The sequence below is a fragment of the Callionymus lyra genome, chromosome 13, assembly GCF_982586985.1.
Source record: "Callionymus lyra chromosome 13, fCalLyr1.hap1.1, whole genome shotgun sequence".
NCBI lineage: Eukaryota > Metazoa > Chordata > Actinopteri > Syngnathiformes > Callionymidae > Callionymus > Callionymus lyra.
In genome coordinates, this window is record NC_141830.1 from 5,075,311 (window position 1) to 5,342,086 (window position 266,776).

A 266,776-nucleotide genomic window follows, 5' to 3' on the forward strand; every position below is an offset into this window, starting at 1 on the left:
AAACATGCTTTATGTTGAAATCCCCAAAATATTTTCAATAAAAAAGTGTCATTTAAACGCTTCATTTCACAAGCATCACTTATTAAGCCAGAGGCAACACAAGAAATACCGCAAATGCATTGGTTTTCAGGCCTTTGGGTCACCTTGACCCTGAGATCACACTAGGGTTAAATGTTTGAGAAATCTTGCATCTCTCTTTGCAAAAGCATGTAACACTTATTCGTAGTTTATACTCTCATAATTTGCAGGGAATACTAACTGCTGTTTGGCTGGGAAACATGTTGCGTTAATGAAGTATTTTAAAGTTTATTTTTTCTGATCTTAGCATTGTGGATGATAAGGTATCGCCTCGTAGATAAACCATCTTTAAATGTGTTTGATGAGGTTTCAGGTCACAGTTTTCTGATTGATGAGAATTGTGATGTTATCACAAGATGAGAATAAAAGGCAAGTAGTAAATGTTTCTCGCAGTAAAGTCAGTATTTTTATTTGTATCACTCGGCAATGAAGCTGGAAAGAACCTGTATGCCTGGTTGATGTTTATTGTGCTTGACTGAGCAGCAGCAACAATTCTCTCTCAAAAATATTGAAGACATTACAAAGACTGTAGAGAGAAATGCTGTATAACCAATATTTCTCTAAAATGTAAATTTCTACAATTCCAGTTTCAGAATCATTATCTTTCACATTCCAAACTACTGATTAAGTAATTTACTGGATTGGTCGTTAGTTTACAATAAATAGCAATAAACTGTTTAATTGTGCTCGATTCTTGCATTATATGTTTATTTATTTTGAATAAAATGGCTAAATTGAAAAAGAATAAATTGACTTGGTGTTAGCAGTTAGTTTGTACAGGTAAAACATTTTTTTTTGAAGCTGGACTCACTGGTGACAGTTGCTGAGAGGAGATCACTGAACAAACTACTGTCCATCATGGATGATGACAGTCATCCTCTGAACACTGTCATCAGTGAGCAGAGAAGCAGATGAAGCACGAATGCTCCTCCCATGATGCAACACTAATAGACTCAGGGACTCATTCATCCCTCGGGCTATTAAATTGTACAATTCTGAGTTCGGGAGCAGGAGTGGAGTGAAAGTATCTGGATGTTCTGTTCTATGTTAGTCTTTGTATCCTTTGTCTTTGTTGTTTTTCTTTGACCTATGTTCTTTGTTTTTATCTTGAGACTTAGATTGTGTCATCTTGTTCTTTGTCTTTATGTTCTTCTTCTTATTTTATTTTTATTTATTACTTTGTATTGTTTATGAAAAATTGCTGGCTATTGGAAAAAAACAATTTCCCGAAGGAGACCTCCTGAGGGATCAATAAAGTTTTACCTTACCTTACCTTACCTTACCTTACCTTACCTTAACTCTGCAGCATTAAGTTTAACTCAACCTGGCTTCAGTCAAAAGAAATGATGCTTGAAGAGACTAGATGTCGAAGGCCGTCGTGTTGGGTCTGGATTGATAATGTGCTAAAAATATACAAATAATATAATGTGTAATAAAAAAAACATAAACAAATAAAATAATCTGTAATTCAAAAATATAAACTAACTAAATATAACATTTTTAAGTGCTAACTAACCAGTAAGGAGAGAGATCTATTTTTGTAATGGGGGTTTATTGTGTGTATTATTATAATGATTTTATTCATAGTGTTTTTGTTATTATTTCCAATATGTGTCCTGTATTTACCTATGTTTTATCATTGTTTTGTCACCTGCTGTGAAAACCTAAATTTCCCCTAAGAAAGAAAGTTAAATGTGTATCGAACGAAGATAACATACAATAAAAAGTAGGTAAGATGTGCGATAGATGTGTAGCCAGATCAACCTGTGGGTGGAGTTCCTTTCTCTCCCAAGGTGAGGCGCTATATCTGCAAGTTTAAGAGTGGTCGCCAAGTAAGAAGATCACCGGATCAAAGGAAAACTATGACACATTGATGGACCACATGTATTGAACATTTGCGTTCATTGAATGATTTGATTTGATGCAATTTTGTCACATTATCACATCATTGCTGCTCAAAGATATTCTCTAAACAAGGATTTCTGTCAAAAATAGGTAAACATTGAATCAAAAACACCTTTAAAATCCACATTGTCAGCTTGTAATGAGCAGGCTCTGGTTATTTTATATCACTCTTTAAACCAAAATACCAAACTTTACTTGGACTTCAAAGTCTTGACTGGGTCTTAATATAAACAGATAATTATTATTGTTCAACATCCTGGTGTTATCCAATCAGAAGCTTCAGTCAGGATGAATTACTTTAGCCTTTACTTACGGATCCACACCAGAAAAAATTGTATTGTATCTAAAATATTACATTAATAGAGGATAAAATTTGAAGAACACAATTTGAAGCTTTTTGAATATTGTACCAATTCATTTTTATAATGATGTGATTTTTTCATATACCGCTCTTCTTTGCTGTGTCTCAAATCGCATACTTGCGTACTCAAAGCTAGTATTTTTAGTGCGTAAGTGCGTCTCAATTCTTAGTATGCGAAATTTAGTGCTCCATACACACTAAATTGGCACTAAAACGCCCACAAAACTGATTTACACTATCTAACCTAAACGGCTCCTTAGTGACGTTGTAAATGGAAGTTACGTCATATATAAATGCATATATATTCATATACTTACAGGTGTATTTTCAGCAGCAGTAGAAGGATAAACACGTCTTTGCTGCTGGTACCAGTTTAAATATCTAGTGAATATTTCGATTCTAATATTTTTTCTTTATTTCTTTTTCCAAACTTAGATAGATAGATAGATAGCTTGCAAAACGTGCTGCCAGTAGGTGGCGATAGTGTTCCAACAGCTGGTTGAAACCATCGTTAAATAGAAGTAGAAGAAGAAGCTGTTGTGTCATTTCCTGTTAGTGTGTAGCAGCAGAGTTTGATCTGAGACATACTATCTGTGGAGAATTTGCGTACTAGTTAGTACGTACACTATCCTGATGCATACTAACTTCTAGTGTACTAAGAGAAGTATGCGATTTGAGACACAGCACTGGTGTATACAACCTAAAACTCTAGTGCCATGTACTGCAGGAATGTTTTTCAGTGGTGAAACTTTCCCCAGACAGACGTACAGTTGATGCACAGTGAAGTTGAATAGGATAAGATACGTCCGTATTGCCCAGCGACAGCCCAGAAACCAGAAGGATCTGCAGAATATCTGAGGTGTGTGTTAAAATCCCTGCTGCAGTTCCTTAAAACCTGGTCATGAACTACAGGAAATGTATGATCTCTGTAGTGGCAAACAAATGTCTCTGTATGAAATGTAAAGTTATTTTGTTCTGATGTATGAAATACTTCTGTGATGCAACAAGTTGCAAATCAATCATTTAAAAATAACATTATTTTCTGAATGTAAGTAAGTAAGTAATTTTTATTTATATAGCGCTTTTCCAGACCAGGGTCACAAAGCGCTTAAACAATCAAAACAATATTCAATAAAGTATATACTTTAAAGGTCAAGATAATACTGAGAACAACACAGGAGTTCCAGAAAATCAAGGAAAAGTCTGAACAAATAAAAACATCTTAAGATGTTTCTTAAAGGAGTCAGTAGATCCATCAAGCGCAAAGAGAGAGGAAGATCGTTCCAAAGCTTAGGAGCAACAGTCTGGAAGGATTTCTCTCCTCTGGTCCTGAACCGTGTTCAGGAACCATCAGTAGATTCTGATCCACAGACCTCAGAGCCCGAGCTGGGGTGTAAGGCTGGATCAGATCACTGATGGAAGGTCTGACCATGAATAGATCTGAAAGTAAGAACCAGAATTTTAAAGTTGATCCTGAAAGAAACTGGAAGCCAGTGAAGAGTTTTAAGGATCGGAGAAATGTGAGTTCTTCTACTAGAGCGGGTCAGAATTCTCGCTGCAGAGTTTTGATCAACTGCAGGCGAGACACATCCTTCTTGTTAAGACATGAAAATAGTAGTGCCTAAAACTTGTTCTACCAAGTTTTCCTGATAATCTCTTCAACATCAACACTAACAGCGCCTGTGAGTACTACAAACACCAATACAATATGAATATTAAAGTAATAACTGTCTTGTTCTTTCTTTTTTTTTGTTTGTCTTTGTTCTTATTTTTAATTTTTATGAATAATCGTCTGTATAGTTGTGTCTAATTGGAAAAACAATTACCCAAAGGAGACCTCCTGAGGGATCAATAAAGTTCTACCTACCTACCCATTATCAACAGAAATCAGTCAATTTATGTCTTTACCAAGTCAATCTACATTTTCTGACCAGGTTGCAGAAAAGACACTTCCCCGGATGGAGGAATTCAGGTTCCTTGGGGTCTGGTCACAAGTAAGGTTTGGGAGATGGAGTGAGATTATGTGGATCGGTGCAGCGTCCTCATTCATGAGGTCTATTGGTCAGTTGTTGTGGAAAAAAAAGAGCTGAGCCATAACCCGAAATTAGCTCTCTGAATTTGTCTTCCAATCTGACATATTCACATTAACATTTACCATCACAGCCCAGCTAAAAAAAAAATGAATACGGAGGCTTTTGCTTGTAAAACATGAATGTAAGTACGTAAGTAAGTAAGTAATATTTATTTATATAGCGCTTTTCGAGACCAGGGTCACAAAGCGCTTTAACAATCAAAACAATACTCAAAACAGTACATACTTCAAAGGTCAAGACAACACCGAGAACAACACAGGAGTTCGAGAAATTCAAGGAAAAGCCTGAACAAATAGAAACGTCTTAAGATGTTTCTTAAAGGAGTCAGTAGATCCATCAAGCGCAAAGAAATGTGTTGATTTCAGTCCGAATGCAACCTCGGCTGTGTAACCTGGGCCTCAACGTCACCTGCTCCTGGCTGCTTACGTAAACCTCTTTACACTCGGTCATGAGTTCCTCCTGACTTTTGCCCTCTTACATAACAGACATTCATTGCTTTGCTAATGTTACCAGTCTGCTATTGAGCGTTTGAAGCTGTTGGAAAGATATTAATTCATTTATTGAATGAATAAAAATGTATTTGAATCAAAACTGTTTTTTTTTCCCCTTTTGTGGCCTGATTCACGGCCACTGTTGGTGAATAGTAGTAATTACACTTAATAGTTAATACTTGCACAGAATCTTCTTGCTGACTCATCACTCTTACACAAGAAAATGCTGTTTCCATTGGTCACGAACAGTAAATGGTAATAGCACCTGCAGCAGCGTGGGAATGTTTTCCTGGCACGGATCGTAAAACTGCTGGAGCGGGTGAGATTAGAGAGAACATTCTCCCTATGTTAAAGATTTATAAAACAGCTGCACTGGACACTGTGTTTCACATTTGCTCCTCCAGCTGCATCCCCAATGATAGGATTTATCTGTGCTGGTCCCAACATATCCGGTTTTAACCCCTTACTTGACTATAGTTTCACTTCTTGTCCTCGGAGATGAGTGCAGGATTGACGAGAGCAGTCCTGACACAGATGACTTGGCAACTACAAATTGTGGGGAAAGGATCCTCGAAAAAAGTACAATTTCAAAACATATAAGCTTAAACTATTGTGATTTTAATTGAATTGTTTAATATTCACATTTCATAGTGACACTCAGTACCAGGATGTGTTGACTGGATCGCAAACAAAAAAATAAACATGGCTTTTCTTAGACAAGGTGAATCTGACCAAGAATAAATAATTTGTTATCAATTCCAATTGTGGTATTTTGTTGCGTATTTTCTATAGTTTGGGATCTCGTTTTTCTGGTTTACCAAAAACTAAAATATTTAATTAGTCATGGTTGTGTAGCAGTACTCAATACGCATTACAGAGCAGAAGGTTCCATCTGAGGCCTGAGGTTTCTCTTCGTAGTTTTGGATTTTGGTTCAATTTTCCCCTAAAACAATTCAAACAAAAATGTGAAGATGCTTAACAGGCCCAACCATTTCAGTTAGTTTGACATGTACCACTCACCTCTAAAACTTTTCAAAAGTAGGTTTCTAAAGTAATTTCAAGTAGGATAACGCACCCGATTCGCCTTGTGTCACACCATTGAATGGGCGCATATCCTCATATTATCATGCATTCATATGGGCCAGTAGGGCCCTATTCTACCTGCTATATTGTCTCGAGCGGGTTTCGATCCTGTGTCCCTGGGGGCAAAAAAAAAAACCATGGCCGATGCGCTATCCACTGAGCTAAACCCTAACCCTAACACTGGCCCTAACCCTAACCCTTAGCCTAACCCTAACCCGGTACTTCCGTATCCTTTCGTGTTTTTCCGTATCTTTCCGGTTTGCGTCCAAGAAAGATAAAGTTATCTGTCTTTAAACGGAATAAATAAAATGTTAGGGTTAGGTTTAGGGTTAGGGTTAGGGTTAGGGTTAAAGACCCTAGGGTTAGGGTTAGGTTTTAGCTCAGTGGATAGCAAATCGACCATGGTGCGGGATCGAAACAATATAGCAGGTAGAATAGGGCCCTACTGGCCCATATGAATGCATGATAATATGAGGATATGCGCCCATTTCAATGGTGTGACACAAGGCGAACCGGGTGCACCACAACATGACTATTGCCGGCCTGACGCAGGACACACAACCACTCACATGTACACACAATCAAGAGTGTGTTTTTGTGATGGCATTACAACGTTTTCAAATAGTTGAGGCTTAGCTTTCAGGCAGAGATTGGTAACCTGTGTTTTCAAATGTCTTCAGTCGTGGATGTCGTAATGTCCACAATGGGACGGCATTTTCAAAACGTTCTGAGATCCATATGAAAAATCCATAATCATATGTTCCGTGTCTCATGTACTGAATATATAACCAGATTCCGTTCATCTATTTGACACTCAAAGCAGAATAAATAACTCTATCTCGAGAATATTCAGACATAAAAAGGATCCGTGGTTCAGCCTTAAATGTTCGTCATACCAGGGATGAGTCAGAGAACAAACACACTCCCAGGATGAGGTCTTTTTCCAAGGAATTGTTGACACACAAAAGAATAATACGGTCCATCCTCTGGATCATTGTTCGCTTGAAAATGCTGCCGGAGTGAGTTCAACAACTTTGAGAAATTCACTGCCGACCTTAACATCACGAGAAGCACCGACCCAGTTTTACAAAAATTATTATGTTTGTAAGTAAGTAAGTAATTAATATTTATTTATATAGCGCTTTTCTAGACCAGGGTCACAAAGCGCTTAAACAATCAAAACAATACTCAAAAAAGTATATACTTTAAAGATCAAGATAATACTGAGAACACAACAGGAGTTCCAGAAAATCAAGGAAAAGCCTGAACAAATAGAAACATCTTAAGATGTTTCTTGAAGGAGTCAGTAGATCATCAAACACAAAGAGAGAGAAGATCGTTCCAAAGCTTAGGAGCAACAGCCTGAAAATATTTCTCTCCTCTGGTCCTGAGCCGTGTTCAGGAACCATAAGAAGATTCTGATCCACAGACCTCAGAGCCCGAGCTGGGGTGTAAGGCTGGATCAGATCAGTGATGTAAGGAGGAGCCTGAACATGAATAGATCTGAAAGTAAGAACCAGAATTTTAAAGTTGATCCTGAAAGAAACTGGAAGCCAGTGAAGAGTTTTAAGGATCGGAGAAATGTGAGTTCTTCTACTAGAGCGGCTCAGAATTCTTGCTGCAGAGTTTTGTATCAACTGCAGGCGAGACAGCTCCTACCAGGATATTGTCTGAATTTATTCACACTGTAGCAAGAATCCGATGCATTTGCATGGAATAAATAGAATAAAGACACAACATAATGGGTTGTCGAATGAATATAGTTTAGGCATCAAGTCTTTGTTTGACACCAAGTATGACCGTGTCATTCAAGTATGAGGAGTGGCAATAATGTGGGCTTCTTTCATTGAACACAAGTGTCCTAATCTCTCGGTCTGGGAGCACAGAACAGGTGATGGTTCATACACAGCATCTGGGCTGATGTATGTGCTCAAGCTTATAGATTTAGCCTCAACAAAATGCCCTTAAATATAACTACACAACTATTTTGTGAGCATCTGGCAAATATCTTACCTGAAGTGTCCACATGTCAGGGTAGTTAGGCTTGTCTACTGGTACCACCTGGGAAGAGACGGATCCAAAGGCCTGTGCTGTTTGGTGGTCATAATGTCCAATCTAATTTAAATTCACACACCGTCCAGTGAAGAAAGGTTTTTATAAATCTTAGAAACTATTTGGTATAACTGTCTTTTGATTGACAGTATTTATAAAATGTCTTTAGACCTGAAACAACCCGATACTTGGTGTCCAGCTGTTGATTTCTACTCGGTCTGATTTTGAACATGAACCTGGATCTGGTGCAGATGACATGCTTGATTGATTTGATTGACACTCCAGTTAAAATAAGCAAACAGTGAACAGTTTTTAAAATGTCAGTATTCTTTTAATCTTAATGTGCAGCTGAATTGCAAATATATGTAAACGATAACATCATAGACCTTAAGTTTTAATTAAGTTTTAATGACATCAATGGACTTTTCGCCGTCACCTGCCATTTTAACTCGACTGTCCCTTAAATATGATTCAGGGAGTTTGTGACACAATAGTAAGAATCAACCTGTTCTTCTTTATTACCTAATCTTTCTTTTTGCTTTAAAAACAAGCCACACAATCTAAAACTTTTTGCGGATAAAGCTAACTGTTCTTACATCTGTGAGTTAGAATAAAAAAAACATTGCAAACAATGCTATATTTTTGGTGAAAACACACATAGTAATTATTACTTTTAAATTAAGTTTAGGCTGAAAATTCTGCATTTTAAAGTTCAACTATCCAATTTTAAATTGAAAGTTAAATGAATTACAGAAGATTTGTCAACGTCAAGAATCATATAAAAATTGTTTCATGTACGAAGCAGAATTAGCTCATTTTACTTTACAAAACATTAAAAAGAAAAGAAAAGAAAATGGACAAGGAAGAAAAAAGAAATGGAAAGGCTTGTGTTTGAAATCAAAACCAGAGACCAGTTTATTTTCAAAATAAATATTTAATAGTTACACTAGATACAACAGAAAGAGAATATAGATTGAAAAATGCTTTACATTAACAATAAATATATTAAAGTGAAACTATTCTATACATTTGTGGATGTACAAATTGAACCAAAGATTGTTTCTCGTTTAAAAAGAAATCAGGATGTTCTCATCAATAAAAAAAAGTTCTGTGGAAAATTCTAAACCAGCAGCAAGTGTCGTCTGGGATTGTTAAGTAGTGTCTGCCTATTTCATAACTTCGTGATAGTCATTTTGTGGTGCATCTGAGAGATAATGAATAATCCAAATAAATCTATCTTACAAAAGCAACTCTTTGTTTATTAATTTTTAAATGGTTTCCTAATGACAAAACAGGTGGTGTTTGAGACTAAGTACACTGAAAAAAAATGGGTTTTAATTCAATTTATAATGATTTTTTGGTGTGAAATAAATTTTATTAGAATAGTTGATTGTAATAAAATGAATACCGATATTTTATATATATATATCAATTATAATTTCTAAGCATTTCTAACATAATACAAACATTTGCAAAAACTTACCATGGTAAATTCAAATAAACCCAACTTTTTTTTTCAGTGTAACAAATGCAGTGATTTCACAGTTGAGAACCGGCTGATAAGATAAGTGTCAGTAATCATTTATGTCTTACGGGCAACATGCGCAAATAATTGAGCATTAAGTACTAGCCTCGTGGAAGGCTAATGGGCCGTCCTCACGCACCGGTGACGTAACCCAACGATTTTCCCTTCATCTGTTTTGTGTTAAAATAAAGCAGATTTTGTGCGTTTCATGATCAGGATGGATTTATCATCATTTTTTTTTTTAAAAAGGCACTTAATAAAATAGTGGTCTTGTTCAGTTTGGTCTGACAATATACGCCATTCGTTCCGACCAATGTTCAATAAGTGATGATAAGGCAGCGAAATAAATGCTTCTGTGCTGCTGTGTGAACATGTGGAAATACTTTTGTATCATAGTAGCGGTTCTCCTAAAAACTCAATTTTCGATGACTTAATCCATGAGTAACATTTGCTATTGATGGTCTGACCTGAACACTAGCCTACGTTCATCTGATTCATGGTCACTATATTTTGAAAAAAAAAGTCTGGAAAAAATGTGTGGAAAATGTCACACATAAAAGTTCAAGTATTTCAGGTTTTGCTCTTGCCCTGGTTTGGGGGTCGGGGGGTTGGTTCGAACCCCTGAATATTCAGACCACCAAGAGTCCCACCCTTGCACTGAAGCCAGACCAGAGGTCAGATCTGAAACACAAGTTTCCTTCTTCACCGTGTCCTTGGACTGAGTGCAAAACCAGATGCAGCCAAAAAATGAAGAGAAAAAACAAACACCTTTGTTGGCCCATGATGTTCTACACATGTTGTTTACTTTAGTTTCTATCGGTGAACGGGCCCTCCAGGATCCCCCTGCAGCTGGTCAGAAACACAGCTTTACGTTGAAGCCGGAATGTCAGAGAAATGCTTTTCAGTCTTACACATACACACACACACACACACACACAAACACACACACACACACACATAAAAACAATCCTTTTGTTCAATCAATTCTAATTGACAGAGTCAGGAACAGATCAAATGTAACTTCAACACCGAATATAAATATCAGAAAATATTCAAAATACACTATAAATTAAATGTCGTCTGTGAGACAAAAGGGGGGCATCTGGGAAGTGTGTACAGAATCTTTGTGGTGGTGTCTTGGCTATTTCTTTGGACCACTCACAAATAAAATAGTTAAATAACACAGTGATGTACTGATCTATGATCAGCTTGTCTGGACGCGTCTCCGTGTACACCCATGCCGATATCCCTTAGTCAAACTGGTCTCAGTACAGCTCGTGAAATGAACAAAACATCTTTAAATACAATCGACAAAACTCCGCGTAAAAAAACAAACAAACAATAAAACTGTTTTCCGACCCAGAGGAAGTCACGTGAGAAGGCAGACCAGCAGCAGCGTCGTGCTAATTGATTAGCGCTGCCTCAGTCATTAAGATGGTTCGCAACAATCATTTGAAGTTTTAACTTTCTAGTTTTATTCATCGTTCTACATGGTGCACCAGTACTTAGACGGTGCCGTCGGCAAATGTCTGCCCTCCCGGATCGGATTTTGAAAGTAAGCCAAAATAAAGATTTAGATCTTCGGTGGCAGAAGTATTTCAAGAGATGTCGAAAAGTCATGTGGCAGCTTTTAGAACTTTTAGAACAAGAACGCCAAACTCAATCCCAAATGAACAAAATGTATTAACAGTCTAAGTAGCGGGTATATTTAGTATCTTTAACAGGAAGTATCGTTTAACAATCATGTCCACAGGACTGACAAATTTCAGAAAATAACGACTTAAGAGACATGAGATACAAAGAAAATGTGTACGATTAATAAAACTTAATAAAACGTATTTCGCCTCAATGCCTCATAAAGCGTCTGGAAATTGTCAAAGATGACAAGTTTTGATGACTGGGATGGTTAAATAAGATTCATTTTTTATTTCCCTAAAAGTCTCTTTGTTATGATATTTTGTGAGATAGAAGTCCAAATCCTCCAAATGAGACCTTAGGCAGTGATTCATTGTTATATTGATTTATAGCATCATAACCATTTCACTTTTGAGGTAGTATTCTACACACGTTACTCAGGTAAAGTATCAACGTATCCCTTGAACTTGCCATTTTGAATCTATTTAAGGTTAAATTCAAATGTTGTTAAAAATTATTTATAGATATGGCACATAATAATGAAACTTATAAAAATGATTAAAATCCAGGCTTGTTATTCAAACAGTCCATAGTAGGACCGGGTAATAATGACGGGATTATTAAGGATGCTTTTAATTTGAAGGTTCCTGCTTTTGAATGTTGAATGACAGATAGCTTGACCGCAGTAGATCGGTTAATATTGCGTGGTGCCCTCAGAGATTGGTTAGATTTACGCGTTACTACCAGCCTTTATTGTTGTGATATAAATATACAGTATTGAGTATAAGCATAAGAATGGGTCCAATTGTATCACAGTCCAGGCGTGACACCTGGAGTCATCAATTTGACTGTATTGTTATTCTCGGTACAATTGTTGACACCAACATGAAATCTCTTTTGATCTTGAACCAACCATTTAGCGGGGCCACTTAAAATTACTTGGTCGGGTCGGGTTTGGCCCCCGGGACCTTGAGTTTGGTTTGGAATATCCATCCCATGAACTGTGTCTCGTGATGACGTTTCATAATGGATCTGGTTTCATGGGTTCATGACTGAGGACTTTTGTGGTTCTGTTGCCTTCGCACGTGGCCTCCTCGTGTGGGACGGCGGTCAACTTCACATTGTCATCAAGATATCAAGCGCTCGCGTCCGGACGCACGACTTCACGTCACTTCTCGTGCACATCCAGGCGGCCGGTCTGATGCACGTCACCGGTTTCGTGTTCTAAGAAAAACCAGCATCGAGTGGAGCGTGACATTAAATAAAAGGTTTTCCCCGTACAGTCCAAGACCATCACTGAAATATTTCCCACTTCACGCGCCAGGAGGCGCATTCGTTTGTTTTTAAATAGTAGCAGCAAATAATATATATATATATATACTTAATATCAGCATCCAGAACGTTTGCTCTGGCGTTGTCGTCTAGCGTTCATTGCAGGGAATGTAGCCTGGGGTTGAAAGTGCTTGATAACAGTGTAGTCCGTCTGCTGCGCCTCATCTCCTCGGTTTGTCACATCTGTGGAGGACAAAGAAACATCTGGTTAAGAATCATCACGTCACGGATCTCTCTGGTCAAGAGCTCGACTGACGCAGGGTCTTTTTAAAAAAAAAAAAAAGAACGGGAGAAGGTGAAAAGGGGAACGAACATTTGACCCCAGAGAGAACATTTGACCCCAGAGACAAGTTATCGATTTTCTGATGAACATGAGAATGTTCAACAAAGCTCAAACTACACACACACACACACACACACACACACACACACACACACACACACACACACACACACACACACACACACACACACACAACCAGACGGACCTTTGTGTCGCTTGATTTATTAGCATCACAAGAAGCTACGCTGCTTTTCAAATCCAAGCTGGGGCGGGTGTGTAGGGTGTGAAGGGTGTGAAGGGGGTGAAGGGTGTGTAGGGTGTGAAGGGGGTGAAGGGTGTGAAGAGTGTGAAGGGTGTGAAGGGTGTGAAGGGGGTGAAGGGTGTGTAGGGTGTGAAGGGGGTGAAGGGTGTGAAGGGTGTGAAGGGTGTGAAGGGTGTGAAGGGGGTGAAGGGTGTGTAGGGTGTGAAGGGGGTGAAGGGGGTGAAGGGTGTGAAGGGGGTGAAGGGTGTGTAGGGTGTGAAGGGTGTGAAGGGTGTGAAGGGGGTGAAGGGGGTGAAGGTTGTGAAGGGTGTGAAGGGTGTGAAGGGTGTGAAGGGTGTGAAGGGTGTGAAGGGTGTGAAGGGGGTGAAGGGTGTGAAGGGGGTGAAGGGGGTGAAGGGGGTGAAGGGGGTGAAGGGTGTGAAGGGGGTGAAGGGGGTGAAGGGGGTGAAGGGTGTGAAGGGGGTGAAGGGGGTGAAGGGGGTGAAGGGTGTGAAGGGGGTGAAGGGGGTGAAGGGTGTGAAGGGGGTGAAGGGGGTGAAGGGGGTGAAGGGTGTGAAGGGGGTGAAGGGGGTGAAGGGGGTGAAGGGTGTGAAGGGGGTGAAGGGTGTGAAGGCTGTTTTTTTAAATGAAAAACGTCGCCAGTTTTTTTGTTGCAACCCCAAAAAACTGTTTTCACTTTAGGCTAGGTTTGGTAGAACTTTATTGATAATTAAAAACTAAATTGTTTTTCCAATTAGACACAGCAATACTGAAGATTATTCAAAAAAACAAAAATAAGAACAAGTTATATATTATTATATATATAAATATATATATATATATATATATATATATATATATATATATATATATATATATATATATATATATATATATATATATATATATATATATATATATATATATATATATATATATATATATATATTATATTATATTTATATTAGTAAATAAAACAAAGGCTATAATGTGCCCAGCTGTTTCTACTATTGTGTTCAAACTTTTTATATGTATTTTTCTTTTTAATTACTTTATACATCCTGGTAATAAAAGTTTGTATATTCGTAAATATATACTATATACTAGATTTTCTTCCTTCATTAGCTTCGTACTGTTGGTTTCTGCTTGAAAAATGAAGAGCCAAGGAAAAAAAAAAAAAAAAGTATCTTTACATGTCTTTTGATTTTTTTGCTGTTGTAATTTGTTTGAATAATATATATATTTTTTAACAATAATTGACTGATGGTCTCAGCACCATATTGACAATTTGCAATTCATCTTTCTTTAAATTATATTAAACATAACATTGCATTAGATTTTTCAAAAACCAGTGGATTGGCCGTGGAAATGAATTACATTTGAACAAAGTTAAGTCAGTTTGTTTTTAACTGCCGTAACAAAAATAAGCAACTTTGACTTATTGTAAAGCATCACGTCATGCAGCAAGAAAAACATTGAAAAGACAATCAGACGTGACGACACGCTCACCGGCGCCTTGAACACGAGACAAAGCAAAAGCACAGAAGCATGAAAAACTGGTAACGATAAACAAACCTGCAAGTTCTTTCGTTTAACTGAAGTTGCCGCGACTTGCAGTCTAAGTGTGTGAATTTGCAGGAACATTTACAGGTGAGAGGGTCCTGCACAAACAAGCGCTTTCTTCTCTCTGAGCAAGGTGCACAGTGGCTGCAAGGGAAGCAGAAGGGAGAGAGAGATCTAAGCTAGAGAGCCTACAGGACGAGCAAACAAAGACACTCATGCAACATCCCCACCGACGCCCCTGGAACAGCCTTCTAATGTGTCCGGAAGCCCACGTGGAGACGTAGGACCTCCGTTTGTGCAGAACAGCATTCGTGACTCGGATTAAATGTTTCAGCAATTAGCCTAATCCTAAAAACTTGGCATCCCTGTGCCCTTTGACCCCTAAGAACAAGAGGCTGGTCTGATCCACTGAGCGTGGCACTGAGTCTCAAACACAACATAAGAGGACTTTGACAATCCAAGCTAAGTCAAGTTATTGTTAACGATGACAAACGTGTTTAATTTCATACAAATGTACCGAGTTCTTGAGCGAGACACACTTGAGTGATGATGGAAGTTCTGAGTTCAGGGGCAGGAGTGGAGTAAAAGTATCTGGATGTTCTGTTCTATGTTAGTCTTTGTATCCTTTTTCTTTGTTATTTTTCTATGATCTATGTTCTTTATCTTTAGACTTAGATTGTATCATCTTGTTCTTTCTCTTTATTTCTCTTTGTTCTTGTTCTTATTTTATTTCGATAATTTTTTATGAAAAATCTCTGTATTTGCTGTGGATAATTGGAAAAGGTGACCTCCTGAGGATCAATAGAGTTCTACCTAACCTAACCTAAGTAAAGAAATGGGCAAAATATAGCAACATCCTGTTCATTGGTCGACCCTGTATATATATATATATACTGTATATATATATTTCAGGGTGAGATCCAGCAGACTCTGAATTTCTGCTAGTGTGACTTTTCAAGCGAATACTAGATGTTCTTCTTTCTGTCGTACTGTTTCTAAAATTATACCAGCCGACTCATGGGACCCGTCCCTCCATTTGATATCTCAGGTTTTATGAGTGTGGGCCAAGCAAGAGACTCCATCTATAAAAATAAAAAAAATGAGCTATTCCCTCACACACACCCTCTCTCTAGGTTCATCGTCTTCATCACGGGTCTTCTACCACAGGGCCTGGTCCTGCACAGGGACCTCTTGGTTCCTAGGACTGCAAGAGCCACTTATCAAATGTGGGGGACACACTGCTGAGAGTGCTTTCTTTCCCGTCCTCCCAAAAAATATGTCTCTGCTCTTAGATCATCAGGTGATTCCCTACTAACTATTCTAAAGTTGAGCTTTATTTCGTGGATAATTAAACCGTTTAGTCATCTCCGGGACAAGGTGACCTGGAGGCTTGAAGACAAATGTGTTTGAAGTATCCCTTTTGTGACCCAGAGATAACACAAGGGTTAAAAAACAAACTGTCTGGACACCACAATATGGTTCAACTCCTCTGAGTTGTGTAAATGTTTCCAATATACGCCAATATATATATGTTTTAATGTGTTAAAGTGAATCCTAACAAGACCTCAAGAGATTCTTTCAATACATTTCTGACATCCAAACTGTTCTTCCTGTACCTTTGCCCAGCGAACCTGTTACATATCCCACCACACGAGTGCAGTGATGGTACGACCAAAGTAACTTGTATTCAATATCATATCTTTCAATGTCTTACGATAATGACGTGAGCGTTTCCTGGGACTAAACTGATTAATTCTCTAGTTTTTTAGAACAAGCTACATCCGTCCAGAAGTTAAGTTATCACAACGATGTTAGATGTAAGGCTTCTTTTCGGATCAGTCAGGTGATTTAAAGAAGTACTAAGCATGCGTTGACTGAGCTTAAGCAGAAAAAATAAGCTTAATGTTTTCATATTTCTGCTCAAATGTTTGCCAGTGATTGTTAATATGACAAGAAACACTACATATTACATGTTTAGTGTATTGAAGATCAACATTAATCAATTAAAAAAAAAATGCTGATTTTTTTAATAAGCTTTTATTCTTAATAGAGTTTTTTTTAAAGGAAACTTAATGTAAACACAGCAGTCCTCCACTAGGTATAACGATATTCAATATCAAATAAGTAAACATACTTTTAATCAAATTATTAAGTTTATAACAATGTCGCAAAGTTACACTACCATTATTTTATTTATGCTTTTGGTTGGAATCTATGGCATATTTTTCACTTTCAGATCTGGATTTTAATGACCATGTCTATGAACTCGTCTCAGCATGTTCTGGCCACTGGAGCTAGAAACACACTCGTAAATGATTGTTCATTTTCACTGACAACTTTTGCTTTGCTTGTACTACATCAGCGTCAAACAAAAAACAAGTGCAGCTGATTAACCAACTAGACATCATAACCAGGACAGTATCTGCTGCATCCGACCATAAGATCTCTCCACAGACACAACAAGGACACAAAGAGATAGAATGCTTTGACTTGAAACAAATAGTTTTCCCTCCTCCAAACCTTTTGATCGATGCTTTCACCTTGTGCGGCAGGAAGTCAACAAACCAAAGCAAATTTTTTATCAGTAAAAATGAAGGTTACATTGATCTCGCTGTACGACTGAGCTTCAGTGATCAGAGCTTGAAACTATCTGCTCGACTGAGGAACACATGGTTGTCGATAAACACGAGACTTATCAGAGCAGAGCATTGCAGACAGTGTCACAGATGATAACTATGAGAGATAGCAGAGAAGGACATCTTCACTGTTGTGTCACCGTCCAACTGCAGGCAGAAGTGATACCTGAGCAAAAACGTTCTTTTTTAAAAACTCTGCTGTAGCAATCAATGGAAGATTCGTGGAGAAGGCCATTGAGATAAATGACTTAAAACTAACTTACAATAGAAAAGACTGGACGATTAAACATTTTGAAATGAACGCACACATTCATGCCAACTATATTGAACAGCGCGGAATGAAATGTATAATAATGTATAATATAATCTAGCCTTACATACAGTAAAATATGTTTAAAAAATATATTGAATTATCGCAGTAGAGAAAAAAAAAAGTTTTTCAACTGCTGTATTTTGTCCTGGCAGTTTAGAATAGTTTGGGAATTTTTCTATTGAATGACTAAAATGAAAAACATGAAACACAGATTTAAGATTGAATAGTTTAGAAGAAGTTAAATACATGAGCCTCTCTATTTGCTATTTATCCATTAATAACTTCCAGCATTTTGAAGCATCTAAAAAACATAGTTATTTGCAGAATAATCAATATATTGTTTAAAACAGTTTGGATAGTTTTCAGTGTTGGGCGAATTACTTCAAATAGAATCTTTGTTACATCACAAGTTACTTCTTTCAAAAGTAACTCAGTTTCTTTATGTTGCTTTCAAAGTAATTAGTTACTAAAAAAGTAACTTTTATGAGACCATAACCCTGGTGGGCAGTTTATGCCAAACAAACCTCTAACCCTATTCGCCAAGTGTACGGTCCAGTGTGAGGTTAGGTGCTGTCAATCAATCAATTCAATTCAATTCAAAGGTGCGAACGATAACAAGAAATAAACAACAGTAAATAAAACAAAAATAAACTAGGGGTGCACCAATCATCGTGGAGACAATTTTTGAGATGCTCAACATTCCTACTACCTACCAACAACCTATTAAATAAAAACAACACATTGGACATCTCTGTAGTAGAAAACACAACAACCTTTAAAGGAAAATAACTATCAATACAAAACTTAAACCCACAATGTAAACTTCACAACAAAAATGTGCATTTCTGCTTTATAAGGTGACAGACAAAAATGATGTGTTTTCTGCGTGTTTGTAATTTTTCATTACAGTGATACAGTGTTGAATTTTTTAAGTTTAGTTTTAAAATATTGTATGTTCTTGAACGCACCATAGTCATACCGTTGTGATTGACGTGTGACGAAGAGTAGCTAAGAAAGTGAACAGATGTTTGTTCCAGTCTAACTCATCCATGCATTCATTGTTCATTTATTAAACACATATATATATATATATATATATATATATATATATAACATACACTTCTATTCGTCATCTTGTATGAATAAACAAATAGCCAGATTTGTTTTTATTTTAAAAACACAAAACATAATTTAACCAATTTACAATCGTTAAATAGTTGTGATTATCTGTTTGTGTTTTTTTAAAGGCCTGTTACTGTAAGTTACTGTATCCAAAATTCAGGCACAATTTATCGGAAACGTCAACAAAAAACTTTTTTTTTTTTAATTAATTTTAAGGATACAGCACAAGATTCATTTCATAACTTGGTGTACACACAGTGATCATTTCAAGGTAGAGTTTTAATAAGTGAAGTCGGGGAAAAGAAGGTATTTTTGATCAACGGATATTTGATCTTCATTTAATTTCAATCACTTCAGCCGTGTTTTTCCTTGTTTTAAACCCACAAAACAAATGTATGTTTTGATGAAGTGTTTTCAAAATAAAAGTTAAGTGCCTTTGTGTCTAGAACCCCCTTGTAAGTAAGACTTAAAAATCTTAATATTTATTTGAGAAAAATAAAAGGTTAGTTAGGCTAGTTGAAGTTTTTTTTGAAGAAGTACATCAGAAAAATACTAATAAAGCAAAAATCATCAGTTCACAGTCACAAGCTCATGAGCAGAATCTGATCCGATGTTTCTTGTCGTCACCAAACAAAGTAGCAACTTTTTCCGTTGCAGAGTCGAGTCGACTACGTGCAGTGAAGGGCTTCCAGCAGGGCTGGACTCGGCTCAACGAAGCCCCTGACAAACACATTAAGAGAACATGATCCCACCGATCCAGGGGGTTTTCAAGCTGCTGAGGCTCTTATCCACTTAAAGACGCCGAACCTGCATCAAACGCAGTGAGTTCCTGCCACAAGCACCTCTGGCGTCTCTCCTCAGCCTCTATTTACGCCACTCAAAATAAAAATAGTTCATGACACCTGCGGCTATAATTAGATTGGAGGTGTGGCCGAGGGTTCGGGGGTCAGATTTGCGTAACTGTAGTCATAGTGAAGTTCTCAGTTCTCTGGAGTCAGCTGGCGTGTGATGCCATCCCTCCTTCTGTTAGAGCCACACCACCAAGCTCTAATGGCGCCATATTTAGAACACTGGGGTCACCCGATAACTGGGGGTTCTTACCACGGCACGAGGCAGCAAATGTGGATTAATTTCATGAAGGTAAACCATTAAATTGTTGCAAGGCAAAACCAAGTGTGCAGCACCTGGACCACAACAGTTCAACTCACCACTCGTGACAATCGTCAAATCTGTGTTCCTTGTGTAAGTAAGTAAGTAATTTGTATTTATACAGCGCTTTTCCAGACCAGGGTCACAAAGCGCTTAAACAATCAAAACAATATTCAATAAAGTATATACTTTAAAGGTCAAGATACAACTGATAACACAAAAGGAGTTCCAGAAAATCAAGGAAAAGCCTGAACAAATAGAAACGTCTTGTCCTCTGTTAACTTGTGGCATAAAATTTCTACTTACCCTCTTGTCGATCTAGGGTTGGGAGAATTTTTCAGAGTAATCTGTGTCTTTTCAGTTACATGCAAAAACGTCCTTATGACAACAGCCAATGGAGCAAACTTTTCTTCTCAAGAGTTGCCCCAAAAACATCCAAATACATCCATACCACTCGTCTGTAATCTCCCTTCTGCATTGAAGCCCCGAAATTGTTACAACATCCCAGGCTATTAACATAAATTTGTATCCTTTGTCCTTGTGTTATTTTTCTTTGATCTATATTCTTTATCTTTAGTCTTAGATTGTGTCGTTCTTTCTCTTTATTTCTCTTTGTTCTTATTTTATTTTTATTTATTTTCTATGAAACATTGCTGTATTGCTGTTTCTAATTGGAAAAAAACAACTTCCCGAAGGAGACCTCCTGAGGGATCAATAAAGTTCTACCTAACCTAACCTAACCTAAATCTCAGCTCACTGCACTACATTGTGAGCTTGCGCAACATTTACATTGACATACAGGAAATTTTCGCTACAAACAAGCCATTTTTTATGGAACAATTACTCAAGTCGTGGCTTTAATACAAAATGGAAATTACAGACGAACAGTATGGAAGTATTTGGATTTTTGGACGAAGAAAAGTGAGCCATGTTCACAACCATAATAAGGTAAGGTAAGGTAAGGTAAGGTAAAACTTTATTGATCCCTAAGGAGGTCTCCTTCGGGAAATTGTTTTTACCAATAGCCAGCAATTTTTCATAAACAATAAAAAATAATACATAAAAAATAAAATATAGTATATAATAATATACTAATATTACATTATATTATTATATTATATATATATATATTATATTATTAATATTATATATATATATAATAATAATATAATATATATATATATATATATATAATATATAATAATATAATAATAATGATATATAATAATATTATATATATATAATAATATATAATAATATGGACATTAATTCATTCATTCACTAGATTTCTCTGAAATATCTCCCAACACTTAGTCAACATGAGAGTGCGAAAAATGAGCGATATTTTAATTTGAAGTAAATTATCACTTTATGTGTTAATGAGTTATGTGTTATCTTAAAAGCTGCTCATCATTCAGACTCAAAGCATTCTTCAATCCCAAACAAAACATGAACTTACTATTCTTTCTTCAGTGGAACATCTGGCTTTAGTTCTGGCTTTTGCCTGGAAAAGGAGGACACAGACTTTTACACGTCATTCCGACCAAGTTTAAATCCACAAAATAAATAAAATCTCTCACCTGCATTCACACTTTTTATGCTCCGTGAAAGTCAAGTGAACCGTGTGCTGCGACACCATCGGGCGTAATCGCGAGACCTTCAGGAGAGACAAGGTCACGGCAGAGATTAGATAAAGTCAGGACACCATTCGGAATTAAACAAATATTAGAATGGCAGCATGAGCGCTGATAAAAATGTACACATGGCTGCGACGTCTGTTATTTCACCCGATTCGCCTTGTGTCACACCATTGAAATGGGCTCATATCCTCATATTATCATGCATTCATATGGGCCAGTAGGGCCCTATTCTACCTGCTATATTGTCTCGAGCTGGTTTCGATCCCGCGTCCCTGGGGGCAAAAAAAAAAAAAAAAAAAAGACAACCATGACCGATTTGCTATCCACTGAGCTAAACCCTAACCCTAACACTGACCCTAACCCTAGGGTCTTTAACCCTAACCCTAACCCTAACCCTAACACTGACCCTAACCCTAGGGTCTTTAACCCTAACCCTAACCCTAACCCTAACACTGACCCTAACCCTAGGGTCTTTAACCCTAACCCTAACCCTAACCCTAACACTGACCCTAACCCTAGGGTCTTTAACCCTAACCCTAACCCTAACCCTAACACTGACCCTAACCCTAGGGTCTTTAACCCTAACCCTAACCCTAACCCTAAACCTAAACCTAACCCTAACATTTTATTTATTCCGTATCTTTCTTGGACGCAAACCGGAAATATACGGAAAAACACGAAAGGATACGGAAGTACCGGGTTAGGGTTAGGGTAAGGGTTAGGATTAGGGTAAGGGTTAGGGTTAGGGTTAGAGTTAAAGACCCTAGGGTTAGGGTGCAGCTCAGTGGATAGCGCATCGGCCATGGTTTTTTTTTTGCCCCCAGGGACGCAGGATCGAAACCCGCTAGAGACAATATATTTTTTTATTAATAACATTGGGTCAACCAGATGAATGGCTGATAACAGCCTATTCTACATGCTAGTAGGTAGAATAGGTCCCTACTGGCCCATATGAATGGATGATAATATGAGGACAGGCGCCCATTCAATGGAATGACACAAGGCGAATCGGGTGGTTATTTGGATAAAGTCTTTGTTGAAATCCCACAGATTTTTGGGGACGAAGCAAGAAGCTGTGACTCGTGTCGTACCTGCAGCGTCACGTTTCGCGTTTCACTCGGCAGACACTCCTGCGTCTCGTCGTTGCAGCATCCCCCGCATCGGTTGATGGCGACGCACGATGGCGTGTAGATGTGTTCCGTGTCCTCGGGATACTCCTGGAGGATTTCCACCAGCACCTCCCGAGGCTTGCACTGACTCTTTTGGTAGACTTCCTTAAACTGGATGACTGCGAGCGAAGTGGGAAAATGGCCGACGTCATTACCAGTAGATAACATTTAAATCAAACCTGACTGATGCTTGAAAAGGAAGTTATTTGTCTAAACTGGATGTATTAACAGATTTATTCTTAAGCAGTTCATTGGTAGAAATACTTTAGTGTTATGCAATATTGCAGATTGTCAAAAATGTGTTCTTTGTAACCCATACTATTACTGTAACTCTTATTCTCTCACTCGACTTTTAATTTCAGTGTTCATAGATCCTCCTCTGCAGCAACGTTATCATCCACTGATACCTCCACTGGTCTTTCATCCTCCTCTCCCTTGTGTCGTTACAACTAGAAGTATATCAACCAATTTATAAATGTACTAGTCCTCACACCCACACATCGTCTTTTCACACTACATACTAATAAAGGTTTCACCACAATAATGACATATAGAATGACATAGTTGGTATTTATTCAAATAAATAGTTTGATGTTTATCAGCTGTTTGAGAACAAACAGAACAAAATGAATTTGTAAACTTTGATCCCTATATCCTGAGAAATACATTAATGGTCTGTGAAGTTGACAAGTTGGTGAAATAAGAGTGAAAATGTGGAACAAAGTGCAAACAAACCCTGCAAGTGTCAAGAGTGTTAAGTGATCACAAAGAGTCCAGAACTAAATAATAACACTTTGGTAATAAAACTTAGAATAAACAAATAAAAGTGTTCTTAGAGTCTTCCCTGCTTTAAATAAATAAGGTTTTGAGAAAAATGTAAATAAAAGAAGAACACTCAGTGCAATCATATATTAGAACAACACGAATTATGAAAACAAAATCTATAAACTAGTCTGGATCTGATTCACAAAAGCTGCATAGAAGGACAAGAGAGCACAGAGGTCTGGATGACTTTTCTTCATGATCACGGTTTTAAACGCAATTTTAATACAAGAAACATTCAATAAACACATTAGTATTGACAGATACTGCGTCGTGCAGGATTTATTGAATAACGCTGAGTTTTCTGTCGCGATCCTCAAACTAGGATCATCATTTGATCTGTGATCAGCACGATTTAAAAGTAAGTAAGTAAAGCGTTTGACGGTGTTATGAATAAACTAAACTTGTTAAATGTATTTTTGTGTCATCATGGATCGTCCTGAAGTTTGGGAAACTTAAATTGAACGAAGCATCCGCTGACGTCACACACGGAACTCTGTGCTGTCCAGCCTTTATTGAGCAGTTTTAAACACAAACTCTATTGATTGGATCGAGGTGGATTCCAATGATGAATTAACATTAACACTAAAAAGAAGGTTTGTTATTGTTGACTTTCATGCGTCGACTGAAAGTTTCTCTCGTCTCTACAGAACAGCAACTGCTTCGTTTTGTTTCGTCTTGTCTTTCTTGTTTCTCTGATCCGCTCATAATTGTTGTCGTGATGCTTCACTAGATGTTTAATAAAGTTAGTGGTGCTGAATCTCGTGAAGCGATTTTCTGTGATTGCTGTTCGTTCTGTTGTTAGCAGCGGCTGCTTTACCATCACGGACGCATGATGTCAGCGCAAATATAGTTATTAAAACTGCTCGGATCGGTTGCTTGGATCGCAGCTTTTTCACCGCTAACCAATCGAGGCTTTTTTCATTCTGCAAAATTGCAGGTTGTTTAATTTTTCTTGAGCAGACGGGTATTTTGAAAACCGCTAGTAGCGGTTATTTAGTCAAATTATAGTAGAAAAAAAGACAATGGGTAATTATTTCAGATAAATAGAGAGAAAAGTACGTAGCTGTAGCTTTACATATAAACAAGTGTTATTATTACCTTTTTTTTTAAAATACATAGATGATGTATTTAAGTGCAGTACGACATTATGAATATTGTTACACGATGAACTGTGTTTGTTCTATGCAGAGTACATAACTGAGCATACAAAGTGAAAATAATGATAGTTTTTCCTGAAAAGAGATATTCCTGAGTAGAGTTAATGCAGTTCCAATGGATCAGTTACATTGTTGCCGATGGAACAAGTGAAGATTTGAGATATTCAAGACGCAATGTCTAAAAACAAGTTTTTCATAGTTCACCGAAATGTGATATTTTGACTCGAAAATATACTTGAACTTCAAATATCTCGATTTTCCCACGTTCTGCTCGGCTCGAGATTCTCCCTCAAGCATTGACGCGCGTAACCCAGAGATCATCAAACTGGGATAGTTCTGACCCGTGGCTAACTCTTGACCCCTGGCTGGCTGAAGCTGCCCGACCTCAGGCGGGGAGGCGCCAGACATCACATGTCACCGTGGGAAGCCCACCAACACTTGACCCATGTGCGCTCGGCAGGTCAGAACTGACGCACCAACGGGACGCGGTCACTACGTTTACAAAATGCACCAAAAATACGAATTAAAAAACACCATGTAAGGAACCACATAGCAACATATTTAAATATGAGGCGTGGTTTATTGATGCATTTTGAACACAGCCAGCCGACCGAAGTGGCTTGATGTTCTCTGACAGCACCAGACAGGTGCTGTGAACTTTGACACTTAGTGTGTGAAGGCAGCAGATGGGACTCTCTTCCTCTCAAATCATGAGGGGTCACTTCTGCTTACAGTTCGTTCTCTGGTGCATCTATTAGCCTTCACCCAAACTAACCTCCATACACTTGTCTCGGCTCAATTTACCAGTGGAATAGAAGCATTTTAAAATATACTTGATTTTTACTTCCAAACTGTGGATGTGTCTGTGTCAAAGTTTGCTTCCCGCGTCAGAGAAATATGGTTTATCCTCAGAAAAAAAGATTCTTGACTTAATATACTATAGTAAGCATATCATTAGCATTATATTAGTCTCTTTCATAAGGTCTAACATGTGTGTATCTTAGTTTAAATGTGTGTCTTCTATCTGAATTTTTGTTTCCATGCACTGAATCTGTTGGGGTTGGTCAGTATATAAATAGAGATTATTATTATTATTATTATTATTCCCACGTCAGTCTGGAGTTGAAGAACACAACAAATAATGAAATGGTTTTCTTTAATGTTTACACATTTAAATGTATTCACATTTTTGTTTTTGACATTTTTCTTTTGATTTGTACATTACCTTAATTTATGAACTATCATTTTGTTTACATACTGTGGCTAATCTAGATTTCTACCGGTTACGGCCAACAGGAGGCGCTCTAGCAGGAGGTTCAAGAGTGAGAGGACACTTGGAAGTGACCCAAAGAAGTGCTACTTCCAGGCTACTTTGAAAAAACATTTACAGTACTTCATTTTTTATTTTTTTTAAACCCACTAATGATCCTACATTATTCATGTTCGAACATGTCGATTCATGGTTTCCAGTCCAATGTAGGAAAACTCTCGTCATTTCCCGATATATACAGACAGCGCATGGGTCAGTGGCCCCGCCACGGTCTGTTGTGAACAGTCTTGCTGTAAATAATTTAACACCAGACCTACGGTCGGACCTTCTATTCTTGAGAGACACTGCTTTCATCGCCGGACGACCACCCTCACATTTGTGAGCGACTATCAAAGACACATGGCGAGCAGATGGAAGAAGTCCACCGCACCTCAGCCAGGTGGCCCACTGAGTCACCGGACCAGATGAAAGAGGAAGAAAGAAAATGGAGATGGAGCACTTACCCTCATTTTTGCTTTTATCCACCACTTCCTTGTTGATGCTGGCAGCCTGTGAGACGACAAATTATCGGTTCAACACCAATGAGTCACATGTTTCGCAGTAAAACAAACCTTTTACTCTCATCTCTCATGATTCTTTCTGGAGAGAATCGATTCCTGCGATCATATCAGTGTTGCTCATTTTTCTTATAATAGGCCTTTATTTAATCACAGATTTACTGCTAGCGTTTATGAAATGGATCAATCTTCACTTGTAAAGGGATAAAACTCCCCTTTAAAACTTTAAAATCCTGTTTTTTTGAATGAATAATAGTTCACGTTTTACAGTGTAGCGCTCATGACTGAAGCCCGGATGAAAACCTTCAAATTAAGTAACTGAGTAATTGAAGATCAGCTCATAATAATCCAGTTCAACCCCACATTTGAGGGCCACACCTCGTTCGTAAACCAGCAGGTTAGCTTGTGTCGGCTGGATTTAAATTGACACGCAGTAAAAGTATTCGAGCAACATTGACTCCTTTAGGAAACATCTTTAAACTTTTTTAATTTGTTCAGGCTTTTCCTTGATTTTCTGGAACTCCTGTTGTGTTGTCAGTTTAATCTTGATCTTTAAAGTATATATTTTAGTGAGTATTGTTTTGATTGTTTAAGCGCTTTGTGACCCTGGTCTGGAAAAGCGCTTTATAAATACAAATTACTTACTTACTTACATTTGCATATAAGCTTAAATAGAGATTGTATAAATAGAAAAAGACAGATTGATGGATAAATAACGAAAATAATTATGTCACTTATGATAAGATTTAAATACAAATGTTTTTTTAAAAGGTTTTGCTTTGACACATTATGGACATAGTTTGTTGAATTCTATATGTATATTAGGACCGAATGAATGAAACTAAACTGTCCCTCAGAAGCCATTTGTTTATTTTTGGTTTCTCTCATTCATTCATTTATAGACCATGAACTGATATATTGAAAGAACCTGGTCAATTACAATCATGTGTAAGCTATATAATATTATTCATATGTGACTAAATGAGTGTTTGATTTTGTTTTGTGTCTCTTGAAGATACATTAAAGAGCAGAAGTCAGTGTCAAGGTTGTGTTGAATAAAATATAATATAGAAACAATAGAAAATGCTTAATTAAGAACATGTTATATCAAGCAGGAGATACATAAAAACAAAAGCTTCAGCCGGAAGTGGGTCCTGGGAGAGCAGAGAGAACTTGACCTTTTTAAGCGACATCACCGAGACGTTCACGGCCGGCGGCTGGTGTAACAAACTGAGATGTTGCGTGAGAAAGCGCGTGTCTGATCTTCAGGACCATGGATTGGCCAGTTTTTAAGTGAGCAAAAAACAAACAAACAATGAAGAGACATTACACGTCTGGTGTGGGAGGAACGAACGGTTCAGTTCATTGAAATAAATAAATAAATAAATAAATATTGGTTTCTGTCATTGTAATGTATTTAAATGTCTAATTATCTTATGCCTGCTTTATAAAACAATCGACTTGAACACAAAACATATATATTTTTAAGTGTATTATTTATCAAAAATGTGTTACTTTTATTATTTAAGGTTTTTTTTGTTTTTTTTTCAAGTTTATTTGCATAACTGTTTCCCCACATTATAAACCCATCTCTCTACTTCTCTACTCACCGTGACAGAGGAGACGTGAAGAAGAACTGCCGCAAGAATCTTGACCAAAGTGGCAACAATGTTCATGGTTGTAAATCCACGCATGAGAATCCCAGTGTGTTTTTGTTTTTTTTTTGGTCAGAGTGAGTGAAATGTTGCGAGAAATAGCTGTTTTTCACACACTCATGACATGAAACAAATGAATATTTTTCTTTTTTCTTTTCTTTTAAAAAACGGCGGCAAAGGTTTTGCTATAGAAAATCCATGAGTTCCACTGGAGTGGCTCTCAGTGGGTCCGTCAGTCAGATCAGGACCATCCGGACAAAGACACTAGAATATCTCAGGAAAATAATCTCTCTCTCAGAAACCAAACACAACAATGTTTCTCAGTGGATCAACTTTGGGTTCTGTCGCTGTGCTCGTGAGCGTCAGTGCGCGCGTGTGCGCCGGCGGAGAAGCGCGTCTTAATCCCTTGGCGTCTGTCGTGGGAACCGGTTCTCGCTGAGCTCCTGTGGCTCCTTTTCAGTGTCTTCGTGGTTCCTGCCTGATCTCGGCTCTTATTGAAGGTGACCGGGTACAGATCCACAGAGACCGGCAGGAGGAGGGCCAGGAGGCGGTCTGAGGACGGAGGGAGGAGTTCTGATCCCAGCCGGTCATTCATTATTACTGCGAGGAGAAAGAAACTGTGGGGATTAACAAAGTATATTTGATGGATTGTAATACTTTTACTATTCTTTCCAGGTGAGGAAACATTGTTTTTATAAAGTAAACTGATGAGTTTCATGTTATGTTGAAAATAAACCACATCTACCTCATGCACTACTTGTACTTTTGTGGCTCTGTTTTTAGATTTGATTCTTTCAAATGTATATATATTTATTTATATATATATATATGTATGTATATATTTATATTAAGTGTAAAATATACAACTTTAGGTAGATAGTTTTCTAATGATATGACACTAAATGTTAATGTTTATGATCTTGTAATTCATTATTATTCAAGATTCAAAGCGTTTATTGTCATAGGTACTACGTACCATGAAATTCTTCCTTATATATATATATATATGTTTATACTGTGCACTTTTGTTGGGGGTACAAAGGAAAAATTTCATGACAATATGACAATAAATGCTTTGAATCTTGAATAATTTAATAATTGAATAAGTACAAGATCATAAACATAAACATTTTAGTGTCGTATCATTAGAAAACCTTGTACCTAAAGTTGTATATTTTAAACTTACATTTAAAGAAGGAAACACATTGTCAGATCCCATCCTTTCTTATTTTAAAGAAATGAAGCATATATATCAAAATAAAATAGTTAAAACGTTGATTTAGTTTCCTCAAGTTAGGGTTTACAGTTGTAAGTAAACATAAAAAATGTAATATGTATGTTGTAAACGTTTGTATTTATCAGTCAATGATAAATTAAACAAACTTTAAAGACACTGTGTCAGTCGTGGCAACTTTTCTTTTCCAGCTCACACTGTTTTACACTCTTGATACTTGATACTGATGCAAAACAATAAAGTGTAATTTATGAAAATGTTATTGTGTGATTTTACAAGGTGAAAAACTTTGGAGTACACACATACACACACACACACACACACACATACACACCAGCACCACATCACAATACTAATGTACTAATGTACGTTCAGCCCTCGATATGATATAAAGGTCAATCTACATTGACTTTGAGCAAACTATCATGCAGGCCACATATAATAACTTTTTGAATTCTGGGCCAGAGTTTGACACATGATCTAGTGAATGAAATAATTAGAGACAAAATTCCTCCAATCATGCAAAATGAATTACAGAAGGGAAGTGGCAACGTTGCCTCGCTTCAAGGGCACAGTTTAGCTACTAGTCTACGAGTCTACTTGTTAATGATTATCGACATTTTTAAATAAAGAAATAATCCACATATACTGTACGCGTCATGCATCAGTCCTTCCATACTCATTTACCCGAGAGCAGTGGCGTGCTGAGAAGGACAAACTGCTGCCATTTTTCTTTAAATGACAAACTTCTCACGAGTTCTCAGCAATGTATGAGGATGAATTGAAAAAACAATGTCTGTTGCTGAGTTTATACTGATGTGCATCATTTAAATATTTATGTGAAATTCATTTTCTTCTTTATTTCACGATGACTGTGAAATAAAGAAGAAAATTAATTTCAAATAAATATTTATTAAGTCATATTTAATTTAAAAAGCAGTTATTTGTAAATGTTCACACACGCGAACACACATGTCCAGAATGTGACTTTGACAAAACAACATGAATCTGAAAAATGTGAATTAATTCATAGAAAAGAACAGAAGATGAAGCGTGTTATGTCTCTGTGTTTGCTAGTAGCAATGATTATATAAGAAGGAGGAAGCAGAGTGAGCTAAAACACTGGAGGAGCTTATGTGACTTTACTTAATACCCCGGTAAAACTAGTGTAATACCAAAGTACAACGTCCTTTATATTCTGTCCTATACACTGATGCCCAAAATTCCAATCACAAGACCACATTCATTAAAACTTGTCAGTAACACTCTACAGTAGGTGATACTTGTCACGATCTGAGAGGGCAGAACACCCAGAAGAGGAAGCCGTCAATAAATCCAATTCAAAAACAGTCTTGAATAATCCAAAAACGGTCCGTAAAGGAAAAAGAGAACAAAAACAAATCAGGCCCTCGGGACGGAGGCAGGGCACGACTGGAGATCGGGGTCTCAACGGCAACTAAAACAAAAGACAAAAGGACTCACGTGAGTAAATAAAACGGCTGAAAACATCAGGAGTATTCCACAGGATTATCAAAGTTCAGATCCAAGGCGAGGAGCGAGAACGAAGGGGAAGCCAACCTGGTCTGGAGACGCAATACTCTGGCAAGTTCTTCCGGGTAGAGAAGCTCCTTTTCAATAGGAAGAACCCGCCACTCCCCAGCCGCCCGCCCGCCAGCGTCTGTGAAGGACAGCACAGGACATATAAAAATGGAAAACCCCCTTCAACATAAAACAGGATGAACATAAACATGACAGTACCCGCCCCTCTAGCTAGCGCCTCCAGGCGTTCGACCTGGTCTTCACTGTTGCTCCCGGTCTCGGAGGAGGGAGATGGCGAGGATGAGAGAGCGGGATATCCAAGAGCGTTCCTCTGGACCGTAACCCTCCCAGTGTACAAGATACTGGTAGCCCCGACATCTGAGGCGAACCTCCAGGATCCTGTGAACTCTATAAGCGGGGTGATCGTCAATGATGAGTGGAGGAGGGGGTTAGCTTGAGGTGCATGGCGGTGGGACAGATGATCCTTTCAATCTCAAAAGGCCCTACGAAACTGCGGGCCAGTTTACGTGACTCCACTGGAAGGGGGAGGTCCCGGGTGGAAAGCCAGACCCTCTGGCCAGATGAGTAAGCTGGAGTTGGCACCAGAATCTCTGTCTGAGAAAAGCAAAAGTCCTAGTAACACTAGGGTGGCAGGCTACCTTGTGGTGGTTCCCCCACTGAAGCACTTGGGCAAGAGCTGGCTGGGGAACAAAGAGTCGATCAGACGGTCGAGAGCTGGGTCTTGGGTGACTCTCCTGAGCCTCCAGAACTACCCTCTCGATATCCCAACTGGCAGCCCTAACAAAGCATTTCTCAGGTAGGATGGTCTCATCAGCGAGGCCTTTTTGCGGAGGAGCAAACAGTGCGGGACAAAGCGTAAGGCTTAATGTTCTGACCTCCTCGGCGATAAGTCAGTGTAAAGTCAAAACGCCCCAGAAACAGAGCCTAACGTGCCTGGCGGGAGTTCAGGCGCCTGGCTTCCTGTAAATAGATCAAGTTCTTGTGATCCGTTATCACGAGAAAAGGTACCCCTGAGACCTCCAGCCAATGCCTCCACTCCTGAAGTGCAGTCACCACCGCCAAGAGCTCCCGGTTACTAATATCATAGTTGCGCTCCGCTTGAGACAGCTTCAGAGAGAAAAAAGCACATGTACGCACCTTGTTGTCCTTAGAGCACCTCCGGGAAAGCACCGCTCCTATGCCGGTGTCAGAGGTGTCCACCTCCACAATACACTGACGGGCTGGGTCTGGGTGTCGTAGGATGGGTGCGGAGGAGAACAGCGAGCGCAGCTGGTTGAAGGAGTCTTCAGCCTTGGCTTACCAGAGGAAAATGCTCTTTGTGGAGGTAAGCTGAGTTAGGGGGGCGGCAACCTGGCTATAACCCAGAATGAACCTACGCTAAAAGTTAGCAAAAACCCAAAACCACTGAGAAACAGCCTCAACCTCCATAGGATCTGGCCTCATCTGACCCTGCACTAAAATAAAACCAAGAAAACTCAGGAACTCACAGTAGGAACTCCAAACTCACACTTCATAGCCTTAACGAACAGTCTGTTCTCTAAAAGCCATTGGAGAACGCAGCGGACAAGTGAAAAGCATTTCTGAGGTCGAGCTTGGTAAAGAGCATGGGCTTTTTCAGTGGATCGAATGAAGGATCCATGAGTGGGAGAGGGTAACGATTCTTTATAGTGATGTTGTTTAGCCCCCTGTAGTCTATGCAGGGTCTAAGGGTCTTGTCTCTTTTGCTGAGAAAGAAGAAACCTGCACCAAGAGGCGAATCAAACCGGCCACCAGTGATTCCCCGATATAGGTGTCGAGGGGCTGTCGCTCAGGAAGAGAAACCCTGTAGAGTCGACTACAGGGAAGAGGGGACCCAGGAAGCAAGTACATGGCACAGTCATAAGGACGTTGTGGTGATAGAGATAGAGTCATTTCTTTGCTAAAAACCTCACCCAAATTGTGATATTCCGGAGGAACGGAGGAGATCAGGAGGGGGAAAAACAGGAGGACAAGAGGTAGCAGCGGCAGAACGAAGACCCTGTGAAAGGCAACAAGGACTCCAACCCAGTAGAGCTGAATTCACCCAGTCAAAGTGAGGATTATGGCGACGAAGCCACGGGAGACCAAGAACTATAGGAGAAGAGGGAGATGAAATGACAAGAAAACAAATGACCTCAGAATGGTTACCCAAAATAGTGAGGAATCAGACCAACCCCCCTTGGTTGGTCTGGTGAGTAACATCAGTCAGAGGTCTGCCATCTATGGCGCAGACTGGGCGGGGAATGTCAAGTCGGCAAATCAAAAACACAACGTAACTCAGTGGTGAAAATCTCATATGTAGATAAGACAGGTGAGTTGGACTCCCATAATGAAGTGACCCATTCTACTGCTCTACCCCGGAGGAAAACAATTAATATTTGCAATCTTAGCACGATCAGTAGAGTAAGAAAATGGTTATTGATCTGACGCCCACACGCCCCCACACTCCTGTCATACTTCTCAGGAGAAGGTATAGCAGGCTCACGAGCAGACAACTCAATCAACACTGAGATAAACACAATATTTAGCTTCTTTAAAAAAAAAAAAATAGTATAGTGTATTTGTCCAGGTTGGATTGTCATAACTGCAGCTTCAAATTAAAACATATTTTAAGATCAACAAGATTGAAATTTTGATCAACAAGGACAATGTTCATGTTGCTATAGAATCAATAAATTCTTGTTCAGTAAAACATAAACACTGTAATTATGTCTCACTCATGATAAGGAATAAATATTGAAACATATATTGACAAATTTTAACTTTAATATATTATTATTAATTGAACTTAATGTTCAATCTATGGGCAGACACTGACATACGTTGTTTTAAATTATATAAAGAAAACAATGACATTTTTACACAAATCAGATATTTATAAAAACACGAAACACACAAATCATTGTCAAACACGATTACAAGACTTGTTAACATCATCAAGTGTGTCTCGTTGTTTCTCTCCTGATAGTCCATCTCAGAGTTATGAACAGCCGCTGTAGCTGTGCAATCTTTTGATAAGTTACTGTACATGTCATGCTGCAGCCTGATATCCCTCGTCTTCACTCTGGAGTCTAGACCGTATGACCGTCAAAACTGTGCCGGAAAGAAGGTCGACTCCTCCTTCTTTTTCTCTTGGCCTCACATGACACCAAGGTTACCGAGCGTTGGGGTTAAATCAATGCATTTTCTCCATTTCCATGCATAATATTTGGTATGGCTAAAACTTGTAAAGCTTAAAAGGCCATTCTTGTAAGAACCCAACTCTCCTGACTGTTTCAAATGTTGAAGTCTTCCTCACCAAGAGGACAATGTTATTACTTTATAAAGTTCTACCCCGTCTGAAAGTTTACGATAGCAGAGATATGTCGTAATAATGGGCTTCGCTCCTCCTGCAGCAGCACTCTGCTTCTTTCTTTATACACGTGCCTTGGAGATGGAGACTTCTTGGATTCATGACTAGTGGATTCTTGGATTCTAGTGTAAATATATTAATTAAAAGAGAGTTTTCTACAAACAAAACATACTGATGAGTACATTAGAGGTCCAAGATCAAACTGGGTTATGTTCCTCCTTGGTAAACCAATGTAATTTGATTTGAAACTCCATGTCCTGTTATGGCTAAAGATCTAATAAATCATTTCTGTATTTGTCTTAGATCTATTTACATCCAGTCAAGAGTTATAGTTGTTGGCCATGCTGAATCCAGGCTATTAGGTTTTCTCGTGATACTTGATATGCGTCACAGTGATCAGTCAAACAGACATTTAGATTTACAATCTTTAATACTTATGTAAACCAGAGTATTACGTCCTTGATTTTCACATGACCGGCCGCGGTGATGCCAGTCGACACAAAGAGCTTCTCACAAGATAGTTTGAAGGCCTTTACATTGCAATCTCGTCATATGGAACAGAGGGAGACACACTTAGCAACATCTTTTCTTACACCGATTACAGATTCACTCTGAAGCAATAAAGAGGAACACCATTCTCAAAAGCTTTGATATTTCTAAGTATTTCTAAGTATTTATTATAAATTCTCATTCCAGAGGTTCTCAAAGTATGTAAATATTCTCCTTGAAGTTCCGACATCACAAATTGACTTTATCTCACAACAGGTTCATAAGGTCAGATCAGCAGAGCACACTTGACATCAACGGACATAATCCATCCGGAAATATCGTGAATATAAGTGAACCTTTTGCAATCCCAAAGAAAAACAGACTTAGCTAAGACTTGCTACCAAACTTCTCTGCATACCTGTTATGAAATGCCCTAATGAGGGAAGAGTTCAGGCTGTGTTGCCTCAGCACCTTTTGTTTGCTCAGAAGACGCCTTGTTCAACGATCTCTTAAATAGGTACCAGGAAACTAACCCTGGAAACTAACCAACCCAGGTGAGAAGAGAAATATGCAGAGATTTTGGGATGAATGGATGCTGATATCAGGAAAGAAGGAACACTACCCTGAGAAAGAGCAGGAGAATATGTAGGGTGAGAAAGAGGGTAAGTAATATGGTCTATTACACATAAACTGGTTGGATGGCTCCAGCAGATACCAGCAACAACATCTGAGCGCTCCGTCCTGAAGTAAAAAAAACACCAGTAAAAAGTTTTCAGATAGTCAAGATAGGTCACAACTTCTTACCATGATATTAGAGGTGGAGGTGCAGGAAATTAAAGTGTTTAATGCTCTTGAATATGGAAAAGTCCCATTCATTGGTATCAATACTTGTACATTTTTTTTTTTTTAGTATTTCTAGACTTTTTTTTCCCCCTTGATCGCACTCTTTGTGTACTGCCCGGATTTCAGTGGGCAGGATTACAGGCCTCAGGCAGCACTATGGGATCTCAGTAGGGGGTCTGACATGATGTCCCTTTTTCAGCCATACAGACGGAGAAGATGCATCCTGGTGACTGGCTCCATTGATCTTCCCATAAAAAGGCCATGGCGGTAGAGGGACGTTCTTCTTGACCTTGTACAACACTCAAAGTATATATATATATATATATATATATATATATATATATATATATATATATATATATATATATATATATATATATATATATATATATATATATATATATATATATATATATATATGAGAAGCCAGTACATTCTTCAAAGTAGTAGAAATGTTAGCGATGATTATGAAATAACATCGATTTTACACGCGTACTGACCCTTGACAGAGTTTCCTGAGCTAGGGGGATCTGGAAAGTCTACATGTCAGGAACCGCACATGGTGTAAAAACAGTCCTGAGTGCAGAGCCATTATTAACCCTGAACTCCATCGTCTTGAAAGTAGGCTTCATGTTTGCACGTCTCACAGCGGGCATGTTTCGCCCATCTGCATGTGATCCCACATGAGGGGATGCAGGTGAAACAACAGTGAGGTTGCAGCTGTGTTACCTCACTGAACGAGAGAGTGGTTGTCATATTAACCTTCTGACACCAGGGCACACATTCTCACCATTAACATCTTTTTTGACCAGAGTCCCTCCCAACAACGCCAAACTATAGGTAGATATTGGAATTAGACAACACCAAGAGGTTAAAGAAAGCTCATGCAGGACTTCAATACAACAAAGTCAAGAAGCAAGTTTAAAAAATCCTGTGTCAAAAACCCAGAATGGTGTTCGACCAACTCTTTTGAACTAAAGTTTGTTTTATGTCATCAATCCTTAATCCAAAATTATGTAGATGAAGCATGATGATGTAGGAAAGCCTAACCCTAACCCTTAAAAAAACAAAAACAAAGATATATACATTCATAGTTGTAGGCTGCAAAAATGTGATGTTCTATAATTTATGAGGCAGTGCATAACGTCAAGAAAAAAGATCAGCGCGAGGTATGGAAGTTTCAATTGAGGTTTACATTTCCATACACTAACAGCAAATGGTAAACACTTGCAAATCCAGAGAAACCTTGATATCGTCACTATCTTCCGTTGCACCGATTATCCGGGGTCGTGTGGCAGCAGTGGCAGTGAGGGGCCCAGACTTTCCTCTGCATAGGTAATGAAATGTTTTGTTTTGAATTTCATTTGATTTTTTACATGTAATTACCAAATAAAAATAACAACAATAATAATAATTACAACAGTAATACTAGTATATACATTATACAACACTTTTTAACCCATATAGCACCTTTGATATCCACAGGAGTAAGTAAGTGCTTTACATAAGAACATAACATTAAACAAACACATAATTAATAAATAAATGTTATTGTTAAATGCCAACTTCAGCCATAAATTGATTGGCACTATACGTTTTCATAATTTGTATTACCAATTTTACTACTACAACAGTTTTTGTCTTGGTGCACATGGTTTTGTGTCAATGAATACAATTGAAAGAATAATTATATATATATATATATATATATATTCTTAGGTATAAATATACAGTATACTTGCTTGTATGAGTGCTGATTCTGTGCTGACATGAATTAGTCATGATTGAGTACAACTGTTTAAACAACCCGTCAGAGTCGTGGGAGAAAGCATTTTTATAACATTAATTTCCTTCTAGCCTTCCACGTGTCACACAGTTATCACAACAAAGGATATGAAGCAGGTGCAATTGCTGAGCTGCACATGATAGACTTCCGCTGCTACAAATGGCCAAATCATAATAAAAAGAAGAAGGGTTTGTTACTTTAGAGAGCTGATACGAGTTCAAACTATCACTGGGTTCAATAGATGCTTAAAAAAACAAATATACATTTCAAGCAGACTGATAAGGATTTTCTTTCGTTCATTTTTGTGAGAAGCAAAACTAGTTCGATTCTGTTGAATAAGTGAACTTGTTTTTACTTCCATTCAGCCTTTATTTTTACAGCTGGCCTGCTGCATGTGCAACTACTTCGAAAGTGCTCCAGGGTAGGCTGGAGATGACTTTTGGTAATTGTACAATCAGCAGAACTCAATAAGAGATTATCATTTTCAACAATTGTACAGATAATTCCAATAAGAGCAAAACGGAAGAGGAAGGAAATTAATTTGCCAGAAATGTTTGCTGAAGGACAACCAACAAGATAAGGATGAATTTGGCTTCCAAGAATGAAAAGAAAACAATAAGACTTCCTGTTACAGATAGTTTTATGAACATGCTTTTTCTTTGGCCCACAACTTAAACTTTTACAATATGTTTGTCCTTAATGTGATTGATTTTGATACCTATGTCCTAGAGTTTGAACTAACTGACTCTATGTGAGTGTAGGATTCAGTATCTAACCGTTTAAAGCTGCAGTAGGCAGCCATTTTTGACAACATTAATGCAAATCGATCAAATTAAATCTCTAACTCTTCAATACATCAATAGGAAATTGAATTCTGCACGTCTTTTGCACTCTTTTCAAGCTTTATCCCTGCAAACATATTAAATGAACTGAACTGCCGATCCCTCATGCTGGAGATGAGATCCATCCCCAGGCATCTTGAGTTTTCCTTCACAAGTGAGGTAAGGGTGGCATGAGGATGGTAGAAATGACTGTCCATTATACCTTCAGACCACTATTATGCGAAGATACCAGGCTAGTAAATGAGAGCCTCAGGCCAGGATGCAGCCATGAACCGTAGAGACTAAGATACCAGGGACCAAGGGACCAAGAACACTAAATGCAACACGACAGTACAGCAGAGGATCCTATATCCATCTATCCTGAGGAAGAGGCAAAAAGCAAAGCTCTCAATCTTCCAGTCCATTTGCCACATCGTCTCATCTATGTTCACAAGCTTCAAATGCGGTCCTATGAGTTTTCTCTACCAAGTCGTGGAGGAAATGGAAGAGGATTGTGGCCTTATTAGCCCTGGCTGCCGCCCTCGAGATTTTACTATAGTATATGTATATATATATATATATATATAGATTGATGAGGGATTTTCCAGTAGAATTTTCCAATATGTTTAAGTGCAATTTACTGTATTTATAGTTGGTTTGGTGAACAGACTATTGCATGTGTGTATGTTACACAGTAAAACAAGTTCTGTGTTTGTGAGATGTAAAAAGTAATGTCACAAAAGCAGGTACTTCAAGGGCAAAACCAGTTCCAGCCTCATTCTTCAAACCCGCTGAAGCAAAAACATGTGTGTTTTCTATCCATAGTCGTTACAGGGAGGGAAACACCTAGATGACAATAGACAACCCATTACTGTCAACAAACACATGCAAACAGTTTTCCACACCTTAGTTATTATCTATTTTTTACTAGATCATTTTAAAGGTCAGGGCTGGATTATTTGACACTTCAAAACTAGGCCATTCAATAAACCAACTGAATAAATGAAGGCTTGACGCTGCCGAATGTCAACTATGTTTGGAATTTTCAACTTGGCTGTGGGAAAAAAGAACATATGAATCAACCTCGCAAATTTGAAAACATGTGACTTCATTCAAAGAATCAATTATGAATGGTGATGACAAATCGTCTCGTACGTGTTGTACTATTGTAATAATCAGCCTAGGCAACACCCATGACTGTAACTTTAAGTTACGATGTTTCTCATGTAAATTCCAAACTGTCTGTGTTGTTTTTTATTTTTTTTTAAATCTTAAAATTGAGTGATAATGATATCAGGTTTATAATATAAGTATCTATATGTTCTTTATCTATATCTTAAAAAGTCATGTCAATACCCCCCTGAACCTGGATGCTAGGATCGACTAGTGATACAAACATCAGCCAATATGGAAGAATCTAATCTGTAAACTGAACCGTTTTTCATTCGTTCCAAAAAAGGTATGGAGGTTATTCATCCTTTAACGGCAGGTTTTCTATTCCCTTGTGTCCGTTGATCCATACGTCTGTCCAAAAAAAGAATAATAACCAAAAAGAGGGGAAGGAGAGAAGAGGCTAAATTCACGTGGGTCATCACAATATTTATTAACACTTTTTTGAATTGTAAATGTTCCAATAGATATTTTTAAAACCATCTTTCTGCATAAATGAACCAGAGTTAATTTACAGTTGATGGATGTCTGAGTCATGCCAGTGGATTCTTTTTACTGACACCAAGCCCCTCCCCCTTTCAAGTATTCTTACATTAAGAAAGTCAACATATGAAGCCAGAGCATTTGCGAGTCCAGGATTAATCTGTGTTTCTATACTTAAAGTTGTTTGACTTAAAGCTTCTACATCTGTTGCACCTTAGCTGTTGATGAGATGAAACAAGACCATCCTGGCTTTTTGATAAAGTCCAAAGAAACCTGCTTTACCCAGACAGACAACAGCCAAACCAGAGGGTTTGGAAGAAATAATATCATAAACAGAACAGGCCAAGCAGCTATTGCGCACTAACATGGAAACATAGAAAAAGCAGCTAATGTTGGTGCAGAACAGCCAAGTCATGAGCAAATCTTAAGCAAATACAGCACATGGATTTGTCCGCTGTTGTAAATCAGCACGATTGGCTTTGAACCTGGAGCTTTGACTGCTTCCTGCCTACCTTGGTCCATCCTGATATTCTGCCAGCATCATGTGGAGCCGATGACCTGTGGTTCACTTCAGCCTTTCTCATGTTGCGGAAAGAAATAAAGTGAAGCTCTGTGAAGAGTGAACAGCATTACATGGGGGAATACTTTTCACAAGTTGATCTGATGTTGGCTCTGAAAGTGAAACAATGGTTTGACAGTGTTTCAAACTCATCAGGTAATAAATAACCGATGATTCAGATTCTTTATTGTCCATGATACTTGAGAGTCCTGATGTTACTTTGATAGTTGTTACCATACACATCCTTACTGTAGTATTTGCTTTAGATCATGTTTTGTTCAAGCTTGTGTTAATGTCAACTTTTATGGGGTCTAATCGCAGGGGCTGGAATATCAGCAGGGAGCCCCCTTAACTGACTCTCTTCAATGCAGCAGGTCTACTATGAGCCCCCCTCCATAGTAAAACCCGGGCTGTGAAGAATATTTCGTCCGCTTGTGTCTTGTTCTTTCTACACACCGCTCAACAGTGAGAGTAAGGATGTATGTATGTAGATTTCCATGCACATTTTTTTTGTAAAATCTGCATTCGGGGGCTTCCAGTAACCTCAAGAGTAGCCCATAGGCCTGGAATAAAAATTGATTGTGTTTTTTCGACACATAAATTAAAAGGTTGGTCATCCTCTTCCTGTAATCTCACCTCTTAGTTATCTGCTTGTGTAAAGTTACTCATTTCCATTTTTGTCTCCAGCTTTGTAGAGCAGGATGACCTTTGCTACCTTCATCTTATCTGGAAAAGTTAGTGTTTGACATTTATTCAAATATGTTTATTCAGGGGTCTATCTGTGCCATCAGTCACTAAATAGTGTGAATTGTGACATGATACAATATTTGTTATCTGCACTGTTCACATTATTTGGTTTATCTATCCATCAAATCTTCTTTTAGGAGAATGTCAACAACGAAATATTCTGTTTCATGTTTTACTGCTTGTTGTCTGGTTTAAGACGTTTCTATTTGTTCAGGCTTTTCCTTGGAGACAGCTTTATTGAAAGTGTCCAGTGACATCATGATGTCGGCTGACTCTGGTAAATTCACTGTTCTGGTTCTCTTGGATCTGTCGTCAGCCTTTGACACAGTTGATCACCAGATCCTGCTGAGAAGACTAAGGGATGAAGTGGGACTGTCTGGGTCTGTGTTAGAATGGTTCTCATCTTACCTTTCTGGGCGCAGTTTCAGTGTATCTGCCAATCAAATGAGGTCTGAATCGGCAGATCTGTTGTGTGGAGTCCCTCAAGGTTCTGTTCTGGGTCCTTTATTGTTTTTGCTTTACTTGATTCCCCTTGGTAAAATCATTCAGAGATTTCCAGATGTTTCTTATCACATTTTTGCATGACATCCAGCTCTACTGCTCTTTTGACCCAACTGAGCCCCAAAGGCTGAACAGCTTAGTCAATTGTTTGCTAGAAATCAAACAATGGCTGAGTGAAAACACTTTACAGCTTAATGTGGACAAAACTGAAACTCTGGTGATTGCTCATGATGATAAGATTCCAGGGTTGAGTCAGTACTTGGGTGACTTAGGTCAGTCTGTCAAACTGAGCCTGAGAAACCTGGGTGTTGTATTTGATAAAGACATGTCTCTTGTTCAACACTGCAGAAAACTGACCAGAAACTGTTTCCTTCAACTGAGAAAAATCTCTAAACTTAGGAAAATGTTGTCACAACATGATCTGGAGCTTGTAATCCATGCGTTTGTTTCTTCTCGTCTGGACTATTGCAACAGTTTGTTTTCATGTCTTAACAAGAAGGAGCTGTCTTGTCTGCAGTTGATTCAGAACTCTGCAGCGAGAATTCTGACCCGCTCAAGTAGGAGAACTCACATTTCTCCGATCCTTAAAACTCTTCACTGGCTTCCAGTTTCTTTCAGGATCAACTTTAAAATTCTGGTTCTTACTTTCAGAGATATTCATGGTCAGGCTCCTCCTTACATCACTGATCTGATCCAGCCTTACACCCCAGCTCGGGCTCTGAGGTCTGTGGATCAGAATCTACTTATGGTTCCACGCACACGGCTCAGGACCAGAGGAGAGAAATCTTTTCAGGCTGTTGCTCCTAAACTTTGGAACAATCTTCTCTCTCTTTGCGCTTGATGATCTACTGACTCCTTTAAGAAACATCTTAAGACGTTTCTATTTGTTCAGGCTTTTCCTTGAATTTCTCGAACTCCTGTGTTGTTCTCAGTGTTGTCTTGATCTTTGAAGTATGTACTGTTTTGAGTATTGTTTTGATTGTTAAAGCGCTTTGTGACCCTGGTCTCGAAAAGCGCTATATAAATAAATATTACTTACTTACTTACTTACTATATATTTTATATGCTAGTACAAAAAGAAGGGGTTACTTCTGCATTACGTTGCACGTTTGAATGAATCCACCTCTCAATAACTACTTTCTGGTTATTTATACACCACAGGGATCTGAGCGTGTACTGTTATAGGTCAATAAGATGTTTATCATCATCAAATGAACACAACATCAGTGCACAATATCAAAATATCACTCCGACTACAGTCTGTGTGGTATCCATGGCCACAACACACACTTTCTGCATCGCTCCCTCCAACCCACTCACACACACACTGTCATGAGTCTACATTGTGTTTCCGGTTTTATTGTGAAATCCGCTCCCTTCTGTGTCTGTGCTAGTCTTACTTCCCACCTGTCTGAGTAGTAATTGTTCCAGCAGTGTCTCGTTAGTCCCGCCCCCAGCTGCTGCTGATTGCTCCCCTTGTGTTCTTAAGCCCCCACTCTCTGTCACGTCCTTGTCTTGTCGTCACCATTTTCTAGAACCCGTATCCTGCCTCTAAGTATTCCTGCTCTTACCCTGTCCTGTACCTTGTCCCAACCAAGGCTCTTTCCTGCCTGTTTTGTATTCGACCTGTTTCTGCCCCTTGACGCCGAGTTTGCCTTACCCTTGCTATTGTCTTTTATTGCCGATTACTGGACTGTTGACTACGCCTCTGCCTTCCCCACGGAATAAACCAAGTCGATGCAAATACCTCTGCGCCTGGGTTTCTCCACTCCACATCGTGATACACACACTACGCACTTCAGCGACAAACACACACGCGTCAGCGTCAAACTCACACACACTGAATTGACACACACACACACACACAAGCACAACTATTGATCTCATAAAGCACAATATTATTTAGAAAAAAAATTCATTTACTCACATAGTTTATGGAGGAAATAAATAAATCCTTAGAAGTTTGTGAAGCTCTTAAAAACCTTCTTAACAACGTCTAGCTTTTCTTGAAATATCCTTCTTGAAAATTTCTTTGCAAGTCCAGGAGGTGGGGGGAAGAGAGAAGACAGTGCATTAGACACTGAGATACATCCAAACTTTAAGGGGCCCACATACAACCATATCAAAATCCATCTAATTACTATAGCAATGTAATGGTTAAACAATTGATTGATTGCTCAAGCTCAGAGAAGCTTGTTTAAAAAAAAGAAAATTAACGATGTTTATGTTGAAGCAGAGCAATGAGGAATGAGCAATGTTGAGCAAAGTGGGCGTGTCCAGAAGAATCCTGAGACGTCTATGATGAGTATTATGTGATGAAAGCAAAGACAAACAATCCCATCATGTGACTGCCTTGTTGTGTGACATGAGGCAATTATTCTGAACATTATGTCTTAAGCTTTGTGATTGTGATTTTGATTGTGTGACTTTTATTAATCGCACATGACATGCATTTACTCACACATACACATGTATGTAAATATTGTTTACAAGTCGACCCAGTGGATCTGTATTTGAACAGCAAGATGGGTTTGCAGATCTTGTACAACAGTACAAAATCTAGAACAAGATCCAGACCTTGAACCTGGGAATCTTGTTTAAGTTGAGGGACGCATGGATTCCACACTAAATAGCAGCAGATTCTTGAGATCAATGTGCAGGAATCAGTGACAAAGCTGAAGTCGCGCCGGGGCACTGCTCCAAATCTACTAAAGCATTCTTGCAGAGGATCAAAAACAAACTTGTGGAATTGCCATCTCGGTCCCAAGACCTGAATACTAATGAAAAGGTGTGATTTAAAGCATGCTGTCCATGCTTGGAAACCATCAAACTTGACTGAATTGGCGACTTTGTAAGTAAGTAAATCAGTAAGTAATAGTTATTTGTAAAGCGCCTTTCTAGGGAGTAGAGCAGGAGATGGAGTACAAACCAAAGAATTTTTTGGGTTCTGTTTCTTGGGAGGACCAGAATACAGGTGCAAAGCAAACTGCCCAGGTCCAGGATGCTCAGTTTAGTCACCAGCTTGTGGGGGGTGGCTGAACAGAAAGCAGAGCTCAAATCCACAAAAAGCATCCCCACATGTTGTGAACTGTTCTTCAGCTCTTGCTGAGCAAAGGCTTTTTGAAAAGATATCAAAGGAGTAATTGGGTTTATCAGAGAGAGCTTTGGTTTGTATTATGGTTATTCAGCAGACATTCCATTACTTAGAATGGGGCCCAGTGGAAAACTTAGCCGAGCACAGGACTCGGTTAGCAAGCCTAGCTAGTGTGACGCTGTGTTAAAAAACACACAAACCCTCCTCATGATAAGACAGCTTTCCAACTTGTTTTAGGCAGTGGACAGTCCGTGCAGGCTCTATTGTTTGTAATTTTGCATTAACTCAGTGCTGGATAAACATGATTTAATAAATGCTGTTTTTTTCCAATCTGTTGATATTTCTCAATGCCACAGTTCAGAACTTCAGTAACAGGTAAGTAAGAACAACAGTATTCATGTGTTGAATTGAAGGAAAAACAAAAAAAACAACCACTAAAATATTAGTTTTTGTTATTATAATGGAATACTGTCTTAGTTCTTCAGTAAATATTAATTAATCCCGAACACAGTTTTAACAATACAATTTGGAGTGAGCACTATGTAAAATGTTTGTTCAATTGTTAGCGCTTTTTGCTTCTATGAGGGATTATAAACAGTACAATAAACTTAAAAGTTGTCAATTCATTTATCATAAGCCTTGAGCATAATCGGGTCCTGCCAAATTAGTTTATTGAAGTACCAATTTAATCATTTGGCTTTAAAGAAAAATCGTAATAATATTTTACTAAACCCAACTAAACTGAATTAGGGGAAAGTAAATTGAGAGGTGTCCTCTTTTATGCTGGCCTACTCAAGATTTCAGAGGTTTTGTCAGTGATCACTCCATTGGCTGTCAAATAGTCCGTTTTAGTTCCTGGCCAGAGGCTAGTTCTAAATTTACACTGATAGATGTAAAAGAATGCACCTTGTCACTGGCTAACCTCCGTGAACCAGTCATATTATTTGTAAACATCTATGAATTCTGATCCGACACTTACATTTAAACATCTATATGACAGAAAATGAATCCTTGTAATGTTTTGTTTACATGAACTAAATGAAAGATCACCCTGATAAAAACAGAAGATGGGGAATATTTCTTCAAATCAATTAATTTATTTACTGAATCCACCAGAGTATTGGCTAAGCCTCGTTCTCGCTGTTTGCCTTGGATCCTATTTTTTTTAGATTCATAGATTTTCATAGATTCGATTGTGGACAGTTCCCGACGTTGTCAGCACTGTATTTTACTAACGTGAGTTCCTTTGTCTTTTTGTTTAGTTTCCGGTGACACCCCGATCTCCAGCCGTGCCCTGCCTCCGAGTTCCAGCCTTTTTGATTTTTTTTCCTATTGTTGATAGCTTGGGATTTATTTTTTGAAGACTTTTTCTCCGTGGATTTACTAACTGCTTCCGCTTCTGGGTATTCTGTCGTATAGGAGAGTGACTGAATACTCTGGCCGCCATGAAAATCACAGAGCCCGTAGAGGACTAGGAATTCAAGAGAAAAGACTATGGCCGTGTTCTTTAACACGTACTTCTGCACTTACACTGTTTTTTTTCTCACAGTATTTTGAGTGCATAAGTGCGTCCCATTTAGCAGTGTGCGAAAATGTAGTTGGCAATGTGCACTAAATTAGCGCACTAAAATGGCCAGTAAATTGAGTGTGGACACGTTCCACCCTTAACAACCGCCATCTTAGTGACGTAGATGAAGCTAAACAGTAGCTACGTCACTGACAACGTGTCTCTGAAGCAGATACCGGCTCTGGGAAAAAACAACACAGCAACAGTAATAACACAATGAAAAAACTAAATAACTTGTTTCAATTGGCGAAAATTGCTGTCAAGTGTCAGCTATAGTGTTAAACCACCTACGAGAAAGCCACATCGCATTCAGGAGTCCACTCAAAACACACATGTTTGCCCGTCAGATACTGAAGCAGTGAAGCATGCTGAGGAAAATTCTTCACAAAGCGTCGGTAATCCGAGCAGAGGCCCACAAAAGCGTGCACTTCAGATGGTGTTTGGGGTTTGGGCCAATCACTCACTTTGTCTGTGTTCCTGGGGTCAGCTTGTAAACCTTGTCTGGACACCATATGACCTAAGAACACCACATGGTCCAGAGCAAAGTGACGTTTCTGTGGATTTAACCAAAGACCTGCCTCCTGAATTCTAGACAGCACTTGCATTAAATTTGTCAGTTGTTCATCAAAGGTTTGACAGTAAATCAAAATCTAGACTATGCAGATGTGCCAAGGCAGGCCACGCCCATGAGCTCCATCATGCGTTAAAAGTGGCGAAAGAGTTGAAAAGACCCATTGGCATTACCCGCTATTGGTAGAGGCCTGTTCCTGTGGTAAAAGCTGTCTTTTCCTGATCCTCTAGAGCCACTTCAACCTGCCAATAATCACCTGAAAATTCCAGTGTATGAACCAGCACGACCCTGTCAAAGCATTTTTCCACACAGGGAAGCGGATGCGAATCTTTCACAGTGACTGAGTTGACCTGCCGGTAATCAACACAGAACCGCATTTTGCCCCCCTTCTTTTTGACTGGTACTGGAGAAGCCCAGGGGCTGCAGCTTTCCTCATATAAACCATCAGCCAACAGTTGAGTTACCTGGCGCTCGATGTCAGCACGTTTTTCTGGGCAAGTACTTTCAGATCTATTCATGGTCAGACTCCTCCTTACATCACTGATCTGATCCAGCCTTACACCCCAGCTCGGGCTCTGAGGTCTGTGGATCAGAATCTACTGATGGTTCCTGAACACGGTTCAGGACCAGAGGAGAGAAATCCTTCCAGACTGTTGCTCTTAAGCTTTGGAACGATCTTCCTCTCTCTTTGTGTTTGATGGAGTCTACTGACAAGAAACATCTTAAGAAGTTTTTATTTGTTGAGGCTTTTCCTTGATTTTCTGGAACTCATGTTGTGTTATCAGTTTTATCTTGACCTTTAAAGTATATACTTTATTGAATATTGTTTTGATTGTTAAAGCGCTTTGTGACCCTGGTCTGGAAAAGCGCTAATACAAATAAAAATGACTTACTTACTTACTTACTTACTTAATTGCCTCTGCTGTGGGGTTTAAAACTTGGGCCATAGTAATCCAATTTCTGACCATGTTAACAGTGTGGGCTACTACCAACCCTTTTTTCAGGACAATTCAGCTCTATGTAACCTTCAAACTGACCCACAAGCGACTTTGCACACCCTGGTGGACATACAGTCACTGGCACAAAAGCTTCACTCAAGGGTAGAATCATTTACATTCGCAACTGACAAATTGTAGCATTCAGGAACCAAATCTGCATGATTTAAAACCTGCACAGTAATGTTTCACAACTGCAAAAAGCCCCTGTCCAAGTCCAGCAAAGCATTGTTCTTTGTCAAGAAATCCAGTCCAAGCAGGACCTGTGGAGTAAATGAAAGGTGTGTCTCAAAGAAACCGATCCGTGGCGAACAGTGGCATCAATAGTTCCTAAAAGTTTGTCCAGTCACTGCCCTCGTGTCAACAATGTTTCTTTTACTGGTCGATTCCACAGAGCAGGCACTAACATATGCGTATGTTGCATATGGAACGCTTTTCCAGACCAGGGTCACAAAGCGCTTAAACAATCAAAACAATACTCAATAAAATATTTACTTTAAAGATCAAGATAAAACTGAGAACACAACAGGAGTTCCAGAAAATCAAGGAAAAGCCTGAACAAATAAAAACGTCTGATGTTTCTTGAAGGAGTCAGTAGATCATCAAACACAGAGATGGTTCCAAAGCTTAGGAGCAACAGTCTGGAAGGATTTCTCTCCTCTGGTCCTGAACCGTGTGCGAGGAACCATCAGTAGATTCTGATCCACAGACCTCAGAGCCCGAGCTGTAGCTCCTGAATCCACCAAGATGGATATCTCTGTGCTTTCCATGCCACCTCGACCATATGAAGTAAATCCATCGTATTCCGAACTTTAAGGAACCTTGCAGTCAGATTTTTGATGCTGGCCCTCCATATCCATCCCTGATGTCCGGGCCCCGACACCAGCTACCACTTGTTTTCCTTCAACCTCATGGTTCAGCTACGGTTGCTGGGCCTGGAAGCACACACCCTGTCTCCTTGCTTCCTGGTCGGTTCTTGTTCTCCATGCCAGGCTTGGGCTTCTCCTCTTAGCTCGTCTCCCTTCAAATGCAGGTCCTGGGGAGCCCCGAGAGCCCTTCGCTGCGGCCCTAGAGCATGTGCCTTCTCTGGTGAGAGACCTCGCCATCCTGCCTGGAAAAATCTGGATGCACAGCCCCTCTCTCCACAGCGACATCCACACCGACCATCCCTCTCGTTACGTCTCTGGTCCAGGTTGTCGCTCTCGATCTCTGGTTCTCTGCACACATCTCCTTCATTTCCACTTTCATGCCACACATTTCCTCAGTCAGACGCTCCACCACCTTTTGAAGATCCTAAGAAGAAAAAATGCATGCACAACTTGTGAAGGTAAGGTAAGGTAAAACTTTATTGACCCCTCAGGAGGTCTCCTTCGGGAAATTGTTTTTTACCGATAGCCAGCAATTTTTCATAAACAATAAAAAATAATACATAAAAAATAAAATAAGAAGAAGAACATAAAGAGGAAGAACAAGATGATACAATCTAAGTCTAAAGATAAAGACAAAGAACATAGATCAAAGAAAAACAACAAAGATACAAAGACTAACATAGAACAGAACATCCAGATACTCTCACTCCACTCCTGCCCCCGAACTCAGAATTGTACAATTGAATAGCCCGAGGGATGAATGAGTCCCTGAGTCTATTTGTTTTGCACTTGGGTAGGAGCATTCATGCTCTCATTCTGCTTCTCTGCTCACTGATGTGAGTGTTCAGAGGATGACTGTCATCATCCATGATGGACAGTAGTTTGTTCAATGATCTCCTCTCAGCAACTGTCACCAGTGAGTCCAGCTTCATTCCAACCACAGAGCCAGCCTTTCTGATCAACCTGTCCAACCTGTTGACCTCCTCTTGGACACATTTCCACCCCAACACACCACAGCATAGAACAGGACACTGGCCACCACAGACTGGTAGAACATGCAGAGGAGCTTCTTGCAGATGTTAAATGATCGAAGCCTCCTCAGAAAGTACAGTCTACTCTGAACCTTCTTATATACATGGTCTGTGTTGCAGGACCAGCCCAGTTTACTGTCCATCCACACACCGAGGTACTTATAGTTGTCCACTATCTCCACCTCGTCGCCTCTGATGGACACTGGACGTGGCTTTGTCCTGGACCTCCCGAAGTCCAAGACCAGCTCCTTGGTCTTTGAGGTGTCAAGCTGCAAGTGGTTCCTCTCACTCCAGTCCACAAAGTCATGTATCAGACTCCTATACTCGTCTTCGCTGTTGTCCCTGATGCATCCAACAATAGCAGCGCGTCAGCATACTTCTGGACGAGACTCAGCTCTGAGTTGTAGCAGAAGTCTGAAGTGTAGATGGTGAAGAGGAGAGGGGCCAGTACTGTCCCCTGAGGTGCTCCTGTACTGCACACCACAGTGTCAGACTTGATGTCAGAAGAAGTTGTTCCCGCAACTCCCCAACTCACGCACATAAATATGCCCCAACATTATTCCTAGAGACACAGTCTGTCAAAGTACTATCTGTCGAAAGAGTGCACGATTTGGGACACAGCCCATGTGCAGTGGAAGAAGCGTAAGGGGACGCTTGTCAGACTCGCTGAAGCTGTGGAAGCTCTCGCTCTACGCTCGGCCACTCCCGCACATGAGTCAGCCTCAGGTGCTGCTGCGCATGCGTCTACTGAGCCCGCACACAACGATGCAGCTGGACTGTAAGTAAGTAAGTAAGTAATATTTATTTATATAGCGCTTTTCGAGACCAGGGTCACAAAGCGCTTTAACAATCAAAACAATACTCAAAACAGTACATACTTCAAAGATCAAGACAACACCGAGAACAACACAGGAGTTCGAGAAATTCAAGGAAAAGCCTGAACAAATAGAAACGTCTTAAGATGTTTCTAAAAGGAGTCAGTAGATCATCAAGAGCAAAGAGAGAGAAGATTGTTCCAAAGCTTAGGAGCAACAGCCTGAAAAGATTTCTCTCCTCTGGTCCTGAACCGTGTGAGTGGAACCATAAGTAGATTCTGATCCACAGACCTCAGAGACCGAGCTGGGGTGTAAGGCTGGATCAGATCAGTGATGTAAGGAAGAGCCTGACAATGAATAGTTCTGAAAGTAAGAAACTGTCTGCTTGTCGGGAACTTTACCTTCCTTAGGGAAGTATGATGGGAGTGTGCAGTGCTTGGTTTTTACTGCAGTGTCTGTATAGAATATTTAAAATATTGAAAGGTTGCATTTGTTATATTTTATTTCAATTATTCAATATTTTTCAATTTGTACTTACTTACTTTTAAATTCAATATAAAAAAAAGCAGGACAATGTTTTACCCTGACGGTAAGATCCTCTCCGTAAGATCGTTTGATGAAGCCCCGCCCAAAATGTCTGTTTAGCTCAGTGAGCTAATGTGTCGTCAGGTTTGCCTTTTGTAATGGTGTGTTCGAAATCTGCTCTCCAACTTTTGTCAGTACAATGTCACGTTTGAGAATGAGCTCGGAGACGGACTCTCTTTATAACGCTTGTCCTGTGAGAAATGGAACTTTCTTCTAAATGAATCCCAATGATTTTCCTCTTTGTGATTAGAAAAAAGCATCCAATGGAAACATCAATTTAGACTGTATTAACAGTTTATAATCAATCATCTTAAACATTTCTGACATGAATCCTGCTTAAATCCTTTGACATCAGAATCTACTGATTGATCGTGAGATGTAGTGTAAAATGTTTAAACTCCAGAGGCTTAAAAAAACAATTTGATGCGGCAGTGATGACGTCACCTGATCCTTTATGCAGGTATGATCCAGTAACTCCGTACTCATTTGGTTTTTGTCTGGTGGCTGTTATTCTGAATTTAAAAGGCTTCTATTTTTTATATTGAATTTAAAAGGCTTAGATTTTTTTTTCTGAATTTTCTTTCACATGTTAAAATATAAATTTGTTACGTTACCTTCGTTGTGGAAACACAAACGAAAATTAAAATAAAAATATATTTATGATATTTTATTTTGAATTATTGGAATTTGATAATGAAATTCTACATGTAAAAAAAATTCCATTCATTTTGAAAACATCAGATTTATGAATTCAATTTTTTAATTAGATTAAATTCAAACTTAATACATTATAAACAGTATTCAAATGTAAAATAAAACCGTAGGTATGAGTGTGTGTGTGATGATTGTATGTCTTTGTGTCCTTCGCCTCTCACCTGAAGAAACCCTCCCTCAGCCACATTGTGTGTGAAGTAGAATTGCGAATCAGAAGGTCAGCTTGATGACTAATACTCATTTTGATTTGGGTCGTACCTACAGTTATGAAAACATTTCTCCGGAAAGCATCACTGTCAAAATACACTTCCTCAAAAAAGGCAATGTGACCTTGTAACCTTTCAACATTGTGTACAGCAGACACAAGGTGTCTTTTATACTATATTTTAATATTAAACAAAGAGGCGGCTAGAATACAGAACCATATAAATACCAAAGCAGTTATCAGTACAATAAGGGATGATGAAGCCAGTATTTCTCTCATTGGTTATCAACATAGAAAACGTGTCACGTTGTCCTTAAATGGGCACGGATGCTAGCAATGACCAGCAGTTTCAAATGTTGGATGACAAAATCTCATTACAAACCACATAAATCATTGTTTTGAGTCTGGAAATGTGATCAGTCACCAGGTCTGTTTTCCATATCCATTTGATCACAGAACCTTCATTCAAAGTTCATCATATTTATCTTTATGGAACCACAACATTGGTCACAGATTCTTCACACACATGTATGTACTTGACCAGTTCATCTTGTGAAGTTAAGCAACGTGTGCTAGCCCACCTAGCTATAACCAGTGGAAACTGCTATGAGTGAAAGTGAAAAAGGTAACACAGAAGTCAGCTTTTCATTTGAGGCTTATGTATGCGTTGATGGTCCAGACTCAGCTGGTTAGTTTTCTCCTGCGTCCTCCTTAGGTAGCTAACAGGATTTAGTTTGTCACATTGCTGGAGTTTTAAAAGGAAAACAATAGATAGATGATGTCAGAGTGGATTCAGGGGTTTAGTGAGAGGCAATGGGTGGCCAAGCATTTCGGCCCTAGGCCTTCACCGATATTAGTAATAAACCTCATATTACCATCAATAAGACACCATGGCTTGATAATCCATACAGCATAAGCACATACATTACACAATTTTAGGAGAACCAAAGATAACTTTTAAGTTTTAAATACCGGAATAGTTAACAAAGTCTACCAAAAGTAAAGCAACAGCACAACAAGTTATTTACATTATAAATGTTAATGGATCACAATGTACCTTTTGGTTTGTATACTTTTGCCATTTTATTTTACTACTATTGATTGATTACTCAATAAATTGGATGGGAAAAAGCACTTGGGAATTAAAAATCAAATGCATGCACTGAACAACTTTTATACTCTACTTTTATTGCCTGCATATTTGAAAATGAAATAAGACTCTGAATGCTGAGAATCAGTGTTTAAAAGATGTAGTGGACACAGTAATAGAACCAAACACCTGCTTAGAACAAATTCAACTGCACCAAACAAATCATGACCTTGGGTAAGTTTTATATGTGACATCTAGTTTACTAAGTATGTTTTGGCAAGCAGAGACTGTCTTGCCGGCCACGACAGCCCACCATTTGTTAGAGGTCATTGTTGAGGACACAAGGTCACAGGCTACAGCTTGTTGCTCCTAAGCTTTGGAACGATCTTCTCTCTCTTTGCACTTGATGGATCTACTGACTCCTTTAAGAAACATCTTAAGACGTTTCTATTTGTTCAGCTTTTCCTCGATTTTCTGGAATTCCTGTGTTGTTCTCAGTATTATCTTGATCTTTAAAGTATATACTTTTTCGAGTATTGTTTTGATTGTTAAAGCGCTTTGTGACCCTGGTCTAGAAAAGCGCTATATAAATAAATATTACTTACTTACTTACTTACTTACTTACAATAAGAAAGCTAAGTCACTATATAAGTTTGTTCACGAATGGTTGTGTATTCATGGCGTCTATCCAGATGCTTGAGGCTAAAACACTATGAACAGCCAGCAGCAAAAAAATCACTCACTCAAACCCTCGGACAATTTTGAGTACTCAAAAAAACGTCTGAGTGCCCAGTCAACCAACATAAGTGTGTGAAGAACATACAAGCTGCGCACTGAAAGGGCGTTGGTTTGCCCCAAGCTGTGTGAGGCCACCCGCATTAAGTATTTTCTCAACTTATTTAGTCTTAAAGAGTGAGGATTGATGGTAGTCATAACCAGATATTTATCAAAACCCGTCAGCTGCAGAAAGGTTAAAATGGTTCAAATGATGATCCACTATGAGCAACGATGTTCAAGTGTGTCACGGGGGAAATTAAAGAGCAGATGGTGGTCCGGCGGTTGAGTGCGTCAGCTCGGTTTCTTCTTCTAGATATGCTGTCACCGGTGCTTACGCACATTGCAGCGTCCAGCTGTGCTTCAATTCCAACGGTCAAGGGTCAGCATGAGCAGACATCACAGGATTTGGGTGGATCCAGATGTGGATTGTGAAGCTTGACAGGACCCCTAACACCCCGACAACAACCCTGTTCTGCAGGATCCCTCGACACGGCTGTCCCAATACTTATTATCCTGGGTTGTGCAACCAATGCAAGTCAGCTGCGAACGTAGATTTTCTTGATGTCTTAAACCGAAAATTCTGCCAGATAAGTCAATTTAACACCAGGTTTCTCAACACTTTACAGGACAGTCGTTTGAGAATCTGGGCAGTATCATGGCATAATCATGCTGGAGCTCAGTAGGCCATTGGGAACTGTGCACGGGTGAAAAGACGAGGAGGGCAAACCACACCAACAAAAAGGGTAGCAAAGAAAGCTTCTAGGTGGCTCTGGATAAAGATGTCAGACCTGTGGATTAATGCGTTCATGAGTTCATGACTGTGAGTCTCTGAGATGAATTTGGTTTGATAGCATTAAATTGTTTATTAAAAAAACACAGTAAGATTCTATTTTTTTTTCATATGGTGGAACAAATCTGTTCACAAACTTTAAAATCGTCACAATTGTCAGATTCATTCAAACATTTTTATTTGTTAAAAGGAATTATGTAAAAAGAAACCACTAAAACCTGGTCAATGTCACCTTGGGAGGAGGGTGTAAGCGTTGAATTAAACAGATGCCTTACTTGGTCTTATAGGGAGACTGACCATGACTCGTCATAGTTATCACCCAGAAAATGTGTGGAGACCTAAGTCACCGGTGTAAGTCATACAGTCGAGGAGATCAAACGGAATACGTTCACATCCTCTCAGCCCGTTGCTCAACTCGTGAGGCATTCTGTAAAATCAGTCTAGTCACGCTTCCTTACGATGAGAGCCAGACAAAGTAAACACACACTCTCTCAGCAACTCACTAATGCACATCACAGCATGGTCTGGCCACTGGGATGTGAACTCCTTTCTGACTTATTCTTTCTTACTCTTGGAGTCATTTGTAATATTTGAGATATCCTGAGCTAATCAGACAATAACACCATTCACACCCTGGCACTGTTTTGTAAGTTCACTTGTATATACTAATGTTTTCATGTGGATTCTTATGTGTTGTTCATTTATTTTGGACTGAAAATTATAGAAATGTTAAAAAAAAACAGAAAAAAAAGAGTGGAAGCTTAAAGTCAAAGGGGTCCCTTGAGTAATGGCAACTTTAACTTGGCGGCTCCACAGAGAGACTCTCGCTGGTGCAAATCAACATTTGGTAATCTCCAAACCCAATAATTTCCCTTTTGGGAATTTCAGCCCTAACAACTTCAAGATGTGTTTTGCAAGTCTACATGTGTATCGACTTAACATACATTACGTAATATTTGACTGCCACATTCATTTTCAAGCACGTTGATGCTTTGATCCATGCAGTGTTTAGTTGAGTAGCAGGAGCAACATCTTCAGGGAGGCTCAGACTTTCCTCTTCTATCTCTACGCAAGTGCCCAGCTGCCCTGCTGTGAAAACTCATTATCATTCTTCTATAACTTCTACTCGTAATCATAGCTGGAGGTGTAGGTTGTCCTATATACTAAGAGCATTGCCTTTTGCCTTAACTCTCATTTTACCACCACAAATCAGTATCAGCTTTGTCTGCCTTTCGATCGCACGCTCTTATTTTATAGATTTGCTTCCGGTTGTCCTTGGATAGATGAAGGCAGGTGTGAACATCTGGGACTGAAGAGGTGACGTGTTCTTCCCTTCGATGAGAAGCAGCTCTTTCTGGAGTGTTTTTCTTTGATCGTTCTGTGTTTTTACGGTGGAGTGTTCCCTGATGTTTTCAGCTTCTATATGAACTCATCTGAGTCCTTTTTCTCCTTTTGTTTAGTTGCCGATGCGATCGGATCCTCATTCATGCGCTAGAGATGGTTGGGATTTGGAATTGTTTACTGGACACGTTTTGGATTTGTATTATTGGACTATTATCTACTATTTCAGAGGCTGGGTTCTTTTTTATACGTGACACATTCTTCCCTCACTTGTGAACAAAACCCCTGTTAGGTGATGTGTTATTATTCATTGGTTTGTTGGCTTTGACCTTTGTTATGGTTTGCGGTTTATTGACTCGTTATGACTTTCATATTTTGAAGTTTCAGTAGTTTTTTGTTTATGTATTTTTTTGCTCTGTAGATTGTTCTATCAATATTACTTTCATCGTCATTCTGATCACTGTGAGTGAACCAAAGTTCCATTAATAAGTCATTTTCAAAAACTCCAACAGTAGAGCTGCCCCGAAGTGATTCCACTTCTTCAACCGCGACTGAAACATGTAACTTTGGGCGGAAGTTTTTTCACAAATACGTTGGAATAACAAGTTGGCTTGTGGTTTAAGTCATGTCGTGATTGAGAACGAAGAAGTTGCGAGACTAAATATGTGGACTAGTATAAAAACCAACAATTCCAGAATAATTCCACAAGTAAAGCCCAACATTGTTCGTAAGTTTGTCACTCAAGCCATAGACAATTCGGGTCCTGAGTCTGATGAAAGTATCTTAAATATACTACCATAAATAAACTATATGTATATTCATGATACTTTGCAATCCAACCTACAACTTTCTTCTTTTTCCCACAAGACTCTGAACTAAAAACTTGCTAAATATGATGTCTAATTTTTCCTGCACTCTAAATTACTAACTAAATCTGATGGGGGATTCCAGTTGGTTGGTTCACTGAGGCTCACAGAGGGATTTGATTTCCTAAATGTGACCGTGCGGCACAACAATCTCAATGTAACCACAATTCAAGTTCAAAGACGGGAGATGGGACCGAGGAGTGTGGTCCACTCAACAATCCAAACATTCCTATACAACTGCTGTATGAGCCAAGCCAGGCTCATTTCAATCATACAGTTAAACATGCAACCATGTGTTTGAAATTAAAAAACAGCACCAATAGGGAGGGATGGATGGTTGTCAAAGGCTATATCTGGAGTTAAGGCTTAGCTTTTGTGGTCCAATTTTACAAACAAATAAAAATTGGGGTCAAAACTGTTTATATCCTTATATGGTCTATTTATTTATTGCAGTGCCCTTCATATTCAATTCAATTCAATTTTATTTAAAGTGTCTTATCATAACAAAGTTATCTCAAGACACTATACAGTTGAAATAAGACTACAGTTGATTAAGGAAAAATAGATCCCAGCAATTCAACAAAGAGCAAGAAACAAAACACTGTACAGTGAGCAATGGCGAGGAAAAACTTCCTTTTAGAAGGCAGAAACCTCGAGCGGAACCAGACTCATTGTTGACGGCCTGCCGCTTTGACCGGCTGGGAGGAAGGATGGGGGGGTAGACAGATGGATAAGGAGAGGAGTGAGGGAGGATATAGTGAGAGAAAAGAGGAGAGTGTAGGAGGGTCCACGGGGGTGCTGGAGAGAACTCGGGATCTGATGACGTGGTGAAGATCCTGGATCAGCAGCAGCTCTGGAGGTGGATCCCTGGATCAGCAGCAGCTCTGGAGGTGGATCCCTGGGGCTCCGGGAGAGAAATAAAAAGGTGAGGGTTTGGTACAAATGTATACAATACACAGGTATACAGACTCCGGTGATGGGTGAAGATATATAGAGGGGGGGGGGGGGTCCCCAACAGCCGCAGCCCACCTCCCCCATGTCATGAGGGAAGTTTGGGGGGCCAGCAGTATTCCATGGGCGGTCCACGGTCTCTAAGGTGCAGAGGCCCCGCCCATCACACGTACTGACCCCCAGCCCCCGCCCCCACCCACCATGCAGCACCCAGGGGGACAGCAGCACTTGCATGGGCGGTACATGGTCTCTACGGTAACATGGGTCCGCCCAATGCCTCCGCCGTCCCCCCAATGTGGCCGCGCCCAGTGTGGCCCCCCCCACCCGGGAAGCCCCTGAAAGACCAACCAACCCGGCCACGAACCCCCAGGACCAAGGGCGACAAACTCCCCGACCACAGCACATGCCACACAGGGCGGGTAGAGGACCACAGCCACCGCTGCAGCAGACACCCACCCCAAGACAGGCCCCCCACCACAGACCAGGCGAATCCATCGGGGCCGGAAGGTCATCCAGAACACCCGGCCAGCCCCAGCCCCACCCCTAACGGTTCACCCGCCAACCCTGTCAGCGGGACCAGCAACCTCCCAGCCCCAGCACCGCCCCCAACGCAACCCCCCATCCACCACCCCAACCACCCCCGCCAGCACCAGCCCCCACACACCACCAAAGACCCCCCAGAAACGGGCCACCCCCCCGCCGGCACACGGGGCCATCGCGGCACCAGCGGTCACCACCACCAGGCCCAAGGCACCCACAGGCCCCACCCGCCGGGCCCCTCACACCCGAATCGGCCAAGCCAGAACGGCCCCGGCGAGAAAAGAAGGATATTCAGGTCTACATTTAACATGAATCTTTCATCCTCTTCTTCCATTTACTTATGCTGGTGTGAACAGGCCGGATGTTATGTAGTAATAGTTGAAAAAAAAATGCACAAATGTATTGAGTTGCAGTGAGTCGCTCATCATGAAAACGATGTTTTACTTCTCAAGGTTCTCCCCCTTCTGAAATATCAGGTAACGAAAGGAGTAAAAAGTGAAAAGTTCTCAGCATCTGAAACTTTGTTAATGTTTTTCCTCATTCATTTCGTCATTCATTTTTGTCATATCTATTGATTGTTTAAAGCGAATTAAGAAGGTTCCCCCAATGAATAGGTCTAAAATAAAATAAAATGGCAGGTTTTAGTATTTTAATAATAGAATAATAACCAAATAATACAACATAATCCCTCAAATCTCACTCGTCATTCGCTCAAACTTGGCAGCCCTGAAGGCTATCAATGACCCTTTTCCCCGACGTTGAGACATGTTGGAACTTTCCTATATTGAAATACAGTAAGTTAAACTGCGTATTTGACTACATAGTTTCACGTGTCATGTATTAGAACTCAGGAATGTTGCAACATGTCTCAACGTTGGGGAGAAAAAGGTCATAGACATACGTGACGTGCGTACCAGAGGAAGGAAACTAACAACGACACTGCCAAAATGATTAGCCCCCTAGGAATTATGGAACATTTTCGTAAAATGATTCCCAATGTTTGCAGCATTGATAAAACTTGATACAATCAAACAGTCAACAGTGCTATTTAGTAGCTTTTAGTACATTTTCAATATGAAATACATTTTAAGGCTTGCATTATATCAAATTTAGTGAAAAATGGGGTTGTCAAAAAAAATTAGCCCCCATGTAAGTAAGTAATTTTATTTGTATAGCACTTTTCCAGACCAGGGTCACAAAGCGCTTCACAATCAAAACAATATTCAATAAAGTATATACTTTAAAGGGCAAGATAAACTGATAACACAATGGGAGTTCCAGAAAATCAAGGAAAAGCCTGAATAAATAAAAATAAAATGTGAATTTTTGTTTTGAAAACATACCTAATTAACCAATCAGGTTTCAAACGCTGCCTGTGCAGACAACCTCTGAGCTTTCAATCAGCATAAAAGTAAGAAAGTTAGTAGATGAATCCAAGGAACAAGACACCTGTGCACATTGAGAGGGATTACTTTTACTCATCATGCCCAGATTTCAAGAACTCTGGAGAGGAACATTTTCAGAAATTGTCAGCAAGAACCCCCAAACATCTTCCAAGATGATTGTTGCTGACCTGGCCTCTTCTGGAGTTGAGGTCTCAAGGAACACAGTTGCGAGGGCACTTCATTGTGGTGGGCTTCAGGGCCATCGTCCGAGAAGATCCCCTTTACTCGCGGCACATCACAGCAAGACTGAAGTTTGCCTGTTGAAAGGTAAAGACGAGTTTTGAAAGTCTGTGCTTTGGTCTGATGAGACCAAACTGGAACTGTTTGAACACATGATTGTGGCAAAAGTGTGTGGCGAAGAAAGGGACAGTCCTTCAACCCAATGAACACAGTTCCCACAGTAAAACATGGTGCTGAGAGCATAATTGGTCCAACAGTTTCTTAAGGATACCAATACCATGGTCCTGGAGTGACCCGCACAGAGCCCAGACCTCAATCCTACTAAGAATCTGTGATGGGTGCTAAAGATTAATGTCCCTGCTCGGAAACCACGCAATTTGGAATAGCTGGAACAATTTGCAAAAGAAGAATGGGCCAAATCCCTCAGGAGACCTGGGGCCAAACTATTAAAGATCTTCTCTGAGAAGTTCTTGTCAGTTGTTGCTCAGATAGTCTCCACTATTGACTAATAATGGCCAGGGGGCTAATCATTTTGGACGTCTTAATCTTGTTTGAATTTAGTCTGTCAATAAAATATTCTGATCAAACTTGGTGGAAATTTTGTCTTTGGTATTTTGGAACAAATGCAATATAAACACTTGTTGTTAATGGTCATTTCCTTAGAGATGACAAGAGTTCTGTCTAATTTCACAAGGGGGGCTAATAATGTTGGCCTCAACTGTACACATAACCAAGATGACTGTATATTTCAATCTTTTTTTTTCACTCCCCAGATCAATGAGTAGCCTTACTTCAACCAGTCCCCTCCGTTACAATAGTTATCATGGAATTATGCCATTCTTGATGTAACATAATGCAGGGAGGCAGAGTTGGCATTAGACCTAATAGAGTCTACATTATGCTCCGGTGCGTGGGTAGTAGTTAACCCAGCCACGGCTACTTATTCTAGCTTATCTTCCTGGTTACCCATAAGATGCTGCTTGAAGTAAAATATCTTTAAATCAAGTAAAGGTTATATATATATATATATATATATATATATATATATATATATAACCTTTTACCTCTGCTACACATTTTCTTTATTTGTTATATTTGACTTTTTTGTTTTAGTTTTTATGTTGTTTTATATATCTTTTTAACCCTTCTTTTATATTTTTTACTTGAAATAAATGTCATAATTTGCATAATTTCTGTCTGGATGATGCACTTTAAATTTCATTTTACTATGTGCAATGACATAAAGAGATTCTGATTCTGATCTATTTCCTCTTTCTTGAATTCATCAATTTTTTTTCATTAGAAACCCTGGAATTTTAGCTAGTTTTTCAAATATTTGATAGTGTTGCCTACGTCCATTTATGTTTCTGTGTGCAAACAGATTAAATACTATTTGTGGGTTTTTTTGCCTGTCTGTATAGATGCAGTTTGGTTGTGATTAGCTATAAAATTGAGAGTGGACGAGAATTCTCATACTGTGGAATGCTTTCTGTTTTCTGGTTCCTCCCTTTAGGAAACTATTAAATAACTAAAATAAAGAGTTTTTCATTATAACCATTCATTCCTTCCGGGGTTTAGCCACATCTGAAGCTGAAAAACATTACTTGGCTTGTTATTCAAAATACGGCCGATCCCAACATCTGCGGAACAGAAAAATGAAACTGGAATTCTCTGAGTGATGATAAGAGATCTTCTATAATGGTCAATATTACAACAATGTTTCACGCCTGTGAACATATGAACTTGGAATGAGAAAAGAAATGTCTTCATTCGTCCTACAATGGGAAAATGAGAGAGAGAGCATAGAGAGTGTAGTATAAGTAAGTAATAGTAAGTAAGTAAGTAATATTTATTTATATAGCGCTTTTCTAGACCAGGGTCACAAAGCGCTTAAACAATCAAAACAATACTCAAAAAAGTATATACTTTAAAGATCAAGATAATACTGATAACAACACATGAGTTCGAGAAATTCAAGGAAAAGCCTGAACAAATAGAAACGTCTTAAGATGTTTCTTAAAGGAGTCAGTAGATCATCAAGCGCAAAGAGAGAGAAGATCTTTCCAAAGCTTAGGAGCAACAGCCTGAAAAGATTTCTCTCCTCTGGTCCAGAGCCGTGTGCGTGGAAGTAGATTCTGATCCACAGACCTCAGAGCCCGAGCTGGGGTGTAAGGCTGGATCAGATCAGTGATGTAAGGAGGAGTCTGACCATGAATAGATCTGAAAGTAAGAACCAGAATTTTAAAGTTGATCCTGAAAGAAACTGGAAGCCAGTGAAGAGTTTTAAGGACCGGAGAAATGTGAGTTCTTCTACTAGAGCGAGTTAGAATTCTGGCTGCAGAGTTCTGAATCAACAGCAGGCGAGACACATCCTTCTTGTTAAGACGTGAAAACAAACTGTTACAATAGTCCAGACGAGAAGAAACAAACGCATGGATTACAAGCTCCAGATCATGTTCCGACAACAAGTTTAGAGATTTTTCTCAGTTGAAGGAAACAGTTTCTGGTCAGTTTTCTGCAGTGTTGAACAAGAGACATTTCTTTATCAAATAATTTGATTGTGAAATTCAGGAGAAGAATACATCAACATGTCAACAACAGCAGGAACTCTTCAAGAACCAGCTATGTGTGTGTTGGTGTGACACACTTGAACAGAATGAAACAAATTAAATACAAATGTTTTTTTCAATAGACATCAAAGTCTCCAACAGAACCAGACTGGATTAGTCAGGCAAATGTTCACACTTTCTAAAGTGAGTGAGCCTGGAACTCACATCCTGACGGTGACGCAATATGACGCCGATGATGACGTCCTCGAGGGAATCCTGTGAATCACGGCTCGGACCGAGGTCTACGCACATCAGCTCTGACGAAAAACCTTCTGGTATTGATGAAACATCTGTAGCCTGACGAAAAGGAAAGTATGAGTTTGTTCGTGTTTGTACAGATAGATAACAGAGGAAAAGTTGACATAAGGTAGATCCAGATGAAGAGTTGTCTGCTTCCTCCTAAGAGAGTTTAATGTGGGGGTGTATCTGAGTGTGCGTGTGTGTGTGTGTGTGGTTGTGTGTTTATGTAGCTGGTTTACAGCCCTGGCGGGAAAGCTTGTTTATTCCGTGAATGATGTGTCATAGTTACATGTCTGGCAGGATTATTCCGCTTGTACAATCAGTCACGAGATGATCATAGTATTTTTCCACTAATTCATTTTATTCCTACAGTATTTTGTGTACAATTGTGTCGTCACTACTTTGTTAATCTTCACCGAGGTATAGTGGACCGAGCTGCTGACGACACCAGCTGTAGAATAGTCTTCCAAACACACCAGTTCTGCAACTGTTTAACAACCAAACAGGTCCACCATTTAAACTCCTATCTGTATAAGATCAAGGAAATGGATAAACAGTATTTTTGCACTATTTATAAAAGACAATTGGACACTTTAAGAAGAAAAAAAGCTGTCAAGAAAATACTGTACTTAGTTAACATTTTATTTTTTATTCTTTCACTTTCTCCCAGAACTTACTTTCTGGGGGTTGATTGGGAGTCTGAGCCTATCCAAGCTCTTTCGGGCAGGATAGGGTTTTTTCTTGAAAATAAGATTTAAATATTGTTACTTGCTCCATCTAGTGGATGAGTAAATGAAATTACATTGCCTCCTGTGTAAACAAGACAAAGACCCTTATTGTGTCCGTTTCTAGTTTTATCTTTCTGGTGGTCTTTCTCACAACTTCATTTGAAAACATTGTCTCTGTCCAACGGATGTCACATAACACTCCAGTGCTGTGTCTCAAATCGCATACTTGCGTACTCAAAGTTAGTATTTCTAGTGCGCAAGTGCGCCTCAATTCTTAGTATGCGAAATTTAGTGCACCATGTACACTAAATTGACACTAAAACGCCCACAAAACTGAGTATGGTTCGGTGGACACTATCTACACTAAACGGCTCCATCTTAACGGAAGTTACGTATATATATATATATATATATATATATATATATATATATATTCATATACTCACAGGTGTATTTTCAGCAGCATTAGAAGGATGACACGTCTTCGCTGCTGATACCAGCTTAAATATCTCGTGAATATTTCGATTCTCATATTTTTTCTTTATTTCTCTTTCCAAACTTGCAAAACGTGCTGCCAGCAGGTGGCGATAGTGTTCCTAAAGCTGGTTGAAACCATCGTTAAATAGTAGTAGAAGAAGAAGCTGTCGCGTCATTTCCTGTTAGTGTGTAGCAGCAGAGTTTGATTTGAGACATACTATCTGTGGAGAATTTGCGTACTAGTTAGTATGTACACTAAACTGATGCATACTAACTTCTAGTATACTAAGAGATTGAACTGTGATTGAAGACACAGTATGGGAGATTTGTCCAGACAAAGTCACATCGCGAAGGAAAAATATCAACGAGAGACTTTTGCTACATGACTTTTCAATGTTTTTCACCTTAACTGTGCCAAACTTTTTTTCTCAACTTGACCGAAGTTTCCCCGTCTCATGCAGTGCAGAGGCACCTTAGGCGCTTTTCCTATTTTATTTAACATGTTTCTTCAAAGGGAGGTTTAATTAGGGTTTAATTGGTTTAAAAAAAATGAACGTGTGGATGAAGCGTTTCATTCTCAATAAAAACTGGACCTTTATTACAGGAGATGCACTTAGATTTCTGCAAAAATAAGAGCAAATACGGTAGTGCATTATGGTGAAAGTAAAATGAATGTTGAAAAAAAAGACACGAAAGTATTGGAAATTAGTCTTTTCATGTGACTTAAGACAGGATCTGATAAAAAATATTGCCTGCAGGTGAGTCTGCTACAGTTTAAACTGAAGCGATACCAGCTGTGTGTGCTTTCATACTCACTGTATTCTTGTATTACTTACGGCTGAAACCTAATTAATTGTCCATTTACCTAAGAGGCCGAGCCAAATGTCTGAAATGAAAACGGTTTGGGATACATGCAGCGAGGCCTTTACCTCGACACTCACCAGAGGGTACCTCCTTGAACAGTTTAAGTAGCCCACGATCTCTTCAGTGCTACAGGTTCCCCGAGGTCAGCAGCATCAATTGACTTGTGTCCTTGTTTCCATGTGGTCGCTGCTTTCAGGAGCTTTTCTGTAAATCCAGTGAAATTGTTTTGTACCAATTCCTTGTTGAAAAACACAAAAAAACTAAAATTGATTAATGAAAGCTTTGGGTTGCCAATCCAGTCCTGTCAAGTTCCACACATAACATTTGTATAAAGGATATGAATATATATATATATATATATATATATATATATATATACAGTATATGACGTAACTTCCGTTTAAAACGTCACTAAGATGGAGTCGTTTAGTGTAGATAGTGTCCATCGAACCATACTCAGTTTTGTGGGCGTTTTAGTAACAATTTAGTGTACATGGAGCACTAAATTTCACATACTAAGAATTGAGACGCACTTACGCACTAAAAATACTAACTTTGAGAACGCAAGTATGCGATTTGAGACACAGCATATGTCATGTATCAGTTTTTTTGTATCACTACTTCCTGTTTAGTTGCTGTCAAGATTTTGGTGGCACTGCAGCTGCACAGGATTAATTGATTGCACTTCACCTGCGTTAACCAACTTAATCTCTGAATTCTTGCGCTGGAACATCATTGGTTCAACTCACGGTGAAGCACCAACGGATTTCTTTGCATTATGCTCCCAGTTTTTCCCTGCCTTTTGGCAAATGTATAACCTTTGTTTATTCAGTGTGTTTTCTTTGACTAGCCTGTAACCCATTTGCCTTTTTGGAATTTGATTTTGTTTGGACCAAAAAATCTTGACTTTGCTATACCTGTTTGGTTTGCTGTCTCTCTTGATGAACTCACCTGGGTAGCTTGCTAGTCCATACGAGTGCCAGCCGCGTGAAATCCATCACCTGTACCTTTGTCTCATTATATTTTGGAGTTTGAAATATGAATTCTGTGCATCTTCAAATTGGATAATGAATAGAGGCCTTTATGATATGAACACAATAAAATATTTTGAATAAATAAATACATCTTGTCTTCTAAAGTTTGATTACGTTAAATTGATCTGTTTAATGAAAAATGAAATTTAGTTTGAAAAGAAAATCTTGATAGGCGTTTAAGAAAATGTGTTAAAAAAAATGTTCATAAATAAGGTTTATTTATCCATTAAGTTAATCGTAAATTGGTTTAAATCTTTTTTATCTGTGTTGTTTTTCATTCATAACCTTTTCTGCCGATTAAATCTCAAATTATATAATTATTTTACAGATGTATTTTTCATTTTTATTTTTCATTTGTCTTTGGATGTCTGTGGAACTCCACAAAAAAGAATCGTGGAATAAGATTATGTATCAGTTTCTGGATGTCATCAACATCTGGACCTGGAGCTCATTTTCATAAACAGGCATCAACACATTCATGTGCTGTTGACAAAAACAATAATAAATACAAATGATAATACTATAGAATAATAAGCACAATAATACATTAAATAATAATCCGTCTTGCAACAACAATAAACATTATTACACATAAAAACAATTGTTTTTTTGTACCGATTTGCTATAGATTTAGAGAAGATTCTTAATAAATCCAACTTTGATGGTTGTTGCAGCATTTAAGTAGTGTCACAACATTAGTGTAATAGTGTATACAAGATGTATTTATATATTTATTTAAAATGTTTCATTGTATCATAAAGGCCTTTATTCATTATCCAATTTGAAGACGCACACAATTCATAGTTCAAACTCCAAAATGAGACAAAGTGGTTCAGGTAATGAATTTCAAGCAAGCATATTTATCTTCTTTATAAACTCTTGAATGATGTCAAAATAACGGTCATTTTGAGGGTTTTTTTATTGACCTTGACACAGCACTGTTTCCACATGTCCATTAACGTTCTGTTTCTTATTCTTCTACTGACCCACTTCCAAAAGCAATAAGATCATTCACATAGGTGGAGATACTTTTGTGAACCTGCACGTGTCGTGGTGGTTACATTTGTTGAGCAGCATCTGCACCGACACACATATGGCAAACTGATGGTGAGACGTGCATGAGACTCTTGTTTTCAGATCCTTCCTCCGTCTCCAGCCTCCACCCTTTTCATGGTCGGTTTTTCCCCCAAAGGCGTCAGCTAAGTTAATCTTCTCTGTCTGACATCGCTGACACAAAACTACATCTGCTGTGTGCCGAGGAGACCTCCAGATGTACACACTCCCCCCGCACCCTTGTTTTTGTATTTGTGCAGCCCAGTGTCAAGGCCTCACAGACGTTAAAAAGTCTCCCTTTAAATGCAAAATACTACAAACTTTCCTGCTTACATTTGTATTCTATATGCAACAAAATGTGGAGCCAGTCTGCTTTTCGTCTCTCTCTCGCATCAGACCATGTGAAAGAGTATATTGTGTTGTGCCGTCCTCACCAAATGTAGATGACACAGCAGGAGGAGGGGAAACAACCTTCATGCATAAAAGCCCCTTAAAAAGAGATTTCCTAGTCTTTGAACCATTTTTCAGAATGTTTTACAAACAAAGATACTCCCACACACACTCACACACACACACACACACACACACACACACACACACACACACACACACACACACACACACACACACACACACACACAACGATTTACGTTCATCTAGTTGGGCCTCCCAATACAATTTTAGGGCTACTGCAGACACAAAAAGAGGTGCCAGATATAGGAGCCTTGACAGAGATCACACAGAGTTGAACACAGTCTTATCAGCTCTGGTAGTGGAATTTTACTGTCATCTTTGAGAAGGATGCGACAGGTCCAGACTGACCGAGTCAAATGAGAACTTCCATCATAGTTATTTAATAATTCTGTTTATCCTGTTGGTTTATAAAATATGTCTGACAAATATTCAATCTTCATCGTTTTTGCTTAATAAATGATTCATGTTGATGTGTAGACCAAGATTAAGAAACTCTGTTTAAATTTAGAGTAGGGAACGCTACAGCCTCTGATCAAGAGTTACGATAAAAATCCTCATTAAAAGGTCTTCAACTTTGACTGTAGAGACAGATCCTGTGCAACTGCACCAAGTGTAGAAAAGGGCAGGAAGAATGTCTGACCACCTTCCGCTCCGCTTTTGTGTTCAAATGCATGAACGAGGCCTGAAAGCAGGGAGCTGAAGCCAAATGGAAACAAATTCCTGTCCCATGAACAGGGGGCCTGGTCAAGGAACAAAGTGAGCACGTACGATTGAATGTCATGGTCTGTAACATTGAACCCAATACATTTTAACTAACTACTTTATTCTGTTTTGTGCCTGTATCCCAATTTATCCAACAGTACAAGTTGTACATTTTTGGGGATAATTGCATGAGCTCGTCCACACTCTTGGTTCTGTATTCTGTATATATATATGAATTATATAATAATACACTGCTATAAAGTGCACTGACATCTGCTTAAGCTTTGACAGATTTACAAATAAGAATTTAAAAGATCTTGAGTCACATTCCCCATAGAGCTGTCCTCTAAATCGTGCAGCAGTCCAGCACGCTACTTCTTAAGGGTCCCCTGGTGGCCGTTGTCCACTAAAAATCTATAAATGTGCATGAGAAAAAAAGTTAAGAAAATTACAGTAGTTTAAAATATAATCACAATTTTTTTTAATTTTCATGTTCTACTTCTTTTGTCAAATCTGTACGATATAATTCCTTCCAGATCAGCTCAAGTGTCCCGGTGGTCACCAACATTTTTATTTAACAAAGTATGTCTAAATAAAAAGTGTGAAGTGTGTCTAAAAAAAACTACTATGACACTTTATTTGTCAACTCAAAGCTTCTCCAATTTTCTCCATATCGTATTAATGTATGTCTTTCATGTGTGTCCACAGGGTATGTTCAGTTTTAGTTGCATTGTTTGTCAACCTTCTTTCCAGCATTTATTTGCATTTTTCAAGTAAATAAAGATCCTTTTTTCACCAAAAATGTCAATAATATGGGTCCTCCTTAATCTGTTTATTGTCTACTAATATGTCATGATAGAAACAAACACAGGAGTATATGACACTTCACTTGTCATCCACATGGCTTCTCCAATGTACTCCATGTCTGTTCTACATCTACTATCCATGTCTGTCTTTGATGTGTGTCCAAAGGGAATGGTAGGTACCACTTATCTAGACAACTTATCCTCTGAAGACCTCCTTTGCACATGCAAGTGAAACAACATGACTCATCTTGAAAGTTAATAAATCAATTATATTTTAAAAAATTGGCATCATGTTCTACTATTTGATTTGTGGCAGTATCAAACGTCTATTTTTTAAAATATTATTCTGTATATTTCAACCACAGATCTGTGCAACAGAAGGTTATGTAAGTGACATGTAGTAATTAATATTATGTTGGCTTACTCACACTCCCACACACACACAGGACTTTGACCTACATCGTTGATCATGGTTCATTGGTTCAAAACAAACTTTGATATAGTTTTGCATGATTTTAGACAAAATATAGAATATATTCTAATTTTGGTGAATTTAAAAAAATGTTTATGTCAGCCACCATATCAGGTCCGACAGAAAAGTGTGTGTGGTTCTGGTGGAGCAGCCAGTGACATCTCATTGACTTCCATTGTAAATATAAGTTAATAAACAGAGAAATTAGTTTGTTTTTTTTTACTTTGTATGAGTTAAGTATAGAGAAACAAAACATGATTATGATCTGACCATCAATCTTGTAACCTGTCATTCCCTGTAATTTCAGAAGGAGGAGAAATTTACTAAAGTAATTACTTCAAAAGATCATCGTGACGAGGGACTCATTCCACATCATTTTAGTTTTTAGTGGAACTGTGCAGCTCCTTGTCACCTCAGATTCAGCTCTGCTCCATCTGAATGATTACATTCATCATATCCACAATGACCATTCATACCCTCCTGAGATGTGATCCGATCAGCCTGCTTGCCAGTGAGCAACGAGAGACTTCACGCCACCCAACGTCTGCCAACCAGAGCGCTTGTTAACAGTCCTGTGTCCTCCCCTTCCCGGCCCTCCTTCCACCCCGGTGGACTACGTGCAGACTGGCACCATCTCAGCTCCAGCCTCTTTCTTTGAGATCAGCCCTCCCCTTCTCACACGGTAACATCACCCCATATTACCCGATACTCACCACAACAAGTGCATCACAAAATCAAACAGTTGATGCCGTTGTCGGGGGTCCTCCCACTTAAGTAACCAGTGTGGGTGTCACCACCATTTTGATTTATTGACACAAAAGCAAATGAAACTTACATGACTTTCGAAAGCTACAAATGAGGCTAAATGAGACTTAACTAAAGTTTAACAAATGGAAAACTCTTAAATCTTCTTAGCTCTTTCTTGAATAACTTCTTTCATTGACACATTTAAATGATTCTTTTCATACACAGTACATAACAGTAATATAGGACCACCCATTTGTAGGTGCTAAACTATTGTATAGAGCAGCTTAATAAAAACCAAGACTGTTGTTCTAGTCTACACCCATCTACATTGTATTTGCTCTCAAGAAGGTCTGGTTTGGGACATATAAAAATGTAGGGCTTATGATATTTTATATACATTTCTGTTAAGACAATAAGTAAGTAAGTAAGTAAGTAATATTTATTTATATAGCGCTTTTCGAGACCAGGGTCACAAAGCGCTTTAACAATCAAAACAATACTCAAAACAGTACATACTTCAAAGATCAAGACAACACCGAGAACAACAAGTTCGAGAAATTCAAGGAAAAGCCTGAACAAATAGAAACGTCTTAAGATGTTTCTTAAAGGAGTCAGTAGATCCATCAAGCGCAAAGAGAGAGGAAGATTGTTCCAAAGCTTAGGAGCAACAGCCTGAAAAGAGCCGTGTGCGTGGAACCATCAGTAGATTCTGATCCACAGACCTCAGAGACCGAGCTGGGGTGTAAGGCTGGATCAGATCAGTGATGTAAGGAGGAGCCTGACCATGAATAGTACTGAAAGTAAGAACCAGAATTTTAAAGTTGATCCTGAAAGAAACTGGAAGCCAGTGAAGAGTTTTAAGGATCGGAGAAATGTGAGTTCTCCTACTTGAGCGGGTCAGAATTCTCGCTGCAGAGTTCATCTTAGTTACTTTTTTCTTCCTTTTTTCATTTTTTTTTTTTAAAGTTATATACAATTTCAGCTGTTAAAGCACCAAATTAGCCAACACAACAGCACATATCTCTGACACAGAGCCCATTTGACAAGAACAAAGCATATGATCAACAAATCGGCTGATGAATCCTTTTATCCTATAATAAAAAGCATGTCAGCCAGTCAGAAACACTCCTGTTACCACCTGACTGTCCTGGAGAAGGCTGTCTAGATTTCCCTGTTTTCACACGGTGGTCCTTGCACTTCTACAGGTCTAGATGGATACAAGTCAACCCCCACGGAAGCTCCCTTACTAGGCAACTTCTCCAGGCCCAAACTCTTGCTGTCAGGCACCAATGTCTGAGACATAGTTGACGTTACTCACTTTCTGATGAAAAGTAGCAACAAGTTCAAAGGTAATTTTGGTGCACAATGCCACTTATTATTACCACCTTTAGTGACTATCTTGGCAACAAGGTTCGACTTGCGCTTCCCCTCAAAGGGTATGTCTCGAGCCTTATGTCTCTCTGTTAAGCATCAGAAAGTCGATGGAGGACTTTTACACACAGGACAGTTATGATCGAGCATTTCCTCCTCTGTTTTGTCATCGACACGACTCCAGAGCTACCCACATGGTCCAGCTCTAACCCACGTGACCGCTGGAGTAGCCTTCAAAAGGTCCCACTGTGCTCGGTTGTCAAAGCCTCAGTGACTTCATCAGTTATGCATGTCGGCTGTCCTTCGCCGGTTGGCCCTTCGGCCCGGGGCCTACTCCTGGTACCTCCCCTCTTCACTTCCTCTGCATCTCCTCGCTGGTCCTTGCCTCTGTGCGCCGCTGGCGGCCTCCTGGGGGTGGTCCGCTTTTTCACCAGTGTTCGGCGTCATAGCTTGCTCCGGTGGTTATCTTGCCTGCCAGGTCCGGGCCTCCCGCGGGCTCAGACCGCTGCTGGGGCACTCGCGCCATGATCCTGCCAGGATCTCTGCGCTTCTTGGTGTCATTGGGTCCCTCTTTACCCTCCTGCAGATGTGGCCTGGTGGCCGGTGGGGTCTTCCGGGGCACAGGCTTGCCCTGATGCACTGTCCTCTAACTGGTTCGCTGGCTGTCCCTCGCCGGTTCAACCTCTTCACTTCCTCTGCCATCTCCTTGCTGGTCCTTGTGTCTGTGCGCCGCCGCAGGTCTCCTAGGGGTGGTCCGCTTTTTCACCGTTGTTCGGGGTCATGGCTTATGGTGGATATCTTGCCTGCCGTCTCCGGGACTCCCGCGTGATCTGTTCCAGCCTTACACCCCAGCTCGGGCTCTTAGGTCTGTGGATCAGATGCTGATGGTTCCTTGCACTCGGTTCAGGACCAGAGGGACGAAATCCTTCCAGACTATTGCTCCTAAGCTATGGAACGATCTTCCTCTCCCTCTGCACTTGATGGAGTCTAGTGACTCCTTCTAGAAACATCTCAAGACATTTTTATTCTTGCAGGCTTTTCCCTGATTTTCTGATAATCCTGTGTTGTTCTCTGTGTTGTCTTGACCTTTTAAGTATATATTTTATTGGGTATTGTTTTGAATGTTTAAGCGCTTTGTGACCCTGGTCTGGAAAAGTGCTCTACAAATACCAATTACTTACTTACTTTCTTTCTTTCCTTTTCACCATCTACACTCCAGACTTCTGCTACAACTCAGAGCTGAGTCTCATCCAGAAGTATGCTGACGACACTGCTATTGTTGGATGCATCAGGGACAACAGCGAGGACGAGTATAGGAGTCTTATACGTGACTTTGTGGACTGGAGTGAGAGGAACCACTTGCAGCTGAACACCTCAAAGACCAGGCCAGAGTCAGGGTCCACATGTGTCAATTTGTCCTGCAGCAGATGGAGGGTGAAATCTAGGAACAGGATCCTCACTGAGCTGCTTCTTTATCCAGGTGGGAGTAGGTCCGATGCAGGAGATGAAGGATGGCATCTTCTACATCAACCGTGGGCCAGTAGGCGGTATTACAGTTGTTATCAGGATTTTATACTTAAGAGGTTTTCTACTTCCCTTTTTTATGAACCTGCCTGGAGACCACGACTTAGATTAACATATAATTTTTTAATTTCATCATCCCACCAGCTTTTACAACAGAATTGAACTTAACTGGCCCCTTTTTGTGTGGATACAGATGTCCCTGGTTGGTTCAAAAGCGAGTATGAGGCTCCCTCTGTTGACTTAACTTCAGGACAGTTAGTCATGACCAGATGTCCAAGTTTATTTTTTAAGACCTACCCATTCTTTTCACTCCTGAACAGTACATGCTTGACATTAAACTTGATTTATCTACATGAAAAGCTTTATCCAATATTTTATTGAAGTTTATGTTGGAGAATATGTATCCCAGGTGTGAATGATTGGAGATGCCTGCTCTGTGGCAGTTTTAAGTCCTCTGACATTCACAGAGAGAGAAAGTTTTCTTCCAAACATACCAAGTACATTAGGGAAGGAAACTACACTCGCTACCTCAAGCACCAAATTAGATAGTTCCTCTTCCTGTAGCACTGTGTTCTGTAGAGATATTAAAAATAAAAAGTTAATAATGAGAACACTCAAAATCCTTGTAAGGTTGAACAAAAAAACAAAATCTGTTTTGTCATTAAAACATTTTTTTTGTTTTTATACGACTTTTAAAATCATCTCAGTAATTTACATTCTGCTGTACTCATCTTTAGTTTTATCAGCAGGGGTAATTATTTAAATATGTAAATGATATTAAAATTAACTTAAAACCCCAGATTCTACAAATGGTTTGAGGCCCTTTAAAAAAGCATCGCTATTGGTTTATCCTTCCCTGAGAAAGCTCAATTAAGTCACCACCCAGCGGGGTGCAGCACCCTTTCTCATACAGTATAGAGCAGAGAATATTAGCAGCACTCACTCCTATTGAGTCTCAGCTTAAAAGGGGTTGGCAGCTGGCAACATTTTTAGAGTACTTCGACCATTCGTAGAACCTGGATTATATTAGGGGTTCTACCTATTAGTGCTGTGCTCTCTGTCCGAGCTTCACTATTTATTTAACACCAAGATCTTAGAGAATTACGTACCCCCAGCTAAACATAGCTACTGATAGCAGCATCACATGGAGCTTCTGAGCCCAGGACACCAGTCACCTGAGGCTGCGGTCCTCAGGGGTAGGGACAGAACTCAAAACAAGGTGGGCTACTCACCCCTTGGTCACATCGAGAACGTACAACCTGGCCAATGTCAGGGTCAGTCACACTGTCTAACGGATTATTTAAATTTCTTCTTAGACATTGTTGCCCTTGCTAAGACTCTCCGCTGTTACCCTAATAATAAACCGTGGGTAACAAAGGAGGTCCAGGATGTCCTTAACAGGAAGAAGGTGGCTTTCAGGAGCAGAGACAGATACACTATGAGGTCAGCACAGCAGGAGGTGAAGTGATGCTTGAGGGAGGCAAAGGACACCTAAAGGAGGAGGTTGGAGGAGCTCAATGGGGAATAAATAAGAGAGGTCTGGGATGGTGTTAAAATCATCACTGGACACAAGACCAGTCCTCTCTGACTGAAGTGGACACGGTGGAGGAGGCAAACGGTCTCAACAACTTTTTCAACAGGTTTGAGCGGGTCACCTCACCCTCACTGCTGCCTGCTTCAGGACCTGCCCCACTTTCCTCTGCCCACCTTCAGCTCCACACAACCGCTTCCCAGTATCACCTAACTCCAGGTATGCGATGTACTTAGGAAGATTCATGCAGGAAAGGCTGCTGGACCTGACAAGGTGTCTGATCTGCTGCTAAACACCTGCATTGCTGAACTAGCTGAGCCAATCCATGTATGTCTTCAACCTCAGTCTACTGCTGGGGAAAGTATCAACCCTGTGGAAGACTTCCTGTATGGTTCCAGTCCCGAAAAAGATCCGGCCAAGAGAGTTGAATGATTACAGACCAGTGGCACTGACTTCACCGCTGATGAACACACTGGAGCAGCTGGTCCTCAAACGTCTCAAGTTTAGCACGCACAAGACCCCTTGCAGTTTGCCTACTGGCCAGCGGTTTGTGTAGAAGATGCCATCCTTCACCTCCTGCATTGGACCTACTCCCACCTGGATAAAGGAAGTGGCTCAGTAAGGATGCTGTTCCTGGACTTTTCTAGCACCATTAACACCATCCAGCCCACTCTCGGAGTATCTCACTGATCGACCACAGTATGTCAGGCTGAAGGACATCACATCTGACACTGTGGTGAGCAGTACAGGAGCACCTCAGGGGACAGTATTGGCCCCTCTCCTCTTCACCATATACTGTATACTTCAGGCATCATGGACAACAGTCGAGGACGAGTACAGTCTGATACGGGACTTTGTGGACTGGAGTGAGAGGAACCACTTGCAGCTGAACATCTCAAAGACCAAGGAGCCTGTCTTGGACTTTGGGAGTTCCAGGACACAGCCACGTTCAGTATCCATCAGAGGTGACGAGGTGGAGATAGTTACAACTATAAGTACCTCGGTGTGTGGCTGGACAGTAAACTGGACTTGTCCTGCAACACAGACCATATGTATAAGAAAGATCAGAGTAGACTGTACTTTCTGAGGAGGCTCAGATCATTTAAAATCTGCAGGAAGCTCATCTGCATGTTCTACCAGTCTGTGGTAGCCAGTGTCCTGTTTTATGCTGTGGTGTGTTGGGGTGGAAATGTGTCCAAGAGGAGTGTCAAAAGGTTGGACAGGTTCATCAGGGGGGCTGGCTCTCGACAAAGGAAGTCGCTTTTTCTTTCCCTCCTGCCCTACACTCTCCCCACTACACTTGTCCTGTTTTATCTATCAGAGAGTTACTAAACATTTCTTCCTAAATCAACTATGGATCTGGTCAGCTGGTCTCTCAATCCAATGGATAAAAAAAAATTCAACCAAAAGAGCTGGCAATGGGGAGCCCAGATTGTCCTGCTGAAACGCACATGGCTGGATACATGATGGATTCCTTGGGAAAGTAGGGAAAAATCTTGTGTCTGTCGGTTCTTTCCATGGAGGACGTTGAGGACAAGTGATTGGAATCTTGAATGCAGTACAACGTCGTGTGGATGTGACTCTGACTGAAGTACTGACAGAACATGGATGGAAACTGGACGCCATTCTCGTTCAGAGTGGTCGGGTGGCTGCGGTTCATGACCACGTCCACTCATCAGGTACCATCTTGGAGAGAATGTCCGCTTGGCTAAAGAATTATTCGGCCATTTGGATCGACAGAGAGGCCACTGGAAAGACTTAAGTCTGTGGAAAAGTCCAGTCTGTTCCCAAACAAAGTCTTATCTCAATCCAAACTCCCCCAGACTGGCCTTGGAGGCTAGTTATCAAATTTCTCCGTGGAAGACACGTCGAATGACGCTTCGCTACCATCCCCCATCACCCCCCCCCCCCTGAATTCCACTCTGGACCTGCTCCCAAGGCCACGCACAACCTGCAGGCAGAGACTTGGACAATGATAAGGAAGTTCAAGGACACGCGCTCCCACAACTCACAGCCTACGTTGTTTTGTCTCTGACTGTGTTTGTGCTTCTGTGTGTTTTTTCTGTATCCCTGCACTGCTCCCCCTTCAGGAACACAGCAGAGATTCCTGTTTTTTCTCCCCCACCTCCCTTATATGATTAAAGAGCGCAAGACACTATCACTAGCTGCCTCTGTGATTGTCTTCCGTTTTTCCACTGCACCAAATGTTGAATTTCTCTGTGAGATTTTACCAATTAGATCAATAAAGTATATTAAATTCCTTGCTCCTTCCTAGATGCAACACTAATAGACTCAGGGAGTAATTAATTCCTCGTGCTATTAGGCTGTTTAATTCTGAGTTTGGGGGCAGGAGTGTAGAGGAAAGATGATTTTCAATGTTATTCTTTGTATCCTTTGTCTTTGTTAATTTTCTTTAATCTATGTTCTTTATCTTTAGACTTGATTTGTGTCATCTTAGGTTAGGTTAGGTTAGGTAGAACTTTATTGATCCCTCAGGAGGTCTCCTTCAAGAAATTGTTTTTTTCCAATTAGACACAGCAATACAGCAATTATTCATAAAAATAAGAACAAGAACAAAGAGAAATAAAGAGAAAGAACAAGATGACACAATCTAAGTCTAAAGATAAAGAACATAGATCAAAGACAAAGGATACAAAGATTAACATAGAACAGAATGTCAAGATACTTTCACTCCACTCCTGCCCCCCAGAGGGTTGGTACTTTCCCCAGCCGTAGACTGAGGTTGAAGATATGCTGGAGCGGCTCAGCTAGTTCAGCAGCGCAGGTCTTTAGCAGTCGAGCAGACACCTTGTCAGGACCAGCAGCCTTCCCTGGACGAATCCTCCGAAGTACATCGTGTACCTGGAGTGGACCTCCCGAAGTCCAAGACCAGCTCCTTGGTCTTTGAGGTGTTAAGCTGCAATTGGTTCCTCTCACTCTAGTCCACAAAGTCACGTATCAGACTTCTGTACTGGTCTTTGCTGTTGTCACTGATGCATCCAACAATGGCAGTGTCGTCAGCATACTTTTATCAAGGTGGGAGTAGATCCGATGCAGGAGGTGAAGAATGGCAACTGGCAACTAGTTCAGCAGCGCAGATCTTTAGCAGTCGAGCAGACACCTTGTCAGGACCAGCAGCCTTCCCTGGACTAATCCTCCGAAGTACATCGTGTACCTGGACTTAGTGCATCTTGCACTTTTTTTTGCTCTTTGTTCTCGTTCTTGTTCTTGTTTTTTATTAATATATCGTCTGTGTTGCTGTGTGCTGGCTGGAAAAACAATTTCCCGAAGTGGACCTCCAGAGGGGTCAATAAAGTCTTATCTATCCCTGTTTCAAAGTGGCCCGTCACGAGAGGGAGGCGATGGAGACCTATATCCGAGACTTGCTGGTTGCTTGTCTTAGTAGGCCATCCTCTTCTCTTTTGGGGGTTGGATTCTGTTCAGAAGGAGGATAAGTCTCTCCGACACTGTTTTACTATCGCAGCCTTAATGCCATCACTGTTAGGAATTGCTTCCCCCTAAGTGGGAGCACTTATTGACCACTCATTTGAACCTCTTAACAAATCCACAGTTTTCACAAAACTCGACCTACGAAATGCCTACCACCTTGTACGTGTCAGAAAGGGTTACGAGTGGAAGATTACTCACATTGGGCACTTTGAATACGTAGTGATGCCTTTCAGACTGACTAACGCTCCTGCTACCTTCCAAGCCCTGATAAATGACGTGCTTCGTGTTTTTATTAACGTTTTTGTTTGTTTATTTAGATGACATTCTAATCCTCTCCAGGACCCTTGATGAACACTCACAGCACCTACGACTAGTTCTCTAACGTCTGTTAGAGAATAGACTCTTTATTAAGCCGGAGAAGTTTAAGTTTGGAGTCAGTTTTGTAGGTGTAAAATTTATTTTAGGTCAGGGCCATCCCTAACCAGATCCAGCTAAGATTGAAGCGGTAGCCATGTGGCAGGCCCCCACTAGTCTCAAACTGCTACAGCATTTTCTGGGATTCGCTAATTTTTACAGGAGATTCATTAGGGGTGATAGCAAGGTCGCTGCTCCCCTCACCCAGCTCACCTCCACCATGCACCCGTTCATCTGGACCCCGGAGGAGATTCTCTGTCCTCCAGACACCTCTCTGCAATTCATCATGTAGGTTGACGCCTTAGACATTGGTGTAGGAGCAGTACTTTCCCAAAAGTTTCCAGACAACAACAAAGTACACCCCTGCGCATTCCCACCTGGCTACATCCTTTTGGGTGATGGTTGGTATCCTTGAGACCCTCATCTGTCTGCTTACACCCTATAAGGTACCAGTTGATGGTCCAGTCCAGCGGCGGGTCAACTTCCATCATACCATGGGCCGAAGCATTATAGAGCGGGCCTTTGGTATGATGAAGACAAGGTGGCGATCAACTCTGTTTTGGGAATTGGAGGTTAAAACTACATTTGCCTCCAAGGTCAGATTAATGTGCCTTTTTGCACACTGGACAATGGGGACCCACTTGAGCCAGATGTTGACATAGTAGATAACCTACCCCCTCAACCTCCACCTGAAGACCAGACACACCAAGAAACATCTGGGACTGCTCCGAAAGACAGACTGGCTGCCCAAATGTTTATTGTGTATTGTGTGCAAAATATCTTTCATTTCTTACTACTTGTGTGTTTTGAAGTTGTTTTCAAATGTATCTAAGATGTAAAACATGTAAAATGTATTTAGGAATGACAACAATACAACAACAAAAAAAATATTGTCTCCAAACGCACGAGAGGAGACCATACCCACAGGGTTGACCGACGGCCTGCCACCAAGGACTTGGTGCATCTGGTCGAAGTACTGCCAGGTTGCAATTGCGTCTCGACCCCTTCGGTTCCGCTACCCGTCTTCGGCGTTCTGAGGTCCTTCCGCACATGCACAGAAATCGAGACAAAGGAGGCACACAGAGGGAGAAAATACATTTTTATGATTACAGCACCTCCAATTCTAGGTCCGCTGCTAAGGGTGTGGTCTTTTGCATTGGATAAGCTTAGTGGTTCCCTGGACCCGGAAATTCTTTATTTCCAGGAAGCCAAGAAGGCTGTAATCCTCTAATTGGTCATGTTTCTCTTTGCTGATGTGTGAGAATCCCTCATTTTTGGAACTCTATTTGTAGATGTTCCAAAGATGTTTCCTTCAATACAGTCGTGTGTTTTGGACGGATCTCTGACAGGCCATGGAGACAACTAGGGTCAGGCCTGCAGTGTCAGCAGGTCACAACACTAAGGCTTGTTCTGCAAAAGGTTTCTGCCTTCTAAAAGAAAGATTTTTCTCACTACTGTCACACTGTGATTCACTTATTGTTTGATTGTTTTTCTTTTCTCACATATTGTCTTACTTAAAGTGTAAAGTTTCTTGAGATAACTTTGTTATGATTTGACACTTTAATCAAAGGTAATTTCATTGAGAGGGCCCATGAAGTACAACCCCAGGATTATTTTATATAATGCGATTGTAAGAAGGATGCAAAGCTCCCGTAAAAAGGAGGAAAGGCGGTGAGGATGTCGCGCCATTCATAGTACCTGAACTGTATTGGATAATCTGGGGGTCTTTACCCCAAAAGCCCAAGCACAAAAACTCGAACACAAAAGACAACTTGCAATCAGAAAAAAAAGAAAAGAAAATCACTAATTGTGACTGAAATGAATCGCAATTTATCACATATTTTGCCACTATTTTATATTTACTTATTTGAACCCACTATTGGGATAGTTTGGTTTTTTTTGCATACAATTTGCTCTGTTGGCACGGTTAAAATTTTGCATCTTCAAATTTGTTTTCCGCTAAATCCATACATGCAACAAACCTGTTTTATACATTTTGAGTTAATTAATTTAATTCAAAATCTAAATCAAAATCTAAACTATTACTGCAAAAAAAAGTGCTTAAGTTAGAGCCATTTTTTCCTTTTTTATAACATTATGTCGTAAGGATAATGATATTTTCAAGGGGTTAAGTGCAATACATTCACAATAGATAGGTTTGCATGATTCTTGGTTTGCTAAATTTAATTTTCTACAAAACACAGCGTTTTACGTTATTCATCAACTGATTTGGTTGCATTATCTCAGGTATAAATCATTTCTTGATTCGAATGTTTTCATCAAGGTATTTGATCCCAAAGCAAAACCTGTTGAGATCTGCTGCATTAGAGCCTTGTTGATTCATTATCTCCTTCAGGGAGACCTCTTGTGGTCAGTGACGATAGCATCAGGAAAAAACAAAAAATGTTTTTTGTCACCTTTTACATTTTCTAAATTGTTGCTCAATCTAAAACACTTTTTTTTTCGTCCAAAATGACACATTTATGTCAACAAAATATCCAAATACCTCTGAGGTGCTTGTCTGTAACGTCCATCTTGAGTTGAAGCCTCGACGGTACTCCTCCCAGAAAAAAATAGACAAGAGTATATTTTATGCTTGTTTGTTGTAAAAGCTTTAAAGGCCAACATCCTACCGGATGTACTCAGTAAGTACTCTGGGTAGATATCATGAGCGCTTCCAGTGTAGACAGTATCGCAATAACTAACCATTATAGATATTACAGACAAGCACCTCGAGGGAATTGTTTGTCTTTATGTGTGTAATTTTGGACGAAGACAACTGAGCATCAGTCGTTACATTGAAATTCTTCGCCCTTAGTCAACATGAGGTTGGGTAGAAAATAGTCATATCAGTTCCGGTTCCAACGCAAATGCAAACAATCAAGATAACATGATTCTTTTAAGTTTTATTAGGGTCACAGAGGTGACGGGGGACCAAAATGATTTTGGCCCCTGTTTAAAACTGAAAATGGTGAAAGGTAACACACTGGACTGACCCAGTGGGTCAAACCTGTTTTGGTTTAGATGTTGAGATGTCACCACTGTTATCTTGTCCCTCAGTGTCTGATCAATATCGTCCTGGATTCATGTCGATGACTAGCATGTTCTGTATCTCGAGTGTCTTCATTCGGGCATTGATAGGAATGAGAGATAAAAGTTGTGCAGCAACTGTCAGCAGCTTGTTCTTCCACATAATTGGGCTCAATCATAAACTGCCATTCTTCTTCTTCTCCATCTTCTAACTTACATACTTTGGAACAACCCCTCCCACAACCTATGTCCTTAAGGGGGAAACGGTGTACATATAAATCGATTACAGAAAGTTAGTTCTTTGTGAATTAATTTTGGAAAAGACATCTACAGAAGAGACATTACATTGATATGTAATCAAGGTAATTAAGGAGTTTTGCCAAGTTTACTGTTAGCCCCAAGTGTTATTTCATACAGATACACATTGTCAAAATGAATCGACCAAACCAAACATGTATATCTTTCCTTTCACTTTTCTCCACCCATTCAACCCAGCATTAACACGTTTCTTCACCTCTTTTCCACAATCTCTACTGCTCTGGACTGTTGACCCTAAATACTTAAAATCCTCCACTCCCTGTATCCTCATTCTAACCTTCATTCCTCTCCTTTCTCGAGCATATCTCCATAACTCTGTCAGTCTGTCCATCACCACCACAAACACTCAGAGCCGAACCCTGATGTAGTCTCACCTCCACCTTGAACTTTACACGTCACATGTACAGCTACACCTCACCACTGTCTCACAGTTGGCATCTATGTCTTCTAGGTCACTCCAGATTTCCTCTCCGACACCCTGTCATAGGCTTTTTCCAGATCTACAAAGACACAATGCTGCTCCCTCTGACCTCCTCTGTATTTCTCTTTATTCCTAAAGCAAATACTGCATCTGTAGTACTCTTTGTAGGCATGAAACCATACTGATACAAATGCTGACTTATGCTCTCAGTCTTGTTTCCACTACACTTTCCCATAACTTCATTAAATGGCTCATTAACTTCAACTTCAAAGTCATACTAGCAGTCGCTGAGGCAAAAGATCCAAGGATAACTATTAGCAAAAGCAGAGGAGGCCTCATGTCTGTCTGGTTGAACCATTTAGGGGATCAGGACATTTTTAACAGATTATATTGTGTCCTTATGGTTATGTTGAAGAAACACACTGAAGCTGTAAACCAACACATTTATTTGAAAAACGTATAACTTTGATTATGAGCAGTTTCTTTTAAAGTTAAAGACCTGGAAACATGTTCTTGTTGTGAAGGTGTATTGTTGTATTATAATGGCATGTTTGTTATTTTATGCGTAACTTTTCATTAACATCACACAGCGTAGTCAGTACAACATCATGCAGTTTATTTCATTATACACATTGCAGTAAAGTCGCATCAGAATAATTATCGCAAAAACAAATAAAGTCAGAATCATTCAGATTACAATAACCTTTTCCAAAACATAAAAAGAAGAGTCAAGCTTGTTCCACTTTTTACACTTGTTGGTAGAGTTCGTCTTTATCTGCTTTTTTGGTAACTGTTCAAAAAATGTATATGAGGAAGATGATGATCAATACTGGTCTGTTACTTGACAATATTTCCAGGTTAAAATAAAAGATGCAGTGGTATCATGACAGCTGGTCCGGATGAATTCTCAGAAAGGATTAGTCATAGCAAATATAAACGCGATAGGAATTTGCAATCCAATATTGACCAGATGCAATTTTCCTACTGCAATGGCTCCAAGAAGCAAACCCACCACAGACCCAACCGTCCCGAGCCATGAGGACCACTGCCGAGCCATGGCTGCAACTGCACCCATTGATACGCCTGCTGCCCCCACCACCGCCAGCAGCGCTCCAGCCCTCCCTCCATTTCCAAACACTGGTGTTAAAGCCTCTATTGCAGCGAGAAGACTTCCTGCCACCAAAGCTGCCCCAACTATGACTTTTCCTTGTCCCGCGGCTTGCCTCACAAGAGGGCCCCCAACTGTAGCCCCCAGAGCCAGCTGGCAAGTTTTAGCTACAAAGAAAGAGGTTTTCAAAGCCTCCAAAGAGGACTGGTGATTCATGCGAGTGGCTATGTCCTCTTTGGACTGCTTGTGCCCGGCTGCATGCATCTTCATGGCAGTGGTTACAACCACCTGGCCAGCATGAAGTGTTAGCATTGCAATGACGAACGTCGCTATCATGGACATGAGGCCCACCAGCATCCAAAACTTAAAGTCTGAAGATTTGATAAGGAAGTATGAGATGCCTCCTACTAACACAAGCAGAGCAATGAATACAAACTGGTGATTACCATATCCATACGCTCCACAGCATGCTGTCACCATGGTAACCACCATCATTGGTATGCCAGAGAAAGCCAGGAAGTCCACATGTTTGATGACCACAGTGTTGATCCAGTCTTGAATGCTTCTTTGCTCCATCTCTGCCTCTTCAGCCTCTATTTTCCTTCTCAGTAGGTCATCTCTCTTTTGTCGCTCATCTGCCCATGTTGAAAATTGGTCAACCTCATGGTCACTTTCTCCATTCTCTAGAGCATGTATCCTCTGCTCTATCTGCACCGTCAGTCGAATCCTCTGCTGGACCTCCGTGCTTTGGATGGTTTCCTTCTCCCTGGTCCAGGTTGAGGGTGGGAGAGTGCAGCAGGCTTCCCCTTGTATCCACAAGTGCTTGAAGACGAAGTGCAGCACAGGCTTAAACGCCGTGAAGATGCACAGAGCCCAGAGAAGACCCACCATTCCGGAGATCTTTACAATATACTCAATAATCATCCCAAAGGTGGCACCGCTCAGTGTTGTTCCAGCTGCACCGGCCAGTCCTGCCGATGCCCATAAGCCAGTAGTGTCTCTGGGGTTGAGCCCACAGCTCCTTGTCATCACAAAGGCCAAAGCAACTATTGCAGCAAGAATAACGCCAGCTACTACTGAGGTCATAGCTATGGTTAGACCTGTGGCCCCGGTTAGTGTCCCCAAACCGAGGGGACCCAACGTCTGGACTGCTTCGGTTACCGGCTTGAGAGGCCCTGCTGCGATCATTAGGGCCAGGGTCCTGTCCACCGGCTCCTCTACAGCCCCCAGTACGACACCAGCCACTGCCCCCAGTATGAAGCCCAAAGCGCCTTCCTTCCATGGGCTCTGCAATCCTGAGGCGGAGAAAGAGGTTAATGATAGGCTTACATGATGCAGAACACAAAAGATGTGTCATTTTAAACAGTTTGGAAAGAATTCTAGACATATTAGACATAAGCTCGAAAGCTAATCAAACTGATATCTACTATATAAAGGATAATATCCATATGTTCTTATTGGTTTCCTCCAGTAAAGAAAATTATTATATTAAAAAAAAAAAAGAAAGAAGAGAAATATTTAATATCTATTTTAAGAATAGATTTAACCCTTTCTACGTTAGTACAGATAATGTGACAAGAAGTGTAGGTGAGCCTCTGGTTAGAAGTCAATACATTTATATATAAAACAATAATGACTGATTTTCCTGTGTATTTAAACATGAAGTGAGAGGCAGAGAAACCGCATGGACCGGTTGATCAGGTTTGACAAGCGCATGCACTCGTGAAGCCTGACCTTCTTTTCACTTTTACCAGAACAGAAATTCCAAGAGTACAAGGTGTACTAGATTTGTTTAAAACGTGCGCCAACTGACGGTTCTAGCAAGTAAGTGTTTATTTCACTGCATTACTAACAAGACATGATCAGAATCGAGACACTTACTGAGTTTTTTCTGAGCCATCATTTGAATCACAGCAGCCTCTCCTAGGACAGTTCCTCGGTCGGAGCAGTCAGAAAGTGGTTTGCCCAGATATCCGAATGTTTTCTGGACAGGACACTCCCTCTTTTACCTGTTCCTGCGACAATCTCTACCATCTCAGTTGACATTTTTGATGTCACATGTGCCTGTTGCTGCTTCCTCCGGCACTTGTCAATCTCACACTTACAGTTTCCGGCAGACAAAGCATGCTATTGTTTTACTATAGGCAGGATAATATTGAACAACACCTTGCATTTCAAGTTCATAATCATGTTTTAAATTTCTTTTCGCTCTTTCTCTTCCTAGGGGAACCTTAAGCGCAGGCTAAGACCCAGGCCAGCTGAGAGACAGACTCTCTAGGGTCCTACCCTGGACCCTGAAGTGCCCCGAGAACCTCAACAGCAAGGCGTCCGGAGGTATCCTTAACAGATGCCAAAGCATTTCAACTGACTCCTCTCAACGCAGAGGAGCAGTGGCTCCACTCCAAGCCTCTCCCGGATGATCATGTTTCTCACCATATCTCTACAGGAGAGACCAGTCACTCTGAAGAAAACTCCAACCGCTCGTACCCACAAGGTTTTATTATAATTGTGCTTTTTTTTAAAACAGGAAAACTGATATGAAAAGAGGATTCTTCAACAGTAGGTGGTGAAGAAAGACCTAACATAGCATTGAGAGGCGTCCATGAAAAATTGCATTTTATTTAAACACAAATCATGAAAAATTGGACATTCACATATGCCAATTATATTTTCCATAAACCAAGTAATGTCCTCAACTGTGTAACCAGTCATGTATATCCATCCATAGTGCTGCATGGGAATTTGAATAAATAAATAAATGAATTTAGAATGAGTTTACAATGGAAAAAATATTGAATAGCATTATGGAATGACATCATATAATCAGAACTTTATTTAATCTAACCATTACGTCACAATCGAAAAAAGGCTTTTTATATTTAAATACACATTAGATACTACTTTATTTTACATTCTGTGTATTTTATGTGGTTAGTATCAGCAGTTCCGAGAACAACTTTTAAGTAAGTAAGTAAGTAAGTAATATTTATTTATATAGCGCTTTTCTAGACCAGGGTCACAAAGCGCTTAAACAATCAAAACAATATTCAATAAAGTATATACTTTAAAGATCAAGATAATACTGAGAACAACACAGGAGTTCCAGAAAATCAAGGAAAAGCCAACAAATAGAAACGTCTTAAGATGTTTCTTAAAGGAGTCAGAAGTCGGTCAGTAATAAGTTAAGGACACCTTTTTTTTTTATTTAATTTATTTAGTTTGGTGTAGAAAAGAAGAAAGAAAACCGAAAACGGATATGCGGAACCTTTGCGTTGGCGGTTGTTCTCGGCGGAAGCGTGTCTATGTTACACCAAAATGGCGGCGGTGATGGAGTCACATGTACAAATAGCCAACGATTCTGGTACTTTTTAATTTCACTTGATTTAAAATTGTAAAAAAAAAGGATTATGTTACGTCGTGAAACCACTTAATCTGTCGTTGTCCGAGACCGTTTTATTCAGATAACAAGCGTGTATTACTATGTTTAACGTATATTTTGTTTCATGTTAGTTAAAACGAATCAAACGTTTGTTGTGTTGAAAGAAACTACTATTAGAAATATGTTTCTGGGTCCAAACATTATCACCATCTTAAAACGAACAAATGTATAAGCGAGGACACGTGTACGTTTGTTTCCTTTTTATCTTTTATCTTTAGACTTAGATTGTATCATATTGTTCTTTCTCTTTATTTCTCTTTGTTCTTATTTTATTTTGATTTGTTTTTTTATGAAAAATTGCTGTATTTGCTGTGTCTATTGGAAAAATAAACAATTTAAAGTTCTACCTTACCTTACCTTTAAGTTATCTAAACAGTTTTGTAATTAATTGTGGCGAAAAGGTTCACGTTTAAAAAAAATGTACTTGTGAACCCTATTTGTTTATAACAAACAATTGATCTTCATGAATGAACAGATAAGATGGAGACGACGCTGGAAGAGGTCAACGGTGACGACGATGCATCGGGCGAAGAGGAGATCTCGGGGGAGGAAGGAGAAAGTGATGGAAGCTCAGAAGAGGGTGATGGAGAAGATGACGACGACGAAGATGACGGCGACGAAGAAGATGATGCTGATGGAGTTGTGGCTGAAAAGGAAAACGATGCCATCAAGGACGATGACAATCCCAACGCCGGCTGGGCCGAGGCGATGGCCAAGATCCTGGGGAAGAAGACCCCTGAGAATGCGAGCGGCATTCTGGTCAAGAATAAAGAGCTGGAAAAAATGAAAAAGAAAGAGAAGGAAGCAAAGCTGGAGAAGAAGAAGCAGGTACAGTCAATACCACTGGTTAAATGGAGTCACTTTTTTTATGACTTTTATTTGTTTCTTGTTTCAATACTAAGTTTTTCATGTGTGTATTTCTACTGTTTGTTTAGTTAAGTTAGTAAGTAATTTGTATTTATATAGCGCTTTTCCAGACCAGGGTCACAAAGCACTTAAACAATCAAAACAATATTCAATAAAGTAAATACTTTAAAGGTCAAGATAAAACTGATAACACAACAGGAGTTCCAGAAAATCAAGGAAAAGCCTGAACAAATAAAAACGTCTTAAGATGTTTCTTGAAGGAGTCAGTAGATCATCAAACACAGATGTTTCTTGAAGGAGTCAGTAGATCATCAAACACAGATGTTTCTTGAAGGAGTCAGTAGATCATCAAACACACATGTTTCTTGAAGGAGTCAGTAGATCATCAAACACAGATGTTTCTTGAAGGAGTCAGTAGATCATCAAACACACATGTTTCTTGAAGGAGTCAGTAGATCATCAAACACAGATGTTTCTTGAAGGAGTCAGTAGATCATCAAACACAGATGTTTCTTGAAGGAGTCAGTAGATCATCAAACACAGAGATGGTTCCAAAGCTTAGGAGCAACAGTCTGGAAGGATTTCTCTCCTCTGGTCCTGAACCGTGTTCAGGAACCATCAGTAGATTCTGATCCACTTGTTGCAGGACAAGAAACTATGTATGTTGGAAAATGTTTAAATAATATGTATTAATCAGTGGCTGCAGTGAATATAGTTTAATCATGTTCATAACTTTTTATGCTTTTCTTTTCTTGAAAAAATCTGGGCCACTCTTCACAATACATGCACATGACACCCACTGCTATAAAATGTCCTGAAAAAAAGATTTCTGATCAACTGACCAGTTGTTAACACTAGCTCAGCTAATACTATCACTTATTTATTTATCAATCAGCTGTTGTAGCCAAGCATCAAACTGTTCAAATGCTAGAAATGATGCGTCCCGGCAGTTTGAATAAAGCTGGTGTCTGTCATCAGGTGGACCAGAAACGCACCTGGGAGATGATGTGTCGAGTCAAACCAGACATCGTCCGGGACCGTGAGGCGGAGAGAGCGATGCAAAGAATCGCTACGAGGTGAGTGGGAAGTCTCACCTGCCGTGATGTCGGTCACTAAACTTGATGGGTTCCTGCAGAGGCGTGGTGCAGCTCTTCAACGCCGTCAGGCAGCACCAGAAGACCGTGGACGACAAAGTCAAGCAAGTAGGCGGATCTGAAAGAAAGAAGGTCAAGATTCTCTCTGCTGTGTCTAAGAAGGACTTCATAGATGTGTTGAGAGGAACGGGAAAAAGCCAAGCTAAGCTCAAGGTCGAAGATGCTGTAAGTTGATTCTTTTTTTTTTAAATTTATGTTAACCTTATGACCTTTATCCTTAAGAAATACTTAGTAAGTACAAATGTTGTCAAAACACATTAGAACATCAAGATATTTATTCACTGACTATGCATTCACCACTGACTAAATTGAACTTTAGCTGCTTTGCTGGAAACCTAAAACTTTGTCTAATGTGTTTGTGGTATCCATTGTATTGACTCTGAGCCCAAGAGAAAGACCCCGACCTTCAGCCACCGGGTCACTTTGACCCAGAGGCCGCACAAGGGTTAAGAAATCATTCACACGTCCACTGACGAATAATTCATAGAAGTGACAATGTGTCAAGTTCTAAAAGTCAAACTCAGGAAACTTTCTTTTTTAGGGCTGAAGGATTATTAAAAATAATGAAAAACTTTATAAATATTGCAATTAAATATGCGATTATTTTTCAATGTTCTCTTTTCGTGCATTTTTCCCCTAATGCAATTAAGTAATTGACTTAACAGTAAAATGTATTTATTAGTGATTGTTAAGATAAAGGCTATTAAGCACACATTAAAAAAACGGAGAAGGTTCATGAAGTTGCTATAATTACAGTTTTAAACAAACATAATATATAATTTGAAGCCTTGTAAATATTATTCACTGCAAATAGTTTAAAACACCTGCAAAAACGCGCTAAAAGGTGTAGTGTAAACATTTATAAGTCAATAACAAATCACACAACCTTCAGTGCAGAGTAAAGATAAAGTGCAAACACTTGTTTTCTAGCATCTCCTGTTATAAAAAGAAATGCAAATGAAATATACGCCTTCCTTAATGTATGTATTTGAATCGTGTGATTGTACAAGGCAATTAACTGGATTAGCACACACACGCAAATAAGCCATCAGCGCACAAACACGCACACACAGTCTCACCATTCAAATTACAAACCGATGTCAGGATGTAAACGTGTTGAAAACACTGGAGGTTCTTTCATCCATCGAAGCTCCCATTATATCAGATGATCGTTCGTGTGTGTCGTCAATCATTTATTTTTGGCTAATAAATATAAATGTTTACATCAAACCTTTTAGCTTTTAAAGTATTTGCAGTGAATATTAACATGACTTCAAGTTACATGTGTTTTAAGTGTAAATAAAGTAACTAAATTAACCTTTTCAATATATAGTTAATTTGCCTTTATCTTTAAAATCACAAAGAAATGCATTTTATTGAAAAGTGAATTATTTATTGTATTGGAGAAAAAATGCATCAAAAGTGGACACTAAAAAAATTGCATATTTAATCGCAATATTTAGGAAAATAATCGCAATTCGATTGTTTTCAATAATCGTTCAGTCTTATCCTGGAGTGACACTGGGAAACAGACGCTTCCCTGTTATTCATTCAATTCCTCGCTTGGTGTCGCTGTTTCTCAAATTTGACCAGAGTAGACCCTTTATTTTTCTAATGATGTTTTTACCCTTGTGCTTGTAGTAATCGTTATTTACATTTTAAATATCAGAATCCGCTCTGATTGCCCTAGAATACTGTTTTATATATATATATCTATATCTATATAGATATATATCTATATAGATATAGATATATATCTATATATCTATCTAGATAGATATATATCTATATATCTATATAGATATAGATATATATCTATATATCTATATATCTATCTAGATATATATCTATATAGATATATATCTATATAGATATAGATATATATCTATATATATATCTAGATATATATCTATATAGATATATATCTATATAGATATAGATATATATCTATATCTATATCTAGATATATATATATATAGATATATATATATAGATATATATCTATATAGATATAGATATATATATATATCTATATATATATATAAGCCACATTCAATTTTCAATAATGATAAAAGAAAAGCAGATCAAACAAATTATATTAAGTCCAGAAGCAAAAAAATAATTAAAGTTTCTACTAATAATGATATGAGCGGTGAACACGTATATTGTTGTGAACACTCTTTAGAATCATGATTGTGTTAAAACTTGATAATGAAGTACAAGATAACGGATGGATCTCTCAAATACTTGTGCAGGCCGAGGCTGGAGAAGGGAAGCCCGGCTGGAGTGTCCTCCGAGACGACTTCATGATGGGAGCCTCCATGAAAGACTGGGACAAGGACAGCGACAAAGAGGAACCAGAGACGGAGAAACCTGCGGAGGACATGGATTCTGACTGACACTCTGATCTTTAGAGACTTTATTGAGAGTGCTGTCGTATCTCCAAGCACTGCAGGTGACAGTTGCTGCGTGAATGCTGAACCATGCAGTTACCATTAGGACAACATATTTTTTTAAGTCTATGAGTGCAGCTCCTGGACCAGAACAGTGGTCTATGAGCATAAAAGTGGACGGAAATCATCGATGAATTGTTGAGTTTTATCCTGTTTAAAAGTGATCAGGTGAAGGACAGTCTAGTGACTAAACCGTGTCTCCAAATCTGGTCTTTTGCGTCTCAAGTAGGATTTCTGTTTTTATGTAGGAGAATTGATCTTCCTATCTTGGGTTCAAGAATTGTATCTATGAGGTCTTGGTCCATCAAAAACGCTGAGTAGCTCATTTACTATGATCCTTTGACTCTTTAATAGCTGCTCTCTGTCCTTCACCTCATCAACCAAATATTAGGATCCAACAGACGGGGATGCCATGAAATCTCGTGAAGTCGTCTGTAAACGCTTAAACGCTGTGTTTATTTTAATATTTGTGATATAAACGTACTTGTGTTTAGAAGGTCATGGTGAGCATGATTTTCAGTGATACCTGGGTATTGATGAGAGCAAGTAAAATAAAGCCTTATTTGCTGGTGAATGTTTTAATGAATGCGTTTTATATTGAACTTGTAAAATGTATAGTTAGTTGTACATACAAAAGAAAGAAAACAGTAGAAAGTAAGTTAGTCATTTATATTTGTAAATCGTTTTTCACAGACGAGGGCCACAACACGCTTTAACAACCAAAACACAAAGCTATAATACATGCTTAGCAAAATAGATTAAAATCTAACTAAACACTAGGATGAAAATGGAGTAAGAAGTAAAACATTTCTTCAGTCTGTAGCAAATTGCCAAATATTTCACATAGATATCCATATAAATACATAATATATAAACACAAATAGCAATACATGATGTATACAGATACATACCACGTTATTATACCGTAAATGTATCTTTTCTGTGTCTATATTTATCACCATCGTCTTTAGTTCTCACACTTTCTCTTCCATATACTTGATTCAAAATAGATTTTTGTACCTTCTTTTCATAAACACATTTATATCTGTCCTTCCCCCTGATGGTTCCAGATGCTTTATATGAAAGCGCACATGATTAATCTCTGTCTTTGCCATTTTAAGGATCAAGTCTACCCTTAGATTATATCCAAACTCCCTTTCCATAAACTTACTTTGTAGGCTTTTTTTTTTTGTCCATTTAATATTTATTTGCTTTGTACATTATTTGTCTTAATGGCATAAACCCAAAACAATTTCAGGAATACAGTTTGTGCCAATTGCGATAGTTCCAAATTAAAGTTGGTTGGATGAAGGTTGTATAAAATATTAAATACTAATGTTATTATTAACGAACATCAATTTTAAATGTTTGCTCCACTTGTTGTTGAACTCCTGTTGTGTTCTCAGTGTTATCTTGACTTTTAAAGTATATACTTTGTTGAATATTGTTTTGATTGTTTAAGCGCTTTGTGACCCTGGTCTGGAAAAGCGTTATATAAATATAAATTACTTACTTACTTACTTGCATGATGGCCAAAAATGAAGTAAAATCAATTAAACCAGTTCATCAATGACGTAAAATTAAAGTATTTGCAGTAAATATTTACATGACTTCAAGTTACGTTTGTTTTTGTCTTTAGACTTAGATTGTGTCATCTTGTTCTTCCTCTTTATGTTCTTCTTCTTATTTTATTTTTTATGTATTCTTTTTTATTGTTTATGAAAAATTGCTGGCTATTGGTAAAAAACAATTTCCCGAAGGAGACCTCCTGAGGGATCAATAAAGTTTTACCTTACCTTACCTTACCTTTAAAGTGTAAATAAAGTAACTAAATGAACCTTTTCAATATATGCTTAATTTGCCTTTATCTTTAAAAATAGCTTTATAACAATCACAAAGAAATACATTTTATTAAAAATAGCTTTATAACAATCTCAAAGAAATACATTTTATTAAAAATAGCTTCATAACAATCTCAAAGAAATACATTTTATTAAAAATAGCTTTATAACAATCTCAAAGAAATACATTTTATTAAAAATAGCTTCATAACAATCTCAAAGAAATACATTTTATTAAAATAGCTTTATAACAATCTCAAAGAAATACATTTTATTAAAAATAGCTTCATAACAATCTCAAAGAAATACATTTTATTAAAAATAGCTTTATAACAATCACAAAGAAATACATTTAATTAAAAATAGCTTTATAACAATCTCAAAGAAATACATTTAATTAAAATAGCTTTATAACAATCACAAAGAAATACATTTAATTAAAAATAGCTTTATAACAATCACAAAGAAATACATTTAATTAAAAATAGCTTTATAACAATCACAAAGAAATACATTTTATTAAAAATAGCTTTATAACAATCACAAAGAAATACATTTTATTAAAAATAGCTTTATAACAATCTCAAAGAAATACTTTTTATTAAAAATAGCTTTATAACAATCTCAAAGAAATACATTTTATTAAAAATAGCTTTATAACAATCTCAAAGAAATACTTTTTATTAAAAATAGCTTTATAACAATCACAAAGAAATACATTTTATTAAAAATAGCTTTATAACAATCTCAAAGAAATACATTTTATTAAAAATAGCTTTATAACAATCTCAAAGAAATACATTTTATTAAAAATAGCTTTATAACAATTTTAAAGAAATACATTTCACTAAAAATAGCTTTATAACAATCTCAGAGAAATACATTTTATTAAAAATAGCTTTATAACAATTTTAAAGAAATACATTTCACTAAAAATAGCTTTATAACAATCTCAAAGAAATACATTTTATTAAAAATAGCTTTATAACAATCTCAAAGAAATACATTTTATTAAAAATAGCTTCATAACAATCTCAAAGAAATACATTTTATTAAAAATAGCTTTATAACAATCTCAAAGAAATACATTTAATTAAAAATAGCTTTATAACAATCACAAAGAAATACTTTTTATTAAAAATAGCTTTATAACAATCACAAAGAAATACTTTTTATTAAAAATAGCTTTATAACAATCACAAAGAAATACTTTTTATTAAAAATAGCTTTATAACAATCACAAAGAAATACTTTTTATTAAAAATAGCTTTATAACAATCACAAAGAAATACTTTTTATTAAAAATAGCTTTATAACAATCACAAAGAAATACATTTTATTAAAAATAGCTTTATAACAATCACAAAGAAATACTTTTTATTAAAAATAGCTTTATAACAATCTCAAAGAAATACATTTTATTAAAAATAGCTTTATAACAATCACAAAGAAATACATTTTATTAAAAATAGCTTTATAACAATCACAAAGAAATACATTTTATTAAAATAGCTTTATAACAATCTCAAAGAAATACATTTTATTAAAAATAGCTTCATAACAATCTCAAAGAAATACATTTTATTAAAAATAGCTTCATAACAATCTCAAAGAAATACATTTTATTAAAAATAGCTTTATAACAATCTCAAAGAAATACTTTTTATTAAAAATAGCTTTATAACAATCACAAAGAAATACTTTTTATTAAAAATAGCTTTATAACAATCACAAAGAAATACTTTTTATTAAAAATAGCTTTATAACAATCTCAAAGAAATACATTTTATTAAAAATAGCTTTATAACAATCACAAAGAAATACATTTTATTAAAAATAGCTTTATAACAATCACAAAGAAATACATTTTATTAAAAATAGCTTTATAACAATCACAAAGAAATACATTTTATTAAAAATAGCTTTATAACAATCACAAAGAAATACATTTTATTAAAATAGCTTTATAACAATCTCAAAGAAATACATTTTATTAAAAATAGCTTCATAACAATCTCAAAGAAATACATTTAAATAAAAATAGCTTTATAACAATCACAAAGAAATACATTTTATTAAAAGTAGCTTTATAACAATCACAAAGAAATACATTTTATTAAAATAGCTTTATAACAATCTCAAAGAAATACATTTTATTAAAAATAGCTTCATAACAATCTCAGAGAAATACATTTAAATAAAAATAGCTTTATAACAATCACAAAGAAATACATTTTATTAAAAGTAGCTTTATAACAATCACAAATAAATACATTTTATTAAAAATAGCTTTATAACAATCTCAAAGAAATACATTTTATTAAAAATAGCTTCATAACAATCTCAGAGAAATACATTTAATTAAAAATAGCTTCATAACAATCTCAAAGAAATACATTTTATTAAAAATAGCTTCATAACAATCTCAGAGAAATACATTTAATTAAAAATAGCTTCATAACAATCTCAAAGAAATACATTTTATTAAAAATAGCTTTATAACAATCTCAAAGAAATACATTTTATTAAAATAGCTTTATAACAATCACAAAGAAATACACTTTATTAAAAATAGCTTTATAACAATCACAAAGAAATACATTTTATTAAAATAGCTTTATAACAATCTCAAAGAAATACATTTTATTAAAAATAGCTTCATAACAATCTCAAAGAAATACATTTTATTAAAAATAGCTTCATAACAATCTCAAAGAAATACATTTTATTAAAAATAGCTTTATAACAATCTCAAAGAAATACATTTTATTAAAAATAGCTTTATAACAATCACAAATAAATACATTTTATTAAAAATAGCTTTATAACAATCTCAAAGAAATACATTTTATTAAAAATAGATTTATAACAATCTCAAAGAAATACATTTCATCGGTCGGGAGCGACTATACGCGACGGGCTTTATGACCCTGCGGTAGAGTTTCTCACAACGCAGCTCCGTCTCCTCACTACAGTAGGTGTGTGTGTGTGACGCGTCACTGGATCTCTGAGTCCACACACACACACACACACACACGCACACGCACACGCACGCACTGTCGGCGGGACGTAGAAGCATCTGCGGGTCACTCGGTACTCGCGAAGAAGACGAGCCTGGATGTGTTAAGTGAGTTTAAAAAATAGTTTGGAGCAAAGTGGATTTTCTAAAGTTTTTCCAAACTGCTGAGTACTAGAGGATACACGTCATCTCCTCTCGTGGACGATGCCGTGTTCCCCACGAGCGTGAGGGTCTGGTCACGGTGTGTCGCGGGCGCACCGATGCCCCAGCGGTCCAGACTCAAGTCCTCGCCCCTGGATCTCCTGGATCTCTTGGATCTCCTGGATCTTCTGGATCTCTTGGATCTTCTGGATCTCTTGGATCTTCTGGATCTTCTGGATCTCCTGGACGGTCGCGCGGCTCCCGCTGCTGCTGGTCTCGCTCAGATGACTCTTTGTTCTGGACTACCTTTTCAGCTCCCCGTGGGAACCCATGTGGTTCTCTGACATCAGATCTTCTCTCTAAGAAAAACCAACGATCCAAGTGAAGATGAACGCGTGCGTCCTGGGTCTCCTGCTGGCCCTGGACCTGCTGGCCCTGGCGCTCAGCCTGTCCACGTGCACGACCCTGGACATGGAGCAGTTCAAGCAGAAGCGCATCAAGGCCATCCGAGGGCAGATCCTGAGCAAGCTGAAGCTCAGCCAGCCGCCGGAGGACTTCCCCGAGCCGGACCAGGTGTCCCGGGACATCGTGGCCATCTACAACAGCACCCGGGACCTGCTGCAGGAGAAGGCCAACGAGCGCGCGGCGACCTGCGAGCGCCAGAGGAGCGAGGAGGAGTACTACGCCAAGGAGGTCCACAAGATAGACATGCAGCCGGTGTACCCCTCAGAGAGTGAGTGGATCCTGCAGCTCCATAAAGTGTTGGTTTTCAGGAACGGAGCCTGGTGTGAGTAAGTAATTTGTATTTATATAGAGCTTTTCCAGACCAGGGTGACAAAGCACTTAAACAATCAAAACAATATTCAATAAAGTATATACTTTAAAGATCAAGATAAAACTGAGAACACAACAGGAGTTCCAGAAAATCAAGGAAAAGCCTGAACAAATAGAAACGTCTTAAGATGTTTCTTAAAGGAGTCAGTAGATCATCAAACACAAAGAGAGAAGAAGATCGTTCCAAAGCTTAGGAGCAACAGTCTGGAAGGATTTCTCTCCTCTGGTCCTGAACCGTGTTCAGGAACCATCAGTAGATTCTGAGCCACAGACCTCAGAGCCCGAGCTGGGGTGTAAGTCTGGATCAGATCACTGATGGAAGGTCTGACCATGAATAGATCTGAAAGTAAGAACCAGAATTTTAAAGTTGATCCTGAAAGAAACTGGAAGCCAGTGAAGAGTTTTAAGGATCGGAGAAATGTGAGTTCTTCTACTAGAGCGGCTCAGAATTCTCGCTGCAGAGTTTTGTATGAACTGCAGGCGAGACACATCCTTCTTGTTGTCAGTTTTATCTTGATCTTTAAAGTATATACTTTATTGAATATTGTTTTGATTGTTTAAGCGCTTTGTGACCCTGGTCTGGAAAAGCGCTATATAAATAAAAATTACTTACTTACTTACTTAAATCATGGAATTCACTGATTATTATGAATCAGTTATTTTACAATGACATGTGACTCTAAAATTATACATTCAAATGTTTAAATATTGTTAGTAAGTTATTTGTAAAGAGGCATTCTAGACCAGGGTCACAAACCGCTTGAACAAACAAAAGCAATATACATATTATTAAGCATCTTAAAACTTGCCATATATATATATAAAATCTAAATCCAAATGTTTATTAAAAAAATATACAGTACTGTGCAAAAGTTTTAGGCAGGTGTGAAAAAAATGCTGTAAACTAAGAATGCTTTCAAAAAGTGACTAACAAAACTAACAAAATGAATGAATGAACAGAAGAGAAATGTCAATCAAATAAATACTAGGTATGACCACCCTTTGCCTTCAAACCAGCAGAAATTCTTCTAGGTTCACTTCAATGTTTTTGAAGGAACTCGGCTGCTAGGTTGTTCCCAACATCTTGGAGAACAAACGACAAATCTTGTAGATGTTTCTCAAATCCTTCTGTCTCTTCATGTCGTCTCAGACGGACTCGATGATATTGAGAGCAGTGCTGTGTCTCAAATCGCATACTTGCGTACTCAAAGTTAGTATTTGTAGTGCGTAAGTGCGTCACAATTCTTAGTATGCGAAATGTAGTGCTCCATACACTGTCACTAAAACGCCCACAAAACTGAGTATGGTTCGATGGACACTTTCTACACTAAACGGCTCCATCTTAGTGAGGTTACGTCATATATATATATATATATATATATATATATATATATATATATATATATATATAATAAATAAGCTTAAATATCTCGTGAATATTTCGATTCTCATATTTTTTCTTTATTTCTTCTTCCAAACTTGCAAAACGTGCTGCCAGCAGGTGGCGATAGCGTTCCTACAGCTGGTTGCAACCATCGTTAAATAGTAGTAGAAGAAGAAGTTGTCACGTCATTTCCTGTTAGTGTGTAGCAGCAGAGTTTGATTTGAGACATACTATCTGTGGAGGATTTGTGTACTAGTTAGTATGTACACTATCCTGATGCATACTAACTTCTAGTATACTAAGAGAAGTATGCGATTTGAGACACAGCACAGGACTCTGTGGGTCCACACCATCACTTCCAGGACTACTTCTTCTTCTTTACGCTGAAGATATTTCTTAATGACATTGACTGTATATGCTTGGGGTCGTTGTCCTGCTGCAGAATACATTTTGGGCCAATCATACGCCTCCCTGATGCTATTGCATGATGGTTAAGTATTTGCCTGTATTTCTCAGCATTGAGGAAACCATTAATGACCAAATCTTTAACTCCATTTGCAGAAATGCAGCCCCAAACTTGCAAGGAACCTCCACCATGTTTCACTGTTGCCTGTAGACACTCATTATTGTAGCGTCTCCAGTCCTTCGGCGAACAAACTGCCTTCTGCTGAAGACAAATATTACACATTTTGATTCATGAGTCCAGATCACCTGACATTTTTCTACACCCCAGTTCCTATGGTTTTGTGCATAGTTGAGTCCCTTGGCCTTGTTTCCATGTTGGTGGCTTTTAAGCTGCAAGTTCCATGAAGACCACTTCTGGCCAGACTTCTCCTGACAGTAGATGGGTGTACCTAGGTTCCACTGGTTTCTTCCAGATCTGAGGTGATGTCACGGCTGGACAACTTCCGATTTCGAAGGGAAATAAGCTTGATGTGTCTTTCATCTGCTGCACTAAGTTTCCTTGTAGACCACTGCGTCTACGATCCTCAACGTTGTTTCTTTGTGCTTCTTCAAAAGAGCTTGAACATCTTGACACCTCAGTCAGTGCTTTGAAGTCTTTGTCTGGGAGAACTACTGACGCAGTAGAACTACCTTGTGTCTTGTTGCTGTGCTCGGTCTTGCCATGGTGGATGACCTTTGACATGAAACTGTCTTCCACAACCTCAGCTTGGTAGCAGAGTTTGGCTGTTCCTCATCTGGTTTTAAACCTTCTTCACCGAGTTTTAAACCTTCTCTACCCAGTTTTAAACCTCCTTCACCCAGTTTTAAACCTTCTTCACCCAGTTTTAAACCTTCTTCACCCAGTTTTAAACCTTCTTCACCCAGTAATAAACCTCCTTCACCCAGTTTTAAACCTTCTTCACCCAGTAATAAACCTCCTTCACCCAGTTTTAAACCTTCTTCACCCAGTAATAAACCTCCTTCACCCAGTTTTAAACCTTCTTCACTCAGTAATAAACCTCCTTCACCCAGTTTTAAACCTTCTTCACCCAGTAATAAACCTCCTTCACCCAGTTTTAAACCTCCTTCACCCAGTTTTAAACCTTCTTCACCCAGTTTTAAACCTTCTTCACCCAGTTTTAAACCTTCTTCACCCAGTAATAAACCTCCTTCACCCAGTTTTAAACCTTCTTCACCCAGTAATAAACCTCCTTCACCCAGTTTTAAACCTTCTTCACCCAGTAATAAACCTCCTTCACCCAGTTTTAAACCTTCTTCACTCAGTAATAAACCTCCTTCACCCAGTTTTAAACCTTCTTCACCCAGTAATAAACCTCCTTCACCCAGTTTTAAACCTCCTTCACCCAGTTTTAAACCTTCTTCACCCAGTTTTAAACCTTCTTCACCCAGTTTTAAACCTTCTTCACCCAGTAATAAACCTCCTTCACCCAGTTTTAAACCTTCTTCACCCAGTTTTAAACCTTCTTCACTGATGTATCTTTTTCACATAATGACTGCGGTTCATCCTACTTGTGAAATTGATGATCATTAGCACTTGTTTGGTATAATTGGATCACACACTTCACTACAATCACTAAATCACTAAACAATGATTATTGATATTTTTTGTTTATTCTTAGTTTACAGCGTTTTTTCACACCCGCCTTAAACTTTTGCACAGTACTCTATATTAAACAATTAAACAATCAATAAAGTTTTACCTTACCTTACCTTATATGGCACAAAATAATTAATAAAGTAAATAAATGGGCGCAGCAGAAAAGCTGCCTTGGTTATATATGAAAAACATAAATTGGTAAATATAAACATGACAAATGTCAAGTGTTGAAGTATATTGATCAAGTTTTACTGTCGCTAGTTAGTGTGTTATCTTATTTCATTCTTTAATTCTGTACTGCCGCCACAAAAAAAAGCCTATGCTATGTTTACAATACTAGCAATAAACGTTTCTGATTCTAAATTAATAAAACGTGCATTTTAAACAATACCAAGTATGGCTGTGATAAAGGATTAGAAGGCAGATGCAGTTCATTTATTGCTCTTTATTTAAAAGCCGTGAGTTTATTTCCTATATCTAAATGGCATTTGGGGAAATTATCGTTACGTTAATTGAGAAATCTTCAAGTTAAAGTGCAGCTCATGACTGGAGAAACATCGCTACGGAATACTTGACCGCCGTGTCATAAAATTGGGTTAAGTCACGATGAGTTGTTGTCTATAGTGGTGTTATAATGAAAGATGGACGCCAATACCTGCCTTATGTTGCTTGTTGATTGGTTAATATTGTGTGGTGCCTTCCATTGTCGGCCATATTTACGCGTTAAGAACCAAAGTTTATTGTCATGAAAAACATAAATGTATAGAATTGGTAAATATACGTGTGAGAAATATCAAGTGTGGTGTGGAAATGGCTCAAATTATGCAACTGTCTCACTCAAAGTGTGTCACTTGGCAGCTCTGATGTGTAGTTAAGGGATGTAACTGTTGTGTATCCAATTACACGCAATTGCAATATAACCACTAGAGGGTTCTTTCTCCATCAGACGCCTCTTAATCCCATTACATCAAAGCCCTTAGAGTAGTTACCACTTCAAGTAACTTAACCTTCTGTATTTTCAGACTATTAGGCAAACTTAAAACCTGTAAACAAACTGACTTCATAAATATCTGTCACAGAGGAAAACTATGATGCCTCACCGCGGGTCACAGTAGTATTATGCTGTATGACTTCATATTATATAAGGCTTCATAGTGATGCACCTCGCAGAGTATACTACAATTTCATGCTATATTTATTTTGTAATTAACAAGCATTTTACAGTTCAATTTGCCTCTTGTATTGTTGTTAAGTTCAGATTTTTCTCACATTCTTTTTCTCACATATTTGTATTTATATATGTGGAGGAGAAAAAAAACAGTTTGTTATCTGTCTAACCGTTTCCATCTGTAGACCCCCCTAAATAACGGTTGGTTAAAAACATTTGTGTGTCAGATTATGAATATGAAATTGTTTAATGTAAAGGTCGGTACAACTGTGGATCTAGGGCTGTATTTGTGAGTCAAAGGTCAGCAGCAACAATAGCTCTAACAGTCAGTGAAGTTAACGAATAAGAATCTCACAAATGTTTTTGCCTTCAACAAACATTTTATTTTTTGTAATATTCACAAAGGATGTTGTTGACAAACGGCTTGTTTATTTAGTGAATATGTAAATACAGTCATGTGAAGCCTTGTTTTAAAAAAATGTTGGATTCTTCTTTACTTGTTGATTTAATTATAATTCATGAGAATTTAAAGGTCAATTAATAATCTTTCCACCCTTAAAGGCAGCCCCAGTTCATCATGGGGTTGTTTAAATCTATTATATTAGTCGTGCTTCCTGTCTGCATTCATTTTCATGGATGGAATGATCTTACATTTTTGGTTCTCAATTCAGGTCATGTTATTATTAGTGATCAATGACCATTAAAATGCAGTGGCAGTATTCCCCAGACTGTCAAGTTGTTTCATTTTCATATTGCCATATATTATATTGCTGCAACTCGCAAGCTAATATCTTGTTATGATGCCACGCGTAGATTAAGATAAAACCAATGGATGGTGAAAAATGCAAAAATAATTATTACCAAAGAGAAAAAAACTTTTCTTTTTTTTAAATGTGAGATTTATGTTCCTCCTAAACAATGTACATGAAAAAAAGACAGTGTGAAGACAGAAAAGCCTGATATTTCATAGCAAACCACTTGTCCAGTTGCTATCCTGTTTGTGTACCGAGTCTTTGGCAGCTCTATATTTTGAAAGGTCAAGCTTTATTTATTTTCCCACATTTCAAACTGGCTACGGGGGGAAGAGGCGATTATGGCCTTTAAATAATGACTCATTTCTATTTTCACTTTGATTCAAGATATTTTATCCTCGGTGTCATCGGTGTGGGTCAGTGAATAATTGCTCTATTTATTGAATGTGGTTTTGTGTTTTATTGTTTTTATTTTTTATAAGACTCTTCAAGTGACTCAACTTTGAGTCTGCTGTTGTCCTGTATCCCCTCGTGACATATATCAACTCTAGCAATCTTTTACAAAATGATTAGCAGATAAGTTAAATTGGTAAAATATTAGATTAGTAGAGCATAAAAAAATGATCAAACAGGAGATTGTTGCCTTTAAATTAAGTTAGTAATTATTATTAGTAAAGCCCTTTTCTGGTAATGAGCTTTGCATCGCCAACATTTGATAGGCCTGGCCTGTGTATTATGATGAAATGATATTAATTGATTGATTCATAGATTAATTTCTATATTATATGTTTGTTAAACTGTATAAAACCTTAGATAACACAACTGGACTTAATGGCTTACTAACAATTAACTGAATCTAATGTGGCTCTTGAGAAATTTTAATTTCTCAACCCTAATCAGGGGTATTTACAAACTAATTTATTATTTTAATACATCTCACACTCAACATGTATTCACACTGATTTCTGAAAAAAAATTCACGTCAACGATCAGTTCCAGGACTCCCAGCAAGAAGTCTAAAAAGCCAGAGTTTGCCATAGAACCTCACATGACAGGTTGTAAAATATGTGGTATTATGAGGTCGTGGGACTCGTCAGAAAACGGCTACAATGCTGTGAAATTGTCGGTCAGGAAGTCTGGCAGATAATTTGTAATCTGCAGGTCCTGAACTTAATGTTTTCAAACATCACATCGGATGTGACGTTCACTTCCTGTGATCCAAATGGCTGCCCAGTCAATCACAGGAGAAGGTACTTGCTAAATGTATTTAATGGAACCAGAAGGCGGTTAGTTTACTAGTTTTCCCGTTCTCTAGAGAATAAGAGCAAGGGAGGCTCAGCGAAAAAAAAAAGAAAGAAATATCAACGAGGCTTTTTATACTGGAGATGTATTTTACCATGCAGTGTTATCTTTGGCCCCGGCCTCTTGAGTAAATACCTAAGCTTGAATATATCTGGCCGAGAGCCAAGTGCAGTCTGGGAAGTTTTGGAGAGTATAAATATAACTAAATCAACACTTGGGGAGGAAAGAGGGTGGAATTGATTTCCACTTACGTGAGCTGGTGACACTGGCCAGGTCTGACTTCTGCTCGCGGATGACGGCAGAAAGATAAGCAGCCAGCATTCTTTTGGCCTCCGGATATGTGTTTTCTCGTTCACTCGATGCATGTGTGTGTTCGGTGGAAAATGAATGCCCCGTCTGTATTTGACACATTAAACCTATCGTTCCTAGTTGGTTGGGTGCCAGAAATTCCTTGGAGGCCTTAAACGTTGGGATGGATGGTGACTTGAGGGGTTATCTGTGTGTTGAAAGGCTTTTACTGGCTGCACTGTTTGAACCCGGTTAGCTCCGAGGCATCATGAGTCCACCCAGACTGCCGCTCGCTCAATGGAAAAATGATGCCTGGAGAGGCTTCAGGCGGGAAGAAGTCAGACTCCCTCCCCGACACGAGCACTCTCTGCCAACCGTACCCCCACCCCTCTTGGCCATCCTAGCCGTGGCTGTCGCAAACACAGTTGAAGGTCTCCACCACATTGAAATCACAACTTAAAGGGGAATTCCAACCATTTAACATCCAAATGTCAGAACTGGGAGTGAACACAGGTCTTCTGTCTGTGCAGCTGTGGAGCAGACTCAGTCGGTGTGATGTCGCCATCATGCCGTTGCTTACCTTTGGTGGCTGAGCAAATATGTATTCAGGCATTAATCCTGCTACGTTGTCGGAGGAAACCCTGCGCAGTACAATCCGAAACGAAACTTATTTCCGTAATACTTGTATATCTCGAGTGTTTATAAAGTTTCAGTGACTTGTCATATGTCTGTGAAACTGGAGGTTTGTCTTTGCAGCCAAGTAAACAATACTGGGGTTTTTTTTCAGAAGAATTCAGACTCATTTTTGAGCGTCTCATAATTAGATCCTGTTTTTTGAGAGGGGGTCAGGGCTGCAGCCCAACAGCAAGAGGGTCATATGTTGGATTTCTGCTGAAGAGTAACTCGTATAGTAAACCTGTGTGGATTTTTATTTTCTTAAACTAAAACGCATTTTTTTAGTAATTTCTATTTTAAATTGATATTAATACTGTTATAAAATACAGACATTAGACAACCTCCTACTCTTAGCCTAACTGAGCCTGAGAAACCTGGGTGTTGTATTTGATAAAGACATGTCTCTTGTTCAACACCACAGAAAACCGACCAGAAACTGTTTCCTTCAACTGAGAAAAATCTCTAAACTTAGGAAAATGTTGTCGGTACATGATCTGGAGCTTGTAATCCATGTGTTTGTTTCTTCTCGTCTGGACTATTGTAACAGTTTGTTTTCATGTCTTAACAAGAAGGATGTGTCTCGTCTGCAGTTGATTCAAAACTCTGCAGCGAGAATTCTAACCCGCTCTAGTAGAAGAACTCACATTTCTCCGGTCCTTAAAACTCTTCACTGGCTTCCAGTTTCTTTCAGGATCAACTTTAAAATTCTGGTTCTTACTTTCAGATCTATTCATGGTCAGACCTTCCATCAGTGATCTGATCCAGCCTTACACCCCAGCTCGGGCTCTGAGGTCTGTGGATCAGAATCTACTGATGGTTCCTGAACACGGTTCAGGACCAGAGGAGAGAAATCCTTCCAGACTGTTGCTCCTAAGCTTTGGAACGATCTTCTCTCTCTTTGCGCTTGATGGATCTACTGACTCCTTTAAGAAACATCTTAAGACGTTTCTATTTGTTCAGGCTTTTCCTTGATTTTCTGGAACTCCTGTTGTGTTATCAGTGTTATCTTGACCTTTAAAGTATATACTTTTTTGAGTATTGTTTTGATTGTTTAAGCGCTTTGTGACCCTGGTCTAGAAAAGCGCTATATAAATAAATCTTACTTACTTACTTACTTACTTAGTGGAAAATGGAGCTCAATAATATTAATTGTATAGCAACAAAATTAAGTATATATATATATATTTATAATGGCCCTTTTCCACTACGCGGTTCCAGCCCTACCTGACTCCACTCAGCGCGACTCTACCATGTATTGTGTTTCCACCTGTCCTGCTATATTCTTGAGGTAAAAGGTTGGGATTTGTTTTGTTCGTTGTAGGAGTCACACTGATGGCTCCTGAATGAGGTCTCTCTGACCAATCATATAGTCCATGTCACCTTTTTAGTGCCAGCACCGCTCACTTGGAACCACAGCGGAGCAAGACCTTTAAATGCATCTTCTTCCACATACCGTGCTGGTGAATAAGCAACACGACCCAGGTAGTATAGTTAAGAAGTTAAGAAGAGCCAGTGGGAAAGCTGGCTAGGGGGACATCAGAGGTCAAGTCTTGGCCTTTTAGGGTATATATTTTAACTGTGTATTGTTATTAATTGTTGAAGCACTGTGACCCTGGTCTAGAAAGGTGCTTTACAAATAACCTTTACTTAGTTACTAACTTACTTGTTGAGACAGGTCCATAGGCTCGGCTCCGTCTGAATTTTTTTAAGTTTGAGCGGATTATGGGACTTACAATTGACAACAGGTGTTTAAATACTAAAACTTACTCTGGTTAGTCTGGGTTGATGAGAAACGGAGGAGAAAACGCTCGTTCGTAACTGTCCAATGAGTAAAACTAAATCGACTTTTTGATGCTAGACAAAGAGTCACGATCATAGATCGGTAAGGCTTGATAAAGAAGCAGAAAATGAGCAGAAAACTACTTTTTTAACAGTGAAAGGGTAGCAAAGATCACCGCCGGAAGCGTTTTATTATTCTTGGATCAGAGCGACATCCATGAGAAGCTTCAGTCTGGCTTCCGTAAACATCACTCTACGAACACAGTCTTACTGAAAGTGTCCAGTGACATCATGATGTCGGCTGACTCGGGTCAATACACTGTTCTGGTTCTCTTGGATCCGTCCTCAGCCTTTGACACAGTTGATCACCAGATCCTGCTGAGAAGACTGAGGGATGAAGACTGTCTGGGTCTGTGTTACAGTGGTTCTCATCATACCTTTCTGGAGGCAGTTTTAGTGTATCTGCCAATCAAATAAGGTTTTAATCAGCGGATCTGTTGTGTGGAGTCCCTAAAGCTAGTTTGGGTCCTTTATTATTTTTGATTACCCTCGGTAAAATAATTCAGAGATTTCCTGATGTTTCTTATCACATTTTTGCTTTTGACATCCATCTCTACTACTCTTTTGATCCAACTATCATTCGCCTGATGATGAGGTTCTTGGGTGACTTAGGCCAGTCTGTCAAAGGGTTTTGATCCTAAGCTTTGGTACAATCTTTCTCTCCCTTTGTGTTTAATGGCGTCTACTGACTACTTCAAGAATCATCTTTAGACATTTTTATTTCTGCAGGCTTTTCCCTTTAAATGTGTAGTTATTTTTAAATGTGCATTACTTCGGATTGTTCAAGCGCTTTGTGACCTTGGTCTAGAAAGGCGCTTTACAAAAACTATTGCTCATTTGCTAATTTACTTTCATAGTAATGGAAATAAATATGTTTTAACTCATCAAAATTGTACATGTTTGAATTTTCATGGTGTCCCCTTGTAGCCAATTTTCCCCATTTCCTGATCTAGAGGGAGAGTTACTAATTTTCTAGCTTTTTGTGGAGTGTTTTGGATTAAGATCACACACTTACAAACGCATACAATGCAATCAATTCATCTCCAGATTAACCTCCATGATCATCAACACAGTAAAGGCTAAAACGACTTGTCCCACAATGGTGTGTGATTCTGTGTATTGCAACTGCTAGAATTATATCCCTCGCAGCTGTGTTCTCCTCAGATCTGTTTCAGGTTTGAGCTTATTTTTCCTTTTATCTTCAGCAGCTCCTGGATATCTGGCTCTGCTTCTGTACACATGGTCCAGTTACATCCAGCTTAGCATCAGGAAACTTTCAAGAACTTTTGAAGCTCCTCTAATATAACAATGTGGGGAGTCTGTACTTTTCAAGTGTATAATCTAAGCTTCTCAGATCCTCTTTCTGGAGGACTTTAAAACTGTGAACTTTGCTACAAGTCCACTGAGCCTCTGTGTGTTTTGATTATGTGAAAATCATGTACACATTAGCATAAGGTTGTCCACAGAATATTTGAGGGAGACCACTTGTTTGTCTTCTGCACACTGAGGTCGCCTACAGTAGTTTACCTACCTTTGGCAGCACATCTCTGAGTATTTGTCAGAGTAAGGTTAGCAAGAAATGCTATGGTATCGATTTAATAAGTTGGTCATCTTGAATGGAAATATGAGTACCATTACACCTGAAAACCCATGATTTATCTTGTTAAAATGTAAACTTTTTGACAACATTAATAACATGTTTATCCATTATTTTGTAAAACTGATAAACATTTTATACCTAAACTATCAAAAGAACACGAGGTGTATTTTTTTGTTTTGTTCATGGAGACACAATATTTTTATGAATCTCCACGTTTGTTCTCCTTCACAAAACAGATGAAATTCTCTTACCAGACCTCAGTTCCACTCTTATTGGAAGTCTCTGTATAATCGTTCACATTGATAATCTCCGCTCCTTATGATCGCTTGAACGCTGTCATCTTAACGGGTCAACGGGAATGTTAATCCACACAAAGTTTGTGACACATAAAACACTTGACAAGCTTTGTGTTTGACGTGCTGTTGTTTTTGTTATGGTTTCTTTTAAGCTTCAACCTCAGCACTGAAATCCTCTTACATCTGCGGTATGTAGCAATCGGAGCAGGAGAGGAGGCAGCTGTGTGTCGAAAGACTGAGACCTCTGTGCGTTCGCCTGAGTGAAGGACTTCATTACAGAGTTGTTGATGAGAGTCCACTCTCACTTCACTTATGCAAGACCTGGAGACGGCTGCTGTGTGGGACCGCGGCCAAGCAGCGTTGCATAACAAAGAATTGCCGTTTTTACAATAACAAGGTTCCATATCGTTCTTTCTTTCTTTCTTGCAGGGTAGAGGCTTGTGTATGAAGGCAGGGTTTGGTGTTTGAATCACTTGTCAATGGCAGGATGGTACTAGTTGCGGTGCCTGCGCTCGGCTTGAGTTTGTCATTTTGTGTGTAAGGAGGAAACATTGACAACTCTGTACATCATGTCACAAAGAGTTCTCAGTGTGCAAATTTCTCTGATGGTCTGGTTGCCAGCTGTGTGTGTCATTCCCCTGCCCCGGTCAACTAATCTATTAAAAGAATGACTATCACTGCGAAAGGTCAATATCATGAACGGCAATATTTTCTTGCTGACGGACGGTAAATAATGATTCTGTTTGCTCGGTTCTATCGCCAAGATCACCGTAGCTAGGTCACTTTTTTCACACTGTCTTCACAGAGCATTTGACTTCGCCTCCGTCTTGCTCTCTGAGTTGCAACCATATGTTAGGTGACTCCATTTATGTGCTCAGAATAGCCACCATGTGGCAATAGTTAGATTAAGACTGCTGTCCTCCTCCCAGCGAACGTGAAGCATGTGGTGAATCGAATTATTGAGTAATGTCGTCTCCATGAGGATGGGTGGTGCCGTGACCTTTCTTTCAGTTGTGACTCCAACCTGTCACAACAAAGCGGCGGCGTATGTTTAGCAAACATATTCAGCTGTTCTTATCAGTGCCAGGGTTGTGAGATATGACTGACAGTTTCGAGCCCAAAGATAATATAAAACTCTTGATGCAGCTTCTAAGTCTATGTTTATTTATCCATCTATCCAGAAATACACTTTTACCTCCTTTGTAAGGGTCATGTTTTTATTTCCATTAATTATTTTTCTTAAACTTTAATTTACTAGCTACAAGTTAAATATACTTATTGTAATTTATGATTGTAAGTAAGTAATTTGTATTTATATAGCGCTTTTCCAGACCAGGGTCACAAAGCGCTTAAACAAACAAAACAATATTCAATAAAGTATATACTTTAAAGGTCAAGATAATACTGAGAACACAACAGGAGTTCCAGAAAATCATGTCTAGTATTTGTTCGGTGACTAACATTAGAAAGTATTCTCATTGTGTCTTTGCTTGAGTACAACCCATTTTACCTGTGAACCTTGTTTGTGGTGTGATCAGTGTCTGCGCTGTAATTGTGGTCTTTGTAGAATAATCAAACTGAGCATTCAAGCTTCAGGCAAACTTGAAAAAATGTTAGGATGTGTCAGATATTGCTATCACAAACCAACCTCAGATAAACTATAAGAATATAATAGAGTTAACTGATATTATGTTTTGACTTGCGAAGATGGCTTGGTCTACTCAGCAGTCAGAGCAGTTCTGCCCTATAAGTCGAGTACAACATGTTGCAGCTGCTATTGAATATACTCACTTAGGAGTTCATGATGACAAGAACCCAAAAATCCTGCCATACAGGGAATTCAGTGATAGAAAGTATGTATCCAACAGGCAGAAAATGAAGGGTAACGGGAGCTCTGGAGGTGCGGTGTCACGACTGAAGCAGAAGGCACTGGTGGGGTCCAAAGCCTCACGCCGTGCCAGGGTTGGCTATTTAACAGCAACTGAAGTGGACAAGGCCCAGGGAAAAAAGTGGCAATATCTTATATCTTGCTCCTCTTGGTTAACACAATTGACTAAGTAAGAGTCATCACTGGTGTTAACTAGAAGGCCTTTTTTACATGGGTGTTTTTTCTTTGTTATGCTTTTTATCCAATCAAGCTTAAATAAAAAAAGGGAGAACATTTTCTTTCAATGCAAACCTTTTAGATCAAGGGTTTGAACCATCTCATCTTGTTATCTGTGTTCTCTTCCCAGATTTTGCATCTAAATCAAATCTTGACACTTTCTCTCAACCATCCCAACCAATTTTTGGAAGGTTCTTAAGGGTAAACACTCATATATTGATGACTGAGTTTGTACTCCTTGTCCACAGTTGTTTCTAGTATTTCTAAGAGGATATTTCTCAAAGCCTGTTCCTGGGGCTGCTAAAAGAAAATCTCAAAAAAAGAGTTTTTCTTTCTAAAGTTAGCCCATAGCATGCCTGACTCCCTCTAGAAAACAACCTTTTGGCTGTTTTTGAAGAGCTTGATAACTTAACTACTAATACTTCTTCTACTAATATCCAAAATATATTGGTTACTGAATCAGGCAGACACCTCTATGTGCATACCAACCTCAAAATGGGATGAAGACCTCTTCATGAGCACCAACTCCCACTTTTGGAGTCTCTTATGTCACAACATTTTCATAAAGAATACATACAAACATACAGCTTATCCAATATAAAGTTATTCATAGAACTCACTATACTGCCTCTAGACTACACGGGATGTGCTTCACTGAATCAGACCGATGCACCAGCTGCTACCTGGACACAAGACACTCTTACTTCCACCGTGGACATGCACACCATTCCAGTTATTTTGGCTTAATGTAACAACTAACATATCGTCATTTCAGAGGCCTGGGTGGCCTTCTCCCTTGTCCATGATGGGGGGCTTTTGGTGGGTTGTTCTTGGGGTGGATGCCCACTGCTACCTTCATAAACTTCAACTTGTCCAGAACTCAGCTGCCGCATCATCACCAGAACCTCCTACAAGCACACGTCACGCCTGTACTTCAACAGCTCCGCTGGCTCCCAGTTCAGTTAAAATCTTGTAAAGTTTGACTTGCTGCCAAGACATATCGGTGACATGGTCTTCAATGGCTGTTATTATTGAAAATCCCCACATAATATTGAACTTTTAGTTGTCAACCAAAACAAATATGTGCATGTTGTTGTTGAATCTCGGAACAAACTTATCTGATGTGAGTCAGACAAGAGAGACAGAAGATTGACCAATATTTTTACATATACGACTTCTAGTACTTGCTTATTATTTTTGCTTCATCTACTTCAATTTAGTATTTATTTTAAATAATGCAATATTAACATAGAGAGGCGTATAAAAAAGACTGAGCATAATTTGAGGTTATTGAGGCTAAAATATGTTTAGTAACTCGAATGGTTTTACGGGTTTCTTGAGTTAAGATATATGATTTAAGCCCAGTCTGTCAATGGAGACTCAAATACTCTTTTTATTGTTATGAAAAGCACTGACTTAATATCACACACGACATATTGACACTCATTGTTCCCATAGTTCAATGCTGAGCCGTTGACACACAGCTCTTCTGAAACAGGTCCTTATGAAACAGTTGGAGTTCACACAGACCTCAGATGTTTTTCCATAACGAAGCAGCACAATGATCCTTTCAAAAAGTCACCTCCAACAGCGATTGAGTTTAAAGTCTCTGCCTCTGATACCACCGCTGAGTTTAGTCAGCTGCAACACTTTAAAAGCTTCGGGAGTGTTATTGCGGACATGACTACTGCCTGACCTTATCAGTAAGTGGAGACTCTGTGCTCCTATCATTTTGAATCTACGAGTGCAGAACTGAAGCTTTGTTTCTGTCACACTTTTGTGCATTTTTGAATTTATTCATTCAACGTAAAACAGTTGTTGATCTTGAGAGAGTATCGTCAGGTAGAAAACTGGTGGAAACCCTGGACTTGACATTTACTGAATGGTACAAGAAGATATAGATATTTAGAGAATAACTTGAAAACATACTGTCCAACAAACTGCAGAATGTACTGCTAACATTTTCTCTCCCTTTATTTTGAAACTATATTGTCACAATACCAAAATATCAGTAGTGGATATCAATAGTACATTTTTTTATACTTCCATAACATTTCTATACTATGATTTCAAGAAAACCTCCTCTACTTTTAGATATACAACTTTATTTTTTAAACGTACCAACAATCAATCATTTTACATTCAAAGATGGTGATGGCACAATTTGTTTTCTTATAAACATGCAAATTAACAACAAAACCAACACCTTCTATATAATGAAAGTAGAGTCTAGCATTCTTCAACTATAATAACAAACCAATCGTGTATGTCTCATGAGTGTACAATTAAATAATAGAACCTACTATTATACATTCAAACATTGGTGATGAGCACTTCAGGTATACAAAGGAGAACATATTTGTCCAATAGATAGGCAGAATTATATCATATGAATAATCTAGATTGGAACTTAAGCCATGCAAAAAAACTAGGAAACAGCAATATTAATACTTTTGTCCTCATTTTAATGGGGTTCATATTTTCTTCACCTTTCAAAGTTTTACATGATTCTTGGCTGCAGTCTGTGACTCTCATGCTTATGGGCAGTTTCATTAAACTGAGCTGGCTAAAAATACCATAGAGGTCCAAAGAGTGTTGCTATATATGTAAAAAGATCACCATTTCTGCAAGCAACACGATTCATTTGTTGAACCACCTCAACCCCTCCATCACTTAGGACTTCAAGTGGGAGCAAATCATGAAAACTTTAAATTTTTCTTCTTTCTGCACTAGGTATTTGGATGTTTTAAAGTATTGTTTTGATTAAAGACAATTCAGTTACAGTTGCTACATCAAAATGGAATGGAATTTTTCCCTATAACTCAAAAAAGAAACGGATTACTATCAAAAAAACAAAAAAACAGAACTACGTCGACATTTGGTTGGCATGAATTAGTTTAATGGAAAATATTTTTACACTTTGCTTTGCATGTAAGCAGCATCCCTACCTTTAGTTAATATTTTCGAAACATTTCTACAGCTGGAAAGCACGTTTTATGTATATGGCCTATCAGGTGTTGGGGATTGTGCTGCACTAGGAATCAACAATCTTAGCGCCAAAACCCTGGCTGGCTCAAGTTCTAGCACTCGGAGATGGGATTCTTGTCAGCAGACCTCTATTACCCCTCTAATAGTTGGCATGAGATAACCACAAGTGATCTGCAAATAAATATAGTTTTGTTAGATGATTCAACCACAATCTGGGTGTAAAGAAAGAACCAGATGTTTGTCTCTTCAGAATTTAAGGACACGACTTAAAAGACTTTTCCATGGTCCAAAAAACTGACTTTCCATTTTAGGATGGCTGCTGACGACAGGCAAGAATTTCCAAATGTGGAAATATGTTGGAAGATGAAGCCAGACTTTGGGAAAGACTCACAAATGTATTCTGTGGAATCTGTGGTATAAAAGACTTCCTGCAGTTGTGACCTGAACAATCCAGCCTGTGATATTACAAAACTGGAAACATATCTGAACAACAAGTCCAAACTATTGATTTGGACTGTAGAAGTATTTCATATGTGAGTAGAGAAATGTTAGTGTTTGTATCACAGACAAAGAAGGTTTTGATCATCTAAATGCCGTCAAAACAATGATTTTGGCTATACAAAAAAAAAGGATTTTGTGTTGTTATGACCTTTAGGTATCAACCAATCCTCTTATTCGAACCAGCCCCTCATGATACGTCACTTCTCATCATGTGGTCATGTGACAGCTCAGTCACACACAAACCTGAGGCTCTGACTGTTATTAACATGTCAAGTTTAATGGTGATGCTGAAAAAAAATGTTCAGATTTTAAATATACATTATATATATTAAAAAAAAGTTAGATTTGTACTGGCTATCATAACCTTTTGCAAACAATTAATCAACTTTATTGGCAGGTTTGGCAGTTAACCCTCTTTTGGAAAACCATTAAGTAAAATGTGAGAAGAAGTTTGTGTGTTTTTCTCAACTGTTCATTGTATATTCATTCTAGCACATACATTTGTTTTGCCTGTGTTAACCATTTTCTTGATAACATGGTGTGTACCGAAACGGTGTGTTTTAAACTGTTCCAGGTTATTGACTGTTATATGTAAATATGTTTATTTTTTACCGTATCATATTACGCTTATATTTATATGCATTTATTTCATTCTTTGGTATACTCACTTACCTAAGCTTTAGGCTCTTCTTGAACTTCCACGGTAACATAATATCTCCTTTATTTTAGCTGACTCTGCACTTTGTCTTTCAGCCATGCTACGCAGAAGAATTAAAACGGCCTCTTTTGGTTGTATATTGAATAAATACTGTGTTCAAAGAGTTGGCCGTGGCTGTTTCTAGTCCTAAATGTTTCTATTTGTGCTTTAGTGCGGCTGTTTGTCAGAACTCTCCCTCAAAGCAGCCAGTGTTGAGCTCCTGCACAGCACCGTCTTTCATGCCGAATACACACTGGGGCGCCCCCCTTCTGCTTCTCATGGAGCTGGAATTTGGGCGTTTGGCCTACTTCATCAATACTGAGTTTTGTTAGCAACTTTAACTTCATGTGCGCCACAACAATTCAACCATCTTAAGCTAGTTGAAGTTGTACTGCAGTGTGACTCGCTGACTTTAAGGTTGTTTAAAGCATATATTAAAAATATATATATATGTGTATATATATATATAATGGTAGGTGTCTTGTTTTATTTATTGACTTAATTTTAACAAGATGCATACATGTATTAAAAACATTGTTAACATTGTTGACAACATCACACAGTACTGGTCTTATCATTCATAAACAAATATATCAGTTTTATCTTGCCCTTTAAAATATATACTTTATTGAATATTGTTTTGATTGTTTACGCGCTTCTGGAAAAGCGCTATATAAATAAAAATGACTTACTTACATAATGGAAATGTAAAGATGACACATGTCAACACAAACTGCTTTATTTATCACTTTGTTCTGCTCAATTATAGTTTTATTCCGTTCTTTCTCCATCAATATCATAACATGTTTGAACACAGTATCTGACTTTGACCCTCTGATAACATGATTATATGAAACCTAACCCGGTACCTTCTTCTAGCTCTGTTGGTAGTTGCATAATTATCAAGACTTTATTTTTGTCTCTGTCTTTCAGATGTCATCGCTCACACACATTTGAACCCGTACTTCCGACGATTAACATTCGATGTGTCGTCCATGGAGAAGAACGCTTCCAACCTGGTGAAGGCTGAGCTCAGAATATTCCGTCTCCAGAACCCCGGAGCCAGGGTTTCTGAGCAACGTATTGAGCTTTACCAGGTATCCAAAGTCTCAATACATAACATCGCATGCATATGCTCAACACTTTTTATGGGTTTAGCAACATGTGTTTGAAGCTACTGACACGGATTGAATATGGGTTTATGGCCAGTGTTTGATTTTCCAAATGAGTTTGAAACATTTCTTTTGACTGATTCACTTATTTATAAGTGAAAATGTCACTGACAGAAGTGATGAAACTATACAGTAACTCTTTGTCTAGTCTATACATTTATAAACGTGACTGTGTACTTGAAGCTAATCCATTCAATTTTAAGTAAGTTTGCCATGTCCATGTGAAGGACATCCCAAAACTCATCAAAGTTGACTAGAGTAAATAACTGCTGGTAAATCTATGCAGCAGTAAATGCATTTAACTGTAAACTTTATTTTTGATTTGCTGCAAAAAGGTCTGAAACGGTAATAAAAAATGATGATGTGTGTTTAATGGAAGTCATGTTAAGCGAGAGCAGAGCACACAAAGCCAACTTGATAAACCCCATCAACTAGGACAGCACATTTTTGAGAAGTGATTGAGTTGAGAGGAGTCCTGGTCACACTAATACACTGACATTGACAAATAGACATTAGCACATCATCCATCAGACTATAAAGTTGGTCACAAAGGCTAAACATAACCACCAGCATAAGCACTGAGACTTCCATGTGCCAAGTCAGTGCTGGTGTCTAAAGTCATTCTCCACAATCACTGCAGCCACGTGTGCTCAATAACACATACACATGAGATAAGTTGTATGAGCAGAAATCCTGCTCTCGTATGCCTCGTCACTTCCCTGAGATGGGCTTACACACTATTGTGTACCTTCAACAGACTCAAACCATCACACAACATAAGAATACTTTTAGTGTGTACAAAGTTGCTCGACAGCACTCAGGCTTTTAGTGTTGACGGCTATCAGCGAGAAAACACAATGATTGATGGAGATCTGAGAGCAGTGTAGAAATGGCTACCATGTTTATTACACTGCAGAATATCAGGCCCGGTGATTTTGTTCTGAAATCGCTGCAGACTGTTGGTCAGTCCTTCAGCCGCCCTGCACCAGCCAGGCTATGGTAGGTTTATGTTCAGACAAGGAGATGACAGCTGAGCTAAACACAGATCCTAGCAGGGAACTTTTCTCACGAAAGCACAGCACTTGTAAACGTGTGAGGGATGAAGGAACACAAGAACCCTCGTCACGTTCCACTGATGTGTAAAGATAGAAACACAAGTTTAGCATCTGAGTCACTGCTTTCATAAGTTATGCTGATCAATGGAGATCTGACGAAGTAACATCATACTCAGGAAGAACAAAATGAAGATAAGCTTGTAAAAAATGTTTTATCCTGTTTTCTTTCATAAAATATTTATACTTTTATTATATGTAAAAATAACATTTTAAAAAGAAAAGTTATAATCAATGGAACATAAATTATATTTACTCATCATTTTGTGTCTGTTTGTACAAAACTCCCTTTTAAATGAAATATTTAAATTTGAAAATGGGCTTAAGACCTGCGCACTCAAAACACATATTTTATGGTAGATTTAAATCTTGTTTACCATAACCACACCAGCTTTGCTGTGATTGGCCAGGCTTTGAGATTTGTCACTGCCCTTTTTCCAACACACTCAGTATTTTAGGGCCCACACAGACGTGAATATCTGTTTATCTGGCATCCAATACAGTTGAAGACACATCAACAAAAATATGCGATTGGAGCTTATCTTTAGCTGAGCAAGATGTTATGTCATCAACATGAAAATGTAAGTCTCCAAGATTAAAAACGGATTCCATTTGAATAATGGAAGATAAAAAGTCACTAAAGTTCTTCAAGAACACTTCTTCAGGACCAGGCAAGTGGTAGAATGACACACAATAGAAAGGTCTTGGAGAACCAACCAAGATCATTTGGGACTCAAAAGAAGTGAATTCCTGTGTCTGAATCACTTTACATGAACAACTATCTCTATAAAAACAACAGCCAAACCACCCCCACAATGTAAAAGGGGCAGGGCTTCATTAAGATGAAAAAAATCTTCCTCTCTCTGCCATGTCTCTGAAATACACAATAAATCCAACTTTTATCTTGTGAAGAGATCATTCAGAGAAAAGGATTTATTTGCAATTCATTATTTGTGCAGCGCTGATTACGTCACTGAGGCAGTCAGAGCGGGGCAAAGCGGGACCTTTTGAAGGATACTCCAGCGGTCACGTGGGTTACAGCTGGAACTTGAGGGCAGCTCAGGCGTTAAGACCGAAGTAAAAGGAGGAAATGAAAACATGAGTCGATTTATCTTGAGGAAAGGGAGTTACATCAAAGCATAAACTTACTGTTCTGCTCCACTGATAAAGCTCAAACAAGGGGGATATCAGTCTCTCACTATGATTGTTTGTCTCTAGATTTTGGTACAAAAAGACCTGACGTCGCCAACACAGCGATATATTGACAGCAAGGTTGTTCGGACGCAGACGGAGGGAGAGTGGCTGTCGTTTGATGTGACGGAGGCGATCAGTGAATGGCTCAATCACAGAGGTGAGTCCTCCATCTGTTCACTACCCCTGGGTGTTCTACCTAATGTTCTATATAATGTCTTTGGTATTCTATATGATAGTCACTGTTTTGAGCGACCTTGGTTCTTCTGTAAATAACCGGCTTCAGGTTGAGGGATGACAGAACAATTCCACATTGTTGTTGTCCCCAAAAGACTAAGACAACTTGGTGTTCCAATTTAAATCTATATATCAAGGGTTAGTAGGAGACGTTTCATCTCCTTGTGGTTCTGAGACTTCAAGTCAGCCAAACAGTCAGCTAGGTAAAGAGGTAAAGGTCCTAATCCAGAACTTCTCTCAACTCTTTGTACTATGAAATGAAATTATTCATGGAAGATCTGGTCTGTGTGCTATTCCGACCTCTTAATTGTTGCAACGGTTACACTTTGCAGACAGGAACAACGGATTCAAGCTCAGCCTTCACTGCCCGTGTTGCACCTTCGTCCCCTCGAATAACTACATCATCCCTAACAAGAGCGAAGAGCTTGAGGCTCACTTTGCAGGTGAGTCCATATTTTTTAGCCCATCTTTTCATCCACTCATTGACCTTATTGCTGCTCAACCAAACGTCTTGAATGTAAGTAAGTAAGTAAGTCATTTTTATTTGTATAGCGCTTTTCCAGACCAGGGTTACAAAGCGCTTAAACAATCAAAACAATATTCAATAAAGTATATACTTTAAAGATCAAGATTAAACTGATAACACAACAGGAGTTCCAGAAAATCAAGGAAAAGCCTGAACAAATAAAAATGTCTTAAGATGTTTCTTGAAGGAGTCAGTAGATCATCAAACACAGAGAAGATCGTTCCAAAGCTTAGGATCAACAGTCTGGAAGGATTTCTCTCCTCTGGTCCTGAACCGTGTTCAGGAACCATCAGTAGATTCTGATCCACAGACCTCAGAGCCCGAGCTGGGGTGTAAGTCTGGATCAGATCACTGATGGAAGGTCTGACCATGAATAGATCTGAAAGTAAGAACCAGAATTTTAAAGTTGATCCTGAAAGAAACTGGAAGTCAGTGAAGAGTTTGAAGGAGAAATGTGAGTTCTTCTACTAGAGCGGCTCAGAATTCTGGCTGCAGAGTTCTGAATCAACTGCAAGCGAGACAGTAGGTTGCACCCGATCATGTTGAGGAAATAGTGGTACAGGGAAAATGTTTAACCATAAGGGTTATTTTCTCCCCCATAAAGATTCAAATAGGTTTAGTTTCAAATATTTTTTTTACCATATTTAATACACATTAGGATGCGTTTTATAATTAAAATTTCAGTTGTGGGTTTGGGTCCAAAAATGTACCTTGATTATCTTTTTATTTCTCATCTAGGCTTCGATGACAATGACAGCAGTGACCTGAAGGTGTTCAATAAGCGGCTGCAAGGCAATCGTGCTCCTCACCTCCTGCTCATGCTCCTCCCGTCCTACAGACTGGAGTCTCAGTCTCAGCACAAGGCACACCGGGCCAAGAGAGCCCTCGATGCTGCCTTTTGCTCCCGGTAACATTCAACAAACCTACTCATTTATTCAAGTTTACTGAATTGGTGTCTGGACACCCCTGTGGAATTATAAATTGGTACATTTCTCTAATTCTGAAAGAAGAATTTTCAGTAATTGCATATTGCTGGTTTAATCATTTTAGGTTAGGTTAGGTAGAACTTTATTGAATTTGTTTTACTACTACTACTACTACTTACTACTATTAAAGGTGCTGCGAAGAATGACTTTGACTATATTTCAAGTTTAGTTACAATCCAAAATTCAAATTAAAAAGTTGAGATCAGAATCAGAAGACTTTAGCTTGTTCAAAAAATTGTACAACGAGATTCTAAAGTGTCCTAAAACAAGCAACAGTTTAAAAAGTAATCCTTTTTTTGTTAAAGAAATTAAAAAAGGAAGAAATGTAAAGAATATAAATATAATATAGCTATTTTGGAGATTTCACTTCTAATCTCACACCTTAAAATGAGACGCTGTAAACTTTATTTTTTTTGTAGTGGAATTTCAGAATAAAATAATCAAATAATATGAATAAGATAAAAAGGGATGAATAAAAAACAATAAATAAAAATAAAATGAGAAGATTTATCTTTAAGGGTGTATAAATAATGAATAATTAATTCTGGGTTAAAAATGTTAAATCTCTAAAAAAGAATGTTAAAATCAGGTTTAATTAGTTTTAAATGTCAGCATAGGAATATTAATATACTCATAACCAATGAACTTGTCAATCAAAAATTTGAATGAATGTGATTTAAATGGGTATTAATTGTTAACAAATGTCTTTTTTATGTTGCTCTGGATCCGAAGGTTGGCGAAAACCTTTTATATGCTATATGTTGTCTTATGTAAAAGTTTATAAATGCGTTCTAATGTTTTATGAAGGTGTTTGTTTTAACAAATGAGATATTCACAGAAAAGTGTTAAAATTTGCTTCGTTTGTTTGCAGAAACGTGCAGGACAACTGCTGCCTGCGCTCACTCTACATCGACTTCAAGAAGGACCTGGGTTGGCGATGGATCCATGAGCCGAAGGGCTACGAGGCTAACTTCTGTGCTGGTGCTTGTCCTTATCTGTGGAGTGCCGACACACAGCATTCCAAGGTAAAGCTTAAGTGATGTCTGACATCGAAGACATTAGACTTTGTATTGTACAGGAAACTTAAAAATTACATGTTGAAGTTCCATGTTGTGACTCTATAAATGGTGTTTTTAAAAAATCCTGTTTTAAACAGTGATTTTACCATTGATCGTATTTTAAATTTTCAACGTTTATATTTCTCAGCGCTGTGTTTCATTGGAAAACTTGTATCCTAAAAAATCAGCTGGTCCTGATAGATTGTATCAAAAGCTGGCTACTGCTTTTATTGCTCAGCCACTAACTTGTATTTTTAACTTAAGCCGTAGCGGAAACATACTTCCTAAATTCGGAAATCTGCGTTCCTCCTCCCGCTGCTTAAAGGTGGCGAACTCTATATATACCCAGTGTTGGGCCTATTTCTAAATTCTGGATTCTGGCGAAATTTTTTGAAAAAATACGTACAAGCAAGGGACGTTTTCGGAATCCAACACCATTTTAAACTCTCTTAGATCAGGTTTAAGAAAGCAGCATTCACATTGTTTCAATCTACCTTTGATACAGTAAAGGCTTAGCTGGAACAATTTAAACTGGTTTTTAATGCAGAAATATGTAATTATATATATTTTTTCTAACTCATCTGTTAACATGAAAAGAATAATTAGAACTTTCCATGTTAAGTTACAAGCTCTTTAGCTGGGTACCAGTTACAAGTACCCAGGATTTGTTTATGATTGAGAGCTTTCTATCAAACAACATGTTAGAGAATTGGATTTAATTAAAATGAATGTTTCTTTTAGAGAAACAAGTCATGTTCAGCCCTCAAAGCCAAATCATGATATCAGCGACGATCAATCAGCTTTATTTGCCAATGATGTCAGAACAAAACAGGAATATTCGCCTACAATCATCGACTCTTTGTGCTTTGAGGTTCAGCACTGGCTGTGGACGCTGACACTTCAACGTGAACTCTATACCAAAGCTTCCTCTCTTTCTGAAAGACGCTACACACACTGGATGACTCTGCTCTATAAGGCTGTTCTGGGCTTGGTCACTACCTATTTAGGCCCTTTTTTCAGCGAAACAGAAGCCATTTGGCCTTATGTTCCAAAGTCTGCTTCATGCGTTAGGATTAAAATGAGTTCATTTTCAACTCAGTGTTTGTATTGTAGTAGTTGCCTTTTTATTCAATTATTATGTGCGATTCTTTCTTTCTTGGCCGAGCAAAAAAATTATAATTGATCAATATAGAAGTACAAATATAATTGACTTGCTTAATTACTCAAACAAAAGCTAATTGTCCTTTATTGCTCTTTTATGACTAACATCAAATGTCACAATCTTAATTGGCGCAAACATGACATGTTTTTCTAATAGTTGGCTTTGGAATTATTAAAGCTGGAGCGTTTCACCGGTGAATGTGTCTTTCATCTTAGGTCCTCAATCTGTCATCAATCCCATCGTTCTTCTTTTCCAGGTCTTGGGTCTCTACAACACCATCAACCCAGAAGCATCTGCATCTCCATGCTGTGTCTCCCAGGACCTGGAGCCTCTCACCATTCTCTACTACATTGGGAAAACTCCCAAAATAGAGCAGCTGTCCAACATGAAGGTCAAGTCCTGCAAGTGCAGCTAGACGAGCGTTCGGCAGCACAAAGGTCTGGCGGACGAAAAAACACTCGCAGGTGATTTCAGGGCCGACATAACGCAACAAAAACACATTTTGTGAGGAAATTGACCTTCATCATGATTGCGTGGGACTCCAGGAGCGTGACTCGGACCCCAGAGCTCAGTGTTACAATGTAAAATTGGACAAACTTGGACAGAGGAATGTGTGACTTTTACTATTTAAGACTGATTTTTGCTTATAAGTAAGATTAAGAGGAAATACATGTTTTCCATGTGAGGCACAGTGAAGAAATGAACCTCACACACACTCATCCTGACCAGCTACACGTTTCAATGTTGAAATGTGTAGCTGTGTAGCTACACATTGTTGAAATGTGAAATTTCAATTGAAATTTCAATTTGTTCATTGTTCAATGTTGAAATGTGTAGCTGGTAAAATATGTTCAATATCCACAATGCTGGTAAATATAATGAATATGAATCCAAGCCTTAAATCTGCCCGTGAATATATCGTGAATATATCGTTCTCTGAAAGCTAACCAGACACGGGTTTAGATCTAAATCAGGTTATAATTTCAATACCGAAAAACTTCCGCTACAGCTTCAACGAACGCAAGTTTTGCAGAAGAAACCATGTTTGTCGTCTGAAAAAAGTAGTTTCCCTTGCAAGCCAAAAGAAGATTAGAGATAGTTTTTTCAAGATTTGTCAAGTCCCCTTTGAGATGTCTCCTCCCCCACTGCAGTTTAATTCTACCTCTCAAGTCGACACATAGACATAGAACATCACTTAACCAGGCACGATGATCCATTGGTTTTAAAATTCAGAACAACTTTTAGAAGAAAAAGGGCTCGAAGAAGAAAATATTATTACAAATTATTTCTACATGTTGATTGATCTCTTTGTAGAGTCACAAATGTTTGTTTTCATTTCTGATTTCACAAGTGTATTTGCTGTCTATTACAAAAATACATTTCCGGATCCAGTCGGGGTTTGTAAAAAAGAAAAAAGAAGGAAATGACAGACTTTTTCCGGAAGCTATTAATTTAAACATGTTATTTATCCTTTTGATGAAGTGTCTCTTGTTTAATCTGACGTTTAACGCCTCATGTTGCCGATGATCCCTCAGGTTTAAGTGGTTTCGTGTCAGTGGTTCGCTCCACTAAACCTAGCATCGGTGGTGTTCAGATCAACCACCTCACAGTGGGGAGGTCGCACGTTTACTTCCATCTTTGAGTCAACTTTTGTCATTTTAATGTTTCTTCCCACCGTCCAAAGTGTGTGCCCTCCGTTCTGTTCGCCTCTCGCCCAACGCGACTTCTTTAAGGGAATAAACTAGGAAATGTATAAATCCTAAAACCTCACGTGACCTCTCTTCTGTTGCAACAGTTTTGAAGATGAATAAACACTTTTGGTGTAAAGATGTTTAGTTTGAACCATTTATAAAATGAAAAAACATAAACAAAGATTATATACGCGAACAACTCCATGGGCACTGACTTTGTCACATTGGTTGTAGTTAGTTTGCTGCACTGAGTTCAAGAAAAAAGGGCAAATTCGAGCCTTTAATTCTGTCCTTATTTTGACACCTGACCCCTTGTATGCTCCTCTGCTGGGTTTATTTGTGTCTTGTGGCAGCCGACTTGTTTCTGTTTTCTCGCAGATCGATCATAATTGTCAGTGCAGCCGTGTGAATAAAACTAGTTACGTCAGAACCCCAGTAGAAAAACGTTTGGGTCACAGTTTAGTACTGGGGTGTCTCAGCCGACTGAGATACACTCACTACACTACTGTCCTGTTGATTATTGGACCATCTGTTAAGATCCCTCACAGTATCACGATGGCCATAAAAGAGTTTGAGATCATCTGTGGACGTCAAACTATCTTGCAGGCTCACAGAAATGAACGGCTCCGAGGCTTCAATTGGCTAAAAGTTAATTACGGTGTTGAAGATGATCCTTCAATAATAATCATGCAGCAATATACATGTATTTCTGATGTTAAAAATGTTGTTTTTAATTAGGCTTTTTATTTTATTTGTATTCTAATTGGTAATCGTCTACATGATCTAGCAGCAGACACTAACTAACTAAAGGGTGAATTGTGTCTGCGTTGGTCCTGCTGTACTTGGGAGGACGGATTTCTCGGTTTATAAATGAATTACTCAGTAACATGAAAATGATTTCGCGAACACACTTGGTTGTCGTGCTCCACTGACAACGGTTAAGAAGCTGGAGAGTGATATCAAACCAAAGATTGATCTGTTTGGCAAGATTACATCAAGACGGCAACATGTATTGCGCAGATAAAACCTTCATAAAAGCAACTCTTTTTGTTATTGCCCGTAAAGTAAAATGACCTTGTTTACAATCGAGTTTATGGGTTTAGCAAAATGTGTTTACGGTATATATATATATATATGCAATACTGTAACAGGAAGAATAAGCTTGATTTCCATATTCTATTTAATTCCTGAAAACTCCACCTGTCTTTGTAATTATCTAAATTCCTTTAACGTTATTTTTTAATCAATTGTTGACATTAATTATATCTGTCCCCTAGCTTGTTTTTTACAGCACCTCCTTTACAATTCTCAGAAATACATGAACCGACTCTAATTTTGAATTGATGCTTTCAACCATCATGAAATTCCTTGTTGGTGGATGAAAACAGATTTGTGGCTCACTGGTTCAAGTCGACTAGAACAAGCGAGTTAAAAACTACATCTTTACATCCGAGCCACTTTCCTTGGTTCTACCTCCTCTTGCTAGAGATCACTGAGCCTTCATTATAATGGGATCTTCTGTCGCTTCACCTCGTACGCTGAGCTGCTTCTAGAAAGGCAACCCTTCTCTTCCTGTTGTACGTGAGGCTCTTATTAAACAATGTTCACAGCCGACTAGATCGTACATAAACTATGACTCTGATTGACAGAATACATTTTTTGCTGTGAGGTGTAGAAGGTTCTAATGTAGACGTGTTGTATTTAACATGGTAGAGGGTACAGATCAAAATCCAACATCATCAATGTCTAGTGTGCAAACCAAGTCATGCGGTCAGTAAAAAACTCTAGATGTTTCAATAACATTTTCAGGAAAGAAAAAGAAGCTTTTCACCAGCTGGCCTTCCATCCGTCTCTCATCTCATGTATTTTGCCTGAAGAATCTTAACCAATAGTGTCTTTACACGACAAGTTGCACTGATGCAGTTCTTGCCTTCCTCTCGCCTCCTCTGTTCATGACAGTATCTGTTGTCGCTCGTCTCACACGTGGATCCATGTCAAGGTTTCTTACTGTTATTTTTAATGTTCATCGTTTTTGTTATTTTGCTGTTGACGCTCTTGTAAATCACAATGCTATAAATTATTTAAGATACAAAGGGAACTCCGTCTCATGTGTTTCTTCTTGTTGGAAAATTTAAAAAAAAATAAGAATGTGTGTATTTGTCGAGTAATGTTCTCCTAAAGCTGGTAAATAGTTAACAGTTCCAGGAACCTTATTAACAGAACTTGTCAATTTAGTCAACATTTACACACCAAATAATGACGTTTTTTAGTAACCTTTTCTTAAATATAGCAGCCCTTAATGGTCGATATATTATAATATTATATTATATATATTTCAACTTCAGGAGCCAAAGAAAGACCGATCATCTGGAAAGGATCAATCTCATACTAAAAGTAGAAAAGTTGTTGGAGAGATAGAAACCCAGAGGCTGCAGTATTCTTGTTTCTCTAGTACACATAAATCCTATTCAAGTACACACTCATTTCAGCTTCATTTCAAAAGTTAAAGATTGTGGCTATGACAGGATCCTCATATCAGACCATGCTCCTGTAAATGTGTCGTACACTGATTTACCAGGATTTTAAAAAAACAGACCAAAATCCAAACTTCAGCTAAAAGGCTTAAGAGACAAGGAATTTATTTCATTTTTATAGGATTGATTGAGTTGAGTTTTTATTTTATGACGTCTGCCTCTGTGCGATGAGAAGCTTTTAAAGTATTTATTAAATGATTTGGCTTCACAACTACAAAATAAAAAAAATAGTATTATTAGAAACTAAAATTAAATAATTAAACTATGTAATATCAAAACAAATGCCCCAGAATCAACAAGACGTCTTAAAATAGAGATGTTAGTGCAATGAAATCTCAACATCAAAAGCCAAAATTGAAACTAAAACAGACTTTTTTTCGACCAGGGGTAAAAGGCAGGTAAATATATGCAGGGCACATCAAAGAAAAAGAAAACCGAAAGAGCTAAAACCACTTTAAAGGTAAACATTGGAGAAATAATTACTGACCCCTCTAGTATAAATGTTGAATTCCATTTTATAAAAAAAAAATCTTTACACTTCTGAAAGTGATGTTGATTTAACAAATGAAAATATTATAGTGAAGTAGTATTACAGAAAATCCAATTGTCAAAATATGGTAGATATTTGGTATAAAGTTCAGAAATATTTAAAAAAAATCGATCCTTTCTCCATTCAGTCCTGTCTGGTGTAATAATTGTTTACTCCTGGTACACAAGATGGTGGTTTCAAAATTAATTAAGAGTAATTTCACAGATCAAGGACCTATTTTCAGCAGACAGACATTGCAAATCATTTGAGGAGCTAACACACATACACATAATATTCAGCGTACACACATCTAAAAATACCTGCAGATAAGAAACTACTTGCAGGAGGAAATATCTACATCGACATTTGAGAAAAAGCAACTCCCAAACAATCCGCGGATACTCTTATGAAATATATGCAATATAAGTGGTTAATCACAATATACATTACACCAGAAAAAATACATAAATTGAATCCAAATATACCAGATGTCTGCTATAGATGTGAAGAAGAAAGAGGATCATTCTTTCATTGCACCTGGGGATGTGCAAAAGTTATTAACAAAAATATGTTATTAATCTTAATAAAATGTGAACCAAATTTTGTGTATTGGGTATTTTCCTAGTAAATCGCAAATACAAAAAAATAGGTTTATTTTCTGAACTTGTATCTGAACTACAAGCAAAGAAATGTACAGCCAGAGTAGGAAGAGTATGACTGGACCAAGCCTTGTTCAATTGCTGCGAGGACTGACTGGACTCTTACCATTGGAGAAAAATCACTTACAGTATGTGTTAAAGGATAAATGTGAAGACTTTGAAAAAAATATGGAATCCATTCCTATCGCATATGGAGGGAAACGATCAGTTGTGGATTCTGGGGACCATGTGAAATGTGGAGAGGAGTAACTTTATTCATATTGAAAATGTACATTATTTATTTATTTTTCTTTATTATTATTATTGTTATTTTCTTTTTACCTTACTGTCTCTATTTCTTTGTTTTTTTTAATTTATTATGTTATTTTACCCATTTCGTGATAAACATATGTTAGAAAATTCAATAAAAACATGTTTAAAAAATATATATAATAAAGAGATTATTTGGGCTGCATACATTGAAGTTTAACAAGGATAATCTCTCAAAAGCCAAAATCTCGAAATATAAAATGAGGTCAATCAGAACAAAATCTAGGAATATTACCTGTGATGCTTTCCACTTCTTAACTTTTTCTTGAACCCTTGTGTGGATCACAGACTCCATCACTGAATATTATATTTATGGAAGCCAGGGAGGTTGTTCAACTGGACCCAGAGATAACACAAGGCTTATACTCAAATCCTGGGGTTGGATTTATGTGTTTTATTATTTATAGTTATTTGGCGAAAGGCCATCATGAAAATAGTGTAATGTCATTATACTAGACACAACATCAACGTTGATGGCTGCCGTTTAAATCTCCTCCTCTCACCACTTGTGTCTAATGTTGCTCAGACTTCAGGAAGGCTGTAAACTCTGTAGCTTTTACTTTGCCTTTGTAGAACCAAACTATTACTGGTCAATTTACCCGTTACTCTTCAAACCCAAATACATTGCTTTGACTTTTCATGTCTTGACTCTGTCTTCATAGAGAAAGATAATTCTGAATGGTTCAAATCCTGATGTTATCCAATCAGGACTGATGACACTAGTCTTCAGATCAGAACAGAGATGAGAACATTTTCAGGAATTATTTTGTCAGAGGATTCAAGCTTAAAGCTCAAGATACTATCATTAAAGAAATCATTACATTTTTACTGACATCCTTTGTTTGTTACAATTAAAGACGTTCTTTGTTCTTTTGGTCTATTGTGTTTGTCGTGTGATACATTTCCAATAAAGTCGCTTTGTTTTGTGGGTGTAAAATCAGTCTTTCAAGACCACAGTTGTGTGGAGGAGACAATAGTACAAAATCAGAGAAAAGCGATCTAAGAGTGACATCATCTGCAAGGAATGCTCCGAGAAAAGAGTGTGTTTTGTTCCTCGACGTAGATGTGTGTGACGTGAAACCACCTGCACCTGACCTCAGCCCACATCACGGCGTCGACCCCCAGACGGCAGCGCTGGTGTTTTGTGATTACACAAGAGCTTCACGCGACCCTCGGGTCCACGACTCCCTTTGTATTTTCCCTCCGAAGGGGGAGCACAGAGAGAGTCAAGAGTATCTTTCACACTCACTAGTCCGCCCCCACATTTCCACCTCCTCCCTCCCCGGCCTTTTTTCCTTCCCTTCCTCTCAGCCTCTCCTGAAGTTTGACAGGCGTCTTGGAGATATCACGATAGAGAAGCAGGAAGGCAGACCCCGGACATTCAATCCCTCCAGCGCCAGTCTGCCTGCCTGTCTGCCTGCCTGTCTGCCTGCCTGTCTGCCTGCCTGTCTGCCTGCCTGTCTGCCTGCCTGTCTGCCTGTGCACTCATGTTTACTTTATTGTACCAAAACCACAAACACAAATAATTCACATTAAGAAAGAAGAAAAAATGCTATGGACATGATAAGTATTATATATGGATGAGATAAATAGATTAAAGTATTTAAACTCCAGGGATAAATAAAGTATGTCTGTCTGTAAGTAAGTAAGTAAGTAAGTAAGTAAGTAAGTAAGTAAGTAAGTAAGTAATATTTATTTATATAGCGCTTTTCGAGACCAGGGTCACAAAGCGCTTAAACAATCAAAACAATACTCAAAAAAGTACATACTTTAAAGATCAAGATAATACTGAGAACAACACAGGAGTTCCAGAAATTCAAGGAAAAGCCTGAACAAATAGAAACGTCTTAAGATGTTTCTTAAAGGAGTCAGTAGATCATCAAACACAAAGAGAGAGAAGATCGTTCCAAAGCTTAGGAGCAACAGCCTGAAAAGATTTCTCTCCTCTGGTCCTGAACCGTGTTCAGGAACCATCAGTAGATTCTGATCCACAGACCTCAGAGCCCGAGCTGGGGTGTAAGACTGGATCAGATCAGTGATGTAAGGAGGAGTCTGACCATGAATAGATCTGAAAGTAAGAACCAGAATTTTAAAGTTGATCCTGAAAGAAACTGGAAGCCAGTGTCTGTCTGTCTGTCTGTCGATAGATAGAAAACTTTATTATTACCTCTGGAGATCTCCTTCTGGAAATTGTTTATCTATAAGTGATGTTTAGTGCACCTCTATCAATACCTGACAATGGCTGGTTTAGCAAAAATATGTGGGTTCAGTTTGCACATATAAACTTTCTACCTGGATATTTATTCACATATGTATTAACAGCAAATGAGCCACTTATTAACAGATATTAATTATTATCACACCTTGTTCATTGTGACTATATTCTACCCTTAATAGCATGATATTAAGGGTTCACATTGAACAACATCTTCATTAATGACTATTATCAGGAAATACATATGTTAATAAAGATTGATTTGCTTCTCTCTATTAACCCCTTATACGTGTTCATACCAATGGATAAGTAGTTCACCATAAAAGTATTAATAGCATCATAATTATTCAAAATAGGTATTTGTAAATGTTAATATGTTCCTTATTCGTATTAATACTTAATTCATGCGTATTCTATTAATAGTAGTATATTTGTTATTGTTTTGCTCTAAAATAGATAATATTATTAATAATAAATTACATATATCATTGTTCTTACAGGTAATAAGGGTTAAATAGAGAGAACCTAGTTCTCACCCAAATTCATCTTCATTAACATCTTTATTTCTTGTTAATAATCAGTAATTTAGGTGTATTTTAAAGGGAACTCATTATTATCACGCTATTAAGGTTAAAATATCGTCACAATGAACAAGGTTCGAGTTGGTGATATAGTGAGATTATGGTTAATAAGTGTATTATTATCTGATAATACACATATGAATAAGAAGATTATGTATAGTTAAAATGTTTTCCATATTCTAAAGTGTTACCGGAATAGTTAGGGGGGAATGATCAAGCCACCCTTTTGTTCTTTAATAAATTATGCGTAGGAGTTTAAGAGCTTAGACATGTCTTTCATGTTTTCTTGAGCAAAATGAGTAATAACGACACAAATAATAACAATAACATAGAATAACAGTGGCACAAAGTTACTGACAAAAAGTCAATCAATTATATCATGTCAGGCACTTGGAGCAAAGACATCTAGTTACTACTCTAAACAAAGGTTAGATGCTAAAGCTAGTAAAGACATGTTTTATATAGAGGTCAAATAATTCTGTCAAATAAAAAAATTGATCCCATTGTAAAATTGTCCCAAGACGATAATAGAGCCAGGCATATACATATGGTGTGTGTGGGCAAAAAGGGATTTTCCCAAGTGCTATCGTATATATATATATATATATACATATATATATATCAACTGAGAAAAATCTCTAAACTTAGGAAAATGTTGTCGGAACATGATCTGGATCTTGTAATGCATGCATTTGTTTCTTCTCGTCTGGACTATTGTAACAGTTTGTTTTCATGTCTTAACATAAGGATGTGTCTCGTCTGCAGTTGATTCAGAACTCTGCAGCAAGAATTCTGACCCGCTCTAGTAGAAGAACTCACATTTCTCCGATCCTTAAAACTCTTCACTGGCTTTCAGTTTCTTTCAGGATCAACTTCAAAATTCTGGTTCTTACTTTCAGATCTATTCATGGTCAGACCTTCCATCAGTGATCTGATCCAGCCTTACACCCCAGCTCGGGCTCTGAGGTCTGTGGATCAGAATCTACTTATGGTTCCTAAACACGGTTCAGGACCAGAGGAGAGAATCTTTTCAGGCTGTTGCTCCTAAGCTTTGGAACGATCTTCCTCTCTCTTTGTGTTTGATGATCTACTGACTCCTTTAAGAAACATCTTAAGACGTTTTTATTTGTTCAGGCTTTTCCTTGATTTTCTGGAACTCCTGTGTTGTTCTCAGTATTATCTTGATCTTTAAAGTATATACTTTATTGAGTATTGTTTTGATTGCTAAAGCGCTTTGTGACCCTGGTCTGGAAAAGCGCTATATAAATAAATATTACTTACTTACTTACTTACCATATATGTGTAAATACAGTTTGGCGGTGAAAGAGAACAGATGGACAGATGTCTAGTTTGGGTAACTGTCAACAGTCACCAGTGGTTCGGTGAACCTGTGTTATGTTAGGATTAGTAACTGGGCTGAAATGAAGGAGTGGGTACACACGCTCAAAAGAACTCGAGGTGTAGATCTGGGATTGTCATTAAGAGAGAGCTGGCTTAGACATCCACAGACGCTTTCAAGTTTTCTGCACAAGGAACACATTTTCCTTCTGCAGTCCGACCACATCAGTGTGCAGGTTGAGCTCAGACACACACATACGAGCAAGAATTCACACACACTGGCGCAGGCATACACACATGCACAGGCAAGTACACACACACAAGCACTCACACACATGCACACACACACAAGCACTCACACACATGCACGGGGAAAGTAAGTAACTAAGTAAGTAATTTGTATTTATACAGCGCTTTTCCAGACCAGGGTCACAAAGCGCTTAAACAATCAAAACAATACTCTAATCAAGACAACACGAGAAAAAAACAGGAGTCTCAGAGAATCAAGGAAATGTTGCACGAATAAAAGTGTCTAAAGTTGTTTCTTGCACCCACACATGCACGGGTTAGGTTGAAAGGCATTTTAGGCAATTATAAGTTCCATACATGTATGACTGGCTGAGTGTCGCAGGGTGATACTCAAATGTTATTTTGAATAACAATAATATGTTGTAGATGTTAGCTATTTAGAGTATGTCGATACCACACGGTTCAGGACCAGAGGAGAGAAATCCTTCCAGACTGTTGCTCCTAAGCTTTGGAACCATCTCTGTGTTTGATGATCTACTGACTCCTTCAAGAAACATCTGTGTTTGATGATCTACTGACTCCTTCAAGAAACATCTGTGTTTGATGATCTACTGACTCCTTCAAGAAACATCTGTGTTTGATGATCTACTGACTCCTTCAAGAAACATCTGTGTTTGATGATCTACTGACTCCTTCAAGAAACATCTTAAGACGTTTTTATTTGTTCAGGCTTTTCCTTGATTTCCTGGAACTCCTGTTGTGTTATCAGTTTTATCTTGACCTTTAAAGTATATACTTTATTGAATATTGTTTTGATTGTTTAAGCGCTTTGTGACCCTGGTCTGGAAAAGCGCTGTATTAATAAAAATGACTTACTTTCTTACTTACTTACACTTCAACTATGGAGCCAAAATAATCTCCAGTTATCTGAAGTTAATGTTGAGAAGGTTTCATGTTTGCAGCTTCATAGAGGTTTGTTTTGAGCAGTGATGTCACTGCAGTTTTTAGGGGAACGTATTGAAAAAAGAGCCGTGATTTTTACACGTACAATTTATTGGTTTAACTCAATTGTGAGGAAACGTGAAGTTGTTTTTATGTGACCCGAAGACAAAGCTGTCACTAACTCCAGGGCGTCAAGCACCTTCACCATTGTTCACTTAGACTATCTTTTTAAAACCACGGTTTCCTTTCTTTCTTTTCTTCTCTTCTGCTGATAAACACAGAAACAATGCTGAAAATGCCACAGCTTGTGGGAATATACGTAACTTAATGTGGTGTTGTGAAATAAACAAAGCTGCAACGTTACCTCTACATTGTTGGGGAGTCAGGAACATTGTTGACGGAAGTGTGAGTGGACAAATGTTGTATATTTCAGGTCAAGAAAGAAATCTGCAGTGAGGTTCACTCAATTACTATTACTAAGCACTTAATGGCTGACATGTAGCTTGTGGCTGCAAATCAAATCAATACATGGGACTGTATTAGCCATTAAGCCTAAGTTGGGATAACTATTTTAGCATATTATGCGTTTGTTTCTTCTCGTCTGTACTATTGCAACAGTTTATTTTCATGTCTTAACAAGAAGGATGTGTCTCGCCTGCAGTTGATTCAGAACTCTGCAGCGAGAATTCTGTCTAGCTCTAGTAGAAGAACTCACATTTCTCCGATCCTTAAAACTCTTCACTGGCTTCCAGTTTCTTTCAGGATCAACTTTAAAATTCCGGTTCTTAATTTCAGATCTATTCATGGTCAGGCTCCTCCTTACATCAGTGATCTGATCCAGACTTACAGCCCAGCTCGGGCTCTGAAGTCTGTGGATCAGAATCTACTGATGGTTCCTGAACACGGTTCAGGACCAGAGGAGAGAAATCTTTCCAGGCTGTTGCTCCTAAGCTTTGGAACGATCTTCTCTCTCTCTGTGTTTGATGATCTACTGACTCCTTCAAGAAACATCTGTGTTTGATGATCTACTGACTCCTTCAAGAAACATCTGTGTTTGATGATCTACTGACTCCTTCAAGAAACATCTGTGTTTGATGATCTACTGACTCCTTCAAGAAACATCTGTGTTCGATGATCTACTGACTCCTTCAAGAAACATCTGTGTTTGATGATCTACTGACTCCTTCAAGAAACATCTGTGTTTGATGATCTACTGACTCCTTCAAGAAACATCTTAAGACGTTTCTATTTGTTCAGGGTTTTCCTTGATTTTCTGGAACTCCTGTTGTGTTCTCAGTTTTATCTTGATCTTTAAAGTATATACTTTATTGAATATTTTTTGATTGTTTAAGCGCTTTGTGACCCTGGTCTGGAAAATAGCTATATAAATACAAATTACTTACTTACTTACTTACTTTATTAGGGCGTATATGGGTGACCTGCCTACTTTAAAATGTAAGGCATGTACAAGAAGCCTGTTAAACAGTTAAACAACCTCCCAACAACTTCAGGTGAGCATGAATGAAGATAGAAACAAGACATTTACAACCAGTTAGACAGATTCGCATAAGTGGCCTCAAACAGATCAATAACACTAGTGAGTCGAGAAGGATTCTCATATCGTGGCCAATTATGAGGTCATCCCTTGACGCGACTCGGTTAGAGAGGTTTGCAAATAAAGCAGGTAAAAAAAACCTTTCAGATTGGCCAGATGCCTCTGTAGCACAGGCCACTAGAGGGTCCCTCTTATCTTATCTTATTTAAGTGAAGGGGTAAACATGCCATGTTAGGACGTGGATGTGCAAAAGTGCTACTCTACAAAGAAGGGTGAATCATTCTGGCAGGACTTGAGGAGTTGGATAAAATAATTTTTCTACGTGAAACAGTTTGAACAATCTTACGTCTCTGTTTATAACGAAAACATATAATATGTCATATCCAGCAACGCCATCTGGAATGCTAGGGCCGCCATATTCAGTGTTGAAAAACGATTGCAAATAGAGACGAGAAAGTCAAAAAAGGAAATATATATATAGAATTACTGTCATGTCTTGTGATTTTATTGTGAAACACTTCCTGTGTTGCTTCTACTTGTTTGAGTTTGTTTAGAACCTGCGCCTGTTGCTGCACCAGCTGCATCTCTTCAACAATTACTACATCAACTGAAGAGTATAAAGCCAGCAGCAGGCGCCAGATTATAATCTACACTCCATGGTATGTCACGTTTGTATTCTCCTCTGGTTCGAATTTCTTGATTTCCTCTTTTTGTTGTTCTTGGTTCACCTGGTGCCTGTGCCTCGCTTTAAGTTTGACTGTGATATTGACACTGATTCTGGACAATTCTTCGTGGGATTTTGTTAAATTGGTATTTTTAATAAACATTTTTGCCTTTTGATTGGTGATTCCACTCCGAATTGGGGTCCGCATTATTCCTGGACCTCAAACATTTAAATGGGTATATTTACACTTATTTATACGAATAGATGGAAATAAATACACACAGAAATGTGTATATAAATAAGGTAATAGGTATATCCAAATCATTTTCCGGATTTCAAAGAGTGCATCGCAAACACCTTGACTTCTGTACATGATCATGATGATAACACACAACTCCTTGTGGATTCCTTCCTCCTTGTTTTCCTCCCGTCAATTTCACGCTGTGACTGGCCTGGATTTGGTGGATATTAACGATTACTTTGACGGACGGGCGGGAGCTCCTCTCTACAGGAGACAAGTTCACAAGAGCATGAGCACCGAGTTCCTTTCCAGGCCTTAAGCTTGAGAATCTTTTCAGTCACTTTGCAAAAACCTTCACAGCAACATGCTGTGACAATCCAGCTGATTCTGAAACGGTGTAGTGTCGAAGAAATTGTAAATATAATTTCATTATGGGAATGAAATGCGAAGTACTGCGGTTGTCAGTAATCCCAAGAATTGAGGGTTGGTCCCAGCAGCCAAAGACCTCTTTCTTTTGAATATTTTGATAAAAAATAGCATCAAGATGTCAACGGTCAACGTTAATGTCTGCTCCAGGGAATTAGACAAGTGACCTAATAGAGATATTTTTGTTTGAGTAGAGGAATTAATACACTTCACAACAGAGATGAGAAATGCAAAATTAAACAAAATATCAAATGAATATCTTGCTTGATTGAGATTCCTGATTACAAGACAACTGTATGTACTACTACTTAGGTCTGGTTTATGGAAATGCAAATGAGTATGTAATGTGTCCTTGCTTGTCCTCTGCCTCACAGACTTCCTCTGCAATGCTGCCAAACACTATATAGATGAGCCCATCTTCCCTGATGAATTCCCTCATGGTGAGTTCTGTGTAGCTGCGGCTCTTCAGATGAATAAATAGGTGGTGAGCGCAGCATTTGCTCTCTGTCGGATTCATTTTCGGAAGCTTTCAGTCACGATTAGTGCAAACAATTTATGTACCAGAAAAGAAGACATGAATCAACCCTGAGGAGAAATCGGGGATGTGTTTAGTGTAGGCTTAAGATAGTATTTGCTGTAGTCCCTGCCAGTGTGTCAAGACATGTTGCCAAAAATGAATGGATTCATTTGCTTGGGTTTGACTAAGCAGTCATTTGAACTTTTCAGGTTTGGGAGACTCTTGGGGGCATCCAATAGTCTGTCCGTCCATCCATCCATCTATCCCTCCATCCCTATCTCGCCATCCCTCCAAAAACCTTCTCACCTTGCTACCTTCACACCTGTTCTCCTGGACAAACAGTACACCCACCTTCCTTCTCTGCATCATGTCAATCAACTCTATAGCTTTTCCTGTCATCGTCCCAATATTCAAAGTCCCTACTCTCAGTCCGAGACTCTTGCTTTTCCTCCTTTCTGTCTGTTTTTGAACCCACCTTCCTCCTCTCCTCCTTCGAGCCATAGTAGCCAAATTTCATTGTTGCCCTGTAGGTTATCAGCACCAATGGCGGTCGTTGTTGTTAACCCGGGCCTCGACCGTCCGGTATGGAAGTCATGGTTGTTATTCACATATTTGGATTTTACGTCGAATGCCCTTCCTGACACAACCCTCTGCATTTATCCGGGCTTATTCTTAAAAACATATGAGTTGAATTTCTACAAAAAAACATCATCATCGGTAACAAACTCACCCTGGTCCCCCGCATGCATGCAGGTTAAAGTGTTCAAAGCCGGGTCTAATGACCTCCAGACCTACTCTTGAAAACCTACTTGTATCCCAAACATCCTTGTGCCCAAAAAACATGCATAGAGGAGTCTATTCATTCAAGTCAATATAGAGAGGTACTGTGTGGCTAATGACACACACACATGCCTTAACACGTGCACGCATACACATTTATACGCACATGCAGCTTTAAATTTACTGTGAAAAGCTGTTAACAGGACTTTGATTATGCAGCATAAATATACAGGATAAATCATGTGTGTTTGAGGGAATGGGGGGGGGGGGCAAGTTGACTTCTTGCAAATGACAGTAAAACAACATTAGCCTACAAACAAAAATATAACTGTATTTTGCCAAAGTCATATATATCACATTTTTATCCGGTTCTATGGAGGAAAATGGTGACAACTAAAGGTAGGGCATGAGATTTTACCAAAGGGAATGTTTTGTTTTCCGATGAGACTGGAATAGTCAAGTGAGTGATGGCGCCTTTTGTGTTGTAAAGTGAGGGCCCTCTTTCATGGGGGTTTCTCTGATAGGCCCACAACACCTTTAGAGGGTACAGAATGTTATCACAGAACTTGAAGGCTCAGGTGGAGTCCTTTCTCTTCATCCAAAGCCATTGGCTCCCATTCCCCTTGGAGAGATCTCTGAATGCCTGACGGTGGGCCTTCCCTTGTGGTCCCATCTCTCTGAGAAGCCTGAATGTTGAAGGCTTCTTGCAGCCAAATTTTCCAGGACACAGTGAGTTATATTATGTAGACGAGCTTGAGCAAAGCCAACCATAGAATATGTTTTGGTTGCAGGTTAGTGACTGCAATCTCAAAAAGTAGTATTATAATTCAATATGTTCTTGGAAATAGAAGACAATCCGGGTTTCAGAAAGAAACCCACAAAAGCACGGTGAGAACAAAGATCGACCAAAGTTTGCCATATGGCCTTCAAAAGATAAAAAATGGCTAAGGATGTGAGAGACTTTGTTGCCGCCTGCTCAAATGAAAAAGTCCTCCTTTCGGCCTCCTCTATCTACTGCCTGTCCCCAGCGGTCCCTGGTCACACCTCTCCGTGGACTTAGGTTAGGTTAGGTTAGGTAGAATTTTATTGATCCCTCAGGAGGTCTCCTTTCCAATTAGACACAGCAATACAGCAATTATTCATAAAAATAAAAATAACAACAAGAACAAAGAGAAATAAAGAGAAAGAACAAAATGATACAATCTAAGTCTAAAGATAAAGAACATAGATTAAAAAAAAAGACAAAGGATAGGAAGACTAAGATAGAATAGAACATCATGATACTTTTACTCCACTCCTGCCCCCAAACTCAGAATTGTACAATCTAATAGCACAAGGAATGAATGAGTCCTTGAGTCTATTACTTCATCATGGGTTTGCCTCCATCCCAGGGAATGACGGTAATTCTTACTATTGTGGACCAATTCTCCAAGATAGTGAACTTCCTTCCCCTTCAGCCATGGAGACTGCCGACCTTCTCGTGACCCACATGTTCATGGCATCCCTGAGGATGTTGTCTCAGACAGAGGTCCGCAATTCGCTTTGCAAGTGTGGAAGGCATTCTGCAAGACACTGGGCGCCACCTCCAGTCCAACCCCTGGTTATCATCCGCAATCCAATGGAAAGTCCAAGCAAGTGAACCAAGACCTAGAATCTGCCCTCTGACTATCTGCTTGTCAACCTACTGCCTGGAGTATGAACCTGCCGTGGGTCGAATACGCCCACAACTCCCTCACCTCCTCAGCTTCAGGTATGTCCCCTTTCATGGTAAGCGTACAGATACCGGCCTCCACTGTTTGCTTCCAAGCAGAAGGAGGTCACGTACCCTTTGTGATGTCCCACCTACGACGCTGCCACACAATCTGGAGGCATACCAGTGAACAGACGCCGGTCACCTGCCCCAGCCTACAAACCAGGCCAGAAGGTATGGCTATCCATCGAGACCTTCCCCTGCAGGTGGAGTCGAAAAAACTTGTGAGGGATTTCTACAGGGAGTTTCCACGGAAAGCTGGTAAGGCACCAGGTGGTGCCATTGGAGTAGGGGTACTGTCATGATTCAGTTCTTTTTATCTTATTTTGTAGGCCTTGTTTACATTTGTCAAAACACAACACAACACAACGACAGAGGCGGGAAACACCGGCTGTAGGCAATGTCACAATCAGTGCTGAGTGAAGCCTAAATCCCTGACGTCCCGTGAACTCAGCGCCAGCAAATCAAGTTTCCAAACCTTGTAACGCAGTTTGTTTCTCCGGATATTGTTGGATCTATCGTTTTCCTTTTTCTATGGACATTCCAGGCTTTGCCTGCGCCTTATTTTCCCTTGTAAGGTCTTGTTTCTTTTTTTATTCAGTTCCTTTCTTCTCGTTTTTAGAACCAGTGACTCTCTGCATCCTGCCCCCCGCCTCTGTTCCTGTGTTTGTTTGGAACGACTACGTTTCGGATTTACCGTTTTTTGTGAAGACTTTTCTGTTGGCTTTTTGTGATTTTCATTAAAAGACTGAAAGAAGACGTTTCACTTCTGGGATTGGGTCGACCGCTTCCTGATCATCACAACATGTTTGTCGCAAATCTGCAAGTTGACCCTGAGAAGTGGTTTTGCTAATATAATGTCAAAAAAATCGACTTCTCAAGATTGTTTTTAACTTCTTGAGATCTTTTTCTTTACTTCTTAATATATATTTTTTAACTTCTTGAAATCTTTAATAGCCTACTGGGATCTTTTTTCTTCTTTTTCAATGTGCCTTTAGGGGCTCCATATTGCGCCAACTGTCACAAGTTCAAATTTGGGTCAAGGGAGAACAAAATGTAAACAGGAGTATCTTTTTATAAAGCAGGGGTGTTCTCATGTCTAAATCATGGGCACATTTTTCCTCAATCATTCTTCCAGGATAGATTTAGTGGTTTTATAGGGTCTATTTGGTAAACTGAAACTGCACTGTATCATATGTTGTCCCTGCTGACCTTTGTGCTGAGATGTCTGTTTCTCATTTCCCAGTACGAGGAGCATACGATATATCCCTCCACTTAACAGTGAAGACTGGGAATAAAATGATATTGCCAGAAAATTATTTGGCCTGCAGAGGGAATTCCTGTAAATCCAAAGCTTCTGCTCTCATGCTGTAGGTGGACAGAATCCGTGATCATATATAGAACAAAGGAAAGGTGGGTGACATTGAGTTGAGCAGTGGCAGCCTGTACTGTGTTCTACTCTCTTATCTCCTGGTTTCAAAGCTGTTCATTTTTTCATGTTTTTTTCTATGCATTTAATCTGTACGCTCTTCTACACTTTTCCAGTAACCTGACTTCTAATTTTAGTTTTTTTTCGATCTTTATTTGCCTAAACAGGTACATCTCAAAAAATAAGAATATCATGAAAAAGTTCAATATTTTTTTTTAGTACTCATTTCATCTTGGTATCTCTACTAAGCTTGTCAGCAGAAGGAAGCATGAAGTTCTCTAAGATTTCCCGGTAGATGGTTGTGTTGACTGTGCACGTGAGAAAACACACCAACACCAGCAGATGACATGGCTTCACAAATCCTCACCGACTGTGGAAACTTCACACCGGACTTCAAGCAACATGGATTCTGTGCCTCTCCACTCTTGCTCCAGACCCTGGGACCTTGGTGAGGATTTGTGGAGCCATGTCATCTGCTGGTGTTGGTCCACTGTGTTTCCTCAAGTGCACAGTCTTCAACACAACCATCTACCAGAAAATTTTAGAGGAGGATGAGAGACATCAGAACCAACAATGACCTGAAGGCTGCTATCAAAGCAACCTGAGCTTCCATTACACCTGAGCAGTGTCACCTGCTGATGCTTCCACTGCCGCATTGATGCAGTAATTCATGCAAACGGAGGCCCAACCAAGTATTGAGTGCATGGAAATTAACATACTTTTCAGAAGCCTTTTTTTTAATATTTTTTTTCCATTGGTCTTATGTAATATTCTAATTTTCTGAGACACTCAATTTTGGGTTTTCATTATTTTTAAGCCACTGACCAGAAACTGTTTCCTTCAACTGAGAAAAATCTCTGAACTTGGGAAAATGTTGTCGGAACATGATCTGGAGCTTGTAATCCATGCGTTTGTTTCTTCTCGTCTGGACTATTGTAACAGTTTGTTTTCATGTCTTAACAAGAAGGATCTGTCTCGTCTGCAGTTGATTCAGAACTCTGCAGCGAGAATTCTGACCCGCTCTAGTAGAAGAACTCACATTTCTCCGATCCTTAAAACTCTTCACTGGCTTCCAGTTTCTTTCAGGATCAACTTCAAAATTCTGGTTCTTACTTTCAGAGCTATTCATGGTCAGACCTTCCATCAGTGATCTGATCCAGCCTTACACCCCAGCTCGGGCTCTAAGGTCTGTGGATCAGAATCTACTTATGGTTCCATGCACACGGCTCAGGACCAGAGGAGAGAAATCTTTTCAGGCTGTTGCTCCTAAGCTTTGGAACGATCTTCTCTCTCTTTACGCTTGATGGATCTACTGACTCCTTTAAGAAACATCTTAAGACGTTTCTATTTGTTCAGGCTTTTCCTTGAATTTCTCGAACTCCTGTGTTGTTCTCAGTATTATCTTGATCTTTAAAGTATATACTTTATTGAATATTGTTTTGATTGTTTAAGCGCTTTGTGACCCTGGTCTGGAAAAGCGCTATATAAATAAATATTACTTACTTACTTACTTACAATTATCAGGGGTAGGCGACGGTCCCAGTCCCTTTGATCCCTTTCCCTCCAAACATCACCTCTTCCATCTTATACAGTTACTAATACTATCAAGTTCTTTTATTGTCAAATATGCATGGATTAATACATACAGCATAAATGAAATTGTGGTTCTCTCTGACCCACGATGCAAAACATGAATACAGTTGAAAGGACATTAAGACATTCAAGAAAAAACTTAAAAAAAAACTTAAATAATCAACTAATAAACAGAATAAAAACAAAAAACAAAGTTAATACACAGGAATTGTAAGCAAAGGTGAGAGTGATGGTAGGACAGGGAGTTGAGTCTGCTGACATTAACATTGTAGATGACTGCTTCTGAAGTTATTTTAGAAAATCATTTTTATCTTCATTAGATTTTTTATCATAACTAATGACAATGTATTTAAGCTGAGTGCGCCATTCCGATCTTTCAAGGACGCAAAAGAGGAACAATAAAATCCCATAAGGTTCACAAAGTAAAGGTTTAATATATTTTGTTCTAGATGAGATGAATGAGGTTTATGTGAAAAGGAAAACATAGTAATACAAAGAAACAATCTTGCATATTTCCTTTTTTTCCTTTTACAGAAATCAGGAAAACTGAGCACACGTTAATGCATGATGTCATGAGGCAGTAGCCTCTTGAACTCTATAACCATTCTCCGTAATGAAACATAAAACAAGTGATCTTGTTTTCACAACATGATCAGCTACACTTTTTTTTTTCGCTTTTTAAGCTTCATAGAAAAAAACCTCATGGCTGGTGTAATTAGAGTGGGTTCAGAAATAGAACGCTCTTTGTGTGGTCATCTGAGAGCAAAGATGGAGAGAATAAACAGACTCCAGTACAAGACTTGTTGGTTTTAAACAAGATAAGCTGCTCGACTGACAGACCCACACATTCCATCTGCTCTTCACAGAAGTGTAACTTAGCAGGAATAAACCGTTGAATAAAATATTTGGCTTATAAGGGAACTAATGTGCATACTTTTTTCTTTTGGGATATAAAAATCATTTAGTGAACATTTTCAAGTGACCCTCCAAATACTCCTCCCTCCTAATCCCTCTGGTAATGTTACACAGATGGAAGCAATTCCTCAATAAAACACCTACCACCTGCTTATAAGCTCTGCAGTTCTATAAGTGACAGTGACCTCGCATCACTCTCTGGATCGACGGTTTCTAATAGAGTATTTCTTATGTTTATTTTGTTCACTTTCTTCTGTGAGTACTTTATTTTTTAAGATTTTGGACCGAGCATCTGTTGACCTCTTTGTTTATGCTCTCAGTTGTTATCCTGTAAATATTCTCTCTCCATATATTGTTTAATAACCACCTTTTTTTTTCAGATTGCTCGCTTGTTTTATTTCATTCTCATCGATGCAGTTTTAGCTTTTTGACTCTTTTTAACTTAGCTGGGTTTTTTTCATGTGTCTAATGAAATTGTTAAACTTATCATACAAATAGTCGTTTTACTCATTTTAAACATCTGAGATCCCTCTGTCAAAAGAACTGGGTATTTACAACCATCCATTAAGTATTCCTATGACTGCTCTGCTCTTTAAATGATCAAAATATACATTTATATATAAGTATTTAGAGAGTCTTAACATTCTCATTCTTAACATTCATTCTTAACGAGCTTGAACAAAACGAAATAATTATTATATTAATAATTTACCGTAAATAAATGTTTTGTTATTATTTAAAACAACAACCACACATGTCTACTCTCAGACTATTTTGCTGTTTTATTTTTTAAATATATTACAATGCCTTAAACACAAAACCACCTGACGCTAGTGCATGAGACGCTGTGGTGTCTACAGAAGTTTTTTTTGCAAATCAGTTTAAATCCTTCCCTGTTTATTCTGCAATCCAGCACCTGATGACTCGTTGATGGATTATGGCTTTTATTTATTTATTTAATATATATCTCAATGTAAGAAAATGTAATATCTTTGACAAAGACAGAGGTGTGACCCCCTTTTCTTCACCTTCAAACACACTTCCTTGACACTTAAGAAATGTCTGTCCATGAAGTCTGTGCTTTTTTTTTCCAGTGCAATTGACTTCAATAGGACTGTAGATTCAAAATAAACGTTTCTATCATTTATTTTTCTAATAAGCAGAATGTCATCAAAATGTACACATAAGATTGTTTAAATGTTTTTAACATTTTTAAGTTTCAATTATATAATGTGTTTTTCTGTCGGATAAAACATGTGAAATGAGAAGCGTTCACAACTTTTAATAACTAACACCAAATATGACGTCAGTTCGACAACAGCCAATCATAGTCACTGTCCAATGGAATGCGGAAGTCAACACGCCAGACATGGCCGCCGCTCAGAAGCTCCAGAGATGCGTTGTGTCTCCGACAGGAAAACACACCGCTTCAGTCATCTTTCTGCACGGTTCAGGTGCTTTTCTTGCTTTTAAAAAACACCCGTAGTTGCTGCTCTGGTTAACCATTTATTTGAAACCTATACTCGGCTTTTTTGCTATCTCTAGTTTAACTGAGAGTTTATCTAACACGTGTGACTGTATTTATTTAAATATGTATTTAAACTGGAGCTAAATCGAACTCTTGTAAAACGTTTTTTTAATTCAATGTTATGGCTGGTTTTTAAACCTATACACCGTATTATTATGAAAGTCGTCGTTGCAAGTTTAAACCTATTAATATGTTTGTTATTATTCAGGAGACACTGGTCGAGGACTGAGGTCATGGGTTCGAGATGTGATTCCAAATGGTCTGACCTTCAAACACGTAAAAGTTATTTACCCAACAGCTCCATCCAGGTACAGTGACACATGTGCTTCATAAATCCTGAAATGGTTAAATAACAATACAATGCAATACAGTAGAAACAAACAAACATTGTATTTGATAAAGACATGTCTCTAGTTCAACACTTCAGAAAACTGAACAGAAACTGTTTCCTTCAACTGAGAAAAATCTCTAAACTTAGGAAAATGTTGTCGGAACATGATCTGGATCTTATTATCCATGTGTTTGTTTCTTCTCGTCTGGACTATTGTAACAGTTTGTTTTCATGGCTTAACAAGAAGGATGTGTCTCGCCTGCAGTTGATACAAAACTCTGCAGCAAGAATTCTGAGCCGCTCTAGTAGAAGAACTCACATTTCTCTGATCCTTAAAACTCTTCACTGGCTTTCAGTTTCTTTCAGGATCAACTTCAAAATTCTGGTTCTTACTTTCAGATCTATTCATGGTCAGGCTCCTCCTTACATCAGTGATCTGATCCAGACTTACACCCCAGCTCGGGCTCTGAGGTCTGTGGATCAGAATCTACTGATGGTTCCTGAACACGGTTCAGGACCAGAGGAGAGAAATCCTTCCAGACTGTTGCTCCTAAGCTTTGGAACGATCTTCTCTCTCTCTGTGTGTTTGATGATCTACTGACTCCTTCAAGAAACATCTTAAGATGTTTCTATTTGTTCAGGCTTTTCCTTGATTTTCTGGAACTCCTGTGTTGTTCTCAGTATTATCTTGATCTTTAAATTATATACTTTTTTGAGTATTGTTTTGATTGTTTAAGCGCTTTGTGACCCTGGTCTGGAAAAGCGCCATATAAATAAATATTACTTACTTACTTACTTACTTACTTACTTACAAAGGTACAGCATAACACAAAATGAGAAAAACAAACAAATGTACAATAGTTATGTTTAAAAACCGAACCATTATCAAGAATGTTTCATATATTCCACAATGAATATGTTATATATTTATAATTATATATTTCTTAGAAAGAATTCAAGGGTTCAGAAAGGTTTTTATTTTTATTTTTTAGAAATCAAGACAAAAAACATTAAAAAAAAACAACAAGAAAACATAATAATGAGAGGTTTTAATCAGTAAGTATACATTGTAACAACATACAAATAGAATGCTAATTGCTAGGAGAAATAATGTTGCCATATCCAACAATATTTGAATGTTTTTCCTGTCAGTTCATATCCAATTAACTCCATGTAAAGTAATTTCAAATCATTTTATAAACCACATATCAAATCTTCTTATAAAAATGTTCCATTTGTTGTGAGCAACCATAATTATAGCTGTCCAAAGAGGAGATGTATTTCTGCCCAAAACTTCACGATTCTACAGCAGAACTAAAACATGTGAGCCAAAGTACTCTATGATTGATTACCCACAGATGTGTATTGTGGATGTTGATTGATAAAACAATAGTTTTACTCTTGAGTAATGCTGTTTGTGTGGGACCTTGTATCGCATCAATTGATGGCTGGAGTTTATAGATCAAGTGTGGATGGTATCGAGACATTAGTTCCTAAATCATTTTAGCCAAGAGCTCCTCTGACAGTCAGTAGGTGGAGCCACATCAACAAAGTTCACAGACAGAGCAACCAGGTTTGGTTATTAGATGTGACTCAAACTTCAAAATTCAAGATTTATTCTTTACAAAGTTCTTTATTCATAGAATGGTGAAAGAGATCTGATGTTTGTAAGGAAAACTTCTGCTGCAGTTCAGCAAATGATGCAAAGATATTGTCAATATACAACAGAAATGAGTCGTTTTTTCTTCCGTGCTTAGAAACCAAATCCAGTTTTGAGGAGTTAAATAAATGATAATGAGAAATTTGGGGCAAACAAAAGATTTTATTCAACCTCAAATAATAATATAATCATTTTTATGGCATTGACTTTACCGTTGGATTATCATAACATAGTTTAAATCATTTAGAAAATATAATAATGTATTTACTATAGTTCCTTGATACTTTATTTGGTCAGTTACCTTTACTTTTCGATCACTCAAAAGCAGTCGGTCAATCCATTACTTGGTGGCATTAATTTGCTCTTCTGACAGATCACGGTGTATCAGGACAAAATACCAGAACGTTGACAACATGTACTTCCATTACAAGTACTTTTCCTCTCCGAAATGCAGTAAATCCTTCATCAGGTTTTCCCCGTGTGTGAAATCTCGGCAAACAAGAGGTTACAAGAGCACTTTATTTTGTGATAATGGCTTAACTCCTCCTCGGCTGTAATCTTGCCCCACTTTGTTTATACAACGAGTCCCTTTGAGGTGGAGACTTCCAGTATTTATGAAGCTGTATGACAGACCCCTGATGCTTGACCAATCACAGCAGAGTGGGTGTGGTTATGGTAAACAAGGTTTAATCTCCAGTGGGAGCGTTTTATACAAACAGACACAAACTGATGTGTACAATAGACGTAAAGTAAGTAGAGTATATAAGTAATTAGTATTTATATAGCGCTGTTCCAGACCAGGGTGACAAAGCGCTTAAACAATCAAAACAATATTCAATAAAGTATATACTTTAAAGGTCAAGATAAAACTGATAACACAACAGGAGTTCCAGAAAATCAAGGAAAAGCCTGAACAAATAAAAATGTCTTAAGATGTTTCTTAAAGGAGTCAGTAGATCCATCAAGTGCAAAGAGAGAGGAAGATCGTTAAGATCAATTTAAGAAACTCTCAAATAAACACATTAGTTTCCTTTTAACAAGTCACAATCATTCAAAAATGAATATCTCCGGGAAATAAAACTGGTCAGATCAAGGATATATTATAGTCAATTTGTGTTTGTTTAATCAATTAGCTTAAATATCTATATATATATATAAGTTCACAGTTTTCAGGCGCTGTTGCTCTATATGATGATGGGTCAGTTTTTAATGGGGTTTTTTGGGGGTTTTTTTTCAACAACATTGAAATATTTGCGCCATACAATGAACTTGGTAGTCTTTTGTTTCTGATGTTTTATTCAATTATTATCATAGCCACATCTTCTGCATAAGCTTAAAAAAACTAAATGCAGTATCTACCTTACCTTACCTGGCCCTCAGTATTAGGTTCATCCTGTGCTTTGTCATTTATTTCTGAAAGTTGAATTGTCCTGAGAAAGTCATTAGTTTCAGTCTCATTCATTCATTATATTAAAAGCTTAATAACATATGTTTAAAACAATCTTTTATTTATTCATTTCTTTATTTGTATGTCTTCAAAACAAACATGTGAATCAAAACATATCAACTTATTTTCTCATGAATATGTCCGTTCTCGTTGTCCAACAGGCCGTACACTCCCATGCGCGGAGCTCGCTCGACCGTCTGGTTCGACCGTCTCAAGATATCTCACGACTGTCCGGAGCACCTGGAGTCCATCGAGGACATGTGCGGGACTCTAGGGTCGGTCATTCAGGAGGAGGTCAAAGCTGGAATCAACAAAAATAGGATCATCATCGGTATGTTATTCCTTTCCTCAGAATATAACATTTCAGGCCACGTTCGTCAAGCCAAGAGAACAGTTACTTTTGGAACCAAATACTATCGTCCAACTCCAATGTAAAGAAAATATGTTTAAACAAAGCAATCTTTTTTTGGATTAAAAAAAAAAGAACGTGATTTTTTAACATTACTGATGTTTTTAATACCAATTTGAAGAAAACAATTTTTATATTGGAGGAAAAATCCATCAGGAGAAGTTTGAACGTTTGATGGTTTGGACATATAGAGATAAGAGAGGGCACAAGTTGAAATGGAGATATCAGGGGAAAGATTCTGATGACAATAAATCAGGGTTCATGGATGCAAAGGACATCAAGAACACAGCAAAGAGGAATATTGAAGCTAGTTTAAGGTGAAGAAGAAAAACCCTCAGTTTCCTTTCAGTCATCAAACAATATCTGTTTCCGCGATTTGTATCTCAGGATTTATTATGTCTTCTTGCTCAATATATTCCTCTTATCGAGCTTGAACGTTTATATCACAGACTGACACATACATGGCTCATCTTGTGACGGACGAATATCAGAGGATGAGGGGTGATGAGCCTCTTAAAGCAGTGGCAGGAACCCTGAAGAAGCCGTTACATTAGGAGGAACGAAGAGAGGGGTGAGGATCAGACGGGGGGCTCCGAAGACTTGGTGTTAAAGGCAGAAAAAGGGCCCCTTAATTCTGGAGAAAGTGAGTGCAAAAACACATGCTCCTGGGAAAGTGCTGAAATATTATCTTACTAAATCATAACATGCTGTCATTAACTATAAATACATGGCAGAGCTGCAGAAATGCACTGCAGGCTCCCAGAGTTAGCTTTTCCCAGCCCACGGGCTGACAAGCTCCAGAACTTTCCATGGAAAAGGTTGCTGAGGAGATATGGCTCCAGCAGACCTGCTCAGGTCATTATGACACATGTTCCATTTGATGTTGATAACGTGGGAAATGAATTTCCTTCTTTTATTTTTTTCCAGATTTCAACATGGAAAACTTAATTCTAGACATTTCATTTCAATCGTATTTAATTACCACTACAGAGAAGTAGTTTAGCAGTATATTGAAAATAATTATCCAGGAGTTGTGAATGATTTAAGGGAAACTGATGTAACTTTAAACAAGACACTTGGAGTAAATAAAAGTACGTAGAAGCGTCTCGAAAACAAGATCAATGTGAAAATCAATGGGTCTCGTTCATGAAACCTGACCAGAGTGAATAAGTAAGTAAGTAATATTTATTTATATAGCGCTTTTCGAGACCAGGGTCACAAAGCGCTTAAACAATCAAAACAATATTCAAAAAAGTATATACTTTAAAGATCAAGATAAAACTGAGAACAACACAGGAGTTCGAGAAATTCAAGGAAAAGCCTGAACAAATAGAAACGTCTTAAGATGTTTCTTAAAGGAGTCAGTAGATCCATCAAGCGCAAAGAGAGAGAAGATCGTTCCAAAGCTTAGGAGCAACAGCCTGAAAAGATTTCTCTCCTCTGGTCCTGAACCGTGTTCAGGAACCATCAGTAGATTCTGATCCACAGACCTCAGAGCCCGAGCTGGGGTGTAAGTCTGGATCAGATCAGTGATGTAAGGAGGAGCCTGACCATGAATAGATCTGAAAGTAAGAACCAGAATTTTAAAGTTGATCCTGAAAGAAACTGGAAGCCAGTGAAGAGTTTTAAGGATCTGAGAAATGTGAGTTCTTCTACTAGAGCGGCTCAGAATTCTGGCTGCAGAGTTCATAACAAGTTGTTGATGAAGAAGCATATATTGTACATCAACATCTTTTTTACTCTGCACTAGCATCTCCGATGTTTCTATCAGTGATGACATGAGTCCAAATCATCTTTCAATGTCTAAGTCTTTAGTCTTTACACCTGAGAACACATTCCTTTCAAGTCTTTTGAGGTCAGGTTTTAATTAACTTTTAAATAACTCAAAAGTGAAAACTAAAAACTTGTATAAACACCAAACACACTCCTCCACTTTTGTCCAGACATTCATGTGTAACGGTTTATGCAAACCATTTCTCACACAAGAGAATCTTTTGTCACTGCCAGGACCAAACAGTCTCCAAGATCTGGGCTCAGATCCTAGTCGTAATAATGATCCGACACAACAACATGGACTGTTTGATGGGAGGACGGTGTCTTGCACAAAAACACATTTGTCAATCACTGATGATATAGTCTTGAGCTGAATCAGATCAAGGGATGTGGTCTTAACCTTTTCTGGTGCGTCATATGTCATTGAGGGATCCAGTCAGTTGATAGTTGTTTGGTTATTTTAAAACATAAAAGCCTCTGTTTAAAAGATGTGGAAGAAAGTATGTTCAGGGTATCAGAATCAGAATCAGAATCCTTTTATTGTCCCGCAAGGGGAAATTCGGTTTAACAACAGCAATATACCAAAAAATAAAACACCCAGAAATAAAATATTAAAAAGAAAAGAAAAAAACTAAATAGAATAGAAAATAAATCTGCACTATATTATATACACAATCATATTTACAAAAATAACAAGAAAGTTGCAGTTAAATAATTATCTTGGTGTTTTCTTGTTGTGGAGTCTGATGGCAGCAGGGAGGAAGGACCTGCGGTACCTCTCCCTCACACACCTGGGATGGAGCATCCTATCATTGATGGAGCTCCTCAATGCCCTCAGTGTGTGCTGGAGAGGGTGAGATAAGTTCTTCCTCGTGGAGGCCAGCTTGCTCTGTATCCTCCTCCCAGACACTTCCTCCACAGGATCCAGGGGGCGCCCTAGGACGTAACCGGCCTTCTTAATAAGGCTGTCCAGTTTAGCCCTATCCTTTGCTGTCATGCTGTAATGCTGTAAGAAGCAACAGACCAGTGTCTCAGTAGGAGGGAGAGATAATCGGCATTTCTTGGCTCTATAAACAGAAAAAAAATGAGGGTTTCTCAGTGTTATCTTGACCTTTAAAGTATATACTTTATTGAATATTGTTTTGATTGTTTAAGCGCTTTGTGACCCTGGTCTGGAAAAGCGCTCTATAAATAAAAAATGACTTACTTACTTACGTAATATAGTTTAAATTAGCTGCTAAATGAAAGTTTGCAACAGATGCACACACACACACATGGATTTTTACTGTGCAGCTATTTAATCATGAGTTAATGTTTTTGAGAGTGCGTTATCTTTGTTCTTTTGTGTACTAGTGGCTGCAGTTGATGATTGACTTGTCTGTAGTCGTCATGTCAGATCTGCAGCCACATTGACAAATATAAAACCTCTGATTTAATTTACAAAAAAATCATGATCAAAGCTCATACACTGTATAAGTGTAAATCTGTTTTCTGCTCTCTAAGGTCACATGCTTTTGGGTAGTGACTTGAAAAACCCACTTCCGGACCAGAGGAGAGAAATCCTTTCTGGCTGTTGCCTAAACTTTGGAACAATCTTCCTCTCTCTCTGCGTTTGATGGAGTCTAGTCACTCTTTTAAGAAACATCTTAAGACTTTCTTATTTGTGCAGGGTTTTTCTTAATTTTCTGAGACTCTTTTAAAGCATGTATTTCAACTTTGTATTATTTTGGTTATTTAAGTGCTTTGTGACCCTGGTCTGAGAAAAGGGGCTTCACAAATAAAAATAAATCTAATTAACCTAATTAATTAGTTTCCTCCAGCGGACTTTCCAGAAGTTTTTTTTACAACCCAGGAAAGACACTGGGTATCTTGTAAGGGCTGGAGGAAATATATGTGTATCAATGTGAAAGATACTTTATTAATCTCCATAGAGAAATCTCACAGAGAAATATTACTCTGCCTGTATGACAATAAGATGATGATGATACTGAGAAGTGTTTTGATTATCTGCAGGCTTATGTACAACTGTTAGAAGAGAATGAGAAACTTTTATGGCCAATGTGGTTTTGTGTGGTGGCGTTACATAGATAGATGGACTTGATCAATCCCTCTGGTGATCTCCATCGGGAAATTATACATATAATCCTATTAAAGGTTATATATTAATAAAAGACGCCAAAAAATATAATTAGTATAAGTATAAGTAAGTTAATAATGGCTTTATCTTAAGACGTTTTTATTTGTTCAGGCTTTTCCTTGATTTTCTGGAACTCCTGTTGTGTTATCAGTTTTATCTTGATCTTTAAAGTATATACTTTATTGAATATTGTTTTGATTGTTTAAGCGCTTTGTGACCCTGGTCTGGAAAAGCGCTATATAAGTAAAAATTACTTACTTACTTACTTTATTATGTTGTAATGTATGTAAAGAAATCACAGAACGGAAGGTTTTGTTGATTTCAAGTAGAAGATTTAAGGTGAAGGAGAGTGATATACATTTTGAACCCGAGCTTTGCTTTGCTCTGCCAACAGGTGGTTTCTCGATGGGTGGAGCCATGGCGCTTCACCTGGTGTGTCGGCACCATCCAGATGTTGCCGGTGTTTTTGCGTTGTCCAGCTTTCTCAACAAGGACTCCGTGGCTTTCCAGGTACCAGCAGGTGCTACTGATGCGAAGCGACGATGCCACTGTACTTGACATGTTCTTCTGGATCCTCGTCACACTGTAGGCAGTAGAGAGCCACATCCAGAAAGGACACGTCATGCCAGAGTTGCTTCAGATCCACGGGACCAAAGACGACCTGGTGCTTCACCAGTGGGGGCTGGACACAGAAGCAGGGCTGAGGGAAGTCGGGATGACCACCGTGTTCCATTCAATACCAGGTCTGCATCACCAGCTGTCCCAGCAGGAGCTGGAGATTTTGCAAGACTGGATCCTTTGCCGGCTCCCTGACGATCCCTCATCATGAACTTGTTTCTTCTTCAGCCACAAATAACATCAATGTGTCTCAATTTAGGTAAGGTAAGGTTAGGTAGTACTTTATTGATCCCTCAGGAGGTCTCCTTCGGGAAATTGTTTTTTTCCAATTAGACACAGCAATACAGCAATTATTTTATAAATGATAAATACAAATAATATAAGGACAAGAACAAAGAGAAATAAAGAGATGTTAATGTTTATTTTGTTGACTTTCTTTTGTGAGTACTTTATTTTTTTTCTGTCCTAAGATAGTTTTTCGACCGATTTTTCATGAAAAAATAAATACAAATAAAATAAGAACACATGTTTATATGTATGAGGTCAAATGTGTACTTTCTTTATAAAATAATGAAATATCATTTAAAAAAAAAGTTAAATTGTCCCAGCCAGACCACATGAGATGTTTATTGTTATTGTGAAAAAAAATATTGAAATAAAGTTTTATTTTGTTATCTTTAGGTCTCCTGGATCTAGTTTATCGTGCCATGTTATAAAGACTGAGCTTTGAGGGACATGACTGAGATAAACCACTAGCTGGCAGTATAATGTGCAGTGACGTGTATGTACTGTTTAGTTGATTCATTTTAATCAGCATGCTATATTATACGATATTACCTACATGTCACCACAGAAGGCTAGTGCTGTGTCTCAAATCGTATACTTGCGTACTCAAAGTTAGTATTTTTAGTGTGTAAGTGCCTCTCAATTCTTAGTATGCGAAATTTAGTGCTCCATACACACTAAATTGACACTAAAACGCCCACAAAACTGAGTATGGTTCGATTGGACACTATCTACACTAAACAGCTCCATCTTAGTGACGTTTTAAACAGAAGTTACATCATATATAAATGAATATATATTCATATACTTACAGGTGTATTTTCAGCAGCAGTAGAAGGATAAACACGTCTTCGCTGCTGATACCAGCTTAAATATCTCGTGAATATTTCGATTCTCATATTTTTTCTTTATTTCTTCTTCCAAACTTGCAAAACGTGCTGCCAGCAGGTGGCGATAGTGTTCCTACAGCTGGTTGCAACCATCGTTAAATAGTAGTAGAAGAAGAAGCTGTTGCGTCATTTCCTGTTAGTGTGTAGCAGCAGAGTTTGATTTGAGACATACTATCTGTGGAGGATTAGTTACTAGTTAGTACCTACACTATCCTGATGCATACTAACTTCTAGTGTACTAAGAGAAGTATGTGATTTGAGACATACTATCTGTGGAGGATTAGTTACTAGTTAGTACGTACACTATCCTGATGCATACTAACTTCTAGTATACTAAGAGAAGTATGCGATTTGAGACACAGCATGGGTGACATAAGATCGGTGCACTGGAACAAGAACACTGTAACCCGATCAAGTTCAAGATCACGTCATCGACGGATGATCTCAGTCCAACATATAACGAAGGACAAAAGGCTGTTTAAATCCAGTTGGGGCTTCAGAACTTATGCAACATCCTGTTCTCAACATCAGCGCGGAAGTATTAACCTACAGCATCTGTTTTTATCCTTCAACTCTGGGCTGTCTCTACTCCCAGACTTTGATGCAGGCCAAACGGGGAAGGGGGCGAGAGGGGGTTCTGCTATCAAAGAGGGGGGGAGGGGGAACCTTCCAGGAAAAGATCTTTGTCGGGCAAATTCCTCGCTCTCTGATCACTGGAGGTGTTCGACGGCAGGACTAGAGGGTTGTGTTCACTCTACTGAAGGAGTAAACAAGGGATGTGTTAGTGGAGGCAGTTCGCTGAGGAGGTGAAGGCAAAGCCAGAGCAAACACGAGAGAGCTCAGGTTTTTTGGTTCTGGCCCCAAATCTCTGATTCCTTTCAGTTATGTGTGAAAGAATGCTGGTGTTGATCGGCCAACAGTTACCCTCTCACCCCAAATCCCCATTGGCCGAGCTGGCATACCTCGTCCACGTCTTTCAAAGCCTTGCTTCTCTGTCCATCCAGGAGATGGAATACATTATTAAACAACCTCCTCAATCTTCTGCGTGATCATCTGAAGGAAACATTTGTCGAAAATGATTTAAAGGGGAATTTTTTTTATGATGTCTTATCAGTTGCTTCAGTCTTAATGTGTAATTTTCAATTCCATGGTGTACTTTGTGCAACCAAACTGAATCCTTTTTGAAGGTTGAGGAATTGCACCCCCTATTGGTGGAATGATGCTACACATGTCGTTGGTGTCAGGGGGAAGGAATGCTACTTTGGACTAGTTGTGGACTGAAAACTCTTGAATACTTTTGACTGCCAGTTTCCACAGTGCGGTAATTTCCACGTGGAATGAGTCCAGAATGGTCGACGGTACATGAGGAGTTCCCAGCCGACGGAGCAGCTGAGAGTCTGAGTCGATTAATAATATAATATAATAATAATGGAGAGTCAGTTTATACTGTGTCTACATGGAATTACCTGACAGGTGTTTTAACTACAACTTTATGTTTGATCTCCTATTAGTGAAGGGATGTGACACGTGCCAGGAAATGACTGAAACATTAATCCATTAAATAAGTATATCAGTGACACCGCAACATTAATATGAATCGATTTCATTTTTTTAATTGTTGTATTTATCTTTTATAAGCATTGATTTTTTTGTACTTTTGCTGGCGCTGACTTGAGAAAGAGAGCAAGTTAGGGTTGAATGTTTTTTATTGAAATATTTATAATTCCAGTATTAAAAAAAAAAGTTTTTGTTTTCTACACACAGTTTGATATTGTAATTCAAATAATTGTATTTATTATTTTTCATTTATTTGTAGCCTTAAGAATTCAATATAAAATACCACCAGACGATACCAAAAAAGCTACTGTCAGCCAATCATGCGATGCGTAGACAATTACAATTTTCAATTTAGGTATTTTCCTGACAAAGTCAACTTTTTTTTTTACATCTGATGTCTCAAAAAATCTCTTATATTACTTGTCATGTTTATCTATGGTTTATGGTATCAAAGGATATAAACAGAACCAATGGTTTATATGTTAAGTACACTTGTAAATACTCCTCGTCTCTCAAATTCTCCTGGACCTGAAGGCTGAGCCTCAGGGGATCGACATCTAGAACCTGGGAAATATTCAGCTTCTCTGGGGGTTTTAGCAAAACAGAAAACAGTATTTAATGAGGCATAATTAGAAATTCAAGCTCAGAGTCTGCACGTAATTATACGCTTTTTTTCTTAAAAGAAACAGTTTGAAGATCTCAAGTCACCTTAACTAGTAGTTTGGAGAGGTTTATACAATCGGTTTGATCTACCAGATTCTTCGGTAACGTCCTCGTTTCACAGTGAAAACTTAATCACTTTTGATAATTGTAATGACTTCTTATGACACTAAGTGTGTTTTGAAATGTTAAGTAGAATAAACTCACAATTACATCACTCACAAGTCAGATTGTAGCACCTAAATCACTAGAAATGACAATTGTGTCTTAACTTCTCAAGTATTTAATATTTACTTCCACTGGAATGTTTTCTCTTCGACTGTTCTTTTCTTCCTCTCCACCCAAGTAACCTCCTGCTGACAGGAAGCCCCAGAGATGTTGCTAGTGCTGATCTGAGAGCAGGGAACAAGTCACCACTAATAGCGGAGACCACCCTGATGTTCAAAGGCAGTCTCGCTCGTTTTTCAATGTTCTTTGCTAAGCTTTTAAAAAAAATCAGCAAATGCCAGCTTTCAATAAGATGTCATCAAAACATTTCTATCGCTCCTCCCTCCCCTGAAACACAATCAAAAGTCGCCCTCTTCGCTCTGTCTTCTCCCACTTTCCTCTAAATTACACCCCGTCACCCCCATTCCAACACCATCTCCAGGGGAACCCTGTCGACCAGCAGCTTTCAATCATTAAACCTGCTCTTGAGCTGAGCTCATCACTGCTCACAAACTTCAGCCTTCTTTGGCTGCCAGAAGACGGTTTAATAGACACGAGCGTTAGTTTAACGAGGCCTTTAAGCTGAGCCAGGCTTGTGCACCAAATAAACTACATTCACTGGAGTGCAGAAGTAAAACAAAGCAAATATATGACTCGTTTTCAGGTTTGTTTTCAGAGTAAGTAAGTAAGTAAGTAATATTTATTTATATGGCGCTTTTCCAGACCAGGGTCACAAAGCGCTTAAACAATCGAAACAATACTCAAGAAAGTATATACTTTAAAGATCAAGATAATACTGAGAACAACACAGGAGTTCCAGAAAATCAAGGAAAAGCCTGAACAAATATAAACGTCTTAAGATGTTTCTTGAAGGAGTCAGTAGATCATCAAACACAGATGTTTCTTGAAGGAGTCAGTAGATCATCAAACACAGATGTTTCTTAAAGGAGTCAGTAGATCATCAAACACAGATGTTTCTTGAAGGAGTCAGTAGATCATCAAACACAGATGTTTCTTGAAGGAGTCAGTAGATCATCAAACACAGATGTTTCTTGAAGGAGTCAGTAGATCATCAAACACAGAGAGAGAGAAGATCGTTCCAAAGCTTAGGAGCAACAGTCTGGAAGGATTTCTCTCCTCTGGTCCTGAACCGTGTTCAGGAACCATCAGTAGATTCTGATCCACAGACCTCAGAGCCCGAGCTGGGGTGTAAGGCTGGATCAGATCATGAAGGTCTGACCATGAATAGATCTGAAAGTAAGAACCAGAATTTTAAAGTTGATCCTGAAAGAAACTGGAAGCCAGTGAAGAGTTTTAAGGATCGGAGAAATGTGAGTTCTTCTACTAGAGTGGGTTAGAATTCTCATTAGTATTAGTATTAGAGTCATTAGTATCAACATTTAAAACATATTAGAAATTATATGTTCTCCCTTTCCATGTTTCCTAACTTATCTACTGTCCTTTATTATGATACCTGTCCATCTACACTAAAATGAAACCGAAACATGCACCAACTGGGAAAAAAAAGAAAGAAAAATATTTAAAAACCAGAAATGCAGGAGACAAGGCTACGACTGGAGACGGTTCTCACACCAACAAACAGTTCTTATTATTTCTGCCTCTTAATCGTACTTTATAATTAACTGAACACAATTTTTACTTCAAACTTAAATGTATTTAATTTAATTCTTTTCGTTCATCGTTGTGTAGAAAATGCTAACTTTGTCTACAGGTATGTCATGTAATAATTTAATTTAAAGTCTGTCTTTATGCGTTTACATAGATAGTCTACTACTAGTGTAAAAAAACAAAAAAAAACAATTATATTTTAAATTAAATCCCTGCCAACCAGCATAATTTTAAAGAACTACCTATTTTTTTTTAATAATAATTTGATGGACTAAAAAATAGGAATATTTAAATAACGGATAAGCACGATAAATTGTATCGTCTGTGTGTGATAACATTGAAGAAGCATGTTGGGAGACTTACAGATGCAAATTTGTCTGAAGATTAGTAAATTAAGCAGATTTTTTATTTGGGGTGAAAGGTCATCTCTAGAGTCGATGTGCAGATTGAGGAAGCAACTGGTTCCTCTGTGTAGGACGGAGGAAGAAGACTCGCTCACCTTCTAGAGTTGAGGTGCCAGACAAAACGAGAGCAGCGAGTGAACCCCGACACAGGACAAACTACTGCACAGTATTCTTTCTCTCCGATCATTTAACATCTGCAAGAAGCTCCTCTGCATGTTCTACCAGTCTGTGGTGGACAGTGTTCTATGCTGTGGTGTGTTGGGGTGGAAATGTGTCCAAGAGGAGGTCAACAGGTCAACAGGTTGATCAGGAGAGGGCTGGCTCTGTGGTTGGAGCTGGACTCACTGGTGACAGTTGCTGAGAGGAGATCATTGAACAAACTACTGTCCATCATGATGATGACAGTCATCCTCTGAACACTGTCATCAGTGAACAATTGGTCTTTAAAATCAGCATTTTAATCTTATTCTTTAAAAATCTTTACAGAATTAGTCTAGTTTCCAGTATACTAGCCAGTTTTCAACCTGCAACATATAACTTAAAACACAACGTTACACACCCTAACCTAATAAAATTAAAAGTAATGGGTAAGTAAAAAACAAAATTTGTTTTTCCACCAGCTCTGGAAGGCTTTATAAGAAGTAGAGGCAGTAAAAGCATCTTCTTCTTTAACCCAATATCGTTCCAACAGTTTCTACCCTTGGTTTCAGTGGATCACTGCATTGAAGTGGTGTTTAAAGTGTTTGTTAGCTACACCCATATTATTGTCATAATTGTGACACACTTGTGTGTTTATTGGAGCCATGAAGCCACAGACGTGTCGTGAAACTGGGTCAAGTTCATGATTATGTTGGGCAGAGAGAGAGAGAGAGAGAGAGAGAGGGAGAGAGAGAGAGAGAGAGAGAGAGAGAGAGAGAGAGAGAGAGAGAGAGAGAGAGAGAGAGAGAGAGAGAGAGGGAGAGAGAGAGAGGGGGATGGATGAATGGATGGACACATAGATGGATTCATAGATGGATGGATGGTTGGATGGATGGATGGATGGATGATGGATGCATAGATGGATGGATGGATGGATGGATGGATGGATGGATGGATGGATGGATGGATGGATGCATAGATGGATGCATAGATGGATGCATAGATGGATGCATAGATGGATGCATAGATGGATGCATGGATGGATGGATGGATGGATGGATGGATGATGGATGCATAGATGGATGGATGGTTGGATGGATGGATGGATGGATGGATGATGGATGATGGATGATGGATGGATGGATGGATGGATGCATAGATGGATGCATAGATGGATGCATAGATGGACACATAGATGGATGGATGGTTGGATGGATGGATGGATGGATGATGGATGATGGATGCATAGATGGATGGATGGTTGGATGGATGGATGGATGGATGGATGATGGATGATGGATGCATAGATGGATGCATAGATGGATGGATGGATGGATGGATGGATGGATGGATGGATGGATGGATGATGGATGCATAGATGGATGGATGGATGGATGGATGGATGGATGCATAGATGGATGGATGGATGGATGGATGGATGGATGGATGGATGGATGGATGGATGGATGCATAGATGGATGCATAGATGGATGCATAGATGGATGCATAGATGGATGCATAGATGGATGCATAGATGGATGGATAGATGGATGGATGCATAGATGGATGCATAGATGGATGCATAGATGGATGCATAGATGGATGCATAGATGGATGGATAGATGGATGGATGCATAGATGGATGCATAGATGGATGGATAGATGGATGCATAGATGGATGCATAGATAGATGGATGGATGGATGGATGGATGGATGGATGGATGGATGGATGCATGGATGGATGGATGATGGAGCGATAGATAGATTGTGGCTCCATTTGAAAATTGCACAGGCCTTAAAAACACCCTGATAAAAAGAAGGTAAATTGTTAAGATTTAAAAGATTAAAATCTGTAAAAAACAGAGCTGTGTCCAGCCCCGGATCCTTTACACGCTTTAAAATACAGCTGCTCACATCCCTCCACAGCAAGCCTGAGGGACTGGTCAAGTACCCATCCCAAAATAAGTTGATCATTTTTGCCTGTATTTGAACAAGCAGGCCAGGGGGAGGGTTTATAACAGCGAGTTGGTGCCACAGAAGTGATGCTACAAGGGTTTTTAAAACAAGTGTTTTCCCTACAAAATACATTTCTTTTTGTATCCATTTCCATTTGTTTTCTTCCACCTTCTAATGAACAGTCCCAGTTTTTTTCTCAAGGTCTTCATTTCCTAAAGACACACCCAGGTATTTAAAACCTTTGTTCTTCCACGCAAAGTTCAGCCTAGCAGCAGACATGGTGGAGAATTTCTCTGATAAAGTGGCTTTGAAGACTGTATTAAAGTGTTTTAATAAAACCACAACATCATCAGCATTAGACGATAAAACCACATTCCCACTAAAACCAAGCTGTAAATTAAGGCAACTTTCAAGGCTTTCAAGGATGACTTTGTCAATATAAAAAGAAATGAGAAAGAAGAAAAAAAAGAAGAAAAAAGAAAGCACTGATTCAATTACAGAAATATTTTGAAATAACTGATTTTTCAATTTCATATAAATAACAAAGACCTGGACCCCAAGAACGCGACGAAAACAATACCCTAAAAAAATAAATAATGTTGTTTAACCATGACTCCCATAAATTTGCTTTATACTAGAATCAACTGTTTCACTGGCTCTCGTATATTGTTGCTTGAACTGTGAAGATTCTTGAGAAAACTGATACGATTTCACTCTTGAAATGAAGAAGAATTAATGGAAGTACAAAGTATACGTGTAAGTTGCATATAATCGGCTGCAGGAACATCATCATTTCGTCGCCCACACATTGCTTATTGTACATCAACTGAACTGACTGCCTTATTAATACTTTCAGCTCGCATTGGCAAGTGGTAAGCATTTCTGGATACTGTTGTCCTGAGGACCTCTATGTCAGTTATGTCAGACCAAGAATAAATAAAAGTGGTCCGGAGTAAGACCCCTCGAGAGCTACAAGTCTAGATCTTAATAAGCCATTTCATTATTCTTAAACTCATTTTGGGCAAACAAGCGTAAGATGATGGAAGTATGAGTTTTTGTCCTGGTATGTCTACTACACTGGCTGTCTAGTCTGGCTGTCTAACACGCTGTAGTAAAATCCTCTCCAGTCCATCATCAGGGCAGACAGTGTGTCTTCGGAGGTTTGCGGCAGCGGCGTACATGTGTCCTACCCTAAAAGTCGAGTGTGCCGAGCTCCAGACGTGCTTTCCAGGATCACATGTGGTGAACAATGATCCACTGTCAAACCATCTCTCTCCCCACAGTCTGGCCTCAGAGGGGCGAAGTCAACACTCTGTGGTGCGAGTTGGCCCGGCCAGACGAAGGTTCCACTCCTGCTGTCATTCCCTTTGTCTCATTACTCAATCTGTCCACAAACAGAAGTCAGAACTTATTAAGAGTGTTTTGTTTTCCATGTTGGTCGAATGAAGGACGTGAGCCGGAGCGACATGGCTGGATGTGGCTGAAAAAAACACTTTTATGCTCACAGACATCTATGTTGACAGGAATGATACACCTTTCAAAAGTGAAACTAAGGTAAGGTAAGGTAAGGTAAAACTTTATTGATCTAAATTGTTTTTTACCAATAGCCAGCAATTTTTCATAAACAATAAAAAATAATACATAAAAAATAAAATAAGAAGAAGAACATAAGGAGGAAGAACACGATGACACAATCTAAGTCTAAGTCTAAAGATAAAGAACATAGGTCAAAGAAAAACAACAAAGACAAAGGATACAAAGACTAACATAGAACAGAACATCCAGATACTCTCACTCCACTCCTGCCCCCGAACTCAGAATTGTACAATTTAATAGCACGAGGAATGAATGAGTCCCTGAGTCTATTAGTGTTGCATCATGGGAGGAGCATTCGTGCTTCATCTGCTTCTCTGCTCACTGATGACAGTGTTCAGAGGATGACTGTCATCATCCATGATGGACAGTAGTTTGTTCAATGATCTCCTCTCTGCAACTGTCACCAGTGAGTCCAGCTTCATTCCAACCACAGAGCCAGCCCACCTGATCAACCTGTTGACCTGTTGACCTGTTGACCTCCTCTTGGACACATTTCCACCCCAACACACCACAGCATAGAACACTGGCCACCACAGACTGGTAGAACATGCAGAGGAGCTTCTTGCAGATGTTAAATGATCGAAGCCTCCTCAGAAAGTACAGTCTACTTCTTATATACATGGTCTGTATTGCAGGACCAGTCAACTATCCATGAGATTTAAAACCATGCTTATAATTAGCCTCTCTTGCACTTCTGACGGCCTTTTTATTCTATATTTGTCAATGGATGTTATAAATTGTGAAAGAATCCTTTTCTTGTTTAGTCAATTATTAAAAATCCTGACTTTTTTGCCTCTTAGATAGAAGGAGAGTGAAGGGATGATGTATTCTATTCTATGTTAATCTTTGTATCCTTTTAAGATCTTTGTGTTTTGTGAACTGGAAACCTAATTTCCGGAAAAGATCTCCAGAGGCATTAATAAAGTCAATCTAATCTAATCTAATATAGTTTCATTGATTGGTTACTCTTTTGTATGGTCCAATAATGCTGGTAAGCAATTTTCATAAAAAGCTTTCACCTTGATCCTAAAGCTATTTTTGTTTTCTGCCCTCGGCCCCTTGACCCTTTCCTGCACTTCTGGTGCCTTCAAGAACACTTCAAACTAAAGTGTGACCTCTTGCAAGTGAGTAAGTAAGTAAGTAAGTAAAGGTTATTTTTAAAGCGTCTTTCTAGACCAGGGTCACAAAGCGCTTTAACAATCAAAAACAATACACAGTTAAAATATATACTTTAAAAGGCCAAGACACATAAGAAAAACACCTGCACAAATAAAAATGTCTTGAAGGAGTCAGTAGATCATCAAACACAGATGTTTCTTGAAGGAGTCAGTAGATCATCAAACACAGATGTTTCTTGAAGGAGTCAGTAGATCATCAAACACAGATGTTTCTTGAAGGAGTCAGTAGATCATCAAACACAGATGTTTCTTGAAGGAGTCAGTAGATCATCAAACACAGATGTTTCTTGAAGGAGTCAGTAGATCATCAAACACAGATGTTTCTTGAAGGAGTCAGTAGACCATCAAACACAGATGTTTCTTGAAGGAGTCAGTAGATCATCAAACACAGATGTTTCTTGAAGGAGTCAGTAGATCATCAAACACAGATGTTTCTTGAAGGAGTCAGTAGATCATCAAACACAGATGTTTCTTAAAGGAGTCAGTAGATCATCAAACACACATGTTTCTTGAAGGAGTCAGTAGATCATCAAACACAGATGTTTCTTGAAGGAGTCAGTAGATCATCAAACACAGATGTTTCTTGAAGGAGTCAGTAGATCATCAAACACAGATGTTTCTTGAAGGAGTCAGTAGATCATCAAACACAGATGTTTCTTGAAGGAGTCAGTAGATCATCAAACACAGATGTTTCTTAAAGGAGTCAGTAGATCATCAAACACACATGTTTCTTGAAGGAGTCAGTAGATCATCAAACACAGATGTTTCTTGAAGGAGTCAGTAGATCATCAAACACAGATGTTTCTTGAAGGAGTCAGTAGATCATCAAACACAGATGTTTCTTGAAGGAGTCGGTAGATCATCAAACACAGATGTTTCTTGAAGGAGTCAGTAGATCATCAAACACAGATGTTTCTTGAAGGAGTCAGTAGATCATCAAACACAGATGTTTCTTGAAGGAGTCAGTAGATCATCAAACACAGATGTTTCTTGAAGGAGTCAGTAGATCATCAAACTCAGATGTTTCTTGAAGGAGTCAGTAGATCATCAAACACAGATGTTTCTTGAAGGAGTCAGTAGATCATCAAACACAGATGTTTCTTGAAGGAGTCAGTAGATCATCAAACTCAGATGTTTCTTGAAGGAGTCAGTAGATCATCAAACTCAGAGATGGTTCCAAAGCTTAGGAGCAACAGTCTGGAAGGATTTCTCTCCTCTGGTCCGGAAGTTCAGTAGATTCTGATCCACAGACCTAAGAGCCCGAGCTGGGGTGTAAGTCTGGATCAGATCACTGATGTAACTAGGAACCTGACCATGAATAGATCTGAAAGTAAGAACCAAAATTGTTCTATTGATCCTGAAAGAAACTGGAAGCCAGTGAAGTGTTTTAAGGACCAGGGAAATGTGAGTTCTTCTACTAGAGCGGGTCTGTATGCGAGACAGCTCCTTCTTGTTAAGACATGAAAACAAACTGTTACAATACTCAAAAATAGTAAATTCCTGTGTCTGAATCCCTTTGCATAAACAAATATGTCTATAAACAACAGCCAAACCACCACCACCAGGACAGGGACAGGCCTTCACTACAACAGAGCTGCCAGCAGGACAAAGTTCATTAAGATTTTGGTGGTCTGGGTTTTTGGCATATTTGCCAGTGCAGTAATGGTGCGTTTTTAGCTGTGTGACCCCTTTCCCACTCAATCAGACATAAGACCAACATGACGTCAGTGTGCAGGGGCCCTCGGTCTCTTGTGGTGTCTGTTTGTGAGTAACTTCTGCTATGTCTCAAAGTCCAAAGATTCCGTCGCTGAATCACTATGACCACACACATCTGCCTGACCCGTGACACAACTCTGCATCCTCATATCTAGTGATGGTCTGATGAAGCTAAATGAAGCAGTGTCATTATCTTCAGAGTCCACTAGATGGTAGTGATGTGTTGATGAAGCTTCATGAAACAGTGTCATTATCTTCAGAGTCCACTAGATGGTAGTGATGTGTTGATGAAGCTTCATGAAACAGTGTCATTATCTTCAGAGTCCACTAGATGGTAGTGATGTGTTGATGAAGCTTCATGAAGCAGTGTCGTTATCTTCAGAGTCCACTAGATGGTAGAGATGTGTTGATGAAGCGTCATGAAACAGTGTCATTATCTTCAGAGTCCACTAGATGGTAGTGATGTGTTGATGAAGCTTCATGAAACAGTGTCATTATCTTCAGAGTCCACTAGATGGTAGTGATGTGTTGATGAAGCGTCATGAAACAGTGTCATTATCTTCAGAGTCCACTAGATGGTAGTGATGTGTTGATGAAGCGTCATGAAACAGTGTCGTTATCTTCAGAGTCCACTAGATGGTAGTGATGTGTTGATGAAGCTTCATGAAGCAGTGTCGTTATCTTCAGAGTCCACTAGATGGTAGAGATGTGTTGATGAAGCTTCATGAAGCAGTGTCGTTATCTTCAGAGTCCACTAGATGGTAGTGATGTGTTGATGAAGCTTCATGAAGCAGTGTCATTATCTTCAGAGTCCACTAGATGGTAGTGATGTGTTGATGAAGCTTCATGAAGCAGTGTCGTTATCTTCAGAGTCCACTAGATGGTAGTGATGTGTTGATGAAGCTTCATTAAGCAGTGTCATTATCTTCAGAGTCCACTAGATGGTATTGATGTGTTGATTAAGCTTCATGAAACAGTGTCATTATCTTCAGAGTCCACTAGATGGTAGTGATGTGTTGATGAAGCTTCATGAAGCAGTGTAATTATCTTCAGAGTCCACTAGATGGTAGTGATGTGTTGATGAAGCTTCATGAAGCAGTGTCGTTATCTTCAGAGTCCACTAGATGGTAGTGATGTGTTGATGAAGCTTCATGAAAGAGTGTCATTATCTTCAGAGTCCACTAGATGGTAGTGATGTGTTGATGAAGCTTCGTGAAGCAGTGTAATTATCTTCAGAGTCCACTAGATGGTAGTGATGTGTTGATGAAGCTTCATGAAGCAGTGTCGTTATCTTCAGAGTCCACTAGATGGTAGTGATGTGTTGATGAAGCGTCATGAAACAGTGTCATTATCTTCAGAGTCCACTAGATGGTAGTGATGTGTTGATGAAGCGTCATGAAACAGTGTCATTATCTTCAGAGTCCACTAGATGGTAGTGATGTGTTGATGAAGCTTCATGAAACAGTGTCATTATCTTCAGAGTCCACTAGATGGTAGTGATGTGTTGATGAAGCATCTTGAAACACTGTCATTATCTTCAGAGTCCACTAGATGGTAGTGATGTGTTGATGAAGCTTCATGAAACAGTGTCATTATCTTCAGAGTCCACTAGATGGTAGTGATGTGTTGATGAAGCTTCATGAAACAGTTTCATTATCTTCAGAGTCCACTAGATGGTAGTGATGTGTTGATGAAGCGTCATGAAACAGTGTCATTATCTTCAGAGTCCACTAGATGGTAGTGATGTGTTGATGAAGCGTCATGAAACAGTGTCATTATCTTCAGAGTCCACTAGATGGTAGTGATGTGTTGATGAAGCTTCATGAAACAGTGTCATTATCTTCAGAGTCCACTAGATGGTAGTGATGTGTTGATGAAGCATCTTGAAACACTGTCATTATCTTCAGAGTCCACTAGATGGTAGTGATGTGTTGATGAAGCTTCATGAAACAGTGTCATTATCTTCAGAGTCCACTAGATGGTAGTGATGTGTTGATGAAGCTTCATGAAACAGTTTCATTATCTTCAGAGTCCACTAGATGGTAGTGATGTGTTGATGAAGCGTCATGAAACAGTGTCATTATCTTCAGAGTCCACTAGATGGTAGTGATGTGTTGATGAAGCGTCATGAAACAGTGTCATTATCTTCAGAGTCCACTAGATGGTAGTGATGTGTTGATGAAGCGTCATGAAACAGTGTCATTATCTTCAGAGTCCACTAGATGGTAGTGATGTGTTGATGAAGTTTCATGAAACAGTGTCATTATCTTCAGAGTCCACTAGATGGTAGTGATGTGTTGATGAAGCTTCATGAAACAGTGTCATTATCTTCAGAGTCCACTAGATGGTAGTGATGTGTTGATGAAGCGTCATGAAACAGTGTCATTATCTTCAGAGTCCACTAGATGGTAGTGATGTGTTGATGAAGCGTCATGAAACAGTGTCATTATCTTCAGAGTCCACTAGATGGTAGTGATGTGTTGATGAAGCGTCATGAAACAGTGTCATTATCTTCAGAGTCCACTAGATGGTAGTGATGTGTTGATGAAGTTTCATGAAACAGTGTCATTATCTTCAGAGTCCACTAGATGGTAGTGATGTGTTGATGAAGCGTCATGAAACAGTGTCATTATCTTCAGAGTCCACTAGATGGTAGTGATGTGTTGATGAAGCGTCATGAAACAGTGTCATTATCTTCAGAGTCCACTAGATGGTAGTGATGTGTTGATGAAGCGTCATGAAACAGTGTCATTATCTTCAGAGTCCACTAGATGGTAGTGATGTGTTGATGAAGCTTCATGAAACAGTGTCATTATCTTCAGAGTCCACTAGATGGTAGTGATGTGTTGATGAAGCTTCATGAAACAGTGTCATTATCTTCAGAGTCCTGAATGCCACAGAAAATTTGAATATTACATAAGACCAATTAAAAGAAGGATATTTTAAACAAAAATGTTCTGAAAAGTATGTTAATTTCCATGCACTCAATACTTGGTTGGGCTTATTTTTGCATGAATTACTGCATCAATGCGGCAGTGGAAGCATCAGCAGGTGACACTGCTCAGGTGTAATGGAAGCCCAGGTTGCTTTGATAGCAGCCTTCAGGTCATTGTTGGTTCTGGTGTCTCTCATCTTCCTCTTGACAGTACCCCACACATTCTCAATGGGGTTCAGATCAGGTGAGTTTGCCAATCAATGCACAGTAACACCTGGTCATTGAACCAGCTTCTGGTACCTTTGGCAGTGTGTGCAGGTGCTAAGTCCTGTCAGAAAAATGAAATCTCCATAAAGCTTGTCAGCAGAAGGAAGCATGAAGTTCTCTAGGATTTCCTGGTGGATGGTTGTGTTGACTGCACTTGAGAAAACACACCAACACCAGCAGATGACATGGCTTCACAAATCCTCACACATTAAACTTTTCATGATATTCTCATTTTTTGAGATGTGCCTGTATATAGGGGCGACATACAGCCCCCTGCTGGGTGATGAGTACATTAACTTTTCTCTGCAAGTGGAACAAGTAACGCATAGCGACAGCCTCTAGGGGGAGTAAAGCACGCATGACGTCGAACTAACTTCTCATCCTTTCTTTCAGATCGATGTCATTTGAAAACAAATAAGCCAAATCATTCATTAACTAAAGGGGGAAGTGAGGTGTGACACATGGGAAATACTTCAGTTACTCACACAGTAAGTAAGTACACTGTAGATGATATAAGGATCAGTATGAGAACACTGAAAAAAGGGTCTTCATAGAAGAAAAAAGTGATCCTTTAAATGTTGCATTATTTCTCCTCCACAGATGACATGCACCAGGAAGAGCTGCAAAATATCCTGGGGACCACAATCCTGAAAATCCAAGAGGTTGTTCACTGATTTGGTGGTTGGATCATCTCAAGAGTCTCTCAGGAAATGATGAACATTTGCAAACACACACTAAGGCAGATGAAGCAATAGAACTCTTTCTGGGCGAAGTTTATATACTTAATTTACCATTTAAACTTTTAAACATCTGGCTGGTTATTGTGGTCATCTCTATTACATTATCTTCAAACCATCGTTTTACTTCGTCTAAATATACTGAACAACAAATAACTTTCAGTTCATGTGCTTTTTAATTTTTACAACTTGTATTTTGTTCACTTTGTAGGGGTTATGGTTCCTCTGTTGCCAAATAATTTAAGGATTTTATTCAGAAAGAATTTGGTGTTTAGGGTGATGTTAAAGGTCTTCCGGTCCAGAGTGCATGGACACACAAATCTACATGTGAAAAGCTAGTGAAGATGTCTGCAGCACGCTGGTCCTCAGTCGTATGTGGCCCTTCAGTCTCCTCGTCGTGGCCCTACATCTCTGTCCAAAATGTTTATCCATCCCATCTTTTTACCATTTAAAAAGAAGTGTGAAAGACCATCCACACGATCCACACGACTATGCAGAAATACATTTTAAACAAAAAATGCACTACAGAAATCTGACAGGCATGTGTGTGGCGTTACAACAAAAAAGACTATGTTCATGACCAGGCTGACCAAAGAAATGTAAACAAGTTAAGAATAGCATGTAAAGCAAACATTATAGAAACAAGTCTCAAAACATCATTGAGCCGTTAACTTCGTCAGCTTCTCAATTGTTTTAATTGCTGCACTGTCTCCCGTTTTAAACAATCGTCTGCAGGAGCAATTTGTTTGATTTATAAACTCAACAGCCGTTTGCCAAAAGAGTGCTTCCCTAGTGGTTAATGTTGGGAGGAAGAAGTGTAAATAATCCCTTATTTTGAGACTGTTTAAGCAACAATTATTTGTTGGTTTTGTTTTAGGAAAATGTCTCTCTGCTCTCATCTTGGTGAATGCAAACTGTTTTGATAATGACACTGTTTCATGAAGCTTCATCAACACATCACTACCATCTAGTGGACTCTGAAGATAATGACACTGTTTCATGAAGCTTCATCAACACATCACTACCATCTAGTGGACTCTGAAGATAATGACACTGTTTCATGACGCTTCATCAACACATCACTACCATCTAGTGGACTCTGAAGATAATGACAGTTTCATGAAGCTTCATCAACACATCACTACCATCTAGTGGACTCTGAAGATAATGACACTGTTTCATGAAGCTTCATCAACACATCACTACCATCTAGTGGACTCTGAAGATAATGACACTGTTTCATGAAGCTTCATCAACACATCACTACCATCTAGTGGACTCTGAAGATAATGACACTGTTTCATGAAGCTTCATCAACACATCACTACCATCTAGTGGACTCTGAAGATAATGACACTGTTTCATGACGCTTCATCAACACATCACTACCATCTAGTGGACTCTGAAGATAATGACACTGTTTCATGACGCTTCATCAACACATCACTACCATCTAGTGGACTCTGAAGATAATGACACTGTTTCATGAAGCTTCATCAACACATCACTACCATCTAGTGGACTCTGAAGATAATGACACTGTTTCATGAAGCTTCATCAACACATCACTACCATCTAGTGGACTCTGAAGATAATGACACTGTTTCATGAAGCTTCATCAACACATCACTACCATCTAGTGGACTCTGAAGATAATGACACTGTTTCATGAAGCTTCATCAACACATCACTACCATCTAGTGGACTCTGAAGATAATGACACTGTTTCATGAAGCTTCATCAACACATCACTACCATCTAGTGGACTCTGAAGATAATGACACTGTTTCATGACGCTTCATCAACACATCACTACCATCTAGTGGACTCTGAAGATAATGACACTGTTTCATGACGCTTCATCAACACATCACTACCATCTAGTGGACTCTGAAGATAATGACACTGTTTCATGAAGCTTCATCAACACATCACTACCATCTAGTGGACTCTGAAGATAATGACACTGTTTCATGAAGCTTCATCAACACATCACTACCATCTAGTGGACTCTGAAGATAATGACACTGTTTCATGAAGCTTCATCAACACATCACTACCATCTAGTGGACTCTGAAGATAATGACACTGTTTCATGAAGCTTCATCAACACATCACTACCATCTAGTGGACTCTGAAGATAATGACACTGTTTCATGAAGCTTCATCAACACATCACTACCATCTAGTGGACTCTGAAGATAATGACACTGTTTCATGAAGCTTCATCAACACATCACTACCATCTAGTGGACTCTGAAGATAATGACAGTGTTGGTGACGCTTTCGTTATGAATCGACTGGTGTAAACTCAACATGACACTCAAATATATTCAATAGTTTGTGTGTTTAATTGCAGGAAACTACATTTAAAAGACAAGGTCAACTATTTTATTTTCCCTCCTGACTTTACAAGGACTTCATTAAAATCGAATAAACAATTTTTACATTTGCAGAAAATTCATGAAATCAAACGTTGAATCATATGGTGAAGAGCAACTTCAACCTTTTCCTCTTTGCTGATTAAATCCTGTGACAGTCCTTCATGCTTCCTCGGATACATTCTTGAATGACGCCTGGAAACCAGGAATATTCTGATCAACATGGCAGCTGGAAAAAGATGTTTGTTCTTTTTCCCGAGTGTCTGCTGCCGCCTACTGGTAGGAACAGGTGCCGCAGATATGAAGACATTACTACACCGTCTCATACGTGTATATAGAAACATGATTGCTAAAATACTCCGTGAAAATGAACACTTTTGTTTCAAACATCGATGATCCTGAGCAGCATTATTTTAAGATGAAGTGACATCAAAGTAAATAAAATCTCACAGCCTTGGCTGGAAGGATTCCACTGAACATCCCTGAGTGAGAGCAGAGACGGAGAGCCGGGCCTGGTCACGCCTCGGCGAGGGGTTCTGAAGAATTAAGCTTTACATGTGTGGAGTCCGTTGTGATGTTTAGAGGAACCCTGGGAAGACGTTCTGCAGGAGGAGGACGACCACCACCACCATCAGGCCACACATCACGACCGCCAGCCAAACGGGGAATGTTCCTGTAGGAGAAGATAGATGGTTTTGACCATCAGAACCTCAGTCTTGGATTCATTAAAGTCAAGGTTGAGACAAAACATCACTATCATAACCCTCACACTGTAGATAGAATAAATGTAAACTTATCATTAAAACTGCCTTAATTTATTCTTTAGATTTTGACTAATATTATGACTTCTTGGTTTGTAGGAAATCTTGGAAATGACAGGAATTATTGTGATAATGGATTTTGTCCTGATGGATATTTATATATGATCTTCACAATCATTCATATATTCATGTTTAGTTTGACGTTTTTGGTTCCTGGACTTTCAGCTAAACTTAAGCCAAAAGTCTAAACTCAACCCTTGTTCAGGATCAACACCATATTTGTGTACAAACTAATTATTACAGCAGTGTGTGACTGTTTTTTCTGAAAGTAACAGAACAGAAGAAGTTTCTTGGATAAGGAACGAAACTTCTTCACAGTCCAGTTGACTTTTAAACCGCTTGGATTTATAATACCACAGAAGGTAAGAAGAGATCTGTTAGCAAATCAAGTGCTAGATAATAACTTGTGCTGTGTCTCAAATCACATGCTTGCGTACTCAAAGTTAGTATTTTTAGTGCATAAGTGCGTCTCAATTCTTAGTATGTGAAATGTAGTGCTCCATGCACACTAAATTGACACTAAAACGCCCACAAAACTGAGTATGGTTCGATGGACACTTTCTACCCTAAACGACTCCATCTTAGTGACGTTGTAAACAGGGGTTACGTCATTTATATATATATATATATATATATATATATATATATATATATATATATATATTCATATACTTACAGGTGTATTTTCAGCAGCAGTAGGAGGATAAACACGTCTTCGCTGCTGATACCAGCTTAAATATCTCGCGAATATTTCGATTCTCAAATGTTTTATTTATTTCTTCTTCCAAACTTGCAAAACGTGCTGCCAGCAGGTGGCGATAGTGTTCAAACAGCTGGTTGAAACCATCGTTAAATAGAAGTAGAAGAAGAAGCTGTCGCGTCATTTCCTGTTAGTGTGTAGCAGCAGAGTTTGATTTGAGACATACTATCTGTGGAGAATTAGTTACTAGTTAGTACGTACACTATCCTGATGCATACTAACTTCTAGTATACTAAGAGAAGTATGTGATTTGAGACATACTATCTGTGGAGAATTAGTTACTAGTTAGTACGTACACTATCCTGATGCATACTAACTTCTAGTATACTAAGAGAAGTATGTGATTTGAGACATACTATCTGTGGAGAATTAGTTACTAGTTAGTACGTACACTATCCTGATGCATACTAACTTCTAGTATACTAAGAGAAGTATGTTTGAGACATACTATCTGTGGAGAATTAGTTACTAGTTAGTACGTACACTATCCTGATGCATACTAACTTCTAGTATACTAAGAGAAGTATGTGATTTGAGACATACTATCTGTGGAGAATTAGTTACTAGTTAGTACGTACACTATCCTGATGCATACTAACTTCTAGTATACTAAGAGAAGTATGTCTGAGACATACTATCTGTGGAGAATTAGTTACTAGTTAGTATGTACACTATCCTGATGCATACTAACTTCTAGTATACTAAGAGAAGTATGTTTGAGACATACTATCTGTGGAGAATTAGTTACTAGTTAGTATGTACACTATCCTGATGCATACTAACTTCTAGTATACTAAGAGAAGTATGTTTGAGACATACTATCTGTGGAGAATTAGTTACTAGTTAGTACGTACACTATCCTGATGCATACTAACTTCTAGTATACTAAGAGAAGTATGTGATTTGAGACATACTATCTGTGGAGAATTAGTTACTAGTTAGTACGTACACTATCCTGATGCATACTAACTTCTAGTATACTAAGAGAAGTATGTGATTTGAGACATACTATCTGTGGAGAATTAGTTACTAGTTAGTACGTACACTATCCTGATGCATACTAACTTCTAGTATACTAAGAGAAGTATGTTTGAGACATACTATCTGTGGAGAATTAGTTACTAGTTAGTACGTACACTATCCTGATGCATACTAACTTCTAGTATACTAAGAGAAGTATGTGATTTGAGACATACTATCTGTGGAGAATTAGTTACTAGTTAGTACGTACACTATCCTGATGCATACTAACTTCTAGTATACTAAGAGAAGTATGTCTGAGACATACTATCTGTGGAGAATTAGTTACTAGTTAGTATGTACACTATCCTGATGCATACTAACTTCTAGTATACTAAGAGAAGTATGTTTGAGACATACTATCTGTGGAGAATTAGTTACTAGTTAGTATGTACACTATCCTGATGCATACTAACTTCTAGTATACTAAGAGAAGTATGTTTGAGACATACTATCTGTGGAGAATTAGTTACTAGTTAGTACGTACACTATCCTGATGCATACTAACTTCTAGTATACTAAGAGAAGTATGTGATTTGAGACATACTATCTGTGGAGAATTAGTTACTAGTTAGTACGTACACTATCCTGATGCATACTAACTTCTAGTATACTAAGAGAAGTATGTTTGAGACATACTATCTGTGGAGAATTAGTTACTAGTTAGTATGTACACTATCCTGATGCATACTAACTTCTAGTATACTAAGAGAAGTATGTGAATTGAGACACAGCACTGATGTCTTCAGTGAATGATGAAAGGATAACAGATAAGAGCAAGTTATCCAGTCCCTTAAATGAACGCAGATCATTCATAGACGATATCAGCAGCTGAACAAGTGACTTACTTCGGTTCGGGATCACATGGACTTGACAGCGACTGTCCACACCGACACTAAACAACGCCGTCTCATTGTTCCCTTTCACAGTTTGGCATTTGACGGATTCGGGCAGGAAGGCCAGGTCCGTGACCACAATTCCATGGCTCTCGTGGACGTAGTACAACTTCTACTCGGAAGGGGCAGAGAGAGTTAGAAATGAATGACACCATGAGAGGTCATACAGTAAAGTAAGAACATGTGTCCACCAATGAGACGCGTCTTATGACACATGTCTAGAAGGACCAGGATTCCATCCTCCATCAACAAGTTCTCCCATTACTAGCTCTGCAGGCATCAGCGCTAATAACTCTCCGATATAATCTGCTCCATCCTGCACGGCTGCAGTTTAAGGAATGTCGTGAGGCAGTCCTCGTACATGTTGAACACTTATTATTGCAGTCAATCTACTACCAATATCGCAATGTACGTAGAATTATTTTTATGTTTGTGTGCGTTTCCTCTAGTGAGCTTTAAATGTACGGAGGACCTATTGTTTAACCCAGGGGTCGGCAAACTCGGTCCTCAAGGGCCGCAGTGGGTGCAGTGCTGTGTCTCCAATCGCATACTAGCGTACTCAAAGTTAGTATTTTTAGTGCGTTAGTGCGTCTCAATTCTTAGTATGCGAAATTTAGTGCGAATATTGGCGTACTAACACGCCCACAAAACTGAGTATGGTTCGATGGACACTAACAGCTCCATCTCATATATAAATGCATATATATGCATATACTTACAGGTGTATTTTCAGCAGCAGTAGGAGGATAAACACGTCTTCGCTGCTGATACCAGCTTAAATATCTCGCGAATATTTCGATTCTCATATTTTTCCTTTATTTCTTTTTCCAAAGTTGCAATACGTGCTGCCAGCAGGTGGCGATAGTGTTCCTACAGCTGGTTGAAACCATCGTTAAATAGTAGTAGAAGAAGAAGCTGTCGCGTCATTTCCTGTTAGTGTGTAGCAGCAGAGTTTGATTTGAGACATACTATCTGTGGAGAATTTGCGTACTAGTTAGTACGTACACTATCCTGATGCATACTAACTTCTAGTATACTAAGAGTAGTATGTGATTTGAGACACAGCACAGGTTTTTGTTCCAACCGATCGAGCATGTCCATTTTAACCAATGAGGTTTCAGATGAAACAAGCAACACCAGACTGACAATAAACTGATTAAACTGCTAAGACACCTGATTGGTCAAAAGGTGTCCTTTTGATTGGTTGGAACAAAAACCTGCACCCACTGCGGCCCTTGAGGACCGGGTTTGCTGACCCCTGGTTTAACCAATGAAGATACGCTACAGTAGGAAGAGCAGTAGATGTTATTTTACCTGCAGAGAGAAAGCAATGTAGATCGCTACTGATCCCGTTACAGTTCCAAGTCCAAGAAATGTTCCGGAGTCACTGTTGGAGACAAGAAGAGAGTATTAAACATTTCAACTTTTTGTTCTCGTTTCTGTGACGAGTGGTTTGAATTTGAACCAGTGTCGTTGAACTCTAGCTGTTATTCATTAAGCAGACTCTTCTCCACGTAACTTCGTCTAGACGACCCGCCAGAAGAGTCTGTGTGCGTCACATGACCACCAAACTGCAGCACAGCGGTGGGTCAGAGACGGTGTATTCATAATTATTTACCAGGATGTTTAAATTGAAAACAGACCCCAACAAAATATTTTCTTACTTATAAAGACAATGTGCTCGCCATATGTTGCTTTTGCAGTTTCACTCTTCGAACACAAGGGGGACCAAGACACAGCAGTGCTGTGTCTCAAATCGCATACTTGCGTACTCAAAGTTAGTATTTTTAGTGCGTAAGTGTGTCTCAATTCTTAGTATGTGAAAATTTAGTGCTCCATACACACTAAATTGACACTAAAACGCCCACAAAACTGAGTATTATTCGATGGACATATATATATATATATATATATATATATATATATATTCATATACTTACAGGTGTATTTTCAGCAGCAGTAGAAGGATAAACACGTCTTCGCTGCTGATACCAGCTTAAATATCTCGCGAATATTTCGATTCTCATATTTTTGCTTTATTTCTTCTTCCAAACTTGCAAAACGTGCTGCCAGCAGGTGGTAATAGTGTTCAAACAGCTGGTTGAAACCATTGTTAAATAGAAGTAGAAGAAGAAGCTGTCGCGTCATTTCCTGTTAGTGTGTAGCGGCAGAGTTTGATTTGAGACATACTATCGGTCTGTTAACTATTGTAATTGCAATGCTGTAAAAACTGCAGTAATGATGCCCAAGTACATTCATCTATTTATTCTTCCTTATGTTTACTTTGCAAACGATTGGCAATGCATGTACCAGTAACTAGCTGTAACCCATGACGGCTTGAGTATCCTTCAAAAGGTCCCGCTGTGCTCCGCCTTCACAGCCTCAGTGACGTCATCAGCGCTGCATATCGCCCTGTTGAACGCTCGCTCCATTGCAAATAAATCCTTTTCTCTGAATGATCTTTTCACAAGAGAAAAGTTATTTGTGCAGACTTTTCCCTGATTGTCTTGGACTCCTGTCTTTGTCTTGTGTGTCTTGGCCTTTTATAGTATATAGTTTTAACTGTGTATTGTTTTTGATCGTTAAAGCGCTTTGGGACCCTGGTCTAGAAAGGCACTTTAGAAATAACCGTTACTTACTTTCATTTAATTAAGGAGGTCTGACCCTTAACTATGCGGGTGTAGCTCACCTTATAGCCAGAGTGGAGATGGACTCAGATCCACAAGGTAATGTCATCATAGGCAGAAAGCTCTTTCCGTCCCATTTTGTAACGTAACAAGGCAGAGGTTTCCTCTCTCTTTTATGTGGGATCTGGACCGTGTAGAGCCTCACAGAATCTGCTTGATCTTCTAACTTTCCAAACCTGAGAAACAGAAAACATGGTAATGCACAAACATTATGATGGGGGACTGTTGATATGTAACAGTAGTTGTTCGAGTACCTGCACCCCATGTATCGGTACGTTTTCTCAGCTACTTGAGGCACGGTCTCGTACCACTTTAAAGCCGTGACCAGTTGGTTGCCACTCCAGACCTTGCAGGAAAAGTCCCTGCCAACAGTCACCAAATGCTGATGGGAAATGCATTATTTACTAAATATGGCAAATCAGATTGGAGAGAACATTTATAAGGAAACAAATGTTTGGATAAGGTACCTTGTTCACTGGGCTCATGTCCAGGTCTTCTATCTCCTCTTCATGGGCTTTGAAGTCAAACTTCTTCTTCAAGGAGGGAAACTGGTAGAGAACAGGAAGAAATATTAGACTGCTCGCTTAAAGGCAAAAATTGTTGGATGTATGAAAAGAACAGGGTTAACTGTACAACACAAATCATGGCGGAATTGTTGATTACTTGTTGATAGTGTTGATCACTTCTAATGGTTTACTTCGGCTTCAGAAATTTAAGAAGAAAACAAAATCGCAATCGTTTGCATAACTTCTTGGAAAAGGTGTCATTATGTAAAATATGCATCTTTTCATTGTTGGCTACCAAATACTCATTTTGCAAAAGTACATTACATCAATCATAAGCAGATTTTCAATTTTGTTTTTACAGTGCTAGTTATATTGCAGCACAAACTTAAAAAGAAAATTCTGAACAACGAACTGTTGTTCAAAACACTTTACCTCCCAGACTCGAATGTGTCCATCAGTGCCTCCAGTGATCAAAAGGCTCAAGTCAGGACTGAAACGGACCACCTTTTGAAGGGGATCTTTGGGATTCAGGTCAGACTCTACCTCTGCTAGTTCCAGCACCGTAATTTGGGCACTCTCATCCTTCATATTGGACGCTTCTTCAGCTGTCAAAGCTGCATCTTTCTTTCCTTTGCCAGTTCGTTGCCTGGCCTCACCCTGCTGCACATCTGTTGCACAAATATTACCCAGTATTAGAGAGAAAACAAAAAGCTTAGTGTTCATAAATATTCTAAGTCTTGTTCACAAAATAAGAATCACACAAGACTAAAAAAAAGAATTGTGGGTATTGGAGAAACGTGTTGTTCTTCATCCACAATGTTTCCCAGTTTACACTTTTCATGTCAACAGACCACAAACACTGCACTGAGGACTGGTCCTTAAAGGCTAACACAGGAACTGTGAGCAAATAACTTGAAGAAGCCACACCTACAGTAAACAGTCTCATATGATACAGACCGACACATGACAAATTTTTGCTTGCAAACAGAGCCTTTTCTCTAATCTCCAGCAGACAATTTGTTTACATAATCTAACCAAAACCATTAATTTCAGTTGAATGCACCTGCATTTAGGGACATGAATGTCCAAATATCTATGTGCAAATATCTAAAACCAGCATCTGAACCAGTTTTACAAACCATTACATTTTTTCTCAGTATCAATAAACAATTCAAAGAATCAGAAAGAAATAAAAGAATGTACATAAAACATTAAAAAATATAAATTCAAGAGAAAATACCTAGAACATATATAATTAATCAACATTATATCTATCTATCTATCTATCTATCTATCTATCTATCTATCTATCTATCTATATAAGTAGGTAAGTAAGTAAGTAAGTCATTTTTATTTGTATATCGCTTTTCCAGACCAGGGTCACAAAGCGCTTAAACAATCAAAACAATATTCAATAAAGTATATACTTTAAAGGTCAAGATAACACTGATAACACAACAGGAGTTCCAGAAAATCAAGGAAAAGCCTGAACAAATAAAAATGTCTCAAGATGTTTCTTGAAGGAGTCAGTAGATCATCAAACACAAAGAGAGAGGAAGATCGTTCCAAAGCTTAGGAGCAATATCAATATAGTATAAAGTATATATCTTTAAGATAGGCGTTATATACCAACCATCTTTAGATTTGCCTCCTTTCTTTTTGCCATCTTTAAATTTCATCAGATGGCACGTCCCATCTTGTCCTGCTGCGATCACACCGTCTCCCACAGCCAGGTTCATGGTGGCGCGTGTGTCAGTATCATGAGAGTGAACCAGACTGGCACTATACTGATGCTCCCCGACCAGCTGCAAGTCCAAGAATTGCTGAAACACAAAGGATTGTCATTCCCAATACAGTCTTTATTTCTAAATGACACAATGAGCACAGAACAAAAAGCACAAAATATTTACCACAGCATTTTTGATGCCAGTCTTGGAAGGCCCTCCTCCTCCCGCGATTATAACCAGACCTGATTTAGGATCGACTTTGAGGGAATACAAGGGAAATGGGGCTCTGTAGAGATCTGGCACCTTCTGCTTCACCATCGTGGTCCTCCGAGTCAGTCCCTCATGAAGCCTGCTAAAAATATGAGTCAATAGACAAAAGATGGTAAGAAAGTAATTAAGTATTTATAGAATTTATTTATATATAAATAAATATACATTGTTTTGGTACAGCAAGTTTCATAAAAACAAGAACAAAGTGCAAGGGATGACCAAGTGCAAGTATAAAGATCATGGATCAAATGAAATAATAATTCAAAGAAAAGTATACAAAGATTAACATAGAATAGAATACATCATAGTTTCACTCCACTCTTATAGCATCGTGTAGTACAAACACACACTAAAAACACACATTTATTATTTGAACTGTAGTCATTAATTCATTGTAATGATCAAAGATAGATAAAAACACTGAGACCATTTCTAACTTATTATTATTATTACAGGTCGGTGGAAAACAGCTGATATGAGTTGATTCCTTCTTTCTGACAAATCTTAAGTTATTCAAACGCGACAATCACATTATCTATCTAAATATCTATCCATCTATCTATAACAGCAGCTACACAAACAATATGACAATATAACGAGTAACAGAATATTGTTTACTAAAATGAGAAGCTAACAGCTTCATGTTAGCATGCATGCATATGTATGATAAAAAAGGACTTACCTTAACTTTATGTCGCCCACTTACTCACGTAGTTATTTCCCCACATACACTAAACGTGAATGAAAGGGTGGCATTGTTTTTCGCAGCAAAAAAAACCGAAAGTATTTGCAGAAGGTAAAATGCTAACAGTTAGCAGCTTCTGACAGCAGCCACTTCCCGAGCAACACGTCGGCAGCAAACACGCCGCTGCGTAATGACGTCACTCCAACTGAAGTCAGAGTGACGCTATGGAGAAGAAGAGTTCATTATGGAGATAATGTTATAAACTCTTTTAACAACAACATGCCTATTTTGTTTTTACTCTTCAGGCAATAAACATAATTCTGATTCTACTGGCTGCAAAGAAAGCTGTTTGTGGAGGTTTCCCTGTTCACCTAACATAATTAAATGCTACATATTATAAGATACATTTTTTTACAAATCCAATTATGTATCAAAATATCAATTATTTATCACATGTCTAAACAAGAAGGATGTGTCTCGTCTGCTGTTCATACAAAACTCTGCAGCCAGATATCTGACCCGCTCTAGTAGAAGAACTCACATTTCTCAGATCCTTAAAACTCTTCACTGGCTTCCAGTTTCTTTCAGGATCATTTTAAAATTCTGGTTCTTACTTTCAGATCTATTCATGGTCAGGCTCCTCCTTACATCACTGATCTGATCCAGCCTTACACCCCAGCTCGGGCTCTGAGGTCTGTGGATCAGAATCTACTGATGGTTCCTCGCTCACAGGTTCAGGACCAGAGGAGAGAAATCCTTCCTGACTGTTGCTCCTAAGCTTTGGAACGATCTTCTCTCTCTCTCTGTGTTTGATGATCTACTGACTCCTTCAAGAAACATCTGTGTTTGATGATCTACTGACTCCTCCAAGAAACATCTGTGTTTGATGATCTACTGACTCCTTCAAGAAACATCTGTGTTTGATGATCTACTGACTCCTTCAAGAAACATCTGTGTTTGATGATCTACTGACTCCTTCAAGAAACATCTGTGTTTGATGATCTACTGACTCCTCCAAGAAACATCTGTGTTTGATGATCTACTGACTCCTTCAAGAAACATCTGTGTTTGATGATCTACTGACTCCTTCAAGAAACATCTGTGTTTGATGATCTACTGACTCCTTCAAGAAACATCTGTGTTTGATGATCTACTGACTCCTTCAAGAAACATCTGTGTTTGATGATCTACTGACTCCTTCAAGAAACATCTGTGTTTGATGATCTACTGACTCCTTCAAGAAACATCTGTGCTTGATGATCTACTGACTCCTTCAAGAAACATCTGAGTTTGATGATCTACTGACTCCTTCAAGAAACATCTGTGTTTGATGATCTACTGACTCCTTCAAGAAACATCTGTGTTTGATGATCTACTGACGCCTTCAAGAAACATCTTAAGACATTTTTATTTGTTCAGGCTTCTCCTTGATTTTCTGGAACTCCTGTTATGTTCTCAGTTTTATCTTGACCTTTAAAGTATATACTTTATTGAATATTGTTTTGATTGTATAAGCGCTTTGTGATTCTGGTCTGGAAAAGCACTATAGAAATAAAAATGACTTACTTACTTACTTACATCAATTCCTGCTGAAATACTACAACTCCTTAAATGCAGTTATGGTTAACCTAACAATAATTTACTTATTGGTCCTCATTTGGGAATAGATATGACATTAAAAAACTAAATCAGACATATCATGAATCTTTTTTATTATTAAAGAAATGATACATTTGTAAATGCATTTTGAATAGAAAATAAAATATGTAAATTGACGAAAAAACATGATTTCTTATCTTATTCGTCAATATGAACAAAATGAAGGCAATTAAATTTAAAATTATGTTTAACATTTATCTAACATCTATCCCACTGATATTTACATATCTCAATACATAATCAGCATTTGTTATTTCGATTTCCTCAAAACAAATAATTATAGAAGGTTTTATTGAGAGAAATATTGAAGTTACTCTTCATTTTAAACTGAAAGACACATTATTGTAATATCAACACCAAGAAAAAAGAACATCATGTTCACAAATCCATTTTCCCAAAATAAATACCAAATATTACTAATTTAGTTTGTGAATCGAAAGACAATATTAAAATGATTTAAGATATTAAAAGTAAAAAAGCAAAAATATGTCTATGATTTACTCAAAGAATCATACAGGAATGTATAATTTATATATTCATGTTTTCTGTGGATTCTGTGTTGTTTTTTTAAAATTAAAATGTATTATTATAATTATTATTTTAATGTTACCTTGACCTTACTTTTTTTTTATGTGGTCCTTTGTTCAGGTCTGTTTTAAGTATTCTATTGTGTAGGACTAAGCTTTGTATGTCTTTTTCGGTCTTCAAAAGAAAGAATTAGATAAATATTTGTCTCCTGTGTGTATTCTGTTGTTGATTCAAATAATTCATAAAACCATAGATGGATGGATATGTAAGATAGATAGATGGACGGATAGATGGATGGATGGATGGACAGAAGACAAACCATTAGTTGCAAGCGTGACCTTCTCTGTCAGATTAAATAAACATTTGTTAGATAGAAGTTAAAAGAGTTTCATGGTTGGATTCGTCAATCGATCATCAGTTCAGAGTAGGTTTCATTGGAATAATCGATAAGCGCCTGAAGGCATCACAGCATCAATAAAGAGAACTGGTCTCACAGATGCAGATGAAATGAAATGTCATAGGCTTGTGCAGTAGTTTTTACCCTGAATAAAATATCTGTTTTAATATGAAGATGTAAGGTTATTAACTTATTTTTCTAATTTTCTGAGTAGTCTACGGTCCTTGAATGTGTCAAAATAGTACAACTTAATCACTGATGAAAGTTAAAGTTCATTAATAGAAGGGTATAGGGGAGCCAACAATAGGACCACAATACCACACAAAATATGTTGAAATCCATCCTGGTGTAAACAGATTATGCAGAAATGACATCATAACTAAGTTAATGTTCACAAAGAGGTTAAATCAGGCTCGTGTTCAGACCCACAACTGGCCTTTGAAATGCCCACAGAAATGGCTGGATGAGGTTTTCTAGGCCTTATGCTAAAGCTGATGACCCTGCGACCCTAAGAGACGAGATACGAAACAAGAGGAGAACATAAACACTACAAAGCTATCTATCTAAATCTATCTATAGTGCACGAATGCTCCTCCCCAGCAAAACTAATAGACTCAAGGACTCATTCATTCCTCTGCCTATTCTGAGTTTGGGGGCAGGAGTGGAGTAAAAGTATCATGACGTTCTGTTCTATGTTTGTCTTTGATCTATGTTCTTTATCTTTATCTTTAGACTTAGATTGTATCATCTTGTTCTTTCTCTTTATTTCTTTGTTCTTGTTCTTATTTTATTATTATAATTTGTTTTATGAAAAAATGCTGTATTTGCTGTGGATAATATGGAAAAAAAACAATATCAAGATCAATAAAGTTCTACGTTACCTAACCTAAAAAATTAAAATCCAAACCAGTGTGAAGGTCTTTAAAGACATATATTTGGACACTACAACTTTAAGAATATGCCAGAAAAGTATGAATGAATTTAAGATCATAAATGACCAAAATACAATGATATCATTACACTCATCAGTAAAGTATTTTAATGTTTCGATAGAGATGTACAACATTATTTTTAGTTTACACACAAAGACAACTTCTGCAGATCTTCGTCTCCAAAAGACGCCGGTGCTTCGTAGGGGCGGGGCTACATATAGAGGAAGTTACTTGTGATTGAAAACCCTTTCAGAATAAAAGTGGTACGTCCACATTCAAATAACATATCGAGATGCGAGTTTTACTTGTAGATTTATTTTAGTTAATTTAATAAGTAAAAGTAATATAATATAGATGGCCACAAGTACGTTTTTTACGTGTGTATGTTTGTGAGTGTTTTGGTTTTGTTTTATTTTTTTAAGGTTTTAATAGGATTACAAACCCAAAAACAAAGGTAAAAAAAAATAAAATGGATCTATGAATCATATATCGTTCCGAAAAAAATATTTGAACTGAAATGTTTCTTTATTTTATATTTTAAAAGTGACCGGAAGTGAGTTGTTGAATGCGTGTATCTTCACAGCGAAGCGTTTCTGCTGAAAACACCCAAGTCTTAAATAAAAAAAACTGGGCTCGAATGTTTTGGTTCACGCCTCGATTTCAAGGGGAGACAAAAATATGCGAACTGCGGCGTGATGTCGCCCTGGATGAAGAGAAGATCTCCCGCAGGAGAAGGTCCTCCAGCAGCTGGAGTGAGACGGTGAGCAGATGTTTTCTGGAGGACATTTCTCGCCGGAAAATGAATCGTGTTTTAGGTGAAGTAGGAGGACGAGCATCATGGATGCAGATGCATGGACACGATAGTTGTTTTAATTTAACACTGTACTGCGATAGCCTGTGACGTCACCAGCTTCCAATTTTTTTTAAATTATTATTGTTTACAAAAAAAGCATGTAGATCTGAGCAACATGTAGTTGTGCAGGCCCCACAGTAGAGGCCCGAACCAGGGGCCATACACTACAAGCTTCATCTTAACACTAGATATTTATATGTTTTTATTATTATTATTGAACTTACTGGCCTTTAAACTAACACAACGTAGGTCAACGTGCTTGCACGCTGGAGTACTGTTTTTAACGTGGTCCCTTTTTTTTTTTCAAATGTGTAATACACGAACCAAATTATTTTAAAACAAGAATTCCTGACTGGATAGTAGTAAATAAATACTAAAATTCTACCCCAATAAACCAAATTACATGGTTAGGAATTAGTTTAACTTCCCGTCATTACAGTGAAACCTAAAAATAACACATATTTTACTATTCACACTATCAACAAACCAAAACGTGGAAAACAAGGCGATATATATAAAGGACATAAGGTCATTTTTTAAGTTTTTGAACAACGATCTTTCAGATTTTAAAGTGAACCTCAATATTTAACCAGCCTTACACCCCAGCTCGGGCTCTGAGGTCTGTGGATCAGAATCTACTGATGGTTCCTGAACACGCTTCAGGACCAGAGGAGAGAAATCCTTCCAGACTGTTGCTCCTAAGCTTTGGAACCATCTCTGTGTTTGATGATCTACTGACTCCTTCAAGAAACATCTGTGTTTGATGATCTACTGACTCCTTCAAGAAACATCTTTAGACGTTTCTATTTGTTCAGGCTTTTCCTTGATTTTCTGGAACTCCTGTTGTGTTATCAGTTTTATCTTGACCTTTAAAGTATATACTTTATTGAATATTGTTTTGAAGGTTTAAGCGCTTTGTGACCCTGGTCTGGAAAAGCGCTATATAAATAAAAATTACTTACTTACTTACTTACATTTAAAAATGAAGATAAATGTTAATCCATTGCAAATTGACAGGCTCATTAGAAGTCCACTTTGTATCAAGTAACTGATAAATAACCGTTTGTTTTTCCCCGACAGTGCCTTTAACAAGACTCTTTGACAGAGCCGTGGCAGCTAGAGCAGTGTGAACTCAGTAAGCTGATGTTAAGCATGTTGCAGCATTGCGTGTTTATTACACTATGACCGTTTTCCTCCAATTAAATGATTTCAAATAATCCCAATATATTGGTATCCCCCCTACATTATCACATTGTAAAGGCTGGCTCTGTGGTTGAAGCTGGACTCACTGGTGACAGTTGCTGAGAGGAGATCATTGAACAAACTACTGTCCATCATGGATGATGACAGTCATCCTCTGAACACTGTCATCAGTGAGCAGAGAAGCAGAATGAGTACACGAATGCTCCTCCCATGGTGCAACACTAATAGACTCAGGGACTCATTCATTCCTTGTGGTATTAGATTGTATAATTCTGAGTTCGGGGGCAGGAGTGGAGTGAGAGTATCTGGATGTTCTGTTCTATGTTAGTCTTTGTAATCTTTGTTTTTGTTATTTTTCTTTGATCTATGTTCTTTATCTTTAGACTTAGATTGTATCATCTTGTTCTTTCTCTTTATTTCTCTTTGTTCTTGTTCTTATTTTATTTTTAGTTCATTTTTTATGAAAAATTGCTGTATTTGCTGTGGATAATTTGGAAAAAAACAATTTCATCATTAGATCAATAAAGTTCTACCTAACCTAACCTAACCTTTAGCCCTTGTATCTCTATGCGCATCGTAACGCAAGATTATTTCCACCCTTGGTAACAACATACTAGACTAGAACAGCTTTTTCTTTCTAACTCCATAAGATGGTCTAACTCTGCTCCCCTTTCTGTGTTTTGATCGCAGGACATGTGAGGTGTGAATATGGTTGACCCAAATACTATCGGCTGCCTGGCCCTGATGGGGGCCAGTGGTGGGGGAGGTCTGCGTGACTTGGACTCTCGTTGGCTCGTGTCGATCCTAACTTTAGTGGAAGAGCAACCATGGCAGTCCTTTAACAGACTTCATTCTGTCGGATCCAAATGAATAAAAGAGGACGGGCGTTGAGTCGGGATCACGTTGCTGCTGAGAAGAAGGCGGGGCCCCCGGTCGTACATGTGACAGGAGAAGGGACCGTCACACAGCTATGTAACAGGACAACCATCCAATGTGCTGCGTGACCATCAACGCACGGCTGTGATCCAGGCCACGTACGTGTCGGCCTCGCAGGCGGACCAGGTTTCTGTGTGACTCCGAGGCTCGTGGATGATGGACGTTTAGGATATTTCACCCGGAAGGACGACAAGTTTTTGGATCAAGGTTTTATACCGAGCGTGCAGGGATGCCTCGCAACAGAGCCCTCTCCGAGCCGGAGTACTCCGCCGAGTACTCGGCCGACTGCTCCGTGACTTTGACCTCTGACCCCGGACAGGCGGTGGGTCGAACGCACGAGGTGACCGTCCGGAGTTCGGGATGCTGCCTCTGCCTGCCGCGCTTCATGCGTCTCACCTTCGCGCCGGAGTCCCTGGAGAACCTCTACCAGACCTACTTCAGACGGCAGAGGCACGAGACCCTGCTGGTGCTGGTGGTCTTCGCCGCCCTGTTCGACAGCTACGTGATCATCATGTGTGCGGTGGTGTTCACCTCCGACAAGCTGGCGTCGGTCTCGGTGGCGGCGGTCGGTCTGCTGGCCAACATAGTACTCTATCTGCTGTGCCGGTTCGGGGTGCTGCCGGATCGCATAACCCGGCGGGTGGTGCCGTACGCCCTGTGGGTGCTGATCGCGGCTCAGATATTCTGCTACCTGGGCCTGAACTACGCCCGCTTTCACCAAGCCAGCGACACTGTGGGTTGGCAGGCCTTCTTCAGCTTCTCCTTCTTTCTGACTCTGCCTCTGAGGTTGACGCCTATAGTGCTCATAACCACCGTGTCGTGTGGGGTTCACACCCTGGTGCTAGGGGTCACTATTGCCCAGCAGCAGCAGGAGGACATCCAGGGAGCGGCGCTGAGCAGGCAGGTAAGAAGAGTTCTGGTTTAAATCCTGACGCACGGTTCTTTTTAGTTGTATGTGATGTTTGGAAAAAAAGATTGCAACAAAATGATTTAAATAAACAATATATAGTAAATGAATTAGAAGTAAGTAAGTAATTTGTATTTATAGAGCACTTTTCCAGACCAGGGTCACAAAGCGCTTAAACAATCAAAACAATATTCAACAAAGTATATACTTTAAAGATCAAGATAAAACTGATAACACAGGAGTTCCAGAAAATCAAGGAAAAGCCTGAACAAATAAAAACGTCTTAAGATGTTTCTTGAAGGAGTCAGTAGATCATCAAACACAGATGTTTCTTGAAGGAGTCAGTAGATCATCAAACACAGATGTTTCTTGAAGGAGTCAGTAGATCATCAAACACAGATGTTTCTTGAAGGAGTCAGTAGATCCATCAAGCCACACATAACACATCTGGTTCTTACTTTCAGATCTATTCATGGTCAGACTCCCCCTTACATCACTTATCTGATCCAGACTTACACCCCAGCTCGGGCTCTGAGGTCTGTGGATCAGAATCTACTGATGGTTCCTGAACACGGTTCAGGACCAGAGGAGAGAAATCCTTCCAGACTGTTGCTCCTAAGCTTTGGAACAATCTTCCTCTCTCTTTGCGCTTGATGGATCTACTGACTCCTTCAAGAAATATCTTAAGACGTTTCTATTTGTTCAGGCTTTTCCTTGATTTTCTGGAACTCCTGTGTTGTTCTCAGTATTATCTTGATCTTTAAAGTATATACTTTATTGAATATTGTTTTGATTGTTAAAGCGCTTTGTGACCCTGGTCTGGAAAAGCGCTATATAAATAAATATTACTTACTTACTTACTTACTTACTTACTTACACATAACAACCTGACGTATGTACAGAAAAATCTTTTCTATATTTTAAGCGTTTATTTTTTTCCCGACAGCGTCTGTAACGTTGCAGTAACTCGGTTAAATAAAAACCGACCATCACTTGCCAAACATCTCGTTCCATGTCTAACGTTGCTTCAGTTTTCTAAACTTTCAAGCTCTTGCTCAGTTTCCTCCCGACCTTATCTTCTGATGGAAAACTGTCGTTTTCAGCTTTTGGCAAACATCGTCATCTATGTGTGCGCCATCACCGTCGGCGTCATGTCGTACTACATGGCCGACAGGAAGCATCGGAAGGCCTTCCTGGAGGCCCGACAATCGCTGGAGGTGAAGCTCAACCTGGAGGAGCAGAGTCAGCAACAGGTGGGATGTTGTACAAGAACAGAATGATACTGATGACGACTGATGATCGAAGGAATGACACCATCTACAAGTGATTAGATACAGTATCATGATTCTGGTAGGATTGTGTCCTCAACATCCTCTCACCCAAAAAATGATCTATACTAGCAAGACATTTTCATAGCAAATGGAAAATAACCTGCAGTTCCACAGGAGACACTTGTCTCTGGAGGCACAACAAGAACCATCACAAGCAAGTGGTGACATGACTTGTTTTATTCTGGCATATTCATTGAAAACACTGGTAAAGCCTACGAGCTAAGGTGGAGTAGGTGATCTTCAAAACTCTGTGTTCATGCTGCATTTTGGATTGAAACGTCCAGCAATGATACAACTTTTTCTTCTGGTGCTTTCACATAAAAAAAAGAAAGAAAAGAAACTGTGGGACAAATTGTTGCAAACTAGACCAGGACAGTGTTTCTCAGTTTTTGAAGAGATGTATCGAAGAGTATTCCACAGGAGACCAAAATGTATTAGAACATTTAATTGATTCCTAACAATCAACGATGTATTAAAAAGAAATCTTCCTTCCTATCTTTAAGGTTTGAATCTCGTCCACAGAACTTTTTTTTATACTGGCTGATCACTGTGAAAAATCTTTAAATTGATCAAACATTATCCTCACCTGAACAATTAAATGAGTGTTGGACAGAAAATAATGACTCGTTTTTAAGTCTTATTATGTTGTGTAACACAGGTTGAAGATCTTAGAATGAAGTGATTGTTCACAGTGATTTTTTGCCATAAAAGAATAAAAAAAATTAACATTAATCACAATAATTATGAAGGAATCCACATTTTTACAATGTCTATTTATTAACTCCCATATATAGAAAGTATTCAACAAGGTCGTTTCTCAGCGGAAAAAAGATGCAGTAAATACTGTGAACATCAAATGCAAAAAAAACTTTACTTAAAGTGGTCATTGGTGATAATAACAATCAAATTGATCAGAAAATATATTATACAAGATATATTTTGTATCTAATATTAAGTGCGAATGTATATTTTGACAAGAAATTAAAACAAAACAACACTTTACGTATCTATTTGAACAAATGATGACCCGTTAAACTCATGATCAGTATGTGAGGGTCTCTGTATATGTCATATCAAAATGTAAGGTAATAATCCTCATCAAATAAAGAGACTGAGACCGAGAGCGATCACGCCGGTCACCGGTAGTTCCCCTGGCAACCGATCTCTTGAGCAGCAGTCGGCTGCATTCATAGATCCATCCCACTCAGCCGTTTGTTTCCATTGGCTTATCTGTCAGCTTTGATAAGAATATTGACTGTTACCAGACCAGAGTGTGTTTGTGCCTCTGCAGCGCCGTAATAAATATGTGACGACCACTTTCAACTGTGTCTGCTTGACTGCTATGTTGTCTGACGCTCCAGGGATGTCCCGGCATCCTCGCTCACACTTCCACGGGGACGCCAACATTTCAGGCCAAATGATGTTTAAACAACTGTTTATCTTATGCATATTTTTTATCATCATTCGTCTCATTTAATCGAGCTGTAGAACTCTCTTGCTGTTATTTAAAAGGTGATCTTCCCACAATTATCCATGCATTTTCTAACATTACACTTGCATTACATGACAACATTTATAAACGTGGTTATTGGAGCTTTATCACATGATCTTTAGTACATTTAATTGTTTGCGTTTCCTGCTACCGTTCACAGGAGAGGCTGTTGCTCTCCATCCTCCCGAAACACATCGCTGACGAGATGCTGCAGGACATGAAGAAGGAGCCCAGTCAGAAGGAGATGCAACAGTTCAACACCATGTATATGTACAGACATGAAAATGTCAGGTATGGAAAACATACTTCTTATAGTATAAATAGAATAGTTAATTTGTTTTTTAATTGACAATTTTTGTACAAAGATCTCAAGTCGATTGTAAAGAACTGAGTAAAATGTTATGGCGACACCATGATTCAATATACTGCACACAAGCCGTCAGCTTAAGTATCACACATTTGTAAAGGTTTTTTATTTTGCACTGCAGTAAGAAACGTAGTTATATAGCTGCTGTATTTCAAGGTGTTAAAATGTACTTATTGAACTTTGAGACAAAAGCCAAGTTCTGCTAATTACTTGATTCTGTTTTTATTTGAAGGTATAATAGACAAAATATTTTATATATTTTATTATATTTATAAACATGTTTTCTTCTTTTCTTTCAAGATTTACAATATTTTTTTTATTTAATGAATATGTGTTATCATAATGTTTAAATTAAATAAGGCTGTCAAAAAAATGATATAATTACAGATTTCCACATTGTTGTTATTGAAATCATCCTTAACAAGATTTATTTTGGAGATCAAATGTTCTTTGTTAGTGTTTTAAATATCAATGTCATACTACTAAACCTGGTCCTTCTGCTGAGACTGGACTAATGTGTGGTTCTGTTGTGTTGGACAGCATTTTGTTTGCGGACATCGTGGGCTTCACTCAGCTGTCGTCGTCGTGCAGCGCTCAGGAGCTCGTGAAGCTTCTCAACGAGCTCTTCGCTCGGTTTGACAAACTGGCCGCCGTGAGTTTTCCGTCTCTTCCCATCAGTCCTGCTTTCATTCTCATGTTATTCAAATTGGAAACGTCTGCTTTAACATCTACGTTTGGCTTCAAGAGAAATCTTCGAAGCTGATTGGCAAAGACGATTCTCATCACGTCTTCATAAAAGAAGAATGAGAACAATTGATGGAAAAACTAAAACTAATTCAAAATGTAATGTATTGTAGCAAATGAAGTCTTAACCACTAATCTCTGTAGAAGAAACGGTGACAGTAACCATTCACATTTTAAATTAATATTTTTCCTTTTGCTGATCTGACTTTGTTCAAAGCCCCAGACATGACATGGTTAGAAAAATGTATATATATATATATATATATACATATATATATATATATATATTACAAATACATGTCACTAGCATAATTCAAGGAACACTTGCATAAAATTAAGTGTTAAATGACAGCCTTACCTTTAGAATGATGAATATCTGTTTCTACTCTCATTTAGTTTCATTATGTAAACCTGATTTGATATTTGCATTGTAAATTTCAGCATGGCTTAGAGAAAAGATGTAACACATACACACACATATATATATATATATATATATATATATACATACAGTATACAGTATATATATATATATTATTTTATCTATCTAGATGTGTTACAAGCACTGTGTTGGGAAAAAAGCATTTGCTCAGTAAAATATATATATATGCACAGTGCTTGTAACAGAACTAGATAAAATAATAATAATGATGATTATCTGTTTTTATTAAGCTTTTGTCGTCTTTTCTACAATGAGACAGTTCCAACTTCTCACCATTCATTTATTATTGTAAAATTAACATGATGCATTTTTCTCTATCGTTCTAACTGCCTAATCATTAGCTTTATTTTTTAAAATAAAAGATTTAAAGCTGCCTCTCATGTCTTTCCCTGTGTGTTTCCGTCATGAGGGCATGTTCATGATACGAATATTGATCGGAACAAAGTCAAAGTTGTCTTCCTCTGCACATTATCTCTTCTATCTCCCTCATGCACTTCCTCCTGGAGGCCATTAACCCATTAAAACCTCAGCATTAGCTGGTGAATAGTTTGAAGGAGTAGGGTTTAAAGTATTTATCTATGAGGTACACCAGATTATAAAGCGCAAATCAATGATGCAGCTTATTTTCATTTATGGGGTGCACAGGATTTTAAAATGATAGGAGCAGTGTGGCTGTTATCCTCGTACTACTTAATACTACGGAGCTTTCCTAAGTAATACATCAGACCCTGGTGTACCCTAAAAATACATAAAAATCAGTACCAGAATTGATACATAAGGACGAGTTGAATTTCAGGAGGAACTGTAGATATTTAAGGAAATTAAAGGATTTAAAGTGCACTTCATACATAGCCAGGTTTCTTGATAGTTTTAATGAAAAATCTCCATACAACATTGTTCATACAACAGTTTTTTAATGAACAATTACATGGCCACTAACTGTTTTTAATGTTCTAGACAGTGAGTTAATCAATACTAAACAAGTAACTGTATACTTAAAAGTATGGTGGATTTAGCTCTTTATCTGAAAATGACTTTAATTATGATTGAATGGATACAAATATATATTATATAATTATATAAATGTAAGAGTTTTTTGATACCCTGCATGATGCATAGTTTTTTCACTTCCTTTAGAAATATCACCAGCTCAGAATCAAGATCCTGGGGGACTGCTACTACTGTATCTGCGGGCTGCCAGACTACAGGGAGGATCATGCAGCGAGCTCCATCATGATGGGTCTGGCCATGGTCGAGGCCATCTCGTAAGTCCCTTAAAATGGATGGATTTTTGCAGTGAGGATGTGTTTCTCATGTACTCAAGTTTTAGAAGAGGACATTAACTTGACGTAGTGATACATTTAAATGTATTTAAACTTATGAAAAGTCTACATTAAGTCCACAACTGACAAACTGTTATGGAGAAAACAATTCCCATAAAATCCAGGGTTGGCACATTCGTACAAAGAGAATACTTTAAAACAGGAGACCGTTCCGTCGCTCCAACACGACTTCACTTCCGGTTCTTCTGCTTCGCTTCGTGGAGAAAGATGAACAATCCAGAGTGTGTCACAGGTTGTTTATTCGCCGCTACAAGTCAAACAAAATACAAGCTTTACGATCGCGACCGGACACACTTTGTCCCGGCGACTGTACAGGTCAATAGTCCCGGGAGAAAAGGCCCCGATCTGTAGAAACATCGCTATATTTAAGGCAAATTTCCCACCCAGGGGGTCGTCCTTTCCGGCCAAATGGTTCTTTCAAGTTCCCTGTGCCACAATCCCCTGTGGAGAGTACTTCCTAATTTTGTTTCCTTTTCTAATCATTCAAATGTTCTCGGGTGGGGGTTTCCGTCTTTTAGCCCCCCTTTCCCGGGTGAGTCTTGCTTCGTTCTTTGATCTACGATTTAAGGTGTGATTTGCAGATAAACAGATGTTTTAAATAACCGGTGTCTTATCTCTAATTCTGATCCAAGCTTGCCTCGAACCAGTGAATCAGTCTGGAGTGGAATGTTGATTGTGAATGTGTAGTCAAACGTTTAAACTCTTAGTTTATACTTTATATTTTGATTATCTTTTAACATTAATTTAAGTATGGCGTATACGTATAGTGTATAATAATTTTTTTTATCTAACATTGTTTTTTGATTTCGAAACATGTGGGCCTGTGTTTTTTTGACCTGAGACAGTATAGAAACTAAATGCTCAAAAATAATCATAATGTATAAATGCATAATGCATAATGTTAACATCAGTTTCTTACACTGACCAGGTATGTGCGCGAGAAAACCCAAACCGACGTGGACATGCGAGTGGGTGTCCACAGTGGGACCGTCCTGGGAGGCGTGCTGGGTCAGAAACGCTGGCAATACGATGTTTGGTCCACCGATGTAACTGTAGCCAACAAAATGGAAGCAGGAGGGATACCAGGGTAAGTTCCCCCCAAAAAAAACAGCTCTTTGTTTCCCAGTGTTGTGTCTGAACGCGTTCATTAAACAATAGTTCATGAACTAGTTCATATTTTGGGCAAACCTGGAGTGAACGTGTCATATTACTACCTGAATAACCGTCTGTGAACACATTAATTCTTGTTTCTGTGAACAAAACAAACTCTCAGTTCAATCTTCATTCAAGGGGGCTACAGATGACAACACTGTTAGGTTAGGTTATTGTTATTTTCCAATTAAACACAGCAATACAGCAATTATTCATAAAAATAAAAATAAGAACAAGAACAAAGAGAAATAAAGAGAAAGAACAAGATGATACAATCTCAGTCTAAAAATAAAGAACATAGATCAAATAAAAATAACAACAACAGGTTAACAGGTCTTCATTATAGCAGAAAAAAAACAATCTGACAACACCAACCGACAGTGGACGAAAAACTGCTTACGTCATCAAAACAAAAAGCAGGACGTCGGCTACACACAGTTTGACGAGGAAATCTGACGAGTAATTACCATGTTAAACCAGATTTAAACATGTTATTTAAACTATGAACTGCAGCAATAGTAACGTGTTAGCAGCAGAGATAGTATATTTGATATTTTGTTATTACATTAGCTAACGACATATTTTTATGACTTCAAATCAGAAGGAATCTTGTATTCCTTCTTAGGCGTTTAAAACTATCTTTTTATTTGAATCTATGTTTAGGCATTTTATTTTAACATTTGTCCTGCAATGCGTGGAATTGTTAGGGGTTTCTCTGTTCCGATGAACCGACCCCTCCCCAGCCTCGTACGTGGTGATGGAATGAAGGACAGACACATGGATGAGTTTAAGAAAAATGCTTGTTTAGTGAATTATGCAAAAGTCAGAGACAAACTTACGTGAACACGGGCGCTAGCAAGCAGAGAGATCTATCGCAGACGTCTTCGAATGCCAGAACGCAAAGATCAGACAAAATGGTGGATCGTTATAGTAGAATATTCAGGTTAACACCTCTAGTCAAATGTGAATGTAGGATTGGTCAGTAACTGTAAACACTTGATTCTAAGATGGCCGTCGCACGTGATCGTAGTGGAAATTTACCGAAGGTTTGTTGTTTTCTAGAGAGAGTTTGTTCCCAGCAACTTACTGGACTGTTGTGTCTTTCAGTGTGAGTTCTCAAACAGGTGTCCACAGATTTGCTGGGAGTCTGGGATTGTTTAATCTTTCTGTGTGTGTGAGGCTTTGTGACCTCGGCCTTGTGTTGCAGTCAGTGAATCCAATGCAAGAATAGGATTATTTAATATGAATTAAATATGAAAGATTATCAGTTAATCAACTGTCTATTTGAAATGTGTGTTAAATCTAGATGATTGATTACAGTAAAGTTGTCATTTCCTTACAGAATGAAATATAATAACAAGTCAAACTCTTCCTGAAATGATTATAAACAGATATAGAGTAAAATAATAATAGATAATAACAAACGTTTCTACATAAACCTTCTGAGAACTTTATCATATGATTGCTAACGTTCGACCGTGTCCTTGCGAATGACTGACAGTTGTCCTCTTGTGTGTTGAGCAGTCGTGTGCACATCTCTCAGAGCACCATGGAGTGTCTTCACGGTGAGTTCGATGTGGAGCCGGGCAACGGGGGAGAGCGCTGTGACTACTTGAGGGAGCGAGGCATCGAAACCTTCCTAGTGTTGGTTCCCAAAGGCCCGGTGGGGAAGAACGGCATCAATGGTGTTGTGAGTCCAAACTAATTTTTCATCATCTTACCTTTCAAATGTGTTCATGTGTTGTATTATGTAAGTAAGTAAGTAAGTAAGTAATATTTATTTATATAGCGCTTTTCCAGACCAGGGTCACAAAGCGCTTTAACAATCAAAACAATACTCAAAAAAGTATATACTGTACTTTAAAGATCAAGATAATACTGAGAACAACACAGGAGTTCCAGAAAATCAAGGAAAAGCCTGAACAAGTAGAAACGTCTTAGGATGTTTCTTAAAGGAGTCAGTAGATCCATCAAGCGCAAAGAGAGAGGAAGATTGTTCCAAAGCTTAGGAGCAACAGCCTGAAAAGATTTCTCTCCTCTGGTCCTGAGTCGTGTGCGTGGAACCATAAGTAGATTCTGATCCACAGACCTCAGAGCCCGAGCTGGGGTGTAAGGCTGGATCAGATCAGTGATGTAAGGAGGAGCCTGACCATGAATAGATCTGAAAGTAAGAACCAGAATTTTAAAGTTGATCCTGAAAGAAACTGGAAGCCAGTGAATAGTTTTAAGGATCGGAGAAATGTGAGTTCTTCTACTAGAGCGGGTCAGAATTCTCGCTGCAGAGTTCTGAATCAACTGCAGGCGAGACACATCCTTCTTGTTAAGACATGAAAACAAACTGTTGCAATAGTCCAGACGAGAAGAAACAAACGCATGGATTACAAGATCCAGATCATGTTCTGACAACATTTTCCTAAGTTTAGAGATTTTTCTCAGTTGAAGGAAACAGTTTCTGGTCAGTTTTCTTCAGTGTTGAACAAGAGACGTGTCTTTATCAAATACAACACCCAGGTTTCTCAGGCTCAGTTTGACAGACTGACCTAAGTCACCCAAGTACTGACTCAACCCTTATGTCCACAACTTTAGAAGCTGTCGGTGACCTCGTCCAACGGAAACTCGCCTCAGCTCATCAACACCACCGAGTGCAACGGTAGCGTGAACACTGCCTGCACCACACCGGAGGAGCCAGAGGAGCTGGACACAAGGGTAACCATCATGTGGCCTCCGGTTATTTTCCACTGAGATAACACAATGTTTCTCTGTCTGGACCAAACTCCCAAGAATAATTATGACACTGTATGTACGTTATGCATGTTTATTTATAAGATGGCCTTTTTGATGTTACATTGCAGCCCTGAAGCAATTTCTTATAATAAACATGCTCCATAAATTGTCTCTCTTCAAGATTGAACTACTTTTGTAGTCTTATTTTGAATTAAATCTGGCTTTTTTCAAGTGGCTTAATCAAGAGGGAATCAAGCCTCCAGAAATAAATATAAACTGTACATTATAGCGATCAGAACCGTACTTATTGAAAACAAATGTGTATGAGGTATCCCTTGTGTTGTCTCTAAGTCAAGGTGAACGACCTCCACTACTGCACATGTATTAAGGGAAGCCAGGAAGGGTCACATTGACCCTATAATAACACAAGGGTTAAAGACATTTTGGTAAATATACATAGTAAATATACACAATATGTTTTAATTTGCAGGGCAGTTCAAATAAAATGTTATATTTAAATCCTAAGGATAGGTTTTGGACTTCTGCAGCCCTAGCAAACAGTGAAAGCATTTATGTTTTGTTTTCTGTACTGTTCCAGGTGGTGAATCCTTCTTTTCCGAACCCACGACGAAGGCTGCGTCTGCGGGATCTGGCCGCAAGAGTCATCGACGCACAAGAAAACGAGCAGGAGCTCAATAAGCTGCTGAACGAGGCTCTGCTGGAACGAGAGACGATCCAAGCGTGAGTAGATGAAACATCTGCTGGTTTTCATTCTAAGGCAAAACAAATCTTCCCGTTCTGAGCTCATCGTTTTCAATCTCAAAGCCTAGAGCTGTGTTCGATGAATTACAGTTTCTTTCATTTGTTTTTTACGAGTTAAGATCATTTCTTCCTCAAGCATTGCAAATCTGAAATATTGAAAATTTCAACGACAATAAAATGATCTATATTTATCAAAGTAAGCGAGTCTTGGTTTTTTTGTTGCATGTTATGAACAACCGTGATATTCTTTTCCTCAACAGTTCAAAGGGGAAACACACCAACCCGCTGTCCTTGAGGTTCATCGATCCGGGCCTGGAGACTCGCTTCTCTGTGGAGAAGGAGAAGCAGAGTGGAGCTGCGTTCTGCTGCTCCTGCATGGTGCTGCTCTTCACGGCTGTCATGGAAGCCCTGGTCGACCCGCAGTTCGTTGGACTTTTTTATTTGATCTTGTTCAAGTGCATACTTCCATTTGTGAACCAACTTAATTTTAAAAGGAAAAAAAAAATTGAATATATACAGTTGCAATCAAAATTATTCAACCTCCGACTTACCCTCTGCAAACAAGGTTATTGGCAAAATGTTCAAATTAGAAACTGTTTGCAATAAACAAATCAAACAAGAGCAACTTAGATCGCTCAACACAACTAATATTACAAGTGGTTTCTCCAAATACAACACAAAATCTCATTTTTAATGACCACTGCAGTGACAAAATTATTCAACCCCTTCATGACAAGCAACTTTAATTCTTACTAAAGCACCCTTTTGCTGTTATGATCCGCTGCAGACGTGATGCAGAGCCAGACACCAGCTTCAGGCAGCGTTCCTGGGGAATCTTGGCCGATTCCTCACGGACAAAGGCTTCCAGTTCACCAATGTTTCTTGGGTTTTTTCAAATCCCACAACAGATTTTCAATGGTTCAAGTCAGGCGACGGTGATGGCCGATCTAATGTCTTCCAGGACTTCTTCTGAAACCAAGCCTGGGTGGACTTTGAGGTTTGCTTGGGATCATTGTCCTGTTGGAAGGTCCAATGACGTCCTCACAGACAGCATGACAGCCCCAGAGCATCACTGAGCCACCAAGTGTTCTCCTCCGCATATGCCTCATTCTTCCTCCAGACATACCACTGATCCAAAGGCCCCTGAAAAGTTCCAGTTTTGTTTTAATCGCTCCACGATTCTCTGTTTCCTTCAACTGAGAAAAATCTCTAAACTTAGGAAAATGTTGTCGGAACATGATCTGGAGCTTGTAATCCATGCGTTTGTTTCTTCTCGTCTGGACTATTGTAACAGTTTGTTTTCATGTCTTAACAAGAAGGATCTGTCTCGCCTGCAGTTGATCAAAACTCTGCAGCGAGAATTCTGACCTGCTCTAGTAGAAGAACTCACATTTCTCCGATCCTTAAAACTCTTCACTGGCTTCCAGTTTCTTTCAGGATCATTTTAAAATTCTGGTTCTTACTTTCAGATCTATTCATGGTCAGGCTCCTCCTTACATCACTGCTCTGATCCAGCCTTACACCCCAGCTCGGGCTCTGAGGTCTGTGGATCAGAATCTACTTATGGTTCCACGCACACGACTCAGGACCAGAGGAGAGAAATCTTTTCAGGCTGTTGCTCCTAAGCTTTGGAACGATCTTACTCTCTCTTTGTGTTTGATGGAGTCTACTGACTCCTTTAAGAAACATCTTAAGACGTTTTTATTTGTTCAGGCTTTTCCTTGATTTTCTGGAACTCCTGTGTTGTTCTCAGTATTATCTTGACATTTAAAGTATATACTTTTTTGAGTATTGTTTTGATTGTTTAAGTGCTTTGTGACCCTGGTCTGGAAAAGCGCTATATAAATAAATATTACTTACTTTCTTACTTACTTACACGGAACAGAATCCCAAAACCTCTTTGGCTTTTCAATATAGTGTTGAGCAAATTGGAGCCGACTTTTTTTGTGCCTTTGGGTCAGTAGTGGTGTAGGTCTTGTAGGTCTGGCATGGAGCCCTTCAGCGTTTAGTGTGCGCCCTACTGTGGACCCTGAAGCCTCAGTGCTGCCACCGAGTCTTGCTGCAGGTCTTTCGCGGTCAGTCGAGGATTTTTAACCACCTGCCTACCCAGGACTCCGCCACCGCTTATAATATTAGTTGTGTTGAGCCATTTGAATTGTTCTTATTTGATTATTGCCATTGTTGCTAATTTATACATTTTGCCAATACACTTTATTTGCAGTGGGGGTTGAAAATGTTTATCTATAAGCATAAGAAATAGAATAGAACTAGTGCATGTAACATAACAGTAGCACGGCTGTATAAGAAGAGGCTGATGATGGATAAAAATCTATAGATTAGCCTCATCACTGCGTCCTAGTGTTCAAACCATGTGATATGAGTAGGGGTTTATATTTCGGAAGGTCATTATTTTTTAATTTTAAATTTATTTATGCTTCATCATCCCTTTCAATAAAAAAGTCAACTCTGAGTTTTAAGTTATTCTTATTATTATTAATTAAGTATTCATTTTATTTGTTATTTATTTCTGTTTGCTGCGAGGGACAGTTGTGTATAACGTTAGTTCTTACCTGTTCACAATCAAGCCATAATTGATCGTGTTTCACGGCTCTGCTGCAGGCTGATGGCGAACTACATCACCTTCGGCGTCGGAGAAATCCTCCTGCTCGTCCTGACAATCTGTTCGCTGGCCGCCATTTTCCCCAGAGTAAGTTCATCCACCGTGTGTGTTTGTGCGCTTGCATGTGTGAGTGCGAGTTTGTGTGAGAGTGAGTGTGTGAGCAAGCGTTGGCACACGTGTGTGTCTGGGTTACGTGTGTGTATGTTTGTACGTTTTTTAAATTTCTCCTAAGACTATAGAATCTTGAATAAACAGAATGCGCTCCTTCTGCTCTGTGTCGCTCGTAGGTCATGTGACCACATGATGGGCCGGAATTCAAGTTAACATAAAATTATTTATAAAGTATCATAAAGTTATTTGCACCCTGCTCAATTTGAAAATCTTTTTCTTTTTTTTTAAACCGAGATTATATCGCTTTTGAAATCAATCATTCAGCCATGCGGTCATGCGGTCTATAACTTCTGCAACACCAGATTCAACTACTCATGGAATACTATGTATATACATATCCCACAGTAACACAATATATATCAAATTTCGAATTGTTGCCTCTCTATGGTGAACATATCATATCTCAAGTGGCGGGCCATTGTGTGCAATATGAATAAACCTCATAATAGTGTCAATATGAGACCATGGCTTGATAAAGAAAAGGTTACTTAAACAACGCTTCATTTGTGGAGCAAATCAATTAAGATCACAGATATTGCCCAAATCTCCAAAAATAAACCTGGATTTTAAGAGTCAAAATCTATGTCTAAGGTGTTGTGAGCTTCCACAGTTCGATTCAATAAAATGCACATTATTGCCATTTCATGCAAGACACCAATGAATCATGACTAAACCAACAAGTCATTAGAAATGTCAAAAGTAAAGAAAACGAGGCTGATTTAAACGTTGAAATATTTTTTTATTTGTAGCATTTTTTTTCTTCTTACCATTGTTTGATTACTAATGAAACATATAACATATAGAAATAAATTGCTTGCACTCACCAACTTGAATCTCCTCCACATTCCCTGCTCACTTAAAATGTTTAAAATACATCCTCCTTAAGCCATTGTGTATATTAAGCAATATCTTGTGCCGCTTATAAAGTGCCAATCACAGGACACGAGACAAACATGTCAATTCCCTGTATATGGTTCTTAGGATTAGCATTTGTCTGTCACCATTCACTTAACCATTGCGTTATCTCACAGTCAAGGTGACCGTGAGATAACGCCCTGACAGCCGGCCAGTGGTATCACCAGACTGTCAAAACAAACCACTAGTTATAACAAGGAAATCAAACTCTATCTTTAACGTGAATGGAAAGTGCAGTATTAACTTCCTTGTCACAGTAATGCATCGATGGATCAACTGGTGAGTTGGTCACATGGCCGGTGAAAGTGCAGAGTCACTGTGTACGACGCCGCCGGCTGTCAATCATGTCAATACATCGTCACCCGGACTGCTGGCACGCCGAAGTGAACGTTGATGTAACAGGATGAGTTTCATCTTCACTGTGTCACCATGGCAGCAGATATCCCTTCAGACCACTTCAGTTCTGATGCCTTGATAACTGCTCGGTCTAAAAGACGAGCCTGCGATCACTGACCAGACGCATAATTATAAGACGCCTGTATATAAGAAGGTTCAGAGTAGACTGTACTTTCTGAGGAGGCTTCGATCATTTAACATCTGCAAGAAGCTCCTCTGCATGTTCTACCAGTCTGTGGTGGCCAGTGTTCTGTTCTATGCTGTGGTGTGTTGGGGTGGAAATGTGTCCAAGAGGAGGTCAACAGGTCAACAGGTTGATCAGGAGGACTGGTTCTGTGGTTGAAGCTGGACTCACTGGTGACAGTTGCTGAGAGGAGATCATTGAACAAACTACTGTCCATCATGGATGATGACAGTCATCCTCTGAACACTGTCATCAGTGAGCAGAGAAGCAGAATGAGAGCACGAATGCTCCTACACAGGTGCAACACTAATAGACTCAGGGACTCATTCATCCCTCGGGCTATTAAATTGTACAATTCTGAGTTCGGGGGCAGGAGTGGAGTGAGAGTATCTGGATGTTCTGTTCTATGTTAGTCTTTGTATCCTTTGTCTTTGTTGCTTTTCTTTGACCTATGTTCTTTATCTTTATCTTTAGACTTAGATTGTGTCATCTTGTTCTTCCTCTTTATGTTCTTCTTCTTATTTTATTTTTATGTATTACTTTGTATTGTTTATGAAAAATTGCTGGCTATTGTATTAAAAACAATTTCCCGAAGGAAACCTCCTGAGGGATCAATAAAGTTTTACCTTACCTTATCTTACCTTAATTACAATGGTTTCCTGTTGCTTTCAGTTAGGTTTGAGTGAAAATTGTTTCGCTTACAAACACACGAGAGGCTCTGACTTCCTTGAGAAAAAACATGCCACGTGTGTTTGGATTGTTTTTCAGCTGTTTCCGAAGAAACTGGTGGCCTTCTCCACATGGATCGACCACACGCGGTGGGCTCGCAACACATGGGCCATGGCGGCCATCTTCATCCTCACGTTGGCGGACGTCGTGGACATGGTGAGCCGATAATTATTGATTCGTGTCAAAGACGTGTGTGTTGATTGATTGAGGTCAGACTGGTTGAAAGCGTTGATCTAAGTCACAATATTAAAGAATGTTTAATGTCTTTGTGACAACATGGGAGTCAAAGAATACAAGCTTTTGATCTAAAAGGAACCTTCAACACAAACGCCAATATGGAAACATTTATTTAAATGTGTTTATTGATTTAAAGTTTCTCTAAGAATGGAGACATCTCTTTGATTTGATCTTTCATAAAGGTCTCTAGAGTCATTCATCGTTGGTCCTTTTTCTACAACCTGTTTGTCCAACAAAAGACACCTTAGCCTCGTCAATGGGTCATAAATAAAGGACATAGTGATGCGTATGAATGTGTGAATATTTTCTACTTTGTTTTTCTAATGAGGGATTTAGTGGTTTAGTGAAGATGTTATGAGATTATTGTTACGATATTATAGACACATTGTGACCCTGGTCTGGAAAAGCGCTCTACAAATATAAATGACTTACTTACTTACATTTCTAACCCTACTAATGATACACAATAATAATAAAAACGTTTATTGCAATATAACTTAAAACAATAAATTGTTAATAATTAATAATCAATTTTTTTATAAACTAGTGTAGTAATGTCACAGACTTTGACATGTAGTAAACTATTTAGTGTGCTAGGAGAGAGGGAATGTCTTTTATATTCGTCATTCTAAGTGGATTACCTTTAACATGGCAGTTTAGAGGAGTGGTCCCAAACCCCCTGTCCATGAGGTGTGTCTTACCGAACAAAAACATTTTTTTTTTTTTATAGAATTACTCTACTATTGATTATTTCTGTCTGAAATGTGTTCAATTAAAAAAAAAAAGACCAGAAGTAACATTAGCTTCTGACCTTCAAAACATTGAGGCGCCAGTGTCAACTTACCGGTAACTAAAAGAGAAAAAAAACTAGTGACAATGTAAAACACAAACTCTCAATCAGACCAATAAGTTGGACAAAAAAACAACAGAATACGAAGTACAGGGTCTTGCTAAGTCAGCTGAGATGTATTTTACATGCACTTGTGCTATTGAATTTTGTATTTAAGACAATTTATTTTAATTGTTAGGTGGACAGTCTCTTGAAATCTGAAGTACATTAGACATTTTTATTTGTTCAGGCTTTTCCTTGATTTTCTGAGACTCCTGTGTTGTTATCAGTGTTGTCTTGACCTTTAAGGTATATATTTTATGAAGTATTGTTTTGATTGTTTAAGCGCTTTGTGACCCTGGTCTGGAAAAGCGCTATTTAAATATAAATTACTTACTTACTTACTTACATTAATAACTTAGGATATGTTTTTCTACACTTCATACAAACTCCATTAAGACGTGATGTGGTCTATATGTAGAATTTGAACTGTTAATACTATTGTGATGGTTTATGTCTGTTATGTGACTGAACTTTCTTTTAGTTAAGCTGTTTGCCCAAAACTGTGACTTCAGTGGCCGCCACAGTCGTGCCCTCCTCTTCCTCTGCGTGGCACAGTCCCGGCGGTTGTTTGGACAATCCCAAATATTACAGCTATATATCCGTGCTCGCTCTCATGGCCACCACCATGCTGGTCCAGGTCAGTCACATGGTCAAGCTGACCTTGATGCTGCTCATCACCGTGGCAACCGGTGTGGTCAACATCTACAGCTGGAGAGACATCTTCGACCGCTATGACATGGTGCGTTTCCAGGACTACAGGTGAGGAGACCTTCAGCTGAACCTCGTTGCATGATGGTCATGGATTCTGTTCTCTTTCAGGTCCTCGCTGGTTCCCTCGAAGTTCACCATGACAGTCATGATCTTCATTATGATGGTCAGCTTCTATTATTTCTCCAGACATGTAAGTTTTTTTTCATCATTTATATAAATTCAAGCTTTGTAGCTTCACTTTTTAACATATATTGTGAATCATGACGGATGCAAAAATGTTTTCTTATTTCCTGTGACATTTGCAAAATGTTTATATTATACTTAACTTTAAAAGAATCGTCAGAATGAATGAAATATCTTCACGCTTCGGTCTTAATGTCTTTATCTCTCTCTTTCTAAATATAATTTTTTTCTTTTCTGATTCATTCTAAACAAACACTGTTAGGATTGATAGAAATGGGTACTATCTGTCCCATAGTTTATCTTTGAACTGGCATCTTTTTAGGTCCCAAAAAACATATTTTTTGATTATGAATTAAGTTCCTATCAACCATCTAGAAGGCCACATAAAATCACTTGTTCTATGCCTTTTATTTACCCTTGGAGAAAATGTTTGTAATACAGTAATCCGACCAGATCCTTAAACGTATATTTGATCAGAGTTTTTGTTTTGATTGACACAGACAAAGATGAACCCAATGATCAGTGTGTGACGCATGTTTTCTCATGAAGGTGGAGAAGCTAGCCAGGACACTGTTTCTGTGGAAGATAGAGGTCCACGAGCAGAAGGAGAAGGTGTATGAGATGAGGCGCTGGAACGAAGCTCTGGTCACCAACATGCTTCCTGAACACGTCGCTCGACACTTTCTGGGCTCGAAGAAGAGAGATGAGGTGAGGAACCGCTGGCATTACTTTAATACTTTAACACTACAGTCTGGTTGACGCTGCTGTGTTCTGTGGTAGGAGCTGTACAGTCAGTCCTACGATGAGATCGGCGTCATGTTCGCGTCCATCCCAAACTTCTCTGACTTCTACACAGAGGAGAGCATCAATAACGGCGGCATCGAGTGCTTACGGTTCCTCAACGAGATCATATCGGACTTTGACAGCGTGAGTTTTTACGGCAGTATTTTGATTCTCAAGCTGAATAAAGGTTGTGAGTAACTTGTGTTTTTACGTCAGATTTACCCAAATTGTTTGAAATACACAAACTAAGTTGTGTCCTCAAGCGTTTGGTAAAAGTGTTGGATTTAATTTTTTAACCTTTTTATGACAGTTAAAAGAATGTCTTTCAAGTTAGATGGAAAAACCTGTGATTCCCTTGAACTGTCTGTAATAACCTTGAAGGGCTTAAATAGAAATGAGTTTACAACCTAGGAATCTGTTTAACATTTATTTTTAGAGAAATACAAAAGTTCTCCTAATAAATCCAAGTGTTAGAGACATCCATATATTTTTAAGATCATTATACCCAGATATAGAAATGATTCTACAACCTTTATTTGATTGAATAAATTATAATACACTGGTTATTGACTGTGATTTTGACATTAATTATGACATTATCAGCAGACAAAGATATTAGATTCTCAGTTGAAGACTGAGACTGGTGCAGGACATGTATGTTATACTGGTGCAGGACATGTATGTTAGACTGGTGAAGGACATGTATGTTAGACTGGTGCAGGACATGTATGTTAGACTGGTGCAGGACATGTATGTTAGACTGGTGCAGGACATGTATGTTAGACTGGTGCAGGACATGTATGTTAGACTGGTGCAGGACATGTATGTTAGACTGGTGCAGGACATGTATGTTAGACTGGTGCAGGACATGTATGTTAGACTGGTGAAGGACATGTATGTTAGACTGGTGAAGGACATGTATGTTATACTGGTGCAGGACATGTATGTTAGACTGGTGCAGGACATGTATGTTAGACTGGTGAAGGACATGTATGTTATACTGGTGCAGGACATGTATGTTAGACTGGTGCAGGACATGTATGTTAGACTGGTGAAGGACATGTATGTTAGACTGGTGAAGGACATGTATGTTATACTGGTGCAGGACATGTATGTTAGACTGGTGCAGGACATGTATGTTAGACTGGTGAAGGACATGTATGTTAGACTGGTGCAGGACATGTATGTTAGACTGGTGAAGGACATGTATGTTAGACTGGTGAAGGACATGTATGTTAGACTGGTGAAGGACATGTATGTTATACTGGTGAAGGACATGTATGTTAGACTGGTGCAGGACATGTATGTTATACTGGTGAAGGACATGTATGTTATACTGGTGAAGGACATGTATGTTAGACTGGTGAATGACATGTATGTTAGACTGGTGAATGACATGTATGTTAGACTGGTGCAGGACATGTATGTTAGACTGGTGCAGGACATGTATGTTAGACTGGTGCAGGACATGTATGTTAGACTGGTGAAGGACATGTATGTTAGACTGGTGCAGGACATGTATGTTATACTGGTGCAGGACATGTATGTTAGACTGGTGAAGGACATGTATGTTAGACTGGTGAAGGACATGTATGTTAGACTGGTGAATGACATGTATGTTAGACTGGTGCAGGACATGTATGTTAGACTGGTGCAGGACATGTATGTTATACTGGTGAAGGACATGTATGTTAGACTGGTGAAGGACATGTATGTTATACTGGTGAAGGACATGTATGTTATACTGGTGAAGGACATGTATGTTAGACTGGTGAATGACATGTATGTTAGACTGGTGAATGACATGTATGTTAGACTGGTGCAGGACATGTATGTTGGACTGGTGAAGGACATGTATGTTATACTGGTGAAGGACATGTATGTTATACTGGTGAAGGACATGTATGTTATACTGGTGAAGGACATGTATGTTATACTGGTGAAGGACATGTATGTTAGACTGGTGAATGACATGTATGTTAGACTGGTGAATGACATGTATGTTAGACTGGTGCAGGACATGTATGTTGGACTGGTGAAGGACATGTATGTTATACTGGTGAAGGACATGTATGTTATACTGGTGAAGGACATGTATGTTATACTGGTGAAGGACATGTATGTTAGACTGGTGAAGGACATGTATGTTAGACTGGTGAAGGACATGTATGTTAGACTGGTGAAGGACATGTATGTTAGACTGGTGAAGGACATGTATGTTAGACTGGTGAAGGACATGTATGTTAGACTGGTGAAGGACATGTATGTTAGACTGGTGAAGGACATGTATGTTATACTGGTGCAGGACATGTATGTTATACTGGTGAAGGACATGTATGTTATACTGGTGAAGGACATGTATGTTAGACTGGTGAAGGACATGTATGTTAGACTGGTGAAGGACATGTATGTTATACTGGTGAAGGACATGTATGTTAGACTGGTGAAGGACATGTATGTTAGACTGGTGCAGGACATGTATGTTAGACTGGTGCAGGACATGTATGTTAGACTGGTGCAGGACATGTATGTTATACTGGTGCAGGACATGTATGTTAGACTGGTGAAGGACATGTATGTTAGACTGGTGCAGGACATGTATGTGAGACTGGTGAAGGACATGTATGTTAGACTGGTGCAGGACATGTATGTTAGACTGGTGAAGGACATGTATGTTAGACTGGTGCAGGACATGTATGTTAGACTGGTGAAGGACATGTATGTTAGACTGGTGAAGGACATGTATGTTAGACTGGTGCAGGACATGTATGTTAGACTGGTGAAGGACATGTATGTTAGACTGGTGCAGGACATGTATGTTAGACTGGTGAATGACATGTATGTTAGACTGGTGCAGGACATGTATGTTAGACTGGTGAATGACATGTATGTTAGACTGGTGCAGGACATGTATGTTAGACTGGTGCAGGACATGTATGTGAGACTGGTGAATGACATGTATGTTAGACTGGTGCAGGACATGTATGTTAGACTGGTGAAGGACATGTATGTTAGACTGGTGCAGGACATGTATGTTAGACTGGTGAAGGACATGTATGTTAGACTGGTGCAGGACATGTATGTGAGACTGGTGAATGACATGTATGTTAGACTGGTGCAGGACATGTATGTGAGACTGGTGAAGGACATGTATGTTAGACTGGTGCAGGACATGTATGTTAGACTGGTGAATGACATGTATGTTAGACTGGTGAAGGACATGTATGTTAGACTGGTGAATGACATGTATGTTAGACTGGTGCAGGACATGTATGTTAGACTGGTGAAGGACATGTATGTTAGACTGGTGAAGGACATGTATGTTTGACTGGTGAATGACATGTATGTTAGACTGGTGCAGGACATGTATGTTAGACTGGTGAAGGACATGTATGTGAGACTGGTGCAGGACATGTATGTTAGACTGGTGAATGACATGTATGTTAGACTGGTGCAGGACATGTATGTTAGACTGGTGAAGGACATGTATGTTAGACTGGTGCTGGACATGTATGTTAGACTGGTGAATGACATGTATGTTAGACTGGTGCAGGACATGTATGTTGGACTGGTGAAGGACATGTATGTTAGACTGGTGAAGGACATGTATGTTAGACTGGTGAATGACATGTATGTTAGACTGGTGCTGGACATGTATGTTAGACTGGTGAATGACATGTATGTTAGACTGGTGCAGGACATGTATGTTAGACTGGTGCAGGACATGTATGTTAGACTGGTGAATGACATGTATGTTAGACTGGTGCAGGACATGTATGTTAGACTGGTGCAGGACATGTATGTTAGACTGGTGCAGGACATGTATGTTAGACTGGTGCAGGACATGTATGTTAGACTGGTGCAGGACATGTATGTTAGACTGGTGAAGGACATGTATGTTAGACTGGTGCAGGACATGTATGTTAGACTGGTGCAGGACATGTATGTTAGACTGGTGAAGGACATGTATGTTAGACTGGTGAAGGACATGTATGTTAGACTGGTGCAGGACATGTATGTTAGACTGGTGCAGGACATGTATGTTAGACTGGTGAAGGACATGTATGTTAGACTTGTGCAGGACATGTATGTTAGACTGGTGAATGACATGTATGTTAGACTGGTGCAGGACATGTATGTTAGACTGGTGCAGGACATGTATGTTAGACTGGTGCAGGACATGTATGTTAGACTGGTGCAGGACATGTATGTTAGACTGGTGCAGGACATGTATGTTAGACTGGTGAAGGACATGTATGTTAGACTGGTGCAGGACATGTATGTTAGACTGGTGCAGGACATGTATGTTAGACTGGTGAAGGACATGTATGTTAGACTGGTGAAGGACATGTATGTTAGACTGGTGAAGGACATGTATTTTAGACTGGTGCAGGACATGTATGTTAGACTGGTGCAGGACATGTATGTTAGACTGGTGCAGGACATGTATGTTAGACTGGTGAAGGACATGTATGTTAGACTGGTGCAGGACATGTATGTTAGACTGGTGCAGGACATGTATGTTAGACTGGTGCAGGACATGTATGTTAGACTGGTGCAGGACATGTATGTTAGACTGGTGCAGGACATGTATGTTAGACTGGTGCAGGACATGTATGTTAGACTGGTGCAGGACATGTATGTTAGACTGGTGCAGGACATGTATGTTAGACTGGTGAAGGACATGTATGTTAGACTGGTGAAGGACATGTATGTTAGACTGGTGCAGGACATGTATGTTAGACTGGTGAAGGACATGTATGTTAGACTGGTGCAGGACATGTATGTTAGACTGGTGCAGGACATGTATGTTAGACTGGTGAAGGACATGTATGTTAGACTGGTGCAGGACATGTATGTTAGACTGGTGCAGGACATGTATGTTAGACTGGTGAAGGACATGTATGTTAGACTGGTGCAGGACATGTATGTTAGACTGGTGAAGGACATGTATGTTAGACTGGTGCAGGACATGTATGTTAGACTGGTGCAGGACATGTATGTTAGACTGGTGCAGGACATGTATGTTAGACTGGTGCAGGACATGTATGTTAGACTGGTGCAGGACATGTATGTTAGACTGGTGCAGGACATGTATGTTAGACTGGTGCAGGACAGGTATGTTAGACTGGTGCAGGACATGTATGTTAGACTGGTGCAGGACATGTATGTTAGACTGGTGCAGGACATGTATGTTAGACTGGTGAAGGACATGTATGTTAGACTGGTGAAGGACATGTATGTTGGACTGGTGAAGGACATGTATGTTAGACTGGTGAAGGACATGTATGTTAGACTGGTGAAGGACATGTATGTTGGACTGGTGAAGGACATGTATGTTAGACTGGTGAAGGACATGTATGTTAGACTGGTGCAGGACATGTATGTTAGACTGGTGCAGGACATGTATGTTAGACTGGTGCAGGACATGTATGTTAGACTGGTGCAGGACATGTATGTTAGACTGGTGAAGGACATGTATGTTAGACTGGTGAAGGACATGTATGTTGGACTGGTGAAGGACATGTATGTTAGACTGGTGCAGGACATGTATGTTAGACTGGTGCAGGACATGTATGTTAGACTGGTGCAGGACATGTATGTTAGACTGGTGAAGGACATGTATGTTAGACTGGTGCAGGACATGTATGTTAGACTGGTGCAGGACATGTATGTTAGACTGGTGAAGGACATGTATGTTAGACTGGTGAATGACATGTATGTTAGACTGGTGCAGGACATGTATGTTAGACTGGTGCAGGACATGTATGTTAGACTGGTGCAGGACATGTATGTTAGACTGGTGCAGGACATGTATGTTAGACTGGTGCAGGACATGTATGTTAGACTGGTGCAGGACATGTATGTTAGACTGGTGAAGGACATGTATGTTAGACTGGTGCAGGACATGTATGTTAGACTGGTGCAGGACATGTATCTTAGACTGGTGAAGGACATGTATGTTAGACTGGTGCAGGACATGTATGTTAGACTGGTGAAGGACATGTATGTTAGACTGGTGAAGGACATGTATGTTAGACTGGTGCAGGACATGTATGTTAGACTGGTGCAGGACATGTATGTTAGACTGGTGCAGGACATGTATGTTAGACTGGTGCAGGACATGTATGTTAGACTGGTGAAGGACATGTATGTTAGACTGGTGAAGGACATGTATGTTAGACTGGTGCAGGACATGTATGTTAGACTGGTGCAGGACATGTATGTTAGACTGGTGAAGGACATGTATGTTAGACTGGTGCAGGACATGTATGTTAGACTGGTGCAGGACATGTATGTTAGACTGGTGAAGGACATGTATGTTAGACTGGTGAAGGACATGTATGTTAGACTGGTGCAGGACATGTATGTGAGACTGGTGAAGGACATGTATGTCAGACTGGTGAAGGACATGTATGTTAGACTGGTGCAGGACATGTATGTGAGACTGGTGAAGGACATGTATGTTAGACTGGTGAAGGACATGTATGTTATACTGGTGCAGGACATGTATGTTAGACTGGTGCAGGACATGTATGTTAGACTGGTGAAGGACATGTATGTTAGACTGGTGCAGGACATGTATGTTAGACTGGTGCAGGACATGTATGTTAGACTGGTGCAGGACATGTATGTTAGACTGGTGAAGGACATGTATGTTAGACTGGTGCAGGACATGTATGTTAGACTGGTGCAGGACATGTATGTTAGACTGGTGCAGGACATGTATGTTAGACTGGTGAAGGACATGTATGTTAGACTGGTGCAGGACATGTATGTTAGACTGGTGCAGAAGGTGGAGGATTTTAAGTTTAAGTCCAGAGCAGGTGAGATTGTGGAAAAGAGGTGAAGAAACGTGTTCAAGCTGGGGTGGAATGGGAGAACTTAAGTGTCAGGAGTAATGTGTGATAAAAGAGTATCAGCCAGAATGAAAGGAAAGATATACAAGACAATGCTGTATGTTCTACAGACAGTTCACTGAGGAAAAGGCAGAAGCAGACCTGGAGGTAACAGAGATGAGGATGTTGAGGTTCTCTTTGGGAGAGATGAAGGTGGATAGGATCAGGAATGAGTCGATCAGAGGAACAGCACATGTTAGATGTTCTGGAGATAAGGTCAGAGAGGCCAGGATGAGATGGTCATGTACAGAGGAGGGATAGTGAGTATGTTGGTAGAAGGATGCTGGGGTTGGAACTGCCAGGCAGGAGGTCTAGAGGGAAGACCAAAGAGAAGGTTCATGGCTGTAGTGAAGTTGGTTGCTGAGAACAGGGTTAGATGGAGGAGGTTGACGCTGTGGTGACCCCTAAAGGGGCGGAGCTGAAAGGAAAAGAAGAAGAAGAGGTGAGAAATAGTGTGGTGTGAGAATGGCTTAATTGCCTGAGTTCCACACTCAGAGTGTAAAGATCGGAAGCTTCATTTATATAGCTTATATAAACAGAACGAGGCAATCATTTAGTAAAACATGACAGACGGCCGACTCATTATCATTTCTAATCTATTCCACTGAGGGAGTTTGTAAAATGTAACTGGAGGCTGTGGTTGTCTAGGGATTGAAAAACAAACATGGAAAATACTTGAAACATTCATCATTATTCAGTAATTTTCATTCGTTTTCCGTTAATTCCCTTATTGGGGTCACTAGGGGCTGGAGCCTATCGCCATTTTGGGCGAGAGGCAGGGGACACCCTGGACAGGACACCAGTCTGTCTCAGGGCACACAAAGACGCACAACCATTCACACACACACACTGATACCTAGGGACGATTTCCCAATCAACCTCTTTTTTGGACTGCGGGAGGAAACCTTGAGTGCTTGAAGCTTGAAACGAATCTTTCTCTTCAGCTGCTGGACGAGCCTCAGTTTCGCTGCATCACCAAGATCAAGACAATCGGCAGCACCTACATGGCGGCGTCCGGCGTCACCTCCGACCAAAGCAACGGCTTCACCTGCATGAAGGTCAGTTTCTGGATCACGGCGGCGCGTCCTTCAGTCGTCGAGCTCGAGTTGAAACTTGTTGACGTGTCTCAGAAGGAAGAGAGGTCGGACAGGGAGCGCTGGCAGCACCTGGCGGATCTGGCCGACTTCGCTCTGGCCATGAAGGTCACGCTCATGAACATCAACTACCAGTCCTTCAATAACTTCATGCTACGCATCGGTACGTGCCTGGGCCGCCAGAGAGACCTTCTCGACGAGCCACGTCTGAGCAGAACGAAACCCATCGTTACAGAAATGACCGTCTCGCATGTGCGTCTGTCGTCCTCTCCACAGGTCTTAATAAAGGAGGGGTTTTAGCAGGAGTGATCGGTGCCCGTAAACCACATTACGACATTTGGGGAAACACTGTCAATGTGGCCAGTCGAATGGAGTCAACGGGGGTCATGGGAAACATCCAGGTACATTATCTTTATCCTCTAGCTTTGTTATTTAATAGAAGAAGAAAAAAAATCATATTGATGTTGCCTTACCTCAACAAAACATTGATTTTCTTTACATCTAATAAAGATTTTGCTTTCACTTTGAAATGTCCAAACTACACTATCATTGAGGTATAACCCAAAATATCTATGTCCTCCTCAACTTCTACTAAACATCAGATCATCTCCCAAATCTTTGAGTTTGTTGTCGCTTCTTAGCTTGACAACGTATTTAGTCGTCTTGTGATCGTCTCTACACTTGATTCTCTGGAACTCCTGTTGTGTTATCAGTTTTATCTTGACCTTTAAAGTATATACTTTATTGAATATTGTTTTGATTGTTTAAGCGCTTTGTGACCCTGGTCTGGAAAAGCTCTATATAAATATTAATTACTTACTTACTTACTTATTGCAACATTTGTTATGTATTTAGATTACTTTAATCCCCTCAAATGTGTTCTTCATTCACTGCTTTATTGCCTCAACAAACATCAAAACGGCTCTTGTGTGCCCTCTACAGGTCGTGGAGGATTGCTACAACATCCTGAAGGACTACGGCTTCCGCTTTGTGAGGAGGGGTCCCATATTTGTCAAAGGGAAAGGAGAGCTGCTCACATACTTTTTGAAAGGACGAGACAAACAAGGCTCTTTCATCAACGGCTCCTCCGTCACTCTGCCGCACCAGGTGGTCGACAGTTAAGAACCAGACGCACAAATCGTATTTCAGCAGAATACAGGGATAAGTCACGCTGTCACGAGGAAAGGGTTTCTCCTCTCCTTGTGCTCCGGAGCAGTACAAGTGATGTTTTACTCTGCTGCAGTGAGAATCATTCAAGAGTCTAAATGCTGGGATTCAAACTATGAAGCGTCGATATTTCGCCTACTATTATTCCACAGAAAAAAAGGTTTATTCCAATCAATTATTCTACTTAAAATGCCAAAAACTGCAGCTTGTGATGAGCTTTTCATTGGTAGAAGAGAAAAGTCAATTCTATAAGGTGTTTTTAAATCTGATTAAACTAACCAAGCAAACCAGTTTTATTACACAACAGAGCAATTCATCATTTTATTCATAAAGAAATAATTGTACTGGGCAGGACACAGTCATTTGCAAGAATTTTCCACCAAATACTTTATCTAGGATCTGCTGACCACGCATCATTGTTGTTGTTTTTAAATAGTTATGACTCTCACTCGACAGTTGCTAACAGTGAGCATTTCATTTGAGCTGCAGTTTCGTCCTTAAAAAATGGCAACAAAAAAAATGATTTGTAGTTTCGTCTGCGCATCTGTGTGTAGGAATAGTTTCATGTTGTTTTGAAACCATAACATTGCTTCCAACAATCACCGGCACAAGTGTTTCTCTCTTCCTGTAAAAAGACACACACACACACACACACACATACACACTTTACCTCAACAACACATTAGCAACAACTGCATGGGTTCCTGTCTGGACTGTCGTCAGCGTTGAGCAGTTGAGAATTAAAGTCCACACAACATGGACAGTCTAAGCTGAGTGTGTTGTTGGTTAAAAAATAATTATATTATATATATATATATATATATATATATATATATATATATATATATATATATGTAATGGACAGGAGCTATTTTTACACTGATAGTGGACTTGAGGAAGTGCCTATTACAGCTGAGATCAAATGACTTGTTTGTATGAAGGTTTCATGTGCTCTGTGTCGACAGGAAACCTTCCTGTTCTTTCAATTACCTTCTGAGTTGATAACAGCCTTATTTTTCTACTGCTATCGATCCACAGTCTTTTAAGTCCACGGCATCACTGGAGTACGACAAGTCAACCCAAAAAAAAAACCTCTCGAGGTCCCAGTGATGATGCTTGACAGCAGGGGGTTCTCAGACAGTAGCCGGGGTGTCAAAGGGGCTCCCTATAAACACGAGTGCGGTGTTATAGTTAGAACGAAGCAGTGGTTATAAAAACTGCCTGAAGTGTCAACTGCAGATGTTTCCTCCTGGTACTCCATTTTTCCTAAACAAAACATGACATTTTAAAACTGTACGTTGCTGACAGTAAACATCTTCGGTGGTAAAAACTGAACATATTTTATGTTTCTGCTTTTGAACTGTATGTTTCACGAAAGCTGATCGGTGGATAGAAGGCGGACACAAGTTCCTCGTACCAGAATACTTCTTAAAGTTATTTAAATGTTTGTTTATTTTCGTTCTCAATGAGAATTCATTGTATATTTGTAAAAGGGTCGACAGTAGCTAATCTATGAATCAATCCGAGGTGAGGGGCTGGCAGGTTTTTCCTTCTTTAAAAATACAAGCAAGATTGGGACCCACAAGATAATGAAACGATCTAAACACTGAATGTCTGATCTTGCGGCCAAAGGCTGATAAAGACGGTAAAATGAGTGAAGCCAACAAAACCGATGTTTGTTCAATTCATTCAATTAGACCTGAACGGAAAAAATGAATCGTGAATATACAGTTAGCGTTTATGATGTGTTGAATACATTTTACTGGGATAAAGTGGAATATTAAAAAAATAAAGATGCCAAACCTAAGAGAGATTGCAGAGTTTAAAGCGATCACGACGAAGTAGTTTGTAGTGCATATTGTATCATAGTCGATATGGTCTACATAATGATATGAAGTAAATCAGTAAATAGATTAATATTAAACTATTTCATGTGCTATCTATTAATGAATACATGAAAAGCGGACGACTTATGAGATTGTTGCTGCGACCCGATGAAAATGTATTTAACTGGCAAATAAGGTTCATAATAAGGTTCATACCTGTGTGTAAGTGAGCGCTTCTTTGGGCAGAATAAACCAAGGACACCATTATTGATTGTTGTGTCACAGGCGGGTAAAAATAAAGGACGATCTCTTCTATGCAGCTTCACTGTAATGAAGAAAATCTGTTTTAAGACTGAGATCTGAAGATAACAAGAGCGTAAATCATACGTCCAACTAAAGGCCTGAGGTCTAAAGTTCAATTTGAGCAACCAGTTAGTTTGCACAAAGGTAAAGTGTACAAGTGTTGACGTCGACGGCCAATATAGATGAGTTTAAACTAAGAAACAATCAATGTCAACAACTAACAAAGAGGCTTAAGAAAGAAGTGTATTCGACGTATATGAATGTTGATGTGTTTGTGGAAGGATGACAAACACGGACACAATAAAGATGAAAAAAATCAACATCACAATCAGACTATTATTCATGTAGACATTGTTGTCTGATTCCTTGGCACCTTGTGTAACGGAACTGAAATATAAGCACAAACTCGAGCTCTGACAGGTTGTAAACGTACCTTTTGACCTTAGAGAAGTCTTCAACATTCTTCCCCAGCCACGTTATCAATTATTGTTATCTGGCAGTGAGCACAGGGGTGCACCTCTATCCTGCCGTTGGACCAGCTCGGCTGGCAGATGTGCGTCTCTGTGAGGGCGTATCGTCATGTTTCATGTTTAATCATTTCATTTTAGGTTCTGGTCGGTCAGGAGACATGATGTGTGCGAGAACTCTAATGATTGTCGAAGGTGTGTATGTTTGTGTGTACAGTGAAGGCCAGACAAAGATGCTCTAGTCTTCTAGCAACCTTAACCTCATCTATTTTTAAAGGTCTAGCCGTCTCTGCGCCTCTGACTCCAACTTGTGTTTTACTTCATAGACATTTGAGTATATTTATAGGGGACTATGGTGACATGGTTTTGGACTGTACATATAGATAAGATTGTATTTATTGCGTAGGATTACAGAAGAGCTATTTATTGTGTAAGTGCCAATGATGAAGGACAAGCTGTGGATGTAGAAATGGATTTGTATATTGATAGAAACTCAGGCTTGGCAACTATAAAGCACTTTTCAATTGTAATAATATGAATGTGTTAAATGTGTCTTCTTTCGTTCCAGTTGTGGCTGTGAAGGCAGCACTAGATATGATAGATATGAGCAGGAAGAGGAAGACTAGTATCAGAAGTCGATGAAGTCGTTCTGATTGTTGTTATGAAGGCTTTACTGAAATCCACATCCCTGTATGTCCAGGTATCGTTAACTGTTGGTCCTGATTCCTGAGCTTCTGTTGTTTTTCATTGATCAGTTCCTCTGTTGTTTCACTTGTTCTGTCATCATTGAATTTATTAAAAAAACACATTTTAAAAACATGTTTACATTCTTTTTGTAAGAGAATTGTGTTTAAATAGTTGGGATGTGCATATGCTGTATGTGTGTGTGTGTATGACTAAAGTTGGGATTTTGCTGTAACTAAAATATTTTTTAAATTAGAGGTAAAACTAGCTCAAATACACAGGGTTTTATTCAAAAATAAAATTGAAAACCAAAATACCCCAAAAAATAAAAAGAGGAGAAGGAGAGTAGAGAAGATTAACACAATAAAATCTACAAATCTTCCTTATGTTAGTAATATATATTTTTGAAATGTAATCAAAGTTGGAAAAATATTAACTTTCATGTGGGTCTTGTTCCCTTGAACTGATGGAGTTTTTAAACCATTTTGTAGAGCACTTTGTGAGTCTGTTAAACATTAGGATCAGGTGGACACACAAGGTTTTATGGAGTGTATATAGGGAACTCAGTCCAGTTTGATAATGTACAATATATTCTCAACCACATTTTTATTATTAACTGAAGATTTGGAATTAAAAGCTCAAAATATCTGTCCCAGGGTGGCTCAAGGATGAAAGTTTGATGTCTCCAGCAAGTTAGAGAGAACCTTAAGTAGATCACTTCAGTACACATCACTAAAGGACTGTACATGTTAATTTAATCAAAGTAAAAATAAACTCACCTACACTTATTCTAGCAATAGTACAACCAGGTTCATCATCCCTTCACAAATAACTGTAACTTACTTACTTAACAGGTGAGCAAACAAAACACCTCACTTTTTAAAGATGTAACAACAACTTGTTAATCTATGTTTGCAAACAGGTTTAATTTGGAATATTTATCATAGTATTTTTCAAAAATCTGTGACTTACTCTCAGCGTAACCGACACTTAAAATCAAATGATGTAATGACAATAAACTCTGAGGGACCCCTGCAGAAATGTTTACTACAACAGAATAGTCTCTGCATCAATTTGACGCCAAGGAGGAAGGTCGTCTCAGATATCGGGGTGTTAGCCTCAGTGTAGACCTGGAGCACAAACAAGTCCTAGATGGTCGGGAAGGCTCACCAGTTTTTCCTAGACTGAGGAGTGTCTGTAAGTAAGTAAGTAAGTAATATTTATTTATATAGCGCTTTTTGAGACCAGGGTCACAAAGCGCTTAAACAATCAAAACAATACTCAAAAAAGTACATACTTTAAAGATCAAGATAATACTGAGAACAACACAGGAGTTCGAGAAATTCAAGGAAAAGCCTGAACAAATAGAAACGTCTTAAGATGTTTCTTAAAGGAGTCAGTAGACTCTATCAAGCGCAAAGAGAGAGGAAGATCGTTCCAAAGCTTAGGAGCAACAGCCTGAAAAGATTTCTCTCCTCTGGTCCTGAACCGTGTGCGTGGAACCATAAGTAGATTCTGATCCACAGACCTCAGAGCCTGAGCTGGGGTGTAAGTCTGGATCAGATCACTGATGGAAGGTCTGACCATGAATAGATCTGAAAGTAAGAACCAGAATTTTAAAGTTGATCCTGAAAGAAACTGGAAGCCAGTGAAGAGTTTTAAGGATCAGAGAAATGTGAGTTCTTCTACTAGAGCAGGTCAGAATTCTCGCTGCAGAGTTCTGAATCAACTGCAGGCGAGACACATCCTTCTTGTTAAGACATGAAAACAAACTGTTACAATAGTCCAGACGAGAAGAAACAAACGCATGGATTACAAGCTGTCTTGAAAGCTCAGTATTGTCCTGTGCAGTCGAGAAGAAGACTCCACAGGATAATGATGGCTGCACAGATGGTTATCAGGAGTCAGCCATCATGGACGCTGACCTCAGAAGGAAAATCTACTGCAATTATGAAAGACTCCAACATCCACTCTTTTGTCTGCGGAGCATCCGGACAATGGAGCAAGAATAAAGTCTCTCTTGGCCTCAGTAACTATTTTTGCTTCATTCCTAACTGAATGGAATAAGAATAATCAGCCACAAAATGCAGATTGAAAGTGTAAAATTAAGCATTTTACATTTTATATACATTACCGTGCATTTAGTCAAAGCTTTTTTTTTCCACTCAGTTGCATTTCTCTGTCGCGTGTAACGTGTTTACTTCCATAGTCATTAGTGGAATCCTTCTTTTATGGAACACAATGCTGTGGAGGAATAAAACTTTGATTACTATGGTATAAAATGAAGTAAAAGCTCGGAGTACCCACAAAAAAAGACAGAGGGTTGGAGAATTTTTGATCGTATGATGTCATAATCTAGATCATATGTGTTAAACTCAACAGCCAAGTCATTTCCTGTGGCCTGCTGGATGGATCTACTAAAGATCAATGTAGATTAATGTTCATGTTGACGTGGTGATGGTGACCTATAAAAAGGCCAGTGTTGAGAGATGATGTCCAGAAGTTTACTCTTTATCCAAAAATTGTGGATTGTCAACAATTTTACAGAGACTTCCAGTAATAGTTAAAGTGATTGACATCTTTGGTAAAAAAAAAAAAGAAGACAAACACATTAGGTAATGAGGTTAGAACAGATCAGCCTCTAAAAATGAAAAGATAATGTCAAAGTCAGTCTCATATTTGATTGATCTTATTTACAGAGTTTAGTTTGTCCTACGTCTTCAACTGTGTCATTGAGTTTAACGTCAAAAGTCAGGCATTTGTGGCCCTTGAGCAGATTTTATTTGGCCCAAGAGGCTCATTACAAACTGTATTATTCAACCCAAAACATTTTTTCAATAATGCCACACAAGTCACATGGGAAAAAAAATGAGGTGAAATGATGCAAAATCCTTTTTTTTCTTTCTGTGAAGAAGTTAAAGTTAAAATGTTGTAAGTAAGTAAGTAATTTTTATATATATATAGCGCTTTTCCGGACCAGGGTCACAAAGCGCTTAAACAATCAAAACAATATTCAATAAAGTATATAGCCCCGGTCAAGAATATATAGCAGTGTTTTTTAACCTTTTTCGAGCCAAGCTACACTTTTCCATTGAAAAAAATCATGAGACACACCACCACCTAAAATGTTTTTAAAAAATGGTAGTATGTAGATCTCTTTTTATGACATCAACCAATTGGTCCAATAACCATTTGACTCCTCCTTACATCAGTGATCTGATCCAGCCTTACACCCCAGCTCGGGCTCTGAGGTCTGTGGATCAGAATCTACTGATGGTTCCTGAACACGGTTCAGGACCAGAGGAGAGAAATCCTTCCAGACTGTTGATCCTAAGCTTTGGAACCATCTCTGTGTTTGATGATCTACTGACTCCTTCAAGAAACATCTGTGTTTGATGATCTACTGACTCCTTCAAGAAACATCTGTGTTTGATGATCTACTGACTCCTTCAAGAAACATGTGTGTTTGATGATCTACTGACTCCTTCAAGAAACATCTGTGTTTGATGATCTTCTGACTCCTTCAAGAAATATCTGTGTTTGATGATCTACTGACTCCTTCAAGAAACATCTGTGTTTGATGATCTACTGACTCCTTCAAGAAACATGTGTGTTTGATGATCTACTGACTCCTTCAAGAAACATCTGTGTTTGATGATCTTCTGACTCCTTCAAGAAATATCTGTGTTTGATGATCTACTGACTCCTTCAAGAAACATGTGTGTTTGATGATCTACTGACTCCTTCAAGAAACATCTGTGTTTGATGATCTACTGACTCCTTCAAGAAACATCTGTGTTTGATGATCTACTGACTCCTTCAAGAAACATCTGTGTTTGATGATCGACTGACTCCTTCAAGAAACATCTGTGTTTGATGATCTACTGACTCCTTCAAGAAACATATGTGTTTGATGATCTACTGACTCCTTCAAGAAACATCTGTGTTTGATGATCTACTGACTCCTTCAAGAAACATCTGTGTTTGATGATCTACTGACTCCTTCAAGAAACATATGTGTTTGATGATCGACTGACTCCTTCAAGAAACATCTGTGTTTGATGATCTACTGACTCCTTCAAGAAACATCTGTGTTTGATGATCTACTGACTCCTTCAAGAAACATCTGTGTTTGATGATCTACTGACTCCTTCAAGAAACATATGTGTTTGATGATCGACTGACTCCTTCAAGAAACATCTGTGTTTGATGATCTACTGACTCCTTCAAGAAACATCTGTGTTTGATGATCTACTGACTCCTTCAAGAAACATATGTGTTTGATGATCGACTGACTCCTTCAAGAAACATCTGTGTTTGATGATCTACTGACTCCTTCAAGAAACATCTGTGTGTTTGATGATCTACTGACTCCTTCAAGAAACATCTGTGTTTGATGATCTACTGACTCCTTCAAGAAACATGTGTGTTTGATGATCTACTGACTCCTTCAAGAAACATATGTGTTTGATGATCTACTGACTCCTTCAAGAAACATCTGTGTTTGATGATCTACTGACTCCTTCAAGAAACATCTGTGTTTGATGATCTACTGACTCCTTCAAGAAACATCTGTGTTTGATGATCTACTGACTCCTTCAAGAAACATCTGTGTGTTTGATGATCTACTGACTCCTTCAAGAAACATATGTGTTTGATGATCGACTGACTCCTTCAAGAAACATCTGTGTTTGATGATCTACTGACTCCTTCAAGAAACATCTGTGTGTTTGATGATCTACTGACTCCTTCAAGAAACATATGTGTTTGATGATCTACTGACTCCTTCAAGAAGCATCTGTGTGTTTGATGATCTACTGACTCCTTCAAGAAACATCTGTGTGTTTGATGATCTACTGACTCCTTCAAGAAACACCTGTGTTTGATGATCTACTGACTCCTTCAAGAAACATCTGTGTTTGATGATCTACTGACTCCTTCAAGAAACATCTGTGTTTGATGATCTACTGACTCCTTCAAGAAACATCTGTGTTTGATGATCTACTGACTCCTTCAAGAAACATCTGTGTTTGATGATCTACTGACTCCTTCAAGAAACACCTGTGTTTGATGATCTACTGACTCCTTCAAGAAACATCTGTGTTTGATGATCTACTGACTCCTTCAAGAAACACCTGTGTTTGATGATCTACTGACTCCTTCAAGAAACATCTGTGTTTGATGATCTACTGACTCCTTCAAGAAACATCTGTGTTTGATGATCTACTGACTCCTTCAAGAAACATCTTAAGACGTTTTTATTTGTTCAGGCTTTTCCTTGATTTTCTGGAACTCCTGTTGTGTTATCAGTTTTATCTTGATCTTTAAAGTATATACTTTATTGAATATTGTTTTGATTGTTTAAGCGCTTTGTGACCCTGGTCTGGAAAAGCGCTGTACAAATAGAAATTACTTACAACAACCAATCTGTGTGTTGTGTTTTGATACAAACTAATATAATATAGTAAAGCTGAACTTTGTTACAAATGATTCAAAAAGGATGATTTGCAGATAAATAATTTCTGTTGACTTATAAGGCACACCTGACGATCTCTCAAGTTCACAGTGGTTAAAAAAAACACTGATATACAGGATAGATATTGTCGCACACGACTCTACAGCGGCCTCTAACGGTGACGTCGGCGCGTCGCACGGAGACGTGAAGGAATTTCCGCTGACGTCAGCACGTAAGTCCATATCAGGGCTGCAGCTGCCTGAGAGCAACAATAACAAGCCAGAACCGAACTGTACCGACGACACCGACACGGAACCTGACATCGGTGCCGATCAACGGATCCGACGAGATGGGTTCCGTACAGTAACAGCGACCGCGCTTGCGCTCGACGTCCTCGTCGAAAAACAAGCCCGTCCTCGTCGCGTCGCGACGGAACAAACAAGACTCGGCCGAACCAGGGGAGTTCGGTGCTGCATCTGGGTCAGTGGGCCCTGTTCGGCGGCGGCTGGAGCGCGGCTCGTCTTCTGTCCCCTGTCGACACCCGAGGACCAGCTGGGGGAGATAAATAAACAAACAACATGCAGGCGAACGGAACCGGCCAGGAGTCGGAGCTGTCGTGTCGTCACGGAGCCCAGAACGGCGAGTCGTCCTCGAGCGGAACCGCTCACTCCAACGGGCTGGTGTCGGTCAACAACGGCAGCAACAACAACGGGGTGTCGGTGCCGACGGACGGCAAGAAGAAGAAGAGGCTGTCCCAGTGCGAGGAGGACGTGATCCGGCTCATCGGTCAACACCTCCACGACCTGGGGCTCGAGTGAGTCATGACCTCTGACCTTCTCCCCCCCCAGTGACGAGCATTATTAGTGTATCTCACAGTCGATTTGATCGACACTGGCTCAGTAGATGTTTGTCCACCAGGAGTCTAGGTTATGTCAACAATCTTTTGTTCTGAGAGGAGAACAAACACCTTCACCCAGCGAGACTCTCACCCCGGGGTCACTGTTTGACCTCAGCCTGACGTCATGATTGTGATTTTTGTTCATAATCTTACTTTATTCTTCTTCTTTCAGGAACAATTATGGCCTCCAACCGTTTTGGAAAACACGACGGTTGTCAAGTGTGTTTGCCAAACTATCCCTTTTAAATCATTTGTAACAAAGTTCAGAGGCTTAAGACGTTTTTATTTGTTCAGGCTTTTCCTTGATTTTCTGGAACTCCTGTTGTGTTATCAGTTTTATCTTGACCTTTAAAGTATATACTTTATTGAATATTGTTTTGAATGTTTAAGCGCTTTCTGACCCTGGTCTGGAAAAGCGCTATATAAATAAAAATTACACTTACTTACTTACTTAACTATATTATATTAGTTTGTATCCAAACACAACACACGATCAACCAAACGTGTGTTGTGTTTTGATAGGTATTTTGTATATACGTATAATATATACATGTATATGACATATATATGTATGTCATTTGATGGTAATAATAACTTAACAGACAGTGGAAACAATAGTGTGTGTAAGTAAGTAAGTAATTTGTATTTATATAGCGCTTTTCCAGACCAGGGTCACAAAGCGCTTAAACAATCAAAACAATACTCAATAAAGTATATACTTTAAAGATCAAGATAAAACTGATAACACAACAGGAGTTCAATCAAGTGTAGAGACGGTCACGAGACGACTGAATACGTTGTCAAGCTAAGAAGCGACAACAAACTCCTAAAGATTTGGGAGATGATCTGATGTTTAGTAGAAGTTGAGGAGGACATAGATATTTTGGGTTATACCTCAATGATGGTGTAGTTTGTGACATTTCATAGTGAAGGTAAAATCTTTATTAGATGGAAAGAAAATCAATGATTTGTTGAGGTAAGACGATAAAAAAAGGCAACATAAATATGATTAATTTTTCTTCTATTCAACTAATGGGTGTCGTTTGTTCTTCTGGAGGTCTTCAAACAGGACCCCTGGTAAGACCTCGGGTCCACCGTGTGAAAATGACTGAAATATATGTGGAGTTTCTGAGTGACTCCATAACAGTTCTTTTCACAGAACAAAAGCGGTTTAATGGTCGTCCATGAAGCATCACATGCTGTGACACAAGGATAGAAACCCGTGTAATGGCCTCGATTCTCAATGGTCTCAACATTAATGAGCATTTTTTGGAACATCTAAAGATACATTCAAGCAAAACTGTCCAAAAACTTGCAAGTTCAATTAATGGCATCATTGAGGAGCTGTTATCAAGTAATAGGTCCTATGTTTAAAAATGTAACTCGATCTATTAAGGTGTTTAGAATAATAAGTACAAGATCATTTTAATTTATTTAAACCATATATATGCAAACTCAACAGAGAAAAAGGCAACACGCTTCTCTAACTAGTAATACGAGTGTAGTTTTAGAAGTAAACTTTGCACATGTTAATGAGGGGAAAAGTTGAATAAAAATTGGGGAACGGTTATTGCGCCACCCAGTGTAATGAAGGAGACATTACATAATACTGTACAGCAGCAGTAGTCGAGCTCAGCAGCTTAATCGAGGCTTATTGTCTACATGTGCAGACACTGAGCCTACATCTTTTTATCATGTCCTCTAGTCCTCCCTCAGGTGGACCCCAATACTTACTGGTGTTGGCAAATATGATGTATTAAAGTCAAAGTTGTTTAACTTTTTTATAACGTCTGGTTGAGCCAGCTTTAAAGAAATATTTCAAATACTGGGATGTGACCATTAATATAGCATTTTATAACCTCCTATTACCATTGTCTTATGTTTTGTTCTTAGTTGAATCAAGTGCAAAATCACTCCCACGAGGAAACTTGACTTTAATAACATTTGGATACGTAATTATATGTTTGGTTTTAATAACAGAAAGTGTGTTTTTCAGGAACTGCAAATTACACTTGACACTTTATTTAATAACACACATGTCATGATGGTTCACTTGAAAATATTATTATTGTCATTATTGGTATATACAATAGACATGTTGTTTCCCACGAGGAAACTTGACTTTAATAACATTTGGATATGTAATTATATGTTTGGTTTTAATAGCAGAAAGTGTGTTTTTTCAGGGACAGCAAAATACACTTTTATTTAATAACACACGTCATGATGGTTCACTTGAAATATTATTATTCTCATTATTGGTATATACAATAGACATGTTGTTGTTGTTTCCCACGAGGAAACTTGACTTTAATAACATTTGGATATGTAATTATATGTTTGGTTTTAATAACAGAAAGTGTGTTTTTTTTCAGGAACAGCAAAATACACTTTTATTTAATAACACACGTGTCATAATGGTTCACTTGAAAATATTGTTATTATTGTCATTATTGGTATATACAATAGACATGTTGTTTCCCACGAGGAAACTTGACTTTAAAAACATTTGGATATGTAATTATATGTTTGGTTTTAATAACAGAAAGTGTGTTTTTTTTCAGGAACAGCTAAATACACTTTTATTTAATAACACACGTCATGATGGTTCACTTGAAACTATTGTTATTATTGTCATTATTGGTATATACAATAGACATGTTGTTGGAGTGAGATCGTAAACCAAAGTTACTACCGTGTGTTAATCTCGTCTCTTCCCATCAGCTGATCAGCTGATCAGCTGCAGTGCATGTGCTCCAGTGCAATCCTGGGTCAGTTGATAATCGATTGTTGCTCTGCTTTGTGTTGAAGTCACACCGTGGATCTGTTGATGCAAGAGTCCGGCTGCCGACTGGAGCACCCTTCAGCCACCAAGTTTCGCAACCATGTGCTGGAGGGCGACTGGGATAAGGTGCTTCTATTTGTAATGTGTTGTGATTTATATAAAAATCCTTTAAATCCAATGGATGTTATTCCGTGATGGCCTTCCTGAATTCTTATCCTTTTCTCTTCTCAGGCTGAGAGTGATCTGAATGAACTGAAGGCCTTGATGCATTCACCGAGTGCAATAGTGGTGAGTTATTGTGTTTTCTATTTTCACCGGAGATTTATGCTCTTGATGGATGTTTGCTAGCAATTATTGACATGAAGTCCACAAGTCTTCACTCTTCAGATATGTTTAAAGGGCTCGCATCTCTGTTCGGTGGCCTAAACACTTGTGCAGAGAAGCAAGTACAAGATGGTGTTTTTAACTTCCTTCATATTTAACAATATTATATATATTATATATTTTAAAAGAACGATTATAAACTGTTATTACTGCCTAAATTGATGGGGTTTTTTTTACCTTTTTCTGATCACAGAGGATAAATCATTGGCATTTATTTAGAAGAAATTGCATTTTTTTTCACAGAACAAACGTTATAAACAGAGTCAGTCTCACATGATATGTGACAAAAGTTTAAGAGCAGGTTTCGAACCTGCGACTCCAGAAGACGAGACAGCACCTTAACTCACTGAGCCAAACATGTTGTGGTCAGGATTCTAACAGACGCTGTTATAGAGAAGGATGAGACCATCGGAGTAAAACATCGTTCCTGCTTAAATCCTTTGACATCAGATCTGATTGATCGTGAGATGTAGTGTAAGATGTTTAAACTCCAGATGTTAAAACAAAGTTGACACTTTGTCATGAGAATATCTAAACTGATGCGGCAGTGATGACATCACCTGATCCTTTATGCAAGTATGATTAAGTAACTCGGTACTCGTTTGGTTTTGTCTGGTGGCTGTTAATCTGAATTTAAAAGGCTTTGCATTTTTTTTATATTGAATTTAAAAGGCTTTGCATTTTTTTTATATTGAATTTAAAAGGCTTTGCATTTTTTTTATATTGAATTTAAAAGGCTTTGCATTTTTTTATATTGAATTTAAAATGCTTTGCATTTTTTTTATATTGAATTTAAAAGGCTTTGCATTTTTTTTATATTAAATTTAAAAGGCTTTGCATTTTTTTATATTGAATTTAAAAGGCTTTGCATTTTTTTATATTGAAATTAAAAGGCTTTGCATTTTTTTATATTGAATTTACAAGGCTTCGAATTTTTTTTATATTGAATTTAAAAGGCTTCGAATTTTTTTTATATTGAATTTAAAAGGCTTCGAATTTTTTTGTATTGAATTTAAAAGGCTTCGAATTTTTTTTATATTGAATTTAAAAGGCTTTGCATTTTTTTTATATTGAATTTAAAAGGCTTTGCATTTTTTTATATTGAATTTAAAAGGCTTCGAATTTTTTTTATATTGAATTTAAAAGTCTTTGCATTTTTTTATATTGAATTTAAAAGGCTTTGCATTTTTTTATATTGAATTTAAAAGGCTTTGCATTTTTTTTATATTGAATTTAAAAGGCTTCGAATTTTTTTTATATTGAATTTAAAAGGCTTTGCATTTTTTTTATATTGAATTTAAAAGGCTTTGCATTTTTTTATATTGAATTTAAAAGGCTTTGCATTTTTTTTATATTGAATTTAAAAGGCTTTGCATTTTTTTTATATTGAAATTAAAAGGCTTTGCATTTTTTTATATTGAATTTAAAAGGCTTCGAATTTTTTTTATATTGAATTTAAAAGGCTTCGAATTTTTTTTATATTGAATTTAAAAGGCTTTGCATTTTTTTATATTGAATTTAAAAGGCTTTGCATTTTTTTATATTGAATTTAAAAGGCTTTGCATTTTTTTTATATTGAATTTAAAAGGCTTTGCATTTTTTTATATTGAATTTTAAAGGCTTCGAATTTTTTTATATTGAATTTAAAAGGCTTCGAATTTTTTTGTATTGAATTTAAAAGGCTTCGTATTTTTTTTATATTGAATCTAAAAGGCTTCGAATTTTTTTGTATTGAATTTAAAAGGCTTCGAATTTTTTTTATATTGAATCTAAAAGGCTTCGAATTTTTTTGTATTGAATCTAAAAGGCTTCGATTTTTTTGTATTGAATTTAAAAGGCTTCGAATTTTTTTGTATTGAATTTAAAAGGCTTCGAATTTTTTTGTATTGAATTTAAAAGGCTTTGCATTTTTTTATATTAAATTTAAAAGGCTTTGCATTTTTTTATATTGAATTTTAAAGGCTTCGAATTTTTTTATATTGAATTTAAAAGGCTTCGAATTTTTTTTTAATTTAAAAGGCTTCGAATTTTTTGTATTGAATTTAAAAGGCTTCGTATTTTTTTTATATTGAATTTAAAAGGCTTCAGGTTTTTTTTTAATATATTGAGTATAAAAGGCTATGACTTAAATATTGAATAATTGAAATTAAAGTATAACTAATATTGAATAATTGAAATTAAAATATAACAAATATTAAATAATTGAAATAAATTCAACCATTCAATATCCTGATGGCACTCATATACTTCCATACAACAGCCTCAAATGCAGCGCTGAGGTCACGAAAGTACCGAAATACAGCCCTGATCAGAGGCCGAAAATTTCATTGATAACTTTCACCAGAGCAGCCTCTGTGTTGTTGTGAAACATTTACCATGGATCCCAGGATTGTTATCCTTGGACAATCGAACGGCGTTCTAGCGACGATCTCAAGAATCTTAAAGACGAGATTAGAGATAGGCCTATAAATGTTTTATTGTGTTTTATATTTATGTTTAAAGAACATTTGAGATGAATGTTAGTTTTGTTGATCATAACCAAAACTCCATTCATTTTGTATGAATTATTCCAGTCATGAAACCGAACACCTGACTCACCCTGGTGGTTTTGTGTCGCACTGTAGCGTATGAAGTTCTTCCTGCTGCAGCAGAAGTACTTGGAGTACTTGGAGGACGGAAAGGTTCTGGAAGCGTTGCAGGTCCTGCGAGCGGAGCTCACTCCTCTGAAGTACAACACGGAGCGCATCCACATCCTCAGCGGGTCGGTTCCCGTCGGAAATGTTTGGAAAGTTGAACGTCTGTACACTGACGGACGGAGTGTGTGTGTGTGTGTGTGTGTGTAGGTATCTCATGTGCAGTCACGCCGAGGACCTGCGAGCCAAAGCAGAATGGGAAGGCAAAGGCGCAGCGTCTCGGACCAAACTGCTGGACAAACTCCAGAGTGAGCGACTTACTGACACACTCTGTGACGGATCCATGTGACAATCTAAGAGGTGTGCGTTTGTGTGTCTGTTTTTGTGCGAGCAGCATATCTCCCTCCGTCCGTGATGCTTCCTCCTCGCCGCCTGCAGACTCTGCTGAAGCAGGCGGTGGAGCTGCAGAGGGAGCGCTGCCTCTACCACAACACCAAACTGGATAATGGACTGGACTCCGTGTCCCTGCTGCTGGACCACACTTGTAGCCGGTACTTCATGAACACACGCTGTACACACTTGTTCGGTTCTCTGTGTATGTCATGTGTTACGGTGCAGATCGCACCTGAAAAATCTCTAAACTTATCTCTAAACTTAGGAAAATGTTGTCACAACATAATCTGCAGCTTGTAATCCATGCGTTTGTGTCTCATTTAGACTATTGTAACAGTTTATTTTCATGTCTTAACAAGAAGGATGTGTCTCGCCTGCAGTTAATATAAAACTCTGCAGCGAGAATTCTGACCCGCTCTAGTAGAAGAACTCACATTTCTCCGATCCTTAAAACTCTTCACTGGCTTCCAGTTTCTTTCAGGATCAACTTTAAAATTCTGGTTCTTACTTTCAGATCTATTCATGGTCAGACCTTCCATCAGTGATCTGATCCAGCCTTACACCCCAGCTCGGGCTCTGAGGTCTGTGGATCAGAATCTACTGATGGTTCCTGAACACGGTTCAGGACCAGAGGAGAGAAATCCTTCCAGACTGTTGCTCCTAAGCTTTGGAACGATCTTCTCTCTCTTTGCTCTTGATGGATCTACTGACTCCTTCAAGAAACATCTCAAGACGTTTTTCCTTGATTTTCTGGAACTCCTGTTGTGTTCTCAGTGTTATCTTGATCTTTAAAATATATACTTTATTGAATATTGTTTTGATTGTTTAAGCGCTTTGTGACCCTGGTCTGGAAAAGCGCTATACAAATAAAAATTACTTACTTACTTACTTACCTTCTCAACAGAGTCTGCAGAATCTCTTGCATTTTGACCACTTTTACAAACAAGTGTGTGTTGTGACCACGATCTATGTGTGTGTGTTTACGATCTTTAGGAAACAGTTCCCTTGTTACACGCAGCAGATCCTCACCGAACACTGCAACGAGGTTTGGTTCTGCAAGTTCTCCAACGATGGCACCAAACTGGCGACGGGGTCGAAGGACACCACTGTCATCATCTGGCATGTGGACACGGTACTAAAGAGTTTCTAAAGAGTGTGTGATCGTGAGGAGATGCAACACCTTCCCTTATTTTTATGATTGTTGTTGTAGATAGATTACATTTATTGATCAATTATTAATAAAGTTGTTGCTTTTTTTATGCACCGTGCACATAAAGAGGTTTCAAACAATATATAATTATGTTTACAAATAATAATGTCTGTTAACCTAAAGATCTCGTGTGTAAACACTTGTTTATGAAGATAATATTTCATAAATTGAAGGTGTTTATATTTTCTGTTTGTCGACGGGCAGGAAACACGGCAGTTGAAGTTGTGGAAGACCCTGGAGGGTCACGCTTATGGGGTTTCTTACCTGGCCTGGAGCCCTGATGACACTTTTCTCATCGCGTGCGGCCCGGACGACTGCTCCGAGCTGTGGCTGTGGAACGTGCAGGTACAGGAATCTGTGGTTATAAATGTCTTCTAACGCACATTTATATAGTTTAAAAGCTTAGTCCAGTGAACTGAGAAGGTATCAGGGTGGAGGTAAACAAGAGTGTCCGCCTCACCCGTACAACACGTACTACAACAAAAACCGATGAGATATGAAGATACGGTATCCATGGACACGTAGGACTTTATTGTCTTCTAATGTCATGACGGTTGTGAAGGTGAGCTGATGAGCTCCTGGAAGCGAGAGGGATTTTCAACATCTTTCATGCATCACACGTCACCTTAAAGTATCATCGAAAGTGTGTCATTGTGTACGAGGGACGTTCTTATCCTCACACTGTCCAGTGAAAGGATGGATCTCTTCTAAGCTTTGGAACGATCTCTGTGTTTGATGATCTACTGACTCCTTCAAGAAACATCTGTGTTTGATGATCTACTGACTCCTTCAAGAAACATCTGTGTTTGATGATCTACTGACTCCTTCAAGAAACATCTGTGTTTGATGATCTACTGACTCCTTCAAGAAACATCTGTGTTTGATGATCTACTGACTCCTTCAAGAAACATCTGTGTTTGATGATCTACTGACTCCTTCAAGAAACATCTGTGTTTGATGATCTACTGACTCCTTCAAGAAACATCTGTGTTTGATGATCTACTGACTCCTTCAAGAAACATCTGTGTTTGATGATCTACTGACTCCTTCAAGAAACATCTGTGTTTGATGATCTACTGACTCCTTCAAGAAACATCTGTGTTTGATGATCTACTGACTCCTTCAAGAAACATCTGTGTTTGATGATCTACTGACTCCTTCAAGAAACATCTGTGTTTGATGATCTACTGACTCCTTCAAGAAACATCTGTGTTTGATGATCTACTGACTCCTTCAAGAAACATCTGTGTTTGATGATCTACTGACTCCTTCAAGAAACATCTGTGTTTGATGATCTACTGACTCCTTCAAGAAACATCTGTGTTTGATGATCTACTGACTCCTTCAAGAAACATCTGTGTTTGATGATCTACTGACTCCTTCAAGAAACATCTGTGTTTGATGATCTACTGACTCCTTCAAGAAACATATCTGTGTTTGATGATCTACTGACTCCTTCAAGAAACATCTGTGTTTGATGATCTACTGACTCCTTCAAGAAACATCTGTGTTTGATGATCTACTGACTCCTTCAAGAAACATCTGTGTTTGATGATCTACTGACTCCTTCAAGAAACATCTGTGTTTGATGATCTACTGACTCCTTCAAGAAACATCTTAAGACGTTTTTATTTGTTCAGGCTTTTCCTTGATTTTCTGGAACTCCTGTGTTGTTCTCAGTGTTATCTTGACCTTTAAAGTATATACTTTGTTGAATATTGTTTTGATTGTTTAAGTGCTTTGTGACCCTGGTCTGGAAAAGCACTATACAAATACAAATGACTTACTTACTTACTTACTTACTATAAATACACTAGTGGTCTTTATTTAATGGTAGAATTATTCAACTCGGTCAGTTAAAGTAGTTTTTCCACGCTGTCGTCTCTGTGGTTCCCAGTCAGAGCGATGACATCTTTGGTTGTTGTGAGTCCCACTGATGCGGTGATTGTTGAGTTGTGCGTTCACTCCTCTGTGCTCTGTTGTGTGCAGACGGGGGAGCTGAGAACAAAGATGAGTCAGTCTCATGAGGATAGCCTGACCAGTGTGGCCTGGAATCCAGACGGCAAGCGCTTCATCACGGGTGGACAGAGAGGCCAGTTCTACCAGTGTGTGAGTATCTTCGGTCGGTGCCTTCAGTGCCTACACTCTCTGAGCCGTGCAGGCGGCCCACACGAATATGTGGAAACAAACTTGCGATGCAGAAGCACAACCTTAATTTTTTTTTTTGTTCCTTTTAATCATGTGAATTCCAAGTCAACGTTTTCTCCCACAGACCACTTATGTCACTCAAAGTGTTGTCAAGCTGAGTCTTATTTGACAAACTGTCGGCAGGTGACGCAGCCATTGAAGTCAGAGACAGTGTTTTAATGACAGGCTTATGTTTGATTAACTGCTCCAGCTATGAAGGAAGAAAAAAAAAAAAGACCTTGGCAGTCCATCCCCTCCATACACGCAACACTGTGCTGAAAAATACCTTTTTGATATATTTAAAATGACACACGAAAGGTTTTGATCATTCATATACCGTATTTTCCGGACTATAAGTCGCAGTTTTTTTCCTAGTTTGTCCGGGGGTGAGATTATACTCTGGAGCGACTTATGTGTGAAATTATTAACACATTATTATATCATTTCACATGTTATTTTCACACTAAACCACCAGAGGGCGCTCTAGGCCTGTGTTGATCATTTCCACGTAGAAGAGGAAGCATCTTCTACCTCCGGAGTTAGTTAGTTGTTTAAAAGTGACACGAGGATGAAGAGTTATTTGGAGTTACACGGATGGTTTGGTAAACTTGTTAGTTATTTATGCTATAGTTCTCTGAATAACTCTTCATATGTTATGTTAACATACCAGGTTCTCACTTCATGTAACGTAATTATTCTGTTGTTGCCTCTAGTTTTATTTTAAATTGTCTTTCAAGATCACATGTCTGTTCTTGGTGTTGGATTTTATCAAATCAATTTCCCCCAAAAATGCGACTTATACTCCAGTGCGACTTATATATGTTTTTTCCTTCTTTATTATGCATTTTATGGCTGGAGCGACTTGAACTCCGGAGCCACTTGTAGTCCGGAAAATACGCTTTTTCTCAAGTTTACGCTAAATTTGTTGCATAATTACTGCAGCAAACACACACTCTGGGCCACACGTGGGTCTGTAGTTTAATTCATTGGTTAAATGAACGCAAGCTCGCTCTAGTATGTGATCGGTAGTGAAATCACAGAATGGGAAGCACTTGACTCTGTCGTTTCATCATTTACAGACCGCCTGACACTCTTGTCATGTATTCTCTCGTCCTCAGTCGTCGCTGGGATCATTGGGGATTTGATAGCACCTCAAAAATGAACAAACGCAGGGAATATTTTTTATGTTATTTGTAAATCAAATGACAATTATTTAATTTAATACACACTTTATTGAACTATTAACCAACATTAATTTAATTTTTTATTATTAATACAAGTAAAATGTGATCTGATAGCCAAACAAAAAATGCATATATATACTCTTTTTTTTAAAAATGTCTAAACAGTGCTGTTATCGTGAAACAAGTATCTCTATACTGAAGTGTATTCATTTCTTTCTCAGATACTAGCGATCTGCACTGTAATGACATCTGTTCTCGCAGGACTTGGACGGGAACCTGCTGGACTCCTGGGAAGGTGTGCGAGTGCAGTGTTTGTGGTGTTTAAACGACGGCAGGACTGTCCTGGCATCAGACACACACCAGCGCATACGAGGATACAACTTCGAGGACCTGACGGACAGAAACATGTAAGAATTAAACAGAAAGATATTCTTATGTCACTGATTTATTGTCAGAATTGACCATTTATTTTAGATCTAGAAATCAAAAAGCTTAATTGAATCCATCCATCTATCCATCCATCATCCATCCATCCATCCATCTATGCATCCATCCATCTATCCATCCATCTATCCATCCATCATCCATCCATCCATCCATCTATGCATCCATCCATCTATCCATCCATCATCCATCCATCCATCCATCTATGCATCCATCCATCTATGCATCCATCCATCTATGCATCCATCCATCTATGCATCCATCCATCTATGCATCCATCCATCCATCCATCCATCCATCCATCTATGCATCCATCTATGCATCCATCTATGCATCCATCTATGCATCCATCTATGCATCCATCTATGCATCCATCTATGCATCCATCCATCCATCCATCCATCCATCCATCCATCCATCCATCCATCCATCCATCCATCCATCTATGCATCCATCTATGCATCCATCTATGCATCCATCTATGCATCCATCTATGCATCCATCTATGCATCCATCTATGCATCCATCCATCCATCCATCCATCCATCCATCCATCCATCTATGCATCCATCCATCCATGCATACATCTATGTGTCCATCCATCCATCCATCTATGCATCCATCCATCTATGCATCCATCCATCTATGCATCCATCCATCTATGCATCCATCCATCTATGCATCCATCCATCTATGCATCCATCTATGCATAGATCCATCTATGCATCCATCTATGCATCCATCCATCTATGCATCCATCTATGCATCCATCTATGCATCCATCCATCCGTCCGTCCGTCCGTCCGTCCGTCCATCCATGCGTCCATCCATGCGTCCATCTATGCGTCCATCTATGCGTCCATCCATCCATGCGTCCATCCATCCATCCATCTATGCGTCCATCCATCCATCCATCTATGCGTCCATCCATCCATCCATCTATGCGTCCATCCATCCATCCATCCATCCATCTATGCGTCCATCCATCCATCCATCTATGCGTCCATCCATCCATCCATCTATGCGTCCATCCATCCATCCATCTATGCGTCCATCCATCCATGCATCCATCCATCCATCCATCTATGCGTCCATCCATCCATCCATCTATGCGTCCATCCATCCATCCATCTATGCGTCCATCCATCCATCCATCTATGCGTCCATCCATCCATCCATCTATGCGTCCATCTATGCGTCCATCCATCCATGCGTCCATCCATCCATCCATCTATGCGTCCATCCATCCATCCATCTATGCGTCCATCCATCCATCCATCTATGCGTCCATCCATCCATCCATCCATCTATGCGTCCATCCATCCATCCATCCATCCATCCATCTCTCTTTTTTTCTCTCTCTATTTCCCTCTCTCTCTATTTCCCTCTCTCTCTATTTCTCTCTCTCTCTCTCTCGCTCTCTCTCTCTCTCTCTCTCTCTCTCTCTTGCACATTTCAATGATTTAAACTATTGTTTTTGTTCAGCTTCAAAGTATTTAGTTTAAAGAAACTAAGTGTAGTACTCCATGACATGCCTATAACATCAAAAGTAGTTTGATAGCAGTTAAATAATGTTTCTCTTAATGACTCAGCCTTGATATTCAACTACACACTTGTACACGTGATTCTTCTCCAGTGTGCAGGAGGACCATCCCATCATGTCTTTCACCGTCTCAAAGAACGGAAGGTTAGCTCTTCTCAACGTGGCCACTCAGGTGAGCGAGGTGAGGTGTGCTGCCCCCCAGAGGCCGGTGCCGTAACTACTGTTTCCAGGGCGTCCACCTGTGGGACCTGCAGGACCGGGTCCTGCTGAGGAAGTACCAGGGGGTGACACAGGGCTTCTACACCATCCACTCCTGCTTCGGCGGACACAACGAAGACTTCATCGCCAGCGGCAGCGAAGGCGAGTCTTGACGTGACGTGTGTGATGTCATCATCGTGCGTCGCTCACACGTCTGTCTCCTCAGACCACAAAGTTTACATCTGGCACAGACGCAGCGAGCTGCCCATCGCCGAGCTGACCGGACACACCCGCACCGTCAACTGTGTGAGCTGGAACCCGGCGGTGCCGAGCCTCCTGGCCAGCGCCTCGGACGACGGCACCGTCCGGATCTGGGGCCCCGCCCCCTTCCTGGACGTACAAGAGGTGGACGGGATTAACGGTAGGAGAGGCTCCGGGGAAATGTTCTTTCTTTGCATACTTCCGAAAACTATTCTTTAGATAATCAATCTGTCACTGGTTGTTTTTTCACATTAGTCATAATCGGTTAATATTTGAAATTCAGCCTCTTATTCCAGCGATCGACCCTTAAATGTTTACGGTCTGATACGATAACTAAGTCGGCTTTTAATGGAAAAAAATTTGAATTAAAATAAACTATTAATATGAAAGAGGGTTTTAATATGTTCTGAAGTTAAAAACATAGTAGAAAACAGACACTGCACTTCACTTCCTGATCTCATAATACCGTATTTTCCGGACTATAAGTGGCTCCGGAGCTCTAGTCGCTCCAGCCATAAAATGCATAATAAAAAAGTAAAAAACATGTATAAGTCTCACTGGAGTATAAGTCGCATTTTTGGGGGAAATTTATTTGATAAAATCCAACACCAAGAACAGACATGTGATCTTGAAAGACAATTTAAAATAAAACTAGAGGCAACAACAGAATAATTGTACGTTACGTTACATGAAGTGAGAACCTGGTATGTTAACATAACATATGAAGAGTTATTCAGAGAACTATAGCATAAATAACTAACAAGTTTACCAAACCATCCGTGTAACTCCAAATAACTCTTCATCCTCGTGTCACTTTTAAACAACTAACTAACTCCGGAGGTAGAAGATGCTTCCTCTTCTACGTGGAAATGATCAACACAGGCCTAGAGCGCCCTCTGGTGGTTTAGTGTGAAAATAACATGTGAAATGATATACCGCTAATAATGTGGTAATAATTTCACACATAAGTCGCTCCAGAGTATAAGTCTCACCCCCGGACAAACTAGGAAAAAAACTGCCACCTATAGTCCGGAAAATACGGTAGTGCTGAGGACGGAAGCCTGATACTGATCAGTCACCATGATTCTCATCTGCTAAAGATAATTGATTAATTTCGTCGTCCAGAAGAACATGAAGCTGCATGTGTTTAAATGATGAGAGAATATAACAAATGATGAAGTTGGAAAAACACTTTTAACAAGTTAATGTCATAATAACATCGCAGCAAACGCTAGAATCATCATTGTTGACGTTCACGGCTCACGAGCTGAATAACAAACTACTTTAGACTCTTCATTAGAAGTTGAATCAAACGTGTTTCCTTCAGACCAAAGTGTCAACGTCGTGCTGTAGATCTGACATGGCTGCTCTCGCTTCACGTCAGTGAAATGTTTCCACACAAGGATCTCTGTTGCTCCTGTGTGTCGCTGGAACAGAGATATTAAGGCGCCACTAAAGTGAAAACAGGCTCACATAGAAATCAGCGGATTTTGAGCAAAACTTTAATAAGCATAGATGAAAAATGTAGTAATTACCCTTTAGTTTATCTTCAGTCTTCATCATAACACGACTCATCATAGCAGCTCTATTTTGTTTCCTTATTAAGAGATTATGGTTTTAGACGGCGGTTCAAACTTAAGTGGATCAGAGTGACGCCTCCTGTTCTTCCTCCTCTACATGTTGTGTGTTGAAGTGAGTCAGTGTGTGAGTGAGTGTGTCGGCTGCAGGAGTGTGTGTTGACTTGTGGGCTGGTGCTTCTGCGGCTATTTTGGGAGGTGTAGATGTGAGTGAACGATTGGTTTTAAACGGTTCTTTTTTCTCTTAAAAACCCACTAAAATCTGTATAGAATCGCCAGGTGACGCAGCATGTCATAGTTTAGACAAGACTTCCACACGAGGGCGCCAAAGGCCATGGAAAATTGAATTGACTCAATTCAGTTGTTTCAGAATCAGAAATCCTTTATTTGTCCCGCGAGGGGAAATTCAGTTTAAACAACAGCAAGCGCAATACCTAAAATAAAAGACACCCAGAAATAGAATAATAAAATGAAAAGAAAGATCTAAATAGAATAGAATAAAAATCTGCCCTATATTATATACACTTTCATATTTACAAAAATAACAAGAAGAAAAATAACAAGAAGAAAAGGTGCAGTTAAATATTTATCTTGGTGTGTTCTTGTTGTGGAGTCTGATGGCAGCAGGGAGGAAGGACCTGCGGTACCTCTCCCTCACACACCTGGGATGAAGCATCCTATCATTGATGGAGCTCCTCAATGCCCTCAGTGTGTGCTGGAGAGGGTGAGACAAGTTCTTCCCAATGGAGGCCAGCTTGCTCTGTATCCTCCTCCCAGACACTTCCTCCACAGGATCCAGGGGGCGCCCTAGGACGTAACCGGCCTTCTTAATAATGCTGTCCAGTTTAGCCCTATCCTTTGTTGTCATGCTGCTTTTTTTTTTTTACCCATAACATTATGAATGAATCCATCAACTATTTATTATTTATTTATTATTTGGAGACATTTCTGCTTTGAAAAAAGTTCTGTCATTCCGTCCCCATTATGGCTGCATATCCCCTATATACTATACTTACTTACTTACTATATACTATAGTTTGAATGCAATGATGTTTGTCTATATATATATATAAAATGATTATATTCTTTTTCTAATGAGATTTCTGTATAGAATCGTTGCCATTGTTAATATCTATCCCATAGCGTGTCCCAAAACGTCTACTGTGGATTTATTTATATCCCAACCACCTGGTGGGCCCCATACAATCACTCGGCCCCACATGTGGCACTTTGACTGTATTTATGTGGCCCTCGTAAGGTAAGGGACATGTAGAATATAAAAATAAATGAATGAATAAGCTAATGCTTTTTTTTTTTTTTAGAATAATTCAAGTGTAATTTGTTATTCACATGTTTGAATTGGTTATCCATTCAAAAATATGATTTTGTATTTTGTTCTATTATTAATTTCCATTCTCTTAATATTACTCTTGGGTTTTAATTTTAGGACTTTGATCTCAGATTTATATTTCTTGTAAGTCTTAATTGCTCCTTAAAAAGGTCTACATGAATATAAATATCATATTTACAATATAAAAGTTTGAGGATATTAAGATTGATTGTAATATTTGATTTATTGGAGACTTATTTCTCCTCTTTGTTGCTTAACGGCCCCTTACACCAGTCACTGTATAAATGTGGCCCCCAGGAAATTTAAATATTAATTTATAAACGCAATGTTTATTTTATTTTAGTGGTTATTTAGAAACTTTAAATGAATATATTGTGAATTTTAACACATGCAGAGAAGTATAAAAAAAAGACATTGTTAATGGTTACAGCAGGAGGGCAGTGATGTTGATGTTCCGCCTGCAGGAAGTGTCCATGTGTGACTGACCTTTGCCCTCTCGTGACAGTATGCTGCAGCATGGACAGCTGATGGACCACTGCGGCTCAGACTCTGTAGACACTTGAATGGATGAATCCTGGAGTTGAAGGTAACGGTTGGACGACTGCTTCCCCGAAGCAGGGACGACGCGGCTGGTGGTCCTCCAGGGGCTCGGACTCTTCATCCAGGACCACCTCCTCTTATTTATTGTGAGCGACATAAGTTATTGAGCTCGGCGACCTGCCGCGACACTTGTGCTCCTGTTCCTCCCTCGCACATCCCCAAGTGTTTTTTTTTGTTGGCTGTAGACGGGATCCTCTGCCCACCTGAAGACCCGGGTGTTCCTTTGACTTCTGTTTCTCTGACGCCGACACACTAGTATTTGACGAGCATGCTGCTTCTGTTCTCAATGTTCTCCATCCGGTGTTCGTCTCCTGCTCCCTGAACACTCTCTGGCGTGTGTGAACAGATTCCTTCTTTGCCTTGAGTATTGATTTATCTCTTTCTCTTCACTCTGGTCGACATCTTTCCTTCGCACACGTCCATTTACTCCTCGGTTACGAGAGCGTTTCCGCTCTCTCGCCTCCACTGGATTATTTAACTCTTAGTTTCCTCACTCTCTCTCTCTCTCTCTCCATCGTCCCGGACGCAAGTGTTCAGAGAGTGAGAAGGAAATTCCGGACGTGTGACGCGAGGCGACGGTTCCACGGGATCTTCGTTCTTCCTGCTCCTGAGAGAAGAAGCATCTGGACTTGGACCATTTACTGGAGCTTTCAATGGATCCCTTCATGAGGGGTTTTGGTCGCGAAGAACTTAACGTGACGGGGATGAAGAAATACCATTTAGATCTTAAATAATTCTTATACATTTCATGAAGAGGGATGTATAAACGTTCATTCAAACATTAGAATTTCAAAAAAAGACAAAACTCGTTCATCAGCCAATCGTTACTTTGTCATAGAAATCAATGTTTTTTTTGGGGACAAGAAGTTCCCAGTTTGCAGTTGAATACTTGTATCTAAGAGCTCAGTTTAAAGTTGGGACTGTGACGCCTCAGTCTGGGAAACCTTTCCAAAGTCGTTTGAGACGATCATCTGCACGTGTCCTGATCAGGTGCTGAGAGAAATAACTTCTCTTGAGCTCTTTATTGTCTCAATATTCCAGAGCCAGGCGTCCTGCTGATGTTGTCCTTCACTATGATCGGTCCGACTTATCGCCTGCGCTAGAATCTTGTCCTTATCCTTATATTTCAACAATTTCCTGAAGGAGACCTCATGAGTTCTATCTATACTTCACCATCTCAAGGTCCTTTTGACACCATTTGTAACAGAGCTCAGAATGTCGTTGAAATCTGGCACTGACGCAAAAACACAAGAAGCGATGGTTCAGTCCTGAAGAGCAGATTTACTTCTATATTTCCCATAAGAGGTAAAGACACCAGCAGGACATGGTCCAGGTCCAGATGCTTCCACTCTAGGACGCTGTACAACTGTGGCCTCGCACCACACGTCTGGAGTGAACCTGGGTAAGTAAGTGGCAGAAAAATAAACTAAAGAGTTTGTGACAGTTGTTTTTTTCAATGTAACGTTACTTCTGATACTTTCACGTAGATGTTGTTGCTGACTTGTATATTTTGCTCTCATAGAGAAACCAAGAGTTTCTTATTACACTGACGTGCAAGAAGTTAAACGAGTGTGACGGACAGAATATGTGTATAACCAAACCAGAGCGGGGTCAAGATTTCACAGCTCTTTTCGGAGAATGCAGTTTTTAATCATTGTTCGGCGAGAGGCGATGTTGGATGGTGTCTTCGACGGTGGTTTTTCTATATTTTTTTACTCGACGATGTCAAGAGAAGTATCTGTGAGGACCCCTGGTTATTGTCACGATGCCATCACCAGCTTAATCTTTCCCTTCACAGCATATGCAGACATCAGTGGGTCGACCTTCACACGCGTGTCAAACCCTCTCACGGATGTGGTGGTTTTGTTGGGAGGGCGGGGGGGGGTGGTTGTGGGGCGGGTTTAGCTTCTCTGTTACTTCTTGCTGTGAGAAGCCAAACTAGGAACTCTTGTTTGCTTGCTGGTAGTTTCAGCCAGAAACTGTTTTACTTTTTAAATGTTATATGAAAAGATTGTAATGTTCCGTAGAACAAGTGTGTCATGTATGCATATTTTAAATAAAGCATTCAGGGGCTTAAAGTATGTTCACTTTTCTTTCTTTTTTTCATTCCAAGAGGACCTAAACCTGTGCTGTGTCTCAAATCGCATACTAGCGTACTAAAAGTTAGTATTTTTAGTGCGTTAGTGTGTCTCAATTCTTAGTATGCGAAATTTAGTGCGCCATGCATACTAAATTGGCGTACTAACACGCCCACAAAACTGAGTATGGTTCGATGGACACTAAACACACTAAACAGCTCCATCTTAGTGACGTTTTAAACGGAAGTTACGTCATATATATATATATATATATATATATATTCATATACTTACAGGTGTATTTTCAGCAGCAGTAGAAGGATAAACACGTCTTCGCTGCTGATATCAGCTTAAATATCTCGTGAATATTTCGATTCTCTTATTTTTTCTTTATTTCTTTTTCCAAAGTTGCAAAACGTGCTGCCAGCAGGTGGCGATAGCGTTCAAACAGCTGGTTGAAACATCGTTAAATAGTAGTAGAAGAAGAAGCTGTCGCGTCATTTCCTGTTAGTGTGTAGCAGCAGAGTTTGATTTGGACATACTATCTGTGGAGGATTAGTTACTAGTTAGTAAGTACACTAAACTGATGCATACTAACTTCTAGCATACTAAGAGAAGTATGCGATTTGAGACACAGCACAGGGGTGGGCAAACTCGTTCCTCAAAGGGCCGGGGTGGCTGCAGGTTTTTGTTCCAACCGATCAAGCATGTACAGTTTAACCAATGAGGTTTCAGCTAAAACAAGCAACACCAGACTAACAATCAACTGATTAAACTGCTAAGACACCTGATTGGTCAAAAGGTGTCCTTTTGATTGGTTCGAACAAAAACCTGCACCCACTGCGTCCGTTGAGGACTGATGCTGTGTCTCAAATCGCATACTTCTTAGGATACTATAAGTTAGTATGCATCAGGATAGTGTACGTACTAACTAGTAACTAATTCTCCACAGATAGTATGTCTCAAATCAAACTCTGCTGCTACACACTAACAGGAAATGATGCGACAGCTTCTTCTTCTACTACTATTTAACAATGGTTTCAACCAGCTTTAGGAACACTATCGCCACCTGCTGGCAGCACGTTTTGCAAGTTTGGAAGAAGAAATAAAGAAAAAATATGAGAATCGAAATATTCACGAGATATTTAAGCTGGTATCAGCAGCGAAGACGTGTTTATCCTCATACTGCTGCTGAAAATACACCTGTAAGTATATGAATATATATATATATATATGACGTAACTTCCGTTTAGTGTAGATAGTGTCCATCGAATCATACTCAGTTTTGTGGGCGTTTTAGTGTACATGGTGCACTAAATTTCGCATACTAAGAATTGAGACGCACTCACGCACTAATAATACTAACTTTGAGTACGCAAGTATGCGATTTGAGACACAGCACTGCACCCACTGCGGCCCTTGAGGACTGAGTTTGTCCACCCCTGAGCTGAACCAAACTGCTATTGGGACCCACACCTTTCAATTCAGCAGATCTCAGCCAGTGATGCTGGTCATCCTGAAACCGTCTCCAAACTTGGAGCCCTAAAGGTGGCACCTTTGGTTAAAAAAATGGGTGGCTTTGTCGAAAAACAACTATTGACTGACAATCAAGACACTGCTTCATCACAACTTCTGGTGACTACATTCACCTTCATTGGATGAAACAAATTACTCTTTATGGCTTTCTAATCATACTTTATTTTTTAAATTAAAATAAACATGCAAGTATTAATGGCGTTTGTTTATTTGTGTTGCAAACTTCCTTGGCAGCAAAAGGAACAATAAAATCCAATGATATCCAGGTGATCACTGAGGATGAGAGGATACAGTGTCTGGACTCCAGCAGCTTTTAAAGCCGATGTTTGGGGGAAATTTTGTTACGACCAATATACTTGCATATCTTTGTTCCTACTATTTTATCGTTGCTTCTATATCGTGATGTGTATCATTCTGCCAGATTCTTAACAATATAAACCCCAAGAAATCGAATCATTTGTTCTCCTCTACTGTTGTGAAAAGAAAACAAGTGATTGTCAGATCATTTGTTCACTTCTCCTCAACTTTAGTACATTATGAACTAAGCTTTTACAAAATGGCTTCTCAATTCATTGCAAGCCTCGACCCTTGTGTCATCTCAGGGTTAAGATGCCCCCGAAAGGCCTGAAAACAAATGTGCGATTTCTGGGTCAAGGTGAATGACCTCCACCACTGTATATGTATTCCTGGAAGCCAGGGAGGTCGTCGGCCCATCTATGGTGGGTCCGGACCTCTTTGACAACATGCTGCCCCTGCTGGTAAGTAGAGGAAATGCAAGTTATTGTTTACAACTTCCTGGAAAGAGTCGACATCAACTGCACATGCAGAGCAAGTGTTCTTCATTGCAAACGCTTTATTTTAAAAAATATGGTGACTTTGGAGTGTGGTGGTTTTTTTTCACATCTATGGTAAAGTCGAGCATTCAGTGTTTGTCTTTATAATACAACATAATGTAATGTAGCACCACCGTGAAGACTCGTGGAAACTCACCTATAGATGCCGACAGACATAATGATTGAAGATCAGTCACTGCAGTGGATCGAGAGGTCTTAGAACATGATTGTTTTTACAATGGCACATTAAGTAGAAAATGAATCACGACTTGTATCAAGGATGTGTGTGCAAAGTAAAGTCCCAGATGTGAGAACCCAGAGTTGAGATCGGGCTTCAATCATTGATGAGAGCCAGAATGGTGCTGAATAAAAAAAAAACACATGGGAAGAGAAGTGGGTCAGCACAGGTTCAGAGGTTAAGACTTCTGGACTGTGGATGTTACCTGTACAGGTAGATGAAGAAGCACAGCAGGTGGTAGCCTAGTTTGATCATAGCCTCTTTCATGTGGGACTTGAGCTGGCCCCGGTTGTGGATTTCCGTGGGGTCAAACACACCCATGTTCCCGATCGGGACCTTGGAATACCTGCGTACACCGTAGATTTACAAACGTCAGTGAAGAAACCTGTAGAAACCTGTAGAATACTGTTCATAACTAAAGGTGTTTTGTTGTTTCATCATTATTCCAAGTCTCTCTGCACTGGTTTAACTACTACAAGCAAGATCAGCAACAAACATGAAGCCCACAGGTGGAAAGATTTACCTATAAATGTTCCAAACTGCAACCGGCAGATTGAGCAGGAAGATGAACCAGTGCATGGACCACAACATCAGCAGGGTGGAGAGACACTGAGCGAGCATCTCCGGGATCACCCACTGCAAATACATCACAGACAGACGTCATTCTTTGACTTCTGAAGCATGTATCCTACTTGAATACACATTTGTGTTTCACAATGGTAAAATGTTGTCATCCTTAATTGCAATTTGATTGTGTGTGCGGTGGATCATACTTACTTTGTTGAGCTTGGAGCAGCAGGCTCTGGCATTGATGTAGTCGCATTCTAGATCTGAAAGAGTGATGATCTGAGAAAACGCTGTGTTAAGAAAGAACACGTTGTTTCCATTTCACACGACATGATCACAATTTCTAAAGTCCCTCCTTTTATTAATTTTACAATTAGAACTCGGATAGTTCATTCCCAGTAGTCAGTGTTTTAAAAAAAACAACAAAAAACTTTGAACAAAGACCAGAATATGAATTCAATAAACTCAGAGTCTGAGTCTTCCTGACCACATCTGTTCATCTGTATCATCATCATCATCATCATCATTAGTATAGAATCTTCCTGACCACATCTGTTCATCTGTATCATCATCATCATCATCATCATTAGTATAGAATCTTCCTGACCACATCTGTTCATCTGTATCATCATCATCATCATCATCATTAGTATAGAATCTTCCTGACCACATCTGTTCATCTGTATCATCATCATCATCATCATCATTAGTATAGAATCTTCCTGACCACATCTGTTCATCTGTATCATCATCATCATCATCATCATTAGTATAGAATCTTCCTGACCACATCTGTTCATCTGTATCATCATCATCATCATCATCATTAGTATAGAATCTTCCTGACCACATCTGTTCATCTGTATCATCATCATCATCATCATCATCATCATTAGTATAGAATCTTCCTGACCACATCTGTTCATCTGTATCATCATCATCATTATCATTAGTATAGAATCTTCCTGACCACATCTGTTCATCTGTATCATCATCATCATCATCATCATTAGTATAGAATCTTCCTGACCACATCTGTTCATCTGTATCATCATCATCATCATCATTGGTATAGAATCTTCCTGACCACATCTGTTCATCTGTATCATCATCATCATCATCATTAGTATAGAATCTTCCTGACCACATCTGTTCATCTGTATCATCATCATCATCATCATCATTAGTATAGAATCTTCCTGACCACATCTGTTCATCTGTATCATCATCATCATCATTAGTATAGAATCTTCCTGACCACATCTGTTCATCTGTATCATCATCATCATCATCATTAGTATAGAATCTTCCTGACCACATCTGTTCATCTGTATCATCATCATCATCATCATCATTAGTATAAAATCTTCCTGACCACATCTGTTCATCTGTCCATCACGAGTTGATCTCAGATGTATTTTAACTCTTACTGCATCGTTGTACTCGCGAATCTTCACTAATAAATAGATAGTTCACATATAAAGTATCACACAATTCTGTGGACGATCAGTTTAAAAAAAAAAAAAAGTACTCTGGACGGAGAGAAAAGCTTAGTTGTCGTGAGCAACTGTATTATAAATTATTATAAATCCTTGTTGTCAAATGTCTTTAAGAGCACAGTTGCCCAACTTCCCTCGTTGAAACAACCTCACAGAGTGGGTGCGGGCACACGATTTACCACAGGAAGAAATCCAAGTAACACGTCATTAAAAAGACAAAACAAACATACATATTAAAGATGAATTAAAAAAACAAAAACGCTGTAGTAAAACTGGAATAGTTGTGTCTCGTCAGAACGTTGGCGAAGCAGTAAAACATCGACCAGAGAAGCGACTATCGCTATAACTTAAAATAAAACAAGACAACGTAACAGACAAACTACTTCAACCGTCCTTTGAAAACTTATTTTAACTTACTAACGTTCAGGAAAGTGTTTTTGAGTAAGACTGCTAGCCGGCTAGCTTGACAGTTTAGCATCAATGTGGATCAGGGAATTAGCGCCAAACTTTCGTTCGGTTTAAAAGCACCACGGACTTTTAAAAACCACTACTAGTGGTGTGAATAAAACCCTGATAAAGGATACAAAATAAACGGAAAGAAAAATCAGTGCACAACAGTCGACGAGTGACAGAATAAACACTGCCGCCTCCATGTTTGTTCTTCTACCTGCTCGATCCACCTTCGACTAAAGACTTTACTGCCCCCTAGTGTCCTGAGGGTTTTACTGCAACGCGACTCCCTTCCCGGAAGTCACAACAAGAGATGTTTTGACAACAAACCCCCCAATATGGAAACAAATAAAGACCACAGGAATTGTTTGTGGTAACGACAGAATTATAAAAATGTAATAAATAAAAGGTGAAAAAAAAGAAGTCATATACAGTATTTCAGTAATTTTTATTTATATAGCGCTTTTCCAGGCCAGGGTCACAAAGCGCTTAAACAATCAAAACAATATTCAATAAAGTATATACTTTAAAGATCAAGATAAAACTGATAACACAACAGGAGTTCCAGAAAATCAAGGAAAAGCCTGAACAAATAAAAACGTCTTAAGATGTTTCTTGAAGGAGTCAGTAGATCATCAAACACAAAGAGAGAGAAGAAGATCGTTCCAAAGCTTAGGAGCAACAGCCTGAAAAGATTTCTCTCCTCTGGTCCTGAGTCGTGTGCGTGGAACCATCAGTAGATTCTGATCCACAGACCTCAGAGCCCGAGCTGGGGTGTAAGTCTGGATCAGATCAGTGATGTAAGGAGGAGCCTGACCATGAATAGATCTGAAAGTAAGAACCAGAATTTTAAAGTTGATCCTGAAAGAAACTGAAAGCCAGTGAAGAGTTTTAAGGATCGGAGAAATGTGAGTTCTTCTACTAGAGCGGGTCAGAATTCTCGCTGCAGAGTTCTGAATCAACTGCAGGCGAGACACATCCTTCTTGTTAAGACATGAAAACAAACTGTTACAATAGTCCAGACGAGAAGAAACAAACGCATGGATTACAAGCGAGCATGTTAACATTTAATAATTAAATAACGTTCATGATTGAACGACAACACGCGACGTGTAGAACAAGTAAACCGTGATGTTATGGTGTGAATTGATCTTAGTCTCCTCCCCGAGGGCAGCGGTTTGAAGAGGGGGTGTCCCAGGTGAACTGGGTCAGCCTAGAGCCTGCCTGCAGTGATGCAAGACGAGAGTCAACTGCCTTCTCAGCAGGACGGATGATACGCTGTTCGCGGCCGTAGCTGCTGCACCTCTGTGGTGTTGTCATTCATATAGGGAAGATATACGGACGGACGGATGGATGGACGGATGGACGGATGGACGGATGGACGGAAGGACGGACGGATGGACGGATGGACGGACGGACGGACGGATGGATGGACGATGGACGGATGGACGGATGGACGGATGGACGGATGGGCGGACGGATGGACGGACGGATGGGCGGATGGACAGATGGACGGATGGATGGATGGACGGATGGACGGACGGATGGATGGACAGACGGACGGACAGATTGATGGATGGATGGCCCAATTTTTACCATTTTACCTTCAATATAATAGTTTGAATATAATTTAAATTAGCCCTTGTGTTATCTCAGGGTCAAGGTGACCCTTAGGCCCTAAAACAAATGTGTTTGTGGTATCCCTTGCATTGCTTATGGATTAAGATGAAAGACGCTGTATTTCACAATGTATTTCTGGAAGCTAGTGAGGTCGTTCACCTTGACCCAGAGGCAACGCAAAGGGATTTCACAAACACATTTGTTGTCAGATAATTATGAGCTAAGACAACAGGAGCTGCTTTTGGTTCTCAAAAGGATGAGGGTGAATGAAGGGGGATATATTCCATTGATATCCGTTGTAGAAAATTCACATTTGAAGTGTTACCAATAAATATTTGACGAGTTATAAATGAGCAGATAATTGAAAACAATAATGTATATTCTGACCTTATTAACAACCTGTCGCTCCATCAGGATCGTAACAGCATCTGAACAAACGTAATCCAACATTTCCATTGAAAGCGAGTCAAGCGGTGACTCACAGAGCTGTCACTCCGCAGGTGTGGGCAGGGCTGTAGGGGAGAAAATGAGAATATCCACGTGAATGAGGAAACACATAGTTTAGAGCAGGTGAAGATGCTTTAGTGGGCGAGTATCACTTTGCCAGAGGTGAAGAACTTTAGAGGCGATAAACCAGCAACATGTTCTCTGTCTACTCACCTGTCACTTTCTACCTGGTGCTCTCCCTCTGCCTGCTGCAGTCCAGTTGTTCCCACGAGGATGATCTCAGAAGACCTGGAGTGACAGCATGGGGGGATTTTATAATTGGAGGATTGATTAATATTCATTCAGATGTAGATAAAGGCAACGATTCTCTTTACCTACAAGCCAACTACCCATGTGTCAGGTACGTGCGTTTATTATGTTTGATGTATTCAGAAAGTAAAACTATGCCTGACTTCACTGTTGTGCACCTTGAGTTTAGGTTTTTATAAGATTGTGATTTTTATGAATGGTTATTATAAAGTGTATCAAAGTGAACTCAAGTTTTTATTTCTTTTTGTTTGTATTTCAAGTGTGTTCAACACCGAGCGTATATTTATTTGCTTCATGGGAAAGTAATTAACAATCAAACAAATGTTACTTTTTTAACAGTTGTGAATAATCTATTTGTATCATTAGTAAAAATCATTCAATTCGTTTCTATATTCTCTCAAACTATTATTACTTTTATTGTTAATTGTTGTTATAATTGTTGTTGTTGTTGTTGTTGTTGTTGTTGTTATCATCATCATCATTATTATCATTATTATCATTATCATTATTATCATTATTATCATCATTATCATTATTATTATAAATATGACTTTAAAATATTTTCCTTTTTGTTTTCCTATTCTGTGTCAATTTAGTGAACACTACCATTTGACAGTTATTTACATTTTCACAGATTTTCAGGAAAAACCAGCAAAACCCCTTGAGTTATCTTCATAATCTCAAATTCTACGAATTGGTGCTCAGGCTCGAGGTCTCGAGGATAAACCATTACCGAAGCGGTTATAGGGCGGAGCACCAATATGAAGTAGAACCACTCTTGCTTTCCTGTCTGATTAGTACAATTCATGCCAAAACAGGTGTCACGATGGAACAGAGTATTAGTAACAACACGTAACTCAAGGAAGCGAAATGAGGAAACTTAAAATGCTTATATTTTATTCCGAAAACTGCACTGCCTCTTATGAACTTTACCAAAAGTTAAAAGGCAACATTAGCTTAGCAAGAGTGTAATGGATCCACAATCCTATGAAAACATAACATTATAAACCAACTGATATAACTCCCAGCATGTGTAAGGTTGAACTAAAAACTTCTTTCCTTAAAGGCTAAGGCTGACGAGTTTGGTGAGGAGTCTCGCGATGATCAACGCGGTGCAGCTGATGAACAAGTCTCCTCTGCTGGCCGACGTCAACGTCACGCTGGGGTACCGGATCCATGACACCTGCTCCGATGTCAGCACAGCACTGCGAGCGGCAGCAGATTTCATCGTTCAAGACCAACACCTCTCAGACGGCAATTTCTCAACATCTGTTTCTCCAATTGTGGCTGTAGTGGGAGCTTCCTACTCTGAAATGTCCATCGCTGTTGCCAGGCAACTGACTCTGTCTATGATCCCACAGGTGAGCCCTTTTTTGCCACTAAATGCATCATTTTCAATGTGTTTTAGACTAACTTCGTGTGTCGTTCTTATAATGGTTGGGTGCTGATTGGATGAAATGGCTTTTGGGACATCCATTCTTTTCACCTGCCTGGACAGGACGGAAGGCTAAGACATATTTTGTGGATATTAACCCGGTCTTTGTTGGTTTATTCTGCTTTGGAGGTTCCTAAGGTTAGAGGTGGTGAGCTAACACCCCCCGCAAAGTGACCCTCTATGGGACTCCATTGTTCTGCAATGTGGAAAGAGTTGAATGAAGGAAACATTCCAACCAAAATAAGCTTGAATTGTTGTTTGTTTTTGGAATTCTATGTTTGTCCACAACTAACATTATGTTTGAACAGAGGGGTCTCTATAAGTGCATATTGCATCAGGACACCCTTGACGGAAAATGTGGTTCGTAGTCCCCTGTCTAATCAGATCCTTGGGATTTGACTCGACCTTGATAGCAGGTCTGAACAGATAGGAAGAGGATCATAAAGGAGAGGGTTCATGGTAGACCCGCTGTTATGTTGCGTTAACCCTTATGTTATCTCAGGGTCAAGGTGACCCGAAGGCCCGAAAACCACATGTTTGTGGTATCCCTTGTGTTGCGAGATGAACAACAGTGACACAAGGGATAGCACAAACACATTTGGTTGACCATGAGTTAACGCAAGAGTTAAAGCTGTTGCTCTGCTCTGACCCTTTGATCATGTTGAGAACTGCACAACAGAGACACAAAAATGATCATTAATAAAATGAATCTAAAACTGTTATGTGATGATCGATGAGGATTTTGACCTAAGGAAGGTTTTTTACTGCATGTTTTTATCAGCTATTTTACTTGTGCAGGAATCAAAGGTTGGGTTTTTATAGCATTATAAAGAGAATTATCCGCGTATTTTTCTTTTTCCTTCAAATCAAAATTCAAACCCTTTCGATCTTTCTAACAACTGGTTGTTTACCTAAGTACTGTAACGAATCATATCAATAATTCTGTATATAATAAGTAAACATTTTCACTGGCCACACCTGCAACAGTTATTGATACAGTTCAGTAATGTTTATAAATAAAAAATATAAAATATTAATCTAGTTTCATTTAATGTTTTTTTTCAGTGGAATCTCAATGAAATATAATTTACTTTTTTAGGTTTGTAAACTTCAAAGAAAATGTTATTGATTTCATGAGCTTGCGCAGGTTCATACTTTAGCTGTCTGTCAAACTGGTCCAGAAAAGGGGCCGAGACGGTGCAGGTTTTTGTTCCAACCAGTCAAGCACACATGAGTTAACCAATCAGGTGTCGGCTTAAGCAAGCAACACCTGACTGACAATTAGTTGATGACTGTCTTCAGACGCATGATTGGTTCAACTATATGTGCTTGACTGGTTGGATCCAAAACCTGCCCCACCCTGGCCCTTTACTGGACCGGTTTGACACCTTTGCTCTAAGTGCTGAAGGCAGTTGGCCTGAAAATGCCTTGGTGTTAGACTTGGACTTAGACTTAGACTGCACTTTATTGATCCCTTTGAGATGACACTTTCAGGGAAATTTCTGTTTTCCAGTAGCACAGAAGGAATAGAGAAAAACCAAAAAGCACAGATGTAGGGACTAGAGCATCTTTTCACATTACAACATGTACAGTAATTCTCCATTTCATGAAGTTGAAAAATGAAATGAAGAATTGAAAAAATACATTGGTCATATCTAGCTCTTCCATAAATATGTTTTTCCTTCTCTTCAGATCAGCTTTTCTTCAACGGCCGTGATCCTGAGCGACAAGAACCGCTTCCCCTCCTTCATGAGGACCGTTCCCAACGACAGGCACCAGACGGCAGCGATGGTGGAGCTGCTCAGCATCCTCCAGTGGAACTGGGTGGGAATCGTGACAATGGACGGAGATTATGGACAGTCGGCCCTGGAACACTTTGTTGCACAGGCTACTGAGAGAGGGATCTGTGTTGCCTTCAGATGCATCCTCCCTTCCTCTATGAACCACCAGGACCTGGACTCAGAAGTCAAGCAATGTGCCGTAACCATCTTCGATAGCCATAAGGTTCAGGTGGTTGTGTCCTTTGCCTCCCCAGACCATATGAGCCACCTGTACCAGGATCTCAGCAGCGAGAGGCGGAGGCAGGGTAAGGGCTCGATGAAAAGAGTGTGGCTTGCGAGTGACAACTGGTCCTACTCGAGCTCTGTGCTGGGACCTTTGACCCTGGAGGACATTGGCCATATAGTGGGCTTCACTTTTAAAAGTGGGAAACTCTCATCTTTGTTCGACTACCTGAAGGGTTTGCAAATGGCTGGACTCGAGGCCGCGAAAAATAATCCATTTCTACAGGAATTCTACACGCTGCTAAATGAAAGCGGTCCTTTTCCACCTCGGGAATTTATCCTAAAAGCCATGGAGATCCTCAGACGCAATTCAGCCCCCCACACCACATTCAGTATTGAGATGGCAGTGAGCGCTGTTGCCCATGCTGTGGCCTCCGTCTGCAGGAGGAGAGACTGCAAGAACATCGCAGACATCCTGCAACCTTCCGAGGTGTGTGTTTGTACGACCTTTTGTACACGCTAAATAACATACTAACTATAATAATAACACTTTAACTAGCTTTGGAACAAATGGAAATAAGCTGTTACTTGTAAACGACTTTTGCTATGGAGTGATTATAAAACCACGTTTCAGGTGTTGACAGCTCTGAAGATGCAGACGTTTGATCTGTGGGGGAAAAACTACTCTTTCGACAGCAACGGAGACATTAACTTGGGCTATGACGTGACACTGTGGCGGTCGGACCTGGACACGGTTCATGTTCATCATATTGTGGCTGAATACCATATGAACCAGAGCTTCACCCACAGTAATCGGACGTTCCCAAAACTCCTGCAGGATCTGAAGGTCAGTCATTGAGCATTACAACAAAAAAAACTCATCCAATAGAGAAAAATGTTCTCAGGTAAATACCGTTGAGCATGGCAGAACCTTAGTGTAGTGCTGTGTCTCAAATCGCATACTACTCTTAGTATACTAGAAGTTAGTATGCATCAGTTTAGTGTACATACTAACTAGTACGCAAATTCTCCACAGATAGTATGTCTCAAATCAAACACTGACGCTACACACTAACCGGAAATCACATGACAGCTTCTTCTTCTACTACTATTTAACAATGGTTTCAACCAGCTGTTTGAACGCTATCGCCACCTGCTGGCAGCACGTTTTGCAAGTTTGGAAAAAGAAATAAAGAAAAAATATGACAATCGAAATATTCGCGAGATATTTAAGCTGGTATCAGCAGCGAAGACGTGTTTATCCTTCTACTGCTGCTGAAAATACACCTGTAAGTATATGAATATATATGCATTTATATATGACGTAACTTCCGTTTAAAACGTCACTAAGATGGAGCTGTTTAGTGTAGATAGTGTCCATCGAACCATACTCAGTTTTGTGGGCGTGTTAGTACGCCAATTTAGTGTGCATGGCGCACTACATTTCGCATACTAAGAATTGAGACACACTAACGCACTAAAAATACTAACTTTGAGTACGCAAGTATGCGATTTGAGACCCAGCATAGGTTAATGAGCACTAGGGTCCAGTTGACATAAGGCCCTGCTCTGTTGCAAATAGGTCAGTTCAGAAGTAACTTAGTAAGTAAGTTAGTAAGTAATTTTTATTTATATAGCGCTTTTCCAGACCAGGGTCACAAAGTGCTTAAACAATCATAACAATATTCAATAAAGTATATATTTTAAAGGTCAAGATAAAACTGAGAACACAACAGGAGTTCCAGAAAATCAAGGAAAAGCCTGAACAAATAAAAACGTCTTCAGATGTTTCTTGAAGGAGTCAGTAGATCATCAAACACAGATGTTTCTTGAAGGAGTCAGTAGATCCATCAAACACACATGTTTCTTGAAGGAGTCAGTAGATCATCAAACACAGATGTTTCTTGAAGGAGTCAGTAGATCATCAAACACAGATGTTTCTTGAAGGAGTCAGTAGATCATCAAACACAGATGTTTCTTGAAGGAGTCAGTAGATCATCAAACACAGATGTTTCTTGAAGGAGTCAGTAGATCATCAAACACAGATGTTTCTTGAAGGAGTCAGTAGATCATCAAACACAGATGTTTCTTGAAGGAGTCAGTAGATCATCAAACACAGATGTTTCTTGAAGGAGTCAGTAGATCATCAAGCACAGATGTTTCTTGAAGGAGTCAGTAGATCCATCAAACACACATGTTTCTTGAAGGAGTCAGTAGATCATCAAACACAGATGTTTCTTGAAGGAGTCAGTAGATCATCAAACACAGATGTTTCTTGAAGGAGTCAGTAGATCATCAAACACAGATGTTTCTTGAAGGAGTCAGTAGATCATCAAACACAGATGTTTCTTGAAGGAGTCAGTAGATCATCAAACACAGATGTTTCTTGAAGGAGTCAGTAGATCATCAAACACAGATGTTTCTTGAAGGAGTCAGTAGATCATCAAACACAGATGTTTCTTGAAGGAGTCAGTAGATCATCAAACACAGATGTTTCTTGAAGGAGTCAGTAGATCATCAAACACAGATGTTTCTTGAAGGAGTCGGTAGATCATCAAACACAGATGTTTCTTGAAGGAGTCGGTAGATCATCAAACACAGATGTTTCTTAAAGGAGTCAGTAGATCATCAAACAAAGAGAGAGAGGAAGATCGTTCCAAAGCTTAGGAGCAACAGTCTGGAAGGATTTCTCTCCTTTGGTCCTGAACCGTGTGCGAGGAACCATCAGCAGATCAATGATGGTAGGTCTGACCATGAATAGATCTGAAAGTAAGAACCAGAATTTTAAAGTTGATCCTGAAAGAAACTGGAAGCCAGTGAAGAGTTTTAAGGATCGGAGAAATGTGAGTTCTTCTACTAGAGCGGGTCAGAATTCTGGCTGCAGAGTTCTGAATCAACTGCAGGCGAGACACATCCTTCTTGTTAAGACATGAAAACAAACTGTTACAATAGTCCAGACGAGAAGAAACAAACGCATGGATTACAAGCTCCAGATCATGTTCCGACAACATTTTCCCAAGTTTAGAGATTTTTCTCAGTTGAAGGAAACAGTTTCTGGTCAGTTTTCTGCAGTGTTGAACTAGAGACATGTCTTAATGAACTTAGTTGCTTAGTTTAAGTATGTTTTAAGGCAAACTATCTTCATTTTGCAGAGGTAAGGATAATGAAACAAACCAATCATTTTCTATCCAACAGCACATCGTCTCTCGCTGCTCGAACAGCTGTGTCCCTGGAGAGTTCAAGAAAACAGCCGAAGGTCAACACACTTGTTGTTACGAGTGCATCGACTGCACCGAGAACTACTTCTCGAATCAAACAGGCAAGCCCGGCAAACCCTACACACTTGCACGTTTTAACAGCTGGATGTTGTCGTCATGTTTAAAGGCAATGTTTTTTGTTAACTTAACAGAGCTGAGAGATATCTGGTCCAGTCCCACACACTTTTCATAACTTGAATTAAAAAGAAAAATGCCATAAAATGTTGTGATGTCATCAAATTTGAGCTCCGAGGTCCAGTCGTTCAAAGAAATATTGATGCTTGTTTTATGTATATATTTATATACAAACCAACTTTCTTATGAGCACATTTTCTGGTTGAATCTTGAACCACATGTTCGACTGCATCATATTTGATCATTATGGTTTTTCGACATTAAGCACGAGCATTTAGAAAAAACATGTTCTGGGACAATTATGTAGAAGTTTATGAAATGAAGCTACAGTTCTTTTGCCTCTGCTCCGTGCAGCACAGATGACCTCACGATTCACATTGACAATGAATAAAGTTATAAAATTAAATTAAATGTAAAAGCCTTATTACCAGTGTCCTAAAATAGTGACCTCAAATATCAAATATGTCGGATGGAATAAGTGTCCAGTTTTGGACAATCGTATTGTAAACTCAATATTTCAAACCATCCTATATTATATATACTATATTATAGTGACTTCATAGAAACATAATTATAAACTGAGGTAAAAAGGACAAAATTGATACCTTGTCAAGAGAATATCCTCTTTTTTCTTCTTTAAAGGCTATTAATATAGGAACATCAGGTAAAAAGATAGTTTACCAAAGCTGCTGCCTAATTGTTGTAAATTGTTTTATGTCACATTTTCTTTTGCTATTGGATAACTTTTAATATTTCTCTTGCAGACATGGACCAGTGCCTGAGCTGCAACACAACTGTAGAGTGGTCTCCTGCGAGAAGCGTCAGCTGTAGGCCCAAAACTCAGCTCTTCTTTTCCTGGCAGGATGTTTCTGCCATAGTTCCACTGTTCTTTAGTGCCTTAGGGATTCTATTAGCTCTCTTGGTGTCGTTCCTGTTCCTGCACCATCGCAACACTCCTGTAGTGAAAGCGTCCGGAGGGCCGCTGAGCCAAGTCATCCTCTACTCACTCGTGGTCAGTTTCATCAGCCCCACGCTGTTCGTGGGGCGACCCAACGCTATACAATGCAAGCTTCGCCATGTCCTCTTCGGGATCAGCTTCACGCTGTGTGTCTCTTGCATTCTGGTCAAGACTTTGAAGATCCTTCTGGCCTTTCAGTTCAACCCTGAGCTACAGGTGATTCTCCACAGGCTCTACAAACCGTACTTCATCGTCAGCGCGTGTGTGGCGTTACAGGTGGTTATATGCATCTGCTGGATAACGCTAAACGGTCCGACGAGTCAAACCATCAGGGGGCCCACAACCCTACTGGAGTACTGTCATGAGGGTTCAAACCTAGGCTTTGGTTTCATGCTGGGCTATATTGCGCTGCTGGCATCGGTGTGTTTTCTCTGTGCGTTCAAAGGTAGAAAACTACCTCAACAATACAACGAGGCAAAGTTCATCACGTTTAGCATGCTCTTGTATCTGATCTCGTGGATGCTTTTCATTCCCGTCTACATCAAAACTGACAGCCAGTATCTGCCCGCCGTGGAGATAATCATCATCATCATCTCGAACTACGGCGTTATCGCCTGTCACTTCTTTCCAAAGTGCTACATTATGCTGTTCAGAAGGGAGCAGAACACGGAGAATGCGTTCAGGAAAAACATCTACGAGTACGCCTGCAAACCGACAAAAGTCAATTCAATTCAAGACAGTTCAGCATCGGAGCAACAGACCGTCAGTCAACAGTCAAGCGTTACATGTTTAGCAGTTCCCTGTGCTGCTGTGACACCGACCGTCAGTTTTATGTTGAAGCACTGCAAATGTCCAAAGGTGCGGTATCGGCGCATGAGCATTTAGTGGTGATTTCTGCACCGAACAATCACATCATTTTATTAACCTTTTTTTGTGTGTTTCTTGCACTATTGCTCATTACGTCCACTGATATTTATGCTTTGTAAATCCCAATGAAACAATGTAAATTCTGTCTATATCTTCAGTATTGTATAAACGTGGCTTTTCCTTTGTTGATGTTGTGTTAAAAAATTCAAATAAAAATACATGCCATCTATGTTTTAACATTTATACCATTTCACTTATTTTTCAATCTGGTCCTCCATGATCGCAGCGAGCGGAGAACTACAAACAAGAAAACAGCAACATGGATCCCTTTGGCCAAAGTTTAAAGATCATGATTTTTGGTTGTTTCATCATATCTGCGACACTTTCTTAAACCACAAGTGTCAAAATCCAAATCTGACCTAGCAACCTATTAGTAGAGCTTGAAAATAGAAAGTTAGCTTGAAACTAAAGCACTTTACTGTATGTCAGGAGATAGACATGGAAGTTTTACTTGAGTCATATCGAGCAGAGACAACAAATGTTGACGGTTCAGCCGGAAAAAAAACCACCATGTCATTGTTTTTACATTTTTAGCAGTGTGTCATTTTTTATATATAATAGACAAACATGTACGCTCCTTTTGTGTGACCCAAGATAATGTTAGATTAAAATTATTATACACCATCTTACTTAAATCAATGCTAAAAGATAATCAAAATATAAATTATAAATGACTCGCTTCATCTAAGAGCTTAAACGTTTGACTACACATTTACAATCAACATTTCACTCCAGACTGATTCACTGGTTCAAGACAAGCTTGGATCAGAATTAGATACGACACCGGTTATTTAAAACATCTGTTTATCTGCCAATCACACCTTAAATCGTAGATCAAAGAACGAAGCAAGACACACCCGGGAAAGGGGGGCTAAAAGACGGAAACCTCCACCCGGGAATATTTGAATGATTAGATTACAAGAAAACAAATCAGGATGTCTCTCTACGGTGGATCGGGACACAGGGAACTTGAAAGAACCATTTGGCCGGAAAGGACGACCCCCTGGGCAGAAAATTTGCCTTAAATATAGCAATGTTTCTACAGATCGGGACCTTTTCTCCCGGGACTATTGACCTGTACAGTCACCGGGACAAAGTGTGGCCCATCGGCAGTAAAGCTTGTATTTTGTTTGACTTGTAGCGGCGAATAAACGACCCGTGACACACTCTTGATTGTCCATCTTTCTCGAAAGCGAAGGATAAGAACCGGAACGGGAAGTGACGTTGTGTTGGAGCGACGGGACGGACATCGTGTTTTGACCGTTTTAATAAAAAGCCTGCACAGATAAATAGGTCTTAAGATGCTACTTCACCAGACCCCATTAAACCCAGAGGGAGAGGAAGATTGTTCTAAAGCTATGAGCGACACCTTGGAAGGATCTCTCTCCAAAGTTACTATGAAAAAGTTTAAAAAGTAACAACGATCCTTTGCTAAATTTGAAATTCCCTCATCATGACGATGTTTTGAACTTACCTACTTTAATAAAGTTCTCCTCCATCTGAAATCTTGGCGAACTATGATAGCAACGCTGACGTAATAATGGTCTTTGCTCCTCCTCCAGCCAGCTGTAATTATGCTCTGCTTTTTTATACAACAAGTCCCTTGGAGGTGGCCAGTGGATGGTCAAACTTCCAGACTTGTATTCACTGTAAATGTAAAAAGTTGATTGATCAATGTTCAATGTTTGCTAAAATTCCATCTGAACACTGGCCATAATGTTAGAACTCATGCCATACTATCTTTTAATCATTTTGTCAACGATTTGACAAAAGTAGCGCAGGGCGTATAAGCGGGTTTTGAATTGCTATGGAGTCTGTTTGATGTGATCAAAACATGGCATGTTCCCGCCTATACTGAAGAATATATGAAAACATTACAATGACAGCAATGACGGAAATGGTTTTCATCTGAGTGAAAGAATGTTTTTCATCTCAGTGAAAGAATGGTTTTCATCTGAGTGAAAGAATGGCTTCCAGCTGAGTAAGAGGGCAAACATCTCCTGTTTTTCCTGTCAGTGAAGCACTCACAACATTTAACTCGTCTGTCAGGTTATAGAAAAATGTTCACAAACCAAGCGTGACACCTTTTTTTTTTACTCCACATAATTTTACATTTCCTTGTAAATTGAACTACATTTTAAGCTTGTGTTTTAGCACCTGTTATGTTTAATATCTTTAAATAATACGTATTATTGTTAAAATATTTGTCTGACAAGTTTCCAAGGAACTCGTTGTGTGTTTGGTTTAGGATTGTCTGTGTATTTTTTGGCGTTGTTTGTAGAGTTTAATTCAATCTTTCATCTATGCACTTATTTTCTTAGTGTGCAGCCGGAATGTCAACAAAGTGTATTTGCGGTCTTTTCTGTGAGATCATCAATCGTCGACGTGTCATGTGGACAGTTAGGAAACCATATACTTCCCCGAATACTTTCTGTTCCTGCTTGTCACATGGCGGAACGAGGAACAGCAAACAAACGTCTAGCCACAATTAAAGGTCTGTTAGCTCAAAGAATTCTTCTGAAGTATGTCATTGTGATGAAGTGTATCTCAGCCCTCCTCCTCGGACACAAACAATCTAGTGTCTTCTCTAACTTTAACTTTAACCTTTGTTTAAAGTTTTGATTGGACAATCACACCATCTAACCAGCGCTATCAAAGTGTTTGGATTTTATTGGAGCTCATACTCTGCGTTTTGAAAGCAAAATTGAGTCTTGAAAAAAGCATTCCCTCGATAATTGTCCGTTGAAAAAGTGTATCACTTCACACAGTCTCAATGTTTGTTGTTCCACCAAACAAACCCACATTACCCTGAGTTCAGTTATAACACAAAAGGATTGAAGTATAAAAAAAACACAGTGATTTTAACTGACTACAAGTAAAAAAAAGTTACAATGTTTTTCAAAATTTGAAGTATGAATCAAATATACAGTCTTGATACAGTGATTTGTCTCTATGGAATGACACAAAAGGCAGTGATGGAGGTTTTTGTCTTCTGAGGAATCCTAAAGAGGGATTCTTCTAAAAAAACATATGCTTGTTAAGAACTGGAATGTGTATTTTTTACATTTCTTTATTTTGATGGAAATGTATGATACACTGTTCAGATGTATTGAATAAATACAAATACCGTGAATAAATCAGTGTCTATATTTTTCCTCTTCTGTTACACATACGTCATGATACATCCTAGATCAATTGTATTGTCATACACAGAGTATTTAAATAAATTGGAGCATTTTGAAGTCCAGCTTTTTTCACCTGAGAAGGCGAATGTAAAGCACTTGCACACCAGCACTTTGATAACAGTAATCCATGTCTTCATTACTGTAGTGCACTTTATTTTGGAGTCGGATCGTCGTCCACAGCATTTTTCCAATTAAGTTAGAATTCTGCTGCTCGGCTTTGGACTGGAAAAGGTAAGAGGAAACACACAACTCTTGTCCTAGCCTCCACTGGCTGCCTGTGCATTTAAGTGTACATTTTAAGATTATTTTATTTGTTTTTAAATCTTTGAAAGGCCTCGCCCCGCTCTACCCCTCGGAGCTGTGCTATATGAATAGAGTTGAGTTGAGTTGAGTTGAGCAAAAACACATGGTATTGTCGTGAGACAAATTTGGGTTAGCCTCGGGCGTGGAGGGTCTTTAGGTTTCAACTCGACAGAAAATCCCCCTGTTTTGAACTTGTTCGTCTGGTTGTGCAACCAATAAGTTCACTGAGCCAAGAGGAAACAATGAGCATTCACAAATCAAAACAGGGCCCTATGAATTCTGTAAATAGTTTCCGCGATCATGTGTGCCTGTAGTTTGGCATGAAATCAAACACTGACGGGATGTCATGACCGAGGGGGGGGTGGGGGGGGGGGGTGTCCCACGAAGCTATACAGAAACTGAAGAATGTTGAGACTGTAAGAGTATCGGAGTAAAGATTGTTGTTGTTGTTGTTGGTCATTTTTATGGACTGTGAAGGCTTTTCATACACACCGATGGTAATAAAAGATTTGTTTATTCACTCGTTCATTCATTGACATCAAGGAAAGACAAATCAAAGAATGAAAATAAACTGCTTAATAGTGACCGTGAACAACATAACGATGAAAAAACAAACAATTTATTGATTAAAAAAACACCGATCACATCCTTTTAACCAAAAAAAAAATCTATAAGTATGTGCAATGACCTTAACCCTTGTGTTATCTTAGGGTCAAAGTGACCCGGAGGCCCTCTGCAACATTGGCCTGTGTGCCTAAAGCCAGATCTTCATCCACATCCTGTGAAGAGCTGCCACAGAATGACTCACTACATGGTCAAACATTAGCTGTACACCAGGGTAAACCACATGCACTGAGAAAGGTAGTGGCTAACTGCTGGATATAGAAGCATTTATATTGTCTAATGCTAGTCTCATTTCTGGTGGTGAACCAGGAACAATATTGGACATGCATGTCAGCATCTATCAGAAAGATCTTTTGAAGTCTATCAACCGGTTGAACCCTCTCTAGCAGTTGAAATAACTGATGGTGTGATGAAGCTTCATGAAGCAGTCAAGAGTGCCATCCATTGCGATAACTAAAATGGTCTCTCGTAGCAAAGACTAATTGTAGCAAAAGGACAAACAAAAAAAAAAGCTACTGTCAGAATCCAGCTGATGATAAAAAAAGGCAGTGTCTCACAAAATCAGCATCAATATATATTAAATAGTGTGTCTCTCTGCACTTGCAAGTGTGTGTCCTGCTGATCTCTGAGTGAAGGTTTTAGGTGCTGTCCATCAGGTCAAGGGAAAGAGGGTTAAAGGCAGAAGACCCCCAGGAAAATTGAAATGTGTCCGATTTTGATTTAGTTAAAATCTATATTAAATTATTCATAAATATATCATATTACAAGTATTTCATATCCTTATATTTATTGGATTTTGGATGCAGACTCCTTAGAACAGTAGCGGTTTTAGGTACGGGCGAACGGGGCAGCCGCCCGGGGCGGCATTTTTTCATGACATACGGGGGGCGTCACGAGCGCTTGATACGGCAACACGGTTTTGTATGAGGCGATCTGGCGCCCCCTGCAGCAGCTGTGAGTGAGAAGAAAGGAGGGGGGGCGCGGGGACAATGTAATATATATATATATTTTTTTCGAGTGTGTTATTTGTGTGATGAAGGATTTATGCGCTATTAAGAATATTGTTCCTTTATTTTATTTGTATATTATTTTTTATATTTTTTTTTTATTTCATCGATACATCTGATATATTTTGCAATATTTATGTATACAGAATACATTCAGAAAGTGTATACTGTTTTGTGTATTTTTTGCGCTTTGGGGGAGGCTCGCCCGGGGAGTAATTCAGTGTAGAACCGCCACTGCTCGTATGAGTACTGTTATTGTGTTAATCCTGTGACACACACACCCTGAAATTAAATCGCATTCATTCAACACAAAAGGGTTTGAACCATCATGATTGGCTGGTAAGGAACGTCCTGATTGGATGAAAAGTCCTCGCGGCAGTAACGTTCAGGGATAGAAGTCAGAGTGAGTTGTAGTTCCGTTGTTGTCCAGGAGGAGGCAGTGCAGTGACGAGAGAAAGCCACAATAGAGTGATTGACAGAAGAGATGTGAGTGACGTGTGTAAGAAAAAGGTGAGTCTCTATGATGAAGATGATGTCGGGAGTTGTGCTCAGGTGAGTGTGTTGTCAGGTGAGTGTGTTGTCAGGTGAGTGTGTCGTCAGGTGAGTCAAAAAGACTGTTGCTGTGTCTCAAATCGCATACTACTCTTAGTATACTAGAAGTTAGTATGCATCAGGATAGTGTAGATACTAACTAGTACGCAAATCCTCCACAGATAGTATGTCTCAAATCAAACTCTGCTGCTACACACTAACAGGAAATCACATGACAGCTTCTTCTTCTACTACTTTTATTTAACGATGTTTCAACCAGCTGTAGGAACACTATCGCCACCTGCTGGCAGCACGTTTTGCAAGTTTGGCAGAAGAAATAAAGAAAAAATATGAGAAACTAAATATTCGCGAGATAGTTAAGCTGGTATCAGCAGCGAAGACGTGTTTATCCTCCTACTGCTGCTGAAAATACACCTGTAAGTATATGAATATATATTCATTTATATATGACGTAACTTCCGTTTAAAACGTCACTAAGATGGAGCTGTTTAGTGTAGATAGTGTCCATCGAACCATACTCAGTTTTGTGGGCGTGTTAGTGACAATTTAGTGTGCATGGCGCACTAAATTTCGCATACTAAGAATTGAGACGCACTTACGCAC

General features: G+C 38.9%; 10 protein-coding genes across 14 annotated transcripts; 6 read left to right on the forward strand and 4 right to left on the reverse strand.

Moving 5' to 3' along the window:
- The first annotated feature begins 1,068 nt into the window (after nucleotides 1-1,068).
- adcy3a (adenylate cyclase 3a) lies at nucleotides 1,069-217,967 on the forward strand. Of its 2 annotated transcripts, XM_087805195.1 has the most exons (22): nucleotides 1,069-1,176; nucleotides 187,097-187,248; nucleotides 187,337-188,486; nucleotides 189,593-189,742; nucleotides 191,473-191,603; nucleotides 192,220-192,331; nucleotides 194,003-194,130; nucleotides 195,137-195,295; nucleotides 196,885-197,050; nucleotides 197,947-198,066; nucleotides 198,683-198,825; nucleotides 199,107-199,268; nucleotides 201,466-201,553; nucleotides 203,901-204,017; nucleotides 205,472-205,749; nucleotides 205,810-205,891; nucleotides 206,434-206,592; nucleotides 206,665-206,811; nucleotides 214,511-214,624; nucleotides 214,697-214,823; nucleotides 214,937-215,061; nucleotides 215,603-217,967. In XM_087805195.1, the coding sequence occupies exons 3-22, from the start codon at nucleotides 187,812-187,814 to the stop codon at nucleotides 215,780-215,782; spliced, it is 3,363 nt and encodes a 1,120-aa protein (XP_087661321.1). In that variant the 5' UTR covers nucleotides 1,069-1,176; nucleotides 187,097-187,248; nucleotides 187,337-187,811; the 3' UTR covers nucleotides 215,783-217,967. The 2 variants fall into 2 exon arrangements, with proteins under 2 accessions (XP_087661321.1, XP_087661320.1); XM_087805194.1 differs by lacking the exons at nucleotides 1,069-1,176; nucleotides 187,097-187,248 and adding an exon at nucleotides 185,195-185,350.
- On the reverse strand, nucleotides 10,373-28,616 carry vegfaa (vascular endothelial growth factor Aa). The gene is made up of 7 exons (XM_087805772.1): nucleotides 28,091-28,616; nucleotides 26,427-26,472; nucleotides 22,594-22,790; nucleotides 21,443-21,519; nucleotides 21,322-21,366; nucleotides 14,655-14,786; nucleotides 10,373-12,738 (listed from the first exon to the last, which is right to left on the reverse strand). The coding sequence occupies exons 1-7, from the start codon at nucleotides 28,172-28,174 to the stop codon at nucleotides 12,717-12,719; spliced, it is 603 nt and encodes a 200-aa protein (XP_087661898.1). The 5' UTR covers nucleotides 28,175-28,616; the 3' UTR covers nucleotides 10,373-12,716.
- Nucleotides 82,819-85,519, reverse strand: LOC148067023 (uncharacterized). The gene is made up of 2 exons (XM_087806097.1): nucleotides 85,379-85,519; nucleotides 82,819-84,792 (listed from the first exon to the last, which is right to left on the reverse strand). The coding sequence occupies exons 1-2, from the start codon at nucleotides 85,398-85,400 to the stop codon at nucleotides 83,297-83,299; spliced, it is 1,518 nt and encodes a 505-aa protein (XP_087662223.1). The 5' UTR covers nucleotides 85,401-85,519; the 3' UTR covers nucleotides 82,819-83,296.
- Nucleotides 84,826-91,984, forward strand: rrp15 (ribosomal RNA processing 15 homolog). 2 transcript variants are annotated; one of them, XM_087806099.1, is made up of 7 exons: nucleotides 84,826-85,321; nucleotides 85,722-85,831; nucleotides 85,944-85,991; nucleotides 87,412-87,764; nucleotides 88,782-88,879; nucleotides 88,939-89,122; nucleotides 91,213-91,984. In XM_087806099.1, exons 4-7 carry the CDS (start codon nucleotides 87,417-87,419, stop codon nucleotides 91,354-91,356), a joined length of 774 nt encoding a protein of 257 aa, XP_087662225.1. In that variant the 5' UTR covers nucleotides 84,826-85,321; nucleotides 85,722-85,831; nucleotides 85,944-85,991; nucleotides 87,412-87,416; the 3' UTR covers nucleotides 91,357-91,984. The 2 variants fall into 2 exon arrangements, with proteins under 2 accessions (XP_087662225.1, XP_087662224.1); XM_087806098.1 differs by lacking the exons at nucleotides 84,826-85,321; nucleotides 85,722-85,831; nucleotides 85,944-85,991 and adding an exon at nucleotides 86,808-86,858.
- On the forward strand, nucleotides 96,330-126,126 carry tgfb2 (transforming growth factor, beta 2). The gene is made up of 7 exons (XM_087805831.1): nucleotides 96,330-97,144; nucleotides 115,835-115,998; nucleotides 118,404-118,536; nucleotides 118,946-119,056; nucleotides 119,878-120,046; nucleotides 120,997-121,150; nucleotides 122,602-126,126. Exons 1-7 carry the CDS (start codon nucleotides 96,799-96,801, stop codon nucleotides 122,758-122,760), a joined length of 1,236 nt encoding a protein of 411 aa, XP_087661957.1. The 5' UTR covers nucleotides 96,330-96,798; the 3' UTR covers nucleotides 122,761-126,126.
- Nucleotides 144,622-153,841, forward strand: lyplal1 (lysophospholipase like 1). Its single transcript, XM_087806264.1, has 5 exons — nucleotides 144,622-144,716; nucleotides 144,999-145,098; nucleotides 148,390-148,559; nucleotides 152,942-153,057; nucleotides 153,137-153,841. Exons 1-5 carry the CDS (start codon nucleotides 144,632-144,634, stop codon nucleotides 153,374-153,376), a joined length of 711 nt encoding a protein of 236 aa, XP_087662390.1. The 5' UTR covers nucleotides 144,622-144,631; the 3' UTR covers nucleotides 153,377-153,841.
- Nucleotides 171,650-181,679, reverse strand: preb (prolactin regulatory element binding). Of its 3 annotated transcripts, none has more exons than XM_087805554.1 (10): nucleotides 181,616-181,679; nucleotides 180,303-180,471; nucleotides 180,026-180,215; nucleotides 178,825-179,060; nucleotides 178,354-178,434; nucleotides 178,141-178,268; nucleotides 177,889-178,062; nucleotides 176,514-176,586; nucleotides 175,152-175,311; nucleotides 171,650-172,375 (listed from the first exon to the last, which is right to left on the reverse strand). In XM_087805554.1, the coding sequence occupies exons 2-10, from the start codon at nucleotides 180,435-180,437 to the stop codon at nucleotides 172,281-172,283; spliced, it is 1,272 nt and encodes a 423-aa protein (XP_087661680.1). In that variant the 5' UTR covers nucleotides 180,438-180,471; nucleotides 181,616-181,679; the 3' UTR covers nucleotides 171,650-172,280. The 3 variants fall into 3 exon arrangements, with proteins under 3 accessions (XP_087661680.1, XP_087661679.1, XP_087661678.1); XM_087805553.1 differs by lacking the exon at nucleotides 181,616-181,679 and adding an exon at nucleotides 181,072-181,245 and having other exon boundaries at nucleotides 180,303-180,468; XM_087805552.1 differs by lacking the exon at nucleotides 181,616-181,679 and adding an exon at nucleotides 181,072-181,245.
- A 6,816-nt stretch (nucleotides 217,968-224,783) lies between the features above and the next one.
- wdr26a (WD repeat domain 26a) lies at nucleotides 224,784-244,288 on the forward strand. Its single transcript, XM_087806502.1, has 14 exons — nucleotides 224,784-225,376; nucleotides 228,272-228,371; nucleotides 228,477-228,533; nucleotides 231,254-231,390; nucleotides 231,473-231,570; nucleotides 231,657-231,813; nucleotides 232,649-232,787; nucleotides 233,070-233,210; nucleotides 234,855-234,974; nucleotides 236,498-236,643; nucleotides 238,317-238,395; nucleotides 238,454-238,583; nucleotides 238,648-238,842; nucleotides 242,116-244,288. Exons 1-14 carry the CDS (start codon nucleotides 225,141-225,143, stop codon nucleotides 242,136-242,138), a joined length of 1,758 nt encoding a protein of 585 aa, XP_087662628.1. The 5' UTR covers nucleotides 224,784-225,140; the 3' UTR covers nucleotides 242,139-244,288.
- Nucleotides 244,289-246,657: 2,369 nt separating this feature from the next.
- On the reverse strand, nucleotides 246,658-249,658 carry cnih4 (cornichon family member 4). The gene is made up of 5 exons (XM_087806518.1): nucleotides 249,546-249,658; nucleotides 247,673-247,741; nucleotides 247,419-247,531; nucleotides 247,101-247,241; nucleotides 246,658-247,019 (listed from the first exon to the last, which is right to left on the reverse strand). The coding sequence occupies exons 1-5, from the start codon at nucleotides 249,612-249,614 to the stop codon at nucleotides 246,992-246,994; spliced, it is 420 nt and encodes a 139-aa protein (XP_087662644.1). The 5' UTR covers nucleotides 249,615-249,658; the 3' UTR covers nucleotides 246,658-246,991.
- Nucleotides 249,659-251,006: 1,348 nt separating this feature from the next.
- On the forward strand, nucleotides 251,007-260,685 carry gprc6a (G protein-coupled receptor, class C, group 6, member A). The gene is made up of 6 exons (XM_087806496.1): nucleotides 251,007-251,878; nucleotides 252,854-253,148; nucleotides 254,915-255,715; nucleotides 255,860-256,072; nucleotides 258,421-258,544; nucleotides 259,382-260,685. Exons 1-6 carry the CDS (start codon nucleotides 251,673-251,675, stop codon nucleotides 260,458-260,460), a joined length of 2,718 nt encoding a protein of 905 aa, XP_087662622.1. The 5' UTR covers nucleotides 251,007-251,672; the 3' UTR covers nucleotides 260,461-260,685.
- The last annotated feature ends 6,091 nt before the right edge of the window (nucleotides 260,686-266,776 follow it).

Bases quoted from the DNA above. Each gene is read 5' to 3' on its own strand.
- vegfaa (XM_087805772.1), bottom strand. From the start codon at position 28,174: ATGCGTGGATTTACAACCATGAACATTGTTGCCACTTTGGTCAAGATT. The intron at 26,473-28,090 runs GTGAGTAGAGAA...GTCGTCTCACAG, and splicing joins TTCACGTCTCCTCTGTCACG to GCTGCCAGCATCAACAAGGA. The intron at 12,739-14,654 runs GTTTGTTTATCG...TGTCCTCCACAG, and splicing joins TTAAACGAAAGAACTTGCAG to ATGTGACAAACCGAGGAGAT.
- LOC148067023 (XM_087806097.1), bottom strand. From the start codon at position 85,400: ATGATGGCTCAGAAAAAACTCA. The intron at 84,793-85,378 runs GTAAGTGTCTCG...TCTCCGCCTCAG, and splicing joins GATGGCTCAGAAAAAACTCA to GATTGCAGAGCCCATGGAAG.
- rrp15 (XM_087806098.1), top strand. From the start codon at position 86,813: ATGGCGGCGGTGATGGAGTCACATGTACAAATAGCCAACGATTCTG. The intron at 86,859-87,411 runs GTACTTTTTAAT...ATGAATGAACAG, and splicing joins ACAAATAGCCAACGATTCTG to ATAAGATGGAGACGACGCTG. The intron at 88,880-88,938 runs GTGAGTGGGAAG...GGGTTCCTGCAG, and splicing joins ATGCAAAGAATCGCTACGAG to AGGCGTGGTGCAGCTCTTCA.
- tgfb2 (XM_087805831.1), top strand. From the start codon at position 96,799: ATGAACGCGTGCGTCCTGGGTCTCCTGCTGGCCCTGGACCTGCTGGCC. The intron at 115,999-118,403 runs GTATCCAAAGTC...GTTTGTCTCTAG, and splicing joins AACGTATTGAGCTTTACCAG to ATTTTGGTACAAAAAGACCT. The intron at 119,057-119,877 runs GTGAGTCCATAT...TTTCTCATCTAG, and splicing joins GCTTGAGGCTCACTTTGCAG to GCTTCGATGACAATGACAGC.
- lyplal1 (XM_087806264.1), top strand. From the start codon at position 144,632: ATGGCCGCCGCTCAGAAGCTCCAGAGATGCGTTGTGTCTCCGACAGGA. The intron at 144,717-144,998 runs GTGCTTTTCTTG...GTTATTATTCAG, and splicing joins CATCTTTCTGCACGGTTCAG to GAGACACTGGTCGAGGACTG. The intron at 153,058-153,136 runs GTACCAGCAGGT...GTCACACTGTAG, and splicing joins AGGACTCCGTGGCTTTCCAG to GCAGTAGAGAGCCACATCCA.
- preb (XM_087805554.1), bottom strand. From the start codon at position 180,437: ATGGTGAAGCAGAAGGTGCCAGATCTCTACAGAGCCCCATTTCCCTTG. The intron at 179,061-180,025 runs GTTGGTATATAA...TTTGTGCAACAG, and splicing joins AGGAGGCAAATCTAAAGATG to ATGTGCAGCAGGGTGAGGCC. The intron at 178,269-178,353 runs GTACCTTATCCA...ATTTCCCATCAG, and splicing joins ACATGAGCCCAGTGAACAAG to CATTTGGTGACTGTTGGCAG.
- adcy3a (XM_087805195.1), top strand. From the start codon at position 187,812: ATGCCTCGCAACAGAGCCCTCTCCGAGCCGGAGTACTCCGCCGAGTAC. The intron at 199,269-201,465 runs GTTCGTTGGACT...GCTCTGCTGCAG, and splicing joins GAAGCCCTGGTCGACCCGCA to GCTGATGGCGAACTACATCA. The intron at 215,062-215,602 runs GTACATTATCTT...TGCCCTCTACAG, and splicing joins GGGTCATGGGAAACATCCAG to GTCGTGGAGGATTGCTACAA.
- wdr26a (XM_087806502.1), top strand. From the start codon at position 225,141: ATGCAGGCGAACGGAACCGGCCAGGAGTCGGAGCTGTCGTGTCGTCAC. The intron at 231,391-231,472 runs GTCGGTTCCCGT...GTGTGTGTGTAG, and splicing joins CGCATCCACATCCTCAGCGG to GTATCTCATGTGCAGTCACG. The intron at 231,814-232,648 runs GTACTTCATGAA...TACGATCTTTAG, and splicing joins CTGGACCACACTTGTAGCCG to GAAACAGTTCCCTTGTTACA.
- cnih4 (XM_087806518.1), bottom strand. From the start codon at position 249,614: ATGGAGGCGGCAGTGTTTATTCTGTCACTCGTCGACTGTTGTGCACTG. The intron at 247,742-249,545 runs GTATCCTTTATC...GCGTTTTCTCAG, and splicing joins TTTTTCTTTCCGTTTATTTT to ATCATCACTCTTTCAGATCT. The intron at 247,242-247,418 runs GTAAATCTTTCC...CGGTGTACGCAG, and splicing joins GCAGTTTGGAACATTTATAG to GTATTCCAAGGTCCCGATCG.
- gprc6a (XM_087806496.1), top strand. From the start codon at position 251,673: ATGTTCTCTGTCTACTCACCTGTCACTTTCTACCTGGTGCTCTCCCTC. The intron at 255,716-255,859 runs GTGTGTGTTTGT...ACCACGTTTCAG, and splicing joins ACATCCTGCAACCTTCCGAG to GTGTTGACAGCTCTGAAGAT. The intron at 256,073-258,420 runs GTCAGTCATTGA...TCTATCCAACAG, and splicing joins AACTCCTGCAGGATCTGAAG to CACATCGTCTCTCGCTGCTC.